Source organism: Stenella coeruleoalba (assembly GCF_951394435.1).
Source record: "Stenella coeruleoalba genome assembly, chromosome: 5".
Taxonomy (NCBI): domain Eukaryota; kingdom Metazoa; phylum Chordata; class Mammalia; order Artiodactyla; family Delphinidae; genus Stenella; species Stenella coeruleoalba.
Genome location: NC_137150.1, coordinates 142,054,331 through 142,338,151, shown reverse-complemented (window position 1 = coordinate 142,338,151; position 283,821 = coordinate 142,054,331). Strand labels below are relative to the sequence as shown.

The 283,821-nt window shown below is 51.8% G+C and overlaps 5 protein-coding genes across 9 annotated transcripts; 2 read left to right on the top strand and 3 right to left on the bottom strand.

Annotated features, from left to right (window-relative positions):
• Nucleotides 1–44,512: 44,512 nt before the first annotated feature.
• RRP1 (ribosomal RNA processing 1) lies at nt 44,513–61,845 on the bottom strand. Its single transcript, XM_079923324.1, has 13 exons — nt 61,281–61,845; nt 59,994–60,076; nt 58,734–58,791; nt 56,587–56,672; nt 55,048–55,109; nt 52,618–52,747; nt 52,465–52,529; nt 52,120–52,256; nt 49,281–49,366; nt 48,493–48,590; nt 48,326–48,345; nt 47,321–47,431; nt 44,513–46,065 (listed from the first exon to the last, which is right to left on the bottom strand). Exons 1-13 carry the CDS (start codon nt 61,411–61,413, stop codon nt 45,839–45,841), a joined length of 1,296 nt encoding a protein of 431 aa, XP_079779450.1. The 5' UTR covers nt 61,414–61,845; the 3' UTR covers nt 44,513–45,838.
• Nucleotides 61,846–72,792: 10,947 nt separating this feature from the next.
• Nucleotides 72,793–76,817, top strand: CSTB (cystatin B). The gene is made up of 3 exons (XM_079922454.1): nt 72,793–73,085; nt 75,990–76,088; nt 76,515–76,817. The coding sequence occupies exons 1-3, from the start codon at nt 73,020–73,022 to the stop codon at nt 76,641–76,643; spliced, it is 294 nt and encodes a 97-aa protein (XP_079778580.1). The 5' UTR covers nt 72,793–73,019; the 3' UTR covers nt 76,644–76,817.
• Nucleotides 76,818–84,619: 7,802 nt separating this feature from the next.
• Nucleotides 84,620–109,683, bottom strand: PDXK (pyridoxal kinase). Its single transcript, XM_079922614.1, has 11 exons — nt 109,392–109,683; nt 96,049–96,103; nt 92,805–92,909; nt 92,135–92,218; nt 91,678–91,724; nt 90,965–91,050; nt 89,735–89,780; nt 87,162–87,273; nt 86,103–86,239; nt 85,094–85,160; nt 84,620–84,886 (listed from the first exon to the last, which is right to left on the bottom strand). Exons 1-11 carry the CDS (start codon nt 109,476–109,478, stop codon nt 84,774–84,776), a joined length of 939 nt encoding a protein of 312 aa, XP_079778740.1. The 5' UTR covers nt 109,479–109,683; the 3' UTR covers nt 84,620–84,773.
• A 23,561-nt stretch (nt 109,684–133,244) lies between these two features.
• On the bottom strand, nt 133,245–160,488 carry RRP1B (ribosomal RNA processing 1B; the record flags this gene model as incomplete). 3 transcript variants are annotated; one of them, XR_013828301.1, is made up of 17 exons in its annotated part: nt 133,245–133,411; nt 133,873–136,720; nt 137,552–137,615; nt 138,766–138,915; nt 140,569–141,197; nt 141,721–141,852; nt 142,889–142,908; nt 145,025–145,122; nt 145,717–145,811; nt 147,821–148,002; nt 148,415–148,479; nt 149,797–149,926; nt 150,265–150,326; nt 150,630–150,715; nt 151,943–152,000; nt 153,578–153,660; nt 160,359–160,488. XR_013828301.1 is itself a non-coding variant. In XM_079921244.1 (16 exons), the coding sequence occupies 16 exons, from the start codon at nt 160,486–160,488 to the stop codon at nt 136,527–136,529; spliced, it is 2,178 nt and encodes a 725-aa protein (XP_079777370.1). In that variant the 3' UTR covers nt 133,597–136,526. The 3 variants fall into 3 exon arrangements, 2 of the variants coding, with proteins under 2 accessions (XP_079777370.1, XP_079777371.1); XM_079921244.1 differs by lacking the exon at nt 133,245–133,411 and having other exon boundaries at nt 133,597–136,720; XM_079921245.1 differs by lacking the exon at nt 133,245–133,411 and having other exon boundaries at nt 133,597–136,720; nt 141,721–141,849.
• Nucleotides 160,489–160,602: 114 nt separating this feature from the next.
• HSF2BP (heat shock transcription factor 2 binding protein) lies at nt 160,603–242,982 on the top strand (the record flags this gene model as incomplete). Of its 3 annotated transcripts, XM_079921248.1 has the most annotated exons (9): nt 160,603–160,692; nt 161,517–161,681; nt 162,616–162,766; nt 176,488–176,591; nt 184,251–184,400; nt 186,050–186,182; nt 196,436–196,553; nt 207,515–207,618; nt 242,136–242,982. In XM_079921248.1, 9 exons carry the CDS (start codon nt 160,603–160,605, stop codon nt 242,342–242,344), a joined length of 1,224 nt encoding a protein of 407 aa, XP_079777374.1. In that variant the 3' UTR covers nt 242,345–242,982. The 3 variants fall into 3 exon arrangements, with proteins under 3 accessions (XP_079777374.1, XP_079777373.1, XP_079777372.1); XM_079921247.1 differs by lacking the exon at nt 161,517–161,681 and having other exon boundaries at nt 160,657–161,487; XM_079921246.1 differs by lacking the exon at nt 160,603–160,692 and having other exon boundaries at nt 161,609–161,774.
• Between the last annotated feature and the right edge of the window lie 40,839 nt (nt 242,983–283,821).

Below are 283,821 nucleotides of genomic sequence, written 5' to 3'. Positions count from 1 at the left end.
AAAATACAAGAAATGTTTAACAAAGATCTAGAAGAACTAAAGAACAAACAAACAGAGAGGAACAACACAATAACTGAAATGAAAAATACACTAGAAGGAATCAATAACAGAATAACCGGGGCAGAAGAATGAATAAATGAGCTGGAAGACAAAATGGTGGAAATAACTTCCGAGGATCAGAATAAAGAAAAAAAAAATGAAAAGAATTGAAGACAGTCTCAGAGACCCCTGCAACAACACTAAACGCAACAACATTCGAATTATAGGGGTCCCAAAAGAAAGGGTCTGAGAAACTATCTGAAGAGATTATAGTGGAAAACTTCCCTAACATGGGAAAGGGATAGTCACCCAAGTCCAGGAAGCACAGAGAGTCCCAAACAGGATAAACCCTAGGAAAAACACACCAAGACACATATTAATCAAACTAACAAAAATTAAATTCAAAGAAAAAATATTGAAAGCTGCAAGGAAGAAACAAAAAATAACATACAAAGGAATCCCCATAAGGTTATCAGCTGATTTTTCCGGGGAAACTCTGCAGGCCAGAAGGGAGTAGCAGGATATACTTAAAGTGATGAAAGAGAAAAACCTACGACAAAGATTACTCTATCCAGCAAGGATCTCATTCAGATTTGGTGAAGTCAAAAGCTTTTCAGGCAAGCAAAAGCTAAGAGAATTCAGCACCACCAAACCAGCTTTACAACAAATGCGAAAGAAACTTCTCTAGGCAGGAAACACAAGAGAAGGAAATGACCTACAATAACAAACCCAAAACAATTAAGAAAATGGTAATAGGGACATACATATGGATAATAACCTTGAATGTAAATGGATTAAATGCCCCAACCAAACGACACAGACTGGCTGAATGGATACAAAAACAAGACCCGTATATATGCTGTCTACAAGAGACCCACTTCAGACCTAGGGACACATATAGACTGAAAGTGAAGGGATGGAAAAAGATATTCCATTCAAATGGAAATCAAAAGAAAGCTGGAGTAGCAATACTCGTATCAGATAAAATAAACTTTAAAATAAAGAATGTTACAAGAGATAAGGGACACTACATAATGAACAAAGGATGAATCCAAGAAGAAGATATAACAATTACAAATGTTTATGCACCCAACATAGGAGCACCTCAATACACAAGGCAAACGCTAACAACCATGAAAGGAGAAACTGACAGTAACACAATAACAGTAGGGGACTTTAACACCCCACTTACACCAATGGACAGATCATCCAAACAGAAAATAAATAAGGAAACACAAGCTTTAAATGACACAATAGACCAGATAGATTTAATTGATATTTATAGCACATTCCACCCAAAAGTGGCAGGATACACTTTCTTCTCAAGCGCACAAGGAACATTCTCCAAGATAGATCACATCTTGGGTCAAAAATCAAGCCTTGGAAAATTTAAGAAAATTGAAATCATATCAAGCATCTTTTCTGACCACAACATTATGAGATTGGAAATCAATTACAGGAAAAAAAACTGTAAAAACACAAATACATGGAGGCTAAACAATGCACTACTAAATAAGCAACAGATCACTGAAGAAATCAAAGAAGAAATTTAAAAAATACACAGAAACAAATGACAATGAAAACACGACGACCCCATACCTATGGGAGTCAGCAAAAGCAGTTCTAAGAAGAATGTTTATAGCATATCAATCTCACCTCAAGAAACAAGAAAAATCTCAAATAAACATTCTAACCTTACACTTAAAACAACTAAAGAAAGAAGAACAAAGAATACCCAAAGTCACTAGAAGGAAAGAAATCATAAAGACCAGAGCAGAAATAAATGAAATAGAAATGAAGAAAACAACAGCAAAGATCAATAAAACTAAAAGCTGATTGTTTGAGAAGATAAACAAAATTGATAAACCCTTAGCCTGACTCATCAAGAAAAAAGGGAGATGACGCAAATCAATAAAATTAGAAATGAAAAAGGAGAAGTAACAACTGACACTGCAGAAATACAAAGGATTATAAGAGACCACTACAAACAACTATATGCCAATAAAATGGACAACCACGAAGAAATGGACAAATTCTTGAAAAGGTACAATTTTCGAAGAGTGAACCAGGTAGAATTAGAAAATATAAACAGATCTATCGCAAGTAATGAAATTGAAACCATAATTTAAAATCTTCCAAGAAACAAAAGTCCAGGAACAGATGGCTTCACAGGCGAATCTATCAAACATTTAGAGAAGAGCTAACACCTATCCTTCTCAAACTCTTCCAAAATATAGCAGAGGGAGAAACACTCCCAAATTCATTCTATGAAGCCACCATCACCCTGATACCAAAACCAGAAAAAGATATCACAAAAAAAAGAAAATTATAGACCAATATCACTGATGAACATAGATGCAAAAATCCTGAATAAAATACTAGCAAACAGAATCCAACAGCACATTAGAAGGGTCATACACCATGATCAAGTGGGATTTATCCCAGGGATTCAAGGGTTCTTCAATATATGCAAATCAATCAATGTGATACACCACATTAACAAATTAAGGAATAAAAACCATATGATCATCTCAGTAGATGCAGAAAAAGCTTTTGACAAAATTCAACACCTATTTATGATAAAAAAAAAACTCTCCAGAAAAGGGGTATAGAGGGAACCTACCTCAACATAATAAAGGTCATATATATGACAAACCCACAGCAAGCATCATACTCAATGGTGAAAAACTGAAAGCATTTCCACTAAGATCAGGAACCAGACAAAGGATGTCCACTCTCGCCACTCTTATTAACATAGTTTTGGAAGTCCTAGCCACAGCATTCAGAGAAGAAAAAGAAATAAAAGGAAGACAAATAGGAAAAGAAGAAGTAAAACTGTCACTGTTTGCCAAACATGATAGTATACATAGAAAATTCTAAAGATGTCACCAGAAAACTACTAGAACTAATCAGTGAATCTGGTAAGGTTGCAGGATATAAAATTAATGCACAGAAATCTCTAGCATTCCTATACACCAACAATGAAAAATCAGAAAGAGAAATTAAGGAAACACTTCCATTTACCATTGCAACAAAAAGAATAAAATACCTAGGAATAAACCTGCCTAAGGAGGTGAAAGACTTGTACTCAGAAAACTATAAAACACAGATGAAAGAAATCAAAGATGACATAAACAGATGGAGAAATATACCATGTTCTTGGATTGGAAGAATCAATTTTGTGAAAATGACTTTACTACCCAAAGCAATCCACAGATTCAATGCAATCCTTATCAAGCTACCAATGGCATTCTTCACAGAATTAGAACAAAAAATTTTACAATTCGTATGGAAACACAAAAGACCCCGAATAGCAAAAGCAATCTTGAGAAAGAAAAATGGAGCTGGAGGAATCAGGCTCCCCAACTTCAAATTATACCACAAAGATACAGTAATCAAGACAGTATGGTACTGGCACAAAAACAGAAATATAGATCAATGGTACAGGATAGAAAGCCCAGAGATAAACCCATGCACATATGGGCACCTAATTTACAACAAAGGAGGCAAGAACATACAATGGAGGAAAGACAGGCTCTTCAATAAGTGGTGCTAAACTGGACAGCTACATGTAAAAGAATGAAAATAGAACACTACGTAACACCATACACAAAAATAAACTCCAAATAGATTAAAGACTTAAATGTAAGACCAGACACTATAAAACTCTTCGAGGAAAACACTCTGTGCCATAAACCACAGCAAGATCTTTTTTGACCCACCTCCTAGAGTAATGGAAATAAAAACAAAAATAGACAAATGGGACTTAATTAAACTTAAAAGCTTTTGCACAGCAAACGAAACCATAAACAAGACAATCTTCAGAAGGGGGGAAAATATTTGCAAATGAAACAACAAAGGATTAATCTCCAAAATATACAAACAGCTCATGCAGCTCAATATCAAAAAAAACCAATCCAGTTAAAAAATGGGTGGAAGACCTAACTAGACATTTCACCAAGGAAGACATACAGGTGGCCAAGAGGCACATGAAAAGATGCTCAACATCACTAATTATTAGAGAAATGCAAATCAAAACTACAATGAGGTGTCACCTCATACCCGTCAGAATGGCCATTATCAAAAAATCTAGAAACAATAAATGCTGGAGAGGGTATGAAGAAAAGGGAATCCTCTTGCACTGTTGGTGGGAATGTAAATTGGTGCAGCCACTATGGAGAACAGTATGGAGGTTCCTTAAAAAACTAAAAATAGAACTACCATATGGCCCAGCAATCCCACTACTGGGCATATACCCTGAGAAAACCATAATTCAAAAAGAGTCATGTACCACAATGTTCATTGCAGCTCTATTTACAATAGCCAGGACACGGAAGCAACCTAAATGTCCACCGACAGACGAATGAATAAAGAAGATGTGGCACATATATACAATGGAACATTAGCCATAAAAAGGAGCGAAACTGAGTTATTTATAGTGAGGTGGATGGACCTAGAGTCTGTCATACAGAGTGAAGTAAGTCAGAAAGAGAAAAACAAATACCGTATGCTAACGCATATATATGGAATCTAAAAAAAAAAAAAATGGTACTGACGAACCTAGTTGCAGGACAGGAATAAAGAGATAGACATAGAGAGTGGACTTGAGGATACGGGGTTGGGGGAAGGGTAAGCTGGGACAAAGTGACAGTAGCATTGACATATATACACTGAATGTAAACAGTTGGCTGGTGGGAAGCAGCCACATAGAAAAGGGAGATCAGCTCGGTGCTTTGAGATGACCTAGAGGGGTGGGATAGGGAGGGTGGGAGGGAGACGCAAGAGGGAGGGGATATGGGGACATGTGTATGCCTATGGCTGATTCGCTTTGTTGTGCAACAGAAACTAACACAGTATTGTGAAGCAATTATACCCCAATAAAGATCTATTAAAAAAAAAAAAAACTCTAACAAACTAGGAATAGAAGGGAATTTCCTCAATATGACAATGGACATCTATGAAAACCCACAGCTAAAATCATACTGAATGATGAAAAACGGAACGCTTTCTCTCCTGGGATTAGGAATAGGACGAGGACGCCCACTCCCAGCCCTTCTATTCAGCACTGTACTGGGGATTCCAGCCAGGACGTTTAGGCAAGAAAAGAAGTAAAAGGCACCCGTTCACAGATGACGTAACCTTGTGTATGGAAAACACTAAGGAACCCACACACAACTTGCTACGAAGCTACAATAACCAAAACAGATTCATGAAGGCAGAAGGTAGAAGAGCGGGGGCCAGGGGCTGGAGAGAGGGAGGAATGCAGAGTTAGTGTTTAATGGGGACAGAGTCCCTGCTTGGCAAGATGAAGAAGTTCTGGAAATAGTGGTGATGTTTACACAACATTGTGAACGTACTTAATGCCACTGAACTACACTTAAAAATGGTTAAAATGGTAAATTTTATGTTACGCATATTTTACCATAATTTTTTTAAACTGCTGGTGATTTAGCACAAGTCAAGGTCATGACCCCAAACTCTGCCAGTACACACTGGGCTCTTCACCACCATGCACTTGAGGGCTTGATGAAGCAGATAAATGATTAGTTTATTAAATCTTGAACACACATCTTTAATACTTAATGCAGAAAGCACTACTGCTGATTGTACAACACAGGGCATACAGCAAATATTTTATAACAACTCTAAATGGAATATAACCTTCAAAAATTATGAATCACTATACTGTACACCTATAACTCATATATTGATATTGTAAAATAACGATACTTCAATTTTTTAAAAAAAGTATTTCTGCCTCAGACTGAAGGGCTGTGTTGGCTCAAAAGAGCCGTGTGTGTGTGTGTGTGTGTGTGTGTGTGTGTGTGTGTGTGTGCGTGTGTGTGTGTGTGTGTGTGTGTGTGTGTGTGTGTACTGTGAGCTGAACCAGGCTCTGCTCTCAGGGAAATCAGCTTTGCTTGAAAGAACGGCTGGTTTTTCAGACTTAGGTACTGGGGAGACATTTTCTGAAAAATAAATTGTGAACCTGTCACTTCAAGGGAAAAAACTGAGTTTTTGTTGTTGATGATATGATTCAAACTTTCAAGCAAAAATGTAAATTTAGAAAATCTGGATCTAGCACTAGGATCTTGACAGCTTCTGACACTCAGGGACGTTCTGGATGAGGTGGGCACGGGTATTAATGAGTGTGGCATTTGATATTATGAGTGTGGCAACACCGGGAAGGTGTAATTCAGGGAACCCCTATTTTCCAAATGGCCTCATACAATCGTGCTCAGATAAAAGGCCCGCTCAGAATGTACGACAGACCAACGGCTTTAACGTAACAGAACATGAAAATGAACCATTCACGTGTGGTTTCAGATTCCACATTACAAGGAAACTTTGTGGACTTTTGGTGTAACGTCAAGGAAGAAAACCCATGGGTATCTGAAAAGGAGTTTAAATACTCCCTTTTCCAATGACATATCTATGGAAGGCAAGATTCCCTTCATACACTTCAACCAAAACATACTGTAACCGAGGACCCTAGGGGGCCTTCTTGGGACAGACCCTCCCACCATGTCCTCCGCCTGCCTTTTGTCTGTAGAAAAACTTTAGCCTCCTAGGCCTTCCCTGAGTTCCAAAGAATACATTTAATTGGAGAAATGAAAAAAGGCTGAAAGAAAGGAAAACAGTCAAGCAAGACAAAATAATAAGTTTAGCCATTAGATAAAATCAAGGGCCTTTCGTTCCTCCTCAAGGGCTCTAAATGATACTCTGCGCCATGTCCTTTGAGCTGTTTTGCAGATACTGAAACCCCACCAGGTGGAAGAAGTTAACTGCATGCTGCCCACCAGCATGGAGAGCCCAGACCAGTTGGAACCAGAAGGTTGATGATGCTGACTCCCGATGACCTCACTACCAACCAATCAGAAGAAGGTCCATGAGCTGACCACGCCCCCACATGCCTCTCCCCAGCACGTAGCCCCTTCCGCTTTTCCCTGCAGAATCTCTGAGCAAAACCTGGAGAGTGAGGACTTGGTTCTTTGGGACCTGAGTTCGTTTTCTCCCCAGGACTGCCAGCTTCCTCAATAAAGCTGTCTTTCCTTTTACCCAACACTTGTCTCTCAGTATTGGATTCTTGAGTGACGAGCAGTCGAACCCAAGTTCAGTAACAATTCTACAACAGGCAGAACGCAGAGGCAGAGATTTACAAAACGTAAAACAATGCCACACTTATTTAATGTTTTTCTCATTGGGAACATATAATTATTTTCCATGGAAAGGTATTACTTATATCAACATGAAATGAGTTTTTTGTTGTTATTTTAACATAACCAATAAATGTATGTTGAAGTCTCCCCAGTTTTAATTGTAAATACAGTAAACATCAAGAGATATAACTCATATAAACAAAAGCTCTTTGGGGTTCTCAAAGATGTTTAAGAGTTAAAAAGATCCTGAGAACAAAAGGTTTGAGAACCACTGGTTTCAATAGTTTACTGTACTATTCTTTTTTTTTTTTTTTTTTTTTTTTGCTGTACACGGGCCTGTCACTGTTGTGGCCTCTCCCGTTGCGGAGCACAGGCTCCAGACGCGCAGGCTCAGCGGCCACGGCTCACGGGCCCAGCCGCTCCGCGGCATGTGGGATCCTCCCGGACCGGGGCACGAACCCGCGTCCCCTGCATCGGCAGGTGGACTCTCAACCACTGCGCCACCAGGGAAGCCCTACTGTACTACTCTTTTAACTCTTCAGTTTTTGAAATGTTTTATAATTTAAAAGTTTTGGGGGGGCTTCCCTGGTGGCGCAGTGGTTAAGAATCTGCCTGCCACCGCAGGGGACACGGGTTCGAGCCGTGGTCCAGGAAGATCCCACGTGACACCACAGAGCAACTAAGCCCGTGCGTCACAACTACTGAGCCTGCGTGCTGCAACTACTGAAGCCTGCACACCTAGAGCCCGTGCTCTGCAACAAGAGAAGCCACTGCAATAAGAAGCCCGCGCACCGCAACGAAGAGTAGCCCCTGCTCGCCGTAACTAGAGAAAGCCCGCGCACAGCAACAAAGACGCAACACAGCCAAAAATAAATTAATTAATTTAAAAAAATTATTAAAAAAATAGTTTGGGGGCTTCCCTGGTGGCGCAGTGGTGGAGAGTCCGCCTGCCGATGCAGGGGACACGGGTTCGTGCCCCGGTCCGGGAGGATCCCACATGCCGCGGAGCGGCTGGGCCCGTGAGCCATGGCCGCTGAGCCTGCGCTTCCGGAGCCTGTGCTCCGCAATGGGAGAGACCACAACAGTGAGAGGCCCGCGTACCGCAAAAAAAAAAAAAAAAAAAAAAAAAAAAAAAAAATAGTTTGGGAGGGAATTCCCTGGCGGTTCAGTAGTTAGGGCTCTGTGCTTCCACTGCAGGGGGTGCAGGTTTGATCCCTTGTCGAGGAACTAAGATCCTGCATGCCGTGTGGCATGGCCAAAAAAAAAAAAAAAAAAGTTTGGGAGAAAGAGCATTAAGGTACATGAGGGGAGAGAATGCAGATCAGGTTCAGGTTCATCAGACCCTGGACGTTAACAATCTCCGTCTCGTCCCCAGTCAAAAAACAAATGCAATACTTTAATAGTGAATGGGTACACACAGCATTTGCCAGGCACGTGCAGGGTTCATCAGCTTAACCGTCAGGACCGCCTTTAATGTAGGTGTTATTATGAATGTTATTCCCATTTTACAGGTGAAAAACAGACACAGGGAGGGTGAGCAACTTGCCCAAGGTCACACAGCCGGCAGATGGGTCCAAACCCAGGCTGTCTAGCCTCGAGTTTGAGCACTTCACCACACGGCCACCCACCCTTGCTGCTGAGAGGCTGTGCGCAAATTCACAGGAAGGAGCTGCAGCGCAGCCCTGACTGTTGGCTTCTCTTTTGTGTGATGAGGGTGCCCCATTGAAGCTTGGATTTCCAAGGCATCCGCTTCACAGACAGCCGTCTGCGTAAACACCTGGCCAGCCACACGCCCAGGTGAAGAGCCAGGTGCCTCCTGTACCAAGGTCCCTTTGTTTTAGAGATCTCGGTTGGTTTCAATTGCTGACCATTTGGGCCTCTTGTTTTTTCTCTTCCCTGCTTCAAATTCCTGCTCCTGTGTTTTAAATTCGCCAGTGAAGAGTGAGCCCAAGAGACCCCACATTCTGACCCAATAAAAGAGGGACCCTAGAGAAACCTTCTCTCTCTCCACCCCCTGCGACCTTGCTGTGGGCCCCCAGATGGGCCCCGTACTTCCAGGGCCTGTAAGTGATAACCCTCGTCTCTTTCAAAGTTTCCCAGAGCTTGCTGCTGACGGTGTCTTACAATCATAAGAACCACGAGGGCCGGCACAGCCACAGCACTGGTTACAGATGGGCTGAGGCGGGCACACGACACACAGACCACACAGGGTGGTTAGTATTGCCTTTTATTTTGTTATATATTTTTTAATAAATAAATTTATTTATTTTTGGCCGCGCTGAGTCTTCGTTGCTGCACGCGGGCTTTCTCTAGTTGTGGCAAGTGGGGGCTACCCTTCGTTGCGGTACGCGGGCTTCTCATTGCGGTGGCTTCTCTTGTTGCGGAGCACAGGCTCTAGGTGCGCGGGCTTCAGTAGCTGTGGCGCACAGGCTCAGTAGTTGAGGCTTGCGGGCTCTAGAGCGCAGGCTCAGTAGTTGCGGAGCACGGGCTTAATTGCTCCGCGGCAAGTGGGATCTTCCAGGACCACGGCTCGAACTCATGTCCCCTGCATTGGCAGGCGGATTCTTAACCACTGCACCACCGGGGAAGTCCTGTATCGCCCTTTAAATACTATTAGTGTGTAATGTATCTTTTTTCAGGCCACCCGGTGCAGCTTGCAGGATCTTAGTTCCCCAACCAGGAATTTAACCCGCGCCCTCGGCAGTGAAAACTCGGAGTCCTAACCACTGGACCGGCAGGGAACTCCCTATTAGTGTGTAATTTAATGATAATTTTCTGGTATAGCCTTCCATTTGGTCCTTATATTTACTTTTTTTTTTTTTTTTTTTTTTGCGGTACGCGGGCCTCTCTCTGTTGTGGCCTCTCCCGTTGCAGAGCACAGGCTCCGGACGGGCAGGCTCAGCGGCCATGGCTCACGGGCCCAGCCGTTCCACGGCATGTGGGATCTTCCCGGACCGGGGCACGAACCCGTGTCCCCTGCATCGGCAGGCAGACTCCCAACCACTGCGCCACCAGGGGAGCCCCCCTTATATTTACTTTTTAAAAATACTCTTATTGAAAAGGTGATGTCACAGCATTAAAAAGAAAAATGATGCTATCCTAATATAACACTATTTTCACTTTTGTATAATCTGCTTATATCAACACACATTTTAGAATTACCTGTGTGACAATATATTTAAAGTGATGAAAGGGAAGAACCTACAACCAAGAATACTCTATCTGGCAAGGCTCTCATTCAGATTCAACGGAGAAGTCAAAAGCTTTACAGACAAGCAAAAGCTAAGAGAATTCAGCACCACTAGACCAGCTTTGCAACAAATGCTACAGGAACTTCTTTAAGTTGAAAAGAAAAGGCTACAGCTAGAAACAAGAAAATAACACACGGAAAAGCTCACCAGTAAAGGCAAACACACAGTAAAGGCAGGAACTCATCCACACACAGATATGATATCAAAACCAGCAATGGTGAGAAGGGGAGAACACAAATGCAGGATATTGGAAATGCATTTGAAATTAAAAGACCACCAACTTAAAACAATCTTGTTTATATATAGACTGCTATATTGCAACTTCATGGTAACCGCAAACCGAAAATCTACAATAGGTACACACACAAAAAAGAAAAAGGAATTGAAACACAACACTAAAGTTAGTCATCACATCAGAAGAGAATAGAATTACCTGTGTGAAAATTATTTTGTGTCCTGATTTTTCGAGGCTGCAGGACAACAAAGATTTTTTTCCTTTTCCTACACAGTCTTTGTGATCCTGATTTAGAACAGTGTTTGCCGCGATCTGTACTGTGCTGAGGAAATTTACTACTAAACAATGCTTTTTTAATGACGTTGGGTTATTTTAGATTTTGCCATTGTTGATACACTGCAAAGAATTTTCTTGTGCCAAAGGGTTTTATCTCAGTTAAATCACTCCCATGCGATTAAGTCCCAGTCAAGGAATAGAACTTCTAAAAATGGTTCTTGTAATGTATTCTGCGTCTGTCGTCTCATTTTTTTTCTTTAACATTTTTGTATGAAAAGTTTAAACTTTAATAGAAAAGTTGAAAGAATTACACACTGGGTACCTACTGTCTGGATTCCACAACGATCATTTCACATAGCCAGCCAGCTACCTACCCAACTTCTACCCGTCAATCTATATTATTTTTATGAATCTCAAAGTCAGTTACAAATACCAGTACATTTCTCCCCACAAAAGACTTCAGCATGCATTTCATTAACTAGAGTTTAATGGTTCTTCTGAAGTAAAACTTACACACAATAAAATGCATGGAATTTGCTGATTCCTGGCAAATCCACACATCTGTGCCACCCAAGTCCCAATTAAGGTACAGAATGTGATCATTATTCCAAAAGGTTCCTTCATGCGCCCGCCCACCCCACCAGAGGCCACCGTTGTTCTGCTTCTCCTCTACTGCAGCTTAGTTTTGCCTGTTTGCCTTCTTAGAACTTCATACGAATGAAATGATGCTGTAGGTGTACTTCTGGGTAAGGTGTAAGAGGTTTTAGATTCATCAGTGTTGCTGCATGCCTTAACATTTCTTTCCTTTTTTTTGCTCAGTTGAATTCCATGGTATGCATATAGCAGAGTTTATCCATTCTCCTGTCGATGAACACCTGGGCTTTTTCTAATTTGAGGTTATTATGAATAAAGCTGTGTTGTGGACTGAATGTTTCTGTAGCCCCCAAAGTTCATATGTTGAAATCTAATCTCCAGTGTGATGGTACTTGGAGGTGGGATCTTTGGGAGATGATGAGGTCATGAGGGTGCAGCCCTCACGGATGGGATCAGCGCCCTTATAGGAAGAGGCCTCTTTCCATGTGAGAATTCAGCCCAGAGGAGGGCTCTCACAGAACCTGACCTGGCTTCAGACACCCCACCTCAAGAAGCGAGAGAAATAAAGGTCTGTTGTTGATAAGCGCCGCTCACCTCCACCCCCTGTCTTTGGTACTTTGTTACAGCAGCCCGAACTGACCATACAAGCTGCTATGAAGATTCCTGCAAGAGCCTTTTTGTGAACATATCTTTTCATGTTTTTCTTGGTAAAAAACCTAAAAGAGCAATTGCTGGCTTATAGGGGAGTTGTATATTTAGTTTTATAAGAAACTCCCAGCTCTTTGACCAAGGAGTTGTAGCATTTTACATGCCCATCAGCAGTTGCTATGATGTTGCCTAAACTCCATCTCGTTAGTTTTAGACATTCGACAAGTGTTGTAATCGTAGCTCATTGTGGTTTGTACTTTTATTTCCTTGATGTCTAATGATGCTGAACAATTTTTCATGTGTTTGTTGACCATTTGTATGTCTTCTTTTGTGAAGTGTCTGTTCAAATCATTTGCCCATTTCTTTCTCTTTTTTTAATTGATTTATTTTTTTTGGCTGTGCTGGGTCTTCGTTGCAGTGCGAGGGCTTCTCTCTAGTTGTGGCATGTAGGTTTTCTCTCTCTAGTTGTGGCACGCAGGCTCCAGGTTGCATGGACTCTGTAGTTTGTGGCACGCAGGCTCTCTTGTTGAGGTGCACGAGCTCAGTATTTGTGGTGTGTGGGCTTAGTTGCCCCTCATCATGTGGGGTCTCAGTTCCCTGACCAGGGATCAAACGGTGTCCCCTGCATTGGAAGGCAGATTCTTTACCACTGGACCACCAGGGAAGTCCCTCATTTGCCCATTTCTTAACCAAGTTGTTTTTATATTGTTGAATTTTAGGAATTCTTTACATATTCTGGACCCCAGTCTTTTGACAGATTTGCATTTTACGAATATGTTCTCGCAATCTGTGGCTTCCTTCTTTTCTTTTTTTTATAAATTTATCTATTTATTTATTTTTTGCTGCGTTGGGTCTTCGTTGCTGCATGCAGCCTTTCTCTAGTTGTGGCACACGAGCTTCTCATTGCAGTGGTTTCTCTTGTTGCGGAGCATGGGCTCTAGGCACACGGGCTTCAGTAGTTGTGGCTCACGGGCTCAGCAGTTGTGGCACACAGGCTTAGTTGCTCCGCGGCATGTGGGATCTTCCCGGACCAGGGCTCTAACCCATGACCCCTGCATTGACAGGCAGATTCTTAACCACTGCACCACCAGGGAAGCCCCTTATTTATTTTTTTAATGAAGCATTTTGATGAGCAGAACTTCTTAATTTTAATGAAGTTGAATTTTCTTTAATGGCTATTGCTTTCTGTGTACTTCCTAAGAAATCTTTGTCTACCCCCAAGTCAACAAGATATTTTTCTATTTTTACTCCTAGAGGTTTATAGTTTTAGTTTTACATTTATGTCTAGGCTCCATCTCAGTTTAATTTTGAGTAAGGTGTGAGGTAGGGACCAAGGTTCATTATTTTTCACATGGGTATCTCGTAATTGCAGAACTGTTTGTTGTAGACTTTCTTACCTGCATTAGATCGCTTTAGTGCCTTTGTTGAAAATCAAGTGTAGTATAAATGGGGGTCTAGTTCTGGGTTCTCCATTTTGCCCCAATGATGTATTTGTCTATTGTTTACCAATACTATGCAGGCTGATTGCTGGAGTTTTATGGTGAAACCATAAAACTTGAAACCCAGTAACGTTGAGTCTTCCAACTGTTCTTTTTCAAGAGAGCTTTGGCTATTCTATGTCCTTTGCATTTCCACATTTTATTTATTAATTGTTTTAATAACACGTTCCAGGACTGGAAGATTCATTGGCAAGCCCTTATTTTTTAAAAAATATTTATTTATTTATTGGCTGTGTCAGGTCTTAGTTGCAGCACACGGGATCTTTTGTTGCAGCACGCAGGCTTAGTTGCCCTGCAGTATGTGGGATCTTAGTCCCCCAACCAGGAATCAAACCAGCGTCCCCTGCATTGCAAGACGGATTCTTAACCACTGGACCACCAGGGAAGTCCCTCCATACACATTTTAAACCAGTTCATCAACTGCTCCAAACAAAGCTTGCTGGGATGAGGGTTGGGATTTTGCATTAAAGCAGTAGATCAATTTGGGAAGAACTGACCTCTTGACAATATTGGGTCTTCCAAATCATTGAACACGATATATCCTGGTATATATTTAGGTCTCCCTTAATTTCTCGCACCGTGTCATTGTGTGTGTGTATGTATGTGTACATGTGTACAGCTTATTCATTATTAAAACCATAAAATTCCATTGTAAAAAAAAATGGAACGTACAGAAACGTAGACACAACAAACAGAAAAGAAAAAATCCCAGTCTGTGCTGTCGCTCAGAGACCCCCACGGCTAACAGTCTGGTGTGTTTTTTCCCAGAGACCCCCACGGCTAACAGTCTGGTGTGTTTTTCCCAGTCCCCTTTCTACGCATAGCTTTTGTTTGTTCCACATGGCTTGTTAGTAGTGGATAGAAAGTTGTGAGCCTTGCATTTATGACTCAAGCAGGCTGTAGCAGACCCTGTTGGTGCCTGCCCACGTGCCCCGGGTCTTCCCCAAAGATGGTTCCAACACCTGTTTCTTACATCTCTGCCCGAGGTGTCTCCAGCCCTGGAGGCTGCTTGGGTGGTGCATGGAGCTGCCAGAAGCACGGGGGAGTTGATGTCACAGGAGCAACCCTCCAACACGGAGACGGGATGCTGCACGGACCTCGGTGGAGTGTTCCCTGCCATCTCTCCCGTCCCGCCTCAAGGGGACCACCCTGAGCCTTGGGTCAGCTTTGGTGGGAGCCCACACTAAGATGCATTTCCCTGGGTTAGGGTTAGTCTTAATTCTCTGGAAACATCAGTTTCAGTCACTGCCTAATATTCCATCCAATAGACTGACCATTGTTTTCTCAACCCTTCCTTCTTTTTGGTGAGCTTTTCACTCCCAAGAGTTGTACATGATGCTTTTTTGGTATCTAGAGTAGTTTCCTTGGGATCGTTTCTTGGAACAGGAATTTTTTTTTTTTTTAAGGCTCTGAATTCGTTCTGCCAAGATGCTCTTCTGAAAAATTAAACCAATTTAGAGTCTTCCCAGTAGGATATAAAAGTGTCTGTTTCATCATATGCTAAGTGGCCCATATCTTCTAAGAGGAATTAGCATCTCCTCCTAGTTTGTGTAATGGAAAAATTTTTAAATCTAAGTGATATTTTTCCATTTCAGGTGATTCAGGAAGAAAACAGACACACCACTGATTTCTACAGCCTCCTCCTATGTTTCTCTTGTGCAGAAAATAGCTATTATTTTTATCAGGAGGGGCTGGTCAGAATGCCCCCAGAAGTGGGGGCAGCAGCACCCACAAAGGTAACAGCTTCTGGGCCGTGAGTCGGGTCTGTCCTACATTCGGAGCAACCCAAGGACGCCTCACCGAGCGCCAGGATTTGAGCACAAATTGCTTTTTCGTTTTTCAGGTATTTTTTCATTTGGCTGAAGAAACGTAATGTGAGAAAACGTGTGTAGCTGAGAAATGTGGTTTAGGAAGAACAGATTATTAAAAACTAGCTCTTCACTTTGGTCTCCAAAGAATTCCCAGAGAGTCAGTCAGTCTCTTGGCATCGACCTCATCCTGGATGAGCGAGACTTGACGTCACGTTTAATTGGTTTCCATGGTGAACAGAATAACGCTCCCCAAAGAGGTCCACATCCTGACCTCAGAACGTGAGAACGTCACCTTGCAGGGCAAAAGGGACTTTGCAGATGGGGTTAAGTTAAAGATGGGGAGATGCTGGAGGGGGCAGGGGGGACTCCATGTAATCACAAGGGTTCTGAGAGAGGGAGGCAGAGGGTCGGTGTAAGAGGAGAGACGTGGTGGAAGCGGGTCAAGCTAGGCTGCTGGCCGTGGAGGGGCCACGAGCCCAGGAGGTTGGCACCTGTAGAAGCCAGGAAAGGCAAGAAGGGGCTCCTCCCCCGGAACCTCCAGGAGGAAGACGGCCTTGCCCAAACCTTGCCTTTAGGACCTCCAGAACCATAAGATAATAAATCCGCGTTGTTTCAAGCCACTACGTTGTGGTCATTTATTTGTTCTGCAGCCCCAGGAAACGACCGCCGCTACCTCCTGCTCTCCAGGTTATCAAAGACCCTCCCAAACACGTCTCGATGGGAAAACCTCTCCTAGAAACACCACTTTCTTAAAATGTCCAGCAGAGTAACAATTACTTTTTTAAACACTCCAACATGGACAGACCTAGAGATGATCATACTACGTGAAGTAATTCAGAAAGAGAAAGACAAATATCATATGATATCACTTATACGTGGAATCTAAAAAAATGATACAAATGAACTTATTTACGAAACAGAAATAGACTCACAGACATAGAAAACAAACTTATGGTTACCAAAGGGGAAAGCGGGGGTGAGGAGAGGTAAATTAGGAGGTTGGGATTAACAGATACACACGACTATGTATAAAACAGATGAACAACAAGGACCTACTGTATGGCACAGAGAACGATACTCAGTATCTTGTAATGAACTCTAATGGAAAAGAATCTGAAAAAGAATGTATGTATGTATAACTGAATCACTTTTCTCTACACTTGAAACTAACACAACATTGTAAATTAACTATACTTCAATTAAAAAAAAAAAAAAAACTCAACCAGCTTCCCAGACACAGCAACTCTGCAGAACCTGCCCAGAGACTGCCGACCCGGGACAGCAGCCCCCAGCAACCCCTCTCTGTGCAAACAGAGTGGGGGGGAATGGGGTCAGATAGTAAAAACTAGCAGTAAATTTAGGAGAAAAGTTAATTCTAAAATGGAGGGACTTCCCTGGTGGTCCAATGGTTAAGACTCCCTGCTCCCAGGCAGGGGGCCTGGGTTTGATTCCTGGTCAGGGAACTAGATCCCGCATGCCGCAACTAAGAGCCTGCATGCCGCAACTAAGACCCGGCGCAGCCAAATAAATAAATAAATATTTTTTTACAAAAGGTAAAATGGACACCTTTACTCCAAGACGTTGCCCATTGGCTCCGTTACTGGGCTTCAGGTGTGCATGGTCGCACCACTCGTTGGAGGGTACTGTGTGGACGCTCCTCTCCCAAGTCCATCCTCAGGGATGCATCTGCCCTCTCCCGTGGGGGGAGGAGGGGAGCCCAGGTTGTGCTTTTGCTGTGAGTCCTTCCGTGGGTCTCAGCGCTGTCTCACGTCCACATGGTCGTGTTCAGGGGGACCGCTGCCCACAGTTCCAATTTGATTCCTTCAGCCGGTCAATAAAGCAACATTAAGCACCTACTGTGTGCAAAGCGTGGTGGTCACTATTCCTGCCAGCTCAGGGCCATTTAGGGGAGGCTGAAACATGCGTCACACTGCCGATACCTTGACTTAATTTCTGTTCTTTTCTTTTAAAAAATAAGCTTTAAATTGTGAAAGATGTGCTGTCCCCTGGGCTCCCCTCGCTGCCCCGGTGCGTCTGCACACGTGTCCCCCAGCCCTCCGGTGGGACAGAACCCACCTGCAAAGCCAGCTGAGCCTGTCCGGGGCTGTTCTGTTGTTGGCTGGCCAGTTTTATTTTTCTTTTACTTTTTTAAAATTTATTTAATTTTATTCATTTACTTAATTTTTGGCTGTGTTGGGTCTTCGCTGCTGCGCACGGGCTTTCTCTAGTTGCGGCGAGCGGGGGCTACTCTTCGTTGTGGTGCGCGGGCTTCTCATTGCGGTGGCTTCTCTTGTTGCAGAGCACGGACTCTAGGCGCGCAGGCTTCAGTAGTTGTGGCACACAGGCTCAGTAGATGTGGCTCGCAGGCTCTAGAGCACAGGTTCAGTAGTTGTGGCGCACTGGCTTAGTTGCTCCGCGGCATGTGGGATCTTCCCGGACCAGGGCTCAAACCCGTGTCCCCGGCCTTGGCAGGTGGATTCTTAACCGCTGTGTCACCAGGCAAGCCCTGGCCAGTTTTAATGTTGCTGTTTTCTTGGAAACTGCTAAGCCCATGTCTGACAGCAATCAGAGTTTCCAGACTTTCTCTTCCTCTTGTATCAATTCTGGTAAATCTGGGTTTTGTTTTTTTTAGGACTTGGCCTTTTCATTCAAATGTTTTAATATGTTGGTATAAAGTTGTTCATAAAGTTCTCTTGTTCTTGTTCTCTAAATTTTTTTTTTTTTTTTTTGGTACGCGGGCCTCTCACTGTTGTGGCCTCTCCCATTGCGGAGCACAGGCTCCGGACACACAGGCTCAGCGGCCATAGCTCACAGGCCCAGCCGCTTCGCAGCATGTGGGATCCTCCCAGACCAGGGCACGAACCCGCGTCCCCTGCATCGGCAGGCGGACTCTCAACCACTGCGCCACCAGGGAAGCCCTCTAAATGTTTTTTATTTATATCATCTATTTGAAACTTTTGGGGTATTTTTTTCCTGGGTCGTTCTTTGCTGAAGGATTTTCATTGTTTCTTGACTGGCTTTTCAAGAGCCAGGATGGCATTGGTGGTGTTCATCTGTTTTATTGTCATTTCTGACTTTCTGGTGCCACGTCTGGTGCCAACCTGCCTCAGTGCGGTACCTCGTCAACCAAAAGGTGAATGAAATCACAGGGAGAATTCACTCAGCAAATGATTGAAATTGACTAAATGATTTAAATTGCGAGATGAAGATCGTCTTCTGTGTTTTAGCTTTTTTAATGTTGCAGCAATTTAAACAGTTACTGTGTACGATAAGATTACTATTTTAGAATGACTGGTTAATGACTGAAACTCACGTATGACGGCGCCTGTTAGCACTCCAAGGGAAAGTCTGGGCAATGCACCTCCGCTCAGCGTCTCCGTATACGGTACGCAGGTGGATTAACCGTCGCCTCTTTGGGAAGTCGTGGAGCACACTCACAAGGCGGCCTGGACAGGCCAGTCAGGATGACGCGGGGCCAGCGGAAGGTGCCCCGGCCTGGGGACCTGCGTGTCCTCTCGGTGCTCACCTGCGTGGTGAGCTCGGGTTTTCTCCTCAGCCACAGGTGAGAGTTTGGATTTGGAGTTGACGAGCCCATGGTTGTCAACATGGCTATACCTGCTGCCACTGCAAAACCTGAGCACACCACAGTCTCAGAAGCTGCCACGGGGCCTCGCCCTCAGCGCACCACAGTCTCAGAAGCTGCCACGGGGCCTCGCCCTCAGCGCACCACAGTCTCAGAAGCTGCCACGGGGCCTCGCCCTCAGCGCACCACAGTCTCAGAAGCTGCCACGGGGCCTCGCCCTCAGCGCACCACAGTCTCAGAAGCTGCCACGGGGCCTCGCCCTCAGCGCACCACAGTCTCAGAAGCTGCCACGGGGCCTCGCCCTCAGCGCACCACAGTCTCAGAAGCTGCCACGGGGCCTCGCCCCCCTTCGGGTCCGGTGGGAAGTGGCCAGCGCTGCTGGACTGAAGTTCCCCCACTTCCGGAGGCCTGGAGGACGAGGATAACCCCTCCACTACGTGCAGGCCTCGAGATGCCACCGTGCAGGCGATGTCACGTCACACTGGGCCCCAAACCGCACACCCAGTCCTGTCTCCGCCTCGCAGGGATCAGGTCTCGATGATTTCAGTCTGTTCTGATGGGGCCCGAGGTGCCAGCAGAGCTGGCCGGGGCCCTCCCTGGCCTTGGTGCCCATGCCGAGGCCCCTCCCCACGCCCCCACACCCCAGCGTCGGCCCAGCGTCACCCCCTCCTGTGGGTCAGGTCGGCCCAGCACAGGATCCGGGCCCCCGGCTCTGCACCCCTGGCGCTGGGCGGATGCCGCTGCGTCGCTCCGTCATCCCTGTAGCCGTCGCGGCCACGTCTCCTTCCCTGCAGCTCTCCCTTCTCCCCTCGCAGCCCTCAGCGCCTCCAGGGCCCCCACTGCAGCCCTGCCAGGGGCCTGGGTCTCCCCTGAACTTGGTGCTATAGGGGCGCGGGGAGGGGGGGCCCGCTCAGTCCTAAAGGAACAAAGTCATCCATCCTGGTGCGTCTTCTGCTTCCTCAGCCCTTCCTTCCATCGTGGAACCTGCCTCTTTGGAGCGGATGGGGAGCGAACGTTCAGCATACTCGGCCTTGGGCCGCAGCATCAGAGCAGAAACTAACTTGATGAGGCCTCCTGTGAGTCAGGACCACTTAATGTTCCTCTCTCCCCGCTAGTGAGTTCACTGCCTGCTGTGGCCGGTTCTTAGCCATCAGAGCTGGGGTGGCTGCCGTGTGCTCACACCTCGCCTGGAGGGGCCGCCCTGGTGAGCAAGCAGGTGGGGAGGGGGACACCTCCACGTGAGAAGACCTCCGAGACGCTGAGTGGGCCCCAGGAGGGGGGACTACAACCTCTGACGCCCTCTGCCCGAAGGACAAAGTTCAGCCCCGACCCCCGGCCCCCGCGCTGGGGTGACCCTCCCCCCGGCCTCCAAAGAGGAGGGACAGGAGTGAGGGGCTGCTTTTGCAGCGCTGGTCTCCGCGTGGCCACTGCGGGGACAAGTGGCCAAAGGGCCAGAGACCGAGAGGCTCTGAGAGGGCACAGGGGAGGTCAGGACCCCCAGACGGGGAATGGGGCCCCTCTCGTTAGAGGCTGAGCCCTGCCCCAGAGGGCGAGGCGTTCGCAGGCCGAAGAGATGGCCAGAGCCCCTCCCGGCCTTCCTGACCCTGGTCCAGTCACCGGGACCTGGATTTCTTGCCCAGGGGCCACCTCCAGGGTCTGCATCCTGCGGGGGAGAACCACCCCAGGCCCGAGGGACTGCTTGCTGTGGGGGCGGGTGGAGCAGGGACCCAGGCCGGAAGGGCAGGGGGGCAGGGGGGCAGGGGGGCAGGGACCCAGGCCGGAAGGACAGGGGGGGCAGGGACCCAGGCCGGAAGGGCAGGGGGGCAGGCGGGGCAGGGAACCAGGCTGAGAAGGGCAGGGGGGCAGGAGGGGCAGGGACCCAGGCCGGAAGGGCAGGGGGGCAGGGGGGGCAGGGACCCAGGCCGGAAGGGCAGGGGGGCAGGCCGGTGCCCCCAGCACCACCTTCCGGAGCCCCTCAGAGCAGCCCGATTCCCAGGTCCGACCCGGTCCCGCTCTTTGTGGCTCACTTATGACTCAAATATTCAGGCACAGCCGCCTGCCTGCACGTGTCCCGCCCGCCTTGCAGGCCCGTGACTGGGGGGCCGGCGGTGGGTGAGCCGATGCTTCCAGCCGTCGGCCGTCAGCGCCGTTCCATCCCCACATCCGGTGAAGAGCTGAGCTCACGGGGACCTTCCTGGGCCCCAGAGAGAAGAGCGGAGCCGCTATCCCAGCAGAGTCAGCACCGGGCAGACACCTGGGAGGCACTCAAATGCCCGGGTGTGTTGGCGGCCTGCACACCTGAGCGCCTCTGTGTGCCCTCAGTGAGTCACCTTCAAACAGTCCCTTCAGAACAATCCCAAAGATAAGCATCAGTATGTTACGGTATTATTATCTGTATTGCATTGGTGAGAACGTTGGAATAGATTGAACGAAGGGGCTGAAGACCCCTACTCCCTAGAGCCAGGTGACTACTCTGACTCTCAGTTTCCTCATCTCTGAGATAGAAATGACCACAACGACTGTAGTTCTGCGAAAGTGCTGAACCCAGCGCGCTCACAGCCCCCGAAGACAGTGCACACCAACAGCTGCTATTACTATTACGACCTCCGTACTCCAATTCCCTGTTTCAAAAAATCTCAACTAAACACACATAAAATATAAGGGCAAAGGATGCTGACCATAAAGGGAACGTGTGTTTGATCACTTGAAACACACTGGCCGTCAGGCTCATGGTTGCGAGAGGCCCGCCTTGAACTCAGGACAACCTGGCCGACGGCCAGCCCTGTTGAGAAGCGGACCCGGCTGACCAGGTTTTCTGAACACCGCACACCACCAAGCTGGCCAGAAATAGCCCGAGGAGGGAGACGCTGGCCAGGCCCTGAGTCATCGGCAGTTCCTGATGCCCACACTTCCAGAAGCAGATATTCTGGGCTCCTTTGGAGAGCGGTTTCTAAAGAGGGGTTTGACTGGGCCGTCGTGTACCAAGGACGGAGAGAAGCAGCCCTCAGAGCCGAGCTCGGGGGGGCCGGGGAGGGGGCTGAGCCCTCCTTCCATCCTGGGGGCCCGGGGACTGGGGTTCCTCACACAACCACTTCAGGCCTCTGTTTGTGTTTGGGCTCACGGCGCGATCGCGAAAGGACCCCAAGGGAGACGGGGCTCTTTTGGGGGGTGCCCTTCTAAGGGTTCTGCGTGGCTCTGAACAGGATGCTCTCCCCACCGGGGTCTCTGTGGGGATCTCCGCAGCCCTCTCTGCAGATCGCGGCGTGTTCTCCAAGATGAAGCGGGCCGAGGTCACCGGGGGACAGACACACAGTCAGGAGGCCTCAGAGCAGAGGATTCCCGCGTCCACTGTGGGTGGCAGACCCAGCCTGGAGGGGGCCTGAGGGACAGGAGGTGGGTCTGCGCCTCTCTCTGGGCCACTTGCTTCATTTGCATAAAAGGAAGCAGCCAGAGGAACTTGGGAGGATTCTAGAGGATTCCACAGGACCCTCTGCGATGGGGCAGTGGAACCTGAAACCTTGGGACTGAGGCCGGCCCCCCAGCTTCCATCTGCATCCTAAGTGCTCAGACCCCATTACAGTGAGCAGGTCACCTCCTGGTGCCTGCTTTCCAGACGCCCGTCCTCAGAACAAAAGAGCTGATTCCAACCCAAACAACCTAAGAACAGATCCGCCAGGGACAGGGGTGCCGGGCAGGTGGTCTTTCCAGGCCTGAAAGTGGGGAGCAACTGCTTCTGGAGACATTCTTAGGCCCAAACACAACAGCTCTCAACGGACTGTGTGCGGGAAACACCTCCTGCTGACCCCAAGCTGGAGCCGGCGGGCCTGGGGCCTCGAGGGAGGACGGACCCCTGCGTCCCGGCTCCACCCGGGTGTGTACTGGGTTCTGGAAGCCTGTGTTCTCATGGTAGAAAATGCCACCAGCAGCGCATCGTCCCCATTCCTGACTGGCGTTAGCGCGCCCGGGCCCACGGTGAGGACGCCCTGCTGCGCAGGTTAGGGGTTGTCTCACGGCCAGAAGCTCGGGGCCGCAGGGACTCAGCACCAGGTGGGAACGGGGTCCCCTCACTGGGGCCCCTGCTGTCACCAGAGCCTGTGCTGGGAAACTGGGACAGTCCTGTGTCCCTCTGTTCTCAGCTCCCCCGACTCCCTGGCCTGGCTGCTACGTGAACAGCTGCGCCTGCTTGCTCTGTGCCCATCTGCAGCTCTGCCGGGTCACACCCCACACTCCCCTGCTTACCCCTGCCGTTCCCAGCAGCCTCTCTCTCCAACAGCTTCCTCCCTTCCCACTTCAGCTCTCTCCTGCCAGCCTGCAGGCATTGCCCCCTCAAGGAACCTTCCCCCACCCCCTGCCCTGCTGGGTGGTCCCGATAGCTTCCCCCTTCTCCTCTTGCCCCAGGGTGTGGGAACCCCCCACCAGCCATGCCCCTGAGGAGGGGGCTTACATCCCAGTCCCCTGTATCCCGGCACCCAGCACGGAGCCGGGCTATGCTCAGACCACAGTGGACAAACAGGCGATTAAACCAAAATGAAAGTGTCCGTTTAAAAAAAAACAGTGGTTACTCTTGGAAACTGAGAAGAGGTGGGACTTCCCTGGCAGTCCAGTGGTTAGGACTCTGCGATTCCACTGCCGGAGGCCTGGATTCCATCCCTGGTCGGGGAACTGAGACCCCACATGCCGTGCGGCACGGCCCCAAAAAAAGAAATTGAGAAGAGGTGTGGGGTGTCGGGACTGAGGAGTGGGTAGTTTTTTTAAATAAATGTGTGTTAACTGACTTTCATAAAACCTTAAAAACCCTCATGCCTTCCACTGACATTATTTGAAACGTGAAATTAAATTCTGTGACCAAAGACAATGCTTATCTCCAAGTCTGCTTATCTCGTGCAGGGGGGCCCACGCCCCAGGAGGATCTCAGCCTAAACTAGTCTGCAGTGATGGGTCCCACTTTATTCCAGCCCCCTCCTCCTCGAGAGCTGTGGTCACTTGGGCTAAATACAAGTTTTTGCCGAAGTATGAGTCTGTGATGGTCAGTGGGTCTCGGAGAGCTCTGCTCTCCTTCACCTCAACTCCTGTGGCCACAGAGACTGAGCCCAGCTGGAAAAAAGACCCAGACTGGGGAGGGCGGGCGTGTGCAGGTCTGAATCAGGTAGGATGCCGGCAGGGCTCAGACCCATCCTCCAGCAAACACTCACACTGCACTCCTCCGTGGGCCAAGCAGGACTGGGGCCGGAATTTGGGGGACAGATCAGCCCAGCCCCCACCCTCAGGGAGTTTGCACTTTTATGGGGAGACATAGTTACAGACTGTGGTTAGTGCTGTGAACAAAGCAAATAGGGGCCGAGAAAAACAGACGAAGCTTGGGCACCTCCTTCAATGTGCGAGTGAGGAAACTTGCCCCTCGCAGCCTGTCCAATATCCATTCTCTTCTCCTCCCTTTTAACACAACTCCAGTATTGGTGGTGCAGCCATGAGCACAGCTCCGAAAATGTTCCTCATTTCCCCCTGCAATGGGTTTGCCAATGAGATATAAATGACAGGCTGAGACTTCCAGAAAAGTTCCTTATAGAGGGCGGCCTCCACTGAGAAATGCTCTCTTCCTCGCTCCATTCTTCTTCTTCCTGCCTGAAATATGGTTGTGATGGTTGGAGCCCCAGCGGCCATTTTGTGACATGAAGTGACCTTCTCAAACAGTGTTTGGGAATCCAAAGTTTAAACAGCAGGTAAGTTCTAGAGCCAAGCATTGGACTTTTTTTTTTTTTTTTTGCAGTACGCGGGCCTCTCACTGTTGTGGCCTCTCCCATTGCGGAGCACAGGCTCCGGATGCGCAGGCTCAGCGGCCATGGCTCACAGGCCCAGCTGCTCCGCGGCATGTGGGATCTTCCCGGACCGGGGCACGAACCCGTGTCCCCTGCATCGGCAGGCAGACTCTCAACCACTGCGCCACCAGGGAAGCCCAGCATTGGACTTTTGATTCTAAAACCTATATTCCTCACCCTCTCCAACCCCTTCCCTCTAACACACACACACACACACACACACACACACACACACACACACACCCCTAAGATGGAAAACAGGGGGAGCCTTTCCATGTTAAGGAGACCTTCTTGTGGGATGGAAGCCTCCTATGACTGCAGGGAAAGCTCTTGCCCATGTGAGCTCGGCCTCAGGCAGAGGAAGCAGACAGACCAGATGACAGCGATTCTTGTTCTCCTGAGAGCTCTAAAATCAAATTCCCAATTCTCTGTGGCTACAGCAGATAGAATCCCACAGTGCCAGCAACTTATAAATAGAAGAAAATAAATGGGGAGAAACCAGCAGATTAAGCTGTAAGCCGCCGGGAGAAATTAGAGGGTGGAATTTGCTTGGTTGCTTTTTCTTGCGTCCTGCCAGCACCGTGGCTGGAATTCTCTGTGCTCTGCATCTGCTGTGTATGGTCCCCCGTGAGTGTCTGGCTCCATCCCCTTCTCACGTCAGCGGAATCCGAGGTGACAATGCAGAACAGCGCGCCCTGGAACCTCATCTGCACTTTCGAGTCTGCTTAGGATGCTGAGTCCATAGAGTGAGACAAATCAGGAGACATGTGGTCACCTCGATGGGCTGTGCTTAGTGGCGCCACATTCCTGCAGCTGAGGGTCCCACAGGGAGCAGCCCCAGGCAGACCCCAAGCTAAGCGGGGGGGCGGAACACCAAGTTCATGGCCGAGTCAGCGAAGGCATGCGTTTTCTCCTGCAGCACCATTTCTGACTCGCTCTTAACCAGGAATCAGATGCTCACTCGTCTTTGCAAACGCACTTAAAGTGCACAGGACGTCGATATGAAGCAAACCGAAGGGGAGACAAAATTAAAGAGAAAAGATCCAGTGCTTTGTCTCTGGAGCTGCAGAACTCTTCTGATGTGCAGAAGAGGCACAGCTGTGATCTTTTTTTGATTGCATGGCTCCGCCACACAGAAGGCGACATTGAAATACGTCAGGCGACATGGTGAGAGCCAGGAAAAGCTCATCTTCCCTGCGATGCCCCCGCAATCACTGCCCGAAGAGACGTCTGCTGGGGGCAAGTCTCAAGCAGCCCAGCCTGCATCTCAGGCCTGAGAGTTCCTTTTCTTTCTTTTTTTTTTTGTCATGGAAGAATGAGGACTGTTTTCCTCTTTTTTTTTTTTGGTCTGCGAGTTTCTGAGCAGGACAGAGAGCCTGCCCCGTGAAAGCCTTGGGCACGGGCTCCAGGAAGGGTCTAGGTACCCACATGCAGTAGTCCTGGCTGCTTGCTCTTCTTTTTATTATTATAAAACTTTTAATTTTAAGATAGCAGTAGATTCACATGCCGTTGCAAGAAATAATACAGAGAGATCCTTTATTCCCTTTCCCCCACGGTAACGTGGTGCAAACTGTACCAGAGTGTCACAGCAGGACGGTGACGCTGACGCAGACACAGAACCTCCCGTCCCCGCGAGGTCCCTCCTGCTGCCCTTCTGTAGCCTCACCTCTTCACTCTCGCCCCCCCGAACCCCCCAACCGCCAACCTTCCCCGTTTCCGTAATTTTGTCATTTTAAGGACGCGCTCTAAAAGGAATCGGAGGCACGTAACCTTTTGGAATTGGGGTTTTTCTGCTCAGCTTAATCTTCCGGCGATTCGTCCAGCTGGCTCTTTGTCAAGGCTGTTCCTTTTGGTCACCGGTGTCTTCTGAAGGGCCCATCTGTATTCGGGGAAGCGCCAGATCACTGGCGCCCTGGTGTAGGAGCCAGAGCTCCCTCTCCGCCCCCAGCAGCCCAACCCAGGCCGGATGCCCCAGTTGAGGCTTCAGACTGATGGGGGGGGCGGTGTCAGCACTTGACATGTGTCTTTCCAGGTGCAGGTGAGCTGTCAACCGAGGACCCCAACTGAGGAACCCTCTTCTCCGGAGGTGAGACGGGGCACCAGGCCCTGCCAGCCCTGAACGCACGGCTGGGGACGGAGCCCCACGTGCCCTCACGAGCCCACCCGGGGTAAGGAGTCCAGCCCAGATATGCAACGGTCACACCCCCGGCTCCCGGGTCTCGGTCTCCTCGGCTGGAAGCCAACTCGTATCAGACAACGCCTGTCACGGCCAGCATCTCTGTTCAGCGGATGAGAGCCCCGGGTCTGGCTGCGAGGCCGTCGCTGGAACGGAGGAGGAGCGGTTTCCCGAGGAGGCCTCATCTCGCAGCACGTCGGGCCGACGGAGTCTCCTCCTGGGCTCCTTTCTCCGCCCTCCCCGCCCACGCACGCTCACGCTTGCACGCACCGTTGCACACCCATACTCACAACCACGCGCACACACGTTTGCACGCTTACATCCGACACTCGTGCGCCCACACACGCTCACGCTCGCTCTCCCATTTAAGGTCTGAGTTCACTTGCTGGGGCCTTTGTGTGCCCCGGTCTTTAAACTCAAAGATGAGCTTGAAGCAGGAGGAAAAGAGAAAACAGAATCTGCGGTCCGCCGGCCGCTGAGCTGCGCCAGCGTCCTGTCTTCCGCTACCCCCGCGAGGCACTCGTTGTTTCGTTTCTGCTTCTCAGGAAATGAACCGATGGAGCCGGGCAGGCATCTGAGGGCAGGAGGCCCGGCCCTCACCCGCCTCCAGCCGGGGTCGGGGATGGGGGTGACTTCAGGCCTCGCGCCCCGCCCGCCCTCCTGGCGGTCCAGGCCCCACCGCAGGGTCCCCTCCTCTTGTCCTCACATCCCACTAGGCCCAAGGGCGCTACCAGGTCACCCCAGGCTGGGAGTATAAAGGACAAAGCCCCCAGATGCTGGCGTGGGGGCGGGGGCGGGCAGGGGAGGCTGGCCGGGGTCCCCCAGGGATCCTGCAGGCAGGGCGGGGCGGGCAGGAGAGCTGTGCCTACCTGGGTGAAGTAATTAACGGGCTGCCAAAAACTCAGCAGTGAGCTAAATGAGTTTATTTCAATATTTTAATATATCCAAATGGACGCCCCCAAATCGACAATGAACAACATAAAAATGAAATTTTTAAATAAAGGCAGAATCTGGCCCTGGACTTGCCGGCTCTTTTCACTTGCCTCCCCCGACCCCGGCCCTACCCGTGGGCAACTCAGGCCGCAAAGCAGGGAAGGAAGTAGGGGCCAGGGATCCCTCTGTGGCTCAGAGCTCTCTGTGCTTGTGGCAGGGGGGCTTTGAGAAGTGAGATGGGGTCTTTCCCTGGAGTCCCACAGCTCTTGCCTCTGGGCGCCCCCGACACACACGCACACGTGTGCACACACACACGCACACACTCACATCCATACACGCACATGTGTGTGCGCAGCAGCCAGCCTCCAGGGAGCCCCTCCTCGCTGCCCACGGGCCGGAGCAGTGGCTGCAGAGTCCTCATCAGCAACTGAATCCAGGTCAAAGGCCAGCTGGGCAAGAACTGGCAGAGGCCCAGGCGCCCCACGGGGCTGAGTCGATGATGCTCCCTGACCCGGGCCCCAGCCGGGCAGCACCGACCCTCTGGCCGTGGCACCTCCGCGCATGTGCGTGTGCGCTCAGCGTCTACTTCCCCGGCTGGACATCACCTCCACGGGGCACAGCCCTGCCACCCCAACCACCCCCTGACTCTGCTGCACAGTCACTCGTTCTGCTAGAGTGAATGAATGAACAAATGACGTGGGTGGGGAAGCACTGCGCTTAGCTCAGCAGGGGGTGTCCTTTTGCTGTGCAGCCCATCCTGTGAAGCCCCCATGCTGTAGGGTGGACCGTGGTCTGGTGCAGGCTCGACAGGCCACGTGTCAGCCACATAGCTCTTCAGGGCCGTGGGGAGGGCAGGTGGGCTCGGGGGCAGAGGTGCGGCCCCCACCGGCCCCAGGGAGGGCACAGTACAGAGAGTCCCATCTACACTGGCCAGGCTAGGAGCCTGAGTCCTGCGGCCAGTAGCGACGAGGTTCTGTCCTTTCTTCCCTCCCAGCAGTGACCCTTCCGCCCTGACCCACCGTGCACGTTAATTGCTATTCCGAGCACCTTCATTCCCTCCTTGCTGCTTCCAGCTCTGTCAGTCCCACTATTTATAGCTGACTATTTCAGAGACACAAAAGACTACTGGGACATGGCCTTTAAATTTCGTTGAAGACAGTGGGCTGAAACGTTTGCCAACGGACTGCGCGTCTCTGGCGGGGGAGCACTAAAACTGACTCTCTTCTCTTCAGCGATGAGTGTCCTTTCACGCTGCAAGAGGCTCCTCCAGAAACATGCCTTCCTTTAAATAAACTGCCCGATCACCCCGCTCTCCTAACCCGCCGTCCCCGGGAGAAAGGCCGTCTTCCACACTGGGGTTTAGGAAGGTTCCAGACGTTCCCACGTGGCCCCAGTTCCCAATTCCACAGCCCCTCCCGCGTCCTCCCCAAGCTCGGAGGTCGGCCTCCATTCAGCACAAGCGGAGTGAAAAAAACGATAAAAAATCAAATCGCTGACACCTGCCCACAGCTGCTCTGGACCCCGTGTGCTTCTAAGTGCTTTACACGTATTAGTTCACTGAATCCTCGGACGACCTCGGAGGCCGGCGCCGTTGCCAATCCCAGGCGAGAGACGGGGAGACAGGCCTGGCTGTCGCTGCGCCGGCGTCGCGATGCTGCTCTGGGCCCCGACGGTCCTGCGGGGGCTCCTGGGCCCGAGCCCTGCCTGCCCCGAGCTGCTAGTTAGGAAGCACTGGGGCCTGGGGTTACCGGACGGGCGCGTGCGTAAAGCGAGGGGAGGGATGGGGCAGCCGCGCTGGGAGACAGACTCCCGCCTTCTGGGGGCCGCTGGCCGGGGAAGGTCACGAGCCTACAGCCGAGTCATGCTGAACGCCCACAGGATTTAGGGCCGACGGTTGCCTCTCTGGCCCATGAGGCAGAAGGAGGTGTAGCTGGGAAAAGCCCCACTCCGGCCCGCAGAGGAGAGGGCGCTGGTGCTGGGACCCAGGTCGGGCTGAGCAGTTACCCGGCGCCGCCTTCGGACTTGGGGAGATGAGTTCTGAGAGCCCTTGGGGGTTCGCTCCACCCGCAGACAGCCCTCGGCCACTCAAACCCAAACCCGCCAAGCCCATTGGAGGGGTCAGAGCCCGTTCAGGACGTGAGCCCGTTCAGGACGTGGCCCACAGACTCCATTCCATCCCCGGGGGAGCCGCTGCGTGGGACGCTGGGCCTGGCGGTGACTCACCCCGGCGCCCCCTCCTCCGCCCTTGCGGGGTGTGCGTCCCCCCCTCTCCTGCCGTTTCTAACACAGCAGAGGAAACATGGGCCCGGGGGCCCCAGGCCCCGAGAGCTGGAGGGCAGCAAGATGAGACCTCTCCCAGCCAGACCCGCGCGGGGGCAGCACGAGGTCAAGTAACCCAGCCCCGGGAAGCCTGTGGGGAGACAGCTGGAAGGGACTCAGACGCCCTGGGCGCCGGGGCAGGGCCTGGAGAAGGGGGGCTCTGCATCACCCCACCGCACCCGCCCAAGAGGAGTCGCCGCCCCCGGAGGAACCCCAGGCAGAGCTGGTGGCCGCCCACCTGGCCTCTCGGCCGGGGCCTTCACGCCGGGTCCAAGGGGAGCCCCCCCCATCAGCGGGTCTCCCCCTCCCTCCGGGTCACAGCGGCTGCCGGATGCTGTCGCCGGCATGTGTGATCCGGGCGGTATCGGGCTGCGATCAGGCTGCTGAGAAGCCAGGCAGATGGCATGAGGAAGCGTCGGGCCGCCAGCAACTCTCCCGCCCGTGCAGACACCAGAGGCGCCAAGCGGATCTCCTGAGGCTGCGCGCCAGCCAGCCAGGGCCCAGCGCCCGAGGAGCTGGGGAGACGGGCACCCTCGCCTGAACCGGGGGTCGGCGGGCGGCTTCCCTGCAGGCCCGGCCCGCTCCAGGAAGGGGCTGGCAGACACCCAGGCCAGCGGATGGCAAGTGTCAAAATCCCGAGAGAGGGCACATGAGATGAGGGCGGGGGAGCAGGGCCCGCGCGCCCACCCCCTACTGCCAGGACAGACGGGCCAGCTTTCCTACAAACACACACACACGCATTCACACTCACATGCACACACTCATAGCACACACACGCCACAGACACATGCACACACAACACAGATACACACTCGCAAGCACACGCGTTTCCCTGAACCTGAACTGTATTATGGTCCCGTGACCCATGCAAAGTATGAACACAAGAATGCATGGTGACACGAGTAACAGTCCCACCCCAGCAGGGTCACACTGTGAGGACCCCAAGACAACAGCCAGGGTGTTTACCAGGCCATCAGGGCCCCGCTTGAGGCCCTGATGCCACACACACGTGCATGCGCGTGCACGCACACACACGCACACACACACGGTGCTGGTCCAGTGAAGATGTGTCCCAGGATGTTCCTGGCACTGTGGTCGGGGGTATGGGCAGCCCAGGACGGCCAAGGGGCTCCCCCGGGGGCGGGGCTCCATGTGTCCCTGAGCCACGGAGGAAGAGATGTCCCCGACACGCGTGGGAAGCCTCACAGACAGCGCAGGGCCAACAGCGGGGGGGGGATGAGGCCCCAGCACAACGATGCCCATGGACCCAACAGACGGCCCCGCACCTAAGGACCAGCCAGCAAAGTCTGACTGTGCGAGTCTGAGGGTCAGAGCCCAGATTTCCCCAGAGACAAGTCATGGGGAAAAGAAAGGGATGGAAGGGGGGGCTCTGGGTGAAGAGGGACTTAAACATTTCAATCTAAAAACAAACGGAGAGGTTTGGCAGTCCTGAAATAGTTAAACAGAATTGAAAATAGGTGTTCAAGCAAAAACTTGTCCTCCCAGGAGAGGGGCAAGGACGGCAGAGCAGGACGGCCCTGAAGTCACCGCCCCCACGGGCGCCCCCAGATCACAGCTGGTCACAGGGCGACTATCGGCGGGAAAGACCGGGAGACGAGCAGAAAAGATCTCCTAAAACTAAAGACATAGAAGGAACCGCAACGAGACGGGAGGCGGGCAGAGCTGTGGTTTGGTCAAGTCCCATATCCCCCGGCGGAGGGGGGGGCGACCCGCAACCGGGAGGGTCTTACAGCGGCAGAGGTTCTCCCCAGAGAGCAAGGGGTCTGAGCCCCATATCAGACTCCCCAGCCCGGGGGTCCTGTACTGAGAAGACAAGCCCCCAGAACACTGGGCTTTGAAGGCCAGCAGCGCTTAATTTCAGGGGACCCAGAGGGCTGGGGGAAATAGACACCCTGCTCTTAAAGGGCCCACAGAACCTCACACACTCAGGAATGCAGAGCAGAAGCAGGAATTTGAAAAAAGCCTGGGTCAGACCGCCTGCCGGTCTTGGGGAAGCAGGAGGTAACTGGACCTCACCCTGGGGACACAGACACTGCTGGCAGTAAGCAGGGGAGGTGGTTCTGCCACGTGGAGCCCTCCCTCTAGTTACCAGTGCAGGGACCCGGCCCCGCCCAGCAGCCTGTGGACGACAGCATTGGGGCACCTCAGGCCAAGCAGCTGGCCCATGCACCACAGCTACTGAAGCCCGCGCACCTAGAGCCCGTGCTCCACAACAAGAGAAGCCACCGCAATGAGAAGCCCACGCACCACAACGAAGAGTAGCCCACGCTCACTGCAACTAGAGAAAGCCCACGCGCAGCAACGAAGACCCAACACTGCCGAAACTAAACAAATAATAAAATAAATTAATTAAAAAAGAAAAGCATCCGGGAAAAGCAACAAATAACATACAAGGGAAACTCCCACAAGGCTACCAGCTGACTTTTCAGCAGAAACTCCGCAGGCCTGAAGGGAGCGGCGTGACGTTAAAGTGAGCGGCTAAATGGATCCCCAAACAAGACCCGTATATATGCTGCCCACAGATATGCAGCAAACACTACCCAGCCATACACAAGGATGAAATCTTGCCATTTGCGATAACACGGATGAACCAGGAGCGTGTTATGCTGAGTGAAGTAAGTCAGACAGAGAAAGACGAATACCGTGTGATTTCACTTATATGTGGAAACTAAAAATCAAATGAACAAACGTAACAAACTCATGAGATACAGAGTTGCAGATACAGAGAACAAACGGGTTGCCGAGGGAGGGGGGCCGGTAGAGAGGAGGCGAGAGATCGTGAGGGAGATTAAGAGGTACAAACTTCCAGCCGCAAAATAAAGGAGTCACAGGTGTGAGACGCGCAGTGTGGGGAACACAGTCAGTTCCTACGGACCATCTCTGTGTGCTGACAGGGCGGAACTAAACCCAGTGTGGTGATCATTTTGGAATGTATAGAAATATCGAATCACTACGTTGTGTAACAGGAACTAACAGCGTTGTAGCTCAACTATACTTCAGAAACAAACTCATAGAAAAAGAGATCAGATTTGTGGTGACCAGGGGTGGGAAGGGGCAGGGGAATTGGATGAAAGTGGTCGAAAGGTACAAACTCCCATTATAAGTACCAGGGATATGATGCACAACATGATAAACATAACTGACGCTGCTGTACGCTAGACGTGAAAGTTGTTCAGAGGATGAATCCTCAGAGTTCGCGTCATAACGAAAAATATTTTTTTTCTACTTCTTTAATGCTGTCTCTACCTGAGACGAAGGATGTCCACGAAACTCATCGCCGTCATTTCATGACGGATGTACGTCAAACCGTCACGCTGTCCACCTTCAACTTGTATGGTGTCGTATGTCAACTACATCTCCATAAAACTGGAAGAAAAAAACACTCCAGTGTTCACAGCAGCACAATGCACAACAGGAAGATGTGGGAACAACCCAAGTGTCCATCCGCAGATGATGGATAAACACAACGTGTTCCACCACAAAAAGGAAGGAAGTACTGACACATGGGACAACAGGGATGGGCCTTGAAAACGTTCTGCGCAGTGAGAGAAGCCCGCCACGGAAGGCCACATACTGTACGCTCCCAGTTAGAGGAAATTCCCAGAAAAACAAACCCACAGAGACAGAAGCAGCTTCGTGGGTGTCAGGGGCTGAGGCTGCGGGTGGCAGTGACGGGTAATGGTGCGGGGCTCCTTTTGGGGTGGTGAGAACATTCTGGAACTATGCAGACACGACGGCTGCACCGCACTGGGGGGGACTAAATGCCACTAATGGTAAAGTTCATGTTACGTGTATTTTACCACAATGAAAACCACGTAGAAAAACAAGAAACAGACCAGAGTAAACCACAGGCTCTAGGGAAGCACACTTGGGTGGTGACCCTATTTAAACACACAGGCGGTGGTCACTATGATGAAGTAAAATTTATATGTGAAGGCAGGACAAGAAAAAGTAAACGTAAGATCCTCTCTGTGTGTTTGTTTGGGCCTCCGCATTGCACATGAGGCCGACCTCCTCAAAGGTGGGAAGCCCTGCTCACCACAAACATCAATTTATTTTCCCCCTTCTGACGCCGCCACTGTCTTAGAAGGATGGTGTCTTCCCGAACTCTAGGAAGTGACGGTGACCTGCTGCTCGCTGGGTACGTGCTACAGGGACTGTGTATCCCTGGTGAACTTTATGCAAGATACCAGCATGTCCTTTTGACATACGATCCTTTGTCTCGAAAATGTATATGACTGTGCCTTGGACTTCTAGCAGGTAGAGCAGTGCTCAGAGCTCCTGAGAATCTGCTTCCCGGGTTAGAATCCTCAGTTTGGAATAAAATTCCCTTTTTGATTCTTAACTTGATTGTTAACTGAATTTTCACGGACCTCAAGAAGCCAGGATGGTGGTTACCTGTGTGACTGGGAGGGGCACGTGGAGGGGCCTCTGGGGGGCTGCTTGGTGCTCCTGCCTGACCTGGGTGGGCTTCCCTCTTCACCACCAGCTTTTGCGTGGTCTTTGCATCACCTGGTTTCTAGGACAAAAGACTTTCGGACGTGCCCTGATGGCCCTGAACACTGCACAGGGCGGCTGCTTGTCCCTGACCTGTTCCCTCCCCCAGCTCCCCCGAGGACTTGCCCATCCATGGGTGCCGCTAAGTGGCTGTGTGACCCCCAGGGGCATGGCCAGCTGGCGCCTGAGCCCCCCGACGCTACTGGAAACGGGAGGAGGCGGCCCAGCCCCTGCTCCCAGCCTCCCGTGTCAGTGGGTTCCTGTGGGCAGAGGCAGCAGGAAGTGGCTGGTGAGGAAGGACTGGGAGACGTTCAGAGGCCCCTGCCCTCCTGTGGGTATGGAGCTGAGGACACAGGGCGGGGGCCGGGAGTGGGGGGCAGCCAGGCAGGGGAGGGTGGGGAACACTGGGCTATGCCCAGAGCCTGGCCAGTCCCTCAGCACCCCGGCCCCCTGGCTCCCACGTGGGTGTCGCAGTGGCAGGGCGTCCAGTGAAAGGGTCAGGGTGAGCAGCGGCCGTCGAGGCCGTGACTGTGGTGCTGACACTGAGCGTTGGGGTGACCGCGGTGAGGCAAGAAGGGACGAGGGGGAGCGGGGAGCTACAATGGTTAAACATGAGAACGCACACATTTACCTCCAGGGCAGGTGTGCAAGGAGGAGGCTGCCTGCCAGGGTAGGTCCCTGCCCCCAGGGGACCCCTCAGCCTGTACCCCCAGGAGGGCCCCACGTGTGTGGACGGTAGGTTCATGAGTAAGCGAGGGGCCGGACCCACACAGCACACAAATGCTGCATCTAGACTGAGACTCTGCGTATAAACCAGGACAGGGTAACTTAAGGCAAAGTGATTTCAATTTTACAGCATAATATCACCCATTGATTACTCTGTTCTCATATAAATGCCTGGCTTTTTAAACACATCCCATTTCTAAAGCCCTAAAGGTGGCAACAAAACAGAAATCATGGAAATGATGTTTTCCAAAGATTTCTTTTCCTTTTCTTCTACTTCTCACAGAGAAGTAGGTGACATCTCAAACAGATGAAAGAAGACTCGTAGGATAAACCCCTGACAACCTCAGCGGTTCCCACCCTTGAACCCTTGAGTGTGTCCTTCCCACAAGGATGCTCTCCCACCTCCGCTGCACGGCCTGGAGGTCAGGGGAAATGGCGCACGTGGTGTCCAGCCCTCATTCCCACTCTAGTTCTCCGGGTCCTGTGACATCCTTGGGAGCAAACTGCCTGGCTCAGAATTGGGTCACTGGACACCCCTTATAAACATCCTTCTCACACCCCAAATCACATCTCCTAAACCGTCGGATACATGAGATCATCACACTTCCCACACTGTCCTGGCAACGTCTGCGTTCTCCTAGTTTGTCTCCTGGGATAACAAATTCCATCTACAGATGGAGACTAGCTGGTGTCTCGGTTCTGTTTCTGTAGGTCCCTGCCCCCACCTCTTCTTTTTCTACAGTTCTTTTTATTGTTTAGTTTCCTTTTTTTTTGGCCATGCCGAGTGGCTTGCGGGATCTTAGTTCCTCAACCAGGGATTGAACCCAGGCCCACAGAAGTGAAAGCGTCACTGGACCGCCAGGGAGTTCCCTTTACAGAGTTTCTGTTGAACCAGGCTGTTTGTCCTGTGGAGTTTCTCCTGGACCAAAGGACGCATTTCTGTAAACTGGCATCAGCTCTGCAGGCTTAATCCACCTTGGGTTCTTTTTCTTTTTTCTTGCAAGACCTCCTCGCAGGCAGCGGTGGGGTCTCCACTGAGAGGCACATAAGGCTGCTTGTTTCTCCTTTTTTGTGATGTCACACCCATCGGTTTCCATCGCCTGCATCCCTTAATTCATCAGCGGCTGCACAATGGTGCCTGGGTTCTACCCTCCCATCTTCGCCTATTTTTTCTCCTTCACCATCTCTCAACTGCCCTCGGGCAGGGAAGGGTCTGGGGGGTCTGGACAGGAAGGGCAAGGTCGGCATGTGACTCTCAGCTGGGGGTCCAGCATCCTCCAAAGCCCACAGATGCGTGTGCACAGCCCCATCCTGAGAGCTCACATCTGACCTGCTAACCCCGTGGCAACTTCCATCCTGGTGGATACTTCTCCATCACTTCCCACCAAGTGCCCCTGAGAGCCAGGCAGGTGACAACTTGGCACCCCAAGAGCAGAAGGACGCTGATGCTACACTGGGGGGCAGAATTTCCACATTGGTCGTGGAAATTAGCATCGCCACAGGCTAACTGTGACGAAATGGTGGGGTGGAGAGCGGGCGGGCAGGGTGGGGCAGGCTGAGCGGAGGGGCCTCCTGTCCCTGCCTCTTCTTTCCTGTCCTGACTTGGACACGAACCTAGTTCCACCTCATGCTCTCTCTGCTCTGGGACACGGATGCTGGGGGTCTTTGGAATGTGGGGGGACCCTCCCCTCCTTCTGCCCCATACACACAAACACCAGCCACTGTTTGGAAATAAATGCTGAGCTTTGCAGAGATTAAAACACGGCACGAATTACGCAAGGCGCGCTGTCTGGGGACACATGAATTTCACAAAATAAACTGGCTTCTGTTTTCTGTTAGAATCTACAAGTGGGCTTCCCTAGTGGCGCAGTGGTTAAGAATCCACCTGCCAATGCAGGGGACACGAGTTCGAGCCCTGATCTGGGAAGATCCCACATGCCGTGGAGCAACTAAGCCCGTGCACCACAAATACTGAGCCTGCGCTCTAGAGCCTGCGAGCCACAACTACTGAAGCCCGCGTGCCTAGAGCTCGTGCTCCACCAACGGAAGCCACCGCAATGAGAAGCCCATGGACCGCAACAAAGAGTAGCTCCCGCTCGCCGCAACTAGAGAAAGCCTGCACGCAGCAACGAAGACCCAATGCAGCCAAAAATAAATAAATAAATAAATTAAAAATCTTAAAAAAAAAAATCTACGAGTGTCCACCTGGTCGCTGCTATGAAGGAAAAAACAATCCTCAGAAGACTGCTGAGAAATACGTTAAGATTATTATTTTCAACATCCTGGCCAAGGCAGGAGGGACCCGCTGTCTCTTATTCAGACTCCTCAAATAACACTCGGTTACCACACACCTCTGGGCTCATTAGGTGCTGGTGGCTGCCACGGGCTGACCTGTGACCCCCAAAACCCATATGTTGAAGTCCTGGTCTCGGACGTCCAGCCTCCAGACCCTGAGAAGATAAATTTCTGTTGTCTGCGCCCCCAGTCTGCAGTAATGGTTAAGGTGGTCCCGTGACCGGGCCACCTGTTACCACCCACCTCGCCTCTCCAGCCCACTGGCCTCCTGGCCACTCCACAAGCCAGCATGCTCACCGCTCAGGGCGTCTGCACTGGGGCCCCCTCTGCCCCTGATATCCCTCAACTCACGGCTTTGCCCAAAGGTGACCTCACTGGACCACCCCTCGCCCTCCACACCCAACCCTTCACCTCGCTCTTTCTCCAAGCCTGTGGTCTCTGCCTCTAGAATGTGGGTTCCGTGAGGACAGAGCCTGGCACGTGGCAGGCCCTCAGCTGAGGCTCAGAGAGGAGCCCAAACCCGCGGAGCCCACAGCAGGGATGCCAGGAGATCCCGTCAGGGGCGGGGGCTCGGCCCCATGTCTGCGGCCTGTGCAGTTGCTCAGGGTCCTGCACTCAGAGACCCTGCGCTCGGGTTCACGTCCTGCTCGGAATTCCACGTGATTTTAAAGATGGGCCCCGCCCCACAGGCTCATTATTTCAGACGGGGTCCAGCAAACTGTGGGCCTCGGGGCCCTCACCCAGTTCTAGACACGTGGACGCAGACTCCTGGACACCGTGCACCTTGAACACACTCGCCAAGGTTTTACCCTAACCCCACAGCCAATGACTGATTTGGGGGCTTCCCCCAACAGGCCAGCCTGGCCTTAAGATGCCCGACTCTATGTCGGCCCTGCTCCAGGGCTCCCGTGGGACCAGGTGGAAGGTCCCCAGCCGAGCCCACAAGCCAGCCGCTCCTTCCCAGCCCGTCCTGCCTGCCCCCTCCTCCGGTGAGCTGCGCCATCAGTCACCTGGATGAGAATCCCCGGCTCAGGCTCTGCTTCCGAGAGCCAGCTGTCAACGACCCCCTGCGCCCCCTGCAAGCAAACCTGGGGCCCACATCCACGCTGGGCTGCACGTGCTTCAGCACAAGTTCATGCAGAAAATGGGGCCCTTCGACAGCACCTACAGACCTGGAGGCAGCTGCCCCTGCACTCACGGGGGCCCCGTCCTGGCCCGAGCCCAGCTTCTGGGCGAGAGCCTTTCCTCCTGTGTCAGCTCATTTCCTCCTGCCCAGGACCTTCTGGAACGTGCTCGGACTCCCACAGGGTCCTTACTCCGAGGGGACTTTTGCTCTCATCTAGACAGAAATGCGTGCCTTTCACCGGAACTTTCTAAAAAGAAATTCTTTCAAAGGAAAAACAACAACAAAATAATAAAATCTCACCAGGCCTCTCTGCTGCCTCCAGCCAGGAAAGTAAAACGCTCGTCACGCCACTTTCAAACAGGCACAAGCAGGGCTGTGAAGGACCAGGCCCCGGCCGCAGTCCCCACGCTGCCCACGCGGGGAGGGGCTTGGCTGGGCGGACAGGAAACCCACGTGAGTCCTGCGCTGAGGGGCTCTGGGAGAAGGAGGGCCACCAGGCCACCACGTGTTATCAGTGACACTCAGCTGCAGAGCCCACTGCCCCTGACTTGCCGGCACTCCTCTACCTCGTTGGGAGTTTTTACCCTAAGAAAAGGTGAAGACAGGAAACCCTGGGGGGCGGGGGCGGAGGTGTTCTGCACCCCACCTGCCCGACGCCCCCGGCACTATGTTGTGGTCCCAGAGGTTCCGTGGCCTGTGGGGGTCAGGCTGTGGCACCCTCCTCTGACCAGCGGCGGGTCAGGCCAGCGTGAGCCTCAGGACTCAGGCTGTGAACACGAGACCCTCCCCAGTGGGGCGGCTGAGGGCGCGGAAGCCCCAGGAGCGGCCGCTCGGTCAGGGGTCACCAGACATGCAGGGAGGAAAAGGGACTTGACGGTTGGTGACCTCACCTGAGGCCAGCCCACTCCCAGAATTCTCCAGGACAAGGCCCGTGGCCCCCCTCCCCGCATAAGCCAGTGTGAGTCTGGTTCTGAAGCATTCCGAATCCAAATGCCCCCCCTTTTGAAATTCGACCACATCTTCAGTTCACGTCAAGGCACGATCTACTTAGTTGTTAAAAGGACAGGGACCGACTGCAATGCCAAAAGCCCAAGGCACAAACCCCTGGGCCTGAGAGCAGCTGAGGCCACGCCTCCAGGGGCAGGGGGTGGGGCTGGAGCCAGAGGCCCAGGCTTGCACGGGATCCGGATGCCTCTGCTTGGCGCCAAGCGAAGGGGGCTGTGAGAAAGTCAGAGCGGGTCGGACTGACCGGGAAGGCCCGTTTCCTTGGAAACCACGTTGCCGAGAGACGTGTAGCAAGCCGCGTGCCCAGGCGCAGAGCCGCACTCCGACAGTGGGGTTTTTGCAGCAAAGTAAGGGTTTACCGCAGGCACCGAGCGAGGGAAGGGGAGACAAGCCTCAGAGCCACTCCCACCTGGTCTTCGGGTTGGGGGATGTGTTTAAGGGGAAGAACAAAGTAGCTGGGGTGAATCTTTGTCTTGTGACATTTCTGAATCATGGTTTCGCGAGTCAGGGTGTCCCAGGTGGTCCCCGGCTCAGGGGTCTGTGAGCTCACCTTGCCCTGGAGAAACAACCCGAGTTTGTACGTTAATGATGAATCTATAATAGCAATTTTAGTACGTTAACGATGGACAACAGCAACCTTAAGCATCCGACTCTGGTAATTAGTGTTGTTAGCACAGGCTTGAGGCCAGAGGGGACAGAAACGGGATGAAGTTTTGGATGAGAGATGAATCGTAAACTCGGTAAAGAAACTCAGCTTTAGGGGTCTTGGTTCCAGAAGACGGGGTCTGGCCGGGAGGGTGGGGAGACTGCTCCGGGTGGCGGCCCCTGGACGGGGAGCTGCGGGGTGTGCAGACCTCAGGCCTCCTCGGGGACGGTGGAGGGTTCCTCCGTGTGCAGGTGACATGGAGTCCTTAGGTGAGAGCAGGACCTTCTGTCCTCACAGTGGGAGGGCTGCCGAGACGGGCACCAACCAGACAGTCCCCCACCCCCTCCCCGGAGGGACACCTCCAGGGCAAGGCCCAGGCTGCTCAAGTGCCACAAATCAAACGGGGTGCCAGGGGGTGCCCGAGGGACACCCCGCACACCACGCCAGGGCCTTGGGGCCATCATCCTCTCCCATCGGTCAGGAGAGGACCGAGGGCTGGTCAGAGAGCAGCGCCGTCCCGCCTTGGAGCTCAGGCTCAGAACCGCATCAGGGGTGCCCCCAGCCCCAGCAGCAGCCTGCCCTCCAGTCTGGGGCAGGTGGGAAAGGAGCCAGTCCAGGCGGCTCCACACTACAGGGGAGGCCAGGGCCGGCCGCCGGCCCTCAGGGTGATGTGGGCCCACGCCCAGCAGACGGCGCTGCAGCCACCACTGGTCCTGCAGGCGTCACCAGCTCCTGCCAGGCCCCAGGTGCTCTGGGGGCAGCAGGCAGGGCAGAGCCCAGGGCGGGGGCAGTGCAGGGTGAGGATCAACAGGGAAGCGCTGGCTGTGAGGCAAGGGCAGCCGGGCCAAGGGTCACGGGGGGGCGGGGGCAGCTGGTGGCAGGAAGAGCGGAAACATCTCTCCCTCCCCCTTCATCACCCTGAACCCCCCCCAGGGAATTAGCAGCACCGCAGGGCAAGGCAGACCAGCCCAGACCCGGGCGTCGGGGGGTCTGGGCCCCTTTCTGGCTCAGTCGACCCTGAGCTGCTCCCCAACAGTGCGGCGTCTTCTATCCTTTCACTCTCTGACAAACCTCCCAGGGCAAGGAACTTTCCAGGGGCAGGAGAGGGAAAGGGCCCCTCAGTCTTCTGCTCCTGGGTCAAGCTCTGAGGGTTAAGACTCAGAAGAGAAAGAGGGACAGGACATGGGGACTGCACGGGCGGATCCCCAGCCGGCCCCTGGGTGCCCACCCCTAGGCATGCACACCCCACGGTTCCCCTCCCCCAGTGTGGGTGGGCCTGACCTCGTCAGGTGAGCTGGAGCTGGGGACAAAGTCAGAGGTCCGAAGTGTGAGCATTTCTCCTGCCGGCCTTGGGCACGCGGCCAGGAGCCGTGGGCAGTGCCTAGGAGCTCAGAGCCACTGCGGCTGACAGCCAGCAAGAAAACGGGGACCTTGGCCTCATCCTGCCAACAAGCAGTGAGCCGGGAAGGGGACCCGAGCCTCGAGTGTGGTGGCAGCCCCGCGACACCTGATCTCAGCCTGTGAGACCTCGAGCAGGAGCCCCACTACCCACGCCCTGACTCCTAACCTACAGAGCTGCCATGTCCACCGCCAAGTTTGCGGCAGTTCATGACGCGGCAGCTATCTCATACAGCATAGGCCTGCAGCTATCTCCTGCGAGACCGAATAAACGTTTAAGCAGGAAAGGGGGAGGGGAGGGGGAGGAAATAAGGGAGGGGGTGACTGCGGAGAGGGGCAGGGAGGTGGGCTGCCAGGGGCACGGGACACCCGAAGGTCTCAGGTCCAGCCAGGGAGCACAGCCCCCAAAACACCGAACATCAAAACTGGGAATCATGCAGCTCGGACCCCCAAGCGAGATGGAGAAAAGGAAAGGGCGATCGGGGGCGCCGGGAGGTGTGCAGGCGCCCACGTGTGGCCGGACCCCAGGGGTTGGGGGCGGGCGCTGCCCTGGAACCACCAGGAGGGGCCGGGCGCAGACCGCCCACCTCCTGTCCTCTAAGGGCGCTGGGGCAGCTGTTGCAAGATGCTGCACAAATCCTAACTCGGGTGAGCGCCTCCCAGGAAAGGACACAGGTGAAGCTGGTTTCCATCGTCCCTCCCCCGGCACCCCACGCTCCGTCCTGCTGACACCAGCGGCAGGCCACCACCCACTTGTCAGGGATGCCCCGTGACGTCGCCTGATACCACTGGCCGCGCCCCATGTACAGATGAGGAAATAGGCCCAGAGCAGGCAGGGACTCTCCTAGGGAGGGACCAGGACCCGGTCTCAGCTGCTGGTGGGACTGTCCCCAGATCCACCCCACCCCACTACCCGAGGGGGGTCCCAAACGGCCCTGGCAGGTCCCTCCCCTGCGTGAACCGTCTGCAGCACACAGGCCCCCCCTCACGCCCACCCCTCCCAGAACAAGACCTTCCCATGCAGCCCTTAGACTCCGCCTGGGCCAGAGCTACCCCCACTGGCGCTGAATCAAAGTAGTCAGCCTGGCTCCGACTGGTCCCGGCTACAACGGAGTTTTGGGCCACTGGAGTGTGTGATGAGCAAACAGGCTGATGTAAGCACTTTAAGAACTTCGGGCTGTTGTTCTGGACCTTTCTCAGCAAGCCAGGGCGAAGAGCCGAGAACCCCACGACATGACTGCCATCTCGTCATCAGGACGAAGCTCCGGGTCAGTCCACGTGGACTGGCACGTGGCGGGGGTGGTGGTGGTGGTCCCCGACATAGCTCCAGAGCGACCAGCCAGTCTCCCGAGAAGAGAACCTTTAGCGGAGCCAGTCATAACCGCAAAGCTATAAAAACACACTTGCTACTGGAAGCTCTTAGGTAGCTCAGACACAGTGATATCTGTCCTAGACCCCAACTGCTCCAGGAAACTATAAATGAACGTCTTAGCCTGGTGGCCAATAATCTCATGGTGGGGGCCCCTGGTGGTCCAAAAGCCTCCCTCAGGCTTTCTCCCCCGAGCACAGGCTTTCTTTGGGGGTAAATGAAAATGTCCGAAGATGGACTGAGGCGACAGACACACAACCCTATGAATATACTAAGAACCACTGGATCGTACGGTCTGTAAAGTAAATCTCAATAAGAAAGACGAGGGGCCCAGAAGACCCTCACCCACAGCAGCTCCTCCGGGGCCGCGCAGGGCCGGGCCCCCGAAGGAGCCAGCGCTCTCTGGAGACATGGCTGGCCCAGGGCTGGGGCTTCCTGCCGTGACGAGGGCAAGGGAGCGAGCGCCTGGGGAAGGGTCTCAGGAGCCGGCCTGAGGGTTCCCACCGGAGGCTGCGCTGAGCAGTAACGTAAGTGACAGTAAGGGATTACGTGTGACCACTGGATCAGACAGGAAACCTGGGCTGCTGACACGGGTCAATGAATAAGCGGAAGTTTGATGAGAAACTGGGCACCAGAATTCCAGAGCCCCCTCCTGTAACACTGTGTTAGCCCCCAGGGGGAAGGTCACTTTCTCAAGACCCCCCCTCCCAACTGCAGGGCAGGTGGAAACCCGGTGGCCTGGGCGGGACCGAGGGAGAGCCAACGTCGCTTCTGCGATGCTCCCGCCCAAGAGGGCCCATCCGCACAGCGGGGTATTTACTACCCAGCCATAAAGGGAATGAAATTGACACATGTCCCAAGGCGCATGAACGCTGAACACACGCTGAAGGAAGCCACACACTGATTTTCACTATCTGAAGACCGAGAAGGCAGCACAGAACGTCGTTAGCGGTTGCCAGGGGCTGGGGCGGGGGCTGGGAGGGGCCCAGGCATCCTCATGGGTGAAAACGTTTTCTGGAGCGTGAACCATATCTCAACAAGGCGCTTAAAAAAACGATGCCCCCTTTGGAACACAAGCTTTCCTGGGGCACAATGGCTGGCGGTCGTATTTAATTTCCTCGTTTTGCCCGATGGGAACGTTTCCCCACACCGGAGAAACACTGCCCATCAGAGCAACTGCAACCCACAGCCCACCAGTGCCCACAGCTACGTAACACGGTTACAGTTGAAGGATCCTGAAGACACGGGAGGTGTTCACACAACGTGGCCTGAGCACAGTGGCAGGAGGACGGCACTGGTTCAAGAGCTGCAATCAGGAGTGGCTGCTGCTTCCTTCCCCCCAGAAACTTCTATAGTGTGGCTGCTTCCATACTTTTTGATCAAAGGAATTCCAATAAAAAACAAAAAAAACACCTGCCCGCACCCACAAAACAGCGCTAATAGCAGCAGCGCCCTCCCTCCCAGGGTCCCAGCTGGGGAGGAAGTGACGGCTCGAGGGTCATCAGCCAGGTCACCTCGCCCGTTAGCCAGCCCTGCCCGCCGGCAGTCTGCGGTGGACGTCTCCTGAAGCCGCTTTGGGGTGGTGAAAGGAATGTTCACGTACTGAGGCCTGGGGAAGTCGTTCTGGCTTATGCATGAGCTAACTTGCATCTGATGCGGACTAGAGCAGCCTGTTTGTGGCCTTTCAAACACACACTGTCCATCCGCTGTAATTATTAAAGAAGAGGGCGCACTGACCAGAAGAATGTCCATGCTAAACATAAAGGTGAAATGCCTCGCTTCCTGGGAGGCCAACGCTGGTCCTCCTTTGACGACAAGCCTCCCTCCCAGGTGCCAAGGCCATGCTGACTCGCTGTTACCTGCTGGTCTGGTTTTTTCACAGGGACCTCAGATCCAGCTCTGCCTCAGTCACGGACAAGGGGCGGGCAGGGAACCGACCCTCCTGCCCAAAGCACCGGTTCACTGTCAGCTCCCAGCCCGAGCTGATGAAGTGCACGTCCAGACGACGCTGGTAACCCTTGGCCTCATCTTGCCGAGCGTGTCTGAGGACCGCGTCAACAGACTTCGGGTGCAAAACACAAACGCCCCCAGAGAACCCGCATAAACGCACCAGGGCAGGACGGGTTTGTAGGCACCGCGTGGCACTTTATTTACAGACGCCCGGCGGGCAGCCGGTCCCCTGCCCGGGGAGGGTGCCTGCAGGGAGGCTCCAGTCCCGGGGGTCCGCCGGCCTGACCGAGGTCAGCACAGCCGCAGCACGTTCTGGGACACAGGCGCTAAGTGAGGGCCCAACCCCCTTGAGTCCTGACCTCTGCCACTTCCCGACACAGTAAGTCGGGGAGCGGTCGGTGTCCAGAGTCTTGGGAACCCAGCCTGACTGTCCCGTTCCCTCATCCTCCCCGGAGCGCCTGGTGGACATCACTTCTGGCCCTCCAGGGCCCGCTTCCTTTTCGCCTTTGGCGCCTGGCCATCGGCCGCCTTCGCTCTGGCGCCCGCCCAAGGCCGCCGCCGCCTCCTGGGGGCCCCTCTCCTGCCACGGCCCCCGGGCTGCTCCCGGGGCACGGCGGGGTCGGCCCCTGCGCTCCGGCGCCGCCTCGCGGATGCCGGGCTCGGGTCTGGACGCGAGGCCTCCTCTGCAGCTCCCCCTGAAATGGCAAGGCCTAGTAAAGAGGCGGCGAGAAGGCCAGCTCCAGCTGCTGGGATGCTGACTGAGGTGCCGGCCCCAGGGTGGCAGAGGACACAGTGCTCGGCAGAGGCACCGACCCCACAGAGGCCGTGCCAGCAACGCTGTGAGTTCCACGGCCGTCAGGCAGGGAAACCTACTCGAGCTCCTGACGCCAGGGAGGCTGACCGGGAGGTGGGCCTTTAGGACGACCGGCACGAGGACAGAACAAGAAGAAAGGGAACTGGGCAAAGGCAGGACATCTGGGGCGGGCGGGCCCAGGCTCAGTGCACGTGGGGCCAGAGGGTACACTGGTCGGAAGGGGCAGCTGGGAAAGCAGGGCCGGGCCTCCCAGTCAACATGACAGCCGACAGTCAGCGTCCAGGGCCCAGCCTGGCGCGAGTATGTGAGCCAGTCCACGCCTGCTAAGCGGCCCTGGTGTGAAACGAGCTGGACAGGGTTGGCCCGGGCCGGAGCGGGGGTGAATGGAGAGACCCTTCAAAGGGCACTTGGGGCCCAGGACTTGGGGCCAGTTGGCCACACACGGATGACACAGGAGGGATCTCGGTGGGGGGTGGAGCCACCGCCTCTCCCTCTTCCGTGTCCCCTTCCAGCCAGGGGTGCCTCTGGCTCCTGCCCCGCTCGGTGCTGTGGGCACAGCCCATCCCACTGCAGGGGGCAGCCCCAGTGGTCTACAGTGGGTACAGGGCTTGGGGTGTGCCAGGAGCGCACGACAGCCCTTAGCAAGGTCAGTCACGTTCTAACCACAGGCCTGTGGACAAGCTGGGGGAGGGAGGGGAGAGAAGGGGGAGAGGCAGGAATGGGGGAGGGGAGGGAAGACGGGAGAGGGGGAAGCCTCTAAAATCAAGGAGGAGAGCACAGCGAGGTTAGGGGCTCCCTGGAGGACGCCACGGGAGACGCAAGAGGAGGCACGGACCAGGTCAGATCAAAGATGGAAAAGGGTCAGGAAGAGGCACCAGACTGGAGCCACAGGGAAGGAGAGCGGGGAACGCAGGGAGTGGCCCACGGGCCAGACAGCAGAAACAGCCCCTGAGCAGTGGGGCATTGGGGCCAGGGCGCCACATCTCCAGGACACAGGGGCAGTGGGCGCTGGGGGGCAGCAGGCTGGGGAGGGGGAATCACGCCTGGAAACAGGCCTCAGTCACAGGTGACATGAGCCGGGAGCACAGAACGCAGGTAACGAAGCCCCAGGCCAGCAGCCCACCCACCAGGCCTACCTATCTTGTTCTGCAGCTGGGATTCGGACAAGCGCTTCTTCATCCTCACCCGTCTCCCACCCCGCGGATTCCTGTAGGCTTTTTCTGGGATGTCGTCCTCGGGGAAGAGGCCTAAAGACCAAGGCGGGCCATCAGGAGGCTGTGGGCTGGGAGGCTACAGTCAATGCGTCCACGCACCACGGCCACGAGCTCCGGGCAAGGAGGCCCCAGCCGGACTCCACCGCAGCTGCGGGCAGCTCACTGGGCACCAACAGACGGCGCCCGGAAGAGCCGGTTCCTGGAGCGCTGGGACATGTCTTGCTCCATCCTACAGACGCTTATGTTGGGAAGGGGCAGGTGACCTTTCTGGGCCCCGGTGGGTTTGAGTCACACAGGTGTGTGCTTCAGTCTAAGCCCACCAGATGCACCCAGTATTCATGCGTTCCACTGAATGTAAATTTCACCTAAAAAACACAACCCCAGCGTGAAGTATTTGGGAGTACAACCTGACTGAGGGGTGGGCGGGGGGAGGAAGAAACACGGTAAAACAAGGACACTAAATTGACGGCACAACCGAGGTGGCGGACATGCAAGTATGCACTGTAAAATCCTTTTCGACTTTGCCACGTGTCTAAAATTTTTCATAATGAAATGTTGGGGGAAAAACGCTTACATCTTCTATCTTAAACCTTCTAGGAAACTGTCTTTCAGAACAAGCCACACTGGCTCCGCCAGCCACACACCGAGAAGTGGAGCTGGGCGCTGCAGCGCTGAGCAGCAGGGCGGCAGGCCTGGGCACTTACTGGAAATGCAGGTTCTCGGGCGCCAGGTCAACCCCTCCCGCACACTCAGCCCTGAGATCCCCCGCACTTCACTAGGACAAGGGCCGCAGAGGCCCACAGCCTGCCTCCCCCGGAGAAACACCACCTCCGGCCTCTGCACCCATCCGTGCTGTGGGAGAACACGCCACCCGATCCACTCCCAAGAGGACGAGATGCCGTCTAGGCCTGGCGGCCCAATGCTCACCTTCCGAGAGGGCCTGCAACCTGAAAGAACGAGAGACGGTCACTCGCCACGGCCTCTGGAGAGGGGGGAGCCGCCCCCGGGAAGCCCCTTCATGCCCGAGCTCTGAAGACGGCTGCCCTCCCACCTGGGTGAGGCCACCAGAGAGCGGAGGGCCCGGGGCTACTCACTTCCGGATGACTTTGTAGAGGCGCTTCCGGTTCTGCGGAGGGGTGTCCCGGCGACTGGCCATCTCGAACAGTCTGTTGGCAACGGCCTCGTAGTCGAACTGTTTCACAGACAGACACCGTGGAGGCCAAAGTCAGCCCCCGCAGGTGCTCCCAGGACGGGAACCAACAGAGAGAAAGAGCACGAGGACCACACGCCAAGGCTGTGCCCCAAGGTCCCCCGCTGCTCCGCCCCTCCCCCCGCAAACGCTGTCCCCAGCACACGCGGCGGCAGACGCTCCAGGGCAGCGCCGCCCAATGGATCACGAGGGGCCGCGAGGTGAGCCTCTGCACAGCTGTAAACCCTCCAGGAGAAACAAGTAAGATTAATCCGATAAATTTAAGCCAGGCTACCTAAAATGGTATTAATTCATCAAGTAATCAACTTCTGAAATGTATCAGGAAGGACCCTATGTGGCCAACTCGCCTGAAGTCACAGATCCTGTCCGCTGAGCTCTGACCCCGAGTGGGGACCCAAAAGCCCCCCACTCAGCACGCGTCACCCTGGTGGCCCCAGCGCCCTCGCCCTCGAGGGGAGCCGCAGGCAGACCTGGGGCAGCTGTCGAGCGGTGAAGCCGGAGCCCAGCCTCCCGGCGCCCAGCCCCCAACTCCACTTTCAACAAATCTGCGCTTCTTCCTGCAGACGAGGCTCTAGGGCACCTGTGTTCCTCCAAGCCCCGGTTGGACGGATGCCACCCCACTCTGCCTTCCAGAGGCCGGGAGCTCAGCCTACGCGGGGCCCGGCCACCCACCTGCAGGACGGTGCCGGCGCTGTCCTCCTCGTCGTCGTCGCCCCACTGCTCCTTGCCTGGGTCAGGCTCAGCCCCACTGACGGAGCCTAGAACGAAAGGGCCCCAGGGACTCAGACACGCCTGGTGCCGCAGGTGTCACGGGGCCCCAGCACCTGGGAACCAGAAGCCCTGCCTGCCAGGGCCCACACCTGGGCACAGGAGCCCACAGCATGGGATAGCAGGGGCCCCGACGGCCTCCCCCCGAGGGCAGCAGTGCCCACACTGGCCTGGAAACGAGGGAGCCGTCCCAGAGAAGGTGGAGCCCGACCAGTCCAAAAAGTGAAACCAGGAGGGGATCATGAATGGGCATCTTAGGCAGCAATCGCAGGAAGTCCCAGGATGGGGAAGAAGGGCAGCTGGTCCAGCCACGGGGCAGCGTGGATGGAGGGGCGATGGGAGATGAAGCTTCGGGTGAGGAAGCTTGCGCTGGCCAGACACCTGGGGCCCTGACATCACTACCTACAGAAGACAGGTTCGGTCAACAGGTGACCGAGAGGGACAGGCATGTGTGGCACAGAATGACGACAGCAGGGCTGCAGGCAGGCCCTAGGCCGCCATGGGCCCCTGGGTCAGCCTGTGCCGGCGACTCGGGCTACTGAGGAAGAGGAGGAGGGGAAGGGGGAGCCAGGAAGGACGTCCAAGACAGCTGGACAGCGTGGCCGGGGTGCTGACCGACGAGAAAGCCCAGGGGTGCGCCAGCAAGGGCACAGGAGTCAGAGGCCACAGAAGTCAGCCCCCGCTTCTACCATCAAACTACCTTCCACAAGGGCACAAGACCGGCCAGTGGGGAAAGGACTGTCCCTTCAACAAATGGTGGGGGGGACACTGGACATCCCCGTGCAGAGGAATGAAGGTGGACCCTTAGCTACCATCATATACTAAAATTAACTCAGAATGGATCAAAGACCTAAAGAAACAATAAAACTCAGAGGAAAACGTAGGGCAAAAACTTCAGGAGATTGGATTTGGCCACGATGTCTTGGATATGACGCTGAAGGCACAGGTAACAAGAAAAATTAGACAAACCAGACTTGATAAGAACTTTAAATTTTGTGCATCAAAAGGGACTAGCAACAGAGTAAAAAGGCCACCCACAGAGCGGGAGAAGATACTGGAAAATCAGGTATCTGGGGAGGGGTTATTACCCAGAATACAGAAAGAACTCCTAAAGCTCAACAACAAAAAAATCTGACTCAAAAATGGGCAAAGGACTTGAACAGACATTTCTCCAAAGATACATGGACGGCCAGTAAACACATGAAACGGTGTTCCCAATAATCATCAGGGAAACGCAAATCAAAACCACAGTGGTACTACTTAGCACCCACGAGGACGGCCACTACCAAAAAAAGACAACAACAAACACTGGCGAGGGTGTGGAGAAGCTGGAACCCCTGTGCACTGTTGGGGGGCATGTAAGACAATGCAGCCGCTGTGGAGAACAGTATGGCAGTTCCTAAGAAGTTAAACACAGACGTATCATACGATCCAGCAATTCCACTTCTGGGTATAGACCAAAAAGAATTGAAAGCAGGGCCTCAAAACAGATATCTGTACACCCACGTTCACAGCGGCGTTAACCACAACAGCTAAAACACGGAAGCAAGCCAAGACTCCATCTACCGATGAATGGAGAACACAACGTGAAATGCAGACAATGGAATATTCTCAGGGCTCAGAAAGGAGGAGCGTCCTGACACGTGATACGGCATGGATGACCCTGAAGACGCCATGCTGAGCGAAATGAGACAGACACAAGCACAAATACTGTCGGATCCTACGGACATGAGCCAGAGTCATCAACAGTCAGACTCACAGAGACAGGAGGCAGAACGGTGGGTGCCAGGAGCTGAGCTGGGCAGAGGGAGGAACTGGGAGTGTTCAACGGGGACAGATTCACTTTGGGAAGGTGACAAGTTCTGTGGATGGACAGCGGTGATAGATGCACAACAAGTGCACTTACGCGCGGTCAAGGTGGGAAACCTTACGTGTATTTTACCACAACAAAAGGCATTAGCAGAAAAGTCCTGAAGCTGGTGGACAACACACACCCCTAAAGCCACAGCATACAGTGCACAGGTCACCCAGAGGACAGTCACGAGACCAGATGGCGAACCACGAAGACCCACGTTAGCATCAAGGTGGACAGGCCAGCCTGGACACCACTGATGCGGAGCCCACAGGCCCTGCCCCCAGAGGGACGTTCACAAGTGCTACCTCTACTCGTTCATTCACCCACTCACTCACTCATCCATCGCGATCTAGCGGCGCCCCCTCCGTGCCAGGCGCTGCTCCGAACACCAGGTACACAGCATGGCCAAGAGTCCCCGTCCTGGCAGAGTTGACATCCGGTGGTGGAAGCCAGGCCAGAAAGATGAACAAGTGATTTATGTAACTTCAAGCGATTTATGCCAGAAAGTGAGAATCACCATGGAAACGCCCAGTGAGCGAGGCAGGGTAGGCACTGGGAGGCTGCACTTTAAACAGGGTGGTCGGGGTAGGGCCTGGAGGGACGGAGGGCAGAGACCCTGCCAGGGAGGGGAGAGCAGACGCCCCGGGGCAGGAGCAGAGCCCAGGAAGCCATGACGACGCGGACGGCCACGGGGCAAGGGTTAGGAGAGTGAACAACGTGTGTGCTTGTTCCCAAGGTCACCCTGGCTGCAGAGCTGAGCACGGACTTCGGTGGGGCGGGCAGAATCGAGGGGACGGGGCAGGAAGTGAAGGCAGGGCTCCCGCAGAGCCACCGTGGGCTCAGAGCAGGGCAGGCCCGTCGTCCCGATGAGATGAGCACGGTCCTCACCTTCAGGGGGCTCCCTGGACGGCGTGTCTCCATCGCGCTCCTCCGCCAGTTCCTTCAGGAGATCCTCGATGGCCAGCGGGGCCTGTTCCACAATCGCCTCAAAGACGCCTCGAGTGATGTTGTGCAAAACCAGGGAGCTAAGGGGCAGCCGCACCGCAGCCACCCGTCAGGCTGGGCCCTCCAGGGAAGAAACACCGCCTCCCCGTGCCCGTCTCTCCTGACCCCAGCCCCTCAGCCCCGCTGGCCCCCCTGCTGGCCCGTCGTGAGCACACAGCATTTCCTAAGGGCAGCCCCCTTGGGGACTCAGCACAACAGAAGAGGTGAGCAGGAGGGAACCGCACTCACTCCTGAGTCCGGGCGGCGACCGTGCAGAAGGGCCCAATGAGCCTGAGGTTCTGGTCCGCCGTCAGCTGCGGGGACAGAGCGGGGGCTCAGTGCCTGGGCCTCAGGCACCCAAGCAGCCTGGCTGCTGCCCTCACCCTGCCGCCCACCACCTACCTCGTGGGCGCCCACTTTGGTCAGCTCCTCCAGGAAGATCTCGATGAAGTGGCTCTTCACTCCGTTGGGGGCCTGGCTGTCGGGGTGCAGGATCTCTGTCATCAGCAGCTCCAGCAGCTGCTCGGTCTGTCTGGGGCAAGAAAAGGCAAGTCCAGCAGCAGCACGAGGGGCAACAAGGCGATGGGTTCACTCTGCCTGAGCAGGGGGCTCTGACCCCGTCCACCAACACAGGAAGACCCGATGACCTGGGTCTGTGCCGGCACAGAGGACTCCTGCGAGTACGGATCCACGGGCAACGGCCAGGACCACGACACACGGCAGGACTGAACCTCGGCTATAAAGCAAGAGCCCACCGCGTCTGGTGTCCCTACTGTCCCCGCTGGGAACTGCGCGGGAAGGCTCACCAGGACAGAGCAAACGCAAAGGGAGATGGAGGCCAGAGAAGGGGACGAGTTTGCCTCCCGGGTCCTGCTGGACCGGACCCGTGGATGGTCACACGTCACATCAGACCTCACCCAGGCACGTGGGTCTCAACGGTCTCAGAGGCCTGGGGAATCCCAGATCAGAGAGCTCCAGAGACCGGTCTTTAGTGGCCCAGATGCACCTGAAACTCCTGGTGCTTGTTAATATACAGATCCCTGCACCTGAACCGTAAAGCACGTATCCTTCAAAAAGCTCCCTGGACGATGCTGCTGCTGACAACACCGGGGTGCCTCCCACGGCTCAGCGGAAGGGAGGCAGGCCAGGGGCCAGAGACCTCCGCTGCCAGACTGCTGACAACAGTCCCCTTCACACAGACAGGAATGTTACACTTACAGCCCGCTACCCTTAAGAACGGAGAAGGGCTAGAAGAGCAGATACAGCAAGCAGGACTGGTTATCCCAGGGCAATGGGAGGCTACCAGTTTCTGCAAAAGGATCTCTGTGCTGAATTACCAGTGACAATGAGGATGGACCTACTTTCATGGTAACAACCACACCCCCAAGCCCAAGATTAACAGGAATAAAATCGTCCCTTTAACACTGAACCCTGCTTCAGTCACTAGCCACCCCCCGGATAACACAATCCTACATCCGGAAATGAGTGAGACTCCCAGGTCTTCACAGAACTTTAAGGATGAAAATCACTAAAAGAGGCACCCTTGCCCAAAATGTAGAGTTACCCACAGTCGTTCTCAACCTATAACAGTAATTCCAGTAACTGTAGGCCAAATCCTGCTGACCTTTCATGGGGGCGGGGGGCTGCTCTTCAGAAGATGAGGCGGCCCTAGAATAACGCGGCCGTAAGCTGCATGCTCTAGGCTGGCAGCTATTCTGACGTCTGGGCCCTAGATTTATTATCCTTGGGCTGAAAAATAAACTCCTTTACCATCACTTTTTAATCACAAACAAATTCAAAACACACTGATTCTAAGCCCTCTCCCCCAGTGCCCGCCCTCCCCAAACCATGCAGCACCAGGACACTGATATGAGACGTTTGTGACACATTCTCAGTAATGGACCATGCAATTAGGCAACACTTTAGAAGTATCGATAATTGTCGGGGAGTCCCCTGGTAGCCTAGTGGTTAGGATTCCGCGCTCTCACTGCCGTGGCCCGGGTTCAATCACTGGTCGAGGAACTGAGATCCCACAGCCGCACAGCGCAGCCATAAAAAATATATGTATATGTTAAAAAAAAAGCAATTGTCTGCTGGCGTTAAAATTGCTTTTCAATGTTTATAAAAAGTTTCCTGAGTTCTTTACAATGAACATCCATCACTCTCATAAGTAGAAAAAAGGGTTTTTTTAAATTTTAATTAATTCCAAAAACTTTAAAATGTAAATGCAGAAACCCACTTTCTGTTGTGATCTCAGACGGCCCCCGGGAGGTTTGGAAACCTGCTGCTGTAACCTGGATGCACAGCCTCAGGCGAAGGGGCAGGTCCAGGCTGCAGGAGCCCCGCCCCTGCTTGGTCTCCAGGAGGGGTTGTGGGAGGAGCTAAGACGCAGCAGAGCCTAGCCCAGCCCAACCTGAGGATCCCACCCGGCTGCCAGGTGCCAGGGGAGGCCTGCGGTGAGCCAGAAAACACAGGCCCTTAGTTTGGAGGAACACACACAAGCACCACTGTCAAAAATGTGAAGTCTGGACGGCTCAAGTATTTGTAGAGCTGAGAGCAATGACTGCCGATGACAGAGCCGAAGGTGCCACGTTTTACAAGAACAGCTGCTCAGCTGCGCCTCCTTTGGTGAGGACTTAGTTCTGATCCAGTAAGAACTCACCGTCAAGACTGAAACAAACATTCCCACGAACACGTGCACAAACTTCATTTTAAAAATGCCTTTGTTTCCAGCACTAAGTCACCCTTCCACATAAGCTGACAAATGAGTAGAGGAGAGACCCGGACCGGCCAGAGTGGCACGGCTGCCGCAGGCCGCTCTGGGACACTGACCTCTCGTCCCATCCGCGCGTCTTCAGAGCCTTCAGCGACTCGTGCAGGACCATCCGCATGAGCTGTGGCACAGGAGGAGACCCCGTTAGCGGCACCACCCAGACCTCCCCTCTGCCCCGGGTCGTCTGGGCACCCCACTGCACATGGCAGGCCCTGGAGAGCTGCTGGGGCCCTGGGCCTGCGGGAGGCGCCCAGCCTCCCACGAGTAGCAGGACGTCGGGCTCACAGCAGGGACACGGGGAGTGACCACACACACAATCGGCGGCTGCGAGGGACGGGCTTGTTTCCAGAGTGAAAACGGGACGACATGGAGCTCCCCCAGGAGAGCGGAGCCTCGGAACCACCAGGTCTGTGCCACAGACTGTTTCCTCTGAGCCCCCCCCCCGAGCTTCTCCCCACCCGAGGGAGAAACCAGTTTCCTTCTCTGCCCACAATCCCCGGCACAGTGGCTGACTGCCCGGTTTCCCTACCTGCCGGCATGAACCCAACAAGCCTGCAGGGGGGACCCGTAGTGGTGAAAGGCGACAGAGGACACCTGTGGTGCCGCCAGGAAGACCAGCCTCTAGAGCAGGGCTGCGCTGCCAGACATGGCCACAGGGGGGTCGTAGGAAACAGGCCACGGACAGCAGCAGAACCCCCGACCTAAGGCCCAGCACTGCATCCTGGGACACAGCCCCTCTGAATTATGAGCGGGCGTTCTATAACCGTGCGAAGCCCGGCGCCCGGCCCCCCGCCTGCCCACACGCATCAGCGCCGTCCTCCTTCTCTCCTGAGCCCCGCGCTCGCCCGCCAGCTGTCCTACTTTAACACCTGACATCACACACGTGGTGACCGCGTAACCCTGGACTGAGATGGAGCGGGTGGCCGGCCTGAGGGGCAGATCACGGGGACCTGTGCTCAGCGAGGCCTGGCTGCTGCCCCATCCAGGGTCCGCATCGGGCCACCTGCTCTCGGACAGCAGCACTCATCTGGGGACTGTCCCCGGTCCCAGGGGACAGCAGCGCAGTAACAAAGGTGCCGCCCAACAGGGGCGGCAGCAAGACACAGCCCAGTTTCCCTGCACTTCTGAGCGCAGAGCAGCAACCTAAATTCACCAGAACGCAGTGCAGGAAAGGAGAGAGACGGGGAAGATTCTGCACGCTACTGTGTAAACTGTCCCTGCCCAGAGAAAAACACCTTCCAAAGCCGGCCCCCCACGAGCAGACCCAGGGGTCTCTGTCCAGGGCCCGAGCTCTAAGCTCTGCTTTCACGGCAGCAAAGCAGCAAGGGCTTCGCCACCGAGTCTCCCCCAGGGGCAACTGTGACCCTCCTCCTCTGAACCGACAGTCTGTGCAGAACCCCGGCATGCGCACCCCACGTGAGGCCGAGGCTCCCCTCACGGCCCAACGAGGCTCACAGGGAACAGACCGCAGGGCGCTCGCCACCCAGCAGCCTTGGTCCTTGGCACTGCTGGGGCAGTGGGGGGCTCAGGGGCCGGGATGCTGGACGCCGTGCCCCAGCACCGCAGGGACCCTGGCGGGGGGCAGGCAGCTTCCTCACCATGTAGAACTTGTCCAGGCGCAGCCTATCGATGCCCATCCACTCGCGGTTCATGGTTTGCCAGAATGTCTGAAGGAACAGGTGCTCTGGTGGAAAGAAAAGGCCAGAAGAGAGTCAGGGGTGGGGGCAGGGGAAAGCGGCAGCTGCCTCAGGGGGGGAGGGGGAGGGGAGGGGAGGGGGAGGGGGAAGGGGGAGGGGAGGGGGAGGGGAGGGGAGGGGGGAGGGGAGGGGAGGGGGGAGGGGAGGGGGAGGGGGAGGGGAGGGGGAGGGAGGGGAGGGGAGGGGAGGGGGAGGGGAGGGGAGGGGAGGGGAGGGAGGGGAGGGAGGGGAGGGAGGGGAGGGAGGTGGAGGGTAGGGGAGGGGAGGGGAGGGAGGGGAGGGGAGGGGAGGGAGGGGGAGGGGAGGGGAGGGAGGGGAGGGGGAGGGGGAGGGGAGGGGAGGGGGGGAGGGAGGGGGAGGGGGAGGGAGGGGGAGGGGGAGGGGAGGGGAGGGGAGGGGAGGGGAGGGGAGGGGGGGAGGGGAGGGAGGGGGAGGGGAGGGGAGGGGAGGGGCCGTGAAGAAGCCCTGTCAGGACGTTGCCTGGCACCGGCCTCGGGGGTGCTGAGCCCGGAGTGTGCTGAGCTGACAGCAGTGCTATGGATTCGGCTTAAAAACGGGGCTTTTAAGAACCTTGGAAAGAAAAGCAAATCCCAGCTACAACCGCAAACTGAAGCCACAGCCTCTGAAGACCAGGCAGAGAGCACTGGAAGCCCCCACAGCACGAGAAGCAGCGCTCGGGCCGCCTCTCCCCACGCAACCACTGCCGCTGCCCCACCTCGGCTGGGGCTAAGGACCCTGCCCGGCACCCACGCCCTGCCCCAGCACTCGCCCCACTGAATCCACTCACCTGATCAAACACAAAACCCTGCCATTAACAGTATGTCAGAACCGGAGTGCTACGGGCTCAGCCAGGTCCCCAGCCCATACCTTGAATCCCTAACCCCCAATCCCTCGGAATATGACTTTATTCGCAGACAAGTCTTTACACAGGTGGTTAAGGTAGAAGGTCACTGGGGTGGTCCTGATCCCATCTAACTGGTGTCGTTCAGAGGAGATGAGGACACAGACACACACAGAGGGACGACCACGTGAGGACACAGGAGGAGACGGCCGTCTGCACGCCCAGGAGAGAGCCCTCGGGAGGGACACAGAGGGCCCCCCCCTTTTCTTTCCATATTTATTTATTTATTATCTGGCCTGCACCGGCTCTTAGTTGCGGCGCTCGGGCTGTTCACTGTGGCATGCGGACTTCTTATTGCAGCACATGGGATCTGACCAGGGACGGAACCCGAGCCCCCTGCCTTGGGAGCGCGGAGTCCTACCCGCTGGACCACCAGGGAAGTCCCCAAAGGGCACCTCTTACCTCCCACAGGACAGGCCTGCGTTCACTACCTCATTCAAGTGTCACCAAGTGAACGCTCTGTACCTGGCCCTCTACTGAGCACAGAAACGCTTCTGGAGGTTCTTAGAAGGTAAAAGTTATAGAGAACAGATCTCCTCCAGTGATTACTCAAACGCAGTTACTGTAACTGCACACTCCCTACTTCTGACTACTTTGCCAGCTTAGGCATAACCGAACTAAACCCACCCACACGGCCGGGGCACCGCCAGCAACGGTCCCGGGGTCCACGCCAGTGACGCTGCCCAGCCCTAGCTGCCCTCGGAGCAGGGCAGGGGGTGTCGCAGATGCTGGCGCCCAGGCCCCACCCCCAGAGCTTGACCTAATGGGACCAGGGTCTAGACATCAGGATTTCTAAAGACACAACAGGCAGGCCGCAGGGTTGAGAACGGCTGACGTTGGTCAGAACAAGGACGCAAGAGTTAGAAAGATGCTCTGCAGGAACCTCACCACCATCAGGTGAGACTCAGTCAGACAGCTGCGGACACTACACCACTTGCCTCTGTAATTCTGAAATACAAGGGTTAGCCCTCTAGACTCCTGAACTGAGTCTACTCTGGGCAAGTGAGCGAACACGTGCAGGACAAACAGAACAGCATCTCCCACGTCAGCACCAGCAGACGCCAGCTGGGACGGGGCCCTCACTCCCGCTCTCAGAACACAGGCCTCGTGTCCAGGGGCTGGGCGCGACCATGGCGGGGATACTCACGTGCCTCTGTGGTCTGGAAAGCGTGGATGAGCTGGGAAATGGTCCTGCCAAGTTCCTCCTGCGCAGGAAACAGAACAAACGCCCTCAGTCCTGAACAAACGTGATCCTACAGCAACGAGCAACGGCAGTAAGACAGACATTCAACTGTCCTCACTCGTCGCGGGGTCCGGCTCGACGGGGCCTCGCAGCCCAGCAAGCGTGGGGTTTGCAAGTCTCACACTGGCCGCGAGAGGCCTCCCCTGAAGGCCAGGGCCCACAGGACCTCACAACAAGCAAGGGCAGGGACTGCCCGCATGACCGATGCTGAACCCTGAGCAACGGAGGCTGACAAAGGAAGGGGCGGGAGAACAGGAGCCTGGGAGCACACAGCCACCTGACCAGCAGAAAGGGGGCTGATGAGACCCCTGTGAGTTACCAGCTGCCTGCCTGTGTCACTGTGCCAGGCATCACCTAGTGCACTGGCTAAACAGACGATTCCAGAGCCTCCCCCGAGAGCTTCTAGTTTATCAGGCGTGGAATACAGCACAGGAATCTGCATTTTAAATAAGTACCGTCACCACCCAGGTGATTCTGAGCAGTAAACAATTCCCGCTGGGAAACACTTCTAAAAAGACTAGTATCTTAGGGCAGTGAAACTACTCCGTAAAATACCATAATGACGATGCATGTCATTGTACATTTATCCAAACCCACGGACTGAACATCACCAAGAGTGAACCTTAAGGTAAGCTATGGACTCTGGGTGATGATCACGTGCCATGTAGGTCCACGGACGGTGACAAAGGTCCCACTCTGGTACGGGTGATAACGGGGGAGGCTGTGCTTGTGGGGGGGAAACCTCAGTAGCTCCTCCTCTCATTTTGCTGGGAACCCAAAACTGCTCTGAAGAATAAAGTCTGTTTTTCTAAAAAAGGCTAGCAGAAAAAATACTCGTCTCAGAAGACGTGAATTCCGTCCCCTGGCTTCCAGCGTTTCAGCACTTCATTGCCATCTCTGACAAACACAGAACAGACAACCCGGTTTTCAGCCATGACGCCGCTGGCGTTCAACAGGGTTGCTGCGGTGCTCAACTCAGCAAGCGCAGACTCACTGTAACCCAAGGCCCTGGCCCCTCCCGCCATCAAAAGCACAAAAAGGATCGAAACTGTAAAACGTTGCCCAGCATGTCTGCAGTAGTAAAATGAGGGTTGACAACGTGCTCGCCTGTCCTCCCACTGTTCCTGCTGCCCCAGCTCCTTCTGTACCCTCCCAGACACTCACCTGGAGGAGTGGCTTGTCCTGCATCCACATACAATAGAACAGTCCTTTCCACACCTTCAGCAGCTCGTCATGTGTGAAACCACCTGCACCAAAAACAGCAACGCTCAGAACAGATGAACCCAGCTTTTTAGTGCCAGAACAAAGCCAGAGAAATGTGAACGCCTGAACTAGACCGAAGTCATCTTACTGTAAAGGTACCCGGCCCTCCCTCTCAAGCCACCCTCCCAACTCAGAACCTGCTGGGCCTGTGGCTGGAAGGACTCCCCCAGATAACTGTCATTTCATTCATTGAATAAACATTTGCCGAGAATCTACAAGCAACAGGCCCTGTACTCCATTTCTGTCGATTCAAAATTTAGTGAAGCACCATTTCCTGGTCTGGCTGGTGTCTACTCAGATGAGTCTGTTGGCAACAATTCACCCGGTGTTACACCTGGGTTTTGTGCACTTTTCAAATTTTAAAATTACAAGTTACCTCATTCAGGGTCGTTATGAAGGCAGATACTGAACATATAAAATCACCCAACAAGTATGTACTGAGGTCCTAACTACGTGTCTGGCACCCTGTTCCAGAGCAGTGGTTCTCAGACTTAGCAACAGGATCACATCACCCGGAGGGCTTCTTAAAACGGATCTCTGGCCCACTTGTCAGAGTTTCTGATTCAGCAGTACGGGGATGGGACCCAAGAATTTGCATTTCTAACAAATGTCCAGGTGATGCCGAAGCTGCTGATGGGGCCACGTTTTGAGACCCACATTTTGAGAATCACTTAGGAAGCATGTTCTCTGAGGACTGTACACTACGTGAAACTCAGACGACAACCCAATAATTACACAAGAAAAAGACTACCAACAGTAATAAATGCCGCTCTGAGGAAAAAACACAGGGTGCCCAAACAGTGGGTAGCAGGGATAGCGGGATAGATGGGCTGACGCGGGGACCGGTTCCCAGAGGAAGGCAGGTCTTAACTGCGAAGAGGAAATAAGGGGCTGGGGAGGCGGAGCCTCCGCATAGGGACGCGTGCCCACCGCAGCAGGAGGTGAGCGCCGCGCACCTTCAGGACATCCAAGGTGAGGAAGGGGCGGACGGCCAAGCGCTCAGGCGGGAGCACGAGCGGGAAGCGGGAGACGGGTGGAAGCATCGCCGCAGGCCCCGCCCACTCGGCCCGACCACGTGGAGACTCCACGAGGTTGGAAGGTCCCCTAGCCTGGGTGGCCGCCCCGCGACCCCCACCCGGCCCGTCCGCCGAGGCGCCCCCTCCCACATGCCGCCAACCCCGCGCCCACCTTCGGCCCGCTGAGTCCTGGCGACAATGTATTTCCGGAGTTTCCTCACCGCCCGGTCTCGGGTCACCTGCTCGTTCCCTGCCAGGCGCTGCGCCAGCTGGATTTCTGGCGGAAGCTGCACCCGCGGACCCATGGCGACCGCGCCGAGACCCCAGGGTATCAGTTACCGCACCGCTTCGCCTGGGCGCACGACGTGACGTCACATGACCGCGCCGGCTTCTGCCAGGCGCCGCGTGACATCACACGCCCGCGCCGGCCTGTCTTGGACTCAGCGTGACGTCACGCGCCCGCGCCGGCCTCGCCCGGGCCGCACGCCACCGTCCTCTAGTGGCCGGGCCCGGAATGATAAATCCATCTGGCTCTGCCTCGTCGGATAGTCTCTCTGGACACAGGCAATTAGAAGGAGGTCATTAGCGTTTGCCAGCCTTTGGGGAGTTGGGGGGTGCCGTAGTTTTCCCCCCCGGCTGCTGAGGGAAGGCACTTCCTTATTAAAGAACGCTAGCGAGCACAGGCAGAGGAAAGCCCCCAGTGAATCCAGTGAATGTTGGGTCAGCCAAGGTCATCACAAAATGCCACGACGCGGGGGGAAGGTGGTCGGGGAGGGGGGCCGGGGGTGCGCGAGTATCGCCCCCGCCCGCAGTGGCCTGACGCCACCAGCCGGTGCCCCACCTTGCGGCAGCATCACCCATGGGGCAAGCTGCACTGGCCTCGTCCAGCCTGTAGGTCCGCGCCCGGCCTCTGGACACAGGAAGGCCGCGCACGGGCCACGAGGAGGGAATCGCGAACCCGATCTGGGACAGTCCGCAACGCTTCACAGTTAGTGTCATGAACGAAGGCATGGGTGAAGCATGTGTAAAGGAGGGGATGCAATATACAAATCTTGACTGGACTCTGATTTTTTAAAATAAGCTAAAAAATCATTTGGGGGACAACTGGAAAGCTTGCATAGAAACTAGAGGTTAGGTTATATTGCAGAATTGTTTTCTTAGGTATAACAATGGTGTTTATGTAGAATGGGCCTCAGCAGACTTCTTCTATAAAGGGCCATGTGTCAGGGGGACCCAAGACGCCCAGATTCATTGATTCGCTAGGAAGACCCATGGCTATGATTTATTATGGCAAAAGGATTCAAGGCACAGGGAAAAGGCTTGTAGAGCGAGCTAACTTCCCAGCAAAGAGCTGTGACAACGCATTAAATGTCAGAAGGAGCTTGTTAGAGACCAGAGCCCAGGGTTTTTTGGGACTCCCCTGGTGGTCCAGTGGTTAAGACTCTGCGATTCCACTGTAGGAGGTGGTCTAAGCTCCCAAATGCTGAGCGGCACAGCCAAAATGTTAATTTAAAAAAAAAGTGCCCAGTTTTTATTATGAGCTAGTCACAGACACACACGGAAACTCCGGACTCCCAGAGAGAGAACAGATGTTCAGCACACGCTGTGTTGTTTGTACAAACGGTTCAGACTCAGTGAGGCACTCTTATCACAGTTACGGTAATGGGGACCCTCCCCAAATCCACATTCCCAGGTGCCAGCTAAGGGCCAAACTCATAAGCAGGACTTTGTAAGGATAGCATGAAGGCCTTAGGTTAATGCTTTTCTGCACAGGTGAGGTAGTAAATATTTTCAGCTTTGTGAGCCAAAACAACTGCTCCTTTAGTGCAAAAGCAGCTATGGGCAACATGCAAATGAATGTGTGTGGCTGTGTTCTAATAAAACTTTATTTACAAAAACAGGTGATGGGCCAGATTAGGCCCAATGATCATAGTTTGCCAACAAGTGATGGAGAAGAATGTCTCTACTTTTAGGAAATAACTGCAAAGTGTTTGGTGGGGATGAAGTGTCATGTCAATAGATAGAGAAACAATCACACACAGGGCACACAAGCAAATACGGCAAAATGTTAACAATGGTTGACTCCAGTGGCAGGAATACAAGCGTTCATTGCCCCATTCGTCCAACTTTTTCTGTTTGAAAAAGCTATTTAAGTTCTTTCACCAGCGGTGGCGCTGTTGAACAGGACAAGATCCCTGCCCCAACAGCCACGTCTCAGCGGAGGTGCGGGGCAGTGAAATAACAAATCCCTGTACTCCAGAAAGGAGGACGCTACGTGCTTTTTCCTAAAGCAGGAAAAAGAAGACAACAAAGCCTAAAGAAAAGAGCAATGTTAATAGACATTCAGTGAATTTCTGACAGGGAATTTCACCAAAAGAATGCAATGAAATGCACCAACATATACTTTAAAAATATACCAATACTTGACAGCCTATGCAGCTATTAGACACTGACAGCTAATGAAAGATTTGTTGCATATTCAGTGTAACTAAAAAATACATGCTTTTGTTCAGACAAAGTAAAATTTATATTTTAAGGCAGGATGAGGAAATGAAGCATAAAATTCTCTCTGTCCGTTAGGGCCTTCTCACTCCCCTTTTGATGGCAGTGTGCGTCCGCATTACACAATAACCGGACCTCCTCAAAGGTGGGAATGCCTGCTCCACCATAAAGATCAATTTTTTCCCTTTCTTCTGACGCTGGCAATGTAACTTCTTAGAAGAACAGTGTACTTTCCCAACTTCATAGGGGGTCGCGGTGACCTGCTGCTGGCTTTATACGTGCTACCTGGACTATGTATCCTTGGTGAACTTTATTTAAAATGTCAGTACGTCAGTATATGACCACGCCTTCGACTTTTAACAGGCAGAACAGTCTTTCCTGAAAGACTTCCTCCTGGGTTATAATCCTCAATCTGGTTCAAGTAAAATTCTTTTTTCTTCTTGTCAATTGAATTTTAATCGACAATTCTAAATGCAAAATTATCCTTCTTTAGGAGACTTTTCAAAGTCCGCTGTGCATTGCAGGCAAGAACCATCCATGGATACTAAAATTAGTGGCAGAAGGAGGATGACAGACATGCTATTTGCATAGCCTCAAAAGTACTTATTGGTTACAATGGGGAAAATAGTAACTTTACAATGGAGAAACCTGGTAGACATGCCTTCACTCAAGATGGAGGTCTACATCACCAGTGCAAGGTGTATGGACATCACACGCCCTTGAGATGATGCACTGAAAGGACAGCATCACTTTGGTGGTGTTCCTGCCCCAAACACACGACCTCCACCCGTTCAGGAGAAACATCAGAGAAGCCCAAACTAGGATCTTCCTCAAAATAAACAATTCATACTCCTGAAGTGTGTCAAGGTCATGAAAGACAAAGACTGGGAACCTGTCCCAGGTCGAAGCCGGCTCAGGAGACGTTACCGCGAAGGACCGCGTGGGAGGAGCCTGGGTCAGACAGAGGACTGTGGGGGGACAGCAGTGAAACGTGCGTGGATTCTGGACACGAGCTCATTACAGTGCATCTCAAGGCTCGTTTCCTGCTTTTGGTAACTATGCTGTGTTTAGGCTTGTGTGAGACATTAACACTTAGGGAAACTGGATGAAGAGTTTACAAAACCTTTATAGTATTTTTGCAACCTAAAATGATTCCAATATAAAAAGTTTTAAAAATTAGAAAAGCAAAAACAGAAAGTCTGACAGGACTTGGGGAAGGATGTATTTTCCCACTTCTACACACATTACACACCCTCCACCCCATCCCACCCTGAGGGCAGGGTTTTTCTCTGTCCTACTCGTCTGCACCCAGGACGGTGCCTAGGAGGTGATGGTGTGTGGAACAGCTGTGACTAGCTCACTAGGTACCAGTTAGAAATAGACGTGTGCTCATGTCTTCCACAAATCACAAGGACCAGCCTCTCTCCTTTCCCGCAGCATCATGGAGATCCACTTCTCATCCCGAGGTTGTCCTGCCTGTGTTTGTTTTCTGTAGAAAAACCCCTGTTCGTGGATCCTGTGTGTTTTCTGAGGTCATGGTCTTTCAACTCCAGGCTCAACTTGGTGAAGAAGGCTGGGCCCATCTTTGAAGCATAATTTCGCATCTGTGCTAGGAAGCGTGTATGTGATGTGCAAGGGAGGTGACTCAGTTTCCCGGAGCTGCTGTAACGAAGTGCCCAAAACTGGTGGCTTAGAGCAATAGAAAGTTATTGTCTCCCAGTTCTAGAGGCCAGAGGTCTGAAATGCATGTGTCCACAGGGCCACGCTCCCTCCGGAGGCTCCAGGGGCGGGTCCTGCCTGCCTCTTCCTGCTTCTGGGGCTCCTGGTGATTCTGGGCCTGCGGCTGCATCACACCACATCTGCCTCTGTCCTCACGTGGCCTCCTCCCCTGTAGCTCTGTCTTTACATGCTGTTCTTCTTGTCTGTCTCTCTGTGTCCTCTTGTTTTCTTATAAGGACACCAGTCATTGGACTCAGGGCCCGCCCTAATCCACTATTAACCTCATCTTAACTAGTTACATCTGCAAAGAACTTATTTCCAAATTAAGGTCACGTTCTGAGGTTCTGGGTAGATGTGATTTGGGAGGACACTACTGAACGCACTACAGAAAGTGTAAAGAAGATAAAATAAGTAACATCACTACCACCTAATGAGGGCCTACTACGTGCGAGGACTTTATACATCTTCAAACAATCCTGCAAGGGACGGGTGGCACTTGCCCTTTTGTAGGTGAGCAAAGAGGCTTACAGGTTATGCTCTCGCCCGGAGTCTGAAAAAGACAAGGCAAAGGTGACACCCAGGCCAGCCCGTCTGCCCAGCACAGCCGCGAGCGCCCTACGTCCAGACCAGCACCACTTCACAGGTGGCACGTGGTCCACGTGTGCAGTGAGCAGCGCGGCCCCAAGCAGAAGGGCTGCGCCTGCTATAGCTCTGCTGCTGCCTTCTTCAAATTCTTAATACATTTTGAACAAGGGCCCAAAGATTCATTTTGCACATACATTAGACAGCCTGTCCACTGCCGTGGCCCAGCCGCTGCCCCTCCGGGACCCCCACCACGTCCTCTGTGCACCCCGCTGCCCAGAGCTGCTCTCCAGACCCAAACCCGTTCTCTCCATATTGTGTGCTCCTCCCCCGATACGTATCCCTCAACGGTTATTATAGAAAATCAGGGCAATAAAAAAAGTTAGGGGAGGAAACCAATCATGGTCTCATGGCCTAAGAGAAAAATTTCTGACAGATCTGTTCTTTATTTTCTGTGCATAAGATTTGTGTTAGTTTTATGTTAATATATTATAGTAATCACACTATGTTGACAGTTTTGAAACTGCTTTTCAATAACATATCTAGCATTCTCCCATGATATTAATTTCTCAAGAAGATGCAATATTCCAAAATAAACCTTTCTTCTAAAAGCAAAAAGGCCTTTAAATAAAACTTTGGGAAAATACTGAAAATCACAGAAAGTTGTTAAACACCCATTCCCCACCCCCTAGTGATGGCTACTGTTAACATCGGTGAATATCCGTCAATCCCACAGGTGCCTGGACCCCACCGAACCCCAGGGACTCGGAATCTCCAGGGCAAAGGGCTGGGAACTCAGCATTTCAACAAGCACCCAGTGCCGCCAACATCAGGGCCCTGGCAGACACGCTCTTGTAAACACTTCCTCCCAAGTACACAGGGCTCCTTGCTATGGACGGAGGCTGGGCATGGGGGCGGCTTCTAAGTTCTGGGATGGACATTTTTATAGATAAATCTCCTGTCCATCCATTATATTCCTTTTCCTTCAAATAAATTCCTGGCATTGACTATTTTGTTCTTTTTGGCCACACCACATGGCATGTGGGATCTCAGCTCCCCGACCAGAGATCGACCCTGCACCCCCTGCATTGGAAGTGAGGAGTCTTAACCACTGGCCACCAGGGAAGTCCCGTTTAGATTTTTTTTATTTTTTTGATGTGGACCATTTTTAAAGTCTTTATTGAATTGTTACAATATTGCTTCTGTTTTATGTTTTGGTTTTTTGGCCTTGAGGCATGTGGGATCTTAGCTCCCCAACCAGGGATCAAACCCACACCCCCTGCATTGGAAGGCGAAGTCTTAACCACTGGACCGCCAGGGAAGTCCCTCAATTGATTTAATTTGCAGTTTTGTTTTTGATTTACAGAAGTGTGTAAGTGTAACTGAGCAGGACTCTGTGGGGCCTTCCCAGGACAGACTGTCCCCCCAGCGTCCTCTGCCTGCCTCTTGTCTGTAGAAAAACTTTAGCCAAAGAATAAACTTAATCAGAGAGGAGACAACATGCAGAAGCAAAGGAAAGCTGTCAAACAAGACAAAATAATATAGTTTAGGCATTAAAGACAAGGACCTGGGACTTCCCTGGTGGCACAGTGGTTAAGAATCCTCCTGCCAATGCAGGGGACACAGGTTCGATCCCTGGTCCAGGAAGATCCCACGTGCCGCGGAGCAACTAAGCCTGCGCGCCACAACTACTGAGCCTGCGCTCTAGAGCCTACGAGCCACAACTACTGAGCCTGCGCGCCTAGAGCCCGTGCTCCACAACAAGAGAAGCCACCGCAATGAGAAGCCCGCGCACTGCAACGAAGAGTAGCCCCCACTCGCCACAACTAGAGAAAGCCCGCGCACAGCAACAAAGACCCAAGGCAGCCAAGAATAAATAAATAAATAAGTAAAATTTTAAGTTATAGAAGTATAATTTAAAAAAAGTACTTTAAGAAAGAAAAAGACAAGGACCTCTTGGGACTTCCCTGGCAGTCCAGTGGTTAGGACTCTGCACTTTCACTGCCGGGGCCTGGGTGAAATTCCTGGTCAGGGAACCAAGAACTCGTGAGCGTCGTGGTATGACAAAAACAAAAAGTCAAGGACCTTTAATTCCTCCTCAAAGTCTGTAGATAATATTCTGAGCCACGTCCTTTGAGCTATTTTGCAGATACTGAAATCCCCACCAGATGGAAGAAGTTAATTACATGATGACAAGACTACAGCCGTGACATGAACTGCTGGTCTGTCTTACACAATTCCAAGAACCGGCCTCAAGGGGATGCGAACAAACCACTTCTGGAACTGAAGACTAACTGTACTTAAAACAATCGAAGGGCAGTGATCCCATCACCGCGTGACTAATTTCAAGTCGACTATCAGAGCTGACTGCGCTCTTCTTCATGCAGCTCCCCCCAACCAGGGCCCGTGCACCCCAGAAACGCCCCTTTAAAATCTCTTGTCCCCTGATCAGCAAGGGGGAGTTGATTTTGGGACGTGAGCCCACTTTCTCCCCAGGATTGCCAGCTTCCTCAATAAAGCTGCCTCTCCTCTTACCCAACACTTGGCCCTTAGCATTGTATTCCTGAGAGATGAGCAGCCCAGTGTGAGTTCTGTAACAGAAGGAGTCAAATATTCATTTAACGCCTCCTACGTGACGGGTACGGAAGCAGGGAACAGTCCCAGTGCTGCCTGTCTGTCTGCTGGGGACCTGGACAAGGGTCCCTAGGTCATTAGGAGACACAGAGAGAACAGCTGGATGGCCGAGGACAGGTCAACAGGTGCACCCAGAGAGTCCCCTGCCCCCATCTGGGTCCCGGCCTTTCCCTTCTGATTCTTCTGATGCTTCTAAGCTTAGAAAATCCTTTGCCGACATTAGTTTAGAGCAACGGCTCTTCAAGATGTACATCTGTTCCCTCCCTTGAGTCGTCCCAATTTCTGCACCTCCTTTCACCTTTCAGAGGGGGCTCAGGGCCGTCTCTGCTCGAGATGGCTGCTTCAAGGGTCCTGGCTCGGAGGTAAAGCCACTGTCCGCTTTGCTTCCAGCTCGGCCAGGCAGCCAGGCCTGTAATGGGTCCTGATGCAGGAGGCTGGGCGGCGACGTGCCCAGGTGGGGCACCTATGTTTAGGTTTACCTCCACTGATATTTCCTTTGTTACTGAAGATGAATAGGTAAATGTAATAAATGCTTACTTGTTTAAATGTTTCATCTTTCTCTTTTTTTTTCTCCCCCACCCAAAGGGTCTCTTGGGCTAGAATTTAATTAGCAACAAATTCTGGTGATGACATTTTTGCAATATGAAACACAAGCAACTGAATAGAATGGGGCACAGGTGTATGAGTCACCTGCCTAAGCGTGCCAACAGGGAAACACACAAGCCAGGTTGTGAGGAGGACAGAATACGCCCCTTTGGCATGTAGACTATTCTGAGCTGTAGGCAATCGGAGCCAGCAGGCTCAGGACAACTATGATCTCTTCCTTAACTACCTAAAAGAATTGAGATGGGGGCCTGTACCAGAGGAAGAGTTATTACCAGAGATAACTTTTTTATCTGAAACACTTCCCTGCACAGCAGGGCAAACATTAATTACCAAACTCAGCTCTCTGTATCGCCCCATGAGGGGCCCTCCTCCCCTTGGGAGCCCCAGGCCCCCGTCCCATTCCTTGAGGCATATAACCTCGACTGCCAGGCTCACCCTTGGTCTCATATCCTTGGGGCTCCTACACGTAAGAAATTAAATTGAGAAAAAAACCCCACAAAACACCTTGGTTTCTTCTGACTCTGGGAAAATCAGAGATCACAAGTGAAACTCCAAAATTGCTTGAATTTAAAAGTCTGATCCTTCTGAACAGGGATTTCAAATTGAAGTGAATGGCCTCAGGACTCTAGATGGGGACACGGGATACTAGGTCTCTTCCCCTGGCTCTAGTGGGATAAAAAGCTGTGTTGTCAAGGAATGAGATGAATGTCAACATTTTTCAGGGCATTTGGGTAGAAAAAGTAATGCTAATTATGGGTTAGACTTATGTGAGTATAGTAATCATAGGCAATGATAGTGGTAACATCATCAACTCACCCTAGGGCTCAGACACCGTCCCAAGCATTTTATGCTCATTAATTCACTTAGTGCTTCATTTAAGCACAGAGAGGTTCAGCAGTTACTCCTATGCCACACAGCAGGTGCAAGGAAAGGGTGGATCAGCATTCAAGAGTTTGACCTTCAGAGCTTGCCTTCCACGGCAGCTGGAAAACATGTCTGGACCCAAACCTGCAGCAAGAAAGCAACATTGACTCCATAAAGCAGCATGAGACAATGACTATACAGACAGACAATGGCCAGACCATGTCCATGTGACCAGAGACCCACCATCTGTGCAACAACCGTCCAGAAGCCAAACCACAGCCTCTGCAGCCATTGGCCCAGAATGTCAGGAGGTGCCCGTGACCGTCACCTTCCCTAATTTTTGCCCCATCCCCCTTCTAACTCAGGACAACCAGAGAAGGCCCAATATGCCCCTGAAAGCAATCAAACAGGACGCCCAGCTTGCAGTGGGCCTGCCCACAGCCTCCCCGGGCCCAGAGACTCCAGCAGGGCACACCTAGTGTAAGCCGCCCCCTCCTCTGCCTGCCTGTGAGTCTCTGTCAAAACCCAAGTGATGGTGGTGGATCCCCTGCTCCCGCCCGCTCCGAAAAAACAAGCCTTTCCACAGGTGTTACCCTCCTAGTTCTAAAATGCGAGCACCTGCAGACCCAGGGCCAGCGGGGACGGAGGGTCAGGCGTAACGAGGCGCCTCAAGGTGCCCCCCCCCACCGCCCCGAGCTGCAGGATGACAGAAGCCACAGAACCGCCTGCCTTGCCCTTCCGGGTCGTCATTTTCTGACGCTTTGTTTTTGACACAGAGGAGTTTTCCATTTTTATGGGGTCAAATCCGTCTCTATTCATTCATTTGTTCAATTATGAATTGTGCGAGTCTTGAAACCCAGTCCTGTGACTGGTTTATAATTAACACTCGTGTCCGGGTGTCTGTTCTTGTTTTCCCTCTTGTCCTAGCCCATACCTGTTTGATCACATTTTTGCCTAATCAATAAGGAGCAGTGAAGGTCAGAGGCTTGGAGCCACAGTTCCAAGAAGCATCACTGGTTATGTGCTGTTCTGAGTCATCTTCCAGGGCAAGATGACCTTTACAGAGTATGTTGACACAGACTCCGGAGTCACAGACCACCAGACCAGACACGTAGACGGCAGATGGCTCAGATGATTCACCCCAGCTCCTCTGTCCTTCCCCTTTAAAAACTGCAAACTCGATTTTTCTAAGTGTAAATTGGGAGTGCCAGTTCACGTACACTGCCTATGTTTAATGATCTTTGATCTATTCATTGGAGGAGTTATTTATATATAGTCAGATATGTGTAATGAGAATATTTACCCCAGTGGGTGGTTTGTTGTTTCATTCTCATAAAAATGTCCTTCAATGAATAGTTCTTTCTTTTCATTAAATGCAAAAGATCAATTAAGAAAAATAAAAACTGCCAGCTCAGACCAATGAGGAGTGGACCTGAGGCTTCCCTCCTCCCTTGCTTGGAAGCCTTACTTTGCTGCAAACCCCGCTGTCAGGGTTCGGCTTTCTGTGCTTGGGCCTTGGATGGGTGTCAGTCTCTCCTCCCCCTCCCCCCAGGGCTCAACCACATGCTTCCCTGAACTTACAGACCAGGCTCTGCCCTAGAAAGTACCAGAAAGGCTCACCTCCCCACACACTCGCTCACGGGCCACTCCCACTGGGCCCGCCAGGAGGCGAGGCTGGGCCTCTGCCCGGAGTCAGCACCCAGTGATGGGAGAGGCCCAGTGACCACCGAGGTGCAGTCCTGTCGGGTGGGGGGCAGCTGGATCTTTCTGAAAGGCCAGTCCTGTCCAGACAGCTCCCAGCACAGGCCCCACCCTGCCCCAATATGACGGGGACCCTTCCCTTCCCAGGATGTTGAACCTTCTCATCCCAGGATGTCTCAATCCCAAACCAAACCCCGTCAGAACCAAGCCCTTAACTAACTCCATCCACCTGCCCCCACCCCAGCCTGAGACCCCGGGAGTCATCACCTCCCCATCACTGGACTCCTTTGTGCCTCTTCCGTCCACCCACGTCAGCCCTTCACTGTGTCCCCGGGTCACAGGCCCACGATGTTCACAGCAGCCCACACGACAGGCCAGCCCAGGTGGGGCGCTGCGCCGGGCCGTGGGATGAGGGGCGCCAGACAGGCAGATGCCCGCGGGAGGGAGGGCCTGCCAGCCCGCCCCTGCCCCTCTCCCCCAGCACCCCCAGCTCCCGCGCTGGGCGGGGGCTTCTCTCCCCTCCGCCCTCGGTCCAGCTGCCCGCTGCTCTCCGGACCCCAAACGCCCCTGTCGTTTCAGGACCCACTACTGTCATCTCACGCAGTGGGTCAAACTGTGGGGACCCGGAGACCGAGACAGGACAGTGGGGTCTGGGGGCACTGTGTGGTCCGGGAGGCCAGGAAGGAGTCAGGATGGGCCAACTCCGCCCCGCGCCCTGCCCCGCACCGGGCCGGTACCCCCGAGGTCCCCCGCAGGGCAGTGCCCGGGGCAGCGCCCGCCCAGCCACCGCGAGAGCCGGAGCACCACCCTTCCCGGGAACCTGCGGACCGCGCCCGCGCTTCCACCCACATCCTGCAGGGCCCTGCCCACCCTCTCCCCGAGTCCTGCGGCCGCGCCCCCATCCCGCCCTCTGACTCAGCCGACGGGGGTGGCTGACACCAAACCCAGGGAGAGGGGCCAGCCCTACATCACACGACCCTTGGTCCCGAGAAGGTGTCTGCCGGGGGTCCCAGGCTGTGGCCTGCTCCCGCCCACGGCGCATCCCTACCAGGGCGCCCCGCGCCCCATTCCCGTCCCGGGCGCCCGGCACGCCATTTCCGGTCCCGGATTCCCCCCCCCAGCCGCGCGCCGTGGTTCCGCCCGCGCGTCACGTGACCGCCGCGCCAGGTCCGGCGGCTTGATTTCGGTCGGCGGCTTGATTTCGGTCAGCTGCTCCCGCCAGAGTCCGCTGCTCGTGCGCGTCCGCTGCTCCCGAGTGCCCGCCGCCTGGTGTCCACGCCCGCCCGCCCCGCCCGCCGCCGAGATGATGTGCGGCGCGCCCACCCCCACGCAGCCGGCCACGGCCGACACCCAGGCCATCGCCGACCAGGTCAGGGCCCCGGGGGGCGGATGGGGTCCTGGGGGCCCGGGCAGTCCGTAGGCATCGCCGCTGGGGCAGAGGCGGTGCGCCCGAGCGCATCCCGCCGTGGGCCGGGCTGGGCGCAGGCCGATGCCCCTTCCCGCCTGGGAAGCGCACCCGCGAGCGGAGGTGTCCACAGGGGTAGGGCCGCGACGTGCCCGTCGGGGAAAAGCACTTAGAGAGCAAACGGTACAGCAGGAGGGGTGAAGTAACCCTGAGTGAGTCCGGGGACGGGGTCCGCAGGCGTCCTAGACTAGGCCGTTAGTCTAGCACTTTCGTGTACATTTGAGGTTCTACGTTGAACAGCTTCGAAACGCAGTCCAGCCTGGGTCGCGGAGGCAGAGCCTGGTTCGGACCCTGGGCAGCTGTCGGGCCGGGTTCCGAGGAAGGCACCTGCACCCAAGGACCAGGTGAGGGTGGGAGGAGCCGGGCCTGCCCTGCCTATCCTCGTGTGTCAGCAAAGTCGGCTCTTGACAAGCAAGACCCCTTCCCGCCTCTTCGTGGTTTTCCGGGCCTGAGAATTCCCCGCTTGTCAGGTGAACTTTAAACGTGTGTCAGCTCACTCGGGAGGGAAGGGTTACTGTCTCAAAGGGCCCCTTCATTTGGGGTCAGTTCCGTGAAAGTTATACGTCAGTGGACCGTTCTCACTGCCCCTGGGAACAAGGAGGCTGCCTTTGTGCTGGGTGGTCTCTGTGAGGGGCATGGGCACCATCTGGTGGCCCTTTGTACTGACGCTTTTGGGACAGTCTGGGCTGCACATGAGAAGATCAGAGGCCAGAGACCGGCCCGGGTCAGAAGGACGTCGTGGTGCTGCACTCCGCCCCCGTCTCCTCCAGCCCTGTCCTAGGGCCCTCCCTGGCCCTCTGCCCCACCTGGTCCCCTCAGGGCCGGGAACTGGCAGCTTCCTAAGTGACCCGGGGCCTTCTGCACACCCCCTGGCTACAGCCCAGCTCACCTTTCTCCTGGCCGGCAGGCAGCAGTGTCAGTGACCTGCCGTCCCTCAGGCCGTGGCCTGGCCTGGCGTTCGCCGCCTGCACATGCTCTGTCCCGCCACCTCGTTTAGGGTTTTCTCAAGCCATCAGTCCTTGCACAGGGCGGGGGCTCTGTGCAAGCCCCCCTGAAGCAGAGAGAGAGACGATTCCATCTCAGACTCCCGGGAGGGTCTGTGGGTGTCACTCACCCCGCTGGCCTTGTAAACTGTCTGCAGGGTCAGTTCCCTGCAGACCTGGCAGGCACCTGGCAGGAAGAAGGGCCCCACGGGGGAGTGTTCAGACGCAGGTGGGCACCAGCCCCTGGGGACACGCGCACCGCCGTGGGAGCCGTGGCAGCTGCGTGGAGAGAAGGCGGCCCGCCTTCTCACTTCCTGACCCTCCCTCCTGTCCTTTCTGCCCACCTTATCCACGAGGAGCTCCCCCTTCCTGAAAGCCTTTGCCACAGGAACTCGCTGGCATGCGTGGCGGTGATGCCCTCAGCTCCCAAAGCAGCCTGCTTCCGGGCTCCAGTGAAATCCTCCGGCCCTCTAGGACCGGTCCTGTGACTGCAGTGCAGAGCCAGCGCGCTCTAGTGCCTGCCGGTAACCCAGAGAGCAGCCGGAGCACTTTGAAACTAGATTAGGTTTTCAAGTCAAGACAGAACAACCTGCTCCCCCCTTCCTCCATCAGAATGCTCGGTTCCCAAAAGGCCAAGACCCTGGAAAACAGGACTCGTCGGAAAGTGTGATTACCGTCTGACACGAAGGATCAGGGACAGCCTCCGCCCAAAGGCACTGCACGCTAGAGAAATCATCTAAAAATGCAGCAAAGCGTTTTTCCCTGCAAAAGTGTTATCTGCTGCATTATCTGTCACAAGAAATTGGGAATTTTTAAGAGAATTAAGGCACATCTAGAAGATGGAAGATTAAATTTAATATTAAATTTAGTTTAACATTTTTAACTGTTTTAGCTTTCAATTTTAAAAGAGTAATTAGGGACTTCCATGGTGGTGCAGTGGTTAAAAATCCTCCTGCCAGTTTAGGGGACACAGGTTCAATCCCTGGTCTGGGAAGGTCGACATGCCGCGGAGCAACTAAGCCCGTGCGCCACAGCTACTGAGCCTGTGTGCCACAATACTGAAGCCCGCGTGACACAGCTACTGAAGCCCGCGTGCCTAGAGGCTGTGCTCCGCAACGAAGAGTAGCCCCCACTCGCTGCAACTAGAGAAAGCCCGCAAGCAGCGACAAAGACCCAATGCAGCCAAAAATAAATTAATAAATAAATAAATATAATTTCTTTAAAAATAAACAAATAAAAGTGTAGTTAGGAACTTCCCTGGTGGTCCAGTGGTCAAGAATCCTGCTTCCAATGCAGGGGACGCAGGTTTGAGCCCTGGTCAGGGAACTAAGATCCCACATGCCGCAGAGCAACTAAGCCCACATGCCACAACTACTGAGCCTGTGCGCCACAACTACTGAGCCCGCACGCCGCAAGGGAGAGCCCACGTTCGGCAACTGAGACCCGATGCAGCAAAAATTAAAATTAAAAAAAAATTTAAAAGAGTAATTAAAAAACTATATATACTCTTTGCAATGAACTGTCTGTTAAGTAAAAGAGAAAAACAGGGTATGAACTTACATACGTTGTCGTGATGATGAAAATATCAAACTATTCCATGCCTGGAAAAGAAGGGGAAAATGATAGAGAAATAGTACCGTTGAAACTCGGCAGAATTAGAGAGCTGTTTTCTATACTTTATCATCAGAGCTGACAATTTAATGTGTCTGCTCAGTTGTGAAGAACAGTCGTGTTATAGAAAGCCTGTAGAGGGCCGGCATCAGAGTTCAGCCGTGACACTTAATTCAAGTAAGTGCACATGTCTTTCCGTTCTCTCCTCCCCCAGGTGAGGGCCCAGCTGGAAGAGAAGGAGAAGAAGTTCCCGATGTTCAAGGCTGTGGAGTTCAAGAGCCAGGTGGTCGCCGGGAGGGTCTTCTTCATCAAGGTGGGATGTCAGCCTCTTCGGAGGGTCTGGCCTGAATTGGGGGCGCCTAGGTGCCTGGGCAGGGGTGCTTAAGAGGGTCGAGTGGCAGCCCCCAGCTTCAGGGGGTTGCTGGCCATCTAAAATGAGCATGCGTGTGCACGCGCGCGTGTGTGTGTGCACGTGTGCGCACAGCCTCCTGGAGGGGAGGACCGAGCCTTTCGGGGACTCGGGGCTCTGATGGAGTGAGTGTGGGTGCCAGGTGCTGGCTGGGGCAACGAGGGCGTCCCGTGCACTCGATGGAGGAAGGTGGGAATGTCCTCAGCCCAGTCGCTGGTCACCTGAAGGGACGTGGCCTCCTGGCACCCAGGGCCTTTCTCCCAGTCCAGCCGAGGCCAGTGGAGCAGGGGTCAGAGGCCACGCCCGCCCCTCACTGGACTGTCTTTCCAGGTTCAAGTGGACGATGATAACTTCGTGCACATTCGAGTATTTGAAAGCCTCCCACACGAGAACAAGCCCTTGGCCTTGGCCAGCTACCAGACCCACAAAGGCAGACACGACGAGCTGACCTACTTCTAGTCCCGATTTTGCACAGAGCCCGTCGCCCATGTGGGTCTCTCCACTGCCAACCTGTGTCTGGGACCTCACGTGGCGCCACTCGGGGGGGGGGGAATGCACCTCTCCGGTGTCTCTATTCCTCATTTTCATTGTGTTCATTTTTTTCTCCCAGTCAATGATCTTAAGTAAATTACTTTCAAGGAGGGCTTGTGTTATCTTTAAATGTATGTATTTTTTCAGTGTTCACAAATTTTCTGTTTTGGGGTTTTTTCTTCATCTGAAGCTGTAATCACAGTAGAGAGGTGTCACGAGGTGCGAGCTGTCCAGGGTGGAGCCCCCGCTGGGCCTCGTGCGGCCTGAGACCCCTCCCCCTGAGTGGCCGAGCAGGGGTGGGGGATGCCCAGGTCACAGCAGGCGGGCTGTAGACCCAGGATTCCAGGAGCCTGTGTTCTAACCGCAGCTCCACACGCCTCCGTTGCTGTGACTCTATCCTGTCTCTAAAATACAAGATTTGAGGGAATTCCCTGGCGGTCCAGTGGTTAGGACTCCGGGCCTTCGCTGCCGAGCGCGAGGGTCATCCCGGTTGGGGAATTAAGATCTCGCGAGCTGCGTGGCGCGGCCAAAAAGAATAAATACATAAATACGCGAATAGATTTTTTTCAGCAAATCCGATTCTAGAGCATTAGCTCGAGATGTCCTCAGACACACTGGCACATTTCTGGCTCTGGTACAGAGATGGTCAGCTGTGGGCAGGAGAGGCGGTAACCCTGCAGGTACCGCCGAGCGCCATCAGCCTGCAAGGCTGTGGCGAGCTCAGCCTCTGGGCTGCACGTGGTCTGCACCATCTCCCACCCCTGAGACCCCTGCCCACCGGACGCTCCCCATGGCCGCCGGCACCCAGGAGCCAGTCCTGCACTTCCTGGGCGTGTAGGGCATTCCTGGCCGCTCAGGCCTATGCTTCCCTCTCCGCTTGGCTGACCTGCTGGTGACTGGCCTGGAGCTCCAGAGGTGGTAGAGGTGCATCTGGAAGGGAAGAGTGTCCGTCTGCGAGGTACCTGCCTCAGGTGTGTGGCTGTTGCTTGGTCTCCAGGTGCGGGAGCTGATTTTCAGCCAGGGCGAGTGTGGTGGGCTGCTGGGCGTCTGGAGGAATTAGGGGTTCCAGAGCCTCGGACGTGTCCTTCCAAACGTCCCCATCCCAGGCCTCAGGGCCCACTCCTCCCCTTTAAGGACCCTACTTTCAACGCAATGCATTTTCTTGGTTTGCCAGGGCTGCCAGGCCCCAGGCGTCCCTGGGCTTGTGGCTGCATCACGCGTCTGCCTCTGTGTGTCTGTGTCCCTCCTCATCCCATCAGGACCTCAGTTACCAGATTTAGGTCCACCCTAATGCAGTGGGACCTCAACTAGTACATCTGCAATGATCCTATTTCCAAATAAGGTCACATTCTGAGGTTCTGGTGGCCCTGACTTATTGGAGGACACCATTGATTTTGGGGGAGACACCAGTCAAAGCTAAATTTAGCATCCTTTTCAAGGGTGCCACCTTTATAACGAGACCCTGAATTCTACACTCAAAGTGGGCAAACTGCATGTAATGTGAATTATATCTGAATAAATCTTTAGCAGCGGGGGAAGGGATGGATGGAAGAGGGAGGAAAGGGCCTACTCTCCTCTCCCTTCCTCTCCCCCATCCCCCCTACCCCGTACCCCAAGGTCATGGATGACAGCCACACTCCAGGGAAAGCAGAGCAACACCATGGAGGGGGCCTGGGACAGCCTTGTGCAGGTTCAGACCGCCGCGGGGGCCGGCCTGAGTCTGCACCCCATGGAGAATTTCTTCAGTGTCCTAACTTAGGCAGAGTTACAGGTAGGACGACGCTGCGTGGCTGGGATCCCAGAGGCCCCTGGGAAGTTCCATACAACACGTGTCCCAGTGCCCGAAACCTGTGGATGTTACCTTGTACAGCAAAAGGGACTTGGCACATGTGATTAAGCTAAGGGTCTTAAGATGGGGAGATGGTCTTGGCATAGCCGGGTGGGCCCAGCGTCATCACAGGGTCCCCGTGAGAGGGAGGCAGGAGGGTCAGTGTCAGAGAGACTGAAGGTGGAGGAGGGGCCACGAGCCAAGGAACACAGGTGCCTCCAGAGCTGGAAAAGGCAGGCAGGGAAGAGTGTCTCCGGAGCCTGCGGCAGGAGCCAGCTCTGCCCACCGTTTTCAGACATCTGACCTCCAGACGGTGAAAGAATACATCTGTGTTGCCTTAAGCTCCTCAACTAGTGGGAACGTGTCACAGCAGCCACAGGAGACTGTCTCCAGGAGGCGGAGTCCGGGCCAGGAGGGCCTGGCTGGTGAGCAGAGCAGCGCAGGGTGGGCAGAAGCGGATCTGAGAGGTCGAGTCAGAGGCACTTGGGACAGGATCCCGCGTCCTCCCCCACCCCTCCCTGCCTGTCCAGCAGGGCCAGGTGCTGCTGCCCGGAGGCGACCTGAGGACTTATTTACAGAGATGTGGGCTGATCCTGGGGAGAGCAGGTACCTGCCGGGCTCACGGGACCAGCGCTGTCACCACCCAGGTGTGAAGGAAGCCGGAAGCAGCTGGTCAGTGACTGAAGCTGGTCCTCAGAACCGGGCAGGGAGGGGCCGGGAAAGGGAGCCCCATCCTGTGGGAAGCCCGCCTGGAGCCCCCTGCCCAGAGCATCCAAACCAGCCCTCCCAGGGCAGAGAACAGGGCAGGAGAGGGCATCTGGCCATGGCGGGCAGGACAGTGCAGGTCCTTCCCCGAAAGACGGATGTCAGGTCCTGCCCCGAGGGAATCGGCTGCCCTCCGTCCCCAGCAGTAACCACTGCTTGGTTGGCTGTTTAACACAGCTTTAGGTCCTAGTTCACAGAAGGGAGCTCCTCTGGAAAAAAGAAATCACACTTCAACACAATCACCATGAAAATATTTATTTGTGATAATTGTAAGTCAGTAAGACCAGTACAGACAGACACGGCCTCTACAGCACTGGAACGAGTTTTACGTTTAAAACACATCCACACGCGCACAGGTGGGGCTGGTAGAGCACGGGGCTAGTGAAACCACTGCCAGAAACACAGAGACGCCCCCGCCCCCCGCCAACTTGCAGCCGGGATCGAGCTGTGTCCCAAGGCTGCATCGCTTCCCCCGAGAAGCCCCCAGAAGCTGAGCTCAGTTAGGGAAGGACTGGGTTGGCGTCGACTGGCCTGAGTCAGTGCCTCAGTCCTCCAGGGGGTCCAGTTTTGCAACTGTTGGGGGAAATCCCAACGAAAATTCTAAATCAGAAAGTATTCAGCTAAATCTCAAAACATTCAAAACGCCACCCACATACTTCTTATCCTTCAGGGGCTGCATGGGGTAAATTAAGACTTCACTTCCGTTTCCCCATCTATCAACATCTACACCTCCCATCATCAAGACGACAGTCCCAGATATTCTGCAGGAATGCACTAAGGCTGGAGTTTGGGGGCACACTGGGGGTGTTGCTGCCAGGCTTACTGATTCCCCCCCTTTCTGTCCTGACCCCCCACCATGCCCTACACCCACCCTCCTTGTGCCAGAACCCGGGTCCTCAGTGAGAAAGCAACTAGTGGTCCAAAACCCACTGACCCGGCTCTGGCTCAGAAGAGCACGAGGGAGGGTGCCCGGCTCTGCGTCCTCGGACGCACGAGGAGTAAGGCCTGCCTGGGGGCTTCACAAGCACAGGGGCCTAGGGCGGCGTGCCCTCCCCTGCCTGCCCAGTCCTGGCCCTTGCAGGGCAGTGATGCCCCAGGCCAGGGTGAGTGGCCCATGGCCTCACGAAGGTATGTCCTCCCAGAACGGGTTTCCTGCTGCAGAAGACCGGGGACCTGCCCCACGCTGATGTGGGGCTGGGAGCTTCCTTCACTGCAACCCTGGAGCTTGGGGCCCCTCCCTGAGGGTCAGAGATGGACACAAGGTCTCCCGCTCTGCGCACAGGGCTCTGCTCAGCTCCGACAGTGGGAAGCTTTAAACACACCTGTTTACTCTGCCAGAAGTTAAAAAAAAATTCTAGGAAGAACTTTCCAAAGTTGTAAAACAGTCTCTACGTCAGACCTAAGATTACTCATCAAATGACCAAACGGACACACCGCGTCGTGAGCGCAAACCTCTAACGGAAGGCAGGAATGTAGTTCGTAAGACATCGCTTCTTAATCGGTGTCTTTGCACATTAAGAACAGGAAACGGTCCGAACCGAGAATGAGCTGCAGGAGTCCGCGGGAAGACACGCGCTACGGGAGAGCTCAGTTTTAGGAACTAGGGCCCCAGGCCACATGGCAGCGGGACACGTTCACGGGCCTCCCCCCCGTGCCGTGCAGCACAGACTACAAAGCCTGGTTCCAGTCGCCGGACAGGAAAGACTAATGCCCCAAAGAAAAAGCCCCTAGAAGGGCAGCTGCTGTGTGTCACCTGCCAGGGAGGGGGCAGGGACCTCTGCCCTCGTCGCCCCCGTCTGGCAGAGGCCGGAAGCGCGTGACTAGATTCTCAAACCACAGCGCTGTCTGTAAAAACAGGCAGGAGTTCATGACACTGTTGGCTGCAGAAGCAAACGCAGGCGAGGGTACGCCAGCTCTGCGCACAGCCCCAAGGCCACCCTTGTGCGGGCGGTGCCCGATCCCTGCTCTGCGGCGGCCCAGCCTGACCGACGCCCATGGGCCGACCTGGAGAACATGGAAGGGTCTCCTGCGTGGATGTGCATCCTGACCAACAGGCCCAAGTTCAAGGCTTCCCGGCCTAGGGCCGTGGACCTGGGCTCCCAGAGCCACCTCTCCCCGAGTGCCCACCAACTGACGTGCTCCCTCTATAGACACGGGAGCAGCTCTCCAGGGGGTCCCGACGCAAAGAACCACACGAGGTGATGCGAAGGAAAGCCCCCTGCAGCCTGGCGTGGAATGGAAACGGGTGGGCTCAGGATCTGAGAAGTGAGTCTGGGGGCCACGTGGCTCCCACCCACTCAGAAAGCCAGGACGGACCACATTCACCGCGTCCCTGCTGGCACATAACCCACTCCGCTCACTCACAATTGCCCTCCTTCCGGCCCAGGCAGGTGCTGGGGGCTGAGCCAACCCCTGCCCATGGGGAGACGTGTGTGAATGAGGCCTGGGACCAGGCAGGTGGCCAAGGCAGGGATTCCGGGTGATCCTGGCGCCGGAGTGGAGCGCAGCCCAGCCCCGTGGTCACGGGTATTGATTCACAGACACGGGCCCCGCCGCCGCAGGCAGGTGGTCCTGAGAGGGCGTGTGCACACTGGGGGTCCAGCGGCCTCCAGATGGAACGCTGTCCCCCCTCTTCTCTGCCTTTCAACTGATGAGTGAACGTGAGGTTCAAGCGGTGAGGTCAGAAGCGTCAAGCCAGGCTCGGCCACGCAAAATGGAACATACTCTGAAGACTGGTCCTAAGAGTTTGAGGACAGGACAACAAGCAAAGCATCGTTGCTCTACCCCCACCGGCCTGCACGGCAAAAGCGGCGCAGACTAACCTGGTTACCTTTGCGGGACTTGGCAATGATTCAAGACTGGTTAAAAAACAAAGACCGTGTTTTGGAATCCATCTTTAAGGTCTCCAGGAGAAGGTCTGAAATCTACACTCTGGTAATAAGCAAGCATTTCAGGGCCAATATTTCTCTCATCTTAAAATAAATGATTATTTTCCATGTTACTAAACTGTGGAAAGGGAATATAAAAAAAAAGGTGAATTCTAACTTGGACCTAAACTGTATCAAAACCCACTGCGACTGCCATGGAACTTCTAGATGGGAAATTCTGAACAGAGACAACCGGGGGCCTCTGCTGTCGTCGTGACAGATGGACTAGGTCCCAGCAGAAACGAGCCTGAGATACACAGGTTCAGCAACATCACGACAGAAAGTGCACTCTGCTCGGGTGGGGAGGTCGAACGTGCTTTCCCACAGAAGCTAAGGTTCCAGAGCCTCGATCTCCTCTTAGGACAGGGGGTTCAGGCCACAGCTCTCCAGATGGCTGGGGCTTTAGGGCTGGAGGAGATAGAAGAGTTCATGATTTTACGGGAGGAACAATTCTCATCGTTCTATGTATGATATCAAGAATTGAGGGTAAAACCCACTGCGGGGGCCAGGACTCTGACATAAAACGTAAAGAAACAGAGTGCATTTCCTTCAAGTTCACGGTGCACACAGAACAAGCCACGACCCCCAGCACCATGGCTGCAGGGCGCGTCTTCACTGTCCCATTGAAGAGAGGAGATCCTCTGGCTCCTTCCCTGGTCTTACGCTTGTTCTCCAAGGTTTAAAAACAAGAACAAGGAAAGAGAAGAAAATGGAGATTCCCCGCTGGCTGGCGGTGTGGCCGTCTCCCCAGCTCTATTTGGCAGTGACAGTATTTTCCATGAAAGGCTCTGCAGAGGCCCAGGGCCCTGGGGGACTATGGCTGGTCCCTGGGCTGCCCTGCTGGGGGGCTGTCCCCCACCAGGCCACAGGCTTCCCCTTCCTCCTGGGCCAGCGGGCCCTGCAGGGACCGGGAAACATGACAGGGACACAGATGCCCTGACCCACCGGCCGCTGAGGGGAGCTGAGGCCCCCCCACCCTGCGCGCAGGCACTAACGCCTGAGAGTGACGACATTTGGAATGTGAGTGGAGTAGGGAAGAAAGAAAAGAAGAGGGTGCAGAGAGTCCAGTGGAGACTGGCCAGCCTTCGTGCGGGGGCATTTCCAACAAAGGGCAGAAGGCAGTACTGAGGCGGCGAGAGCCCTAGAGACGCGGGCACAGCCAGACGGGGGTGGGGGCTCCGGGAGAGGGCCTGCCTGGGGGGCGAGGCCGGGGGTCGGGGACAAGGGCTGCCCTAGGAGAGCCTGCTTCCCCAGGGACCACATCCGGGCCCCAACATCCTGCAGCCTCCCTGCTCCCCTCCAGACTGTGGGCTCCTGAGAGATGCAAACTCTGCAGCCCCCAGAGTCGGGGCGGGTGCTGAGGATGGGCAACCCCGCCTGCACCCATGCCTGCGGGTCCTCAAAATTCTGGGTAAAGTGGGGCCAGGGAGGTCACCCCCGCAGCGGCCGGCTGGACTGGTGACAGGGCCTGCGCCACGGCCGGCGCTGCCCCAGCCAGAGATGTGTGACAGCCGCTGCTGTGAAGCTCGGCCCCCGCCCGCTGTGGGGAGGGGCAGAGCTGCGGCGGCCCCGGGAAGCCTCTCACTTCCGGGCACCTGGCTGGCACAGGACGCGGGACTGCGGGGCTGCGGGGGGAATGGGGGAGGGGGTCAGATAACTGGCCGGTGGGGTTAAGCACACCAACGGGGGGTGGGGCAGGAGCCCCCCCCTGCCCTCTACCTGCACACTGACACGACACGGTCGTCACCGGCTGTAGGTGGCAACACACAGCACCTGACCCGTTCTGCCCTAAACTGGGCGACTTCTCCAAAAGGAGCCCGACACAGGGACCTCCCCACAGGCGCGCTCGGCCGCGTACCAGCTTCTGTCCTGTCGCCCAGGCGGTCCCTAGAGACGCTCCGAGTTACAAGGCAGTCCCCCGACACGTGCGAGACGGGCAGGTTTTCGGGGTCCTGGGAAGGTCCCCGCCAAAGTGACTGTGCAGCGTCTGTGCATGTGAGCTGCAGGAGCCCGTCCACACCAAGAACAGAAGGGGAGAATCTGAAACCCCCAGGGGCCTACCCTGCAGCAAAGTAAGAGGCAAAAAGTTCTGAAGCAGGAACACAGAAGGTGCGGTCGGACCCAGAATAAAGACATTTGCCATCATTTTTCTGGACGTGGACACTAAGCCCCGACTCGCTCTCGGAGATGCAGACACAGGGGCCTCCCTGGGTCTTGCACAAAGGACGGGGGTACACCATGTACCGCAAGCCAGCCCGGGGAGGAGGCCCTCGGGACGTAAACGCGGAGCTGGTTTTCCAGGAGCCTTGTGGGAGGGGAGCTGGGGTCCCGAATTACAAATTTCTGTGATCGCTTTGTTATTTTTAAAAAGCACGACCAGCACATTTTCACAACGAAGATCAGTGGATGCTGGACACTCACGAAAGAAGAAAAAAATACCAAGTTTCGGTCACAGCTCTAAGGCAGACATTACATTTTTCACAGGGATGGACACGGAGGCGCCTAACGCGGGGCGGAGGAGGTGGGTTCGCGCGGCCCTCACAGCACCATGGCTTGGACGACGATCTCCGGGTTCTCGATGTCCTTCTTGCTCTGGACCATCCTCAGCTCCAGCTGGGCCGGGCTGGGCTTCAGTCCTTCCCCAGCCCTGGCTGCAGAACAGGCAGAGCATTAATGATGGGAACAGAGCCAGCAGAAGTGATCCCGAATCCGTCTCGTCCTTCCCTCGCCTTTGTGAGAGCCCCCAATGCTAGGGATCCCCCTGAGCTCCCAGCTCAGCAGGGAGCTCCACACGCTGCCCCCGCCCCAGCCCTGTCCGCAGCGCAGCACTGCACCCCCGCCAGCCCGTGAGGTGGCACCTTGTGCACACTTGATGGTCCGCTGCAGAACGTGGTGCATGGCCGACACGGTCTTCTCACAGGCCACCTGCAGGGAGGAGAGTACACTGAGCCCCCGCCCCCGGGCCGCCTGGGTGGGGCTGCCCACTGACAAGGCACTGGGGACCCACAATCCCACGCCCCCCCCCGTCACGGAGCCGTCGCTGCGAAGATCCCAGGAGAGCTGAGCAGAGGCCTGTGCACTCAATGGACCACAGGCGGCTCTGTCAATACTGCCTGGCATGTAGTAGGTGCTTAAGAAGCGTTTCTGGAAGGAATCCGTTATAAAGAATCTACACGGGAAAGAGCTCCTGCCCCAGAGCCGGCCAAAGTCATCGCTTGCTGGCCTCTCAAAGTTAAAAACTCAGGGCTTCTCAGGCTGGGGAGGCAAGTGGACTCCCTCCCCAACGCTGGGACCCAGGGCAGAACTGAATCTGGGGTGGGCTGAGGGCGACCAGCGAGGCCTCCTCTGGGCACCAGCTGGCCGTGAAGCAGGTCCGTGCTCACCCTCCGCCCTTGAGGGAAGGGGGGTGGGGAAACCACAGCATTTCAGCGCTCGCCCCTGAGCCTGTAGGTGAGGGGAAGGGCCCCATCCCAGCCGTGCATTTTACAACATGGAACAGACTGCTGGGGAGGGTGCGAGCCTGCCCCCCAGGGGAAGGACGGCTGCCCAGAAGGAGGTCAAAGGGCATGGGTGTGCCTGAGCACGCGAGGGCACTGTGGACATTCACACACAAAGCGGGGGCAGGGGGGACGATCCCCAGGAAGAGAGGGGTCTCCAGCAAGTCTGACTGCAGCGGCCGTATTTTAGGACGAGCTGTCACTGGATTTCCCTCCTGCGCGACGCATCTAGACCCCGAGTTGCTGAGGCTACAGCTCCCCTGGCATCCTCAGCGAAGCCCTCCCTTTTCATCTGGCTCAGGACCCCTCCCGGGCCTGGGCCCGGCGGACTCCAGCTCTTAACACATTCTCCCATTTGTGCCCCACTGACCTTGAGATTGTTGGGGTGCTTGTGCGTCCACGCCAACAGCATGGCGGCAAAGAGGTCCCCGGTGCCCACGAAGACTGCGTCCACCTTGCACATCTCCATGCGGATGCGCTGTGTCACTACGGAGCCGTCGGGGGTCCCTGGGGGGAAGCGTCCGGCAGCTGGGCCCCCAGACCCGCAGCTGGCAGAGGCCTCGCGGCCCGGGAACCGGCTTGCCCTCCCCTGCACAGCGTCAGGGGGCTCAGCCTGCAGGGATCCCCCATGCCTCCCAGTGGCTGCCCGTCCCAAGAGAGAAAGTGAGAGACTGGAGCCCCGGAGGGCCACAGGGTCAGGGCGGCCTGGGGGACACCATGCAGGCTGCAGACGAGGGGCCGGAACATGCGATGATGTGTGACGGGAGCCATGGGGGTGGGGGTAGAGCTGGAGGGACGGTGCTCACTCACTGAGGTCGGGGTGCGTGCGTGGGCGTGAGCGTGTGTGGATGCACGTGCATCTGTGAGTGTATCTGGGTGTGTAAGTGTCCTTTTACACAGACACAGAGGGGGTGGTGACGGCTACACCTGGCACGGCTCGGGGCAGCTGGTGTGACCCCAGCCTCCTGTGTCATTTTACGCTGCGGCATCAGCATAATTGAACGACTGACACAGCAGGGCGTGAACGGTCCTCCCAGCGATGTCGGCATCAGCTCTGAGGTGGGGGGCTGGGGGGAGGCAGGCCTGGGGACACCTGGTTCCCCAGGAGCCGGGCTCCAGCTGGGCTGGTCCACGTGACCCCCAAGCCCGTAAGAGGGGATGTCATCTGTGTGCCGCCAGCACGGTCACAGACACCTGCGTGGTAACCGCGGGGGGAGCAGTCAGCACCCCACGCTCCCCGCACCCCGATTCACGGAAACCTCTCCTGGCTCTGTTTTCAGTCTGATCTTTCTTGGAGCTGTCGGGAGTTGGGGAGATTGGCCACCTGCCGAGTCAGGCTCGATTTTCTTTCCACTGAACCCAAACCTCGGAAGCCTCGAGGGAGGCGGCGGGAAGGCGGGAGGGAGCCCAGTGCCGGGCGGGGACTTACGAGTCCTCTGGCTGCCCAGCGCGATCAAGTAGCCGCTGCCCCTCGCGGACGGCAGGTCCGAGCTGGTGATGACCACCGTGTCGGGGCCCATCGCGTGCAGCACGTCCATCACCTGCGGACACGGGGAGCGCATCAGCCGCTGCGTGGCCGCCCGAGACGGGGAGCGCATCAGCCGCCCCGCGGCCACCGGACACGGGGAGCGCATCAGCCGCCCCGCGGCCACCAGACACGGGGAGCGCATCAGCCGCCGCGTGGCCGCCCGAGACGGGGAGCGCATCAGCCGCCGCGTGGCCGCCCGAGGTGGGGAGCGCATCAGCTGCCGCGTGGCCGCCGGACACGGGGAGCGCGTCAGCCGCCGCGTGGCCGCCCGAGACGGGGAGCGCGTCAGCCGCCCCGCGGCCGCCGGACACGGGGAGCGCGTCAGCCGCCCCGCGGCCGCCGGACACGGGGAGCGCGTCAGCCGCCGCGCGGCCGCCGGACACGGGGAGCGCATCAGCCGCCCCGTGGCCGCCCGAGACGGGGCCCTGGCGGCCTCACCCCGTCTCCCACGGCCCCTCAGCTTCTTACAATCTGCCTGGATGGGACAGAGACAGCTAACAGGGGCCACACCGTGGGCCCCGCCCCTGCCCAGCAGTGAGAGCTCTGCCAGGTCCCAGCCGTCCCAGTTCCCTCCAGCCTCAAGTCCAAGGGCGCATATCCATCGGTCCCAACCTGCACCCCGTCTGTGCCCGAACCCCGGAGGAAGGAGCCAACCAGCCAGGCCACCATCTCCTCTCGCCCGGGCTCCGGGGCGGCAGGAGCCGTGCCCGGCAACCATCGAGCGATGAGCGCTTCCACGCTGTCCATCCTGGGAAACTATGCACTCCTTTAGCCATTCAACAAACGTCTACCGCCCCCTCCCCGGCAGCACGCCGGGGAAAATGCTCACTGGGGTGAACTGGGGCTCAGGAGGGGTGGGAGGTGGGAGGCCTCGTATCAGGCAGCAGGCGACGCCACCACTAACCCTCCCCTCACCGGCCCGGGGCCGGCAGGCTGGGGAGGTCACCGGCCAGAGGGTCACCGGGTAATGAGGAACAGACGTCACTTTGGGTGGCTTTTTTTTTAAACAGCTGTAGGTGGTCCCGTTTTCCTTGTGCAAAAGCCTCAGAGAGGTGCCTGTGAACACGCCCTGCGAGCACAGGCTGTCCCCGGCCACACACACACACGTGTGCACATGCGCACACCCTGCATGCACGCATATACCCCCAGCACACACATGCACGTACGTGTACTGCCACACGCCACATGCACACACACAACGCGTGCACATGCCCCAAGTGCACGCGTACACACCCCCTCTACCACACGCACGCACACACATCACATGCACACCGCCCCCACACACACACGAGGTGTGACACCAGCCCAGCACCCACCCTGCACCGGGTACCGTGAGTTTCCTCTGGTTCCCAAGCTGGGCAGGTGTGTTAGAGATGGGGTCACTGTGCCCACGGCCCTGCTTCTTTCCTGCCCCAGGGTCACCTGGCTCTGAGACCCCCCAGCCGCTGTGCCAGCTCAGAGCAAGGCCCTCAGAGCAGGGAAGGGGGGTCCTCCCAGCCTGCTCTCCTGCCCCAGTGAGCTCTCCGCCTATCAGGGAAACAGACACACAGCCCCACGGGCCCAGGGGTGGCCACGACTGGCCGCCGCCAGCTCTGACCCAGGGACCTGGCTCCTCCAAGTGTGTGTTTCCTGGACCGTGAAGTGAGCTCGGCCTCTGAAGAGGCCCAGACGCGGAAGGTGTGAGGCCCTGGCGGCGCCTGGTGCTCTGGGCACGCAGCGCAGGGGTGGCAGACCCCACCTGGGGCTAAATCCCAGCAGGAGACCTATGGACCCTCGGCAAGGACCGAGGGAAGGTTGAAAAGAGCTTTGAAGAAATCCGCCCAGGGCTGCGGTGTCAGCTCCTGCCTGAGAGGCCCAGCCCGCCCTTCCCTTCCGGAATCCTGCCTTGTGGACTCCAGAAATGCCCAGCCAGCCCCCAAAGATACGGGTCCATTACGTGCAAGGAATCCTCCCACGCACACACACACACACACCCCACATGCACTCTCACACGTGCGTGCAGACACACCCCGCATACACACACAGAGCCTGGGGTGGTGTGCCCACAAGCCCGGGAACACCGAGGACTGCCAGCCGCCTCCAGAGGCTGGGGCAGGAAAGGACTCTCCCTACAGGCTGCTGACAGCACGGGCCAGCCGGCCAGCCTGGGCTCCTGGCCTCCGAAACTATGAGAGCAAAGCCCTGCTGCTCAGCCAGCCCGTGTGCGGCGCTTTGCGACGGCCCCGGACGCTCATGCAGAGACAGCTGGCACGGGCAGCGGGCGAACCCAGACCCAGCAGGCACTAGGCCGCAGGTGACCAAAAGGGGCCGAAACGGAATCTGCAAAGGTTCCCCGGGCCTCGGGTGGCTGGCTGACGGGAAGCCAACGCTGGCCACACAGGTGCCCGTCTCCTCCGCCGGAGGGCGTGTGGCTGTCCCCTCCCACCGTGAGCCGGGCTGCCTGCCCCTCGCCAGGTACAGGACGGCCTCCTTACCGCTAAGGCTTCTTCCTCACTGTGGATCTTTCTCCCGCTCAGCAACCTGGGAGGCAGACAAGCACAGCTGAGCCATCGCCCGGAAGAGCCCCAGGGCTACCTACGGTGCACGGGTGACCCCTCCTGCCCCACAGGGAACTGGCTGGCCCCGCTCGCCGTCGCGGACCAGGCGGCCGCCGTGTCTGGGGACCAGTCAAGAGTCAGTTTGAAAGGGGACTCACGGGACTTCCCTGGTGGCACAGTGGGTAAGACTCCACACTCCCAACGCAGGGGACCCGGGTTCGATCCCTGGTCAGGGAACCAGATCCCACATGGGTGCCGTAACCAAGACCCAGCGTAATCAAATAAATCATAAAATTAATAAAAATAAATTTAAAAAGTGAAAAGGGACTCACACATCATGGGGGCGGGTTGGAGTTCCAGACCGTGGTTACCGTTTACACATAACAACGGGGAAGGACGGCCGTGCACGGTCACAGCACACGGTGCCACTGAGGGCAGCCAGCGTCCTCGCAAACAGCTGCAAATCGCAGTGCACTACGTTCTTGAGCCACCAACCATCAGGGACCTCTGGGTGAGCCGCCATCCCCCAGCATCGATAGGCGCGGGTGAGGGAACCCCAGGCCCCCCAGAGTCCAGGGGCCCCATCCCTACTCTATAGGGCGGCCTAGGGGCCAGAGGGGATACCGCTGCCGGCCTAACAGAGCCGAACGCGACGGGGACACACCCACCGCCGTGCTCACGCCCCAAGGCCCCAGGAGCCACTCCTCAACCCCGAGTGCCCAGCTCTCCTGTCCATCGGGGGGGGGGCCGGGCATCCAAGAAAGGCTCCTGGAAACATGGCGCTGGGCAGCGGGGCCCGCATGGTCCTCTTAACCTCGTGCAGAGATTTGGGATGTGGGTTTCAGAGCTCCGGGGCGGTGGCCCGCGTCAGCTGGCGTGGGCTCCCTGTCCCATCGCCCGTGTCAGCCACGTGCACCCCCGGCTTCGCCACAGCGCCTCTGCCCACTTCTGTCCCCAGAGGCTCTCGCTGCTCAGGGACCAGCATGACCACAGGGAGTCGGAGGGAAACGACTGCCCACTGCTGCTGACAACCAGCGCCCGCCCTGGCGCTCAGGTGGGCTGGCAGCTCCCTGCCCCGCAGACTGGGACTCTCCAGCGGGGTCCCTGTCACTCTCCCCATGGGGATGGGGGTGGGTCTGACTGCTCCAGCCGACTCAAATGACTTACTCAGCCTCAAACTGGTTGGGGGTGATGATGTCTGCAACCGGCACGACCTTCTCTCTGTAAACTGGAAGGAGGTCCTCAGGGACGTACTGCGGGAAAAAGACAGGACCGGGCTGACGCGTGAGGGGTGAGGGAGGGAGGCCAGGGCGGCCCGTGCTGTGGGGACCCCAAGGCTCCAGGGGGTCCCGAGGCAGGGCTGGGGCAGCCAGCCCTGACGATCCACCCTGACGATCCGGGTCAGGTCCCCACTAGCGGCTTTCCACCATATCTGTGCGATGACACCACCCGCTCAGCCCACATCAGCGTCGGGAACCCAGGCCCACAGTCTGCTGGTGTGTGGCTGGTGGGCTGAGTGCCTTTTATGTTTTTAAATGGTTGGGGGGAAAGTCCAAAGAAAAACAGTATATTCTGTGACACGTGGAAATTAGAGGAAATTCAAAGCTCAGTGTCCACACCTGAAATTCGATTAAAAAACAGCCATGTTCGTTCTTTTGCAACTCATCTGCGGCTGCTAGAGCTGCAACAGGGATGCAAGGCCCTGAAACACCTCCTCTGGGGCCCTTCGTGGAAACCTCTTCTGCCAGCCCCGGCCCCTCCTTCCCGACAAGGGACAAGGACGTGTCTCTGGCCCGAGAGCAGTGTCTCGCCCAGGCAGACACTTTCAGAGTGCTGCCAACAGCCCCACGGCCCGCACCCCAACGCGGGGAAGCACTAACCATGGAGCCTTCTCCGTTCCACTTGTCTCCCATCACGGGGTCGCACACTGCGGAAGACAAAGGGCATCTTATCAGCAAAAGCGGCGGCGCTGGGAGGAGCCCCGCATCTGACTTGTTAAGTTTCACACACGCGACTAAAATGGGAAAGCACGGCCTCCCGTCCTCATGTACCTCCTACCTGGCATTTTGCATTTTGCTGTCCGGGCCCCACCTGGGGAGTCCCTCACCCCACCCAGGGACCGGGTGGTCACACACCCCACCCTGACACTGATCACAGCCCTGTGTGGTCACCGGCTTCTCTCATCCGCCCCAGACAGACGCCAGGTTCACCGTGAGGACACCTGTGAGGCTCTCGTCCCCAGACAGAGCCCGTGTGCTGGGAGGAGCAGAACGTGAAGATGGGGCGCCCAGAAGGAAGGAGGTTGAGCCGCCCGTTCCTGGGGCTCCCAGCACCTACCGTACACGAGCCTGGAGTTCTGCTGCTTCAGCTCCCGCACGATGTCCACCACCATGGCCAGGAAGGACTTGTCTCGCGTGTAACCTTTGGGAGGGACAGAGAACTCTCGTCACCCAACCACGGCAACGGCACATCAAGCCCACCTGCCCAGAGAACGGCGGGCAGTGCCCAGACCCCGCGGCCAGGGCCAAGACAGGTGCCCCCACGACCTCAGGCACCAGGGGACACCGCGCACTTCCCAACAGAAATGTTAACTTTTACAGGAAAGGAAGAAGCCGCGGGTGTACGAGGACTGCTCTCCTTCCTCTTTTCCATTTTCCAGAATCAGCATGTTCACTTCTAACCACGTATATAAATAAACGCAACCACGTGGGTTTGTAAATGAAACCAACACACCAGGTGTCAGCGTGTTGCCTGTTTGGGTGTTTTTGTCCCAAACCCCTTCCCAACACCCCGCCTGTCCCCCGCCATGAGCGTGGAAACCCCAGTATGGAGACGTGGCACAGCCAGGACCCCCAAGGTCATGCGGTCACTAGGGCCCCGCTGAGTTCCTGATGGCAGGGAGGCAGGGACCAGGTAGCAGCCCAGGTCAGGGGTGCTCCGGGCCTCCCCAGCCCACCCCAGGTGGGCGCCAGGCCCCGGTTGCGGCACCCCGTCCCCCGGGCCTCACCCGTGAGCACGTAGTCATACTTGTTCACGTCGTTCAGCTTCAGCCCGTCGTACAGCTCGTGGAGCTCCTCTGAGTTCAGCACTTGGCCCTTCCAGTGTGAGTAGCCTGGTGGGGGGAGAGCAGAACACGCAGGCCCTGACGCGTGGGGCACGCGGGCGACACGGCCCTCGGCAGGTCCCCCCCAAAAGCGCGTCTGGCTCCGACACGTTCTGGGGTTGTTATTACTGAGTCCGGGTCCACCCTCCCAGCCGGTGCAGCGAGGGCCCAGCTCTGCAGGCCGCCTGAGGACGCCTGTGCAGCCTGCATTGCACCAGCAGACAGGACGCAGGGCTGCGAAACTTCTCCCTGTCCTCGGCGGGGCACCTGGGAGCGTCCCCATCGTGTCACGGTCCCTGGCTTTGCCAGCCTCTCCTGTGCGCGTCCCCCATCCAGGCTGAGTTGCTTGAAGACTGTTACCTGCGCACCCTGGCAGGTAGGGGCTCCCTGCATCCCCACCTCCATCCAAGATGAGCGGCAACCAATCCAAGTCTCGGGCCAAATCCTGACCAAGAGCCGAATGTGAACCAGAAAGAGGCTGTGGCCGGGGCTCCTGACCCGACAGGCACCCGGGTGAAGCGCACACAGGGAAGGCAGGAGGCCCTCTCGAGGTCCCTCGGGGCGGGCGCACCCCACCAGGGACACCCCGCAGTCCGCCCACGGCAAGTCCATCCTGGCAGCCCTTACGCCAAGAGGGACCACTCAAACGGACGGGTTCCTAAGCACATAAGTAAAAGCCTCGGGGAGGGCTGACTTCTATGACAGCAAAGTCGAGTACAGACCACGGGAGGCAGATCCCGGCCACAGCCCCAGACCCTCCCTGCCGTCTCGGGTGTTGTCCTGCAGGTCCCGCACCGGCTGGGCTGTGGGCCTGGAGAAGGGGCTGCGGCGCCCCCTGTGCCCGTGGGGCGAGGGCTCTCCTGCCGCGGAGGGGCCAACACCCGACAACACCTGTCAGCAGTTCTCCAGGACGGCGTGGCCTCTGGTGGACGCCCATTAACCAGTCGGGAGGGCCAGAGGCAAAGGAGGGTCCGCCAAGGCGAGGTGACCCATCTCTCGCAGGGCTGTCCCCCGAGGCTCAGGTGTCTGCTGAGAGCTGGCGGCCTCCGGCTGTGTCCCCGCAGGTGTTGCTCCCACAAAGTCCCACCGGCCCAGGCGGGAGGAACAACGGCCCTTCCTGCCCCTTGGTTTCCCGAACATCATTCCAGACGTGGTGGTTTCTCCTTTTTCTTCTTTTCTTTTCTTTTTGGCTGCGCTACGTGGCTTGCAGGATCTCAATTCCCTGACCAGGGACTGAAACGGGGCCCTCAGCGGTGAAAGCGCCGAGTCGTGACCACGGAACGGCCAGGGAGTCCCCAACACCGTGTGGTTTGACTCCGTTGCACATGTACTTCTCTTGTCCCAGGGCTGCTGTGACCAAGAACCACAGGGGCTCCCACAGTTCTGGAGGCCAGAGTCCGGGATCACGGTGTCGCAGGGCTGGTTGCTCTGAGAGCCCACGGCGGGCTTCTCCTGCGTCCCCACGTGGTTGCCCCTCTGGGCATGTGTCTGTGTCCTAATCTCTTGGAGCAGGGGCACCCCAATGACCCCATGTACCTTTTAACTGCCTCTTTAAAGACCTTATCACATCTGAGGTTCTGGGAGTTAGGACTCTGACACGTGAATTGAGGGGACACAGTGCAGCCCGTGATGTGCAGTCAGCCCCCGCCAGGTCTCAAGCATGGGTCGCCCCCTGCCCAGCGAGCCAGCTTCCTAACATGATGAGAAGGCTCGGGCCCCCTCCTTTTACTGCCCCCCCACCAACCCAGCCTCTCCTCTCCAAACTCAGGAGACCCTTCTGAAACACAGGGGCACTCTGGTCCTCTGTCCAACCCACCCAATTTACAGTTTACAGATGAAACAACAAACTCCCCAGAGGCCGAGCCGGTGACCCCGAGGGACCCAGCTCCTCCCTGCACGTCTGCTGCAGGCACCTGGTCCTGCGCCCCCAGGGGGTCACCACCAGGCCTGGCAGCAGGTCACACCCCAAACCCTACGTGCCTGGAAGCCTGGCCCTGCCCCACCCGCCAACCTCCAGCCCCGTCCAGTTTCTTCCAGCCGCTCGTCCAAGGGCTTGGATCTTGGGTAACAGGAAACTCTTGCTAAAGGAACAACCACAGAACACCGGCTGTTGCTTCAGAGCCCGGCGCTGCCCTGGAGCGGGGGTGGGGTGGCGGGGGGCACAGGGGGTGGCGGGGGGCGGGCATCGTCATCTAATGTCTAAGCCAACTTGGCTCTTTCACTTAAAAAAAAAAAAAGAAGGTAGTTAAAACAGCCAGTAAAACCCGTAAGCTCTGAAGGGGTTCACTGGGTTGACAACTTTTGGGAACGTGTCCAAATGTCACTGTGCCCGGCCCTCCGAAAGCAAAGGCAGGAAAGGACTCTTAGTGGGAACTGTAGCCTTTTCATCTGAATCCAGTGTGCTGGTGACTCGTGACACCCCCTCCCTTCCAAGAACCCCACCCGGAAGAATCGGGCCAAGGGGAAGCACCCTTCCGCGAATCTGGTCGGCACTCGGCCAGCAGTTTCTGGGACCTTCTGTGCTCTGAGATTCCGTCAGGTTCAGAGTCATTTCAAGGAAGGGATGTGGGAATGTTTCCAAGAACCGAGAGGCTTTGTGCCCCTGCCAGCACCAGCTCAGGGATCCCAGGTCAGGGCGTCTCTGAGGCCACGGGGGTGAGGAGCCCGGGGCCCTCGCCTGACACCTTGGGGGCTTTCCAAGGGCTGTGACCCTCACGAACCCGAGGCGGCAGCGCTCGCACAGCTTTCTGTGCACAGAAATCCTTGGGGTCCCCGTGCACGAAGAGACACACGCACGAGCTCCCCGAGGCTCTGCTTTCACGAGAAAGTTGGGATCTGCTCCCCACCCAGTCCACAGTGCCACCCAGGTGGGGGGGCCCAGAGCAGGTACGAGGATCACCGTCCTTGGTTCACGGAGGAAAGTGGGGGGCCGAGAGGTCACGTCACCCGCCAGGCCATCCAGTTCCGAAGCAGCCACACTGATGTAAACACGCAGCCGGCAAACCCAGGCCCCCTGAGCCCCGTGTGCACATGCTGTGCAGCCTCGGCAAGGACCACACCCCCGGCTCCATTTCCCGTCTGGAAGGTGAGGGACCGCGTCCTACGCCCACACTCAGCTCTGCGAGGACCGCTGAGGCTGACGCCTTACCTGTGTGGTTTGAAAACTGGACAGAGTTCACTGCGTCGACCTCAAACCCCAAAACCTGCAAGACGGACAGAGAAGGAGCGGGTGTAAGAGAGCTGGTGGGCTTCCAGGGACCCACGGCAGGTGCCTGGCCCAGCCTGGGGCTGGCTGGAGGGTCCCAGACGTGGAGGACAGGAAGGGGGGTGGTCTCCCCAGGTCAGCCTCAGCACCCGCACTTCCGGTGACGTGCGTGGAGGTGACGGGAAACATTTCGGGGAGCAGGCACCCCTGAAGGGCCAGGGCTCAGAGGCCACTGCCTGCCCGCTGGAACTCAGCACCTCACTTCCAGAAATGCCACCAAATGGAAGTGCTCACAGAGACCAGCAAGGCATCCATCTGTCGGGACACAGGGCAGTGAGGTCGTCTGTGTTCCGGCCCCCAGCCCAACGCGCGGGCAAGGCCAAGGGCTCCCAGTCCCTCCCTGGGAGCCTGGCTTGTAGCCCCTGCGTCGTCACGTGCCAGCTGGGGAGAAAGAAGGTACCCAGCCCGGAGCCAAAGGTCCTAAGCGATCGCAGCCACAGACCCGCTCCCGGACGAGAGAGGGACCCCACCCCACAGGGCCAGCCTCACGCGGTCCCGGCTCAGGTCACCTGGCCGCCGGGGCTCGGCCCCCTCGCCTGGGCCACCAGCCTCTCCAGAGGCGCCGGGGGCAGAGCGGTTAAGGGAGGGGAGGGGTGGCGCTCTGGTGCCGAGAGAGCCTGAACACAAGGTCTAGAAAGTTCCTTCCAGCAGTCAGAGCAGGTGACTGGAGAAAAGGTAAAGCCAGCATGGAGCTAAAGCCAGGTTTATGAAGCAGAAGCCCCCCTGCTTCATGACGGGGACAAGAGGTTGTGTCTGAAACGGCCGGACGTCTCCACAAGTCTGACAGCGTGCACTCGTGACACGCAAAGTCCCACAGCGGTTTTTCCTTGTGCTTATCTCTACTTTCCTATTTTTCTGCATTGAATCGGTCTTGGTTCCTTCGGGTGAACTGAGGTACAGGACACCGCAGATCCCTCGGCGGGAGAAGTCACATTCCCTGTGGGCCCCCTCGGTCCTCAGAGGTGGTGGGCATCAGGGCCCAGGACCCCCGCCAGGCCCCACCGGCCTCTTCCAGGCTGGCCTCACCGCCATCGCCGTGGGCAGACCCGGGACAAGGGCCCCGCAGTGTGGTCCCCTCTCCGCCTCTCAGAGCATCCACGGCATCGCTCCACACGGCCGGCCACCCCAGCTGCCCAAGGAACGCGCCCAGCAAGGCCCCAAGACCCCCGTGCAGGGCCCTGTGCTCAGGGTACAGCTGGGAAGCACCACCCCCCGGGGCGAGGCCAGACACCCAGGAGTCCACCCAGCGTGAGCGGCACCCAGGGCCCGGCCGCGTCCTGCGGCACCAGGCGGCCACCCCCGAGGGGCAGAGCTCAGGTGACCCACTCAGGCCTTCTTTCGTGTCCCCCCACCCCTGGGGAGGCAAGGGGCTCACGCGTGGACTCTGACCACGGCCGCCTTCCCACACTCAGTGCGAACAAGCTCAGGGCCAGCCTGCCTCTGGAGCCGCCAGCCCCGACCGCCACCGGATTCGCTGCCTGCCCGGAGCTGAGCCTTCGTGGGCGCCACCGCTGGGGGAGGCTCTTCCCACCCACGGGTTCTGGGGAGGGGGCTGAGCTGAAGGCCACGTCATCCACCAGGCGGCAACCCGGCACCTCTGCCTCCTGGTGCGTCTCCTCCCGCCCCTGCCCCCCACCCCAGGCCACCAGCGCGGCCTCTTGGAACCTCCCACGCGACCCACCCCCGCCGGCCCCCTCCCCGCCTCACACACGGTGCCCCAGGGGCTGGCGCTGAGCCACCCTGGCACCTGCCCGGAAGGGTTCCTCCTCCTCTCCTGGACTTGCCCCTCCCCCCTCTACGGCGCTCCTGCCCTACCCCCCAGGGAAGCTGCGACCCTGTTCTTTGGGACGAGGCACAGAGCAGGGCCTGATGAGTATTCGCTCATTTGACACACACATCGGTCTCACGGGCGCCCCCCTCTACACCCCGGCCCTGGTGCCCAGTCCCCTCCGTCCTCTCCCCACCCCCAGCCGGGTCTCAGCTGGGAAGTTCACTTCCACATGGCCCACCAGAGACCCCACCAAAGGAGCCACACAAGCTGGGGAAGCCGGCAGCCACCGGGGGAAGCAGGAGACAGTGCCCTGCGGGGCGGGAAGTGGGGCCGGCCCCTGAGCTCACCCGCTGAGCTCACTGCTGCAGGAGGAGATGCCGCCCACCGGGGACTCCCAGCGAGACGTGGACCCTGACCTTCGGGCCCTCTCTCTCCCGGAAACCGCAAAAATGAGAAAAAGGGATCCTTTTATAACTGATTCTCAAGGACAGAGAAAGGGAAGGAGACGCAGCAGGTGAGCAATTCCACCAACTCTGGAAACAGACACTGCACAGCCCAGGTAACTGAGAATCTCAGCACCTGCGGAGGGGGGACGCAGGTGAGAGCGGGGCCCCCACCCGCAGAACCTCTCAGAGAGACGGAGGTCGGGGAGAGAGCATGGAAACCCCGGGCCGTGGCTGCCCCAGGGGCCCCATCGTCGGCCACTGTGCCCTGGCTGTGCGTGCCTTCCTGTGCACCAGTAACTTCCCAAACCCTCCCTCCCTCTTCACCTGAACAACACGAACCAACCTTCAGGCCTCACCTCAATATCGCAAACAGGCAAAGCTCCCTGGCCACCAGGATAGCGCCTCTCCGGGCGGTGAGGGTAGTGACTCGGGGTGTTGGGGGGGGCCTGGGTGCAGACGAGGACCGCACCCCAGCTCTCCACGGGGGGGGGTTCCCCAGGCACGCTCCCTCTGTGAACACATGTGGAGCTACACGCTTATGACGTGTATTTCAACGTCTTTCTAAAAATTTCAAGCCAGTATTATGAGGACTTAAAGTAATAAAGCAAAACTCAAGTCTTCTTAAACTAGAAACTTAAAATTGGCACTTTGCAACTTTACTTGCCAGATTTCACGGCCTCCTAGACAGAGCTTGCGGTATTCCAGGTCCCTAAATTCTAATGGACTTCAAAGAAACAAGATCTGAAGCAACGATGACAAACATCCTGAAAATCCTTTCAAAATAGCCTGCTCCACTGCTTCCGCATGCACGGATAATTAATCCTTCAGAGCCGGCACATTCGAAGCCGCTGTTCTCTGCTTCTAAACGACAGCGCTAAGCCCCTGGGCTGGCATCTCCATTTCACCTACCAGCAGCTTATGAACTGGCATCACAGGCTAGTGTGAGGGCAGGGCCGGGGGACGCAGCAGGAAGACGGGGCACAGGGCCAGGCTCCAACGGGGAGCCCCTGGGCCCCAGAGAAAGGAGGTGTCTGCGTTAAAACCTAGTCTTCAGCTCAACACCCCCCACACACATTTAGTACTCAGCTCTGGGATCTGGGACTGCGACCCCGGACATCACATCCCTGCTCAGCCAGGGGCTCCCGACTGAGCACTGAGGGGAAGAGACTGGGAGATGGGGAGGGTCCTGCCTCTGCTGGTCACTCTACCCCAGCACCGCTCTTCACCTGCAGAAGGGGGGCCCCCAGAAGCACCTGTGGTCTTTCCATTGCTCCCAGCACCCGCACTACACAGCCCTACACATCCCCCCACCCCTCAGCTTTGAGTCCCGACCGTAGACACACAGGGTGGGGGGGTCCCAGGAGGAGGAGGACCAGGCATGGCTTTCTTGACGCAAGAGAAGCCACTTGTGGTCTAAGCCATGTGTGACCTAAGCCTGGTCACAGTGCTTGCCCCTGAACAGCTCTCAGCAATTAACGATCTTAAGGGAACAAAAGAATGCAGGAGCAAACTGTTATTAAGCAAGAGCAGTGACAATAGCAAAGGAAATCAACCAACTGTAAGACTCCCCGTTCTGTTTCCCCTTAGCTCACCCCTGGCTCACCCTTGCACAACCCCATCGAGTGTGGGTGGAAGCCCCAGGAGAGTCCAGCCTACTCACACGCACCCTCTAGGAGCAGAGTTCTCTTCTCCCAAGACAAAAGAAATAAAAGCAAAAATAAACAAATGGGCCATAATCAAACTTAAATGCTTTTGCACAGCAACGGAAACCATCAACAAACCAAAAAGACAACCTACAGAATGGGAAAGACCTTTGCAAACGATGTGACCAACAAGGGCTTAACTTCCAAAATACACAAACAGCACACACAGCTCAATAGAAAAAAAAAAAAACCAACCAAACAAGCCAAACAAAAAATGAGCAGGAGACCTAAATCGCCATTTCTCCAAAGAAAACATACAAACGGCCAACAAGCGCATGAGAAGATGCTCAACATCGCAAATTATTAGAGAAATGCAAATCAAAAGTACAATGAGGTACCACCTCACATGGGTCAGAATGGCCATCATCAAAAAGTCTGCAAATGGGCTTCCCTGGTGGCGCAGTGGTTGAGAGTCCGCCTGCCGATTCAGGGGACACGGGTTCGTGCCCTGGTCCGGGAAGATCCCACATGCCGCGGAGCGGCTGGGCACGTGAGCCACGGCCTCTGAGCCTGCGCGTCCGGAGCCTGTGCTCCGCAATGGGAGACGCCGCAGCAGTGAGAGGCCCGCATACCGCAAAAAAAGAAAAAAAAAAAGTCTACAAATAACAAATGCTGGAGAGGGTGTGGAGAAAAGGGAGCCCTCCTACACTGTTGGTGGGAATGTATATTGGTGCAGCCACTATGGAGAACAGTATGAAGGGTCCTTAAAGAACTAAAAATAGAGCTACCAAATGATCCAGCAATTCCAGTCCTGGGTATAAAGCCAGAAAAGACGGAAACTCTAATCCGAAAAGACACACGCACCCCAATGTTTACAGCAGCACTATTTACAGTAGCCAAGACACGGAAGTATGAAATAAACTTCCTATTTTATGGCAAGACAAGAAAAATTTAAACATAAAAAAATGTCCTCTGCCCTTTGGCCTCCTCTCTCCCCCCACTTTGTGTCATATATCTGCATCTACAAACCTCCCCGTGGGCAGAAATCCCTGCTCAGCCATAAAGAGTAACATTCTCCCGGCATCTACAAGACAACTCCTTAAAGATAACATTCCTTCTTGATCTTGTGAGGGGTCACATGGATTATCTAAACTGTCAATAATATGACATTTGATGCCCAGCTGTCTCCAAAACTTTCTGTAACTGTGTCTTGACTTCTAACAGGCCTAACAGTTCTCAGAGCTTTCTGAGATGCTCTTCCTGGGTTATAATCCTCAAATTTGGCTGGAATAAAATTTTCCATTTCTTTCTTAGATTGACGGATTAATTTTTCGTCAACAGAAGCAAACTAAGTGTCCATCAAGAGGCGACTGGTTTAAGAAGATGTGGTGTGTGTATATATATTCATTCACTCATTCATTCTTCTACTTAACTCAGACTTAGTAGGAGCCTACCCAGTGCTGGGCACTTTTCTAGGTCTTGTGAAATAGAGTTGAACAAAGTTAAGTTTTTTGTTCTCTTAGAGCTTATTTATGCACGCGCGCGCACACACGCACACACACACACGCACACGCACATGCACACACACACTGGAATATTACTCAGACATAAAAAAGAATGAAATACTGCCATTTGCAGCAATGGGGATGTGGCGCTAGAGATGATCATACTAAGTGAAATCAGACAGAGAAAGACAAATATTAGACAATATCACATATATGTGGATACTAAAAAATAATACAAAACCAGAAACAGACTCACGGACACGGGAAACAAATGTGTGGTTAGAGAAGGGGAAAGGAAGGCGGGGAAGGGATAAATTAGGAATATGGGAGCACGTCACTACATATAAAACACTGTATAACACAGGTAATTATATCCTGTATCTTGCAATAGACTATAATGGAAAATAATCTGAAAGAATATATATGTATAACCGAAGTCACTGCGCTGTACACCTGAAACTAACAAAATATCGTAAATCAACTATGCTTCAATTAACAAAAAGCAAAGCAGAGTGCTCTGGCCGGGGCGGAAGAGGCAGTCAGCGTGCTCTGAACGAGAAGACATCGTGCACGGCTGGCCCTGAGCTCGGAGGCCCCTCGAGGAGCGATGCAGCTGTGCAGCCGTAACGCTCACGCTGATGCCAATTATATTTACATCAGCAGGTCTGTAACGATCCCAGCACACACTCCTCCACGAGTTACTGCCTTTCACGGCAAGGCTCACGCGCTGCTGTGGCCGCATCCTGGGCTCGGGAACCCACAAGCCTGTCTTCGCACTCAGCTTGGCAGCCGGGGGAATTACTCACGCTGGGAAGCTGGCCCTGCCCCACCCCTGCTATTCTCACCATTTACCAGCAACAAGACGCATTTTAAGAAAAAAGAGAAAGAGGGGAGGGGAAGTGAGGCCTCACGAGATAAAGAGAAACACCCCCCTGGCCTCTCCCCTCCCCCCTTCCCCCCTCCGGTGTATCCCCTCCTCCACCGTCCCCAGCCCGGCGCCAGCCAGGGGCAGATGCTCCTGGAATTCTCTGTGGAGATGGCCCAAGAGGGCCCATTTCAAGACCTCACTCCCATCGTGGGAGCCTCTGTGCCGCCGTATTCCCCTGGCCCCGGGGCCCCAGAGGCACCTCACGGACCCCCAAGCTTCGAGGGCTGCCGTGGGATGAAGCCTAGACCGCAGGCTGCACGTCCCACCGCCTGTGAATTCCACGCCGCTTTCTGAAGCCCCAAAAGCTCTGTCGCCTCTGGCCTCTGTGAGCTCCTCTCCTCAGTGTAGAAAAAGGTCTCTTGGCCCCAAGCCCCTGCTGGAAACCTTGCCTTCTCTGCCTCTGCTGGAGCTCCTGGACTTGCGGGGATTTTGGGAGTTTGAGCTCCCCGCCAGCTGTGGCCCGTGGGCCTCGGGATGCAGGCCGGGGGCCAACGCCGGGCCTCAGGCTCCGAGAGCAGAAAGAACTAGAGCCTCAGCCTCGGCCTGCTGCCCACTGGGCTCGTGCAGGTCCGCACGCGACCACGTGAGCACAGCTAAGGCCGGGGATGCGGTCTCAGACCTGGGAGGCCCACCGAGACGCACAGGGGAAACCGAGGCACTTGGGCGAGGTCCCGGCGTCAGGCGCTGCCCCGCAACCCCACGCTCCAGCTTCCCACCCCTCTCCCGGGGCAGGGGAGACCCCAACGACGGATGCGCAGGCGCACCTGGGGACAGTGTGGGAGGGCGGCGAGATGCGCCAGAGGCGTCCGGCCACAGAGGCCCCCGCCTCTCGCCCCACGCAGACCCCTGTCCACCTCTGCAGGCAAAGCATCCCTCCCCGAGGGCAGCTACACGTGCTGGGGGGCTGGGAGCCATGCTCTGATCCCACGGCCTGCGGGGGTTATGTGCTCCCGGCTGCCCGCCCGGCTGCTGCGTCATCAACTCACTGCTGACAGCCAGGGGAACACAGTGAGACCCGGTCGTTAACTCAGCAGAGCACGCTGACGGCAGGAGCGGGGAAGCTCAGACCACCCTGGTTCCTCCAGGGTCAGTGCTGGGCAGCGGGAGGGGTCACTTCACCATCTTCAGAAACCCTCATTGTGGCTTGTTTTGCAAGACCTTTAGTCGCTCTCCTAGGAAATCAGCTTTAGGAAAGAGGGGACACAAGAAAGCCCCATGCCTGTGATGGGCCTGATTAGCCTCAGGGCTGGGCGCCTGGCGTCCCTCACTCCACCCATCCCTGGTCAGCCCTACCACTCAGCTCAACCCCCACCCTCCAGTCTCCAATGGGAACTCCTACTGGAAACAGCCCTGTGTTCCCCAAAGCAGCCGTAAGTCCCAAGGCCACCTGCGCCCCACGGGCACTCTCACCTCAGCATCACAGCCCCGGACCCCATCACCCCAGCCCCAGCCCTGCTCCCAGCACAGCGCACCCGCCCCGGCTCCCAGGCCCTGCACGCTAGCCGGTCATGTTCAGCTGGGCCGCACTGCAAAGCCCTAAATAAAAGAAGGGGTTTTGCCCCGAGTTCCCTGTGGCACTGGCATCAGACGGGGGACAGGAAAGCAGCTCTGGGTCAGCAGGGGAGGGAGCAGCTGCCCCTCCGCGGCTGACCGCGCGATTCTAGCCCAAGGCCCGTGGCCGGACACCTCCTTCCCTCCTTCTTGAGAAACTCCATTTGTTCTCCTCCTCGGCATCACTCTTCCGGATCACTCTGTGATCTTATTTCAAAAGCTCCGAGTGGCTGAGCACCAGGGGACATCCAAGCCCCTGAGCCCCACAGCCAACCGTCCCTGCTGGGCGCAGTCCCGGAAGCCACCTGCTGGCAGACGCTTCCAGAGAGGTCCCTGTGAGGGGCGGTCACTGCAGCACAACACAGGGTGCTACCAAGCGTACAGCAATGCCGCATAACACGACCGCACAGGTGTCCACACACGCAAACACCCACACCTGAGCACGCACACGCACACGCTCACGCACATGCTACACCCACACACACCACAGACAATTAAGTTCGTGCCTTTCTGCATGAGAGGCAGAGAAGAATAACAGAAATTTCAGTCCCAAACTACGAGAGTCAGGAAACCAAGATATTAAGCAATTCGGGACCTTCTTGGGAAAATAAACGGCCGGAGAAATAATGAAGCAACACCCAAGTTCCAGGATTGGGACACACTGTGGATGAGATGGGGGCTTCCAGAGGCCAGAGGGGAGCGAGCAGATCCATGTGGCCTGCAGAGCACAGAACAGGGTTCCGGCCCCAGTGCGTCCCGCCCCGGGAAGTCCTGGGTGGCCGGAGTGGGGCCAGAGGGAGGTGTGCTTTGGGGCGTCGGCTCCCTTGCACTGTTTGCCAATGCATGTGTCACCATGAAAAATGCGAAGGCAAAAACTGTGTCTTTTAAAGGGCAGGTGACATTCTTCCAGTATCTTCCAAATGCAGTTCTGCTGCAAAGGTCATTTTTATCCCAGGAATTCTAAGGAAAAAATGTAAAGATTTTCCAAAGGACCAGGTATTTTGACCACGAATCAAGACACCTCCGGAGAAGACCACCTTGTGGTTCAGAGGGTTCTTCAATGTGAGAGGCTGGAAATAAACTCCTTATGGTCTGAAGCGCCTCTTTGGGACCCAGTCACGAGCCTCTAGGAGACGCTGGGTGAGTCGTCCACACGTGCACATGTGCTTCTAACACCCCAGGACCGTCCACCTCTGCTCAGCTCCTGTGGCCATGTCACTAGGCAAGGGAGGGGCCTGTATCCAGGTTTCCAGGCCTCTCAGCACACCCACTGCCACCAGCCTGCCTCTTCCTGCGGGGTGTCTGAGCCAGCCCTCTGGCACTCAGGCCTGGCTTTGGGGTCCCTGTACAAAGAAACAGAGTCTCCACCCAGCCCCCTTAGACGTCTCAGTTCTGCTTCTGTACCGAGGGGCCAGGAAACTCAGAGAACGAAGTGGATTTCTGCAGGCCCCAAACTGAGATGTCCCCCTAAACCATCCTCCGGGGCCGCCTGTGGTCTTGCCTTCCCATCTTGGCGACGTGGTGTTTAAATGGGTCCTGAGCTAAGGTCCCAAGTCAGAATCTCAAGGCCACAGAATTCCATAATGTAATGTCCCTGCCCCCAGCATGGCCCTTCAAGGAGGCACCGTGAGCCTCTGGTGACCCCTACCACAGAGGCCACACGTGCCTGAAGCAGCAGTGCCAAACCCCAGACACAGCCTCAGAAGGAGGGGCGACCACAGAGCCGGCCGCAGCCAGCTGCCTAGCCGGCTGCACGCCGCGGGGCTGGGAGGGAGACACAGGAGCCGCAGCTGAACAGCCTGTCGCCGCCGGTGCCATCCTTCCCAAAAAGGACAGCTTTTGGATGTCGTGTCAACTTCTGGGCCTTTAATTAAACCTCCGATTTGTGCCACTTCCAAAGTTCTCCGAACAGGCTCCTTCTAGCCTACAGTGGACTGAACTGTGGAGTTAAGGGACGGCTGGCTGGAATCGTGCGGGGAGAGGCCACCTCCAGGCTCCACTGACCCCCAGCCCATCCTGGGCTAAGGCTGCGGGGTGCAAGCCGGGTCTGCGGGCCAGCGCCACCCATCTCCCTGCCTCTCCCTGATCCAGCTCACGCATGGGGAGGGGAGCAAGATGCCTGCATGGGACCCCGTGGAGTATCCTGCAGTACTTACAAGGGCTCCGCAGCCTGGGCCCAAGCAAGAGGAAGACCCAGGAGAAATCTGGACTCCAGGTGAGGAGGCACTAAGCGGTTAGCAAGCTAAGGAATCTCTGGAAATTGCGCTTGTTATGGGCTGAACTGTGTGCCCCAAGCTGGACCTCAAACAGGGACCGTGTGAGCGCTCAAGCCGCAAAGTCAAGTTCACTGTCTCACAAATCCACAGGCTGGAAGGCCGCTGGAACACGTTTTGAGGGCCACCCTCTCCGACTTTCTCCCTCTCCTCAGCTCTTTCCATCCTCCAAGGCTACGTCTTATTTCTGTAATTAGGAGGAGGAGGTCATGAGGGCAAAGGACATGCATAAGGAACCCTAACCCACATCCAGTCCTGAGGGGGGTCCTGGCCTCCCCGAGATGCCCCAGGCAGGCTTGCTGCCACCAGCCCTACCACCTTCCTGTCTGGTCTTCCTGCACAGTGAGGGGTACGAAAAGCACCCTCGGGCACTGGGGCCACCTCATTCAGCAGCCAGCGCCTCCCAGGCGTCTCCCAGAGACGTTCACCCTCCCATGTTCCCTGGCCCCAAAATGACGTGAGGCAGGCATCGTGTCCATTCTACAGATGAGGCAACTGAGCACCAGAGGACTCAAGGCGGAAGAGAGCTTCCTCAAGGTCACGGGCTAAAGACCTGCCCCTCTTCCTGGGCCTCCTAAGCCTCCAGGGGAGTGTGAACAAAGAAAAACAAAGAGCCTGGCTCACTTCCGGTTCAACTGATACAGGCCTAAGTCTAACCCACTTCAGTCGCCCACCTGAAGAATTCAGGATAAAAAAAAAAAACCTGGGAGGGCTTCCCTGGTGGCGCAGTGGTTGAGAGTCCGCCTGCGGATGCAGGGGACACGGGTTCGTGCCCCAGTCTGGGAAGATCCCACATGCCGCGGAGCGGCTGGGCCCGTGAGCCATGGCCGCTGAGCCTGCGCGTCCGGAGCCTGTGCTCCGCAACGGGAGAGGCCACAGCAGTGAGAGGCCCGCGTACCGCAGGAAAAAAAAAAACCTGGGAGGCACTCTGTGCTTTAGGTAAACAGGCCCTAAGATACTTAGATGCATATCTCAGAAAGAATTGCAATGACGCCAAATTCCTGCATCTTCCTATACTCAGAAAAGCACTAAAATCATTAACTTAAGATATCTGTTCTTCCTGATTAGCAGTAACCTTCTACCAAGATGTATGCTTGACTGCATGTATTTCCCAGCTAAAAAGACATCACATATAAACTGGTTTCTCCCCAACCTCTTCAGAGCGGCATCTCCCGGGCTACGATCCTCAGTGAGTCCGCGGGGGAAAATAACCTTAAACTCACAAGCCGCATGTTGTGTGTTTTTCTTTAAGTAGACAGAAGGAAGTGCAGGGATGGGTTAAATCAGAGGCAGAGGTGTCACCCCCACCCCAGGGATGACAGGAGGGAGATGACAACCTCCTACCTATGTCCCTCAAGCCCACAGGTAAAGATGCTGGGCACTGGGGAGACCCCAGGTAAGAACCGAGGTTCAGTCCTTAAGAGGCACTTCCCCAAGTGGGTGGTCCGGGGGAGCACCCCGTCAAGTAACTGGAAAAGGACATTTTGGTGTGGAAGTTGAGGCTAAGTGCTGGGAAATTCAGGAACAAGGTGAGCAGAGAAAGTTTGCCCCAGGGAAAGAGAAAGGGAGTGGCCGCAGGCGGGTGGGGAGGAGGGAGAGGCAGAGGCTCAGGGAAGCCAGCAGAGGCCTGCGCACCTCAGCACACCTCTGGGAAGGGCGGCTCCCCAGGCTCCCTCCTAGTGGGGGGGGCGGCTGCCACCGGTATCTGCCGGGGAACTGCCTGGTTCCACCTTCCCGTCTGCCCCTGCTTCAGGGACCCTGCGCTTTCCCCCCAGCATCGTCCCACCGCACTGGGCCTGCCCAAGCAATCAGTGACCAAGAAGAGATGGGGCCTCCGGACAGGTGCAAGCGCGCACCCTGACAACCCCCGCGGTCTGCAGCCCCACTGGTCAGAACGGGAGGGCCAAGGATCTCACATGATCTCCACAGGTGCTCACAGATCAGTGGCGGCTGGGCAGGTCCCTTGGACTTGAACCCCTGTACCTTTCCACCTTCAGTCTTCATTCCACTGCTTCCTCCTGCTTGCCTCAGGTCGGCCCTCAATCTCTACTGAGGTGGTTCCAACCCTCCCCAGGGTCCCTCCAGCCAGCCCACAGCCCACAGACCACTGGGAGTGGGTGGCCCTTCTCGTCCTTGAGGGCCCAGAACAGGGGCCTGGCACACACAGCAGGGGCCCGACACCGGCTCCTTACTCACGGATGGGGCCCAGGGACAATGGACCAAAGGTGAGTGGTCCAAGAGAGCCACCACCTTGCCCGGACACCCAGCCTCCTCCTGAGCCCACAGGGCAAGTGCCAGGGACCCCAATGCTGACACCCCAGCATGACACCCCACTGCACCCAGGCCTCCCCCCGCCCCTCCAAGGGCCGCCCCACCGTAACCTCGGGGCTGCGACAGGAAGCAGCAGGTGCCGGCTGATGAGCCAGAGAGACGGAAAGCCCCTGACCGAGGACAGGAGGGGGAGGCAGGAGGAAGCCCGCGGGCACCCCAGTAAGGAAAGGCTGACACATGTAACAAGCGGCTTCTAAAGCCAGACCCTGCACGGGCCCGAACTGGCCGCTGGGCTCTTCTTCTCCAGAGCCAACACCGGCAGGTAGGCCTTCTCTGCCCCGTCCCCTGCCCGGGACCACGTCCCCGGCACGGCCAATCGCAGGATGGAGCCCACCCTTGCCGCCCGGGGCCTCACTGCGGCGTTCCTCCTCCTCCTCCCGGCCAGCATCCTGACCCACAGGGGGCGGGGACGGCATGGGGAGCCCACCAGGTGAGCAGTGCCTACACCTGCCTACCCAGCGCCCTCCTTCGCAGGGTCTCCGGCCGCGACGCCGCATTTTCTCGTCCCCAGGGTCGGGCCGGTGGGTGAGCACCGCTCGCGCCGGGGGCTTCATTCTAACCAAAGGCCCGCATCCCTGCCCCATCCCACCCGCAAGGGTCCAAGTGCTGCCCCAAGCCCCGCCCCCGCAAAGCGCCTGCCTCCCCCGCCCGCGTTGGGCACCCCGCGCTCCAGACCCTTGGGGCTGCCCGGCCAAGGTCACGCGGCCCGGCTGCGGCCACCCCTTCGCGGGCCCGCAACGGCCGGGCGAGGGGACACCGCCGGGTTACGTAAGCGTACCTGCAGCGGGAACGTGGCCGCCCGGTTGCCCACGTAGCCGCGGACGACGTGGCTCTGAATGGAGAGCACCCGGCACTCCTCCTCCATGCCGGGCCTGCCGCGGCGGCGCGGGGCCGGGCGGGGTCAGCGTCTCCGCCGCGCTCTGGCGTTGCGCTCCGCTCGGCTCGGACCACGCTCCGGCTCTGCTCCGCTACCGCCCCGCTCGGCGCAGGCGCTCCGCTTGGGCGACAGGCCGCCTCCCTCTGACCTCAGCGCGACTGGGAACCCGCGGGTCCGGCGCTGCGCCGGGGCGGGAAGGGGGCGGGGCCGAGGTGGGGCATCCGTGCGGGGCCCGCCCCCCCCGCCCCTGCCGGGGGACAGGGAAAATGCAGACCGCACCCCCGGCGCGGGCGAGCCAGCCACGTCACTCAGCGCTCCTGGCACGTGGGCGGCCACCCTCCAAAACCCGGCGTGCACTTTCAGTTTTACACCGTAGGGCACTGCGGCGCCGTCCGGCCTTCATCCTTCGGTTCCTCGCGCCATTCATTCACTCCATTGAGGTCCGCCCCCTGGCCCTGCGCCACGCCTCTAACCCACACTTCCCGGCGCAGCTGAAGTACGAGGCGGTCAAACAAGGACTGCCACGGAGGAAACACACTGGTGCGGCGCCCCGAGAGTGGGCACGGGCAGGGGTGCCAGCAGAGGGGCGGCCGGGCTGGGAGTTACCGGGAGAGCCCTCCCTAGGGCCCCGTGGCGCGCAGTGCCGTGTCCCCACTCCAGACCCTGCGGGTCCTGGAACCCCCGCGCGGTCCATGGCCCCTGCGGCCACCGCGCAGACCAGCGCTAGGACGCACGAGCCCCGCGACCGCCCCGCAGGACCAAGGATCCAGGCCCACCTTGTCCACGGGTGCGCCCCCGCCTAGGGCACGCAGACCTGATCCACGCGGAGTTACCCAGCTAGCGGGGACCCAAACTACCCCGCAGAGGCCTGGGGGGCGGACACCTCCACGGTGCCATGAGACCCTTGGGGACCCCCAGGAGCCCAGTTCCCCAACCCCTGACACGTGGCTGGCCCTCTGCCTCAGGGTGTTCTGGGCCTGGCCACCTGGCCAGTGTGCACTGCACCACCCCTGTGCAATGTCCTCTTTCAGAACCTGCAGGCAAGGGCAAACCCACGTGGTGGGAGCCCAGCCTGTTACTGAAGGCAAGTTCCTGTGCCCTATGCACAGTGAGGCCAAACAAACGGGAAAGTTGGAGTTTGGCGCCGAGAAAGGTTTATTGCAGAGCCCAACAAGGAGAGCGGTGGCCGGTGCTCGAACTCTGATCTCCTCCATGGTTTCCAAGGAGAAGTTTTATAGGCAAAATGTGGGGTGAGGGCTGTAGGGTGTGTGACTTCCTTCTGATTGGTTGGTGGTGAGGTAAGGGGGGTTGGTGGTGGGGGTGATCCAGGGATCTTGTGCTCAGCCTGAAGTTACCATCCTTCACCTGGTTGGGGCCTTAGTTCCTGCAGAAGAACTCAAAGATATTGTCCCTTGAGGAGAAACCAGGATCCTGCTTCAATCGCTGCACTATAGTTTCTTGATTTTCCTCCTTTGTTTCTGTATTCATTACTCCCCTGATTAGCAACTGTTTGAATCTGCTCTTTGATATTCAGGAAGGTCTAGGAGGCCGAATGAAGCCTATTTCCTACAAACCAGAAATGGGGGACACAGAAAAGATTTGTGCCTGGGGGGACCCCACAGGGTCCTGCTGGGTTTCAAGCTCCGTGGTCATGACCCTGCCCTTTATCTCTCACTCCCAACCTGTTGCCTCTGGGGTTTCACCCTTGCAGACACAGTGAATTCTGTCCCTCTGGTGACCCAAGTCAGCAAGTTTAAACCTCTCTAGCCTGGTGAGAACAGTGGATGCAGTGACCGGGCTTCTGCCTGGGACAGTGAGGAAGGGGGCAGGGTCTTAGCCATCCAGAATTTAAAGAGGAAGCACATCATAGTTAATAATAATTAATTGTTGATTAATAATAGCTAAGGGAATTCCCTGGCGGTCCAGTGGTCAGGACACGGCATTTTCACTGCCAAGGGCCCGGGTTCGATCCCTGGTAGGGGAACAAAGATCCCACATGCCGTGCAGCAGCGTGGTCAAAAAATAAAAATAATAATTTTAAAAAAGATCAAGGGACTTCCCTGGTGGCACAGTGGTTAAGAATCCGCCTGCCAATGCAGGGGACACAGGTTCGATCCCTGGTCCGGGAAGATCCCCACATGCCACGGACCAACTAAGCCCGAGCACCACAAGTACTGAGTCTGTTCTCTAGAGCCCACGAGCCACAACTACCGAGCTCGCGTGCCTAGAGCCCGTGCTCCGCAACAAGAGAAGCCACCGCAATGAGACGGCTGCGCACCGCAACGAAGGGTAGCCCCCGCTCACCGCAACTAGAGAAAGCCTGTGAGCTGCAACAAAGACCCAAAGCAGCCAAAAAAAAAAAAGATCAGGAGACACTTGCCACTAAAGACAGTTTGTCACTCACGGTTCCTAAGAGGTGGGGGCGTACTGTAAGCGGGGGGGGGGGGGGGGTTCCCCAGAGAAAGAGAAGCAGGCACAGCTTTCTGGACACAAGAGAAGCCATTTTTGGTCTAAACCATTTCGTAACAAAAGCCTGGTCACAGTGCTTGCCCTTGAGCAGGTCTCAGCAATTAATGATCTTAACGGAACAAAAGAATGCAGGAGCAAACCATTATTAAGCAAGAGATGTAACAATAGCAAAGCTAATAAACCAGTTGTACCTTTTCTGACCCCCGTGACTTTAATCAACTAAAGCTTGGACTCTGTCAGCCTTGACCCCAGTTCTAAGCTGAACTCTCCTCTGCCCAAGCCCCTTCATGAACGTGCCTGTACCCTTAGCTTAAAACTTCCCAAGTTTTGCTGTTCAGGGATACAGTGCTTTGGGGAAATCCCCTGTGTTCTCCTTACTTGCTGCAAGTCATAATAAATCCTTCCTTCTCTCTAGCTCTGCCTTGGTTGTGTCTTTTGACTCCACACGTTCCAAGAGGCGGACCCAGTTTTTCGGGTGACAATGCCACGCCAGGCAGGGCCATGTGGGGAAGCACCGGGTTGGGTCAGGAAGCAGAAGGGGGCGGGGGGAAACCCCAGGCAGGAATCTTCATTGCTGTTTCTGTGAGAAAGCCAAGGCGAGGCAGGTAAGCAGGCTGAATATTGACTCATTTGAATGACTGTGGCCAGCTCTGGGGCATCGGGGCTGTCTCTGGTTGTGCGGTTCCTGGCCCTGGGACAGTCACAGCCGAGAGACAGTGCCTCCCACCATGTAAGCCAGGCAGAGGAATGGTTTGGAACCTGGGTTCTGGATTGCTGAGTTAGCAGGTGGAAGGCACCTTTGCCATCTCTAAGAATGGGCTGGCACTGGGAGGAGCGTCTCTCCCCCATTCAGCGAGGCCCAGATGCCGCAGCATCAAGAATACAGAACCTGGGCTTCCCTGGTGGCGCAGTGGTTAAGAATCCGCCTGCCAATGCAGGGGACACAGGTTCGAGCCCTTGTCCGGGAAGATCCCACATGCCGCGGAGCAACGAAGCCCGTGCGCCACAACTACTGAGCCTGCACTCTAGAACCCGCGAGCCACATCTGCCGAGCCCACACACCGCAACTACTGAAGCCCGCGTGCCTAGAGCCCGCGCTCCACAAGGAGAGAAGCCACCGCGATGAGAAGCCCGCACACGCACAGAAGAGCAGCCCCCGCTCTTCGCAACTAGAGAAAGCCCATGCGCAGCAATGAAAGCCCAAAGCAGCCAAAAAAAAAAAAAGAATACAGAACCTAAGAAAATGGAGTTAATACGCTAGGGTGAGCTCTGGACTCTGGAGCTGAAACAGGAGGGAACGGGGCAGGGCACAACCTCTAAAAGAATGACATAGTCCTTGAGGTTCGACATAACCTGCCTAGAACCAACTAGGTCCAAGACGGTGGAAGATTTGACTTCCAGGAGACCTTGAGCCTCATCTTAAACTGATTGTGATGCCTTAGCGTATGCTAACTGACACACCTACAGGCACCATGATAGGTCCGAGGCCAACCATAAAAGGTCAAAAAGTGGGCGGTGGCCCAATTCCTGGAAATCTCCACCCCTTCCCCCGAATAGTTGGAATAATCCTCCCACTCCTTAGCCTATGAAATTATCCAACCCATAGAAACTAAGCACCCCGTATTTCAGGGTCTCTCGACTTCTGAGATGGCCCACCCTCCCCTGTGGGGAGTGTTTCTCCCTGGGCTGCTCTCACTTGCCGGATGACCCCATGCCCTGGCGTCCCTCCTGCCTTTTGAGACAGACTGCATTCTGTCCATGCATTGTGTCTCTCTAAATAAAACCACTTCGTACCTATCACTTTGTCTCTCACTGAGTTCTTTCTGTGACCAGACATAAAGACCCTGAGCTTCATTAAGTCCTGAGACCAGGCGTGTGATCTCGATTAAAAGACAGTGGGTTTGAGGTCCAATCTGGATTGTGGGTTTCAGAGCCACACATCCCAGTTTGGATCCCAGCGCCTCTGACGGGCGTATCACCTCGGAGTGACAAGTTAGATCAACGCTTGGACTCAGTTTCCCCATTTCCTCAAGCAGAGACGTGATCATAGTAACCATGTCCAAGTGATGTTACGGGGAGTCAGCAGATTGGCCCACATGGAGCTGAGAGCAGGGCCTGGCGTGTGTGAGTGTTCACTAAGAGTTTCCTCTTTGATACTTATCCAGGATTCCCCTGGCCCTGCTGGAACAGAAGCTGGTGGAAAAGTCCACTTGCTCTCATGACTAATGGACTCCGGGAGCCATTTTTATGAGATGAAGAATCTAGTTTGAAATCCTTCCGTATTTACAAAGTTGCTCCGTCCTTCTGGGAACAGGCTTAGGGATGTCTCCCAGTTTCAGAATGTCTTAAGAGACAGCAGCTGAACTGAAGCCTAGATTACAAGTTTTGTTTTTTTCGTTTTCTTTTCATTAGAGTAGGTTAGTTACTTATTTTTTGCTTAATCTTGGGAATAGCCAAGATTTTCTGAACCTTTAAAACACTTCGGGCTAGTGTCTTCAAAACACTAGAAAATCCCCCAGATTCTTTCCTGGGCTGTCCGGGTGTCGCCGCCTTCGGGTCACTGAGCTCCTCTCAGGCTCCACCTGAGACAGCTGCAGGCCACCTGGACAGTCCTCCCCCAGGAGATCATAGGTGTGTGCGCTAAGTTTCAGTGCTAGTCTGGGAGGGGTTATCACGGCTCAGCGTCCCCACCCACAGAAATAACTTCAAGCCTTACCCTCTTCCCAGCCAGCCTTCATGGGAAGTGTTTCCTCTCTCTCCCTAGTGATACTCTAATTAAGAAAAGATTCAAAATCTGGGCCCAAACCCAAGAATTTTAGATCCTCAAGGGGCCTCTTGGGACAAATGATTCACCAAGAAAGAAAAGAGAGAGAGCAAGGGAGTTCTCTCTTTTACCGTGAATTCATCTTGCGCGGGCGTTTGGATTTTCCTGCCATCGAACTGGAAGCAACGTTTGCTGTCCTAGATGGTTCGGGATTAACTTTGCTGCAAGGGCTGCGTTTCTTTCTATGCACTGTGCCCCACAGGGTTTCTTAAACATCATTCACTGTGTCTCTAGTTATAAGAGAAACTCGTGTTGTAGAAAGCTGGGGGAGATTACAAATACTGCAAAGAAGAAACCCAAAACTCCTCAGAGCCCCATTACCTTGAGGGTGTGTAGCTTTCTGGCCTTATTTCTATGCATAGCTGCCTGGTTTTACATGATACCTGGTAAGTGTCTGATACATGGTAAGTGCTCAAGAAACATTGATGTTAGATATTTTAAACATTGGGATTGTAATGTACTATGTGTATATGTAATATTATCTTTTCTTTTTTTATTTTAATAAATCTTTATGGGAATATAATGGCTTCACATTACTGTGTTAGTTTCTGTTGCACAGCAAAGCGAATCAGCCATATTTTCATGCTACCAATGGCGTCCTCCAATATTTCTCCATAGTCTTTCATGGCTACGTTATTTCCATCATATGGAGTTACAAGAATTTCTTTAATCCTCTATTATTTGATAGTCAGGTTGTCTCCAGCTTCTCAGTATTATAAATATTTCATTGGACTTACTTGTAAGTAAATCTTTGTGTGAATTTCTGGTTACTTTTTAAAAAAAGATTTATCAATTTATTATTTTTTAAATTTTATTGAAGTATAGTTGATTTGCAATGTTGTGTTAATTTCCGCTGTACAGTAAAGGTACTCAGTTATACATATTCTTTTTCAGATTCTTTTCCATTACGGTTTATCACAGGATATTGAATATAGTTCCCTGTCCTGTGCAGTAGGACCTTGTTGTCTCATTACTTTCTTAGCAGAGATCCCTTGAAGTGGAATGACAGGTAAAAGGGTAGTTTATCTTAGATTACTTATATGTTGCCAAATTATACTCTAGGAAGGTGTGTAATTGACACTCCTGTCAGCAGCTGGTGATAATTAGCACAGACTCGTCAGGACTAGGCATCTGTATTTTTAAAGAATCCTTGAAAATTGGAAAATAAAAAACATATGAGATATTTTTAGATAAGAACTTGTGTAACGTCTCCCTAGAGTTTTATAGAAGTTATATATGGAAATAAAAGGGATTGACCTAATTGTAGAAGCTGGATTTTTAGAGTGCTAACCAAGAATTCCAAGAATGGAGACATGGTTGAAATAAAGAGGCGTTTATTTGGGCTTTGCTAGGACTGCAGCCCGGGAGACACAGATTCAAGAAGCGCTTGAACTGTGCTCTGCAGGACTACAAAATGGGGGAGGTTTGTAAAGTCCCCAAACCGCAAGGTTACAAAACTTGTCTGCCAAGAACTAGGACTGGATCTGGCTAGAAGTAAGGGCGCTTGTTAAACAGTAATTGGTTGGGGGGCTTCCCTGGTGGCACAGTGGTTAAGAATCCGCCTGCCAATGCAGGGGACACGGGTTGGATCCCTGGTCCGGGAAGATCCCACGTGCCACGGAACAACTAAGCCCGTGTGCCACAACTACTGAGCCTGCGCTCTAGAGCCCGCGAGCTACAACTACTGAGCCCACGTGCCACAACTACTGAAACCCATGCTCTCAGAGCCCATGCTCTGCAACAAGAGAAGCCACTGCAATGAGAAGCCTGAGCACCGCAACAAAGAGTAGCCCCCGCTCGCCACAACTAGAGAAAGCCCGCGCGCAGCAACGAAGACCCAGCGCAGCCATAAATAAATAAATAGATCACTAGGTAAAAAAAAAATCAAATCATCTTAAAAAAAATAATTGGCTGGGGTTCCAAACGATTGCACAGTTGAGAAATGGGGGGACTTTGAAACGACAAGGTTGCCGCCGGCAGCTGCCGGCAGCTTTTGTTTTGGAAATGGTTTGTGGTGTGCTTGAGTTTCATACGGTTCAAAAATTCAAGTTCTCAGTGATGCAGGAATGTTTCTGAAGCCACACCCACCCTGGCCAACCAGCTCCATTTTGGTTGCCTGAACCACAGTTACTCCATTTAAATTTTATTTTATTTATTTATTGGCTGCATTGGGTCTTCATTGCTGCATACGTGAGGTATTTAGATTAGTCAAAATCGTAGAGACAGAAAGTAGAGTGGTGGGTGCTGGGGTGGGTGGGAATGGGGAGGGAGCGTGTAATGGGTTTGATATCACTGAACTGTACACTTAGAAATGGTTAAAGTGGTCAATCTACTTTCTGTATACTTTACTGCAAAATAAAAGGACAAGGCAAGCAAGCTCACTGCGTTATCCGACGTCATGAAAGCAAATTCTCCATTCTAGGAGCTGACACCTCAAAATTAAGCAGAACAAACCCAGTGACAAGCCGAGGGTGGTAAAACAACGTTCATTTAGAACAAAACACAAAGCTAGAGGTGTGGCCGGGGGCTCTGATTCATTCCAGACGCTGGGAAGCTGAGGCGGGGCCTGGACACCTCACGCCAAGCAGAGGCCCCGAGTGCCTGGGGTGGCCTGGTGCTCAGACCTGTGCTCCCTCCTCTTGGGCAGCCAGTCTCCAGAGGGTCTCCCCAGCTGTGAGGCCCCCGGATGGAGGGGGACCCAGGATGCTGTCTCTGGTGCTGCATCCTCAGCCTCCCTCCCCTTCGTCTTCCCCAGCCTCTTCCCAGTGACTTTCCTCCTTTCTCGAAAGCTCCAGCCTGGCCTCCTTCCTCCTCTGACCCGTGCTGACTCTCCTGCTGTCCAGCTCCCGGGGCACCAACACAGGGCGCCCGTCGGACAAGAGGCAGGCGCGGCCTCCCGGGCAGGGCATCCGCACTGGCCCGCAGGCTCCTCGACACGGGAACAGCACCCGGCGGCACCCCCCGTGGTCCATGTGTCTGTGACTGGGGCTCTCAGGCTCCGCGGGACGCTGCCCAGGCCCCGCCCTTCGGAGCAGACGGGAGGGTTGGTGGCAGAGGAGTTTTTTCCCCAGACAACACTGGTGCCCGTCACAAGGTCACAGACTGTAGGCTGCGTTTCTACGAAACGTCCAGAATAGGCAACTCTACAGATCCATAAAGACAGAGAGCAGATCAGTGGTTGCTCACAGCTGAGGTTTGGGCAGAGAATGGGAGTGATGGCTAAATACGGACACGATTTTGAAGGGTTATGCTGAAAATGTTCTAAAATTAGATTATTCTACGGATGCACAATTCTGTCAATATACTAAAAATCATCAAAATGTACATTTTCTTTTTTTGTAATTTATAAACATTTATTTATTTTTGGCTGCGTTGAGTCTTCGTTGCTGCGCACAGGCTTTCTCTAGTTGCGGCGAGCAGGGGCTACTCTTTGTTGTGGTGCGCGGGCTTCTCATTGCGGTGACTTCTCTTGTTGCGGAGCATGGGCTCTAGGCGCGCGGGCTTCAGTAGTTGTGGCGCACGGGCTTAGCTGCTCCACAGCACGTGGGATCTTCCCAGACCAGGGCTCGAACCCGTGTCCCCTGCATTGGCAGACGGATTCTTAACCACTGCACCACCAGGGCAGTCCCAAAATATACATTTTCAATGGTTGAACTCTGTCATTTGAATTATATTTCAATAAAGCTGTTTTTAAATTTTTTAAGAAAAGGACATTCAAAGCAAAACAAAAAGAAAAAAGAAAACTGAATCCTTCAAGGAAAAATCCAAACTTAGAAAAGAGATGCACAGGGAGGTCATTCTTTCAAAACTGTTTTCTTTCTTTTTCCTTCCTCCCTCCCTCCCTTGTTTTCTTTCCTCCCTCCTTCCTTCCCTCCCCACTTCCTTCCTCTTTCTTTCTTCCTTCCTTTCTTTGTCCCTTTCTTCCTCTTTCTTTCTCTCTTTCTTTTTCTTTCTTTCTTCCTCCCTCCCTCCCTCCCTCTCTCCCTCTCTCCCTTCTTCCTTCCTTCCTTCCTTCCTTCCTTCCTTCCTTTCTTTCTCTCTCTCTCTCTCCTTCCTTCCTTCCTTCCCGGAGCCTGCCTGACCAAGGGGGAGGCCAGCCCCCAGCTTGCTGTCCCAAGTGAGCGGAGGAAGAAAAGACCCAGAAATGCTTCTGAGTGGATACCCAGAGAACTTCTCTTAACATTTCTTGCAAGGCAGATCTACCAGCAACAAATGCCCTCAGGTTTTGTTTGTCAGAGAAAGTCTTTATTGCGCCTTCACTTTTGAAGGAAGAGTTCACTGGATACGGAATCTCGTTGGTGGTTTTATCTTTGAGCACATTGGATGTTTCACCCCACCCTCTTGCTTGTGTCATTTCTGAGGATGTGTCAGATGTAATCCCTATCCTTGTGCCTCTGTAGGTAGGGTGGTTTTTCCCTCTGACCTCTTTTAACGTTTTCTCTGTCTTTGACTCCCTGCAGTTTGAACATGATATGCCTGGGTGTAGTTTTTTCTGGCGTTTATCCTGTTCGGTGTTCTCTCAGCTTCCTGGATCTGTGGTTTGGTGTCTGTCATTGATTTTGGAAAGGTATCAGCCGTTGTAGCTTCAGTTATTTCATCTGTTCCTTTCTTTTGTCTCCTGGTGTTTCCACTGTGTGTGTGCTACACCTTTTGCAGTTGTCCCACAGTCCTTGGATCTTCTGTCCAATGTTTTTCATTCCTTTTTCTCTCTGCATTTCAGTTGGTTTCTACGGACATAGCTTCAAGCTCACTGAGTCTTTCCTTGGTCACGTCAGTCTACTGATGTCCCCAGGTGCAACCTCTGTGTGGCCCTGTGTGGCAGCCTACTCCTGTTTGGACCTCTAAGTAATGGAGAGTCCAGCCTTTCATCTGCCTGTGTCAGTGTGTTGTGTCCCACCATCAAAGAAAATCTTATAAAACACTGATAAAGGACCAGTGTCCAAAATACACAAAGAATTCTTAAAACTCAATAATAAGAAAACAAACACTCCAATTAAAAATAAGCAAGGGAATTCTCTGGCGGTCCAGCGGTTAAGACTCCACCCTTCCACTGCAAGGTGCGCAGGTCCGATCCCTGGTCAGGGAACTAGGATCGTGGTGTGGCCAATAAATAAATAAATAAAATACAATGGGCAAAAGATCTGAACAGAAACCTCACCCAAGAGGGTACGCATGTGAAAATTTCTCAACATTGTATGTCATCAGGGAAATGCAAAACAACGATATCACCTTTTAGAACAGTTGAAGTCCAGAACCCTGACGACACCAAATACTGAGGAGGGCGTAGAGCGACAGGAACTCTCATTCTTTGCTGGTGGGAATCTAAACTGGTCCAGCCACTCTGGAGCACTGTTTGGCTAATAAAGCTTAATAAATCTACACATAGTTTTACCATACGATCTAGCCATTGCATTCCTTGGTATTTACCTAATAAGTTGAAAACTTATGTCCACACAGAAACCTGTACACAGACTTTATAGCCGCCTTTTTTTCTCTGGCCATGCCACACAGCATGTGGGATCCCAGTTCCCAGACCAGGGATCAAACCCAGACCCTCTGCATTGGAAGTGTAGAGTCTTAACTGCTGGACCACCAGGGAAGTCCCTATAGCAGCTTTATTCACAATTGCCAGGAATGGAAACAACCAAGGCACCCCTCAGTAGACGAGTGGATAGAAAAACCAAGGTATGTCTACAGAGTGGACTGTTATTTAGAAGTGAAATAAATAAGCTATCAAAACACGAAAAGACAAGACATGCAGGAAACTTGAATGCATTGCTGAGTGGCAAAAGCCAATCTGAGAAGTCGACAGACTGTATGATTCCAACTGTGTGACAGCTGGAGAGGGTAAGACTACACAGGTAGTAAAAGAGAATCAGTGGTTGCCGACGGGGAGGGCAGGGAGGGATGAATAGGCAGAGTGCAGAGGATTTTTAGGGCAGAGAAACTACTCTATGTGAGACTGTAAATGGTGGACGTGTGTCATCACCCATTTGTTCAAGTCCACAGAATGTACAACACCAAGAGTGAACCCTATTGTAAACTATGGACTTCACTTAATAACAATGTTATAATGCTGGTTCCTTATCTGTAACAAATGTACTACACTAATTCCAGAGGTTAATAATAGGGGAAACTGTGTATGTGACAGGTGGTGGATCAAAGTTCTCTGTACTATCTGCTCAATTTTTCTACAAACTTAGAGCTATTCTAAAAAAATAAGATCTATGAATTAAAACGATACAAGTTTATAAATAAAAATCGTGTGTAATTCTATGACCCATCGGTAACATTTTGATTTAAATCTAGAATTTTTATGTTTTTTTTGAGTTGAAGAGTCCGATCTCTCATTCTATTTTATAACCTACCATTTTCATTAATGCATGACTGTCCGCATCTTTCCACATCGATAATTATTTTATATCATCATTTTTCATGACTGTATTTTGCTCAAATAGATGGTTTTTTCTTCAGCCCATCCTTGCCTCAGTTCATGGATGTTTAGGTTGTCACTTCTTCACAAGAGTAGAGTCTCATTTAAGCTGCGTGAATTCAACTCCAAGTGCTCAGCCTAAGAAAAGAGAGTGAAACCACCTATTAAAGAAAGGAAAGGCAAGACATGGAAACAGCCTAAATGTCCTTCAACAGATGGATGGATAAAGCTGTGGTACAGGGACTTCCCTAGTGGTCCAGTGGTTAAGAGTCCTCCTTCCAATGCAGGGGACGCGTGTTTAACCCTTGGTCCAGGAACTAAGATCCCACATGCCTCAGGGCAACTAAACCCGCGCGCTGCAACTAGAGAGCCCGCATACTGCTACTACTGAGCCTGTGGGCTCTCGCCACAACTAGAAAGGAGACTGCGACGAAGAACTTGTGCACCACAATGAAGACCCAGCATAGCCAAAATAAAAAAAAAATAATAATAATAAAAAGAAGATGTGCTACATGCATGCAATGGAATATTACTCAACCATAAAAAAGAATGAAATAATGCCATTTACAGCATCGTGGATGGACCTAGAGATTATCATACTAAGTGAAGTAAGTCAGACAAAGATAAATATCATATGATGTCACTCATGTGTGGAATCTAAAAGAAAAAAATACAAATGAACTTATTTACAAAACAGAAACAGACTCACGGACATGGAAAACAGACTTGTGGTTGCCAGGGGGGAGTGCAGTGGGGGAGGAATGGAGTGGGAGTTTGGGATTAGCAGATGCAAACTCTTACGTATAGGATGGATAAACAACAAGGTCCTACTGTGTAACACAGGGAGCTATAATCAATACCCTGGGATAAACCATAACGGAATGCATTATACATAAACATGTATAATGGAATCACTCTGCTGTACAGCATAAATTATCACAACATTGTAAATCAACTATACTTCAGTCAAAAAAAAAAAGTAAAAGCAGTGGGTGTGGGTGTGGCTTGTGTCTGGGCCAGGGCTGGTGTCCCTGTGAGAAGGGGGCCGCCTCCCCCCACCCCACCCCCAAGCTCCTCTCCCTTCCCCCGATTGCCCGAGGGGAGCGCAGGCCAGCTGAGCCGGTCTCTTGTGTCCTTTCTGAGCAGTGTGGCCTGGAAACACAAGTCAGACATTTCTTCTGGCCACTGACCAGAGTGACAGCGCCCTGTCCCAACATTAGAGGGACAGCCTTCGTGGAACTCCCAGGCCAATTTCGGTTCCGCCCAAGTTTTGCCAATGGGGTAACTATAGACTCAGCCCCTGAGTTATGAACAGCTCTGGGAGTGCAAACTTGCACAGCCTTTGCACACACTCCTAAGTATTGCCTAATGTCAAATTCCAAACAGTGGAATTTTGGGGTTAAAAGGTGTGCACGTGTGTGAGAATCTGCATGCATATCGCCACACCATACTTGTATAAATGTGTGCCAAGGAAATGACTGCCAGCTGGGTGTGAAAGCCATGTGGGAAAGAGGCAACATCTGAAACGAAGTCAGCAGGGGATTTGATGGGAGATTGGACATGGGCATATGATGAATGAACGGGAAGCCCAGCACACAGAGAAAACAGAGCTTTTGAAAACCACAGGTGGGACTTCCCTGGTGGCGTGGTGGTTAGGAATCCGCCCGCCAATGCAGAGGACATGGGTTCGGGCCCTGGTCTGGGAAGATCCCACATACCGTGGAGCAACTAAGCCCGTGCGCCACAACTACTGAGCCTGTGCTCTAGAGCCCTCAAGCCACAACTACTGAAGCCCGCATGCCCGGAGCCCGTGCTCCATAACAAGAGAAGACACCGCAATGAGAAGCCCGCGCACCGCAACAAAGAGTAGCTCCTGCTTGCCGCAGCTAGAGAGAGCCCATGCGCAGCAATGAAGACCCAAAGCAGCCAAAAATAAATTAATGAAGTATACTTATAAAAACAAAAAATACAAATTAAAAAAACCCATAGGGGGACTGCCCCGGCAGTCCACTGGGCAAGACTCTGTGCCCCCAATGCAGGGGGCCTGGGCACAATCCCTGGTGGGGGAACTAGATCCTGCATGCCGCAACTAAGACCCAGCGCAGCTTAAATAAATAAATATTAAAAAACAAAAAACCATGGAAGCTCATGAGAACCTACTGTATAGCATAGGGAACTCTACTCAGTGCTCTGTGGTGACCTAAGTGGGAAGGAAATCCAAAAAAGAGGGGATATGTGTGTACGTAGAGCTGATTCACTTTGCTGTACAGTAGAAACTAACCCAACATCGTAAAGCAACTGTATTCCAATAATATTTAATTATAAATAAATAAATAAAAACCATAGGAGGAGCTTAAGCGGCACGTGGAGGGTAGTGAGAAGGCCCAGTACATGAGTAAATAGTCCTACATGGACAGGAGAGAGGATGGGGTGGGAACACTATTTGAAGCAATAGTAGCTGAGAAGCTTCCAAAAGACACCAACCCATTAACTGAAGAAACACAGTGATCCCCAAGCAGGACAAATAAAAAGAAAACTATCCCCAGGTCCACCCTAGAAAAATCCTCCGCACCCCACGACCTCCCAACAGAAGGGTCTTCGGTGACTTCCTGTGGACAGTGGTGCTCAGTTGGGCGAACCCAGCTCGGGGTGCTTTCTATCCAGCAAAGTGCAGGGGGGTCTCACAGACACAAAAGATCCTGGCACATTTTCAAGTGTGCAAAATTTTTAAAATTATGAGCCTCATCTAGATTCTAAGTGTGTTTTACATCTAAACACTGTATGGGCTGAACTGTGTCTCCCCAGATCCATATGTTGAGGTCCTGAAACTCCAGTGTGCTGTATTTGCACCAGGGAAATAATTAAGGTTAAATGAGGTCATAAGGTGGGGGCCCTGATCCTATGGGATTAGTGTCCTTATAACACTGGAGAGCTCTCCCCCCTCCCTCCACCATGTGAGGTCATAGTGAGAAGATGGCCATCCATAAGCCAGGAAGAGGGGCTTACAAAGAACCCATCTGTGCTGGCACCCAGATCCTGGACGTCCAGCCTCCCGAACCGTGAGAAATGAGTGTCTGTGGTTTAAACTGCCCCGTGTGTGGTATTCTGTTCTGACCGCCTGAGCTGACCAATATAAACACAAAGACATTTTTGCATGGCTTTAACGTAATTTTCCAGGAGTACAAATGCCATGCAAATTGACAGATTACATTTTGTTTTGTTTTGACCTTTACCTAGAGTTGCTCACCATTTCATGAAATCATGTTTCCAATGGTAATGTCAGATGGGACCTGAGTGGTCCATTCCGTGCGTCTGTATCTGTGTCTGTGGCTTTTGTAACTGTTTGTTTTGATGGGTCTGTGTGTCAGCCCCAGCATGGCCCTCACCCATGCATGTACATGTCGAAATCAGTTGATGGAGATATAAATGTATTTCTCCTTTATATCATAGTCAGGGCATAATACTGATTTTTAAAGTATATGAATGTAGCAGGTTCATTTCAGGATGGAGGTGTTCAGTGTTTGTTATAAACGGGGACTTGGGTCTGACAGGAGGAAATATTTTATTCGGGAATAACCTCCTCCCCTCAGACACAGGATCCTGAGAAGCTCGCCTCCCAAACCTGGCTCCGTCCCAAACGCAGGCCAGTTTGTTCTGATGCATTTCAGCACATCGTCATTAAGAGGGAATGCAGACAGGCAGTTATGCCACGGCCTGCGCTCAAAACCAGCCTCACCACTCACTAACGTACGCGACCATTCTCTGCCACAGTCTCCTCAGTTGTGAAAGTGGAGTCTAGAGTTTTGAGGGCTGCTGTAACAAACTGGGTGGCTGAAACAACAGAGCTTTGTTCTCTCTCAGTTTTGGAGGCTGGAAGTCCAAGATCGAGGTGTGGGCAGGGCTGGTTCCTCCTGAGGCCTCTGAGGGAGAATTTGTTCCAGGCTTCTCCCCCGGCGTCTGGTGGTGTGCTGGCAATCTCGGGGTTTTTTGGCTTGTAGAAGGATCACTCTGATCTCTGCCTTTGTTTTTTTTTTAATTTAATTTTTTATTTTTGGCTGCATTGGGTCTTTGTTGCTGCGCGCGGGCTTTCTCTAGTTGCGGTGAGCGGGGGCTACTCTTCATTGCGGTGCACGGGCTTCTCATTGTGGTGGCTTCTCTTGTTGCAGAGCACGGGCTCTAGGCACGTGGGCTTCAGTGGTTGCAGCAGGCAGGCTCGGTAGTTGTGGCGCATGGGCTTAGTTGCTCCGCGGCACGTGGGATATTCCCAGACCAGGGATCGGACCCGTGTCCCCTGCATTGGCAGGTAGATTCTTAACCACTGCGCCACCAGGGAAGTCCCTCTGCCTTTGTTTTTACATGGCGTTCTCCCTGTGTGCCTTGTCTGTGTCCACAGGTTCCCTTTGTATAAGGACACGGTCATAGTGGAGTAGGGCCCTCTCTAACGATTTCATCTTACCTTGATCATCTGCAAAGACCCTGTCTCCACATAAGGTCACAAACACAGGTGCTGGGGGTTAGGACTTCAGCATTATTTTGAGGACACGATTCAATGCATAACGTGGGTTTAATAATATGGGGGATGAAAGCTATTCATGACATGTATCCCAGCTTGCTTTCAGTCTACTGCTAAAAGCACACATACAATGTTTGTGTGATAACTGGATATGATTGATAATGTGTATAACCTGTAAAATTCTTCCTTGACAGCATATATCACTGTGTTTGTCAACTACCTCAATTAATTACCCCAAACAAGGATAACGAGGCAAATCTATTCCTATTAAAAAAAAAAAAAGGAAGGAAGAAAGAAAGAGAGAGAGAGACAGGAAGAAGATAGAAAGAAGTAGTCATAGCACCAAGGGACACTATGGAGCAGGTCAGCCTGCAACCACCCTAGCATCAGGGGACAAATATGTTAATTATCAATGCTTTCTATCAAAAAATGTATGCCCAAAGGGGGGAAATGACAGAAGAAATTTTCACACGTTGATGTATGGGAAGTCACTCTGCCTTATACATGAGTTAACTTGAAGTTTATGCTAACTAGAATAGCCTATTTGTGGCCTAAAACATGTATTGTACATCTGCTTTAATTACGAAAGAAAAGGGCACAGTGACCAGAAGGTAAGAATATCCATATTAAAACTAAAGATTAAATGCCTTCCTTCCTGGAAAGCCAAAGCTGGCCCTCCTTCCATGATAAGATTCCCTTCCCAGGTGCCAAGGCCGTGCTGACTCGCTGTGTACGTGCTGCCCTACTTTTTTTCTGAAACCTTCAAGGAATGTATCCCTGACACGTTTGACGGTCTTTGCTCTGAGAGGAAACCATGCGTCTCCAGAGCAGTTCCTCAGCGTTATCCGGGAGACTGTCTTCTGGGCTAGAGTCCTCACTTTGGCTCAAATAAAACTCTTTTCTATTCCTAAACAACAACAACAACAACAACAATAATAATAACATGGGGGATGAAATGGGATGATTTGAGGTTGATTTCATGGACTCACCGGGCTCCCAGAAGTCATCTCAGATGCACCTATTCAAACAGTTCATGGAAGCTGGAGGCGAGGGTGGGGGTCTTCACTCATCTGGGAGGTGCCCATGGAGCCCACAGCACATTCCCAAGGGGTCCCAGGATTCAGAACTGGCCAGGAAGAGCGGGAAAGCCTCCCAGCCACGGGATCCCCAGAAGCCCGGTGGGTAAAGAGCACAGCGTGTTTGGGGAACAGAAGGTGAGCTGTGTAGTTAGAACGGGGTAGGTGAGGCTGTGGTTGAGCGTGGGGAGCTCGATGGCTCCGAAGGCAAAGCAGGGGGACTCTGTCCAGCACCTTAGGAAAAAATTGTGGTATAACACACCCGAGTGCCATCCGCTCTCATCCCCATTCTTTGCAGCGTTTTCATTGGCAGATTTCACGATGTATTTATGCAACCATCATTTACGATAAAGCTGCCAACTTAACTGTGTTAAAAGTAAGTAGCGTTGGGACTTCCCTGGTGGCGCAGTGGTTAAGAATCCGCCGGCCAATGCAGGGGACACAGGTTCAAGCCCTGGTCCTGGAAGATCCCGCATGCTGCGGAGCAACTGAGCCCGTGTGCCACAACTACTGAGCCCTCGCGCCACAACTACTGAAGCCCGCGTGCCTAGGGCCCATGTTCCGCAACAAGAGAAGCCCGCACACCGCAACAAAGAGTAGCCTCCGCTCGCTGCAACTAGAGAAAGCCCGTGCACAGCAACAAAGACCCAATGCAACCAAAAATAAATTAAAAAAAAAAAAAGTAAATAGCATTGGCAGAACTGCTCCTGGGGAAGAAAGAGCAATGTCTCCTCTCACGGACAGGAAGCCAGTTATTGGGGAAAAGTCTGAGCATAGAATCTGTTATCTTTTTGGAGTCACTGTCAGTCTGAGCCACGGGCCAGGGCATCTGCGTTGTGATGGCTACCAGCGGCGCCCGAGGGAAGGTGCCGATGAAACAGGCTTCAAACCCGCGAGCTGTCAGCTGAGTATGTTGTCAACTTTATTCTTAAAATCCTAGGTTGAGAAGTACTAATAGGATTTCAAGATTGACGGCCTTGGAGAGGGTGTGGAGAAAAGGGAACCCTCTTGCACTGTTGGTGGGAATGTAAATTGATACAGCCACTATGGAGAACAGTACGGAGGTTCCTTAAAAAACTAAAAATAGAACTACCATACGACCCAGCAATCCCACTACTGGGCATATACCCTGAGAAAACCATAATTCAAAAAGAGTCATGTACCACAGTGTTCATTGCAGCTCTATTTACAATAGCCAGGACATGGAAGCAACCTAAATGCCCATCGACAGACGAATGGATAAAGAAGATGTGGCACATGTATACAATGGAATATTACTCAGCCATAAAAAGAAACGAAATTGAGGTATTTGTAGTGAGGTGGATGGACCTGGAGACTGTCATACAGAGTGAAGAAAGTCAGAAAGAGAAAGACAAATACCGTATGCTAACACATATATATGGAATCAAAACAATCGTTCTGAAGAACCTGGGGGCAGGACAGGAATAAAGATGCAGACGTAGAGAATGGACTTGAGGACACGGGGAGGGGGAAGGGTAAGCTGGGACGAAGTGAGAGAGTGGCATGGACATATATACACTACCAAATGTAAAATAGATAGCTAGTGGGAAGCAGCCGCATAGCACAGGGAGATCAGGTCGGTGCTTTGTGACCACCTAGAGGGGTGGGATAGGGAGGGTGGGAGGGAGACGCAAGAGGGAGGAGATATGGGGATATATGTATACCTAATAGCTGATTCACTTTGGTGTACAACAGAAACTAACACAGTATTATAAAGCAATTATACTCCAATAAAAATGTTTAAAAAAAAAGAAAAAGATTGACGGCCTGAAGCCTTAGTCAGCTGGCGGTGACTAATGCCAGGAGGAATTAGTCATTTTAGATGGGGCCTCAGAGGCCACAAGTCCTGGGAACAAAGGGTTGTCCAGGCATCTGACGAACACGAGGCTGAACTGAGTCAAAACGCAGGCGGCCCGGCCCCCCTGCCACTTGCTTCCATGAGCTTCCATGGACTGAGTTTGGGGCTCAGCGCGAGCTGCTTCCCCAAAGGGAAATGTACCGTCAGAACCCGCAGAGGGGGGACGGCTGAGTCAACCAGAGTCTCGCCCACCTGCAGCCCCTGCCGTCGGGACTGGAGCAAGCCCCCCTGCCACGCACACAGCAGGCCCCGTCTCCTGCCCTCGCCAGCCCCCGGCAGCCAGGCCTGTCCTCGTGGGCAGTGTGCGGACAGACCTCTTGGGGTAGCTGTTCCCAGAGAAAGGTCAGAGGGTGCCGAGGTGCATACACCCGCTGGCCCCGAAGGGGATCCCCCTCTGGAAGCCCCTCACCTGTCACCTCCCCCCAAATCCTGTCGCCAAAAAAGTTCATCAGTCAATCTAAGAGAGAAATGGAAAGTTTTGAGCCAAATTTGAGGATTCTAACCCGGGAAGAGCATCTCAGAAAGCTCTGAGGACTGTTACGCCCATTAGAAGTCAAGGCACAGATATGTAAGGTTTTTGAGACGGAGGGCTGTACGTCAAATGGCCTATTATTGACACTTTACGTAACCCAGGTCTAAGCATCATTGTGCTGGGCCATGTGGTCCCTTACAAGACCGAGAAGGAAGGTCATCTCTAAGGGGTTGTCTTGTAGATGCTGGGAGAATGTTGCTCTTCTTCGCCGAGCAGGAATTTCTGTCGATGGGGAGCCCTGGTCGACTCCTAACGCGGATACACGAGGCACAGTGCGGGGGAGAGGACGCCAAAGGGCAGAACTTTTTGTTTAACTTTTTCTTGTCTTACCATAAAATATGAATTTGATCTAACAAGCCCCACAGGGAGTGGCCTCAGGCCTGCGCCTCGACCAGGCTGGGAGCCGACGTGCCGGTTGAAAGGCCCGTCCGTATTGTAAGTCAAGTAAGGACCAGGCCCGCCTGCCGCCTGGCTCCCAGCTCTTGCGGAAGGAAGGGCGAGGTGGTCTTGGGGGAGACAGAGGGCCCTCCCCTCTGCCAGCCTCTGCGGGCCCTTTCTTCCGCGAGGGAGCTCGGGGGCCATCTTGAGCTTCTGCACGTGGCCGGGGGTGGTGACGGCGCAGGGTGGAAGCTGGGCCTTCTCCCACCTTCCGAACCCCCAGCAGGGTCACTACCCGAGTGTGCAGACCTGGCTCCAGCAGGAGGCTCAGAAAACAGAGCTGAGCCTCGTCACTTCTCTGCGTTCGTGCTGTGCTTGTAAACAAAACTCTGACTTGGCTTATGTTTCGTGTATTTAGTCAGGGTGCTGGTGAAATAATCAAGTTTATTCGGGGTTCCGTTGACTCTTTGCACAGTCCGGCCGCGTCCGGGCCTGCTGCCCCGTGTGCTAAGCCCAGAATTTATCTGACGTCCTAGGTGGATCCACAGCTGAAAGATGAAAATCAGGTGATAATCTGTGCATGTGGAGGCAGGACCTCTTGGGGAGATGATGTTCTTTGGGGTCTGCCATGTCCCCACGGTGCCTGGTTCAGCACCTGGCCGGGTGAGAACTGGCCTCCTCATTGGGTTTGTTTCCCCAGAGATAGAGAACTGGGCCAGACCATGCGCCAGTCCTGGGCTGCCCCTGGGCCCAGGTCTCAGAGAAAACCAGCCTGTGCTCTGGGGACCCAGTCCTGACTCTGGGCTAGGGGAACTCATCCTTTCCCGGAGTTGAAAATAAAGCCTTTCCCTGTATCAGCTTCCTGAGAAAGCTGGAAGGCTGATGTTGGAGATCACGGCAACCAGCCCATCAATCCAAGGCTTCACCTGGCCAGCGATGCCGGGGCCGTCAGACTGCTGGGCTTCCCACCCTGGGGTCCCGAGACCAAGCAGAAAGGTCACAACCCCTGCGAGACCATCCCCAGAGCAATCACAGTCTACCTGGGAGCTGTAGGGTCAAGGTTAGACACACTCTTCCCAAATCCAATGTCGTGAGAAAAAAGTAAAGGAGGAGATACTGCAGCATAAGAACCTTTATGACACAATAAGCAAATGCCATGTGATCCTTGATTTCCTGGTTAGAAAAAGCATGTCTGGGGACAACTGGGGGAAATTTGACTGTGGGCTTGTGAGAGAGGACGTTGGGGCTCTCATTTGGGTTGGCGGGACTGCAGTGATGTGGTTACAGAGAACGTCATTCTCCGGCAGAGCAGGCTGGGGTGTTTGGGATATCATTTGAGAGGGTTCAGTCCAAAAGAGCATCAACAAACCCGTGGCCAATGTCAGCATCACTTCACTCCAGACGGTGGCTCTCGGGGAGCTTGCGGGGTTATTTGTTCTGCTCTCACGTAGCTCAAAAACTTCAAGGCTGAGGGGAGGGCTGAGGCCCAGGGCTCTGGCGGGGTTTCCCTAGCTCGGACCTGGTGGATGCAGCGCAGAGAAAAGCCCTCTGCTTCCGTGGGTTTGCAGCTGGGGTCGACTCAGGTCAGCGCGTTTGCCGAGGAGCCTCCTGCGTCGAGAGTCCTGCGCTGACACTGCTGTTTGCACCAGGGCTCCTCCCACTGTGTGTGCCCTAATCCCCTGGTACGGATTCACCGGGCCTGGGGGCGACTAACCCCTAACTGCCGGCTGGGGTCCACGCTGAGGAGTCAGGGTTTGGCGGCGTGCAGGACAGGTGAGCTGGGATCAGAGCCCTGCTCTGCACGTGTCTCCAGGCCTCATTTCCTTGTCTGTGACAGGGACTCATCACAATGTACCTGCCGGGACGCTGAGGACCGGATGCGGGGATATCTGTAAGGCACAGAGCCTGGCAGGAGAGAGGGCCCCCCGGCAGAAGGTCCTACACCTCCTGGGGCCGGAGGGAGACCCAGGCTTTTGCCCCGAGCGGCAGAGTCCCCCTCTGTCCGAGGTTTAGAAGGTGCTACCCGCAGAGCCCCTACACCAGCACGCCAGCAGCCCTGGCCCTCCCTGTGCTCCCTGGAGCTGTGGAAGCAGCGCAGGTAAAGGTTACTCTTCAGCCGCCAAGTCTCCCAGGAAAAGCTCCTCCACCCCAGGGCAGCAGGGAGGTGGGAACCGCCAGGCGGCCGCCGACACACTGAAGCCATCCCTGTGAGGCGTGGGTACGGCCCCAGCTCCAGCGCCACGGCTTCCACGGTTCTCACGAGCTTCTGTACATATGGTCAAACAAACGCTCCTCAGTTTGTCCTAAGCCCTTCGATCAATCTCCAGGGACTCTGAATGGTTCTTTGCTAAGTGTGACCAGCTCGTCAGGTCTCTCCTGGGGGCGGCTTCCCTGAGCTCCTGGCACGACTGCTCTACAGGTCCCGGCTGTCCTGGCTGCTCTCTCAATTCCCTGCATGCGCACCTGCCCCAGGGCCTCTATACGGGCTGCTCCTTCTGCGGGCTATACTTTCTTCACATACCACGGCTCACTTTTCAATCTCTTTTGGTCTCTGTTCAAATGTTTCCTTCTTCCTAGCAGAGTCAGGTAAATTAAGAAAAAAACGGTTTTACTTTTTTGGCTGTGTTGGGTCTTCATTGCTGTGCGCGGGCTTTCTCTAGGTGTGGCGAGCGGGGGCTACTCTTCGTTGCGGTGCACAGGCTTCTCTTGTTGCAGAGCATGGGCTCTAGGCGCATGGGCTTCAGTAGTTGTGGCACATGGGCTCAGTAGTTGTGGCTCGCGGGCTCTAGAGCGCAGGCTCAGTAGTTGTGGTGCACGGGCTTAGTTGCTCTGCGGCATGTGGGATCTTCCCGGACCAGGGCTTGAACCTGCATTGGCAGGCAGATTCTTAACCACCGCGCCACCAGGGAAGTCCCACATGCTTTATTTTTTTCCACATGGAGCTCTTGTCCCCAGGTGACAGGCATGCATTTTATCTGTTTGTTCACCCCCCTCACCCCGGCCCCTGGGTCAGCATCGTCAGGCGCCGACTTGGTCTGTGTTGACTCTTGCCGCTGCAGCGTGTAGCACAGAACACGGCCTGGCACACGGCAGGCACCCAGCATCTGCTGAATGAATGAGTGATTTGCTATAGAGGATACACACTGCTAGTACCGGAGGGAAAGATACCCATTTCGCAGCCTTCTTTTTTGGGCCGCGTTGCGCGACTCGCAGGATTTTAGTTCCCTGCCCAGGTGTCAAATCCTAACCACTGGACCGCCAGGGAACTTCCGAAGTCTGTCTTCTAAGGAGGGTGGCTCCTGCAGGGCTATCGTCTGCCACGTAGGAAAGGGGAGGGCACTGAGCATGCTAGGGGGTGCTGAAAGGAGCTGAACACATGGATGGGTCTGTGGGTGAGGGCATGGAAACGGTGAGAGACCCCCCGGAACCCCACTCTGAGAACCGCCGTGTTTCAAGGTGATTTTAGGTAGTGGTGGCTGAGTGACATAACCCTGCCCCTAACCCCGAACCTTCAGGAACAGGTTGGCTCCCTGGTGCCTGCAGCATCTCAGGAGGGGTGGGCCGGGCTCAGGCCCCTTGCCCCACACTCAGCTAAAGGGATGGGGAACCAGACACCGGCAGAGGCGGACAGCGGGTGTGGGCGTCCGAGGACACAGACCCTCTGGGACTTCGCATTCACCTCGGGGAGGAGTCCCAACTGGCACCAGGCAGACTGGAAAGCTTGGCTGACATCTGAACTCCGTTTATATCAGCAAGAGCCTGGCGCCAAACGCCCGTCGCTGGAGGAACGGGTGGATACAGGCATCTCGTGGTCCTGCTGCTGAGACGGGGGTCGGGGAGGACGTATGAGGGCGTGGGGGGTCTCATGGGTGTTCCAGGTGTTATTTTATGGGTTAAGTGACCCTCTGTGGACGTCTCTGGGATCCAAACCGTGACCGAGGAGCGTCTGTTCGGGGAACACGTGTATACCAAGGCCAAGAGCAGGTGGCGGTGCTCTGCTTGCCTGGCGAGACAGGGCCGTCTACCTCTCCCCTTGGGGAAGAGGAACAGCGGCAGGCACCTCTCTGCGGTGGAGGTGGGGGGCCCCGCCCAGGACACCGGCGCCCCCTGCAACCATCCTCACAGGCCGAGGCCTGAGGAGCAGGTGCTTCAGGCCTGGCAGTGGGGGTGTCCGTGTGCAGCCGCAGGGCGAGCCTCGCCACAAGCCCCCTTGCCGGCTCCGGGCAGGGGACGCACAACAGGACGGGTGCCCAGAGATGCCTGTTCTCAAACACTTACCACTGTCCCCAGTGTCAGCGAACCCCGGCTGCATTATAATAGCTCCCAAAGAGGCGTAGTTTTACGTACGCTGACAGTCAAGATCAAGTACACATCTGAGGGCAAAGACTGACGTTTTATTGGATTTGGCTTTGACGAGCGCTGACAAACCCTGCAGACACGGGTACAAAACGATTGTAAACGAACAGGCCCTGCCAGCAGTCAGGAAAATTCAGAGAAAACGCACACACACCAGTCAAGAGACAGGTTCAATTCCACATTCCTTCCAACACCAGCAACTGCTTCCCGATTTTCTTTATGCTTTTCTTTGTGCTTTCAGTTCAGCAAAAGTTAGAAAGGATAATACATTTGCAAAGTGTGATACCAAATTGTACAAAACTGATCAGTCCTATGGGGTAAGAGGCAAGATGATCACTTTACAAAAGACTGTAAGATCACCAGCATTAATTTAAATTATTTCCCTTTTTGGACTTCCAAGTCCCCCTGGCAACTTTAGCTAGGAAAATAACATGCATCCAATAGAAAACTGGTATTGTAAAGACATTTTCCTTATGTGATACATTCTTGGAGTGTATGGAATGAGAATTTTAAAAAACTGTATTTTTTCTTTCTTTGTTGCCAACACTTAGGCGTTAGAAATAAGCCACAGTAAACCTTCTGAGCTTACCCACAAAATGGAGTAAGTCAGGACAGAATCAGAGAAGGAGAGATGGAATCCAAGACACACTGTCACTCCTGGGCTCCGGGCCCCAGGCAGGACGTGTCCAGGACGCCCCACTGGGGCCTCAGGAGCGACAGATGACATATCAGAGCGAGGAAGAAAGCCCCCACCCTCAACTGCAGGACCAACGAGCCGTTTTTGCCGTTGGTCTTGCTAAGACATCTTAACATCGTTGGATTATACGGCCCATTGGGCTACATGACCCATCCTGAACGCTGAAATAAAAATTGTTAGAAAAATAATCTGGCCAAGGATAACGAAACAATTTTTGTAAAAACAAAAAGTTAAAAACATCTGAGCACTCAAACCTAACCTTTTCACACCATCAGTTTTGGTTTCGATGGATCCTATCGAAGGCAGCACACTACAAACCACGCCACCACCACAAGGTTATGACTACCTAACAGCACGATGCTGAGGCTTGCTTTGCTCGCGGCCTGATTATGATACAGCTCTGTTAGAGAGCGGGCCAGGAGCAAAGCTCGCACGCCCTCCTTGCTCACCAGGCCCCCGCAGGCCGGCCCACCTGACCTGCAAGTTGTCAGCTGTGGTCTTTGCAGAGGACCCCACCCTGATCACGTGATCGAGGAAACCAAAGTCACATCAGCCCTGCAACCCCAGTGAGGCCGTCACCCCAAGTCGCAGCTGGGACCGCCAAGGCGACGCCGGGGTCCTGTGCTGGGGAGGAGCCAAGGGGGCTGGCTCGGGCTGTGGTGAGAAACTGGGGCTCCTGCACAGGGGGAGGGAGAAGGCCCGAGGCCCCCTGAGCCAAGAGCTGAAACTACGTCCCCCGCAAATTCTGCACCACCTCCTTAGGGCTGTAAACTCCAGACAGAGCCGGGAGGGGCCCCAGGGCCTTCTCTAAGGTTGCGGGGTCTGTGTCCCACCTGCCACTCAGGCTCGAGGGACAGACACAGCTTCCCAAGACAGATCAGTCGCCTCGCCAGCACTGCTCTAAGCTGCACTTCTGTGTTTCCAACTGAAGTCTGAGCGCCGTCCACCCGATTGCTGTAATTAACTAAAATTAGAGCTTTATAAAAATCTGTAAGTGCAAGCTTCGACATTGGAAAAAAGGGAGCTACGAACAAATAAATAAGCAGAGACAATTCTTAAAGGCTGCTTCTTTTGCCTTCTAGCAGGAACCCAAGTTTCAGACACGGCGGCCGCGCCTCTGAAGACGTGAGCTGGGACTGGAGATGGGCAAGCTGCTCTTGGGGCCGCCAGCCATGGAGGGCGCGGCTCACACAGCACGAGGACCCGGGCGCCCAGGGAGGACACCCTAGGCGGGCCCAGAGGTAGGAAGCCAGGGAGGAAACCAGGCCAAGGCAGAGGGAAGGAAGTGTCTGACCCCCGAGGGCAGAGGCTCTTCTCTCCGCCCCAGTGCCCCCGACTCGCAGGGTCAGCCCCGCTGAGCACGCCCTGCGAGCGCGTAGAAAAAGCGCGGTATTGCTGATGTGCTTACGAGTCACCTCTACCCCAAACTGCCAAACGCCCCCGAACACGGGAACAAAGCCCTACATGCGTTGAAAAAGAAAAAAGACAGACTGTTAGACCCAAGACCACCAGAAAACCAGCCTCGCTTGGCGGTTCCACACGCGCTGGGCGGGGCTGGCGAGGAACTGAGCCCCGGGATGCCACCGCGCGCATCAGTGCAGGGGCACCGGGCAGCGTGCTCTCAGCCCATGGGCCTCGCCGCCACAGCCGGAGGCCCCGAGGTCACCCACGGCTGGGAACACCCGGGGAGCGGAGAGCTCGAGCACGAACGTCGTCTGCAGCAGCAGCTCAACCCAGATGCCCGTGGCCCCGCGGCTCACCCAGAACCTCGTACACACAACTCATGGGAATTTATAAAACAATAAAAAGGCCCCACTTTTAAACGTTATAATTTATAGAATACTCTGTACAAAAGCAGTCTGTGAAAGGACTGACTACCCTAGAAGAAGTCTATAGCCGTCGGCCTCCTCTTTGGCGTGCCGGTCAGCGGCTTCTTGGTCCCCAGGGGCGTGCTGGCCGGTGAGCTGCTGGGGGTCTTCAGCACTCCGTGGAGGGGTCTCTGCTCAGGGTTGAAGGCCACCCGGGAGGGGCCCGTGGGACTGACCAAGATGCTCTTGTCCGTCTTCTTGAATTCTGCCCCGGATGAAAGCAAGGCCACAGGTTAACAGGGTACGCACGCCTCCCTCTGTCCTGCCGGCAGCGCAGGCTCCCGCAGGCCCCCGAGCTGCGTGCTCACTCCCAGGCAGGGTGGCGCCCTCGCCAGGCCCGCAGAGAGGGCCCGAGAGCCCGGGAGGAAATGGAGTCACCAGTGAGGCTCCTTCCCTCGGATGACTTTCATCCTCCTCGGAAAACGCCCTGAGGCCACCTGCACGGACGTGGGGGGAGCGCCAGGCGGGCCAGGTCGCGTGGGGGGGGGGGTTACGGAACATGGGCACTCGGTGAACCCCCGGTTTGGGTCTGGGATGAACCCCAGGTTTAGACAGTTGAAGGAGCCTTTCCTTCCTGGTGGATTTGTTCCCCCCATTTTCTCCAGCGCAGAAGATGAGCGCTTCACAGGTCCTCTCCAGACAGCCCCACCCTTCTGCACGCATGCGAGTGCACACACACACACACGCACGCACGCGGGCACACACACACGTTTACTTGTGGTCCCTAAAAACAGCCAGGACCTAAACTCATTATGTACTTGTAAAAACCTTGGTTTCCTCCTTTGAAAGACAAAGCAAGGCCAGTGAATCACACCCGTATGGAAAGCGGTAGGACAAGTGTGCCCCTCTTCCCCCCTCCCCGGGCAGGCAGCCTGCAGACCTTCGCGGAGGCAGGACAGACCGCCAGGTGGCGGGCCGACAGGGCTTCAGAATCAGGGCAGGCAGGCCTGGAAGCCGAGGCTCTCCCGGCCGCCCCGGGAGCAGCCCAGCAACGGGCCCAGGCCCTCCCCGCCCCGCAGAGCGGACACCGACTCACCCGCCGTCGTGTTCCTGTTCAGCCCGAACGTCACCTTCTTGGAGCTGGACGGCGTCCTGTGTGGCTGCAGAAGAAAACGACACCGAAAGGAGCAAAGGACACGGCCCAGCTGCCCCGAGAGCCCACGGTGGCCGCGTCGCAGGCCCAGCACTGGCGGGCCAGCCCCGCTCTGCAGTAACCGCCTGTCACTGGGTTCCCGGGGAGGAGAGCAGAGCAAAATCACGGTGTTTGAAACCTCCCGGGAACAAGAGGAAGCTCACCATTAACTCCATCCACCTCGTCCCAGAGCCCCGCCGTGACCTCGTAAGGGGAGCGATGGGCCCGCTCCTGTCACGGAACCTGACTTCTGGGGGCAACGGACGGGCACTTCCCAACTTCTCGTGCAGGAGGACTCCAAGCGGATTGGATGTTCTAACAATTCATCAAAATTAAGTAACTGCTTCCTATCTGACAAATTCCTAGACGTGTCCCCACTCTGCATTATGAAGCACTTTATCGAATCCTTCTTAGAATCCCAAATCTGTGAATCCCATAATTCTACTTTATACCATTTTTGCTTTAATATCAACATTTTGAGAGGGACTTGGCTTGTGTGAGTCTTGAGTCATTGAACAAATATCCCTAAGATTCCTTAAAAGAAACACAGGCCGCGGCCACCCTGCCAGTTCGAGTGGGTGCTATTTAAATGTGAGCTCGCCGGGGGTGTCCGCGCAGGCCAGCTCAGCCCACCCGCCACAAGGGCTCCGCCAGGGCCTCTGTCTCCTGGACGTGGACTGGACGCACCCCCAGCGGCCCGGCCTGGGCACCCGGCACAGCTGGCCCTGCCTTCCTGAGCCCTGAAACAGTGACCACCCTCTCCCACCACCACGACACGCTCTGACCGCTCCCCTCGTGTCCCAGGCAGATCTGTGGACCCAGACTCTCCAGAGCTTCCGTCCCCCCCTTCGCTGCCTAGTCCTGCGACTTCTCGGACACGGCACCCCAGTCCCGCCGACGCGGAACGGTGTCACCGACCACACCTCAAGCTCCCCGCTGAGCCCTCGGGCTGCCCGGGGCCGGAACGGCTACCTGAACAAGGCTGGCACGCCGCGAGAAGCGGCAGAGGCCAGAAGTGGGGCCCGAGGCCAGCGCACAGAGCCCCTGTCTGCGCCTCGGGTGGTCGTGGTGGGCCGGGGGGCAGAGGGACAGCGGGCGGCAGGGCGGGGGTCGGGTACCTGCAGCCCGGGGCCTGGCGAGGTGGCGGCCCCGCTGCCCTTGGCCTTCCTGAAGAACAGGGGCTTCGGGGAGGAGGAGGCATCAAACTTCACGAAGTCCCTCTGAGTCCTCAGCTGCTTCCTCAAAGGGCTGAGCGCCCCACCGCTCCCCTGTGTGCAGAGGGGCGAGACGGGGGTCACACCCCCCCGTGAATGCAGGAAGCGAGCGGACACAAGGCGGGACCCACTTACCAGCTCACCCCAAGCCCCCCGTTTCCTGTTCCAGGTGTGCGAACACCTCGCTTCCTGAGCAGACGCCACACACACACGAACGCCCGCCTCCCCACGCTGGCACCATGCCGGCGGCCAGAGGTCTACCTTCTCAGCCACGAGAACCATTTTTACCCATCTTCAAACTTATGCCCATGTTCTGAAGATCTCTGCCTTTCAGAGACCATCTACCACGCAGTAATTCACTCTCTCGTTGCTGATCAGACATCACTGCCCACGGACAGTCTGGCACGGGAGGGAGAGTGAGGCCACCAGGTTCTGTGGGTCCGTGACAGGCAGACGGAATGTCCCCTGGATGTTTCACGCTGACAACCCCACGGCGGGCCCCGCTCTATTCCTGGGGTCTCAGGGGTCTGGCAAGCCCAAGGCAGCCCACTGGTGGTTTCGGCAAGTCCCTGGTGTTCCTGGCCAGGACCCACGGTGTCGCACACATGGACAAGACACGCCACCCCTTGGGGAGGAAAACCTCCCCCGACCCTGTGACTCATTTAGCAGCCCCTCCAATCCTCTCCGAGGAGGGCTACCAGGGGCAGAGAAATGAGACCCGAAGAAGGAAATCCCTCTGATATTCTTAGTGAAGAAAGAGCATCAGTGATAGTGGGTGAAGGGCAGAGGCCGCAGAGCCCAGAGAAGGCGACACAGCTGACACAGCACTCAGGGAAGGTCTGAGGTGAGAAGAGACTTCCTGAAGCCCGTCTGCACGCCCTGCTTCCCTGGCTCAGACTGGCTACGGACCCACTTAGGGATCCTGCACTGTGAGGCCCGGAAGCAGCGAGTAACCCAGTCCACACAAGCTCTGTAGACAAGGGCCTCGATGTCATAACTGCTGCAAAGCAGGAGATGCAGACATGCACGCTGGGCAGGGGTCAGCTAGCCTGTTCTGGAAAGGGCCAGGGAGTAAACGATTCCGGCTCTGCAGGCCGTGGGGTCTCCGTCACACTCCTCAGCTGTGCCGCGAGAGGCAGAAGCAGCCAGGTCAGCGTGGGCACCGCTGGCGGGCTGTGTGCTAGGGAGGCGACGCCTGCCGACCACTGGCACAGACGCACTGCACGTCCAGAGAGGAGGGTGTGAGACGCAGACCTAGAGCCCAGGTCCCCGTCTATAGGTGGCTCTAGAGATCCAAGTGGACAAAAAGCTTTTTCACTGGAAACATCAGTGAGATAAGAGAATTGGGGCTTCTGCCTTTGCCAGGACTGGCCACGAGTTGAAACAGAAAAACGAGATCAGCGTGTGACGGAGACACACACCTGCCTGTTTATCTGCTGGGACTGGCCACAGGGACAGGTCCCCAGACTGAGGCTGGCCCCGCCCTGGCCTCCGCGGAGCCAGAGGGGTGGGGGCTGGGGGGGACGCAGAGGAAGCCACAGAGGGGTCACTGCTTGCTCCCTGGTAGAGGTTGTCCGGAGCCATGACCGCTCCCTGGGCCCGGGGCTGGCTGTCCCCTGTCCTGCCCATGCATGCGGCTGAGCAGGTACGGCCCTGACACTCCCGCCCGGGAGCTCCAGCCCCCTGCCCTGGGCCCGGCCGCCTTACCAGGGCCTGCACGAGCTTGACCCCTCTGTGCTCCGCCCACTTTGACATCTCTTTCACTTTCTTCCTCTTTTTCAAAACGGCAGCTTTCTGAGCAGACAGGTTGTGGAGGTCATGGCCGCCGGACTCCCTCCTCCTTTTCTTCAGCTTCCCGCCCTGGGGCAGGGTGGCAGGGCAGTCCCCTCTGTCTGCTGGGCTCGCTGGAGGGGGCAGGGGCAGGGGCCAGGCCAGCGTGGGCGGGCCGCCGCCGTTGACCAGGAGGGCGCCGAGCTCGCGCGTCCTCTTCAGGACCGGGGCGCCGCCAGCCAGGGCCGCTGCCTCCGGGCTCTCCACCTGGACCCTCAGGCTTCTCTTCCTCAGTCGTCTCCTCCTGCTGTGCACGGAGGCGGGCTCCGAGCCGCTCTGCTCCCGGGGGCAGGACGTGGCCACCGTCCCCAGCTCAGCCGCACTCGCCTCCTGGGCTCTTCCGGGACCGGCCTCCGGCTGCCGGCTGCCATTCTGCTCCGGGCACGTGGCCTCACCACCGGGCCCCAAGTGTTCAGGCCGGAGGTGGTTCTTCTTCTTCTTTTTCCTTTTTCTCTTTGGAACACTGCCTGCGCTCTCCTCTTCCTCGGCAGCAGAGAACTTGGCTCCTAGAGACACAAACCAGTCAGAGAGCACCCCGGTGCCCAGGCCACCTGGCCAGCCTCGTGGGGGAGCGCAGGGCAGGTCCCCACGGTCTCCCAACAGGTCCTCCTCTGCGCCCTCGGGCCCCACGAGCTTCCTCACCCGGCCCCACCTCTTCCCTGCCCCGGCTGTGGCCGGAAACCTTCCTAAGCCCTGCTTTGATATAAATGCATCTGAAATAGTATTCCGATTTCTACTAATTTGCAGGCCCAGGCCCAGTAATGAGACAAATGCTCCGAAGGGCAGTGTCCACCCAGCATCCCCCTGTCCCCACCCACTTTCTCCACTAGGAGTCAGTAAATGCCTTTACTTTAGGGAGGCTGCACCGTGGTTCCACAGGAAACAGCAAAACACTCGGACAGACTTTCTGTCTCAGCCCCTCAGAGCGACGGCTTCCGCTCTGCGATGACCCGTGTGGACGGCAAAGGCAGTCCCCGCGCCGCCCCCCTTTCACCCCCGCCCTCACAGACTGCGGTCTTTGCGGCTCACCTTTCCCTCTTTCCATGTCCGTTTTCTCCAGAAGTTTGTTCCCTTTCTTCTTATGCCTCCCTTGACTGAGGCTTTGGTCATCTTCGTCAGCAGAAGCGTCCTCAGCAAAACTGAGGTGTGAGATACTGCCTGCTGGACACCAAAGCCCCTTCTGGTCAGCTTTCTGAGACCGGCACCGCTCTGTCCCCAGGGCCTCCGAGCCATGCCCCTCCCCACGTCACGTGGGTAGAGTTTTAACACTGATTTCTGCCATAAGGCCCTCACTACTCCTCCGACCCCAACCCGAAAGCTGGGACACAGGAAGTACAGACTTAAAAACGCTTTGTGGGGTGTTCCCTGGTGGTGCAGTGGCTAAGAATTCGCCTGCCAAAGAAGGCGACACGGGTTCGAGCCCTGGTCCGGGAAGATCCCACATGCCGCGGAGCAACAAAGCCCATGCGCCACAACTACTGAGCCTGCGCTCTACAGCCCTCGAGCCACAACTACTGAGCCTGCGCTCTAGAGCCTGTGAGCCACAACTACTGAAGCCTGTGCTCTGCAACAGAGAGCCACCACAGTGAGAAGCCCGCGCACCGCAACGAAGAGTAGCCCCCCGCTTGCCGCAACTAGAGAAAGCTCGCGCGCAGCAACGAAGACCCAACACAGCCAAAAATAAATAAATAAAAATTTTTAAAAAAGCTTTGTGGATCTCTCAGCTGAGGCAAGGGACTGCAGACGTGGGGTGACGCCCTCCACACCTCAGCCAGGTCTGCAAGGCCCTCCAATTCTAAGCTCCCTGTGTGCACGAGGGACGGGGCAGCAGACCATCCACTTGGCTCAAATGTAACCAAGCTCACAGGCAGCAGCTTCCCCTGGGGGACGACTGATCACACAGCAAATGAAAGGGACTCTGAGGGATCAGCTTGTCTTCTTCATGAAGAATCCACCCCGCCCCAGGGGCTCGCGCCCGCGTCTGGCTCCGCGCTGGCCTGGACGGGGGTGGGCGGCGGGCTGGAAAAGGCCCAACGCCGGGTTCCTGCGAGGGCCTCTGCTCAGCTGAGCAGGCTAATTTCTCATGCTTTCAATTCATGTCTCTCAGTCCTGTTTTTCAATATTTGGCACAACCGCCCTCTGTGGGGTCCACGCTTATTAAGAACATCACCGATTATAATCTTCTCATTTTCCTCACCTTCAGAAAGATCTTGGAATCTGAAACAGAAAACAAGAAAGCTTCCTAGAGAAACCCTGTCTTTCTGTCTCCTGTAAACATATGCACTAACCTTTTAAAATATAAGTGATACCTGTCTTTCCTTAAAACAAAATCTTTATTGAGATATAATTCACATACTAAACAATTCACCCATTTAAAGTGTACAGCTGAATGTTTTATTATCAATATATTTTTATTGAAGTATAGTTGATAGGCAACGTTACTAATTTCTGCTACACAGCAAAGTTATTCAATTATACACACATATACATTCTTTTCTTACATTCTTTACCGCTACAGTTTATAATACGACGTTGAGTATAGTTCCCTGTGCTATACAGTAGGACCCTGTTGTTTTCCATTTTACATACAGAAGCTTAGAGGGTAAAGCAATATTGGGGGTTTGTTAACTCAGCTTCCTTCTTTCCTAGAAGGGGAGGTGGAAGAGGAAGGTGGTGTGAGGCAAGGGCGAGAAACAAAGGACAAAACTCCCTCAAGTGTCATCATATCATCAACGACACGAGGATCTCAAGACGTGTCTTGGCACACCCAAATGAAACGGAGAAATTAAAATCTTCTTCTTGTTTCTGAAGGCTGAAAAAGCTTACATCTCTCTGACATTGCGCTCTCTGCTTTGTTCCCAAGTGGACACAGCCTAGCCGTGTTTTGCTCTACACGACTAATGTATTAGAACAAAAAGAAGTGTGAGCCCTGTGCCGTGAGGGCCGTGTGCCGTGAGGGGGCGAGTGCTGTGAGAGGCCGTGTGTGTGTGTGTGTGGGGGGGGGCGTGTGCTGTGAGGGGCGTGTGCTGTGAGGGGGCAGGTGCTGTGAGGGGCCGTGTGTGTGTGTGGGGGGGGGGGGGCGTGTGCTGTGAGGGGCGTGTGCTGTGAGGGGGCAGGTGCTGTGAGGGGCGTGTGCTGTGAGGGGGCAGGTGCTGTGAGGGGGCGTGTGCTGTGAGGGGGCAGGTGCTGTGAGAGGCCGTGTGTGTGTGTGTGTGTGTGGGGGGGGGGGCGTGTGCTGTGAGGGGGCGTGTGCTGTGAGGTGGCAGGTGCTGTGAGGGGCCGTGTGTGTGTGTGTGTGTGGGGGGGGGCGTGTGCTGTGAGGGGGCATGTGCTGTGAGGTGGCAGGTGCTGTGAGGGGCCGTGTGTGTGTGTGTGTGTGTGTGGGGGGGGCGTGTGCCGTGAGAGGGCAAATGCTGTGAGAGGCCGTGTGTGTATGTGTGTGTGTGTGGGGGGGGGGGCGTGTGCTGTGAGGGGCGTGTGCTGTGAGGGGGCGTGTGCTGTGAGGGGGCAGGTGCTGTGAGAGGCCGTGTGTGTGTGTGTGTGTGTGGGGGGGGGCGTGTGCTGTGAGTGGGTGAGTGCTGTGAGGGGCGTGTGCTGTGAGGGGGCGAGTGCTGTGAGGGGCGTGTGCTGTGAGGTGGCAGGTGCTGTGAGGAGGTGTGTGCGTGGGGGGGCGCGTGGGCTGCACGGCAGCGCTGGGCAGCAGACAGGCCCGCGTCCAGCTGCGTCTGGCAGCTGGGAGCCCGGGCCATCGGTCGCCTCCCCGTGCCCCAGCTAACTCATCTGTAGGTGGGGCAGTGACAGAAGCCGCCCTGTGGTGCCCTCCTGAACATGAAACGATTTCTGTGCAGCGCTCAGAACTGGGCCGGCTCAGTGTGCGATCAAGTTCAGCTGCTGCCTGCCGTGAGTCACAAGCCCCGGGGCTGCGCAGTGAATTACCTGAGTGGTGGTGATGGTGTCACAACCACACCTCTGGCAGACAAAGTGGGAGCTGGGGGCGGGGGGGGGGAAATAGCTGAACCGCTATCCCAACCACACTGCAATTTCTTGATTAGCAGACGTTACGCGTTCTCCACAGGCTTCCTGCTACATCATCACGGAACAGCTAAGAGGTGGGTTTAGCTGCCTCTGCAGAATGAACTTGAGGGGCAGGGGAGCGGCTGTTTTTACAGAACCTTTCAGTTTATGTGTGGGTACTGCAAGTCTATGAGTAATAATATTATAGGACCGAGAAAAAAGGGAAGCATGGTGACAGCTCATCTCATGGCAAGAAACAAAAGGGCCGGACTTGAACACGAACGATGATCAGGTGAAACCTTCTTCCCCGATCACTTACTTTTTGATTAGCTTGGAGAGACGTTTCCTGTTGAAGGGAGGGATGTTCTTCCTGTTGGTTATTTCCAGGAGTCGGTCGGCAACTGCCTTGTAGTCAAACTACGTGAGAAGAAAAGCTAAACATCAGCCCGAAGCACAGCGCTGCCTGACTTGGAAATCACATCAACCAGACAGGAAAGCCAGAGCTCGGGGCCCTGGAAGCATCCCGGACAGGACGGTGCACACGGCACGCCTCAGGCCTGCCAGCCAGAAGCTAGGCGCTGCCCTTGAAAACCTCCTTCTATCTGTTCTCAGAAGAAGCTGGTCTGTATTTGTTCTATTTCTTCTTTCTGAGAATTCAGCTGGGTGTGCTATGCTGTTCTGTAAACTGAATCTAGATGTTCCATTTGTACTTGGTATCGTAGTGAGCCTCCTTTATTTGAAAAGTACCACTGGGCTCCCTTTGTTGGACGGAACAGAGCAGATCTTAGTAATTCAGGCCAAAACGAAGACTGACATCTTTCAAATTGCCGTCATACTTAAATCTCTTTGTCTCCAATAAGCTCATTACAAGAAAGGCACCAGTGACTGAGGGATTAAAGAAAACCTTACGCATTAGGCATGTGGTTTAATCAGCTCTGACCCTAATTCCCCAGCAGCCAGGCGGCTCCACAGCACACCCATATTCTACAAAAAGCAACACCTGCTACCAACCTGGAGAAGCAGCCCGGCGTCCTCCACGCCTCCGCCGCCGCCCCGTCCGCCTTCCTCAGCGACTCCCTCTTTTCTGCAGTGATATCTGCCCAGTGCTATCAAGGAACACATCCACAGACACAACTCAAATACATGGCCATGGCTACCCCCAAAGGAGCCACCCACCATCCAATTAGGTGCCTCTTAGTGAAAAACAACATTTCTTTTTCTTCTCTTTAAAAAAAAAAAAATTTATTTATTTATTTGGCTGCGCCAGGTCTTAGCTGAGGCCCTTGGGATCTCGCTCCCCGACCAGGGATGGAACCTGGGGCCCCTGCACTGGGAGCTCGGAGCCTTGTCCACTGGACCACCAGGGAAGTCCCAAAAAGAACATTTCTTTACAGACAAAACCCTGCAAGTACATTTATAAAATCTCCCAAAGATGTTTTGGATTTTTAGTCCTGGGACACTAAAAAAACAAAAAACAAAAAACACCTGGGAGAAATCACACATTTTTGCCTTTTAATTACCTCGTAGACAAAACCCCACTGTGGAGTGCAGTGGAGGTGGACAGGAAACCTGTGGGCCGGGGCTCAGGCCAGTGGGAGCAGGGCAGACGGGGTCTGTCCCTAGTCTCAGGAAAGCTGAGGCCGTGGTGAACTCTCTACAGTAGCACACTGACTCTCAGGGGGCCGCCTCAGGAAACACAACAGGCTGATGTTGACGTGACTCTGGCATTTAAGAAATAATCCAAAGAGCATTATAGCTCACGGAGAAGCAGGTAGAAATTACCATTGGAATCACACAAGCTCTCAAAGGTGTCCCGTCTCTGGAATGTGGCCTCAGGGCAGAGCCCGGAGAAGACTTGGCGGGCCCCACAAGCATCTGATGAAGAACCTGGGGGGGAATCTTGGGAAGCGCTCAGGGAAGAGGGGGAACGGCTCTAGTTCAGACACAGACATGGCGGAAGGAGAGGGCCAGGGCCAAGTCAAAACGTGCTCAAGGCCGTTCAGTGAGTTGTCACTCGTGCTGAGCTTACAATCAGAATATCTTATCTTTCCTTTTTCAAAGATTTGTCTTTTCCTGACTAAACAATATATAATCATTGAAGAAAACTTAGAAAAAACAGACAAAAGTACAAAGAAAATAGAAATCACCCACAATTTTGCCACGCAGGGCTAGCTCTTACCGCCTTGGTGTACATCCTTCCAGATACATACGTACGTGTTTATATGCATATGTCTAAATATACAAATCAGGCACCTTCTACACAGAGTTTTTTGGTCCTGCTATAAAAAATTTTTTTAAATTATATTTTCTGTATTAGTTTTTGAAAACTTTCCTTTTCAGTGGCTCTAGAACATTGCAAAAGCGTGGGTACAACCTGAACTAGCCCTTTACCTGACACCGTGGCACCAAGATGCTGAAAACCAACGTGAGTTCTGATGAGGCTGCATTTTAAATGCCCCACGCAATTCCCACGGATACAAACAGCACTGAGAACAGGGTCCATCCACAGTGGTTATTTATACACCCGAAGAAAAGGAACCCTGGAGGAACTCGGAGACAGAAAGGTGAGCTGCAGAACAAGCATGCGTTCCCAATGCAACAGTAAATCAGGTCTCCCGTCGGGGACCCTCTTACAGACACAAGGCCACATTAAGATTTTTAAACACATCAAAAAAACCGAAGGAACTCCCTGGCAGTCAGGTGGTTAAGACTGGCTAACACTCAGTGGTTTCACTGCCAAGGGCTTGGGTTCAATCCTGTTCGGGGAACGAAGATCCCACAAGCCTTGCTACGCAGCCAAAAAAAAAAAAAAAAAAAAAGCTGAAACAACAAAAACACACAAAACCCAAAGCAACGGCAACGAAAATGACAAAACCCTCGAAGAAAGCCCTGCGACCCTGGGAACTGCAGAACTGTGCACGAGCCCCAGTGTAACCAGGGGCCCTGGACCCGAGTGTCTAAACACAGCCCTACTTCCTTTCTCAGGCGGGGGCCAAGGCAGAGGCACCTCTGATGAATTCCAGGGTGTAGTCAGTGAGCTGGCAACAAATGTATTAAAAAGTGTTCCTCTGAGTGAACCTTACCTAAGAAAGACTTTTCAAGTAAATTCTGTTACCTGTTTTCTTTCTACTGATTGCTTTTCTCCACGTCATCTCATTTCCAGACGTCTCTTCCTCAGAGAGGTCACTGTCACCCACTTTGGTTTTCTGTTCCTCGACCGTCTCTTCAGGTGCAAAAGGAGACTGATCTACAATGACTTCAAAAACACCCCTAGCTATAGTCTGTACCAGAGTCTGGCTGAGGGCGGAAGCACAGCAGAGAGAGTGTGGTTAACAGTCGGCCTGGACTTGGTTCCCTAAAGGAGCACAGAGGGCCGGGAGGTGGAGGAAGTCACCACACACCCCGTCCAGCCCCCCGGGGACCCGCGTTTCTAACCACACCCCCGTGCCAAGCAGCTGCAGCCGCCAGGGGCCAGCTCGGCGCCATGTGCCAGGCGGAGGGACCGGGGGTGGGAGGAAGCCCGGGCGATGGGAGGGCGAGGTTCCTGGAGCCGCTGGGGGCCCAGCCACGACTCAGAGCTTCCTTCCAACGCCGCGCAGCTGTTCTTAGCTTTGCAGGGCCTGTGCGCCATGCTTCACCTACAATTTTACCACCACCTCCCATGACGAAGCACCAACCGAAGCAGTAAAGTCACACGCGGACTACTTACTCCTTAGTCTTGGCGGCCACCTTGCAGAATGGGTCAATAAACTTGAGGTTCTGATCGGCCAGCAGCTGTAATTTAGAAAGAGGAAAAACAATGAGGGGGAAAAAGAGCCTTTCTCCTTTCTGATGTGTCCTCGAGAAAGGAACCATTCACGTTTCTCACACAGCCTGCATCAGACCAACACGTATCTCACAATACCCGAAACACACTCCGCTGAAGGTCATGGCCGCCATCCAGCCCGCTGGGCATCTCGGCGCAGTGACCAGAGAAGACTGCCCCTCCCAGCATTCCCAACACATACTCCTTCCTCCACAGAGAAGTCCTACTCAGACACTCCCAGACACTAAGGTGAAGGAATTAAAAATCAAATGTTCACCGCAGAACCCTCGTGGAAGAAGAGAGTAAACCCCTGCTCCTAATCCCAATTCAGATCGTCACCGGCGTGCTGAAAACTGTGTATTTCCTTTCTCGCCCTTTGTCTGTTCACAGACGAATATATACTTAAAAAGCCACCCACGTGCCCAGCTCTGTCTGTGGCCTCCTTTCCCTACTGCTTTTTATTTTTATTTTTTGGCTGCACCTCATGGCTTGCGGGACCTTAGCTCCCCGACCAGGGATGGAACCCGTGCCCCCTGCAGTTGGAGACGCCAAGTCCTAACCACTGGACCACCAGGGAAGTCTCCCTACTGACTTTTTAAAAATAATTAATTAACTAATTTATTTTTGGCTGCGTTGGGTCTTTGTTGCTGTGCGCGGACTTCCTCTAGTTGTGGCGAGCGGGGGCTGCTCTTCGTTGCGGTGCGCAGGCTTCTCATTGTGGTGGCTTCTCTTGTTGTGGAGCACGGGCTCTAGGGGCGCGGGCTTCAGTACTTGTGGCTCGCAGGCTCTAGAGCACAGGCTCAGCAGTTGTGGTGCACGAGCTTAGTTGTTCCGCGGCATGTGGGATCTTCCCAGAGCAGGGCTCGAACCCGTGTCCCCTGCATTGGCAGGCGGATCCTTAACCACTGCGCCACCAGGGAAGTCCCCCCTCAATGCTTTTTAAAAACTCGACATCACAAGCATTTCCTCATGTTACACAATCCTTCGCTGGACTGCATAAGCTGTTCTCAGTTCTGTTGTATAGATTGCCGTGCACACCCTCACTGCATAAATCTTTATCCACATGACCCATCACCTGCTTATGGTACATTCCTAGATGCGCGAAGAACTACGTCAGAAGAAAGGCTGACCCACCCGCGCTGCTACTGTGGCTGGTAACCCTGAGCGCCAGCCAACAGCATTTCCACCCCCAGCTCACAGAACATTCAGGGCAGGGCCAAGGCCCTGCCTGTTCGGGGCAGCTGTGGCCACGGTACACTGCCACAGGGCGTCTGCCCACTTCTTACCTCTTTCCCTCCCACCTTGGACAGTTCATCCAGATAGATATCGATGAAGTGGAATTTCACTCCGTTCGGAGACTGACTCTCAGGATGCAGGATCTCCTTCATCAAGACATCCAGGAAAAGCTTGATTCGGCTACAGGAAGCAACACACACGGTTCTGTTAACCCCAGCTGCCAACATCCTCTCTTCCCCCAGAGAAATCGGCAACGCTCTCGTGCCCCCCTGCTTAACAAGCAGTGCGAGGCGGAAAAGGTTTGACAACCACTGAAACAAGTATAAGATGCTAACTGCCACGTGTGCTCAGATCTGCTGGATTTGAAGTTCTTCACGCGTAAGGATGTTTTGCTCTTGGTACGCAGAGTGGAAGGCATGGACCAGGCAATTCAAACTTGTTAATTGAAAGACCTGAAACCACACTATTGCCTTCAAAGTTTTAAGGCCCCCAAACGCTAACCCGTATAGTTTACCAACCTTTCTTCCCAGCCGTCTCGCTTCAGAACTTCAAAGGACTGCCTCAGGACCAGACGGATCAGCTACAGAGACAGACAACTCTCGTTACAAAGAAAGGGAAAGTGAGAAATACTCATCAGCTGAGCAGGATGACGGGTAGAGCCTGCATCCCCAAAGTGAAAAAGCTTCCGCAATAATCATATTTAGCTTCTAGAACAAAAAGATGGTAACTAAGGATGCCCAAACAAAACAGACGGCTCTGAGCGCATCTTCCAATGTGCTCCGCTGGTCGCCTTACCGTGCACTGCACCAACCAACCCTGGCACGGTCCGCCAGCTGCCGCCCGCCCCCGGCCCCGAGTACAGGGGCTGTGGCCCTGCCCTCACCATGTGGTACTTGTCCAGACGCAGCCCGTCGATGTCTGGCCACTCCCGGTTCACGGTTTGCCAGAAGGTCTGGATGAACAGGTGCTCTGCAGTGAACAAGAGGCTCTGAACGCTTGCTTTACAGGGTACCATGCTACCACACAGCAAGAAAGTAACGAAGGGAGACAGACTAGGATGGTTTATTCAGTCTTCTCAAGAATTCTTGGGCAGCTAGAAAATCTGGTCAGTAACTAAGTGCGCCCAATAACTTCTTTTACATTTACATAAAAGCTTATTTTAGTAACAGGAAGGCTGGTAATATCTTAATGTTCAACTCGAGTGCTGTCTGGAGAGTGTTTCATCATCCACTGCCAAGCCACGTTTCTGTTAAAAATCGAAAGATTTCCTGAGCCACAGCTACTGGCCCTTTTCAAAGCCCATCTCTGCCTAACGGTCAATCCAAAGCCATTAATTCTGATGAACTCTTGGGGGATCCACGTAGAAACTCGGCTTTTTTTTTCATGTTCGGTGTCAGCTGGGTGAGGTCTAACAAAACATTCTAGCTTTCTCTTCTGAGCCATGAAATCGGCACGTTTTCACCCCAAATAAGTTGGTTTTTTGGCTTTACTTCTTTTTGCACAATTCTCTCCTGATATATGAAAAGCTACGGTATACTCCATGTGTAGTTCTGGTCCTTACGAGGTCAGCTGAGACCCTGCTAAACTCCAGAGAACCACTGAGGGTTAATAAGGCCAGTGGATGGCTGTGTTCTGAGGAGGGCTGAGCAAAAGAAGCGGATTCTGCTTCCTCTTCCTCTGTAACTTATCAAAGCCTGAATGTCTCAGAAATAATTAATTCCTCCCTTTGTTTACTCTTTTTGGCCAAGAGGGGTTACTTTACAGCTTGTTACCCGTGATGACCTTAAATGGCTCTAGTCTTAAGGGGGATAAGCCATCCTCTACACCCCGAGGTTACTGCAAACACCAGCATGTTCACACACAGCCTCTAAGAGTGCTAAAGTAACTCAGGATTTGGAAACTCTGGAGGACTGCTATTTCTTAAAATATTTTTTTGAAATTTCTGAGATGCCAAATGTGGTGTCCCACAGGACACCTCCTCCGTCACCCTCTCAGTGTGTTTTAACAGTTTCCCCATGGGACGGTTTGTCGCCTGACATTTACACGCTAGCAGCCCAGGTTCGCGTGAAGCTAGCCCATTGGAAAACGGAAACTTTGAAGGAAGGAGAAGAAACAGTATTGACTAGATTTCTTAGGCAAGTTACCAAATCTGATGAACAAGGAAGTGTTGAAAGTCATGAAAACATCAGGACTTACGAGCCTCTGAGCTGTTAACAACATGGATGAGTTGGGATATAGTGTTCGCTAGCTCCTCCTGCAAAGGCGGGGTTGGGGAGAAACATCGGGGTTATTACGCGGTACCACTGAGACGACAGCATCGCGGCCTGAGCGGAGGGGCGTCTCTAGCTCCTGTTCTCAATGTCACTTCCACTAAGAAGAGTGTATCTGGATATCTGGATTTCGTCAAATGTGAAATTCCCAATTTCGACGGACCGCTGTGCCAACTCAGCATGCCCTTGAGAACTGTCTAAGCCGCACGTTTACATAAGTCACCTCCAGCTATGCGCTCAAATGACCTACAGAAGAAATGCACTGGCTGTCAGCAAGTCCTGGCTGTCAAAATACAACTTGAATTGAGATTCCATCCAAACCCCCAAGTAATGGAAACACAGGTGCCAATGAGGGGGAGTGGCCGGCAGGCAGACACCGGGACTGTCACTCCACGAGGCTCCGTGTGGAACCAGGAAGTCCTCTCGTTGGCTTGCTCAGAGACAGGCTGCAAAGGCAGGGTGGTGGGAAAGGTTAAGGGCATCCAATGCCACGGGAAGAGCCCGTCCTGCTGAGCCACACAAGCTCGCTGGGGAGAATTTGGTGTCTCGGTCTATGAAGAAACCTGCCTTGGGGAGTGTCAACAAAATAACTGTTTATGAGTTACAGAAGGAAAGAACAATCCCTGTCGATACTACCTGGACTCAAGTCTTTCTTACGCATTTTAAATGAACTCCCAGACTTGCAAGCGATATTCCCTTTTATCTGTTTTCATCTGTTTTCTTCCTCCACTAAAGCTGTTGGTTACTGTTACTTTGAATGTAACTTGAAAATATTTTGCTCCGCTATCCTACTCAAAACATGTTCAGTGGAATAAAGGCAATAAATCAAAGTGAGTCATTACACAGCTTAGGGGAAGTGGCAAAGCTGCATGGTAAAACCCAGCCGAGTAAAACCTACCCACGGTGTGTCAGGGGGCTGCGAAGAGCATCTCCTAAGGCTGACCCTCTACTGCTACAAAGGTAGGCCTGGTTTACACGTCAGAACAGAGCTCTTAAAGAGCCTAAACCATCTTCTTTGATGGTTTTGGTGGCGGGGCTCGGTGTGCTCGGCAGACAGGGGTCCGGGTGAGCACGCGCACCAGGGACAAGTCTCCACCGCCTTTGCGGGTGAGGCCATCAGATCTGGGGCCGCTGCTCACTCTACAAAGACCCTGCCCCCAGCATGGGGGCCGCCCAGTCCCGGGCACCCGCTTAGCTGTGGCAGAGGTGGGCCTGGAGCCGGGGTAGCTCACACGATCTTGGACTAGTGCCATGCTGTTTTTGACCACAAATAATAAAAGATATAACCGAAACTTTAAAATAAGTAATGTAAATAAAACCTACCGTGGAACCTAGGAAACTGTGACAGAGAAATAATAAATCTAATTTATGTGTCTTCTTTGCTCTTTGAAGAGTTAATTAACCTCACTGCTTGCATCCCTTTCTATATGGACAAGAGGTCAGAAAGTGATCCCTTGAAGCAATGGTTTTCAGTTTGTTTCTGTACATTAGGGATGGATACAGCACAAAATGGGCAGGTCTCTTATCCACCTGTCATATGACAAAGGGAGCTGTAGGTTACCTGTAGAAGGGGTTCATCCTGCACCCACAGGCAATAGAAGAGCCCTTTCCATATTTTTAGAAGTTCTTCTTGGCTGAAACCTCCTAGAGGGTAAAACAGCATAAAAATCTTATTTTAGAGTCCAAACATTTCCTTTCTAAGTTTAGAACTGCCACGTAAGCCGTGAAAATAATACTGCATACGTTTTCATTCTTTCACTTGCAAATGTCTTTTTAAATCTGAAGCATACATTTTCTTGCTGTTACAAAACAAACACACATAAATTAGGCAGTTTTATCAGCTGTGGGGCAGGGCGGTAGTGGTGGCGTGTTCTTATTATCTGAGGAAAGAAGCAAATGTCATCACAACAAAACATTAACTAATTCAGTGGTCATTTACGAGTTCCCCCAAGTGGCCCTCTGCCTAAAACTAGCACCTCACCCTGCACACTGGTCTTGCAAAGCAAAATTGCAAATCCTACAGAAGATGAGGGATTTGCTGAAGTCCCGTACAACCAGCCCAAGGAAACTGGCAAAGCTTTGGGATAGTTTTGCAAAGATGACCCTTTTAAGGATCGTACGTTCGGCTGTACCTAGATCTCCCTCTCTCCTGGCTACAGTTTTCATTTACTGGGCAAGCGTAGTCTTGTTTTAAGTGGCATCACCCTGGTCAGCCTCGTTCTCACTAATTATTCAAGACCCCCACCTCTGCCTGAACCGCCTATGACCAAGCCACATGTTGCACACAGACTTCTGTCTCCTGGGTGGACCCCAGGTGTCAGGGAACAATTGCTGAGTAACATAAGAACCCACAAAATCAGGTAAGTGTACGCCCTTGCAGTTTCCAAGCCTATGGAGAACAAACAGAATCCTCAAGCCTGATGCCTGTTACAAATGGCCATTATTAACATTTCACTGTAAGGTACTAGGAAGAATCTTGTGGAGCAGCAAAGGATAAACTAGGTGAACGTAAACAAGTATGTATTTGGAATCGATGCGATTTCGATACTCCAAAGCATAACTAAGTTAAAAGTGACAGAGATCCCTTGCGATAGAACGAGGGTTATTTATTTTATTCAGAGTACGCTTTAGAGCTTTGTAGGTATTGATTTCCAAGTCACTAAAGACCTTTCTCATACCAACAATTTCATTATAGTGCATTTTGATCTTTGTGATGGGCTCTCACTTCACCAGAAACTACAGTAACGTTGGTTTATTAAAGCGCCTTTCCTTTAGGGGTCGGGCAAACGATGTGCCAACTGGGTTCCTCCCCGTCTTGTAATAAACAAGCCACAGCTGACTGCACGGCTACAGTGTAAGTGATGAGTTCCACCAGCGCACAGCCAACTGCAGTCACGACCGTAGTAACTGTCATAGTCACCTGTGTTTACAACCAATCGTGTTAAGACTAATGAATTACTGGATCTGGGCAAAGATCATCAATGGCTGCTAAAACATTAGGTGAAAAAATATCGAGGAGCGTTACAATGGATGAATCAGACCAACAACACCCAAGCCCATTAGATGTCCCGCGTGATGCAATACGAAAAACACAGCATCACTTGTTAAGTATTCTCTCAAAAACGAAAAAGCTAATCTATACCACTTCAAATCTTAACTATTAATACCAGTTTGCAGGAAATACAGGGGTCAGAGGAACAAGTCAAATGAGACCATGGGATGCAGCCAGCAAAACCCCAGGTGTCGGAAACTATAGGACAAATGACCCGGTTCCTCCAATGAATAAACTGCAAGGGAGAAAAAGGTGGATAAGCCTGCTGGAATTTCAGATCAAACGCAACGGGTGGGTCTTGTCTGGATTCTGATTTGTCATAAAGAATCTATGGAATGATGGGAAAAACTCAACAGATAAGGTGTGATAATGGTGCTGTGGTTAGGTTAGAAGGGTCCCTATCTTAGAGATACATACTGAGGTGTCAGGAGATGAAATGAGATGCTGGGGATTTGCTTCCCAAGAATCTCGTGGGAAGGAGGAAGTGGGCCGATTAGACAACCCGGCCAGGTAATTAATAAATACTGAAGCAAAGTACTGATATTTGAAATTATGTACTTGAAATATTCCTTAATTAAAAGAAGAAAAAAAGAACTGCATGAGATTATCAAAATGTTATCACGGGCTGTTTTCTTTCTTCTTTTTACTGTTTAGAAGACTCATCATAATGAAACTGGAAAAGCACGACCACTGATGAAACAGGACTTAAATGACACCAGTTCCTGCGTGAGGCTTGGGACTGGGCATCCTTGTTTTTACCAAGCAGCTACACGGTCTCCCCCTCCAGGGCTGCCCCCCTTCAAGGCAGGGCTGGGCAGGGCTGGGCAAGGCTCACCTACGTGGCGGCAAGCAGCCAGCTGGGCTTATGCCAGAGCAGCAGGAATCCCCTTGCCCACGGGGCTGGCGCGAGAATGGGCTGGCCATCCCACTGCTGGTCTTGTTCAGGCCTCAGGAAAGACTCTTGATCTCTCCGGGGAGACTTGCGGAGAAGGCACGGTTTGGACCCTGCCACACGGCTGGGAGCCTGTCTGAGGATGGAAGCATCGGGGGCAGCAGAGTTGTCTGCAGAGAAGCTGGGCTCTGGTACCATCAGTGGAGCGCCCGCATAAAGCTATGCTTTGGTTTTTTCCCCTGAAAACTAGTGTGGCTTGGATATTCTGTCAAGTTCCAACTGAAAAAGAGTCCTAACCAATAAGAACATTTATGGCAAAAAAGTCATATACTGTATCAGAGTACACAGCTGAAAGTGGCTTATTCACTGCTTCCCAAACCCAGTGCCCCCCGCCCCCCCGGGATCACTGCTCTCTGCCTGGTGGCATCTTTCCTGTGTGTGTTTACACAACACTCATGTGTGATACAGAAACGCACAGGTGTGTGTGCTGAAGCTCAGAAGCCTCTTCACTTAAAAAGAGCACAGTGTGTACTCATCTCCGGATGGCTTCTCCAAGGGCAGCAGCATGTCAAACCACCTCTAGGTGATCATGTGAGGTACTCAAGCGTCGCTGGATAACCCACACCTGTACCGGGCAAAGGTGTGCTAGGAGGCACTACAGAGGCCTTTGTGAGGGAAAACGGCAGATTTCGGCAAAGTAACAGGTGAGAGCAGATCCTGGACAGCGGGCGGGAAAGGGGCTTGGACGTGAAAGCGTACTCTGACTTTCATCCTACGTGGAGCAACGAAGTACAGCGGAAATGAAGCACTTGGTAGGCCCTGGTCCGCTCCTTCCCGGCTGTCCCTCCCAGAAAGGCCTTGAGCCTCCTGTTCGTCACCTGTGACACGTGTCAGGTTCATGCTTAGGGTCAAAACTAAGTGTACAAACGGGAAGCACGTTGTAAGAGCAAAGCACTACGCGGTGGGCGGGTATCACTGTGATCGTCCCAGGTTCTCTACCCATAGCCTAGTAGAGCGCGTCTCCCTTAAAAAACACCTGTTTCCAACGTTTTATATATATATATATATATACATACATATTTATATATATAAATCCCTCATTTTCACCCAGGAATTTAACTGGTAAAAACAAGGTACCAATCTTTGAAGCATGCAAAGCAAAACAGAGAAATGCTCATCATCTAATTTCCTTCAAGACCCTGAAGATGAAGTACGACACATCTGAAGCAGTTCTGTCCCACAATTGCTTTTGGATTTGCCTTTTTTTCTTGGGGGCTGAGTTTCTTAAACTTAATACAACTAAGTTTCTAACAATTATATAGGTTTAGTTGCTTCAGAATGAATGAGGTGAACATGAAAGTGAGACGTGGATACAGCAAGTCCAACAGCTCCTCTCATCACGAATCAGCCCAGGAGGCAGCTTAGCTGGTAACACGTGACCCCACACCTGTGTGGAAACAGCCACAGCTCCCCGTTTCTCTAACTACTGAGTTGAGAGACCCCAACCCTGCCAGTATGAAGAAACACTTGTTTCCCCCATTACTGCCGTTGGCTCTAAGACACCATCAATTATAAGGTGTACTGTTATCTTACGTGCTGCCAGGAGAAAGCAGGAACGCAAACGAAACGGTCACAAGGTTGATTTTAAAATTTATCCCAATTTTGGATGTTAAATGCTTAAAGCTGCAGAATGGATAAAAGAGGCAGAGATGCTTGTCTGTTCTGTTCACTGCTGCACTCCCAGTGCCAAGAGTAGTGCACGAAATAGTAATAGCACAGAGGAGGCGCTCCACACGTTTGCTGAATATATGAACGGATAAACAGGGATGAAATGAGCCCTTGTGAATAAAACCATGGTTATTCTACAACTGTGAGTGATCAACAGGAACACTTAAAGTAGCAGAGCAACACTGAGTGGCTTTAAGTTCTACAAAGATTTTCAATTTGTTTTGGAAATCACGAAGCTCTCTCTGTTGCTAACAGACAGCAAGAGTAAAATTTCAGACTGCCTTTACTATGCCGAAGACGACACAGAAAACTTGGGTCTGTCAGTGAGATTCGCTGTCAGGCCAAGTTATTTCCAAACTTGTGTTTCTATTCTGACGAGCACAGCTGTGGCAGATAATTTTATTGAATGTCTAGACATTCACTTTGCAGTTACTTTTTGGAAGGCCCGCTACATTCCCTGCAGTGTGGGCGTGGTGGTGAAGAGGAGTACAGGACAAGTAACTCAGGTGGAATGGCGCTAACCAGACCGGACCCCGGGCACTGGTACATACCCCCGGCCTCCTCCCCCAGCATCACCTTGGCATTTCGGACCCTGAGCCTGTTCACCAAAGGGGTTTGAGCACCAGGCTCTGTCTGGCTGCCTCAGCCCGAATGTACTGCATCTGGTCCCTCTTCTGTTCCTGTACACAGGAAGGCCCTCGTATGTCTGGATGTGCGCCCACTTCCGGCTAGGAAAACAGACGGAGGCTTACAGTGTTTTGGGGGGAGAATGGCACATCTACTGATAATACGAAACAGCATAGCTAAGCGCCACAACAGAGACATACTGGATATCTCCAAATCCCAGAGGAGCAGGGTGAGGTGATAGGTAAGGAATTTAGGGGCAAGCGATGCTGAACTGAAAGCTGGGAGTGGATCAAGGCTGGGAACCTTTTCTGAGTGACCAGGAGAAGCGAAGGTAGAGGTGCTAAATGGTGTGCTGTACACCAGGAATCAGTGTGGGGCAGTCACACAGGGGCTGAGGTGGGGAGAAAGAGGACAGATCACGGTCCGCAGACCTGGAATTCCAGGAAGGTGCTGATGTGATCCAGCTGTTTTAGGAAGATGAGCCCAGGCTGGTTTGTGGAGCATGGGTTCGAGGGGGGCACAAATGGAGTTGTTAGATCAGCCAGGAAGTAAGCAAGTGCATAAGTCTAGATGAGATGGAGGGGCCTTCAGTCAGGGCAGAGTAATTCAGGAGAGGAGACAGGGAAGACCAAAGGACAGTGGATGCAGGGTGCAGGGAGAGGATGAGGAAAAGTAGTCCAGGCCACGCACGTGTCCAGCTAGAGTCTGAGTGGAGGATGGAAACTGGCAACCAAAATAAAACAGCACGAGAGACTTCCCCGGCAGTCCAGTGGTTAAGACTCCGCCTTCCAGTGCAGGGGGCGTGGGTTTGATCCCCAGTCAGGGAACTAAGATTCCGCATGCCAAAAATTAAAAAGACCACGGGCAGCAGACAAGCACCAGAAGAGAAGGTTTTGGAGGGAAGAAAATGAGTCACTTTTGGGCATTCTGAGTTTGAGGACGTGCAGGTGGAGACGTCAGGTGAGTAGGGCATATCTGAGCTGAAAACAGCAAAGGTCTGGGATAGAAGGTTAAGGTTAGGAACCTCTAGCATACATGGGATAAGAACAACTTAAATCTGTCGGGGAGACCCCTAACAGAATCGAAGTCAGAAAGCTTGGCTTCATTCCTCTTTCCAGCAGACTTCCCATGAAACTGTATTTTCTTTTTCCTAGGTAGTCTTTCGTGATTTCTTGTCAAAATAAAACAAACTAAGGATGTCAGTACAGGGATAAATGATATCAATTCTTTCAAATAGACTCAAAGTATTAATACTAGCAATAAACAAATCAGACTTTATCTTAGTGCAATAAAAACCTCCGCTGCGTACAGTAGTTCATGCCTTCAAGGGTTTACAGATCAGGTAACAAAATCCGTCAATGGCTCCCCACTGAAGTTAAAATCCAAACCACAAAAGCCCCGTGTGACCTGGCCACTGCCTACTTGTCCAACTTCATCTGTTAACACCCTCACCCTCTCTTACTGACCTTCCAGCTCTTCCCTGTCGCCTCCTCTCAGACCTGTTGAACGCCACCCCGAGAGTCCTGTGGAACAGCCTGTATAGAGGAGCTCTCTCTTTCCTTGGTTTTCGTTTTCTTTACCTCACTTATACGAGCTCTGTTTCAGTTATCTATTCCTCCCTGGATTTCCCGGGACAATTTCCTCGAGGGTAGGGTTTCTATCTTCTCTCCTGTAACCCCAGCACCTAAAGATGTTGGTCAAGTGAGGACGTAACTCAGTGAAGAGCGCACCAGAAGCAAGCAGGAGAGTCCGCTGATCCAACATGGGATCGGATAGAACGGGTCTAATTCTCAGCTTCCCCACTCGCTGTGACTTTCGGCAGACCACCTAACCCTGTCGGCCGCAGTCCCTCAACCGTAGAACCGGACGAGACCCGGCAGGAAGCGGACACAGAAGCACATGCAGGAGTGCGAATCGGTGCCGCACGCCCCCCCCGCTCCGCCGGCGGCTCCCCCCGCCCGGCCCCCCTCCCCGCACGCCCCGGCCCAGCCGGGGCTCCCCAGCCCCCGCCGCCATGTGCGCGGCGGACAGCCGGGCGCCCACCTGTCTCCCTCTGCGTCTTCACGCTGATATACTGGCGCAGCTTCTTCACCGCCCGATCCCGGATGCCCTTCTCGTGGGACGCCAGGCGCTGAGCGAACTGGATCTCGGCCGGCTGCATGGCGGGGGCCATCGCACCCGCTGGAGCATCCCCGGCCGCAGCCCGCCGCCGCCGAGCGCCAGCCGCCGTGCTGCCCGGGCCGCGACTGCGCAGAAGGCAGCGGGGCGGGCGGCGGCGCGCGGGTTGATGGCATCACAAAGGCGCCGGACGCCGCTCGCAGCGCGTTCTGAGAGCAAGCGCGGCTGCCTGGGCAGGGGGCGGGCCCCCGCAGCTCAGGTTCGCGTCGCGCCTGCCCGGTTCCGCAGTCTCTCGGTCGCCAAAGTTCAGGGCCGTTGACTGCGAGGTTAGCCGGCGTTGGGTGTTGGCCAGGAAGAGACGGATGGCCAGTGTTACGTCATCTAGCATTTTTGCGCCCACTCCACGCAGTCCCCATCCGATCGGCAGCTGGTCCCCGGGATACGCGGCACCGAGTCTTTAATCGCATTGGACTCCTCGGGCCGCCTGGGCGGTGTGGAGGCGGGGGAGAGAGGCCGCCCTTGGGGATTTTGGCGGGATGTTGCGGGCAGCTCTTTCTCCGGCCGCCCTAGCGGCGGCCGGGCTTCACCTCTCCGACCGGCGACCGCCAGTGCCCGTGTCCCTGCCGCGAGGATTGGGAGCGTGAGCTTGTGGGTCCGTCCGCGGGCCTGGAGGGCACGCACGCCGGGGACTCGGCGGTGTCGGCTTGCGGCCGTCTTCAGACAGAGGAAGTCGTAGTTGTGCGGGAACCGGTACCTTTGAATGCACAGGCTGCACCTTGTTTTGCGAACTCTGGGCGTGTAGGGGCAAGGCAATGGACTGGGTGATGTCTCCCAGTTCATGGTGGTCGTCTCAGTTACGTAGCAGCCCGCTGCACGAAGGCCCCCTACCGGGGCAGACCTCCCGAGCAGCCTGTGGTCGGAAAGCCTCGGCCTTTGCTCATGGAGCTCGGGCTGAGCGCGGGTGCTGGTTCCCTTGAACGCATCGCCCCTTGGTCTGACATCCCCCAACAAACAGAAGAGGCCTGATTCGATTTACTTCACAGGACACTTACACGTGGGTCTCACTGTCCATTTGCTTTGCAGTTAACAAGTTTACAATCCCGGCTAAGCCAGAAGAGCCAACGCAGGATCTTGCCGACCGAGCACCCGCGTTTCCCGCCGAGAAGGCTGCCCAATCTCTGCGAGGCCCCAGCCTCACGGTTCTGCGTGCCCGACTCTCGGCGTGCACGCGTTCCCGCGCTTTCTGACGTGAGGGTCAGAGGGCGCGCCGCCGCGCAGGCGCACTGAGCCGAGGCTGCGGCGGCCATGGGGGAGGCGGGCGGCGCTGAGGAGACCTGCCGGGTCAGTGTGGGCGCTGGGCCGCCTGCCGTCCGCGGGCCCGGGCTGTGGAGCCCTCTGCTCCCCAACGCTGAGCCGCACCGCAGCCCGCCTGGGCCTTGCCCATTGTGCCCGGGAGGGCCCTGGGCGTCGTCTGCGGACAACGTGGCCTGGGCCGGGCATGGGGGGCGGCGACCCCATCCCCGGAAACCGCGCGTGCGGGTCTGGGAGGCTGCGCGGTGGGCGGTGGGCGTGCTCCTGTGCCTCCTGTGTCCCCGCCCGCGAGGCCCTGTCGCCTGTCGCCGGGTCGGGCTTGTTCGGCCTCACGGTTGCCGGGCTGTCACAGCCGCTGCACGTGGTGGTGCCCGAGGGGGGGGGGGGGAATGGACTTTGGAGCCGCATCTGGGTTCAGCTCCTGCTGGTGTCCCCTGGTCCTGGGGTTCCTGAGAGTCACCTAGCCTGCCTGTGCCCCCGTTTCCCAGCGGGACAGCCTTGAGGGCTGTGGTGAACACGAAGCGCGCTGGCCAGCAAGGGGCTTGGCGCACCCAGTAGGAATCCAGTGAAATTCATTTTCCTCGTGATTAGCGTGGCGCTGGCGGAGCGTTAAGAAGAAGTTGCTGGCGTTTCCCTGGGCTTTCAGCAGTAGGGCCTCGTTTGCGCTTGGAAAAATGGCTCGTCCCTTGAAGGCTGGGGCTTCACCGCTCTAGCTGTGATGTACATAGTGGAGGGCACGTTAGGTGAAGACGTCCTTTTGAAACAGTTGTGAACCCAGGAGGTGTTAAAGAGGAGGCAGGCTCACTTGGGCTGCTGGTTTTAGTCATCTGAGGACAAGTGTAGTAATCTTAAGGTGTGCTTGTTCTTTTAGCATATGGGAACCAAAGAAGAATTTGTTAAAGTCAGAAAGAAGGACCTGGAACGACTGACAACTGAAGTGATGCAAATACGGGACTTCTTACCCAGAATACTAAACGGGGAAGTGCTGGAAAGCTTCCAGAAATTAAAGATTGTAGAAAAAAGTGAGTGTTACTTCATCTGTAGCAGTGTCTGGTGGTGACAGCAGTCTGTTTCAGCAGGTTTGCCTTCCGTAGCTGTGAGGTGACTATAAATAACCTTTAAGGTACTGTTATCGTCTTCGTAATTACGTTTGGGAGAGTCTGATAAGGGACAAGGGAGGGAGGTGCCCACGATGAGCAACTTGGCTGTGTGCAAATTTGTGTTGGGGAAAAGGGCTGCCAACTTTCTGAGTATCTGCTACCAGCTCTCCTTTCTCCCCCTTTCATCTTTGGCGGAAGAATTTTATGCTTTATCATTTAAAAGCTCTATTCCAAAAATTAAGTCTCTTTTGTGTCACTTAAGGATCTCGCCATGCAGCAGCCTTGCAGGGGGTCAGCTGTGTCTGTAGAGATACTTCTCTCCATGGAGGAACGGGTCAACTTTAGCCCTGATTTAAGTTGCTAGGACTTGTGCATTCAGATTCTGAGATCTGAGCTCAGCCATCGTGTCAGGTATCAGTCTAGGAGCCCTGCTGAGGTTCTTGGAGCTGTTTCGGATTGATTCAGTACTTGCCTGACTGAGGCCGAGTTACTATCAAGTCAGCCTGCAGGGGTTAAGGCTAACTTACCGTTGTGTTTGATCGTTTGCCATCACTGCTTAGCCTCTAGAAGAGGTGTCTCTGGGAGGCCCAGGTCATGTCTTTAGCGCTAGTCCAGGCAAGAAGGTATCTGGACTCAACAGTACAAGTTTCTGGTGTGTGGAAAAGCATCTGGTCAAGGGGGCAGCCATGTCCAGTTAGAGGGGAGAATGCTCATGGTTGCCATGGCTCCCTGCCTGTTTATTCTCTCTTGGAATCCTCAGATCCGCTCTCTGCCCAGTGGGGTGCCCTGCGAGGTGGGCTCCTGCAGGCTGCCAGGGGTGCTCACCGATAGAAGGCGTCAGTGGGCAGAAGGAGTGTGGGGTGTTTCCCCCTGCTTCCTCCACAGCTGTGACTCGCACCCGGGAGCCACCCGCAGCTCTCGCTGGGCTCCAGGAGCGCTGTTTCCCCTCCTCGTTCTTTCAGCTGGAGGGCTGCTGCTAGTCCCTGGGTGCCTTCCCATCCCTTTTGGGTCTCTGACCCCTGCTGTCCCTCCTGTAAGTAGTCCTTTCCATAAAGGCCACACCAGGGTTCCCTTGTTTCCTGCTGGGATGCTGCCAGGTGTGCCCTCTGTCACTGGTTACCATAGCCCCAGGTCGTTGTCTTCTTAATTTTCTTAGTCCTGATCTTGTGCTCATTTCGGGAAGCAAAGTGCTGATCAGCAGCTGAGTATGTCAGCCTGCTGGGTAGTTGTATTTCTCACTGAAAATTAATGAACTGGCATTCTGAAGAATACGTCAGGGTCTTCTCATGAGTTGGTGAGCGCAAGTCAATTTTTGGAGATTAGTCCTCTGTCAGAATCAGGCTGGTGGTTACAAAAACGAGGCCCACAAGTGAGTCCATGGCGACTTGATCAAAGTTAGGCTTTAGGAGATCTTGCCTCACAGCCCTTGGTCTTCCCCAGCCACACCATCACCTCTTTTCCATTGATCTTCTCGGTCTGCTTTGCTGAGTCAGCCTTCTTTGCAGCAGCCTTTCAGCTCGTGGAGGTGCTCGAGGCTCAGGCATAGGCCCCCTTGTCTCCTCACTCCGTGGCCTCTCCGTGGGCAACCTCGGCACACACATAGCTTTAGTTGCCATCTTGATACCAGTGTCTCATAGGTTTTTATCTAGCCTGACTTCTCCAGGCTCAGGGCCCTGTATCTAACTCCTACTTGGCATTTCTTCTCGCTTGTTTCACATTCATTTCAAATTCTAAGTGTTTGGGGCTTCCCTGTTGGCGCAGTGGTTGAGAGTCCGCCTGCTGATGCAGGGGACACGGGTTCGTGCCCCGGTCCGGGAAGATCCCACATGCCGCGGAGCGGCTGGGCCCGTGAGCCATGGCCGCTGAGCCTGCGCGTCCGGAGCCTGTGCTCCGCAACGGGAGAGGCCACAACAGTGAGAGGCCCGTGTACCGCAAAAAAAAAAAAAAAAAAAAAAAAAAAATCTAAGTATTTGTCTTAGTGTTATCAGCCTGCAGCCATCAGGAAGGACCTGTATTCTGACAAGGGCAGATTATTGGCTCGTTGCAGTGAGGGAGACCACACACCAGAGGGACTGTGGGCATTTTGCCAACAAAGGAAAGGACAGAGTTGCCGTAGGATTTGAGGCAGGGCCGAGTTTAGGTGGAGTGCACGTGGAGCTGTGATTTCATGGGCTCCAAGCAGAGTGGGTCTGTGTGTGAAGGGGTCAGCATCAGGTCTCACTGCAGTGGCCCCAGGTCCTGCTTCATTGAAAACTACAAAATTTAGGTAGATGGTGGTACATCAGGTCTAGAAATCCTTTATTTGAAGCTCTGCAGCTAGCTGGCTATCAAGGCTCTGCTCTGTGTCACAGTGACTGCAACCCTGCAGGCGAGAGTGGGTGTTTCCTCCTCCTTACTAGTATAATTCCAAACAGCACAATTTCTGATAGTCTAGGATTTTAAAGAGTAAACTTTCTCTGAACAAGAAATCAGTAGCCACTGAAAGAAGGGTTCATCATGACACTTTACCCTTGCAGTGTGTCCTTGGGAGAAATGCTGTTTCCTGTTAACTTGGCAGCCAGCTTTCTGTGTCTGTTATCCCAGCCCAGCAAATTGCAGGACAGATTTTCACTTTCTCAGAGCAGGCGAATTTTACTTTCTCACGTCTGACTCATGCTATCCCGCCCCTACCCCACTGGACACCAGGCTTTCCCAGCCTCCCCAGGGCACCACCATCCAGGCAGAGACCTGGGATCCTCCTTGTTGCCCACCTCTCCTCTCACTGTTCTCTCCCCTTCCAGCCCTGGCCTGTCTCCCCGTAAGTCCTGTACGTTTCCCCGCATCGATGCATCCACCACCTCCATCGCCACTGCCTCCACCGAGTCCAGGCCCCTGTCATTGTGCCTGAATCTCTGCTCCTGATAGCATTATCTCATTGCCACTTGCCAGTCCACTTTGTATACTGTAGCCTGAGTAATTTTTAACAATTCAGTCTGATTATGTCATTCCCCTGCTTAAGTCAGTTTTCAGTGGCTTCTCTTTGCTCTTAGGATAAAGACCAAAAAACAAACAAAACCCTGACCCAAACCCCCTACCACCCCAAACCTTAAAACTGTACCGTGGCTTGAAAGGATTTGTATTATTGGACTTAGCCTCCGGCCCAGACTCATTTCCTTATCTGACTGCCTAGACAAGATTTGTCTTCCTGTTGGATGTTGTCATAGCATCCTGTACTTTTCCTTCAGACAGAATGGTTTTAGTCCCATCTTACAGTATAAATTGGTGGAAGGGCAGGGTCTCCCGTTATATTCTCTGTGCCTGGCTGAGTATTTGGTCCTAAGGGACCACCCAGCCTCCCGTTCCTGCATGCTCTTTTTTTAAATTTGCAGTGGTATCTCGTGAGGCTAGTGTGTGCTGCAGGTCACCGGGTGTATAGGAAGGGAGGGTCGAAGTGGACCGCAGTGCTTGTGGCTGGCTTCACTGTGAACCTTGAGCACGAGCTGGCCCTTGAAGACTTCTGCTTCTCTGGTCTGAGGCCTGGCCTAGAAGGTGGCCTCCTAAGAGGCATCTTTCACTTAATTTTGGCTCTTGAATTCTTTTTTTTTTTCTTTTTTTGGCTGCACTGCACAGCTTGTGGGATCTTAGTTCCCAGACCAGGGATCGAACCTAGGCCCTCGGCAGTGAAAGTGCGGAGTCCTAACCACTGGGCCACCAGGGAATTCCTTGGCTCTTACCACTCAGGTGACATGAAAGAAAACAAAAATCACCCCCCCGCCCCTTTATCTCTTTGTGAGGACTAGGTCTGATGGCCCTTCCTCGGCCTTCCCAAGGGCCTGTCTTCCCAGAGGGATCACATGAGCCATCGCTTTGAAAAGGGGTCCCTTAGAGTCAATCCAAGAATCACACGGTGGCAGCGAGAGCTGTTTGACATGTGGGTTCATCCTCCCTCTCACTGGCCTGTGGTCCAGGACAGTTCTTGGCTTTGACCAGTGTCAGAGTTGCTGTGTGCCTCCCGTCTCAAGCAATGAGAAAGGGCAACGTAGGAGTGGATGCAGGCAGGGAGGAGGGAGAGGGAAGCCACACACCTGACTTTAGGGCAAGTTTCTCTAGGAGAATAGGTGTGGATCTTTGGATGGTTTGGATGGGCTCAGGCTGCACAAGCCAGCCAGAGGGCTTAGGGTGGTGTGATGGGTGTCAGGTCGTGAATGGGACTTAATTCTGCCTCTAGCACGGTAACTGAGTTTCTTTTGGGAAACTGGGCAGTAGGTGGTGGAGTTCAGAATAATCCTACAAGGGTGTTGCCTGAGAATCTTTGGGGAATAGATGAGCATTGAGGGCAGAGGCATGATTTATTAGAAGGGAAGTGGGACGATGTTTTAGGTTAGGGTAAGGCATGTGTGAAAGTCACAGACGGGAGTGAGCAGGATTGTTCGTGGGTTAACCGGCTAGCTTCTCTGCTTGACATGTGGAGCAGAGATCGGGGTATAGCAGATGTCAGTAAATGTGAGCAGTTTAAGGAAGGCAGAGTAACCACGGATTATTGTTTTAACTTCGAAAGCAGAGGCCGTTGGAAACTAGCACATGGAAATGACTTCAAAATAGTGATGAAAATGACATTTTCAGGGGAATGATTTTTGCATCTAAGTTAGGATAGGTTGAGGACTTGGTTGGAAGGTGAAGAAAAATTAATGGTAAAGTGCTCATCAAGGAAGGTCTGGACTTGACGTTAGAGTGTGGACTGTGGCTGCATGGATGGAGTGGACAGGACGTGAGAAGAAATGGTTGGTCTGGTTAGGCTCCGTAGGTGGGCGCAGAGCTCAGCGGGGGGATACGGGGATGCAGGAGTGGTCTGTGCACTGCTGCTGTGGGCCGTCTCCGCTGTTTCCCTGTCTAGAACGAGGACAGCCGCGCTTGCCTCACTGGAGGCATCAAGCGTTACAGTGAGCTCCCCTTTGGCACGTGCTTGGTACAGGCGGGGCTGGGTCGCCCTCCACGGAGAGGACGAGGACGTCCTCAGGTGGAGGGGACCTGGACACTCGTATAGTAAACGGGTCCCCGTGATGCTGCAGCGCCGCACAGCCCTCCTCACGGCGGGTGTGGAGGGCTGACTGCAAAGCTGTACTTTGGGGGGTGGGGTGGGGTCAGCACTCATAACTCCCGTGTTGTTCAGGGCTCAACTGTACTCAGTAAAAGTTAGCTCACCCCCCTTTTCTGTCATCCCTTCTGGTGCACATTCGTCCAACAGTGAAGGAGGTATTACTACATCAGCGTATGGCACAAATTTGTTTTAAACTGGGAGAATCCTGCTTTTTTTAAAAAAGTAAAATTTTATATAGTATATGGTTGTTCAATATGTAAAATAAATGAATGTTGTATTTCCTGCATAATTATTTTAAAAATTCAGTTTTATAACATTTACTTTTAAAATCAGTGGGTACAATGAAGGTTTTTTTTTAGAATTTATTTATTTATTTTTGGCTGTGTTGGGTCTTCGTTGCTGCATGCAGGCTTTTTCTAGTTGCGGCGAGCGGGGGCTACCCTTCATTGGGGTGCGCGGGCTTCTCATTGTGGTGGCTTCTCTTGTTGCGGAGCACGGGCTCTAGGCGTGTGGGCTTCAGTAGTTGTGGCACACGGGCTCAGTAGTTGTGGCACACGGGCTGTAGAGCACAGGCTCAGTAATTGTGGCGCACGGGCTTAGTTGCTCCGTGGCATATGGGATCTTCCCGGACCAGGGCTCGAACCCGTGTCCCCTGCATTGGCAGGCGGATTCTTAGCCACTGTGCCACCAGGGAAGTCCCCAATGAAGGTGTTTTGATGAAAACAAAAATTTAATGTTAGACATTTTGGAAGACGGTTGCAGTACCATCCTCAGTGTCCAGTTTCTATTTTTAATTGTGGTTGTTAAGTAGCAAGAAAAAGACAAATCCCAGAGATAAGGAATTGCAAATGAGAAATGTTTTAAACAGCTCACCTTGTAACATGAGGACAGTTTTCAATTAAACTGATCTTGAAGCTTGAAATCAGAGGGGTCAGATATTTTTGTTTCACAACTAAGTCACCAAGTCTAAGAATTTCTTGCCTTTCTTGGTAGGTGTTCATTTTGGAGAGAGATGATGGAAAAGTCACTCAGCCTGTTAAATTTTCATTGTCTTATAGAAGACACTTTCCAAATGAATTATGTTGCATTTGAGATGTTAAATGATATAATTTAAAAACAACTTGCCACCTTACTGGCAGTCTGTCAGATATTCACTCAGAGTCTCAGAGGCGTTGGAATTATTTAATTTTACGTGTTGACGCCAAACATAAACTGCAGTGTCATTACTGACATTTTAAAATTTGCAACATTAGTTTTAACTTAAAATATTTGTTTAAATAAATATATTTAAATGTTAGTAGAGTGCATATCAGCAATGAATGCAAAGAAGTGCAGCCATGATATACTGGAGAGATATTTGACTAGGTTTTTAGCAGAGAGAAGAAGTTACTTTGTGTAATTTGAAATCTGTACAGCAGCACCTTACCTCTGTGAGCATAGTCCAGTAGAACATTCTGTGGTGATGAAGGTGTTGTATGATCTATGCTGTCTACGTCTGTTTTAAAAATAGCCACTAATGGGCTTCCCTGGTAGCGCAGTGGTTGAGAGTCCGCCTGCCGATGCAGGGGACACGGGTTCGTGCCCCGGTCCGGGAAGATCCCACATGCCGCGGAGCGGCTGGGCCCGTGAGCCGTGGCCGCTGAGCCTGCGCGTCCGGAGCCTGTGCTCCGCAATGGGAGAGGCCACAACAGTGAGAGGCCCGCGTACCGCAAAAACTAACTAACTAAATAAATAAAAATAGCCACTAGCCATCTGTGCCAACTGACCCAGTGCTGTTTATCGAAAGGGCGGTCTTCCCCTCCTGAGCTACAGTGTCTTTTGTCGTAGTAGCTAGTTTTATGTGGGTCTGATTCTCAATTCTTTATTAGCTCTGTTATTTACTTTAAGATTATTTTTAAATACTAGTATTTATTAGTTTTTGTGTTGATTTTCTACTAGATTGTTGTTTATTCCAGCTCCCTGATGAAACTCTCTTGTTGTCTATTTCTGGAACATATCAGTCACAGTTATTTCAGAGTCTGAGTCTGATAAATCCATTGTCTGGATCACCTGTTGATCTGCTTGTATTGTCTGTTGTTCCTGTTGGTAGTTCTGGTAATTTTTTTTATTGATTAATGGATTTTAAAGAGTGAAGTGTGTAGAGGCTCTGGATTTGATATTTTTCTCCAGCAAGGACTTTTTCCCCCGGCTTCTCTCAGTCAGTTAGAATGGAGTCAGAGTAGTTCACCTAAATCCAGTTAGGCATTGAGCTGGTTCACGGCTGGTTTCAGTCTGAGTTCGAGCTGGCCTGTGTCTAGTTCATTCTCCCTCTTAGGGTTTTAGCTCTTCAGGGGCGTCTAACTGAGAGCTTGAGTCCTTTCCCAGAGTCCTTCCATCTAGGTGGACCCTGCCTGACCTTCAGTTCTTTTCTCTTTTTTTAAATATTTATTTATTTGGCTGCACCAGGTCTTAGTTGCAGTGTGCGTACTCTCAGTTGCGGCATGCATGTGGGATCTAGTTCCCCGACCACGGATCAAACGCAGGCCCCCTGCACTGGGAGCGCAGAGTCTTACCCGCTGGAGCACCAGGGAAGTGTGCTGACCTTCCGTTCTGACCTCTCCAGCGCCGTGAGGTTGATGACAGCTCTGCCTGGCCTCCTGGTCTCTCTCCACTCACCGCCCGCCCGCCTCCCTCTGCAGCCCCTCTGCGCTTTCCCTGTGCTTCCCTCTCCTCCAGGATCATGGCCTGCCCTAGGTCTCGGCTGCCTAGTAGCTCTGTACTCCGTGGCGAGATGCTCTGCTTAGCTCTGCTGCCTCTTTGCCTGTGCTGCTTTTGAATATGCAGATGCCTTGGGGAAGAGTGGGCTGGGAAGTTGGGCTTGCTCACTTCAGTGCAGCTCCCTCTTCTCTAGGTCTCGGCTCTCAAGGCCTACGTGATTTGGTAACTCTCAGATACTTTGAAACAACTTTTTTCTGGTTTGTTCAAACTCTGCTTTCCTACTTGTCCTTGGGGGGAGGCTTGATCTGCTGCGCCACCATGCTAGCTGGGAATGGCTCTTCCATGTATGTTGTTACGATTTTTAAATTGTTAAAAATGTATTGTGATGTCATACAGACAGCACAGGCTATGGAGATGTTCCAAATTAATGGAGACTAAAGACACGTGACAGTTAAATGCGATACCTGATCCTAGACTAGATGCTCTACCTTGAAGGAAGAAGATGCTGTAAAGGGCAATTTTAGATCATTTGACAAAATTCTAACGTCTGTGGTAGATTAGGTAAAGGTATGTTAATTTTTCTCAAGTTGACATCTGTGTATACTGGGTAACTAAGACATTATCCCTATTCTTGGAAAATGTTCACTGAAGTATTTAGAAGTAAAGGACCATGATATATGTAACTTACTCGAAACTGGCTGAAAAAATGTGCTGTGTGTATGCTTGTGTATGGTCCAAATGATGCGCAAATGTGGTGAAGTGTTAACAGTATGTAAGTGTGGGTAAAGGGTATGTGGGTATTCGTTGTATTATTTTTATTCATGCAACATTTTGTAAGTTTGAAATTATTTCCAAATGAAACAGCGAAAAACATATTGTAAAATGGAAATACTAATTAAATGTTTACAGAACCATAAGCATCCCTGAGGCACTTGGGTTCTTAGCAGTGGGGTTTGAAAAGCACTGCACTAAGTGATTTCTAAAACATTTGTGGGGTGTTCTGAGATTAATTGCCCAGGAGTTTGATATTAATGAGAAGAGAGGGGGATCTCTGTTTCAACTCAGAGAAGAATTATTCTGGCCCATAGAAATATGAGCTAGGGACTTCCCTGGCAGTCCAGTGGTTAGGACTCCGCGCTTTCACTACTGAGGACGCGGGTTCAATCCCTGGTCGGGGAACTAAGATCCCACAAGCTGCGTGGTACAGCCACCAAAAAAAAAGGAAAAAGAAGAAATATGAACTAGACAGAGAATTATTAGAGAGTGGGATAATCATTAAAGAGTGAGTGCCAAGAAGATATTATTTAATTTGACCAAAGGTTTATTGTGGCCCATATGAGGTAATAAATACCAGAGTGTATCAAGTCCAGCTCCTGGCAGGAAACAGAAAGGGTAAACAGAGCATATCATGAAGCGATGACAGACCAAGGTGGGCAGGGTTTGGGGAACCAGCACAAGGGAGGCGAAGGCCCAGAACCTGGAAGAGTGGGGCGCTGTGGCCTCCCAGCGAGCGGCCAGACTGGCAGGAGGGTGGGTGCTGGGCAGGACCATGCCTCAGCTCAGAGGAGGAAACCACTGCTGCTTGAACCTGGCAGGGGTAATGCAGTGGGTAAGTCGATGTCCCACCCTGCCTCCTGTCCTTGTTTCCTGTGGGGACCCACTGTTCAAATCCAGCAGGCAGGGGAGCCGGTCGCTGTGGAGGTTGGGTTCAGCCTTTTACCCCTCGGGACAGAGCAGGTTGGAGAGTGGATCTGAAGGGCGCGTGGAGACTGTCCAGAATGCAGGGGACTGGGAAGGGAGAAGATGGACTGCTGTTTGGGGCTTAGTGGACTGAGGAGCAGAAAGGTAGCCAAGGTGGAGGGTGGAGACGTGTGTTACTTGGACAGATCACTATCGACCACCCAGTTGTTAACATTGTATTTTATGCCAGTGAATGAAAAGCAGAAGTCCCTGACTCTTTGGTTTGGGAAATAACTTTAACAGTATTCGTTTGAGTTCAGCAAGGTTGATCTTAGTTTTCTGCGATAGAACTCAGTTGAAAGTCAATCAGGTAGGTATTCACTGTATGCCTGGTGTGTGTCAAGCTCTGCTAGGTGATGTGGGGATATAAAAAGGATAAGATCAGATCCTCTGCCGTGATAATTCCCGGGCAGACTGAGGAGCTGCAACGTGGAGGTGTGAAAAGGTAGAGCCAAGTACGTGGCGGTGCCAACACAGGACAGATTCCTATTAGTCACACGCTTTCTTCCTCTTCTGAGAGTGCTCCGGTGGCCTTTACGTTAGAAAAACAAGCAGATTTTTGGCAGCGCAGGAAAAAAAAATTTCTATTTCCATATTCTGGTTCCAACTCTCCTCCCCCACTCCCTTTGGTTTGTTTTAAAAATTTGACAGCTAATTAAAGTGTCGTTTGGCTGGAAATGCATTTAAACTCTTTAACTGAGGGGTTTTTTTTGTGTTTAAATGAATCCCGGAATATTCTCATCTTTTCACTTTTTCAACTTACATTTTTTGACAGGCCGATTAAGTTAAAATGAGGTCTTTAGGGTGGGCCCTAATCCAGTATGACTGGTATCCTTCTTCAAAGAGGGAATTTGGACACAGAGACAGAAGTACACGGAGGGAAGATAATGTGAAGAGACAGGGAGGAGGCCAGACAAAGGCAGAGGCAGGTTGGGGTTACACTGCTGCAAGCCCAGGGACGTCTGGGGCCACCAGAAGGTGGAAGAGACGGGAAAGGATCCTTCATCCACAGATTTCAGAGGGAGCGTGTCCTTGCCAACAGCTTGATTTCAAACTGTAGCCTCCAGAATGATGAGAGAATACATTTCTGTTCTAAGCCACCCAGTCTGTGGTACTTTGTTATGGCAGATCTAGGAAACTAACATACCCTCCAAGTCTCAGCTCATAGTAAAGATGGATTCCATCAGTAGCTAATTCTGAATTCTTTTCTAAACCTATTAGTGAGAAGAATGTAAAAGTTGATGGCTATGAAAAAGCCCTTAGTTTGGATTTGAGACTCTTTACTGAGCTATTTTGATTAAAAACATATTTTTTTCTTATTACATGAAATATCTGATAATTTATTAAATATTACAATTAATAATGTATTATAAACATGCCAGGTGGTAAAGGGTAGGAGAAATCGATCCCTTTTTTTATAGTTTAAGTTTCTTTAGCTGGGTTTTAGTCACCCCGCTTTTCATTTATGGCTCTCTCTACCCGTCCCGTGAATAAGTTGATAGTCATTCTCATGTTATTAAAGCTATCAAAAAAGGATTCTAAGTTTCAGAAGATATATAGATGTTGAACTGACCTGTGATTTCGGTTGTTTCTATATACTGATAGTCTGTCTAGGCCACCCTTTTACTCAGTTAGATTTCTCCTTCGTTTTGAATGCCAAAGCTTAGCAGTTGAACTACAGTCTAGGCTGGGTGGCAGCCTCTTCCTCGTTCTAATACTGAGGCTGGGTAAAGTAATGTCTTGACCATGTATAATGTACTGCATAGGTATTATTTCTGTCCCTGATTTTTAAAACAAATTGCAAAAGCAATATATCCTCTTGTAGAGGAATAAGACATACAATCAAAATAGCTGAGTTATTTTCTTTATCCAAGGGTTAGCTGGACTGTATAAAGAAGTGAAATTCATTTACGTGACAAGTATTTATAAAGTGCCTGCTCGGTGCCGTGTACTGTTCTAGGCTCGTGAGATGCATCAGAACACGTGAAGATCCCTGCCCTCATGCTTTAGGCGGCAGGCATGCCGCGTGGGCCAAGTTGAAAATGCAGGGAGGTGGCAGCAGTGCTCCCTTCTCGCCACAAGGCGGTGGCCTTGTACAGCACAAAGCCACCACCTGCCTCCTGGAGAGCCTGGGGTGGGTGGGTTGACACCCCTGATACTGCCTTTGAATTCTGGGGGGTAGAGTGGGATGGTTTAACCCCGTCCCTTTGTTATGTTAACTTACAGTGAGGTCATAAGCAGCTATATAGAGTGAGAGATTATGAAATTACCATAGTGAGTCTTTCGGGTGGTCATAATTAATTCCTACATATTTTTACACGTGAGCCGTGTTGTTTCCTGTCTTCTTTACCATGTTTGAGTAATATACAGTTTAGTAATAGAAGAAAAAATTAAAAATTAAAAATTAACTGCAAAGAAAAAGTTTTATGCCACCAATGATTTTATCTCAGTTTTTGTTCATTTTGTTTCTTTTTGTCTGTGACCATTTGCAGTTCACATTTCACTCATAAGTTTAACATCGTTACAAAAGGCAGATACGTATTTTTCAAAGTATAGCACTTGATTGATATAGTTGGTTTCTTGGGTGGCCAGGATTAGTGGGACAAAATTAAGAATTCCAGTGAAAGTCATGTTGTGGCATAATACCTCCCACCCCAGTTTCTAAGAAACTCGTTTTAAGAGAAGCTTTGCCAGCTGTTTCACAATCGTTAACTGAATATTTAGCTTTAGGTTTTAATCTCCCTTCTAGGGCATAGGGTCTCTAGAAAATGTAGGCCTCCCTTTATTTTTCCAGAGCTTTTGGAATGCCTGCATTGTTCTTGGCACTGATCCCACCCCCCACCCCCACCGCCAGTGTCTCGTCTGGGCTTTCCTTGCTGTCCCAGACCCCTAGGTCATAAAGCCACACCCCTTCTCTTTTGTCCGTTGGAGGAAGTGTCTGGGAGCCGCTTCTCTAGGGTGGAGCGATGCTCCATTTTCCAGCATCTGCCCTGTGAGGCGCTCTCAGGGCAGGCTGCCTTGTACGGCCCTCCATTTTTCCCGCTAGTTTACATCCCTAGGGCTGGGCTCCGTTGTTTGCTTTGCGGGCTGTGTGTTGATCTCATTTTGTTGGTGGTGAGAGATGTGGCTGTTGCCCTGAAGCAGTCACTCTCAAACTCTGTTCCCAGGCCAGCAGTATCAACCTCACTGGGAACTTGTTAGAAATGCAGATCCTTAGGCCTACTTCAGAGGCAGAAACTGAGGATGGGGCCCGGCAGGCTGTGCCTGGACAAGCCTTCCAGGGGATTCTGATGCACAGTAAAGTTTGAGAATCACCGTCCCCAAGCAGCGCTACTTTAATTAAGAAGTTACACCAGTAGCTCTGAGCACAAGCCCCCGCTCAAATCTTGGTATATGTTAGCATTAAAACGGATGATATCTTAGTCCTTGAAGTCAAGGCACTTAAAACTTTAAAGCACCTGTTTCTTTGCTTTTTGAATGTCACTATTTCTGTAGCATATTTTTTATTTAGAGTTGACAATACGGTTGATTTCAGAGTTATTAGCACGGATGTCTTTTGGGATTTTTGTTGGCCCTCTGAGTCATCACCTGAACGAATGTGGTAGAGAGGGAGCGTTCCCTACCTCCCATCTTTCACTGTGGCCACCTCTTGTCTCCATTGCCGCTGCTTTCATTTCTCCATTGACTGCGGCAGCAGCTGTTCCTGGGCAGTCAGTCTGCCCGTGGTGAGACGAGCTTTGTGAATCAGCCCGGCTGGCACCGTCTCCTCACTGAGCTGCCTTCTGCTTTTTATGGAGCAGATACAAGTCTGTGCCATGAGACAGTCGGGCTGCTCAGCCCTGCCTTCAATCCTTTAAATAACACACTTTCTTAAAACCTTGAGTGCAAGTCTGGCAGTAAAATGAAGTCTCAGAAACAGAAAACAGAAAACAAAAAGGTGCTTTCTGCCATGGGCAAAAAACGGACAAAAACTTAAAAAGCAGGACTGTTAGAACATTGGTTATTCAGGGACTGGTTATGTGAATAATCCTACCTAAGAGATCAGGTTTTCCTAGGAGAAGATCAAGCAAAATGGATGCTCAGAGAGATTAGTGATTTGAAATACTGAATATTCCTCTGTCTCTTCTAGATCTGGAAAGGAAAGAGCAAGAGTTAGAGCAGCTGAGAATGGATTGTGAGCACTTCAAAGCCCGCCTGGAGTCTGTGCAAGAGGACAGCGTGAGCGAGAAGAAGGTGCGCCGCTCACAGGGTCCCTGCGAAGTGCCGGCGCCGCGGCCGTGACCGCAGAGTGGCGCCGGCCACAGCCCAGCCCGCAAGCCTCAAGACGCTGCATTTTCACATGTATTTATTCTGAACGGGCTGGAAAATAGTTGATCATTTGGATTTTACAACCATTTAATGTGGGGGATTATTTACTTGGTGCCTTTTGGTAGTCACTTACTGTTAATTCAGTGTTTAAAAGCCCGATCCAAGTTATTAAAACTCATAATAATCTTGAAAAAATCATGCATACAAGGATTTATAATCAGAGATAGATATATTAAATAGAAGTATTTGTAATTAACTTCACACATCATTTCCTGATATTTTAGAAAAAAACAGTTATATTTCATTTTAATATTTGGGGAGACTAACAATATTTCTTGAAAATTATACATTTTTTTGCATGGAATAAGTTATTTCCTCTTTTATAAAACTAGAACTCTTCTACCACTTCTGCTGATATTCGGAGCTTGAATTTTTATTTTTGAATAGTAAAGGAGTAATAGTACTAGTGACAAGCCAGGATGTGTTGTTAACTGTGTGCTGGCAGGTGGTCAGCAGCCGTCCATGCATCTCACTTGTTTCTCCCAGCACAGCTGGATCAGCAGGTGCTGTTAACCTGCCGGAGTGAGAGGAGGCTGGTCCCAGGCCCCACTGCCGTGTGCTAAGCTTTGTGTCACACTACCTCCTTGTGTGGAGGAGTTCTGAACGTTTGTGGCCGCAGTGGAGGTTTTCCAAAACCGATGGATTTTGTATAGCCTTTATTTTTCCCCCACGTATTTGTTAATTGTTTATTTATCAAGAAAAACTATTCCTTAACCCAGATATTCATAGTTCTTAGTTTCATAGTTTAGGAACACAGGTAAGTGACAAACTGCCGTGGAAATCAACCCAAAGACATTCTTTACATTCCAAAATCATTTTGCACTCTGAAAGACAGTAGCTTTCCTCATCGCCGCAAAATCTTTTATGGAATCGTAAATTCTGTAGAAATCTGCATATGCCTTCTTTCTTGGTTCAGCCACAGCAAACTTATAGAAAGCTGCAGCTCCCAGAGATACAGTGAATGCTCCAGCAATAGGAAATTGCAGACACTTGGCCAGAAGGCCATGCATCTGAGGTTTCATCAAAGAACTGGAAGCCACGGTAGTTTTTCTCCTTGAAAAACATGGCTCAACAACATCTTTCCAGACGGATGGAGAAATGGACTGTATAGACTTTAATACTGAGCACGTAGAGAAGACCAGGGAAAGAGTTTTAGTCTCAAAACTGAGTTAGGTTGAGTGTCACACACTGAAAGCTGAAATTCTGGCTCAGTCATGTTCTGTTCAGATCATGATACACTAAGGTGGACGCATGGTTAATTTGTCTGGACCTAAAAGTTTCATTGTCTGAAGGAAGTTGACCAGCAGGCAAGAAGGAATTTGATAAATGGGAACAATGCAATCCATTGGTTCTGTACTCCTTAAAATACCAAGACGTCCTTGTTAAGTTGAAGCCCAAATTGGGCAGAATCTTAGACTTCCTATATTTTAAATTGATAAGCATAGGAGAAAATGCATGTTTGGCTGGCATTTTAGATGTAAGGCTTAAAAATAAGGCACTCAGGGAAGGTGCCAGAATCGAGGAGGGAATGGCTGTGGTGAAGTAGCGTCAGACCATCAGCATGTTATTGCCCAGACACTTCGACCTTAGTGCAGATGTGGGAATCTTTTAGGTTAAACCATTACCTATTTCCAGTTAAGTCTCCTGCTTAATAGTCCCGCCAATTTAACACAGGTTGGAGCCCCTGCAAGTTTGCTGTGACAAGGCCCTGTCTCTTCCTGCTGTAGGGAACTGGCAGTTCCCTTTCCTGTGGCCTTTTCTGCCCAGGTCTGTACAGATCGTGAGGCTGGACTCTGGAAGCTTATTTTAGAGTCGAGGAACTAGGAAAGAATCCAGGGCTAGATACTAAATTACAGTATTGCTAGTAAGTACTTCAGGTGGGGTAAAAGTCATTAAGGAGAAGGCAGACATCACTGAATCCAGCATGTAAGGAAAGCTCAGAAAACAAAGTGTGGAATCAAAATTGTAAAGGAGATGCTGGGTGAGAAGCAGCGCCTAACCTTCTAGAGGTTCGTCACTGGGACAAGAAAAGCTTGGTTCGTGCCCTCCGTTGAGGTGTTTCCTCAGTGACAGTCTAATGGGGTCAGTTTGGGCCTCGTTGGGCCTTGTTGTGATCTGAGGGGTGGGCCGGGAGAGTCCTGGCAATAGCAGCCTTTGAACTCAAGAGAAGAAAGCGCCAGTGGAGCTGTTGGAGGATGTCTGAGTTACTACTGAAGGGCTGTGCTGCTGCTGTAGGGTTAGCTGAGGCCTTCCGCAGCGTCTCTGCTGCCACAGCATTTAGTGCCTGGCCTGCTTCCCCGTGCGCGTGGACTTGTTGCAGACAACGGGCAGAGTCACAGCGCTCTCTCTAAGGAGCCATGTTTCCCCGGCTTACCTATGGCTTCATCCTCTCTGTGTGTTTTCTTAGGGCAGCATCTTTCATAGTCAGTAAACTAACTTAAATATGGACTGCTATTTTTTCATTATCTTTATTTCCAATTTGTTAGGAAAGAGTTGCTTTTGTGATGATAAATGGGAAGTTGTTGCAAACATTGTATATTATTTCAGGAAAGTTTTTAAAGAAAAATTAACTGATAGGATAGTTCAGTTATCATAATCAGAAATGAACTACACAAAGATTTTACAGGAATCTTTAAAATTTTGTGCTTGCTACCCTGTTATGTATGAGTATTCGCTTTAGGTAAATATATCAGAGTTTGATTATTGTTTCTTTTTAAAATACAGCTTTATTGAGGTGTATTTTGTATACCATAGAATTCATCTGTTGTAAAAGTCTAGTTTGATAATTTTTAGTAGATTTATGCAGTTGTACAACTGTCACCCGAACCAGTTTGTGTTTTAGTTAAGACAGTTTTTGAAATAATTATAGATTCACAGAAAGTTGCAGAAAGTCCAGGGAAGCCCAATACCCTTTACCCAGTTTCCTCCAGTGGTAAATAGCTTTCACAGCTACAGTTTAGGGAGACCAGGAGGCTGACATCGGTGCCATCCACAGTGCTTGTGCAGGTTTCAGCAGTTTTACCTAGACTTGTTTGAAGTTCACCAGTTTTGCCTGCACTTGCTTACGTGTGTGAGCATAGTTCTGTGCAGTTTTATCACGTGTAGATTCATGAACTCACCTCCGCGCTCAACACACAGCACCGTTGCATCACCACAGAGACCCCGTCGCGCTACCCCGGTGCACCCATGCCCAGCCGCTTCCCCACGCCTGCCTCCTGGCAGCCACTGATGTATACAGTTGCCGCACGGTATCTGTCTAATTCTCTTATTTCAAGAATGCCACAGAAATGGGCTAATTCAGCCTATAACCTTTTGATGCTGACTTTTTGCACTCAGATCCTTCCAAGCTGTTGCATGTATTAATGGTTTGCTTCTTTTGATCGCTGCACAGCATCCCAGGGTATGGAAATATCACAGTTTAAATAGTCTCCCATTGAAGGACATTTGGGTTGTTTCCTTTTTTTTTTGCTATTGTGAACATGTGTGTATAGGTTTTTGTGTGAATATATGTTTTCATTACTCTGGGATAAATGCCCTAGAGTGCGATTGCCGGGTTCCGTGTCAGGTGCATGTTTAGTTTTGTAAGAAATTACCAAATTGTTTTCCAGAGTGGCTGTACCCTTTTACATTCTCACCAGCAAAGCATGAGCGAGTCACTTCCTCCACACCCTAATCAGCATATGGTGTTCTCACTGTTTTTTATTTTAGCTGTTCTGATAGATGTGTTGTAGTGATTCGCATTTCCCTGTTGGCTAATGATGTTGAACATCTTTTCATGTACTTATTTGTTGTCTATATATTCTCTCCTGTGCAATATCTGTTTGTGTCTTTTGCCCATTTTCTAGTTGGATTTTTTTTAACTGTTAAATTTAAAGTGTTCTTAATGTATTCTAGATAAAAGTCCTTTATTGGATATATGGTTTGCAGATATTTTCTCCCAGTGTGTGGCTTGTCTTTTCTTCTTTCTCATGGGGTCTTTCACAGAGCAGAAGTTTTAAATTTGGATGAAGTTCAACTTGTTGATTTTTGTTTTTATGGATTGTACTTTTTGTGTTATGTCTACGAACTTTTCACCTAACCCTAGGTCCCAAAGATTTTCTCCTGTTTTTTTTCCTAACAGTTTTATATTTTTATGTATTTTGTTTGTGATTCGTTTTGAGTTAATTTTTGTATAAGATGTGAACTTAACGTTGAGGCTCATTATTTTCTTTTTCTTTTCTTTTTTTTTTTCGCCTATGATTGTCCATGGTATTTTTGGTCTTTTAGATTTTAGCCATTTTAGTGGGTGTAATGGTATCTCATTGTGGTTTTAATTTGCATTTTCCTCAAGACTAATTTTCTTGAACATTTTCTCGTGTGTTTATTATCCATTCATATTATTTTCTTTGGTTAAATGTTTATTTAAATCTTTTGCCTTTTTAAAAAAAATTTTCTTTGTCTGAGTTGGGTCTTCGTTGCTGCGTGCGGGCTTTCTCTAGTTGCAGCGAGCGGGGGCCACTCATTGTGGTGCCTTGTTGCAAAGCACGGGCTCTAGGCGTGCGGGCTTCAGTAGTTGTGGTACACGGGCCTAGTTGCTCCGTGGCATGTGGGATCTTCCCAGACCAGGGCTCAAACCTGTTTTCCCTGCATTGGCAGGCGGATTCTTAGCCACTGCGCCACCAGGGAAGTCCTGCCTATTTTTAATTTAATTTGTCTTATTTTTGAGTTGTAGGAGTTCTTTATATATTCTTCATACAAGTCTTTTTTTTAGATATAGAAATATTTTCTTTTAGTCCATGGCTTGTCTTTCTACCTTCTTACTTGTGTCTTTTGAAGAGTAAAAGTTTTAAATTTTGATGAAGTTCAATTTATAATTTTTTTTTCTTTGGCTGCACTGTGCTGCTTGCGGGATCTTAGTTCCCGGATGCTGGCAGTGAAGGCACTGAGTCCTAACCACTGGACCACCAGGGAATTCCCATCAATTTATAATTTTTTAATGGTTTTAATTTTTTAATGGTATGATTTTGTTGTGATATCTAATAAACATTTGCCTAACGCAAGGTCACAGAGGTTTTCTTCTAGGAATTTTACATTTAGGTCTGTGACTCATTTTGAGGGTTTTTTTTCATGTACGAATATCCAGTTGTTTCAGCATCATTTGCTGAAAATACTACTTTTTCCCTTGAATTGCCTTGGCAGCTTTTAAAAACTCAGCTGCCACACGTGTCAGTGTTTCATTGATCTGTGTGTTTATCCTTATGCCGTTACCGCAGCGGTTTGATTTCTGTAGATTTGTTTTGTTTTGTTTTGTTTTTAAATCAGGTGGTGTTAGTCCTCTAACATTGCTTTTCTTTTTCAAACTTGTATTTTTGCATTTCCATATGAATTTTAGAATCAGATGATCACTTTGTGCAAATAAGCCTGCTGAAATTTTGATAGGGATTGTGTTGAACCTGTAGATCAGTTTGGGGAAAACTACCCTCTTACCAATGTTGAATCTTCCAAGCCTTGAGCATGGTGACTCCTTCCATTTATTCGGATCTTTACTTTTTCTCAATAATGCTTCGTAGTTTTTACTGTACAGGGCTTGAACTAATTTTCTTAAATTTGTTCCTAAGTATATTCTTATTTTTGGTGTTATTGTGAATGGAATTATTTTCTTTGAGTTCCTCTTGATATTATTGTACTGTTTGTGCAGCCCTGTGTCAGGGCGTTTCTGCCTGTGACCACCAAATGTGATCATAGAAGACAGTTCTGACGGTTACTCTCAACAGTTCTTGTTGATCTTAGAGAAGAGCCCCCGTAACCGGACTAATCAGAATGCAGCCTGCTTCAACTGTGAGAAAAGCCAGAATTCTGAAGGAAATGCTGTGATACAGTTTTTGCATATGTCACCTTGGCTTGAGTGGCTGAAGCGCAAATCTAGGAATCTAGGCAACTGTTGTGATGAAGCCAGATATTAGAAACCCAGAGTTAATAAATCATGTAAAGCAGTGTTAGCATGTGTCATAGGCTCAGTGACCACTTTTCTCCTAAAGTAAATGTGACTATATGTATGAAGGTGTATGAAGCTCTGATTACCAAATGCATTGTCCCCAGGTAGATATGAATGCCACCCTAGGCCAAGTTACAAAGTCAACAGAGTTCGATTTGTGGTCCGCTGCTCCCTTTTCTCCACTAGGCGAAAAGCCCCCTCTACTTTAATTGTCCTGCACTCACCTCTGTAGAAGAAAAAGCTAAAACATCTCATATGCTTTAACTTGGTGGGCTATTGAGCTAATTTTACTTCGGTATAAATGAAGTTAGGTTTTTGTATTTTTTTTTTTTAAGGCCATAGGCACGGTTACAGGAGAGGGATAGATCTCTCTTTTTTAAAAAATTAATTAGTTTATTTTTGGCTGCATTGGGTCTTCGTTGCTGCGTGCAGGCTTTCTCTAGTTGCGGTGAGCGGGGGCTACTCTTCGTTGCGGTGCGCGGGCTTCTCATTACGGTGGCTTCTCTTGTTGCGGAGCACGGGCTCTAGGCACGCGGGCTCAGTAGTTGTGGCACGAGGGCTTAGTAGTTGTGGCTGGCGGGCTCTAGAGCGCAGGCTCAGTAGTTGTGGTACACGGGCTTAGCTGCTCTGCGGCATGTGGGATCTCCCCGGACCAGGGCTTGAACCCAGGTCCCCTGCGTTGGCAGGCAGATTCTTAACCACTGTGCCACCAGGGAAGTACCAGGTTTTTGTATTTTTGAGTTTATCTATTATTAAGTAAGGAAATGCTCTCATCTTTTAAGGGAACTTCAGGTAACAAGGAATAGTGAAACTGGTGTTGACAGATGGGATGGGCAGGAAGCCCCACATCACCCAAGACCCACCTGAAGGTGAACCTTTAGGAGTGCTTGTGTGGTCAGAGGTGACATCAGCGGGACAGTTCACTTGTTAAGAGCCCTGGCTTCAGAAGCCCAGTGCTGGTGGGAGGCTGAGAAATCTTGCCTGGCCTCCGTCTTCTTGTTCCGCTGGTGCTTAGCTTGCTGGTTCAGGGCACGCCAGGGAGGCCCTTCCTTCTCGCTCCTCTCCTGCCTCTGCTCCTGTCTTTCCTGCCTGGTCTTGGCTGTGTCACATGGCATTTTTATAGTGGAGTGAGCCGCTTGGCGGCGGCAGGCACCTTTATTAGAAATACTGCTCTATGTGGGGACTGCTGTGTTGGCTTGTTACTTTCTTCGGGTGTCCTAGTTGGTGCTGTCCTGGGTACAGCCACGTGGGACCTGAAATGCCTCATCATCCGTCTTACTTCAGAGAAGATGAATTCAAGTCTTTGGCAGTGTTTATAAACTCTAATGCGGTAGTATGTTCTTTTCTGTGGCTGTTATTTTTGCCTCTGAAGTTTTTAAAAAACTTATGCATTATGCCTCTCTAAGGGCTAGTTTACATTTACCAACTGTTTACTATATTCTATGTGCATTTCTTTTCTTTAAAAATACCTTTGAAAGAGGAAACACAATAGAGGGATTTTGAGGTTGAATGCTGTGCGTTTTTCTGATTTTATTTTGTTCCGATTTCAGGAGAAGCTGGCTCTCCGACAGCAGCTGAATGAAGCAAAGCAGCAGCTCCTGCAGCAGGCAGAGTACTGCACGGGAATGGGCGCAGCGGCCTGCACCATTTTGTGGGGCGTCTCCAGCAGTGAGGAGGTGGTCAGAGCCATCCTGGGAGGAGTAAGCACGCCCGCGGGCCGTCAGGGCATTGTTGGGTCGTGCTTGTGCAACTTAGAGGACGCAGTGCAGCTATTAAGGCGCCTACAGACTAGATCCATTTCTTTTGTTCATCAGATAGTTTTGGAATACCATCTGTGTAGGGCCCCCTGTAACTGGTCTCTGGGGGATATGTAAGATGAATGAAATAAGATCCCTTCTCTCCCAGAATCTGTATGGTGTTTGTGGAGATAGTTCCACTTCAGCATTATTACTTGACATTATATGCATTTAACAAAGTTTAAAGTGCCTTTACGTGTGTTATTCCAGGGGTAATATAATATTTAATTGCCTGAATGTTATATGTTAATAGCATGTGAGTGCACACAGACATCAAGGAACTTCACAGAGGAAGAGAGATTTTAAATGAACCTTGATTAACTTGCACAGGCAGCAGTGGCAGGAAGTGCAGAGGGTCCCTCAGGAGGGGAGAAGTAGAGCAGTCAGAGACCTGGAGTGAGACATAGGGACCGTGTGTGGGTCGCCTGACACAGGGTGGGGGGTCAGTGTGGTTGATGATCTGTCCAGTGGGTGCTAGGACGGGATTCCTCAAGGCTTTTTGATTGAAAACGTGATAGGACAGGAGGGGAATGTGGGCAGCTCAACCTGACAGTGGGTGAGGATGGAGGGAGGGTGGGGTTGTGGGTGTGGAGACTGGCCAGTAAGACTGCGTGGAAGGTGGAAGGCCGCCCCCCAGTAGAATAGGGGATGGGAAGTGGAGAGCTGTGTGGGTGAGGCAGGACTTGTGACAGGGTGGTGTCCCTGGCGGAGAGGACAGAAGGAGCCCGGGAGGACTGTTATCTGACTCTGGGAGAATCGAGTGGTCCTGAATGGCAAACCATCCGTCAGGGGCGGATGGTTGGCGGGAGGCCAGTAGTATGTTACTCACCATTTGCAGAAATAAAAACAGTGGAGGGACTAAATGTATTTTAAAGTTTACCGAGCTTTCTTAAGGTATAACTTACGTGTTGTAAAATTCATTTATTTGTGAGTGTACAATTTAGTGCTTTCTAGCTAATTTTTGGAGGTGTGTAATCACCCCCACAATCCAGTCTTAGGATATTGATATCACCCCGTGCAGTTCCCTTGTGACATGTGTAAGTGCATTGCTTTTCAAACTATTCCTTAGAACCCTGCCCCCTCCAAGGAAGTGCTTTCAAGGTTCTGGGAGCCAAGTAATGAAGACTGAAACTGTCAGATGAGCCTGTTGCTGTCTTTTACATGTTGTGGTTTCAGTTAAGATTTTATTTGAAAAACAATTTCTGCCAAAGGTTTGAAAACCTCTGGTTTCATGCCTAGAATAGAGAACATATTTTTCTACTATATTTCTAGTATGTTTTTGGGTGAATTCAACCCAGTACTTCTATCATTGTATAAATTTGAACTGTTTCCCTCATGTATTTTACTATATCAGTCTTCAGGGTAATTTTTCTACATACCCCAAACTTCTTTTTTTCTGATCTTTTCATTGGGAAGTTTTAATGAGGGAATAGATTTAAAAATATTGCTTCTGTAATTAAAACCAGAGTCTTTCCTCTGTGTCCTGCACTTTGAAAGTGTTTTCCTACTGGTATTTGTGAAAGGGTGTGACATTTCCATTTCTGAACTTTCAGGGTAAAGCTTTGAAGTTTTTCAACATCACTGGTCAAACAATGGAGAGTTTTGTGAAGTCACTGGATGGGGATGTCAAGGAGCTGGATTCTGATGAAAATCAGTTTGTTTTTGCTTTGGCTGGAATCGTAACAAGTGAGTAATTCTCTTCAAACGTAGTGACTTTCAGAAGTGAGTTCCAGAGCAGTGATCACAGTCGGGGTGTGTGTGCATAAACACCTCTCAGGAACATTTCAAATAGGCTCCTGCCCTGGAGAATCTGACTCGGTAAATTGGGGGTAGGGACCAGGTGTATGTTGTGGAACATTACTCCAGGTGATTCTGATAGGTATCGGTGAGTAGCAACGAGTAGTCTTAGGAGCACAGGGTGAGTTTGCACGTTCTGGTCAGTTCTCTACGTGGACAGAAGTCAAAACTGTAAGTTTAGCTACTTGTTGTTTGGAATCATCATCATTTACTAATGTCTAGCTAAAGTAAAAGCCTTAAGCAGAGCTTAAGTTAAACTCTTGCTGTTGTTTTGGTGTTGTAACTAAAGAATTCCAAAACCCTAAATTGTCTCTTTAGTAAAATTTTCCCAAAGATTATAGTTAGATTGAATTCTGTGGCAAAACTGCTGTAAAGGATAAAGCCAGGTGGCTATATAATTAACACTAATATCTTCAAATAGTAGGAGGTGGTATATACTAGGGAGTATTAAGGCTTTTTGTTCTAAGTCAATGAAATAGTTAAATATAGAGCTATGACTTACTTTTTTACATTGCTTTTTCATCTCTGCTGTATGCTATGCTGTTCTCTGCTGTTAATGAGAGGGGAAATGTTACATTTCTTCATCTACTGAAATCCTCACGAAGTAGATCTCATGTAGATGATTTCTTCATAATCCCTTAGAAACTGCTGCTATTCTTCTGGGGCAGAGGTTGAGACCCGGACGGTGTTCAGCCAGTCCTGATTTAGCCCGGCACTTTATCCGCTGGAGGACTGCAGAATGCACTTTCATCATAGTGCCTTCAGCTGGTGGAGGCTTGCACTGCTCCACCTTTCAATATTCCTTTAAGGTCTCTTTTTTAGCAGAAGGTATTTGCAGATTTGATGGTTAGATGTTCTGCTATTTGCAGGTGACCTCAAAGGTCTATGATGTATGTGACTTTTCATTCTGCTGAGTTGTGAGTTTGAGCTGCTTGAATTGCCAGCCTGTTGCCCAGCAGACAAGCTCAACCTGGCTTTGTTTTTCCCTGCCTGGTCGTGGGCGTGTACACATTCCCCTTACGCGCTGGTGAATCGTACGGGATGATTACGTACTATGTTCGTGCTGCTCTGCAGAGGCGTTGGGGCCTTATGCGTGTCAGATACCAAGACTCTGTCCCACGGGGAGTAGGCAGTACAGCAGACACCTTGGTTAGCCGTCAGATAGATCCTCTGCCTTCTAAAACAACGATTCTTCTTTTAAGTTTACCTATGGTAAACTCACCCATCACAGTTTTTTTCTCACCTTTTTGCAGTCCTGTGAGTTTTGACGAGTGCATGCAGTCATGTCACCACCACAGTGAAGACCTGGAACAGTTCCACTACCTCCGCCTCATCTCCCCATCTGCCCTCCCCTTCCTTTTGTAGCCAACCCCTCTGCCCGCCAGCAGCCCAGGCAGCCGCTCGCCTGGCAATTTGCTACACCTCTTAGCTGAGTTTTCTGGCTGGCTTATCTGGCCTCCAGCGCCTGCCGCAGGTGAGCAAGTGCTTGCCTCACAGCTCTCCTTGCAGCACCTGCCTTTTCTTATTTTTCATATCAGTTGGTTGACCTTCAGCCTCAACTCTGATGTGTTCGAGATAAGTTGTGAGTTTTTGAATTATCTAAACTGCCCCTTTTAAAGAATGGAGGTGTAGCTCTTTTCAGTTTACTGTATCCTAAGCAAAAACTGGATGTCAAGGATTTGTTTAAACATTGAAATTATGAAATTTCTTACTCATCCATAGTCACTGTTCTTAATAATAGATTAAAATAGTATAAAGTGTCTGGATTTTCAGGCCCAGCTAGTCCACTTCCCAGGATGTAAATTCTCTGGACTTTATTTTCCTTATCTGCGAAGTGGAACAGTAATACCTGCTCTGACTACCTTACACATTGTTGTGAATGTTACTGAGCTATGGTGAAGTGGTAACACATTGTAAACCAAGGTCCTGTTTGACATGGGGATGCGATTGTTTCCAACAACTCCTTTGTAAAATATTTATTTATTTATTTATTTATTTATGGCTGCATTGGGTCTTTGTTGTTGGGTCTTCATTGCTACGTGCAGGCTTTCTCTAGTTGCGGCAAGTGGGGTCCGCTCTTCGTTGTGGTGCGCGGGCTTCTCATTGTGGTGGCTTCTCTTGTTGCAGAGCTCGGGCTGTAGGCACACAGGCTTCAGTAGTTGTGGCACACAGGCTCAGTAGTTGTGGCTCGCAGGCTCTAGAGTGCAGGCTCAGTAGTTGTGGCGCACGGGCTTAGTTGGTCCACGGCATGTGGGATCTTCCCAGACCAGGGCTCGAACCCCCGTCCCCTGCGTTGGCAGGCGGATTCTTAGCCACTGTGCCACCAGGGAAGTCCCTCCAACAACTTTTATAAGTGGACAGATATAGAACTTAAAAGAAGATGGCAAATTATTATCACAGCCCTGTGAAGATTGACTTGCTTAGCTTGCAAGTGGAAAACTTATTTTTCGAACTACTTTTTGACTATTTGAAAGTCATAATTGCACTCGTTGCCTCTTAATTCTGGGTTTCTTCATTCAAACAATGTTAGGTAATGATTACAGAATCAAAATTACCTTTTTTTTTTTTTTTTCTTTTTTGCCACACTGCGTGGCTTGCAGGATCTTAGTTCCCCGACCAGGATGGAACCCAGACCCTGGCAGTGAAAGCACCGAGTCCTAACCACGGGACCGCCAGGGAGCTCCCCCAGATTACTACTTGATTGTTGATAATTTATGGCAGGACTGGATCCAGCTTATCTTTTGTGGACGTAACAGTCCCACAGAGTTGACAGCAGAGCGCCCTGGGTCAGCAAGCAGCACTGCTCCTGGCTCCTCCACCTCAGGGGAGCAGTGCGGAGGGTGGGCGGGATTGAGGCCCAGTGTCCAGTTCTGCTTCTACCACTGGCCAGCCCTGTGTTCTTGACTCTGTGACCCTCAGCTTCATCTTCTGAGAAAAGAGTCTTAGACCCCAGATGATGACTAAGGTCTGCCCCAGCCCTGGACTTGTGCGGCTGCTTTGAGAAAAGGGGGCTGTGAGCCTTGCCTCCTGGATCAGGTGACAGGCTCTGAGCGGCAGTGGGTCTTTGGTGTGTGCCGTGTCATTGAGTTAATGTCCCTAGAGCAGAGCTTCTCAGCCTCGGCAGTAGAATTCTGTGTTATGGGGAGTGTTCTGTGCATTGTAGGAGTTCAGAAACATCCCTAGAATCTACCCATTAGAGGCCAGAAGCAACCCCCAGTTGTGACAACTGAGAATGTCTCCAGATGTTGCCAGTTGTGTCCTGGGGGCAAAATCATCCTCCCTTGCCACTTGGAGACCACTGCCCTAGAGCACCGCCTTAACCCATCATGTACAGAGACAGAAAGGTTTATGATACTCCTGGATGTTAGAGGCAATTGTTGAGAGAGATTTTGAGATTGCTGAAGGCTGTTTTGGCTTCTCTGTCCCCTGGGCATGCTTCTGGCATGTTTGATGTAGTCTAGTCGTATAACTGGTCTTGCCAATTCAGGAGAACTTGGTATCTGTCATCTACCATATCCAGTTAATCACAGAAATTCTCTTCATCGTCTGTCAGTGGTTTGTCTTGGATAATTTGGGTTACTGTGTAATCTTTCCTTAGATAATGCCCTTCCTTCAGTTGCCAGAGTATGGCCTAGATAATGAGCTGTTGTTTTGGGGAATTGGAGTGTTTCTTTGGAAGCTCATCTCCCTTCTTAGCAACCTCAGTGAGGAGATAAACACAGTCAGCCTTAGAGTTTTCCAGACTAACGGAATGTAAGAGGAGGTTATGTATGTGTTGGATCAGAAGGACCCCACAAAGAACTCCACTGTATCCTTAAGATCTGGAATTAAGACTTGAAAGAAGCAGGATAGAACTTCAGTGAATCCCTGGGGACATGACTTTCAGGGTGAATTGTTGTTTTTTCTAGGTGAAGGCAAGTAAATCGGCCAATTTTATAGAATGTGACACTAAAGAGACCTGAGCATTAATCTGTTCCTGTAGAGAAGCGGCTCCAGGCAGGACAGAGAAGAGGAATTGTTCACGGATTTTGGACAAATCCACATCCTCAACCATTAGAGTTTTTTTTAAGCAGGTAGCATTAAGCGATTGTGGGGCTGGTACAAGGAATTACTAGTCCTTTTTCTATTAAGCTGGTCATTGGTGGCCTATGGCCTTCCGTGGCTTTAGCTCTAGAGAAGATGAGGTAAAGATGAGAAGAATCATCTGGAGTCTTTTGGCTTTTGCCCCAGTTGTTTAACTCTGTCCATAGAACCAGGATTCTGGGACTGTAGTTAATTCTTTGGTTATTTCTTGAATCTTACATAGTATATGGGCAAATAATATTCAGATCGGCTCTAATTTGTGTATAGGAGAATTTTCTGGGACTTCTAAAAATTATCCTTCTGTAGTGCCTTTTCTTTATCTGTTCCATTTACAAAATAAACATCTGTCCATTAAACTTTGCAGGGGCTGTGTCCCAGAGAAGGGAGGAGTATCTTTCTGATAATGGCCTCAGAGTCACAATTACAGGTTGGGAGAAGCAAAAGATGCTGGGAGTCTTTCTTTCCTGAGAGTGCAGTTGCATGTTAAGGGAAAGAATGTGAACAAATGGAAAGAACAGGAATTATGCTTGTAGATGAGCCGTAGGAAAGTTGGGGGTTCTGCTTGGAGCTGTTTCCTTCATAGTGGGTCGACAGGTGATAGCCTTTGGCTGGCAGTGGCACTCTGTCACCATAGGCCTTGCCCTTGATTTTTTCTGTGACTGGGCGTCCTAACAGTCAGAGCGTGCTCACTCCATGGTGGAAACTTATCCAGCCTGGTGAGGCAGGTTTGGCAGGTGAAAGCGCAAGGAGGTTATAAGAGGTATGGGAACACTTCCCGGGAGTCATGTTGACACTGCAGACTGACAGCAGCAAACAGGGAAGGACAGTAGACTCACCCCTCTCAGCTGGCCCTCAGGTTACAGGGTGTTTCTCTCTAGCCTGACTTCTCACCACAGAAGCCAGGTCACGTAAGCGGGAGAGAAACTGGCTTCTGGGAGCCACTTCCCAGCAGGCCTGGGCATTCCCTCCAGCTCTAAGGGGGTTTCCATACATAGTGTACAGAGGCGGTTTCCAGACTGAGGTTACCCATGGCCTTTGGCCCACTCCCCCACCCTGACAGCCAAATCACTGACTTGATAAGAAAGTACCACAGCAAATGCAAAGAAACAAAAACCAAACAGTAAGTCAGTCACAGTATTCATAGAGGAAACTTTCTTATGTTTCTTTCAAAAAACGTGATGTAGTGTGAGTGCTTCAGAAGAGCAGTTTATAGAGAACAGGTCCAGGATGAGCAGTAGAGACTGAGTAATCCACTGAACATGACAGTCATATCCCCACTGTTATTATCACTATATTTACTTTTTAACAGCTTTATTGAGATAAAAATATACCATACAATTTGCCAACTTAAAGTATGTAATTTGATGGCTTTAGTACGTTCATATAATTGTGCATCCGTCTCCACAGTCAATGTTTAAACATTTTCATCACCCGAAGAGAAGCTCCGCTCGCCTCAGCCATCATTCCCCAATCCTGCCATTCTTCTAGCTTTAGGCAGCCAATCTACTTTTTGTCTCTATGGATTCGCCTGTGCTGGACATTTCATATACTGGGACCACATAACATGGGGTCCTTTGTGACTGGCTTCTTTCATTTAGCATAGTGTTTTCAAGGTGTCCATGTCGTAGCATGTACCAGTACTTCATTCCTTTCTATGGCTGAATAATATTCCATTGTTTGGCTATGCCACATTTATCCATTCATCAATCGATGGACATTTGGGTTGTTTCTACTTTTTGGTTATTATAAATAATGATGCTGTGAAAATTTGTGTAAAAGTTTTTGTGTAGATATATGTTTTCATTGCTCTTGGCTATACAGCTGGGAGTGGAATTGCTGGGTCGTATGATATGGCTTTTAGCATCTGAGGAACTGTCAGACCATTTTGTGACAGTGGCTGCACCGTTTTACATTCTCACCAGCAGTGCATGAGGCTTCTCCACATACTTGCCAACACTTTAAAGTTGTTTTTTGGTTATAGCCATCCCTAGTGGGTATGAAGTAGTACTTTGTCATGGTTTTGATTTGCATATCCCTGATGGCTAATGATATTGAGCATCTTTTCATGTATTCATTGGCCATTTGTGTATCTTCTTTGGAGAAATGTCTATTCAAGTCCTTTGCCCATTTCAAAATTAAATCATTTGAGGGACTTCCCTGGTGGTGCAGTGGGTAAGACTCCCCGCTCCCAATGCAGGGGGCCTGGGTTCAATTCCTGGTCAGGGAACTAGATCCCACATGCATGCTGCAACTAAGAGTTCACATGCCATAACTAAGGAGCCCGCGTGCTGCAACTAAGGAGCTGGTGAGCCGCAACTAATGAGCCTGCGAGCTGCAAATAAGACCCAGTGCAACCAAATAAAAAGAAAAAAAATTGTCTGATACAGCCACTATGGAGAACAGTATGGAGGTTCCTTAAAAAACTAAAAACAGAACTACCATACGACCCAGCAATCCCACTACTGGGCATATCCCCTGAGAAAACCATAATTCAAAAAGAGTCATGTACCAAAGTGTTCATTGCAGCTCTATTTACAATAGCCAGGACATGGAAGCAACCTAAGTGTCCATTGACAGATGAATGGATAAAGAAGATGTGGCACATATATACAGTGGAATATTACTCAGCCATAAAAGGAAACGAAATTGAGTTATTTGTAGTGAGGTGGATGGACCTAGAGTCTGTCATACAGAGTGAAGTAAGTCAGAAAGAGAAAGACAAATACTGTATGCTAACACATATATATGGAATCTAAAAAAAAAAAAAAAAAATGGTCATGAAGAACCTAGGGGCAAGACGGGAGTAAAGACAGAGATCTACTAGAGCATGGACTTGAGGACACGGGGAGGGGGAAGAGTAAGCTGTGACAAAGTGAGAGAGTGGCATGGACATATATACACTACCAAATGTAAAATAGATAGCTAGTGGGAAGCAGCCGCATAGCACAGGGAGATCAGCTCAGTGCTCTGTGACCGCCTGGAGGGGTGGGCTAGGGAGGGTGGGAGGGAGGGAGACGCAAGAGGGAGGAGATATGGGGACATATGTATATGTATAACTGATTCACTTTGTTATACAGCAGAAACTAACACACCATTGTAAAGCAGTTATACTCCAATAAAGATGTTAAAAAAATTGTCATTTGTCTTTTTATTATTGAGTTGTAAGAGTTCTTTGTATATTCTAGATACCAGTCCCTTATCAGGCATATAAAACTTTTCTCATTCTGTAGTTGTCTTTTCACTTTCTTGATAGTGTCTTTTTAAGCAAAAAAGTTTTAATTTTTGATGATATCCAGTGTGTTTTTTCTTTAGTTGCTTGTGTTTTTGTTGTCATATCTAAGAAACCATTGTCTAATTCAAAGACATGAAGATTTACTCCTGTGTTTTCTTCTAAGAGTTTTATAATTTTAGCTTATACATTTAGGTCTTTGATCTATTTTGAGTTAATTTTTATGTATGGTGTGAGGTAGGGGTCCAGTTTTTATTTCTTTGCATGTGAATATTCAGTTGTCCTAGCACCCTTTGTTAAAAAGATTACTTTTTTATCCTTTCTCCATTCAATTGTCCTGATCCCCTTCTTGAAACTCAGTTGATCATAAATTTGAGTGTCTATTTCTGGTCTCTCAGTTCTACCATTGATCTGTATGACTGTCATTATGCCAGTACCTTATTATTATTTCTATTGTCGAAAATAAGACAGAATTGTTACAACCTAAAGCAAAACTATCAGACATAATCTGCCTCAGCTCTTTATATTTTTTATCAGCATACATAATTCACACTAGTTTCATTCCTTAAATTATATAATTACTATGGTAACTTCTAGAAATATTTATAAACTTTAAAGAAAAATGAACCTAGGGAAAAAAAAGTACATTTTAACAGAAAAGTAAACCAGCAATCCTTTGTAGTCCTATGGTTGACTCATCAGCGTCCCAGACAGACTGACAAATACTGGAGCTATCTGAGCAGGAATTTATTCACGTTTATTTTACTTCATAGTTTGCTTGGAATGCAGCATTGGCATTTGCTATTATAATACTGGATACATGATAGGGGACTTCAGTTACCAGGACATTTGTTGTGTTCTGTTGGGTGTTGTTTCCTGCTCTGATACAGGGTACTTTTTTTCTTCAGTGATATATTAGTGATGTTCCTGTTATCTGTTGCTAGGTAACAAACTGCCCCCAACCTTTGTCTTTAAACAACGGTAGTCATTTATTTTGCTCCGGAACCTGCAACTTTCTCAGGGCTTGGCAGCGAGGATTTGCTGCTACTCTGCTGTCTGGGGCCTCAGCTGGGGTGACTCAAATTGCTGAGGGATGGAACAGCTGGGGGCTAGTGGGACATCTTCCTATCCTAGTGTAGTCCCAGGCTTCTCCAACTGTGTGCTTTTTCTGTAGTCTGCATCACGGCAGCCTCAGGAGAGTCAGATTTCTTTCCTAGCGACCCAGGGCTCCTAGAGCAAGTGGCGAGAGACGGAGGTGGAAGCTGCCAGGCTCTTTCTATCTTGCCTTGAAAGTCATGCAGCAGCTGCGCTGCATTCTGCTGGTCACACTGGAGTCTTAGGGCAGGAACAACCCAAGGTCTGCAAACAAGAGCCGTGGTTTGCTGGGATGTCGTCTCTGGAAACTACTAAAGTATGTAGCTAGAATGTATGTTTCACTGGGGAGTTCCCGTATGTAGTCATAACATGAAGAATGTCTTCCCCAAAAAACTACCTTAAAATGACTTTGAGTTTATGATGCCAAATGCTTCATACCCCCCAAGTATTTCTTTAGTAAAACTAGAGTGTTTCATATGGTAGAAAATAGAGTCATCAGGTTCAAATTCATTGAACACAGAAGGTTACATTTGTATCAGTTAAGGGTCCTGTCTTCAGTAAAGTTATAGCTGTCATGAAATTATATACCAAATAGCACCAATGCAAGGAAAGAGGCAAAAAGTGCTGGAAGGACAAGCAGAAATGGGAAGAAAAATCTGTTAGGTTTAGGAAACTTTAATATATCTCTTTTGATCCTCCTCAGCTCAGATAAACAAAAATAAATAGGAATGTCCAGGATCTGATTTCATAAAGTTGTTCTGGTAGCATAGATGAAATTTTATATTCTGCCATTAGGTTACCGTTAATCAAAGCAGAACAAATCAGTGATAAAATTAATCTTCCATTCTCGATAGTTATTAGCAAACTAAAAATAGAAGAACACTTCCTTAAACTTGTAGAGGATCTCTGCTGGAGATTCACTTAACTGTGAATTACTGGAAGCATTTCCACTGAAGTCAGGAGAACGAGGATGCTGCTGCCCTTCTTGTCTCCACCCTGGCCGGCTCATTTGGGTTAGAAATTTTAGTCACTTTGAATCATGCTTTATTGTTAGACCTAGCTAAAGAAAAATCTTACCGACACATACATAAATATTCTGGATCACTGACGTGTCCTCACGGGTATTTGGGAATGTGATGGAGCCAGTGTTATCTGCAGCGGTGTCCATGGGAGTCCGTGTAGTGACTTGGTCTGGTCCCCATGCTGGTTCTGTGGGGCCTCAAGCATGAAGAAATGTGATACTTGCTGACCCACAGCAGGATGTACAATTTAGAAAAATTTCTTTTTGGAATCAGTTTTTGTATTCTCTCTTGACCTCATGATCTCAGTTTGGTATTCTGGTTTAGAGTCATTAGGATTTCACTACCAGGGTTGAAAGTGGATTTTAGTGTCCTTGGTCCCAGATAAATAATCAGCCCCTACCTTCTGTTTGGACCCTGACAGCCCATAGCTGTTTAATCCAGTATTCTGGAGCCTGGTGTCCACTTGCTGTGCTGTGCTCAGGCTGCAGACGTATTTAGACCCAGTGCTCTGTTCCACTACTGAGGCATTTGCTAATCACAGCGGACGTCACTCACCGTTTTAGTAACGGCTGTGGTTGTCAGTTACCCTGTCTGGGCTGTTAGCTCTGTGGATAACCATTCTGTGTGTTCATTAAGTCTGCTAGGAGAAGGACAGCAACACATCCTCTATCTTGGACAGACTTTTGACGCTTTGTTTCATCTTTATGTTGCAGATGTAGCTGCCGTAGCAAGTGGTCGTGAATTCCTGGTTAACTCAAGTCGGGTGCTCTTGGACACCATACTGCAGCTTCTGGGAGACTTGAAGCCGGGACAGTGCACCAAACTCAAAGTGTACGGTGGATGATATTTAAAAGTTCATGTTTATTTACATAGTAGTTAGAATTTGCTGATTGGGCCCCTTTTTCAAGGGCCCAATTTCAAATGCACTTAATTTGACTATAGTTCTAAAAAATAGAAGAAACAAATTTCCCGGAGAATTAAGGGATACACTCTCTATTCAATACTATTTTAGGAAAATAATATAAACAAAAGGAATGTTCCCACCTTAGGGCAATCACTGAGTCCCAGATGCTATCATGGGTGAACTTCAGGGTGAACTTAGAATAGGTGATGGTTTTGACAGCACCCCACTTCCAGGAGCCAGGATCCGGACTTATTTTCCACTGGTGCTTAACAAATTACCACAAACTTATTGGCTGAAACAACACCTCCTTCAAGGTCTGTAGGTCAGAGGTCTGAGTGGGCTTGGTTGGGCTACCTACAGGGTCTCAAGTGGCCCAAATCAAGGGTTGTCCAGGCAAGGCTCCTTTCCAGAGGCTCTGCACAAGAATCTCTTCCACGTACATCCAGGTTGCTGGAAGAATCCAACTCCCTGCGTTGATAGGACTCTGGTCCCTGTTTCCTTGCTGGCTGTCAGGCGGGGCCACGTTTAGCTTCCAGGGCTGACTGAATTCCTTATCACGTAACCTCACCCCATCTTCAAGTCACAACAGCTTGCCGAACCTTTCTTACACTTCAGAACCTCTTGGATTTCCTCCTCTTTTGCCCGCCAGAGAAAACTCACTGTTTTTTTTTTGTTGTTTTTTTTTGCGGTACATGGGCCTCTCACTGTTGTGGCCTCTCCCGTTGCGAGCACAGGCTCCGGACGCGCAGGCTCAGCGGCCATGGCTCACGGGCCCAGCCGCTCTGCGACATGTGGGATCTTCCCAGACCGGGGCACGAACCCGTGTCCCCTTCATCGGCAGGCAGACTCTCAACCACTGCGCCACCAGGGAAGCCCAGCTCAGTTTTTGATGGGGTCACGGGTTTATATTTGGCATAACTGGATAAACTCCCTTTTGATTAACTCAGAGTCAGCTGATTAGTAACCTTAATTGTATCTGCAGAGTCTCACTGCCTTGACCAGGCAACTTAATGTGACCAGGGTGTTATATATCGGTCTCGGGGATTAGGGCAGGAAACGTTGACCCATTTTAGGATTCTGCTACCACACCATTTATTTCAAGTGTTTGCTTTTAGTTCTTGAGCACTTCATTAAATAGCTTCTCTAAGTCTTTGTAAGATACTTCTCACATCTGTGTCATCTTGGCCTTGGAATCTCTTGGTTGTCTTGCCCCACGTGAGTTGGGATTTTTCCTGTTTCTTTGTAGGCTGAGTAATTTTGGGGTTGTATTGTGGACATTTGAATATTATGTTTTGAGACCCTGGGTCTTGCTTAAATCTTATGGGAGGTGTTGATGTTTTGTTTCAGCAGCGGTCAGCCTGGTTGGGTTCAGGTCACAAGTTCTGACCAGCCTTCTCTGTTTGTGGCTTCCATGTCAGTTCCTTTTTTTTTTTTTTTTTGGCCATGTTGCACAGCTTTTGGGATCTCAGTTCCCTGACCAGGGACTGAACCCTGGCCACGGCAGTGAACGTGCTGAATCCTAACCACTAGGCCACCAGGGAACTCCTTTCAGTTCCATTTTTAAGAAGCTTTTGCAGTGCTGTTGCTGTGAGGCTGATCCCTCACCATCGTCTCCTGGTGCTCTGCCCCTCATGTATGTCCCTGTTTGGGACCTGGATGATAGTTGATATTTTAGTTTTCAGAGTCTTAGATATGCTGTTTATGATCACATCCACACATGCATAGCTTGGGGTGAGGCCAGGAGTCTGTAGACGACCTTGTGGGGTCACATTCCTGAGCCTTTTTTTTTTTTTTTGCGGTACGCGGGCCTCTCACTGTTGTGGCCTCTCCCATTGCGAGCACAGGCTCCGGACGCGCATACTCAGCGGCCATGGCTCACGGGCCCAGCCGCTCCGCGGCATGTGGGATCTTCCCGGACCGGGGCACGAACCCACGTCCCCCGCATCAGCAGGCGGACTCTCAACCACTGCGCCACCAGGGAAGCCCAATGCTGAGGTTTTATATGCCCTGAGGTCACATGTTTCTGCAGCTAGGCCCAGTCCAGGGCAAGAAGCAGGAGTTCAGAGGATCACATTTCCTTTCCACAGAGTTTGAGTTACCCGAGGACTCCCATTGCCAGCACGGTCACTGCTGCGAGATCCCGCTGCTACTCCTCGAGCCTGAGCAGAGGGCTTCTCCTGGTGCTCTCTCTGTGTGGTTCGTGCCACCCTGGGTTTGGGGGCTGAGTGGTAAACTCTTGGTTTGGTGGTTCTTAAAATTCTGGTCTTCTTCCCAATCCACCTGCAGAGACATTTACTTGCTTACTTGACAGTTTTCCATCTGACCCCCAAGCACAGCCGTGTGCGGGCTGTCAGCCTCAGACCCGTCTTGGGATCCCTGTGCAAAGCGGCCTGAGGCAGGTCTTGCCGCTCCGTTCTCTGTGGCCGCCTTCTGATATGCCCACTGTATACCCACTTTCTCCATCGCTGCTAGCGTCCAGCTTGAGTCCTCCAGAGCTAGGACCCTTCCTGTACTGCGAGCAAACCTCCTGTTCCGTTTGGCCTCTCCACACCTTGACTGTAGTTTGCCTTTTTCTTGGGGGTTTTGCTTTCCTCGCCACCGTCATGGTCAAAGGCTGCCCATTTTCAGCAGCTTGGGTGCCTCAGACCCAGAGATGGGGGTTTTTACAAATAATTATTTAGAGCAGTTGTAGCTTCACAACAAAACTGAGAGGAAGATGCAAAGATTTCCCATATACCCCTGTCCCCCCCACGCCCCATGCGTAGCCTTCCCTGTTATCACCGTCACTCACCAGAATGGGACATTTTCTACCGAGGGTGAACCTACTTTGGCACGTCAGTCACCCAAAGACCATAGTTTACCTAAGAGTTTACTCTGGGTGTTGTCCGTTCAGGGGATTTGGACAGATACATTATGACACACGTTCATTATTACAACAGCATACAGAGGGCCCTGGGTTTATCATCACGTGGGTTTCCAGCCTCTGAGGTGGAGAGCCCGTCGTGGTCCTTAGACACATGCTCTCTTGCTCAGCTCCCTCCTCCCATCACTCCCCGAACCTCGCTGAGACTCCTGCTGCTTACTGCTTCTCTTTCCTCCACGGCCTCCCCTCCGTCCAGCTAACCTGGACCCTCACCACCATCTCCTGATGCTCTGACCTTGGACCGGCCATCCACCTTCTCCCTTCCTAGCTGTGGTGATGCTTGAGGAGAAGGTTTCAGATGCACAGAGTCATGCCGTTTCACCCTCACCTGGTCCTGAGTCCCCCTGGAACCCTCCTCTGCATCCTTATCGGTGCCACTTTCATCTCCACCGTGGCCGGGTCAGACTCAGACTCTCTCTGTGACTCCGACCCCTGCGCTGCTCTTCGGCCCTCTGTGGGGCAGGGGCACTTATCCCAGCAGGTGGCTCTCCTTCCTGCTCCCCAGGGAGAGCCGAGGCCTGTGGGCCTGAGCTTTCTCGTCTCTCTGCCTCACTTGTGTATACCCTCTCACCCTCACTTTCTTCTCTCATGTGGCCTTTTGGGGTTTCCACCTCTGGCTTTGATTAGCTGTGCTTTTGATTAGTTGCCCTCTGGGATTTTGCTCAATTAGCTGTCATCTCCTGCTTAGGCATTTCCAAGTTCTCCCTTCCACTGGCTCCTTTTCAGCTGACTTTCTCCCAGCTGTGCTGTGATCACCTTCAGCGGCGCCCTAGGGTCCATATCAGAGCATTTCCAGCTCTGCTAGGGTTTGGGTGGCTTTGGATTTTCCACGACATGACACGTTTTCCCAGAATGAAGGGCTGGCTTATGTTGCCCTGTTCCTTTTGCTTCCCTTGAAGTCCCCATGGGCCCTTGGGGTTAGTGGCCCTTTATAACAGACTTGATTCTACCGAGGGGCCCCAGGGCCACCTCTTTGGTGACAAGTGGGGCATTGTTGTGACTTGGCCTCTGTGAGTTCTTTCAGGGTTATGTCTTCTCAGCCATTTAATTTCTCGATAGCTCCAGTTTATCTGCCTTTTTTTTTGGAAGACCCTTTTTAAACTCTCCAAATCTAGACACTTCCAATATCTGGCCCTGAGGGCCTCTCGAGGTGCTTTCTGCTGCCAGCAGGAGGGCTGGGGTGCTGCTTGCTGTGGTGGTGTATCTTGCAAGCCTTGGCTTCCGTATCTTCAAGGGGATGACCTTCTTGCTACACCAACCAGGTCTGTGTTCTCTGTTGGTAATTTTTAACATTCACATCAGCCTCTCAGGTGTCTGCTCCATATGGCCGCTTGATAGGGCTGTGGGCAACCCCAGGCCGGCCCTAGGCCAGGCTCCGTCTGCCAAGGCTAGGGAAGTCAGTGCTGCCTGGCAGGGGCTCTTGTCCACCTCTTCTCTGTGCATTTCTTCTTACTTAGCCAGCACTCGGGGTGTGAAGTGTCCGGAGATTCCCCATCCTCACCAGCATCGGTCCTTTTCCTTCCACCTCCAACCACGGGGCATCAGCCTGGCGCACAGAGCGTCTGGTACAGGCAGTTTCTGTGCGTGTCTGGGATTGTACCCTGATCTTGGGATTCTGAGGGCCACCAGGTGTCGTGCTGGCCTTGAGCCTGGTACGATGGACCCTCAGAAACTCCTGGTTGTGGCTTGTTTCCCCACTGCTGTCGTGTGACACTGGTGTTGCCGTTCTCCTTGACGCTCAGTAAGAGCTGGACAAACACAATTTTTGTTTCTCATCGGAGATCTGGATTTCAGGAGTTAGGATTACTTCCAGCCTTTTAAATTCTCCCTGGTTTCTTTTGCACTTAACTTTCTCATTAACTTTGTCTCATCGCCCATCCTTCATTAGGATTTTACCAGTCCTATTGACACAGGCCTGGGACAGGTAACCCACTTCTGCATGCTTACTCCAGGGAAAGTTCTACCCATAAACCCCAGGACACGTGTGCAGAAATGTCATAGCAGCTGTGTTTGTTACAGCACGCACTAGGAACTGACCTAAACCTCTGTCAGCTGGAGAATAGAGAAATAAATTGTGATCAGTATGTTGGGACGCATCAGTGAAAATACGTTTGAGCTATGCAGATCAACACGGACAGACCTCTGGCGGTGGTGGGGAAGATTACTGCGGTATGCGCTGCTGATACAAGTGTGGAGGACAGGACCGTCAGGCTCTGTATATTTGCTGTAAAGGTACATGGAGATGCACACCTCTCTCCCGTAGCAGATGAGATAGTGGTTCCCACCTGCCTGAAGTCCGAGTTCAGACGGAGTTCATGAAGGGGATTTGACTATGGTGAGGAGGTTTCTTTCTTCACCAGGGAGGTGGGTGTCGTGTTGTCTTTTTGTGTGTCTTCTCTGTTAAGTAGTAGATAAAAATTAATCTAAGGTACTTGATTAGGATTGCGTATGGCACATACAGGCCACAGATTTTTAAGCTCTGACTTGACTGGGGAGGGGGTCCGAGTCTAAAACAAGCATGTTCACTAGTCAGTTACTATATCCTCTTTAAAAATTGGTGGGGGGCTTCCCTGGTGGTGTAGTGGTTGAGAGTTCGCCTGCTGTTGTAGGGGACACGGGTTCGTGCCCCGGTCCAGGAAGATCCCACATGCCGCGGAGCGGCTGGGCCCGTGAGCCATGGCCTCTGAGCCTGTGCGTCAGGAGCCTGTGCTCCGCAACAGGAGAGGCCACAGCGGTGAGAGGCCCGCGTACCGCAAAAAAAAAAAAAATTGGTGGGCCTCTAACTGCGAGTTTCCGTCCGTCATTTGGTCTGAAGTGTCTGACTGTATTGCTCTGCCAATTGCTGCTTTCTCATGTAACATGTGCAGTCTTCTCTAAGAATTGTATTACTCTTTGTTCCTTAAAATTACTTGATGGTGCTAATTTGGCTAATTTAGATTTTAGTCAGTTTTGGATGACTGATCTGTGGGTTTTGTTTCAGGTCAGTAGACATCACAAGTCATGCCTTTTGGTTTATTTTTATGGTTGGCTTGTTTTGAAGTACTGGGTGTGTTTATTCTTTGTTGCTTCTAGGTTACAAGTTATAATTTCTTTTACAAGGAAGAACAAGGTAGCTCACTTGCATCACCTTTACTTTGAGCACCTCAGCCTTGGACGTCAGACTGTCTGGGGGGTGGCTTTCTGACGTCTCACCAGGAGAGCCCGCTCAGCCTCCAGGCGCAGGCCTCATGTATCTAGGTGGAGAGAGGGCCTCGTCATTCAAGGAGAGTTACTTGCGTAGCATTTTAAGTTTACTACTACCTTTATTTTAGCATTGCTTTCAGTCCTCCTATTATCAACGTCAGATGCCTCTCAAATTCTCAAGACTGCAGAGATGGGGAGATTGCTCTTTTGCAGCCCATGAATCCATTTATAATGTATCTTCTGCTTAGGTTCATGGTGGGAAGCAGAATTTACCTACTTTTTTGTCATTGGAAGAAACAAATGACTCCTAGTACTACAGTAGTTTGGGAAATGACATTTCCTTTTAATACTGAAGTAGCAGAAGAGTGAATTGAATGGGCGGTCTCTTTTGACCTGACAGTTGGAACTTTGATACGTTATTTACAGAGTGCTTTTTTTTTTTTAAAGGGCATATGTTGAACTCATACTTTTTTTTTTTAATTAATTAATTAATTAATTTATGGCCGTGTTGGGTCTTCATTTCTGTGTGAGGGCTTTCTCCAGTTGTGGCAAGCGGGGGCCACTCTTCATCACGGTGCGCTGGCCTCTCACTATCGCGGCCTCTCCTGTTGCAGAGCACAGGCTCCAGATTCGCAGGCTCAGTAGTTGTGGCTCACGGGCCTAGTTGCTCCGCGGCATGTGGGATCTTCCCGGACCAGGGCACGAACCCGTGTCCCCTGCATCGGCAGGCAGATTCTCAACCACTGCGCCACCAGGGAAGCCCTACAGAGTGCTTTTGGTTGGAGTGGAAATGTTGGAATAGAAAGTATTTGCATAAGAAACAGGAAGTGGTTCAGGGTTTGTTGTTTGCTAAGTCGCGGTGTGACCTTGGAGGATTCTCTCGTCTTCAGAAAGATGTAGCCTGGCAGTAACACGAGGTCAGGCGGCACCATGGCCATGGCAATTAGTTTTGTTCCATTTTAGCTTCTTTTTTTTTTTTTAATATTTATTTATTTATTTATTTATTTAGGCTGCGCCGGGTTTTAGTTGTGGCCCACGGAATCTTAGTTGCAGCATGTAGGATCTAGTTTCCCGACCACGGATCAAACCCGGGCCCCCTGCACTGGGAGCGCAGAGTCACCCATTGGACCACCAGGGAAGTCCCTCATTTTAGCTGCTTAATGTTGGCTGATTGTGACCAAATATGAAATTTTAGAGACATTTGTCAATTTGTGTTTTTGCCACCTCAAAGTTAAACAGCAGTCAATGAAGAATTTCAACTAGACATATTATCTGGAGTTTGCCCCATATTTCAGTCATCACCCAGATATTAACTTTGCCTCTTAAGATCTAGAGAAGATTGGCTTATTTTCTTTTCATTATCTAAAGCAGGAGTTGGCAAGCTTTCCTCTAAAGGGCCACATAGAATATTTTAGGCTCTGTGGACCATGCGATCTGTGTTGCAGTGACTCACTCCTGCTGTTGTAGCCTGAAAGCAGCATAGGAAACACATTGAATTTTGAGGAATTCCAACTATCTGTGTTGGTGATCTGAACTTTTCTCTTCTTGAGATCCTGGATTAGAGATCTCAGAAAATTCTCGTTAATGTGTTGAATTTTCCTCATGAATATGACATTTGAACATCCCTTAATAACTCATTAAATGGTTACTAGTGCATAGATTTTGGATATCTGTAAGAATTGTCAGGAAAACTTGAAAACATTTGTAATTTTGGCTCATTTTGTGGCCTGTGGCGAGATTGAAAATCGTAATTTGAGACCTGGGCATTACTGTTCTCAAGGGTGCTAGTCTGGTGTTCTCTTCCTGGACGGCAGCATTGCCTTGACTTTGAAAATGCCCATGGAAATAGGAGGAGAGACAGACCGTCTCCGCACGCTGCCCTGCTGAGGCTCTCAATCGCTGGGAGCTGGTTCACTTTCCATGTTGAACCCGAGCACTTACCATGTCCCGGGTACTGTACCAGCCTACGTGTCTGTGAAGACAAATCAGCCGTGGAGCTTGCTTTTGACAAACAAAGCTTAGTGGGGAAACCAGCTATTTTTTTTTTTTTTTTGTGGTACGCGGGCCTCTCACTGCCGTGGCCTCTCCCGTTGCGGAGCACAGGCTCTGGACGCGCAGGCTCAGCGGCCATGGCTCACGGGCCCAGCCGCTCCGCGGCACGTGGGATCTTCCCGGACCGGGGCACGAACCTGCGTCCCCTGCATCGGCAGGCGGACTCTCAACCGCTGAGCCACCAGGGAAGCCCAAAACCAGCTATTTTAACAGAAAACTGTAATAAACATTTTCCATGGCATGCATGTATGTGTGTACCATAATTTAATCGATCCCTTATTAATGGACTAAATCGCTATTATTGATTTTCCTTTTGCCTCAGGCTCTAGTATGTTTTGGTATAGTACTATTACTGATCCCATCTCGATTTTAAATTTTGATATATTGCTTATTATGGAATTGTTGCAGTAGTTCTGATTTTTAAAAGTTGCTTTACAATATATTTTAAAAACCTTGGTTACTAAGCTTTTTTGGCACCCCTTTTATTTGCATCCAAAGCAAGTGCCTTGTTCTCCTCACCCTCGCCGGCCCTGCTGGTTAAATGTTCAGTTGTGCACACATAGGACACTGCAGGAGATGGGCTGTGGGCTCTGGGCTCTGGTACCTTTTCCTGAAGAGAACTGGTGTTTGTCCTGACAGGCAGTTAGCTCTTCCTGACTCCTAAACCCTGGCCCCCCCGAGGTGGTCAGTGCCAAATCTGTGCCTCGTTCCGTGGTTTCCTCTCACTCTCCACTGGGCTCGGTAGTGTCTGCCTCGTCCGGTGGCCGGGTCAGAGCTGGCCGCAGCCTGGGCAGATTCTGCATGCTCGCTAGTGCTCCCCTTGTCTGGTAGCTGCCTTTCTGGGCTTCCTCCTCCCTAGCTTTGCTCCATTTCCTGCAATTTCTTTAGCTCTCTTTTTAAAAAGTTTATTTAATTTATTCTTTTTTGGCTGCGTTGGGTCTTTGTTGCTGTGCACGGGCTTTCTCTAGTTGCGGCGAGCAGGGGCTACTCTTCGTTGTGGTGCGTGGGCTTCTCATTGTGGCGGCTTCTCTTGTTTCAGAGCATGGGCTGTAGGCACCTGGGCTTCAGGAGTTGTGGCTTGTGGGCTTAGGAGTTGTGGCTCGCGGGCTCTAGAGTTCAGACTCAGTAGTTGTGGCACACAGGCTTAGTTGCTCTGCGGCATGTGAGATCTTCCCGGACCAGGGCTCGAACCCGTGTCCCCTGCATTGGCAGGTGATTCTTAACCACTGTGCCACCAGGGAAGCCCTTCTTTAGCTCTCTTTTCTGTTTAGTATTTCTCCTTTCCCAGGTGTCAATTACCCTTGAGTTTTACAGTTTGATTATTAAAGTTTTAATTCTTGTAGGTTCTACTGGGTTCTTTTTTGAGCTGCCTGGTTATTTATAATACTCAGTAGCTCCTTGATGATGTTTTAAATTTCTTTTTTGAATTATTTATACCTATTAAACATAGCTGTTTTCTATTTGGTAATTGATACTTGCAGTATCTGATAATTTTTTTTATGCTGACTCTGTCATTGGTTCTTTGCGCTGTTACTTTAAGGTCTTATTTTTCATGTGTTTTGTGATTTTTATTATGAACTTAAAATTGTTAGCACTGTATTTGTGAGGATTCTTTGAGGACCCAGTTGAGGGTCCTTTCCTTTAAGAGAATGTTTCTTGTGGCCGGGTGGCGGGAGCAGCTCCCATCCCAGGTCTACTTTCTTATTAAAATTATTGGCTTGTGGACTTTCAGGCAATACAGAAAGTATGCAATCATGCCAAGCTTGACAGTTCACTCTTTCCTGGCTTTCTGAAGGGGTCTGTGCTCTGAAGTCCTGTCTTGTGTTGGTCTGAGGCTTTTCTTTCTGTCCCTCTGCACAAAGGCACTAACACTGACATTCTGTGTCTCTGGAATCTGTCATCTTTAGGGCTCACCTTTCTGAATTTGAGCTCTCACTATGTTCCCGATTAGAGATGTTTTCCCTTCATTTCTTACAAGGTCATTCATTTTTTCAAGACTTTGCAAAATATTTGTGTAGCCTTTTCTATTACTGTACAGTATGAAGTTTTGGGGGTCTCTGTATTCAGCAGTATTATCAGAAACCAGTCCTATAGTTTTCCAGTTTTTAATAATATTCGACTCTGTATTACTAGTTGTGGTCAGTTCCCAAGACCACTTGTAAGACCCTATTTAACTCCAGGTCAGTAGGATCGTTGGTTGTTAGGGGTGGTTGGATTGTGGTGCTCTCCATCCCTTTGCCGTGGATTAAACAGGATGGTACGGCCTGACCTGGCCACCCAGGCATCATGGGTAACATTCACTGAATGAAAGGTAGGATTAAATTTTAAACAGTGAATTGAACTTTTAGAGTACAGTATACTTATGAATGGAGGGTTATCTGTCTATAAATGCAGGATTGGTACTAAAAGGGGTTACTCAATGAATATGGTTTTGAGGTTCCCTGTGCCCACTTTGCATATGTGTCTCTTGATTATGTGAGTTATAAGAGGTGGTGTTACGTGGCAGTATTGCTGAAGTTTCCCATTTTCAGGTAGCCTCACAGAGACAAATATTTTACATACTTCTGCTTACTATACCTGTCATCCAGATTGTGTTAGAGTTGGACATCTGAAGTGTAAGGGCATGAGGGCACCCCTAAATATGCTAAGGTCCTATGAACCAGGAGATATATTTAGGGTGGCGCAGTATGGAGGGGCAGCATGTCAACACCATTTTCTTTTACATTTCAGATTAATGCTGATGTCCCTGTACAACGTGAGCATCAATTTGAAAGGCTTGAAGTACATTAGTGAGAGTCCAGGATTCATCCCTTTGTTGTGGTGGCTTCTGAGCGGTAAGGATGGGCTTTACCTGTGTGTCTCCTTATACACCTGTTCCCCTGTGGCAGGAGGAGGTCGTAAAGTATTAGAGATGAGGGTTGTTCATCCCAAGGTGTTCTCATGCCTTCCTAAAAAAAGATTTCAAATTATAGAAAACTCACTGGTATGCTGTTATTTCTAGTTCTGTTTCTGAAGTATCGCTTTCAATTTAGTTATGATTCTGTGACACAAAGAAAAATTATCTAATAAAACAGCTAATAAGTGGCTTTAACCTGTCCCTTTCACTGTGAACGATACAGCACTATGTATGCTGTCTGTGGCTCTGAACATCAGGTGTAGGGAAATCCCGTCGTTAAGCAACGTGGGGAAAAAAGAAATCTGAGAGATTGCAGCTCTGAAGTTCCATCTGTCTATCTATCTATCCATCTGATGTGTTTTTTTGTTTTCTTTGGAATAAAAAGCTGTCTTTACTGTTTCTCCGGCTTTTCTCCCTAACCACCAATTTAACCTAAAATTTTGTCCCAATCTGTTCATCATACTTTTTTTTTATATAAATTTATTTGTTTATTTTTGGATGCGTTGGGTCTTCATTGCTGCATGTGGGCTTTCTCTAGTTGTGGCGAGCAGGGGCTACTCTTTGTTGCGATGCACGGACCTCTCATTGTGGTGGCTTCTCTTGTTGCGGAGCACGGGCTCTAGGTGCGCGGGCTCAGTAGTTGTGGCTTGCGGGCTTCAGTAGTTGTGGCACGCAGGCTCAGTAGTTGTGGCTCACGGGTTCTAGAGTGTAGGCTCAGTAGTTGTGGCTCGTGGGCTTAGTTGCTCTGCGACATGTGGGATCTTCCTGGACCAGGGATCGAACCCGTGTGCCCTGCATTGGCAGGCGGATTCTTAACCACTGTGCCATCAGGGAAATCCTGTTTATCATACTTTTTAATAGCATGTCTTCAGTAGGAACATATTTCATTCAAGTGTGCAAAAAAATTACCTTTCCTTATTTTTTTGTAATTCAGATCAATCTCTGTTTTTGAGCTTCAGTTCCATTTGGTGGTAAATGCTTATTTTTTGTAACAGGTTTTTTGAGGTATAATTGACATGCAATAAACTGTACACATTTAAGGCAAACAACTGGTAAGTTTTGACGTAAGTTATACACCCATAGAATCATCATCACAGTCAAGATAATGAGCACACCTGTCACTCTCGAGAGGTGCCTTGTGCTTCTTGGATCCCTCCTTCCCGTCCCTCTGTTCCCCTCTTCCCAGAAAATCGCTTTTCTCCTTTCTGTATTACAGGTTAATTTTCATTTTCTACAGGTTTATATAAATGGAACCATGCACTGTGTATTCTTTTTTGCCTCTCTTCTTTCACTCGGCATAATTATTTCGAGATCTCTCCATCCTGTGTGTATGAATAGTTGATTCCTTTTTATTACTCAGTAGTACTCTGTTACGTGGAGAGACTGCAGTTGCTTTATGTATTCGGCTGTTGATGGACATTTGGGCTGTCTTCAGGTTTTGGCTCTTGTAAATAAAGCTGCTGTGAACATTCTTGTATGTTGTTGCCTGGACACCGGCTTTCATTTCTCTTGGGTCAGCACCTGGGAGTGGACTGTCTAGCTCACGTAGTAGGTATTTTTGTGGCACTGCCAAGCTGTGCTGCAAAGTGTCGGCACTGCTTTGCACCCCCCAGCCCCCGCCCCAGCAGAGAGTTACCGCGTCTGTTGTGCATATCCTCGTCAGTGTTCGGCATGGTCCTTCTTCTTAATTTTAGATATTCTGGGAGTGGTGTGATATACCTCAGTCACTTTGGTCTTAATTTGCATTTATGTTATGACTAATGATGTTGAGCATTTTTTCCTGTATTTATTTGCCCATCCATATATCTTCTATGATTAAATGTCTGTTCACACCTTTTTGCCCATTAAAAAAAATTGGGTTATTACTCAGCCATAAAAAGGAACAAAATTGGGTCATTTGTAGAGATGTGGATGAATCTAGAGACTGTCATACAGAGTGGAGTAAGTCAGAAGGAGAAAAACAAATATCGAATATTAACGCATATATGTGGAACTAGAAAAATGGTACAGATGAACTGGTTTGCAGGGCAGAAATAGAGACACAGATGTAGAGAACAAACGTATGGACACCAAGGGGGGAAAGCGGCGGGGAGCGGTGGTGGTGGTGGGATGAATTAGGCGATTGGGATTGACATGTATACACTGATGTGTATAAAATGGATGACTAATAAGAACCTGCTGTATAAAAAAAAATTGGGTTGTTTCAATTGAGTATTGAGGTTCTTTGTATATTCTGCATACACATCTTTTGTCAGATATGTAGTTGGCAAATAATTGCTCTCAGTTTGATGCTTGTCTTTTCATTCTCTTAAGAGCATCTTTAAAGAACAGAAGTTCTTAATTTTTTTGGTGAGGTTTAATTTATTGTTCTTTTTCTTCTACGAATCATGCTTTTGGTATAGAAATTTTTGCCACACGGATTTTTAAAATGTGTTTTCTTCTATTAGTTTTATAGTTTTGCATTTTACATTTAGGTCTGTGATCCATTTTGAGTTAATATTTATATATGTTGAGTGGTATGACTCAAAGTTGGTTTTTTTTGTTTTTGTTTTTTTGCATAAAGCCACCTAGTTGATCTAACACCATTTGTTTGGAAGACTCTCCTTTCTCCACAGAATTGCCCTTGGACCTTTGTTGAAAATCAAATGACATTATATGAGAGGGTGTAGTTTTTGGACTCTATTTGTTTGTTCTGTGGATCCATTTTTGTAGCATTATGCCAATACCATACTTTATAATAAATATTGAAGTCAGGTAGTGTAAATCCTCCAACTTTGTTCTTATTTTCCAAAGTTGTTTTGACTCTTTCTAAGTCCTTTGCATTTCCATACGAATCTGAGGATCAGCTTGTCACTTTCTAACAACAACAAAAAATCCTGTTGGGATTTTTATTAGGATTGTGTTGAATCAACAGTTCATCTTGGGGAGAATTGACATTTTAGCAATACCGAGTCTTCCAGCCAATGAAATAGTATATGTATGTCTGTTTATTTAGATATTGTTGGGAGAGCAGAGGAACGAACCTCCTCTGTTTCTGGCTGTCTTTTCAAGGCTGCTTCTGTAGTAAACCCCCATGAAGGTAGAGCTACCGTCTCTGTCCAGAACAGAGGGTGGGTTTGTTTACACTCATGCAGTAGGGATAATGCTTCCCTCTGGGGAAAAGGTCTGGCCAGATTACTCCCATTATGAAGGATTTGGGTTCCCTGAGTTTGGGTTTTCTCTTCTGTAATGCAGCCCATGGCATATGCCTGGTGCTGTGGAATAGGGTCTCACTGAACTATGCTGACCCTCTGGATATGGCCGTTGCCGTGGAGGAATACTGTTCTTTGCCTTGGACACAGGGGTGTTGTCTCTCCTGCCAGCATCCATGAGACTCTCACATGCTGGCTTATTAACTTGCAAGTAGGGTAAAACCCCAGATCTTCCAAAGCTGTAAGGAGGTGGCCGAGAGGGCTGTGTTTGTATTTTAGGAGGCCTCCTGCCCACGAGGGCTGGGTATTTGACCAGACAGCTTTTTTCTCTTGAGAACATGAGCCAAGGAACCCATGGAATCAGAGGTGGGTCTTGGGCTAGAGGTGGGCAGCTATCCCGGCTGGTCGCTGTGGGCCACGTTCCAGCAGATGGTGTCAGTCGGCAGGGGTGGGGGTGGGGAGAGGGCGAGGATAATTAAATAAAGGTCCCTAACACTCCTGGAGTGCCAGGCAGTGTGTATTTACAGATTTACTTCTCTAAATACCCTTATAAGGCAAATATTACAATTTGTGTTTTATATATGAGGAAATGAGCACGCAGGGGTGAAGTGACTTCCTTGAGGTCATACAGCTTCTGGGTGGAAGTCCGGGCAGTTGGGTTCTAGGTCCCTTCTCCCAGCCACCCTGTGGACCTCCGCTCCGCAGGAAGTGCCCCTGAGGTGGATGCTTATTTCCCGGTGACCTCTCTCCCTTCCTTGTCTCCTGGTGTGGCGTGGCTCAGCCTTAGAGAATATCCTGAAACCTTGCGCCCCTCTCTGCTAGCTTGCAGAGTGATCCTCCAGCGCCTTTTGCCAGTTGTTTACTTTCGCATAAAAAGAGGGCCTTAGGCTGAATGTTCTCTAGGGCCTTTTCTAGCTCTGGTGCTCCAGAAACGTTCCAGGGCCGAGTGACAGTCCTTACAGTTTCATTTTAATTTAGGCAGCTCTCTAGGTTGCCAGCAACCCAAGAGTGTCAGTTCCTGACCCTCACCAGAGGTGGCACGCTTTGACCAGGGTGGATTGTTCCTGCTTGAACTTCGGGCCCTGTACGGTGGGGGCTGGGGTGAAGTTGCCTTAATGCCACTTTTTGCCCCGGGGCCATCAGGCTGTCTTGCTCATGAAGGCAGTTACTGGCTCTTTTGACAGTGTGCACAGCCCAAAGCCTAATAAATCTTTTGAGATGTCATCTTGATGTTATTTGCTATCACAGTCAAATAAAGACAAGGTCTACCAAGCCCAGCATGTTGTCCCCTGATTTATCCATGGAATTAATTTAACTTAAAAATTGAAATTTGTTATAGAACTTGGTGTGTCTTTTAGGAAGGTGAATATATATTTTATTATAGAATAGGGAAACAGAAACAAAAGTAGTTCTCTGGAAAAAGTATGTGCATCTCGGTGCCTGGCGGTGGTGGTGTGATTGTTTTCATAATTCTAGACTGTCATAACTGCTTAGGACTAAGAGAATTTAAAAACTGGGGCTTCCTTGGTGGTGCAGTGGTTGAGAGTCCGCCTGCCGATGCAGGGGACACGGGTTCGTGCCCCGGTCCGGGAAGATCCCACATGCCGCGGAGTGGCTGGGCCCGTGAGCCATGGCCGCTGAGCCTGTGTTTCCGGAGCCTGTGCTCCGCAACGGGAGAGGCCACAACAATGAGAGGCCCATGTACCTAAAAAAAAAAACAAAACTAGATTATTCTTCTTTGCTTTTAGGTAGATCTGCTTTATGAAAATATACTAGAAAATAAGAATCTCTCTTAACTTTTAAAAGATCTAGGGAAAAAGATTCCATTACTTCTTTCAATAATTGGTTCCTACATTTGTCAGTTTTCATGTTAGGAAATTTGATATGTTTTAAAGAACATGGACTTTGGATTCATTAGACCCAGATTGAAGTTACAGCTTGTCTACTTGGGAACTTACCTTTTAGGATCCCTCTTTTCTGCTCTGCAAAATGGGGATTTCTACCTCAAGGGTCTTCGTGTATATTAAAATGCAGTAGTGCCTGGGCCAATACCTAACATAGTAGGTGTTAAAGAGGTGTTAGTTTCGCTTTTTATTTATAATCTAAATCTTTTATGCCACAGTGGAAGCTCATTTCCTTTTAATTCCTTTGACCTAAAGGTGGCAAGTTGCTTTCAAGCATCCGGACTTCTTTGATCCAGGGTACAGGACCAGTTGCTGTTAATCATCCCTGACTAAATAATCTCATTTCCTTTAACCTTTGCTGGGTTTCATTTTCCTTCCCTTTATTCAACTGTGTTGCTGGCTTTTTCCCAGGCTTTCTCCAAATTCTTCACATTCCTCTTAAGCCGAAGAACTGGCACGGAACTCTAGCAAATAGCTGATGAGGACAGAGTGTTTTGGGGAGGGACGGCCATTAACGGTTATGTAACCGTTAATGCAAACGGGCGTCAGATCACACCTGTAACTTTTTAGTGCTGCATTTCCTACTCACATTTACAATGTTGAACAGCCACGTAGGCATTTGCTTCCCATCGTACATTTATTTGGTTTATCTAGTAGTATGAAACATTGATCGTTCTACCCACTTTGTATTAATATCTTTAGCCCAGACCTCTCTCCTGAGCCCCAGACCCATATATCCGACTATCTACTTGACATCTCCACATGGACAGCTAGTGGACATTCAAACTCGGTGTGTTCAGACTAAATTCCCAATCTTCCTCCATTTAGCTCTACCCACGGCCTTCCCAGTCTCAGTTGATGGCAGCTCTATTTTTCCAGTTTCTCAGGCCTGTGAAGACCTTGGAGTGATTCTTGTCTCCTTCTTCTCTGATACCCACGTGCAGTCTGTAAGGAAATTCTGATGGCCCTGCTTTCAAAATACATCCATAATCTGACCACAGTCTGCCACTACCACCAGGTTTTGAGCCTCCCTCATGTTCTGTTTAAAAACTTCAGGTCACCTCCTGCAGATCTCCCATCAGCCCATCCCTGTAGACCATGAATTGGGAGGCAGGGGTATAATGGCCTAGATCCTGGACAAGTCTCCTTACTGAAAACAAATGTCTGGTGAGATATAAAAAACACTTTAAAAGCCCTCCTTTGAGCTAGAAAAATAGTAATTACACCCAGAGCACAAAAGCCAAGTGAAAGTGAGATGCCAGAGAGGTTAACAGAGACTTGAGCTAACTCCTGTTCTGAAGGCATTTGTCAAGATGACCTTTAGTTTCCGTGTCCTAACAGGGTGTGGGGACAGGAAACAAAGCTCAGTTACCACCCTAAATGAGTAGCCGGGTAGGGGACTCCCAAAGGTACTTACCAGCATTGTCAGGGTAGACTGAAGGTATGCTTCCTGCCCTTGGAGACTACAGGAAGGTGGCCTGTTTGACCTGAGGGACTGAACACAGTGGGGGAAAATCTCTTCTGAGAATAACCATAGGCTGTAGTGGAGGAAAAATGTCCTCTGAGAATTAATCACTGTAGACTGGTTTTCATGCAGCTTCGAAGCCTGAATTCAAACCACCCAGGCAGTCCTCGTTTAGAGAACAATGCACATCCTTTCTGGAGGATTCTTTGACTTCAACCGGTTCATACAGATAAGGTTCCAATAGTCAGAGCTCACATATTAAAAATTACAAAAGCATGGAAGTATCATTAGTGAGATAACGTGACATAGACCCTAAAGAAGGTTTCAGGTCTAAGAGTTATCAAATCAATGTAAAATAAGTGTGTTTACTGTGCTTAAAGAAAAAAAGAAGGGATTAATATATGAGTAAAGAGTGAGAGATTGTGAAAGTGACTGGGCAGATCTGAAAAAGGGTCAAATAATATTTCTGGAAGTGAACAATATAATGATTGCAATTATAAATTTAACAGACAGCTTTAACAGCAGATTGAACATAGTTGAAGGGATAATTAGATTGATGCAGACAGTTCTGAAGAAATTATCCGGAATGAAGCACAGAGAGACAGAGATGGAAAATCGGAGCGGGCAAGAGACAGAGGAGAGACTGGGCACTGGACGGTCAGCGTTCTGGGCAGGGAGGGGAGGGCGAGTGGGACAGAAGCAGCGTTAAAGGGATAATGCCAGAGAAGCTCCCCACCCTTGTTCGCACTGAATTCGAGAAGTGCACCTGATTGTAAGCAGGATGAAGGACAAGGAATCTGCACTAAGACACATTGTGATGAAAACCAGAACATTAGAGAGAGGAGGTCTTAGAAGCAGGCAGACAGAAAAGATGTATACCTTCAAAGGATTGACACTTTGACTGACAGTTGACCCCTTCACAGCAATAGTGCAGTATCTTAGCACGGAGAGAAAATAACTGTGAACACGAATTTGTATGCTTCTCTCCCCCCGCCAACAAATAGCTTTCAGAGCAAGGGTGAAATAAAGACATTTCAGACAAACAAGAACTGAGAGAGTCTGTCACCAGTAGACCTTCCCAGTAGGAGCTTCTAAAGGGTGTCTCTCTCTCTCTCTCTCTCTCTCTATATATATATACATACACTTCAGGAGGAGCTTGATCTCGGATGGAAAGTGTGAGATGCAAGTGAGAGCAGTGATCAGAGGCGGTAGCACATGTATCAATAAGTCAACATAAACACTGACGAACAGAAGAGCCAAACAGTAGAATACCAAGAGCAGAGTGATAGCATGTGCACTGGGAGGAGGATAGGCAGAGCGGCAGCATCGTGAGGTCCAGCCCTGTTCAAAACCGAGAGCCGCAACAGTGGCTAATTTCAGACCTTGATAGTTGGCAGGTGAAAATTTCTAGGATCACGTGGAGATAATAGAAATAGACTCTATGCCTATAACGTTAATACAGGATAAAATGCGATGTAAAAGATAATTCAAAAGGTGGCAAGTAAGAGAAAAAATGAAAAAATAAGATGGAAGCAATAAATCCAAAAATATGTACAGTTACAACTATAAATGGACCAAATGACCCAGTTAAGAGATAGTCATGTCAGACTGGATTTAAAATAATCATCCAGTTATATGTTGTTTATAAGAGATTCATTTAAAACAGAAGAATACATGAAGGTTGAGAATAAAAGGAAAACATACTAGGCAGATTCTCATCACCAGATTCTGTATCACCAGGATATAACATTTTGAACTTATATAGACACTTCCTAATATAGTCTCATAAATCCCCCATGATCAGGGACATTTTAACCCACTTCACTCAATACTTGATAACTAAAAAAGAACAAACATTCAATAAGGATATGAATGGTTTGAAAAACACAACCAGTCTGCCCCACTGGATGCATAGAAGACTCCAACTGTATACTTGTTTCAGTTACACATGGAAAATTTATGAAAGTGATCATTTTCTGAGGTTTGAAGCAAGTCTCACATTTCAGATGATAAGAATCGTATGGGATATCTTCTTTGACCACAAAACAGTGAAGGTGGAAATTAATAACAAAAAGAGAATTAGTAAAATCCTCCATGTAGAAATTAAGTAACCCATGAGTAAAAGAAGAACTCATAATAGAAATCAGATGTTTTGAACTGCATGATGAAAATACTACATATCAAAAATGATGAAATGCATTTAAATCAGTACTTAGTAGAAAGTTTATCAATTTAAAGAAGAAAGCGGAAAATGAATGAGCTGAACATCTACATAAGAGCTTAAGAAATGGGAACAACCCTGAGCAGCTCAGCAGCAGATTTGAGCTGGTAGGAAGAATCAGCAGACTTAACGCTAGGTAGAGGTTATCTGGTCTGAACAACAGAAACAGAAAAGGATGACGGAAAATGAGCAAAGCTCAGAGACCTCCAGGATGTCGTCAAGCATATACCAGCATAAGCACAGTATGAGTCCCTGAAGGAAATGCTCGAGAGAAGGGGCAGAAAAAATATTCGAGAAGAGAACATCTGAAAACATCCTAACTTAGGACCAAGAGAACATTTCGGAATCAGTGAAACACGCACCAGGACACCACAGAGTGACAGCTCGCTGCTCGTCAGAAACAGTGGCCCTAAAGCGGAGGGATGGTGTGTCCAAAGTCCTGAAAGAAAAGACCTTCTACCAAGAACTCTGTGTCCAGCTAAACTAGTCTTCAAAATGAAGGCGAAATACATTCCTGGATACGCAAAGACTGAGAGATTTTATTGCTAGCAGACCTTCTTTACAAGAAAGGAAGTTCTTAAAGCTGGGAGAAAATGACCCCAATGCATAACTCCAATCCAGAGATATTGGTGGAGGCCACCTTGCCGTGGGCTCAGTGTGCTTCATGGGTAAGGCTGGTGTTTCAGAGGCGCTCTCTGTTGAAACTGGGTTTTTTTTGTTTTTTTTTTTGCTGTACGCGGGCCTCTCACTGTTGTGGCCTCTCCCGTTGTGGAGCACAGGCTCCGGAAACACAGGCTCAGCGGCCATGGCTCACGGGCCCAGCTGCTCCGTGGCATGTGGGATCTTCCTGGACCGGGGCACGAACCCGTGTCCGCTGCATCGGCAGGCGGACTCTCAACCACTGCGCCACCAGAGAAGCCCCGTGGTTTTTTTTTAAAGACAAATACCACACCTGTTGCACTGACAGTCTGAACACTGGGCTAATGCAAAGTATTAGGAGAAATATTTAACCAACATAATAAAACAGTTATATTGAAGATCTTTGTAAATAACCATCTTAAATGTTTTGCTTTTTGATCACATGGTTATCATCATTGTTCACGTAATAAAGATGTAGCTTACTAGAATCATGACCCTTGCAAGGCCACCTATTTGGGCTAATAGGAATGCTGAAGATACGTAACTAAACTTTCATCAGCATGCAAACCTCTCAGCCTTTCTCTGTGCATATGACCCAAATATATGTAACCAAATGCCAAATATTCTCTGTGATATAACCAAAGTCCAAATAAGAGCGTTGCATCTCTGTGTGAGATGATGGACAGCTGCACACAAACTGAAGTGTTTCATTCATTCATTGGAGATGTGTTTTTGAGCACCTCCTACATGTTACAGGCGCTTGGGATCATCTGTGAGCCAAACGAGATCCCTGCCCTCTTGGAGCTTTCATTCCCGTGTGGAAGAGAGACAGTAAACAACAAGCAGACCAACCAGGGGAATTACACAGTGTGTCAAAAGGTGACTGGTGCCACGGGAAAAGAGACTGTGACACCACAGTGGGGTAGGGAGGTGTGAGTTAGAGGACGGAGGTACACTCTCCTCACTGAAAGGAAAATGATGCTTAAACTAACTTTAGAAAAACGAGAGGAGCTATTCACAGAAGATGCTGGAGTAACTCAAAATTTGAGAAAAACCTAAACAGCCAAGCTTTGGGAAGGGCAGGGTGAAGCCAGCTGCAAGCTGGAGGATCCCTCTTTGCATCCTTGTGTCAGCACTCTGACCTGGCTTCAGCGACTGACAGCACAGATGAACTTCCCCAAGTGGCCAGCCACATAGCCACAGGCAGCTCTGGATCACACCTCATAGTTCTATGGCCCAGACTGGGAAAAATATTCCTCTTCAGCAGCTCCAGCCAGAACACACCTGGAGGACGACTCTTGTCTGGCTCAGGCCACGTGCCCTTCGCTGAGATCGTCACCATGGCACCGCCAGGCCCCACGCTGACCAGTGAGGAGGGTAGAAGCCAGGAGCATGCCAAGCAGACCTAAGAACAGCCCCACGGAAACCGAGTCCAGGCTAACTTTCCTAGCCCAGGGTCCAATCACGCCACCAGCAGTGAACTTGGGGACCCCACCTCTGCCTAGGCTGGTGAACAACCTGAGGAGTGTACAGAACAGGAGGTGCGTCCAGGCAATGTTGGGCCAGAGGTGGCCACTAACTTCTTGCAGGTCGCGGCAAAACGACCCAGACGCTTGGGCAAAGGGGTGGGGATTCAGAAGACCCTCAGAGACCCAGTCAGGGCTCAGTTCAGTGAAGAATTGGAAAGCAAATCCAGAACAGAGGCCGGAGGCCACGGGGAAAGCTAGAGAACGCATCAGTGGCCTGAGGGATACCGGACACCGGCTCCTAACATGCGGAGCAGCAGAGGGCGGCTCCTGCAGCACGTGGAATGGAGACCACGGCCAAGGGCAGGGCAGAGGCAGGCTTTCGACAACAGGAATTGTGTGGAGATCTAAGATCCGGTTCCAACCAAAAGGAAATGTATGGTCTAGGTGGATATGACCGATATTTATGAAACAAGATACCAAGAAAATGTTAGATCAATATGTCTCTAAGTAAAATGGGAAACCAAAGGCGGCAGGACTTGACGTGGGCTAGAGCGCAGCAGAAAGCTCCTAAGAGGTGTGGCCTGAGCTGAGCCTGCAGAGAGCAGGACAGCGAGGGCGGCCCAGCGAGGCGGTGCTCAGAGCCGCTGGGTCTGATGGCTCTGCGTGCCTCGCATACGGGGATGGTGCAGCGTTTGTCCTTTTGTGACTGGCTTGTTTCACTCAGCTGCCTCCATGTCCTCGAGGTTCAGCCACGTTGTGGCAGGCTGAAAAATACTCCACTGTACGTATAGACCACAGTTTCTCTATCCATTCATCTGTCGATGGACATTTAGGTTGCTTCCTTATCTTGGCTATTGTGAATAATGCTGCAGTAAACATGGCTATGCAAATATCTCTTCAAGATCCTTTTTTCAATTCTTTTTGGATATGTACCCAGGGATGGGATAAAATCTTTCGCTCTTACTAGAAGCCTTTCTAGTAAAAAAAAAAAAAAAACAACCACGGAAAACTCTCAAATATTATTGACTTGACCCTTGGCCTTCAGGTCCAATAGGACAAAGAGGTCAGCCTCCCCACAGGATATTGCGGGGCCTGTTCTCTTTGATTAATCAAACCTTATGTAACAATTTTAACCAGAAACACAGTTAGCTGTTGATAGAATTGAGTGGTCAAATGACTACTTCATATCTTGAAGGATGTCAGAAAACATTTGGCTTACGTATGTCAAGTCCAACAAGCTGAGAACAATCGAAAATTTACTCTAGTCTGATAGAGGCATAATTAATTCATGGTCACAATTTAGAAAGGGCAGGTAGTTTATATGGAAAGATGAGTTTGGTGTGGGACATGCTCAGTTCGGGGTAACAGTAAAAAAAAGAAAATATCTGGAGGGAGCTATCCAACAGGTCCTTGGAGATGAGAAGCTTGGAGTTCACGTGATAGGCCAGAGGCATGGGTTTGGGAGTCATTATTAGAGAAGTAACAGAACAGAGGACTGGGAGTGTGGAGACTGTCATGCAGCAGAGCTGGCCCTCCCAGGGCCATGGGGAGAGCCCTGAGCCCTGAGGAGGGGTCTCTGGGAGCCCGGAGTGAGGAGAGGCAGGGCGAGGGCAGAGCTGGGCCTAGCCCCCCTCTGGCAGTTCCCTGGTTTGTGGTTCTGGGCGAGTCCTTTAGATTATATGACAGTCAGGCTTGTCATCTACAACGTAGAACTGCAAATGTGTCTCTGCTTTCCTCAAAGGGAGGCCATGAGAATTTAGTGTAACAGTAAATGGAAATGGTTTATAAATTTAAAAAAAGGAGAAAATAGTCATTTGTGAAGAAAGGAGTCTAATAGTGTCAGATATATGTTGAAGATCAAGAAAACAGGAATGGAGAAAAGGCTTTGGTGATCTTTGAAAAGATTCTCTGTAGAGTACAGAATTAAGGACAAAGGAGATGGAAGGAGGGGATGGGGAAAGGAGAGCAGCAGCGAGGGTAATGCTGCTTGGGCGGGAGTTTGTTAGTGAAAGGGGGCTTCGTGTGTTGGTATTAAGGGTATTAAGGGTAATCAGGTCCTAATTTTCAGGTTTTGAATTTCAAATAGAAAGGAAATAATTAAAAATAAGAATTAGGGACTTCCCTGGCGGGCCAGTGGTTAAGACTCTGCGCTTCCACTGCAGGGGGCGCAGGTTCCATCCCTGGTCGGGGAACTAAGAATCCTGTGTGACAAGCGCTCAGCCAAAAAACAACAACAAAAAAACAAAACAAAACCCCCCAAGCATTAATATACCTTACCTTACAACACACTGCGACCATAACGTTTTCTTGAGCAAGGAGTTATTTTCTCTTGCAGTTCATCTTCAAACGGTGAGTTCTTTTCTGGCATAAAAGTAGTTACTAAAGTGTGATACTTGCTTCATTTTTGGCGGTTTGTTTTAATATAGTCTGCTAGTATTAGAATAGTTTTTATAATCATTCTTTCTGTATGAATTCTGCATTATTCTTTAAGAAAAGACACCATTAAGTATTTTTCACTAATTCACTGATGGAGGATCCAGTGCTTAGGATTATTGTTCTTTATAAGATTATCCAACCTCAGCTAATGAAATTTCCCATATGATTTGTAAACGTTCCAGCTGTGAACACACTCTACTGATAACACGAGCTATGTAACATCTTGGAAGCCAGTTTATTCAGGAATCAAAAGAAAGCCTCTAGAAGGTGAAAATTGGGAAGTTAGTGTTTATCATATATTTGCTGGGCTATATTTTGTGGAAATATATTTTAGCATTTTAAGTGCTAAAATTATAGAGAAAAACTTGCATGTCCCAAGATCATATGGCTCCAGGAGAGAGCCTGGCTAGAACTTGAAGGTACACGACCTGAGCATCTTCTAATCTTGCCTGCGTTACCCTCCCAGCCAGAATGTCCACCAGGCCACAGAGGCTTCTGCAGAGCAGGGCCAATGCCAGGGCACCAGGAGGCCACCGGGACTTCAGCTCAGGAGCAGCACAGAAGGCAGGGACCCCTCCCCCCACTTAGCATGGCAAGGTGCCCGTTAGAGCTCTGCTTACGTTACGTGCAAGGCACAGGGCTCTTGAGTCATCTCTTACAGTTGGGTCAGATCATAACACGCAAAGATTATTACCCCTGTTTTACAAGACGTGAAACTGTGCACTGCACAGTGCTGAGAGTGATGCAGTTCCTGAGCTTGTAGCACTGGGGGTCGGAACCACTTTGCCCTTCTCCCATGATTTCTCTGGTTGTGTCTGTATGTTCTGGACACTGTGCGTGACTTATCCAGCACCCCATGTCGTGTCCCTCGTATCTGTTACTCAGGGCTTCACTCTCCCTTTCATGGACCATATGACCCCGGGAAAGAGATTCTAAGCTCCAGTAGGGGCTTTTGTGAAAAAAAAAAAGAACATACACACGCACAAACCTACCTGTGCCCTAATGTTCAAGCTTGGGTCCCCATCCATAGAGGCTGTAATTTAATTGATTGGGAGCGGGACCCAGATGTTGAGGTTTTCACGCCTTCTCGGTGACTGATGTGTAGGACAGGGTTGGGGGTTAGTGGTCTGAGGCGGTCATGGCAGTCCTATCATCGTGCCAGTGATTGGTGTAGGATTCAGGGCTTATTCCACTCCGTGCGTGGCATCCTTCTGCCCACGGTCAGTGGTCCGGAAGTGGATGCATGAGCTACGCTAGGCCCGTCCAGACCCCAGGGATGGTGGAGAGGCCTTTCCCTCACCGGCTGTGAACCAGGAAGCGCGTAGCCCCGCGTGCTGCTTGCATCCCCCTGTGACTGAGTGCGCCAGCCTTACGGTGACGCTGTGCAGCGTGGAGTGGGGGGAAGAGGGCACCCAGGTCTTTGATAGCATGATTGAGCCCGTGAACCCAGCTCTATGATGGACGTGATATGACATCATAAATGTTATTAGTGCTTAAGCCAGTTTGAGTTGTAGTTTTGTATTTTTTGCTAAGTATTCTGACTCACTGTTTCTGTAGTAAAATTCAGTAGCATTTCCTAAATCAGTTCCAAGTTTCTCGATATGCAGAATGAAGGGATACAAAGAAGGTGTGATAGTCGGAGGTAACATCTGCATTGCCTTGGAAGCGTACCCTGCCAGCATCAACGTACCTGCTTTGCTCTTCTTGACAAAATGTGAAGATTTAGCAGAGTTCTTTGCATGTGGTTCAGAAGTGCCGGTCGTAGGTTAGGGGTGCAAATCCTACTTACTAGTTGTTGATCTCGAGCGAATTCGTTGACCAGCCTCTGCCCCCACTCTTCACCTGTAAAATGGTGACAGTGACATCTGCTTCGGAGCGGTTACAGGGATTCAGTTAGTCCATCCATGGACACAGGGCATCAGCACAGTGCGTGGGGCTGGGGCTAGGCTGAGCCACGTGGAATTGCCAGTATTTGTCCATTTTGGACCTATAAAAATGACAGTTTCACATGGTTCAGCTGAACACATTTTTAATAATAAGTGAAAATTGGGAACTGGGGATGTCATCAGGATAATTAAAAGCATTATTTTGGCCTCAAATAATGTTCAGTGAAAGTTGTTTTTTTTTTAAATGGAGTTAGCCATGTTTCACTTTACTTCATGGGATTTAAAACCTCAGCCAAAGAAGTAACTTACATGTTTAATTTTCAAGGCTGTGCGCAGAGTACTTAATTCTTAGGAAGACAGATTATAATTATACCATTCTTTAAAAGGTTCGGCATCGCCGAGGCAGGGTTTTCATCTGTGAGACGTGATAGTGGAGGGTTGCCTTCTATGTACTGTTTTGTCAAATATATGTGACTGGCTTCTTTTTACTCCAGGGGCCCACACCCACGGTGCTTCCGTGGTGAACAGCAATGGAGCACACATGGGTACAGCACGTTCTCTGTGCACTCGCTGCGTGACGGCCACGGGACCAAAGTCTGTGCTTACTGTGCTTTGTGTAGTCTTTACGGCAGGTATATTTTATACACAAAGATGCTAAGGCTCATGGAAGCGTAGGGCTCTCTGAGGCCACACAGCTAGGAGTGTGGTGCTTTAGAATGCGCGTGTAATGCTGTGGATGGCCACAAAGGCGTAGAACGAACAGCAAAACCCTCACTGCTTCTCCACTTGGAGATTTAAGTCACTGAGCTCTGGACCCAGGAGGGCGGTGGCTCTGTCTGAGGTTGGTCTCCTTACGCACGATTGCACGTGGGGACCTGGAAGTGACTTCTGAGTTCGGATTTGAATATCCTTAGGACCTGCCACTGCCTTTCAGCGGGCCCCAGTCTTGGCCACTGTTCACCACAGGCAGGAAGAAGGCTCCTTAAGGAGTTTTCTTGTTCTGTGGCGGGACCCTAGCAGCCCGCTTCATCCTCCTGAGTCACGGAGGAAGGACATCTGACTCTGGCAGGCTGACTTGACTGCAGACGGTAAAGAGATGTTGCCCCAGAGTGAAAAGGCAGTAACGGGTGTGAAAGCACTTCGTAAGGGGTGAACTGCTCGTCAGGGGTAAGTTGTTTTTATCATTATCTCCTTCTGGAAAGCATCAGGCCTGCACAGGGTGGCCAGTACTCCACTTGGTCCTGCAGCAGTTGGGGTTCAGTTCCTCCCACCTCACGGCTGGAGAGATCCAGTGTTTTCTTGATTCCTGAAGGAAGCCTGAGAGCCCAGGTGAACGATGGAGTGCTTGCGGCAGGCTTACGGCTTCTCCATGGAAACACGCGGGCTTTGAAAGAAGTTGCTCTTATTTCAGGGTAAAGCGTTGGTTCTCTAGCACCTAGAATGATGAGGTACCCGTGGGTCTGACCGAAGCTTTGTATTTTCATATGCTGTGAACTTTGTCAGTGGCTGATGGCCTGTTACCAGCATTGTGATATAAACACTGTAACATTTGAACACTACCAAACCCTGGAGGTTCAAATATTTTGAGTCCGATTTTTTTTTTTTTTTTTTTTTTTTGCAGTACGCGGGCCTCTCACTGCTGTGGCCTCTCCCGTTGCGGAGCACAGGCTCCGGACTCGCAGGCTTAGCGGCCATGGCTCACGGGCCTAGCTGCTCCGTGGCACGTGGGATCTTCCCGGACCAGGGCACGAACCTGTGTCCCCTGCATTAGCAGGCAGACTCCCAACCACTGCGCCACCAGGGAAGCCACTATTTCTCTTTTTAACAAAGTATTTCTTTCAGTGGTTACTCTAGGGTATAAGATACACATGTTAACTTATCACAGTTCACCTTCAAAATATACCACTCATGTGTAGTGTAAGAAGCTTACAGCAGTAGACTTCTTTTTCCCCTTTCTGTTCTCTTACAATTGTCATATGTATGTTGAAAACCTCAAAATACATTTTTGCTTTAAACAGCTACCTTTTAAAGAGATTGAAAAGATATGAAGAAAAAGGTCCATGATTTACCGTTTCTGCTGCTCTCATTCCTTTGTGTAGATCTCAGTTTCCACCTGGTATCACTTTAACATTTCTTGGGGTGCAGGTCTGCTGGTGTAGAATTCTCTCAGTTTCTGTTTGTCTTACAAAGTGTTTGCTCACCATTATTTTTGAAAGATATTTTTGCTGGGTATGGGACTTGAGGTTTCATTACTTTAAACATGTTGCCCCCTGTTCTCTGGTCCACATGGTTTCTTACCAGGAGTCTGCTGTCATTCTTACCTTTTCTTTCTACCTCACGTCGTTTTTCCCCTCTTGTTGCCTCTAAGAATTTCTCTTTATCAGTGGTTTTCAGACATCTGATTGTGATGTGCCTTCACCTGCTTGGATCTGTAGGTTTGTGGTTTACCTCAAATTTGAATATTTTAGGCCATTATTTCTTCAAAATGTTTTTATGTCTTCCCCCTCCTCTCCTTCTAGGACTCCAATAACAAGCTTGATATTGTTCCGCAGGTCACTGGTGCTTTTTGCTTTTTTTTCTTTCAATATTGTTTCCTCTTTGTGAGGGCAAAAGTTCATCGAAGAAAATTACAGTCTGAGGGAATGTGGTAGCTGTATGTTCTCCCTTGGGCTTGTGGCCATCCTCCTCCTCAAGAAGTACTTAGGAGCAGGCTGTCCCGGCACCCAGCTCACAGCGTCCTCTTCATGTCCCTGCCACTGCTTCTCCCCACACTGCATAATCACAGGAAACAGAAACAGCTGCTGGCACAAACCCTTATGTTTAAAATTTACTTTCCATAAACTAATCTTTCCAGAAAAATAACTCAAAAGGTAACTCTTGGAAAGATCTTTCAGATAAGATGCCTAAATTCTGTCAGGCCATAGGTGTGTGATATTCCTCATGGCTGAAGGAAGTGCAACAGCCAGTCAAAGTTCTAGCAGCTACACGTACTGAGCCCTCACTCTAGCCAGCACGTGCTTACGTGCGTTCTCTAGTGCGTTCTCTCAAACCCTTTGATGTGGTGTGTGTCCTGATTTACTGACCAGGAAACCAAGGCTCAGAGAATGTGAAATCCTTACTTACGCTGGGCAGTTAGGAAGGTACCACATTTGGTGTTCATATCCTGGCCCTCTGACTCCAAACCCTGAGCTTGTGTGTTTTCTCCTGGGCTATGCTGGCTTTATGATTTAAACCTACATTTAACTTGAAATGTGAAAATTGTGTGTGGCCTCCATTTAATGGATTATATACCATTTTGAGAAGTCTGTTTTCCAGTGGTATTGCTGTTATGGTTACTAACATCTGCTTATTTTCATGTATTTTGACATATGTTGAAGTGGGACTCATTTGGTTGTGATTCAGGCTCTGCATATGTGTAAGAGTTGACCCATCTGCCATGCAAGTATATTTTAGAAAAGGAGCAAATTCCTAGCTGGGCTAAGTAACCCTTTTTCCACTTCCCTCTGTGTGTGATCTGTTGTCTAAAGTATTGTGTCGAGAAAGTTGAGAAGTGATTTTGGAAAGAAGGAAATGAGGAATCTGTGTTGGAGTGTGATCCAGAAACAGATGAGCTGATGGAAGAAGCCAAGATGCTCACATCCATTTGGAGGGAGTTTTAATTGGTAAAGGTTGAAGTTATAACATGATTTTGGAAAGAAAAAATTAGAAATGTGATAAATGATTAGACACATTACGTTCCCAGATCTTTAAAATCCAACTAGAAACCACTTTCTAGGGAGCCTTTCCAGACGTCCCACCCCCAAGACTGATCATTCCTTCTTTAGGGTCTCATGGTGGATATTACAAACAGACTCATATTCGTACTTTCTTAATCTATTGCTTGTTAATAGCCTGGAACTATTTTATTGAAAAAAATCCCAGAGTAGTTGTGAGAGTAGAGACTAGAGGTTGTATTTCTTTTGTCTCCCACAAAGTACACTGCTGGGGCTTGGCATCCCCTCTGCAGACTCTGCCGCTGAGCTGGGGGCTTTTCCTGCTCCTCTGGCGGCTGGCGCCGCGGGCAGGGTGCACTGAAGCTTGGAGCACCCGGGAAGCTCGTAGTTTACAGGTGTTCCTCGAGCGCCGAGCCTGCCCTAGGCCCTGGAGGTTCAGAAGTGAGCAAGACGGAGCTCTTCCCTTGTGGAACTTATATTCAGGTGAAAGACTTGACAACCGGCAGAATGGCGGAGATCGTGTAATACAGAGAAAGATGGGGTGGTGTGAGGGCCTTGAGGCACAAGGTGGGGCTGCTCTGTGGGCGTGTGAGTGCAGACCTGAGTGAAGTTGGGGACAAGCCATCAGAGTTCTGCGAACAGAGCGGCCCGGGCCGCGGAGGGGCAGTGGGAAGGCCCTGCGGTGGCCGTGGCCGTGAGAATATAGGGGTGAAGCGGTGGTGTGGTGGAGAGGTGCAGGGGAGTGTCAGGAAGGAGGTCAGGGAGCCCGTCGGGCCGGGTCCCCTGGGGCCTGGAGTGGGCTGTGAAGGTAAAGCAGGGCAGCCCTGGTCTGAGGGGCGGTCACGGGGCTCCATCTGGCTGCCGGGGCCGGGGCCGGGGCCGGGGGCTGGGGGGCAGGTGCAGGGTGTGGGTGGGAGGTGTGGCGGCTGCGGGTAGCAGCAACGGCGACGGTGATTGACGTGCGTGGATTCAGGGTCCATTTGGGGGCGAGGGGGATATGAGGGAGGGCGGGCTGGGGTGATGCTTGAGTTTGGGGCTGAGTAGCTCGGTCCCTGGTGGTGCTATTAGGAGGACTTGGGGAGGAACCAGTAGTTTGGTGCGTGTGAAATTCGAGATGCCTGTTTGACCTTCAAAGGGGGGTGCGAAGTGCACGGTTGGGTTTCTGAGTCGAGTTCATGCAGAGGCTGGGGCTGGAGACCACTCTGTGAGCCGTCATGGTGTAAGAAGCACGTGTGGCCCTAGCCGTGGACCGCGTCATCCCGGGAGTGAGAGGGCCTGAGGACGGGCCTGGGCCGCTCCAGCGGCTTCAGTGCAGGAGGAAGAGGAGGGGGAAGCAAAGGAGACGCTGAGGGAGCACGACAGAAGTGGGTCGAGGGGGGAGAACCCGGAGGACGTGGTGTCCTCGAGGTCCCTGAAGACCGTGAACCCAGAGCGACTGTGTCACACGCCCCTGAGCAGCCGAGCTGCAGTCGGGGCAGCCTGCAGGCCAGGAGGGGAGAGGGCCCGGCGGGGGGGCGCTCGGGGGGAGCCTGAGGCTGGGTCGTCAGCGGCTCCTCAGCAGGGCTCACGATGAGCAGCCAGGTCAGTGCGGCCTGGCTCAGTCCACCCCGGGTGTCAGAGTCCTTATGCGGACGTGGCGTCGGCGTCTAAGGCAGTGACACCGATGTTTGGGAATGGCTCACAGATTGGCTCTGAAGGCAATTCCAGGAGGCATTCCAGAAACCTTCTGAACAGTGACGGTATTTCTGGAACGAAGCTGAAGCCCTCCCAGCTGACTGCTTCGGTGGAGAGCAGGCTCTGGGTTGTGAGAGTTCTGGAGCTTGGTAGGATGGTTCCTCTCCTTGCTCTGAAGTGCCCTGGAGATGCCCTGCCTGGGAGGGAGAGCCAGCTCTGGGAGCCAGGGAGTGGGCAGCTGCTGACCCCCAGGCTCTCGTGCCACGTTGAACTGTATTGACGGAGGGACCGGTTTCCTTCTGTTTGGTTTTGTTGCATTCAGTAGATTAGATTTTCGTGGAGAGGAATTAAAAATCGAATTATATTTTAATTGTTCTTGTAATTTAACAGGATTCTATGGTCAAACCTTTTGTAGTCACCTTGAAATTCGTGTCTTATCAAGCTCTCTTTTTATAGTTGACTCCAAGCAAGCCACAGCACGCTCGCCCTCCCTTTTTCCCTGCTCGCTCATCCAGATGCCTGCTCATCTCCCCAGGCTCCCCAGGCGTGTAGGCTTGTCTTTCACCCGCTGTCTGAGGGAAGACAGGGCAAGGTGCTGGGCTCTCAGAGCTCATGCGCGGGTGGAGCCAGGCGGCAGGAGGGTGCTGAGATGCCCGCCAGGAGGAGAAGTGTTTGCTCGCTGGTTTATGTTAGAGTGCTAAAGGGACTCAAATGCTGTTTCAGGATGAGGCTTCTGTGGTGATATTAAATGTCATGAGTCTGATCTGTCTTAACCGTGAAGGCTCAATAACTATCTCCTGGTTAGAGAATCAGAGAACAAGTTTTGGTTGATTTGTGAAGTTGGATTTTGTTTAATTTTGATGGGATTTTTTCCTTGATCCAGTGAAGGATCAAGGAAGAAATCCTTTCCCACAGAGAAGTAATTGTAGAGAAATCCTCAGTGTCGTTTCTCTTACGAGTTGCATACGTTTGCATTTAGGTGAGGGCTGGTGGTGCTGTGAGCGCCGAGAGATGTCACCAGCTGACGCTGGGGGGGCAGTGCAGGGACGGCCAGAAAGATGCATAGAGGACGTGAAACAGTAAAAGAGTTTCTAAAATGCTCACTTGTCACTTGGAACAAATAGTGTACACGGCACGAATTGAGTTACTTCTGCTTAGATTTTAGTTGATGACACTGGTGGCCTTAGAGATATTTGTACCTAATGGTTTAATATTCAAGGCACCTATTTCTTTAACTTAAGGAAAAAAGGCCTACAAGCAACAAAGGAAAACCAAGTAAGTATTTCATTTCTTGGCTGGCTGAGCTGCTGCGTGGCGTGTAGCTTATTCTGAAGGCATGTTTGGCATTATTTCTTCTCAGAATCTGTCCACGGTCAGACTTGGGTCTAACAGACAGTCAGTCTGGGCCATGCTCCCAGGAGCAGAGGCCCCTCTGCAGGGTATGAACCACGGCTCTCCTGCCTGCCTGGGAAACTGGATGCACTTTGCATACAATGGGACTCGTTGTGGTGCAGGTGCATCTCTGCGGACCAGCAGGCTTTGCACAGCACACGTGCCGGGTGTCAGGCGCAGTGTCAGCCGGTCTGCAGAGACTCCCAGTGAGCATCCGGGGTGCGCGTAGCCCTGGCTCTGGTTCTCTGAGGGCTACTGCCTTGTCTCCCACGTTCAAGAACTTGAAATTTGCAGGGAACGTGTATTAGGGTTCTCCAGAGCAATGGAACCAGTGGGATAGATAGATCGATAGATATGAGGAGATTTATATGGGGGCCGAGAAGTCCCATGATCTGCTGTCCGCAAGCCAGAGAACGAGGAAAGCCAGTGCTGTAGTTCAGTCCCAAGTGCAAAGGCCCAAGAACCAGCAGCGCCATGTCCAAGGGCAGGAGAAGATGGACGTCCCACTCAAGCAGACAGAGCGAATTCACCCTTCCTCTGCCTTTTTGTTCTATTCAGGCCTTCAGTGAATTGTCGACGCCACCCACACTGGGGAGAGTGACCTTCTTTACTTGGTCTGTGGATTCAAACGCTGATTTCTTCCAAGGAAACCCTTACAGACACACTCAGAAATAATGTTTTGCCAGCTCTGGGCATCTCTTAGCCTAGTCGATTTGACACATAGAATTGACCATCACAGAAGGCAAGCCTTAAAAGAACTGATTTGAGATGGTCCAGAGTACTTAATGAGATGCTGATGATAACTAACATTGCTGAGTGCTTGCTCTGTGCCAGGCCTTATCCTGAGCTTGTTACATGCATTTCACTAGATCATCCCCTCACCGGCCCTGTGAGGTCACTACTAATGCCACCCAGGGATCAAGTGGTCAGACTGGGACCTGAGCCAGGCAGTGGCACTCCCAGCAGAGCAGGGGTCCAGGGAGGAGAGATATCCGTGTGGGCCCGAGTGGGTAGGCGGGGTGGACCGCAGGAGTTGTGGGGCCTGGGAAGAGCGTCTCTGGATTGACTTTGGCAAGTTGTTATTTTTCTTTCTCTCCCCCTCCTTGCCTTCTCCCCTTTCTTCCTCTTTCCCTTCCTTCCTTTATCAAAATAAGTTTAACAAGTGTAACATATTTAGAGAAGAATACACAAGACATACAGGCCAAGCTGAGAGAACTGTTGCGAGGAGCACTTATTAAAACTACCAGGCTGAGGAGTGGGAAGTCGCCAGCACGCGGGGATCACTTTGTCCCTCCTGACCCCTGCTGCTCCCTCCTGCACTGAACCTGACGTCAGGGGAGTCTCATGTTTTGTGTCGGCGTCCTCATTTACGTTTTGTTTGTAGGTTCCTGGTGCTGTTGCGTGTTCATTGCCGTATCACCACTAGGTGCCTGTAGCACCCCCGCCCCCAGTTGTGACAACCAAACATGTTCCCTGCAGGGCTAAGTGCCCCACCCTGGTTGAGAACCACTGCTGTATAATATTTCATTATATGAGTTTATCCATTTACCATTTGGATTGGACACTTGACTTGTTTCAGGTTTGCGGGTTTTACAAATAATGCTGCACCAGAAATTCTTGTGCCTGTCTATGGTAATCGTGCATATTTTCCTGTTGGGTGTCTGTTTAAAAAAATTGAAGTTTCAGGACTTCCTTGGTGGTCCAGTGGTAAAGAATCCACTTTCTAATGCAGGGGACACGGGTTTGATCCCTGGTTGGGGAACTAAGATCCCACGTGCCACGGGACCCCTAAGCCCGCGCGCCACAACTACTGAGCTCGCACGCCTCAACGAGAGAGCCTGTGTGCCACAAACTACAGAGCCCACATGCTCCGGAGTCTGCATGCTACAGCTACAGAGCCCATGTGCCCTGGGCCCATGCACCACAACTAGAGAGAGAAAACCCACGCCACAACTAGAGAGAAGCCCGAGTGCCGCAAAGAAGAGGCCGTGTGCCATGGAGAGGTCCCGCAGGCCGCAGCTAAGACCCGACGCAGCCAAAACAATAAGGAAAATAGATAAATAAAATAAATAAATATATTTTTAAAAAATAATGGAAGTTTTGATCTACGGAAGTGTGTCTTCAACTCTATAGCTTGTGCAGGGCTGTTTTCCAAGATGGTTGTACCCAGTGTAAATTTGACCTACAGCATGTTAGCCTTCTGCCTCCTTTCCATTCTCACCACCCCTGCTACTGTCAGCCTTCTTCACCTTAGCCAGTCTGACAGGGGTTATTTTATTGTGGGGTTTTTTTTCTTTGTAAGTTTATTTATTTTATGCTGTGTTGGGTCTTTGTTGCTGTGCACAGGCTTTCTCTAGCTGTGGTGAGCAGGGGCTACTCTTCGTTGCGGTGTGTGGGCTTCTCATTGCAGTGGCTTCTCTTGTTGCGGAGCACGGGTTCTAGGCGCACAGGCTTCAGTAGTTGTGGCACGTGGGCTCAATAGTTGTGGCTCACGGGCTCTAGAGCAGAGGCTCAGTAGTTGTGGCTCACGGGCTTAGTTGCTCCGCAGCATGTGGGATCTTCCCAGACCAGGTCTCAAACCTGTGTTCCCTTCATTAGCAGGCGGATTCTTAACCACTGCGCCACCAGGGAAGCCCTATTTTATTTTATTTTTTTAATTAAAACAATTTTATTCCAGTTTTATTAAGATGTAGTTGACATACAGCACTGTATAAGTTTAAGGTATACAGCATAATGATTTGACTTACATCCATCATGAAATGATTACAGTAAGTGTAGTGAACATCCATCATCTCATACAGATACAAAATTAAAGAAATAGAAAAATTTTTTTCCTTACGATGAGAACTCTTAGGAATTTCCCTCTTAACTTCCATATATAGCATACAGCAGTATAAATTATACTTACCATGTTGTACATTATATCCCTAGTACCTATTTATCCTATAACTGGACATTTGTTCTTTTGACCACCTTCATCCAATTCCCCCTTCCTGTACTCCCTGCCTCTGGTAACCACAAATCTGATCTTTTTCTATGGGTTTGTTTGTTTTTGAAGTATAATTGAGGAGACAGAATTTCTAAGATATCTTATATCTGAAATGTCTTTATTTTACCTCACCTATAATAGAGTTTGGCTGGGTATAGAATTCCAGGTTAGAATTACTTTTTATTTCTGAATTTTGAAAGCAACCTTCCATTATCTTCTAATGTCCAGTGTTGAGAAGTTTTGATTCCTGATTCTTTGTATATGGTGTGTTTTCCCTCTAGAAACTTGTAGATTTTTCTCTTTGTTTCACTTTCTGAACTTAAATTTTATGTTGATACGCCTGGTGTATTAGATGTAACTTTTATCAATTTTGCTGGAAACTGAAAGGGACCTTTCAGTTTAGAAACAAATCTTTTGATTCTAGGAATCTTTAAAAAATTATTCTGAATTACTGAATCATTATAGAGTGATCTCCTCCTATCTGCTGACACAGTTTTCTCTTTTTGGAATATCTAATATTTGGTGTTGGGCCTCTCTTCTTTTTCTCCTGTTGTTCATCTCTTTGCTTATTTTTTTTTATCTTTTATTGAAAATTCTATTGATGAAGATAAACAAACTTGAATAAATGGAAAGATAAACCCTTTTTTGGCTGAGAAGATTCTATATTGTTAAGCTGACACTTTTCCCCAGTATGTCAAATAAAAATACTGATTGGGGAAGTCCTAGCCACAGCAATCAGATAGGAAAAAGAAATAAAAGGAATCCAAATTGGAAAGGAAGAAGTAAAACTGGCACTGTTTGCAGATGACATGATGCATGTACACAGAAAAGACACCACCAAAAAACTACTAGAACTCATCAATGAATTTGGTAGTGTTGCAGGATACAAAATTAATATACAGAAATCTATTACATTTCTATACAAGGAACGATAGGAAAGAGAAATTAAGGGAACAATCTCATTTACAATCACAGCAAAAAGAATAAAATACTTAGGAATAAAATGAAGGAGGTAAAAACCAGTACACTGAAAACTGTAAGACACTAATGAAAGAAATTGACGACAACACAAACAGTTGGGAATGATATACCATGTTAATGGATTGGAAGAATTAATATTGTTAAAATTTCCATGCTACCCAAGGCAAGCTACAGATTCAGTGCAATCCCCATCAAAATTGCTGATGGCATTTGTCACAGAACTAGAACAAATAACTTTAAAATTTGTATGGAAACAGAAAGACCCTGAATAGCCAAAACAATCTTGAGAAAGAATAATGGAGCTGGAGGAATCATACTCCCTGACTTCAGACTATATTACAAATCTACTGTAATCAAAACAGTATGGTACTGGCACAAAAAGAGACACATCAATGGAACAGAATAGAGAACCCAGAAGTAAAGCCACACACTTATGGTCAATTTATCTATGACAAAGGAAGCAAGAATATACAATGGCAGAAAGACAATCTCTTGAATAAGTAGTGCTGGGAAAACTGGACAGCTACATGTAAAAGAATGAAATTAGAATATTTTCTTATACCATATACAAAAATAAACTCAAAGTGGGTTAAAAACCTAAATGTAAAACTGGAAACCATAAAACCCCTTGAAGAAAACATAGGCAGAACTCTCTTTGACATAAATAATAGTAATATTTTTTTGGATCTGTCTCCTAAGGCAAAGGAAACAAAAGCACAAAAACCCCGAATGGTACCTAATTAAACTTAAAAGCTTTTGCTCAGCAAAGGAAACTGTTGACAAAATGAAAAGACAGCCTATTAAATGGGAGAAAATATTTGCAAATGATATGACTAATAAGGGATTAAATCCAAAATATGTAAACAGCTCATACAACTCAATATCAAAACACAAAGAACCCAATTAAAAAATGGGCAGAAGACTTGAATAGATATTCTTCCAAAGAAGACATACAGATGGCCAATAGGCCCATGCAAAGATGCTCAGCATTGCTAATCATCAGAGAAGTGCAAACCAAACCACAATGAGCTATCACCTCACACCTGTCAGAACAGCTATTATCAAAAAGACCACCAATAACAGATGTTGGTGGGGATGTGGAGAAAGGCGAATTCTTGTATGCTTGCTGGGAATATAAATTGGTGCAGCCACTGTGGAAAACAGTATGGAGGTGCCTCAAAGCTCAAGATATTGGGTTGGCCGGAAAGTTCGTTCAAACAAGCGAAGGAAGTTTCTGGCCAACCTAATAGAACCAGCCCATGATCCAGCCATTCCACTCCTGAGTATATACCTGAAGAAAACAAAAACACTAATTCAAAAAGATATATGTATCCCAATGTTCATAGCATCATTATTTACAGTAGCCAAGATATGGAAGCAACGTAAGTATGCATCAACAGATGAATGGATAACGAAGATGTGGCATATACACACACACACACACACACACACACACACACACACACACACACACACACACACACACACACACACAATATGGAATGAAATTTTGCCAGTTGCAAAAACATGGATGGACCTGGAGGGCATTATGCTTAGTGAAGTAAGTCAGCCAGAGAAAGACAAATACTGTTTTATCACTTATATGTGGAGTCTAAAAAATACAACGAATGAATGAATATAGCAAAACAGAAACAGACTCACAGATATATAGAAAAGAATAGTGGTTGCTAGTGGGGAGAGGGGCAGGTTAGGGGCAAGATAGGCGTAGGGATTAAAAGGTACAAACTACTATGTATAAAATAAATAAGCTACAAGGATATATTTTACATCACAGGGAATATAGCCAATATTTTATAATAACTTTAAATGGAGCATCATCTATAAAAATTTGAATCACTGTGTTGTACACCTGAAGCTAATATTGTAAATCAACTATACCTCAATAAAAAAAATTCTTTAAATTTTTTAAAAAAATGACAAACACTGGAAAAAATGCCAATAGGAATTTTTTTCTCTAAAAGAGATTTAGTTATTTATTTTTTATGGGTTTATAACATTATATGTTTCATGAGTGCAAATTTATATTTTGACTTCTGCATACACTGCAGCATGCCCACCACCAAAAGTTTAGTTTCCCTCTGTCACCATACAGTTGACCCTCTTTACCCATTTTTCTCTTCCCCACCCACTTTCCCTCTGGTAACCACTACTCTGTTCTCTGTATCTGTGTTTGTTTTTGTTTGGCTTGGTTTGTTCATTTAAAAAATTGCACATATGAGAGAAATTGTACAGTATTTGTCTTTGACTTATTTCACTTAGCATAATACCCTAAAGGTCCATCTATATTGTCTCAAATGGCAAGATTTCATCTTTTTTTATGGTTGGGTAGTGTTCCATTGTGTGTGTGTGTGTATATTTATATACACACACACATATATTATATATATACACACACACACACACACACACACACACATCACATCTTATTTATCCATTCATCCATCAGTGGACACTTAGGTTTCCATATCTTGGCTAATGTAAATAATTCTGTGATGAACATAGGAGATCAGCTATCTTTTCAAATTAGTGTTTTCCTATTCTTTGGATAAATACCCAGGAGTGGACTAGCTGGGTCATTTGGTAGTTCTATTCTTAATTTTTTCAGGAACCTCCATACTGTTTTCCAGAGTGGCTGCACCAGTTTATATTCCCACCAACAGTACATGAGAGTTACTTTTCTCTACATCCTCACCAACACTTACTTCTTGCCTTTTTGATAATAACCATTCTAACAGGCACGAGGTGGTATTTCATTTTGGTTTTGATTTGCGTTTCCCTAGTAATTAGTGATGTTGAACATCTTTTCATGTGCCTATTGGCCATCTGTATGTCTTCTTTGGAAAAATGTCTGTTCAGCTCCTCTGCCTATTTTTAAATCAGGTTTTTATGTGTGTGAGTATGTGTGTTATATTCAGTTGTATGAGTTCTTTATATATGTTGGATATTAACCACTTATCAGATATATGCTTTGCAAATATCTTCTCCATTTGATTGGTTGCCTTTTCTTTTTGTTGATGGTTTCCTTTGCTATGCATAAGTTTTTAGTTTGATGTAGTCCCATTTGTTTATTTTAGCTTTTGTTCCTTTTGCCTGAGGAGACATATTCAGAAAGATATTGCTAAGGCCAATGTCAAAGAATGTACTGTGTCTTTTTTTTCTAGGAGTTTTGTGGTTTGAGGTCTTACATTCAAATCTTTAAGCCATTTTGAATTGATTGTTGTGTGTTGTGTGAGATAGTGGTCTAGTTTCATTCTTTTGCATATGGCTGTCCAATTTTCCTAATGCTACTTATTGAAGAGGCTATCCTTTCTCCATTTTATGTTTTTTGCTCCTTTGTTGTAAATTAATTTTCCATATTATGTGTGGGTTTATTCCTGGGCTCTCAATTCTGTTCCATTGATCTATCTATCCATTGATTTTCTGCCCAAACCATACTGTTGTGATTACTATAGCTTTGTAGCATAATTTGAAATCAGGGAATGTGATACCTCCAGCTTTTTTCTTTTTCTCAGGATTGCTTTAGCTATTCAGGGTCTTTTGTGTTTCCATATAAGTTTTAGGATTGTTTGTTCTATTAATGTGAAAAATGTCATTGGAATTTTGATAGGAATTGCTTTAGGTAATATGGACATTTTAACAATGTATAACATTCCAATACATGAGCATGGGCTATCTTTCCACTTCTTTGTGTCTTCTTCAGTTTCTTTCAACAGTGTCTTATAGTTTTCAGTGGACAGGTCTTTCATCTTCTTGGTTAAATTTATTTCTAGGTACTTTATTCTTTTTGTTGCAATTGCAGATGGGATTGTTTTCTTAATTTTTCTTTCTGATAGTTTGTTCTTAGTGTAAAGACACCCAACAGATCTTTTAATATTGATTTTATACCCTGGAACTTTACTATATTTGTTTATTATTTCTAACAGTTTTTTTTTGTGTGTGTGTGGACTCTTTAGGGTTTTCTCTATGTAAAATCATTTTTCTGCAAACAGTGACAGTTTTATTTCTTCCTTTGCAAACTGGATGCCTTTTATTTTCTTTTACTTGCCTAATTGCTCTGGCTAGGACTTCCAATAGTATGTTGAATACGAGTGGTGAGAGTGGGCATCCTTGTCTTCTTCCTGATCTTAGAGAGGGATAGCTTTCGGTTTTTCACCAATGAGTATGGTGTTAGCTATGGGTTTGTCATAGGCCTTTGTTATGTTGAGTTATGCTCCTTCTCTACCCATTTTATTGAGAGTTATTATCATAAGTTAATGTTGAATCTTGTCAAGTGCTTTTTCTGCATCTACTGAGATGATCATATGATTTGTACCTTTCATTTTATTAGTCATGTAACACATTGATTGATTTGCAGATGTTGCACCATTCTTGCATCCCTGGAATAAATCCCACTTGATTGTGGTGTATGATCCTTTTAATGTATTTTTTGTATTTAGTTAGTTAGTATTTTATAGAGGATTTTTGCATCTGTGTTTATCAGAGAATATTGGCTTGCAGTTTTCTTTTTTGTGTTGTCCTTGCCTGGTTTTGGTATCAGGGCAATATAGGCTTCATAAAATCAGTTAGGAGGCATTCCCTCCTCCTCAGTTTTTTTGGAAGTGTTTGCATCCCTTTGTCTTTCGTACCGCTTTAGAGAGATTTCCTCTACTTTATTTTCCATACTGCCTATTGAAGTCTTCATTTCTACGATCGTGCACTTAATTTCCAGCTGCCTTTTTATTTTTTGGAATTAAAAAACTAGCATCCCATTCTTGCTTAATGGATAATACAACTTTTTAAAAAATCTCTTTGAGGAGGAGATTAATAAAGTTTAAAAAAAGTTTTCTTCTCATTGCCTAGTCTTTCTTTTGTCCTCCTTTTGTTTTTGTTGAAAATGATAATTATCTTCTTCTCAGGTGTCTGGTAATGCATCGTTTTGTGCTTGTGTTTAAGGGTGGGATTTATAATGCCAATTGGAAGCCCTGAGCATGTGAGTGGGGCTTGTGAACTTCACTGTAGTGTGAGCTGGCTCAGCCATTCTCAGCCATTCACTGGGAACCCACAGGTCAGTATCTTTAGATGTTTCCTCTTGGGTTGCTCAGATTGCCCAGAGAAGACTCATCCAACTCTAGGAACGGAGGAGGGGAAGAAGGAGCATCTTAGAATTTGTGGGTATGTTTTAGCTTAATCCAATGTGTTTTCCAGACAGAACCTCCATCTTCAATTGTGCCTAATGTCGCCTGCTCCAGAGATTCTTTTTTTGAACGAATCTTAGTAGTTTATGTCTTCCAAGCAGTTTGTCCATTCCATCCAAGTTGCAAAATTTATGGGCACAAATTTCTTCATAATATTCCCTTATTATTCCTTTAATATCTGTAGGTTCTATAGTGATTTCTCCTCTTTCATTCCCCAAATTTGTAATCTGTGTCTGTCCTTTCTTCCTTCCCCGTTTCCTTGTGTAGCCTGGCTAGAGTTTTATCAATTTTATAGATTTTTTTTAACAGGGTCACCTTTTGGGTTTACTGTTTTCTCCCCAGTTGTTTTTTATTTGTCCTCATTTGTATTGATTTCTGCTCTTTATTATTACCTTCCTTTGGCATGTTTTGGGTTTGATTTTTTCTTTTTTTTTATAGATGAAAGCTAAGGTAACTAATTTGAGACCTTTGGTCTTTTCCAATATGAGCATTCAGTGCTATAATTTCCCCTGATAAGCGGCGATTTAACTGCATCTATAAATTATGATACTGTGTTTTCATTTTCATTTCATTCAAAGTATTTCCTAGTTTTCCTTATGACTTCCTTCTTGATCCATACATTATTTAGAAGTATGTTGTTTTATTTCCAAATATTTGGAGATATTTTCACATATTTTTCTGTTATTTATTTTGTATTTCTGTTATTTTCTGTTATTTATTATATATTTCTGTTATTTCTAACTTAATTCCTTGTGATCACAGAACGTACTTTGAATCCTTTTGAATGTATATTTGGTCAAGTTGGTGGATAGTGTTGTTCAGGGATTCTGTATGTTCACTGATTTTCTTTCTTTTTTAAAATCAGTAATGGAAATAAAAGCATTAAAGTTTCCAACCTCTGATTGTGAATGTATTTGCCTTGGATTTCTAGCATGTTGTGCTTTGTTTCTCTTGAAGCTCTGTTGTTAGGTACACGCCTAATTAAGACTGTCGTGTCTTTTTGATGCATTAACTTCTTTATAATTATACAGTTATAATTATACAATTATAATCCCTCCTTATCCATGGTAATATGTTTTGCTCTGAAGTCCACCTTGTCTGATAATAATATAGGCTCTGCAGACCTCTTTTAATTAGTGTTTGCATGGCATGATTTTATTCTTTTATTTTTAACCTGTGTCTTTATATTTATCTTGGGTGTCTTGTAGACAATGTATAATTGGGTCTTGACGTTTTGTGCATTCTCTGTCTTTTAATCAGTGTATTTATACAGTTTTCATCTAATGTATATAGAAATACAGAAATATTTCTAGTTGTTTCTTTTTTCCTCTTTTTTATCTGCTGTTGGATTATTTAATATTCTATTTTATCTGCACTGTTGGCTTATCATTTACATTTTAAAAACTCTTTTTAGTATTTTCCCTAGGGTTTACAATACAATCTTTAATTAACTGTGATTAATTAATTATATTAATTAATCACAGTTAGTTGAAGATTTTCAATTGAAACATTAAAAATCTTTAAATAACATTGTACTGCTTCAGGTATACTGCAAGAACCCTAAAGCAGTGCTTTCCCATCTATTAATCGTATTTATTTCAGATTCCTTTTCTAATTGTTTCTAAATCTGGGTTATCTCTGAGTCTGGCTCTGCTGATTACTTTATTACTGCAGTGGGGTTTTGTTTCCCTTGCTTTGTCATTGTAATTTCTGATTGAGTGTTGGGCATTGTGTGGAGGGCAGTAGAGTGGAGGTCAGCAAACTTTTCCTGTAATGAGCTAGCTATTAAGTACTTTGAGCTTTGAGCGTCATGTGTGGTTTCTGTTGCATATTATTCTTCTGTTTTGTTTTCTTTTAAGATAACTCTTTAAAATGTAAGAACCAACCTTAGCTCACAGCCTGTGCAGAAACAGCTCCTGGGCTGGATTTGGCCCTTGGGCCACAGTGCGCCAACCTCTGCAGGAGAGAATGAAGTACACAGAGAGTGTTTACACCTCCTGTTCTGTGGGGCTGTCGGTGTGGGCGTTGGGCTGGTGTGGGTTTTGTCACTGTGGTGACCTCTGTGCCGCTGGTTTCCAGTCTTCTCCTTCCTTGTGCTGCGGGTGAGGACTGAGTTGCCAGAGTCCTTTGTCAGTCTCCACCCCAGCTGCGGGCCTTCCCTTTGGGTCTGTGCCTCAGGAGGGGTCTCCTTCCATCCTCTTGCCCCTCCTGCTGCTGCCGTAGACTGCTTTTGCTAGGCCGCTGGAGGACGCAGGGGAGTTCTCTGTTGTTTTGGTTCGGCTCCCATCCACCTGCATCTGAGTGGCGCCTTCCCCGTGATCCTGTCCTCCTCCCTGTGGCAGCCGCTCTGCCTGTGTCTTTGGCAGTTTTTGTGCCAGAGCAAGTTTCCTTCCCCTTCCCCCGAATAGGAGCACTTCAGCGGTCTGGGCCCAGGGTAGGACAGGGTTTTTTTTCCGCTTCCCAACACAGCAGTCTTCACTGAGCCCTGGTAGCTCTCGTTCAGTGGGGAAGGGCTCCGGGGGCCTTGGTGCTGTGGCAGTTCCCACTGAGGGTTTGCTCAGTCTACTCTCTCAGTCCACTTAAAAGGTTTTTAAAGGTTTTAAAAGGTTCTTAAAAGGTTTTTAAAGTGTAGTGCTAAGAAGGAGGTACTGGTTTTGAGTCTGGTTCCAATTACAATATCTAATCAAGAATCAGTGGCATGTTAAAGGCTCCCAGTAGAGAGACGTGGTGAGGAGAATTGGATCCCCGGTGGTTAAAGGTTGTAACTTGTGTTGGGCCGTTGTTTCAGTCCAGCTGCTTTTTAGTGGCTGCTACAGTATATGCAGGGCTGCCAGGCTCTGTAACTCCAGAGAGCATTCACACGGGAAAACGGAATTCGCTTTGAGTGTTGCAGCTGTGACTTTGCGGAACTCAGTGGCCTGAAGAGATGCCATACGTGTATGTGGTCTCTCGGGGCTTTGCGGCACTTGGAGTGAAAAGGAAGTAATACCTCTCAAAGCAATCTTATAACTGGGCAGAATTACAGAAAACTACATGAAAAGCCCTCATATTTTCAGTTCAGCATTTAGAGTTATGTGGCTGTGATATTTGAAGGTGGGATGTTACTAGAGGATGCCATTGTCACGCTCCTCTTATGAGCTAAGCTTTTACATCAGGAAGTGACACTGTTTGGGGTCAGCTCATAGTTTACTAAACTGTCACATCCATCATTCAGAGGCCAAGAACCCCTGAGGGGTGGATTCTGCCCCAAGGTCCCTGTAGGTTTTATTCTAACCAGAAGTGTCACCTCTTTCCCCCTAGACCCGGACACAGAGGTGTGTCTTCACGTGCTGCGCCTTGTCCAGTCTGTGGTGCTGGAGCCAGAAGTCTTCTCCAGGACGGCCTCGGAGATCCGCAGCTCCCTGCCCCTGCAGCGCATCCTGGCCATGGCCAAGAGCCGCAACCCTCACCTGCAGGCCGTGGCCCAGGAGCTCCTGGAGGACCTGCGCACTCTGGAGCGTGATGCGTAAGGGTGCTCAGCGCCGGCATCCTCTCCCTGGGTCCCCACTTTGTCTTCTAAAGCCACCAGCCGTGTGCCATGTGTTACAGATAGCAAATGTGATGCCTAGAGACGGCTGTGTCCTGAGATGTGCCCACCTGACTTGCTCCTGGAAGTGAACGTGCTTGTGGGTGGTGGGTTAATTTTGCCGGAGGTGAGCCTGAGAAAGGGTCTATTCTTCCGTGAAGACCCACATCAGCTGCATCCGGAAGAGGGCCTTCTCAGAGTGGCTCCTGCTGCCCAGGAGACCCTGAGACCTGTCGGTTCCCCCTAAAAGCGGAAGGTTGAATAACCGCCTACCCCGTTGGTCAGCGTTTTCCTGAGATACCTTTCTTGAAAAACAGTTCATTCGGCTCTCTAATAATTATAATTAATTCCCCCCACCAGTTCAAGTTTACCTTTAAATCTTTTGGTGAACCTGCTATTTCAGATGATATTGGACATTTTAGTTCTATATTTTTGTGCCTCTTTTATTTTTGAGTAAAGAAAGTCAGAAGAATCATTGGTGTGCTACAATTATTGTTTTCTGAAATATTATAAACTTGATGTTAGGAAGGTATATATTACAATGCATACGCCCGTGGTTGGCGGAAAAAACCCTCCTTACATTGTTCTGCGTCCTTTGGCTATGAGCTCAGGAGTCCAGTTTTTCTCTAACAGTATCATGACAAGGGCCTCATAGATTAGAGCACATGCAGCTGCTTGGAGTTCTTTAAACAATGTGCACGGGTATGTGTACCAGGCCCCTCATCATGTGTCCTTCTCAACCACAGAGAACAGAGGAGGATGTGCTCCGTTTCTCACAGGTGTCACAACGTGTGAGTGCGGTTCCCTCTCTGGCACTCCTAGAGGCATAGCAGCGCATGCTGTGTCCCTCAGGATGACGCTGCAGACCCGTGGTCTCTGGGCATCCTGTAGGAGCAGAAACACTTGCAGGCGTCCCATACACATTCGTATGCTGTTTCTGCTTGCTGGCAGTTCGGAATAACTTCATGTTTCTTTTGTCAGCAATGTGCAGTTTATGGCTGAGGCTGAACGAAGGAGCTTACAGGAAGGCACAGTTGCTTGAATTTCACGAGCCGACATATTGTGGAACCTGGCTCATCAGAACCAGAGAAATGTTGTAGAAGGCAGTTTAAAATTCACGGAGGCAGAAATTGGTCCATCTGTGCTGTGTGGCTCTGTAGGTCCTGTTGATTGGCAAATAAAATTGAGAATGTTGTGTTTTTGTTCTTTTCTAGCATAGTATCATTTTCATTTTGGTTATTTGTTTGATAAGGTAACAGGAGATAAACTAGTATAATTAGTTGTGCTGCCTCTAGAAATGCAGGGTCTTTTTCCTGCCAAAGATGGGATCAGTGGCTTATAGGGAAAAATGAAACCGGGCCAAACCCTGAATGTTGCACAGTTTAGGTAATTAGTAGATGGATGTGATTAAGAAGGATACGTTTTTCCTCCTCCTAATTTTAAAGTGCTAAGGATAGCAAGAGTTCTTATGAAAACTCCTTAAGCAAGAAACATGTCATATATATGGAATCTAAAAGAAATGGTTCTGAAGAAGCTAGGGGCAGGACAGGAACAAAGGTGCAGATGTAGAAAATGGACTTGAGGACATAGGGAAGGGGAAGGGGAAGCTGGGACGAAGTGAGAGAGTAGCATTGACATATAAACACTACCAAATGTAAAATAGATAGCTAGTGGGAAGCGGCCGCATAGCACAGGGAGATCAGCTCAGTGCCACCTAGAGGGGTGGGATAGGGAGGGTGGGAGGGAGACACAAGAGGGAAGAGAAATGGTGATAAACGTATATGTATAGTGATTCACTTGGTCATACAGCAGAAACTAACACACCATTGTAAAGCAATTATACTCCAATGAAGATATGAAAAAAAAAGAAACATATGTCAAATACATGTTTTGAATGTATATCACAGGAAAAGTACTTAAGGCCAATTTTAAGGAGTGACTAGCCTTTCTAATATTTTTGCTCTTCTTATGAAGGTCAAGGGGAAAATGGGTTCTTCACTTTTTTTGCATCTAAAGCTCTAAAGAAAACTCAGTTTAAAAAGTATGCATAAAAGCATGTACGTGGCAGTATCTGATGTCTCTTGTGAATTTTAAAATCAGAAACAAAAATCAGGGACTTCCCTGGTGGTGCAGTGGTTAGGAATCTGCCTGCCAGTGCAGGGGACATGGGTTTGAGCCCTGCTCTGGGAAGATCCCACATGCCGCGGAGCATCTGGGCCCGTGCGCCACAACTACTGAGCCTGCACTCTAGAGCCCATGCTCTGCGACGAGACAAGCCAGCGCAATGGGAGGCCTGCACACCGCAACAAGGAGTGGCCCTGCTCGCCACAACTAACGGAGGCCCACGCGCAGCAACAAAGACCCAGTGCAGCCAAGAATAAATAAATACATTTATTAAAAAAAAAACCCAAATCAATAAAATGGTACTTTTTTTTTTTCTTTTGCGGTACGCGGGCCTCTCACTGTTGTGGCCTCTCCCGTTGCGGAACACAGTTCCGGACGCGCAGGTTCAGCGGCCATGGCTCACAGGCACAGCCACTCCGTGGCATGTGGGATCTTCCCAGACCGGGGCACGAACCCGTGTCCCCTGCATCGGCAGGCGGACTCTCAACCACTGCGCCACCAGGGAAGCCCCCATATATATTTTTTAATAGATCTTTATCGGAGTATAATTGCTTCACAATACCATGTTAGTTTCTGTTGCACAACAAAGTGAATCAGCCATATGCATACACGTGTCCCCATATCCCCTCCCTCTTGAGCCTCCCTCCCACCCTCCCTATCCCACCCCTCTAGGTGGTCACAAAGCACGGAGCTGATCTCCCTGGGCTAAGCGGCTGCTTCCCACCAGCCAACTGTTTACAGTCAGTAGTGTATATATGTCGATGCTACTCTCACTTCCCCTCAGCTTCGCCCTCCCACCTGACCCCGCAATCCCACTGCTGGGCATATACCCTGAGAAAACCATAATTCAAAAAGGTACATATGTCTTTAAATTTTAAAGAATTCCCTTTCTATTTATTAAGTTAAGGAACTTTTTCCCCTTGGTGCTGTCAGTTTGTATGTAAAGGCATGACACCTGCCATGTCAACAGCCAGACTTCACCCCCCCCCCCACCCCTCGACTGGTGATCAGGGCAGTTTCTTGCTGTTCAGTTTCTCATTACCAATCTAGTCTGTCTTCTGTGACATCTGAGAGGAGCCCATCCTGCTAGGATGCAGGTCATTGTGTCTGCTCGTGGCATGAACTGGGATAAGCCTAATGTTATAAGGAGTTCATCTCATCCCAGATACGTATATAGCCCCATGTTTATCACTTATTCCAGAGAATTTTAAAATTAATTAGAGTAGCAAGCATGGCATCACAAGTCTGGGACTTGAAGAAAAGCAGCCGAGGCCTGGAGTCAGACGATGGGCAAAGGAAGCATTTTAATAAAAGTTGTAAATGTGCCCGTTCCACTGATTCTGTAGCTGTATTTTGCCATGACATGAATATGAATGGAAAAGGTTGGTCAGTACTTCTGTAGGCTTGCTGATTTTCTGAGAAGCCCTGAAGTTGAAGTTCACTCTGTTTTCTTCCATGATGTAGATGCTTAGACAGCTTCAGAAGGGCCTCTCTGACCAGCATAGGGTCTCCAGTATAGACCCTGATACAGTGTAGGAGACAGGATAGGATACAGCATTCTTTGGGAAGAGTGTGGCCTCAGAAGGTGGAGCCAATGAACCTGTTAGAAAGTCTTTGGTTACTTTTCAAGTCCAGGCTCAGGTGGGCAGGGCAGGGGTCCATCTTTAAGGCCCACAGCTGTCTCTCTGCTCTGAGAATGTGCACGTTGAAAGTTGTCTCCAGCTGTAGAATGAATGTGCTAGTGCATGTCACACAATGAAGACTGTTCCTGCCTTTTGTTGTTATTTGTAATCCTTCAGGTTTTTTGAATGGTGGTGAAATTTATCACAGAAATGTGGACGGTGAACATAAAATTTACCATTTAAACCATTTTGAAGTGTAGAATTCAGTGGTATTAAATATATTCACAGTGTTGTGTAACCATCACCACTGTCTGTTGCCAGAACTTTTTATCGTACCAAATAGAAACTCTGTACATTAAACAGTAGCTCCTTCTTTTCTTTTCTTTTTTTTAAAAAAAACATGTATTTATTTATTTTATTTATTTGGTTGCACCAGGTCTTAGTTGCAGCAGGTGGGCTCCTTAGTTGTGGCTCGTGGGCTCCTTAGTTGTGGCTCACGTGTCACAGTGGTTAAGACTCTGCACTCCCAATGCAGGGCGCCTGGGTTCGATCCCTGGTCAGGGAACTAGATCCCACATGCATGCCACAACTAAGAGTTCGCATACCGCAACTAAGGAGCCAGGTGAGCTGCAACTAAGGAGCCAGGAGAGCTGCAACTAAGGAGCCAGGCGAGCCACAACTAAATAACTCCTCATTTTATAACTGCCCTCCTCCCAGCCCTGATATCCTCTGTTCTACTTCTATCTCTATGAATTTGACTTCTCAAGTACCTCATATAAGTGAAATCAAATATTTGTCCTGGGTCTGGCTTATTTCACTCAGCATAATGTCTTCAGGGTTCATCCATGTTGAGCATTAGTCAGAACTTCATTACTTTTTATGGTGTATAAATAGTCCATTGTATCTTTGTAACACATTTTGTTTATCCCTTTATCTGTTGGTGGACACTTGTTTTAACCTTTGGCTATTGTGAATAATGCAGTGAATATTGGTATACAAGTATCTGTTTGAGTTCCTGCTTTCAGGTCTTTTGCATGAGTACCTAAATGTGAAATTGCTATATCGTATGGTTTAGGGTTTTCTCTCTCTATAAAATCATGTTGTCTCAAATAGTGATAATTTTACTTTTTCCTTTCCAATTTGGACGCCTTTTATTTCTTTTTTCGCCCGATTGCTCTGGCTAGGACTTTCAGTACTACGTTGAATAAGAGGGGTGAGACTGTGCACCTTTGTCTTGTTCCTTATATTAAGGGAAAAGGTTTTAATTTTCCACTGTTGAGTATGATGTTAGCTCTGGGCTTGTTGTATTTGGCCTTATAGTGTTGAGGTATGTTCTGTCCATACCCAGTTTGTTGAGAGTTTTTATGATAAATGGATGTTGGGTTTTGCCAAATGCTTTTTCTGCATCTATTGAGATGATCATATGATTTTTATTCTTCCATTTGCTAATGTGGTATATCACATTGATGGATTTGTGGGTATTGAACTATCCTTGGCATATTGGAATAAATCCCCACTTGATCATGGTGTATGATCCTTTTAATGTGTTGTTGAATTTGGTTTGCTAATGTTTTGTTGAGGATTTTTGCATCTATGCCCAGGGATATTGGCCTGTAGTTTCTTTTTTGGTGGTATCCTTGTCTGGTTTTGGTATCAGGGTAGTATTGGCTTTGTAAAATGAATTTGGGAGCATTCCGCCCTCTTCAGTTTTCTGGAAGAGTTTGAGAAGGATAGGTATCAAATCTTCTTTGAATTTTTGGTAGAATTCACCAGTGAAGCCATCTGGTCCTGGACTTTTGTTTGTAGAGAGTTTTTTTGGATTACTGTTCAGTTTCCTTACTAGTGGTCAGTCTATTGAAATTTTCTATTTCTCCATAATTCTGTCTTGGAAGATTGTATGTTTCTAGGAATTTATCCATTTTTTTTAATTTGGGCTAATTCTAAGGTCCAATTTGTTGGCATATAATTGTTCATAGTAGTCTCGTGATTCTTTGTATTTCTTTGGTATCAGTTGTAATTTCCCCTCTTTCACCTCTGAATTTATTTGAGCCTTCTCTCTTTTTTCTTAGTGAGCTTATCTAAAGGTTTGTCAATTTTATCTTTTCCAAGAACCAGCTCTTAGTTTCACTGAATTTTTTCTATGTCTGTTTTAGTCTCTATTTCATTTATTTCCACTTTGATCTTTATTATTTCCTTCCTTCTACTAACTTTGGGTTTTGTTTGTTCTAGTTCCTTCAGGTGTAAAGTTAGATTGTTTGAGATTTTTCTTGTATCTTGAGGTAGGGCTGTATCTCTATGAGCTTCCCTCTTAGAACTCCTTTAATGTATTCCAGAGATTTTGCTATGTTGTATTTCCATTTTCATTTGTCTCAGGTATTTTCAAATTTCTCCTTTGATTTATTTGTTGACTCATTGGTTGTTCAGGAGCATGTTGTTAATCACCACCTATTTGTAATTTTTCCAGTTTTCTTGTAATTGATTTCTAGCTGTATATCACTGTGGTCAGAAAAGATGCTTAATATGTCTTCAATCTTCTTAAATTTACCCAGGCTTGTTTTGTGGTCTAGGATGTGATGTATCCTGGAGAATGTTCCCTGTGCACTTGAGAAGAATGTACTGCTGCTTTTGGATGGAATGTTCTCTCTATATATATCTATTAAGTCCATCTAGTCTAATGTGTCATTTAAGGCCAGTGTTTCCTTATTAATTTTCTGTCTGGATGATCTATCCATTGATATAATTGGGGTGTTAAAGTTCCCCAACTGTTATTGTATTGCTGTCAGTTTCTCCCTTTGGGTGTGTTAAGCACCTATGTTGGGTGCATAAATATTTATAAATGTTATGTCTTCTTGTTGGATTGACTGCTTTTTCATTATGTAATGCTCATTTTTGTCTTTTATTAGTCTGTTTTAAAGTGTATTTTGTGTGATGAAGTGTAGTTATCCTAGCTTTCTTTTGGTTTCCATTTGCATCATAAGACATTTAAACGTTAAACATAATTTACATTTAAAGTAATTATTGATAGGTATGTACTTATTGCCATTTTGTTATTTGTTTTCTGGCTGTTTTGTAGTTCCACTGTGTTCCTTTCTTCCTCTCTTGCTTTCTTTCCTTGTGATTTGAAGGACTTTCTGTAGTGTTATGCTTAGATTCCTTTCTCATTGTTTTTGGTTTATCTAATAGGTTTTGCCTTGTGGTTACCATGAGGCTCACATGTAACAGCTTATATATATATATAATATATATAATAATATAATAATAATATATATATATATATAAAATCAGTCTATTTTAGGTTGATGGCAAGTTAAGTTTTTTTTTAACATCTTTATTGGAGTATAATTGCTTTACAATGGTGTGTTAGTTTCTGCTGTATAACAAAGTGAATCAGCTATACGTATACATATATCCCCATATCTCCTCCCTCTTGCATCTCCCTCCCACCTTCCCTATCCCACCCCTCTAGGTGGACACAAAGCACCGAGCTGATCTCCCTGTGCTATGTGGCTGCTTCCCACTAGCTATCTATTTTACGTTTGGTAGTGTATATATGTCCATGCCACTCTCTCACTTCATTCCAGCTTACCCTTGCCCCTCCCTGTGTCCTCAGTTCTGTTCTCTACATCTGTGTTTTTATTCCTGTCCTCCCCCAGGTTCTTGAGAACCTTTTTTTTTTTTTAGATTCCATATATATGTGTTAGCATACGGTATTTGTTTTTCTCTTTCTGACTTACTTCACTCTGTATGACAGACTCTAGGTCCATCCACCTCACTACAAATAGCTCAATTTCGTTTCTTTTTATGGCTGAGTAATATTCCAGTGTATATGTGTGCCACATCTTCTTTATCCATTCATCTGTCAATGGACACTTAGGTTGCTCCCATGTCCTGGCTATTGTAAGTAGAGCTGCAGTAAACATTGTGGTACATGACTCTTTTTGAATTATGGTGTTCTCAGGATATATGCCCAGTAGTGGGATTGCTGAGTCGTATGGTAATTCTATTTTTAGTTTTTTAAGGAACCTCCATACTGTTCTCCATAGTCGCTGTATCAATTTACATTCCCACCAACAGTGCAAGAGGGTTCCCTTTTCTCCACACCCTCTCCAGCATTTATTGTTTCTAGATTTTTTGATGATGGCCATTCTGACCAGTGTGAGGTGATACCTCATTGTAGTTTTGATTTGCATTTCTCTAATGATTCGTGATGTTGAACATCCTTTCATGTGTTTGTTGGCACTCTGCATATCTTCTTTGGAGAAATGTCTATTTAGGTCTTCTGCCCATTTTTGGTTTGGGTTGTTTGTATTTTTGATATTGAGCTGCATGAGCTGCTTGTATATTTTGGAGATTAATCCTTTGTCAGTTGCTTCATTTGCAAATATTTTCTCCCATTCTGAGGGTTGTCTTTTCATCTTGTTTATGGTTTCCTTTGCTGTGCAAAAGCTTTGAAGTTTCATTAGGTCCCATTGGTTTATTTTTGTTTTTATTTCCATTTCTCTAGGAGATGGGTGAAAAAGGATCTTGCTGTGATTTATGTCATAGAGTGTTCTGCCTATGTTTTCCTCTTAAGAGTTTTATAGTACCTGGGCCTTACATTTAGGTCTTTAATCCATTTTGAGTTTAGTTTTGTGTATGGTGTTAGGGAGTGTTCTAATTTCGTTCTTTTACATGTAGCTATCCAGTTTTCCTGGCACGACTTATTGAAGAGACTGTCTTTTCTCCACTGTATATTCTTGCCTCCTTTATCAAAAATAAGGTGACCATATGTGCGTGGGTTTCTCTCTGGGCTTTCTATCCTGTTCCATTGATCTATATTCCTGTTTTAGTGCCAGTACCATACTGTCTTGATTACTGTAGCATTGTAGTATAGTCTGAAGTCCGGGAGCCTGATTCCTCCAGCTCCGTTTTTCTTTCTCAAGATTGTTTTGGCTATTCAGGGTCTTTTGTGTTTTTTTTTTCAGTTTTTCACCATTGAGGACAATGTTGGCTGTGGGTTTGTCATATATGGCCTTTATTATGTTGAGGTTAGTTCCTTCTGTGTCTACTTTCTGGAGGTTTTTTTTTTTTTTTTATCATAAATGGGTGTTGAATTTTGTCAAAAGCTTTTTCTGCATCTATTGAGATGATCATACGGTTTTTATTCTTCAATTTGTTAATATGGTGTATCACATGGATTGGTTTGTGTATACTGAAGAATCCTTGCATTCCTGGGATAAATCCCACTTGATCATGGTGTATGATGCTTTTAATGTTCTGTTGGATTTTGTTTGCTAGTATTTTATTGAGGTTTTCTGCATCTATGTTCATCAGTGATATTGGCCTTAGTTTTCTTTCTTTGTGACATCTTTGTCTGGTTTTGGTATCAGGGTGATGGTGGCCTCGTAGAATGAGTTTGGGAGTGTTCCTCCCTCTGCTATATTTTGGAAGAGTTTGAGAGGGATAGGTGTTAGCTTTTCTCTAAATGTTTGATAGAATTCGCCTGTGAAGCCATCTGGTCCTGGGCTTTTGTTTCTTGGAAGACTTTTAATCACAGTTTCAATTTCAGTGCTTGTGATTGGTCTGTTTACATTTTCTATTTCTTCCTGGTTCAGTCTCGGAAGGTTGTGCTTCCGTTCTTCTGCCTCAGTTATTCTGCTATTGATCCCTTCTAGGGAATTTTTATTTTCATTCATTGTGTTGTTCATCACTGTTTGTTTGCTCTTTATTTCTTCTAGGTCCTTGTTAAATGTTTCTTGCATTTTCTCTACTCTATTTCCAAGATTTTGGATCATCTTTACTATCATTACTCTGAATTCTTTTTCAGGTAGACTGCCTAGTTCCTCTTCATTTGTTTGGTCTGGTGGGTTTTTACCTTGTTCCTTCATCTGCTGCGTATTTCTCTGTCTTCTCATTTTGCTTAACTTACTGTGTTTGGGGTCTCCTTTTCGCAGGCTGCAGGTTCGTAGTTCCTGTTGTTTTTTGGTGTCTGCCTCCAGTGGGTAAAGTTGGTTCAGTGGGTTGTGTAGGCTTCCTGCTGGAGGGGGACTGGTGCCTGTGTCCTGGTGGATGAGGCTGGATCTTGCCTTTCTGGTGGGCAGGACTGCGTCCAGTGGTGTGTTTTGGGGTGTCTGTGAATTTATTATGATTTTAGGCAGCCTCTCTGCTAATGGGTGGGGTTGTGTTCCTGTCTTGCTAGTTGTTTGGAATGGGGTATCCAGCACTGTAGCTTGCTGGTCGTTGAGTGGAGCTGGGTCTTAGCGTTGAGATGTAGGTCTCTGGAGAGCTCTCACTGCTTGATATTACATGAGGTCGGGAGGTCTCTGGTGGCCCAGTGTCCTGTTCGGCTCTCCTACCTCAGAGGCTCAGGCCTCACCCATGGTTGGAGCACCAAAACCCTGTCAGCCACAAGGCTCAGAAGAAAAGGGAGAAAAAGGAAAGAGAAATAAATAAATAAAATTAAGTTATTAAAATGAAAAAAAGAAAAATGTAATAAAAAGAGAAAAAGAAGAGAGCAACCAAACCAACAAACAAATCCACCAATGATAATAAGCGCTAAAAACTATACCAAGAAAAAAAAACGGACAGACAGAACCCGAGGACAAATGGTAAAAGCAAACCTCTACAGACAGAATCACACACAGAAGCGTCACATACACACTCACAGAAAGAGGCAGAGAAAAAAATATATATATTTATATATTAAAAAAAGGAAGAGAGCAACCAAATCAATAAACAAATCTACCAATGATAACAAGCGCTAAAAACTAAACTAAGAAAAACATAAAAATCAGAAACTAGTCAGTTGCATACAGCAAACCCCAAGTCTACAGTTGCTCCCAAAGTCCACCTCCTCAATTTTGGGCTGATTCGTTGTCTGTTCAGGTGTTCCACAGATGCAGGTACCTCAGGTTGATTGTGGAGATTTAATCAGCTGCTCCTGAGGCTGCTGGGAGAGGTGTCCCTTCCTCTTCTTTGTTCGCACAGCTCCCGGGGTTCAGCTTTGGATTTGGCCCTGCCTCTGCGTGCAGATGACCCTCTGACGTCTTTTGGGAAGTCTGAGTTCTTCTGCCAGCGTTCAGTAGGTGTCCTGTAGGAGCTGTTTCACAAGTAGATGTATTTTTGATGTATTTGTGGGGAGGTTGGTGATCTCCACGTCTTACTCCTCCGCCGTCTTGAAGATCCCCCTAGGAAAACTAGTTCTTTGATCTTGGACCAGGCAGTTAGCTTCTCTGTGCCTCAGATTTCCTTTCGTGCAGTACCTCCTCACCCCAGAGGCCCAGCCAGGTGCGAGGGAAGGGCTGTCGCTCACAGGCTGGCGCAGGACCGAATTCAGCAAGTTAAGTTTGAACACATTCTAAAACTCTGCATTTTCACTCCCCTGCCCAGCCTGTGCTTTAAGTTTTTGATGTCACGTTTTACATCTTTTTATTTTGTGTATCCCTTAATTAAATGTCGTTATAGTTATTTTTACTACTTTTGTCTTTTACCCTTCATACTAGCTCTGTAAGTGATTAATCTACTTTCTTAATTATATACTTAACCTTTACCAAGTAAGATTTTTCCTTTTATATGTTTTCTTGTTACTAATTGGTGCCCTTTCTTTTCAGCTTAAAGAAGTCCATTTAACTTTTTTTGTAGGGTTGGTTTATTGGTGATAAACTCTTAGCTTTTGCTTGTCTGGAAAGCACTTTTATCTCTTCTTCAATTCTGAATGATAACCTTGCTGGGCAGAGTATTCTTGGTTGGAAGTTTTTTTCCTTTGAATATATCATGCCACTCCCTTCTGGCCTGCAAAGTTTCTGCAGAGAAATCTTCTAATAGGCTTATGGGGGCTCGTTATATGTAAAAGTTGTTTTTCTATTGCTGCTTTTAAGATTCTCTCTTTCCTGCTCACTTTTGACATTTTAATTATAATGTGCTTTGGTGTGGGTCTCTCTGGACTCATTGTATTTTGATCTTTCTGGGATTCCTGGATCTGATGTGTTTTCTGCTGGGGAGTCACGGAGCGCTTTGACAACACGTTAAGCTGCTCTGCACAGAAATGCCTGTAAGCACACATGTGCCATTTCCTGTACAATTTCTGGGAGTTTGTGGGAACCCACCATCAACAGCTTGTAAGGACCTCTTGCTCTGGACGTGAGAGTCATGGTTGTTGAGTTCCTGTGGCCTAGTGCAGTGCCAGGCATGTAACGAGGCCCTCTGGCATGAAAAGCATTTGATAGCGTCATGCTCTCTGTGAAACTGTGAGGTTTCCCACACTGACGTCAGCCCTGCAACTGCACACAGAGCATTTGGTTTCCTGGTGGCCGTCAGGGCTTGTGTCCAGTTTGTACCAGCCCAGTGTTCACAGCCACTTTCTGTGGGTGAGGGGACGAGCCCAGGGAGGCCACACTGCCTGTCCACGTGGCCCAGCCATGATTCGAGCTTGCATCCCTTTTTGGTAGCCCTTAATCACGATGTGATGTCACCTCCACCTCCTGGGGTGTGTGTCCACCATTGTCTGTGGTCACTTGTTCTCCACACCAGGGTCGGGTCCTACTCTTGGGCTTTCATAGTTCTGGTGACCTGCAGTTTAGATCCCTCTGGCACCCTCTTTGGCCACCATGCCTGGATGCTACCATCAGGCCCACGGGGTCACAGAGGGTGGGAAGGAAGGGAGGCAGAGGACAGTGGCCAGACGTCAACCAGTTACGCCTTCTGCCCAACCCCCACGTGGTGTTTAGACAGCACGTGCTCATACATGACAGGTGCCCGTGGCTGCCTGATCACATGATAGCAGTCAGAGATAGGGGGAGACGGGGATGGATCGCCAGCATTAGAAACGTTGACTTGTATTTTAACATCTTCATTGGAGTATAATTGCTTTACAATGGTGTGTTAGTTTCTGCTGTATAACCAAGTGAATCAGTTATACATATATTCCCATATCTCTTCTCTCGTGCGTCTCCCTCCCTCCCACCCTCCCTATCCCACCCCTCTAGGTGGTCACAAACCACCCAGCTGATCTCCCTGTGCTGTGCGGCTGCTTCCCACTAGCTATCTACCTTACGTTTGGTAGTGTATGTATGTCCATGCCACTCTCTCACTTTGTCACAGCTTACCCTTCCCCCTCCCCATATCCTCAAGTCCATTCTCTAATAGGCCTGTGTCTTTATTCCCGTCTTGCCCCTAGATTCTTCATGACCATTTTTTTCCCTTATATTCCATATATATGTGTTAGCATACGGTATTTGTTTTTCTCTTTCTGACTTACTTCACTCTGTATGACAGACTCTAGGTCCATCCACCTCACTACAAATAACTCAAATTTGTTTCTTTTTATGACTGAGTAATATTCCATTGTATATATGTGCCACATCTTCTTTATCCATTCGTCTGTTGATGGACACTTAGGTTGCTTCCATGTCCTGGCTATTGTAAATAGAGCTGCAGTGAACATTGTGGTACATGACTCTTTTTGGATTATGGTTTTCTTAGGGTATATGCCCAGTAGTGGGATTGCTGGGTCATATGGTAGTTCTATTTTTAGAAAAACGTTGACTTCTAAAAGGTTCTGTTCAGTATTTGCAGGTCAGTTTACAAAATTAATATTTATTCCTATTTCAGGATCACTACAGCCTGTCTTGCCTTTGCCTGGAATAACTGAGTATTTCTCTCTTTCAGTCTTTCTTTGAGATCCCATAGAGCTGAGACAGATGAGGCCAGGAGCAGACAAACTCTCCTACCTGCTCTAGTCCAAAAGCCAGCTCCAGGCGTGACTGGGATTGGAGGTAGTTGGCCTCCTGCCCCCCCACCCCCCGCTCTGGGGCGGGGCCATGGGGGCCAGAGGGGAGGTGACCCCTGGCACGAAGGACTGGTGCTTTTTCTTTTCTTTTTCTTTTTCTCCTTGTTCTTTTCGTTTGTTTGTTTTTTTGTTTTTGCGGTACGCGGGCCTCCCACTGTTGTGGCCTCTCCCGTTGCAGAGCACAGGCTCCGGACATGCAGGCTCAGCAGCCATGGCTCACGGGCCCAGCCACTCCGCGGCATGTGGGATCTTCCCGGACCGGGGTACGAACCTGTGTCCCCTGCGTCGGCAGGTGGACTCTCAACCACTGCACCACCAGGGAAGCCCCTCTCCTTGTTCTTTAACCAAATGCCAATAGAGGAGAAATAAAGGGGCAGCTGAAGCTTGGAAGATATCATCTAAGGGCAGAGGGGAGCAAGCCCCTTGGGTTGGCACAAGGTTCATGAAAAGTGTGTTTTTCCGGGCCCTGAAGCATCAAAGCTGTTTTTTGAGGTGAACCGTTTTCATGACAATCTGTATATAAACAACACATCACACACTTGCTGCCCTTATATGTTGTACTTGGCACGTTTAACTCTTCTTGGTGAGTCAGGGTAGCCACCAGCCAGGAAGCAAGTCCCAGAACCTTAGTGCTACACTTGGTATTTGAACACACTTCTTCCAGTTACGAGGGTAGGAGGTGCTTTTCGGGTTGGGATGAGTTTCTTGCCTCCGGGTGCCTCCTGGTTATGGGGGGCAGCAGCACCTCTGTTGGCCCGAGTGCCTGTTGGTCAGAAGTGGTTCAGGTGTGGTTCTGATCAGGTGCAGGGAGTGGCGGGGCCTTTCCACCCCAATGGGACTGTGATCCTGGCATGGCTGCAGCCTGGGGCGGTGCTGCGTCCGGAGCGTGGCCATGTGGCACCAAGACCTTGGGCTTCTCCCGTCAGGTTCCCTGGTCTGCAGGAAAGTGCCCTGGGGGAGCAGCAGAGCCCCCACCCTGCACTGCTGGCGCCCAGCAGCCCCTGCTTCTCTGCCGTCTTGGTTCTCATCCACCTCGACTGGGAGGGGAGGAGTGACCTGCCCTTTGGAGGCCTCTGCGGCTGCGGCCCTGGGCTCCTGCTGACCTCATGCTCTGGAGTTTATCCTCCTCTGGAGCACTCATGCTGCTGGATGGCCGGGACACCGTGGCTGAAGCCACAAAGGCCACTTTCCTGTGGCCTCTGCTCCTCTGCTTCTCTCCCCACACGCACACCAGTGTGGACTCTCCCCGCATCCCTGCCCCCCAGCACTCCCTGCTCGGACACGGGTCGAGTTCAGTGATGATGTCCCTGGAAGGTCTGTGAGTGGTTGCAGCCCCAGATCTTGTCTGTGAGTGTGTGTATCCGTGTGCATGTGTACCCATGTGTGTGCATCTCTAAGTGTGTGTGCACGCGTGCATGTGTGTCTGTGTGCCTGCGTGGGATTTGTCATCCCTTTCTGCGACGCTAAGCAGGTGTATTGGCTCTGGTCCAGCCAGGTTACCCTCTTACGCCTGTTCTCCAAACCCATGAAATCCTGGAAGAAATTTGGCCACAAATAAGAAAACCCAAGTCTCTAGGTATAGATTTTTTTCCAGGAGTGGAAGGGAAGCACGTAAAAGAATAAAAATCCGGAAGCAGCAGCATCCTTGGAGATTGTCCTCCAGGGAGCGGCACAGAGGGGAGGGCTGGCTCACTGACACCACGCACTTGGCTGGCCTGGGGCTGCCCTTTGTCACCTGTTTCTTGTCTGAATGGACCTGTCACAGGGGGGTTGTTATTTTCTATCTGATGTTGAGGTCATGAGTTTCCAGTGCAGAGCTAAGGAAACCCAGAGTAAGACAGGGCCTCTGCTGAGGAGGCTGGACTAGGGTTCAGAGTGGACATTTGTCCTCCTGTCCCCCTCACTCTGTGTCCCCATGTAAGGCGGGGTTAGGGTTTCTGTGCTCGCAGGAGGGCTGTGGCTGCAGGACTTCCGGTGGCGCTGAATACACTTTCCTCCCGCGTTTCTGGGGATGTATATCTGTTTTGCTGTTTCTGACTGTGGACCAAGTGTGCTGTGCTCAGACGTGAGGCCAGGCTTAAGGGAGCAGTGACAGGTGACAGAGCCCTGGCCCTGCAGGACAGACCTGAAGCTCCCTGCTCATCTGAGGCCAGGTTTGCATTTCCCCTTAAACCCAGCAGCCAGGTGACCGGGGTCCTGGGCGGAGAGCCAGCCTGGGCAGAAGCCCCTCTGCTCCCCACGGTCCTATGACCTCGAGCCCCTTTCTGAACCTTGTTTTCCTTCCTGTGCTGGAAAAACTGCCGCTCCTGGAAGCTGCCTGGAGGAAAGCTCTGTCTTGAGGTCAGGGAGCGGGAGTGAGAGGGAAATGAGCAGACCAGGCCCTGGCTGGCGGCGCAGCCTCTGGGATGAGGGTCCCCGTCTCGGAGCCCCGCCCAGGCCGGACGCTGCCTCGCGCCCCGTGGATGTCACAGCTGCCTGTTGTCTCTGGGCTCCTGATGCTGTCGTCTCGCAGGAGACACTGGCCGGGCTCTGGCAGGTGAGAAGCCTTCCTGTTTGTCCTGCAGTTAGTCACAGTGACTGTGGCCAGGACACACTGTCTGCGCCAGTTAATCCCCAGTGCCCGCCGGTGGCCCCGGGCTTGCACAACCGGCCGTCGGGGAGCAGGACGGCTTGTCCTTTCCCTGTAGTCTGCCACCCCTGCCCTGCTCGGCACACGCTTCCTCTGTTCCAGGTCCTTCTGGAGCATTTCGGTCTGGGCTACGCTCTGCCCTGCTGCTCCGGAGGGGCAGCCTTTGTCACAGTGGACAGCTCTGTTTCTGCCGGGAGCGCTTGGCCTCCTTCCAGGGCCGCTGCTCCCCAGTTTCCTCGTCCAGAGAGGATGGCCTGGGGGCTGGGGAGGAGGGCGGTCTGAGCCCCTGGCCGGGTGAAGGGGCACAATCTATCTGCATTTCTCTAGCGCCCCCCAGGCACGTGAGAGCTGGGAGGTGGGACTCCAGCCAGGGACCCAGACGGCCCTGCAGACAGTGCTCGCTGGGGGCAGGGGACGCTGCCTAAAGGGCGGGCCTGTCCTGAGGCAGTGTCCCTGTGGAGGCTGGACGGGGCGGCCTGGCCTCACAGCCCCACAGCCTGACCAGCGGGGCGGCGTCCCCACTCCCCTGCCCTACTGCTGGCCCTTGGCCTGTGCCTGGCAGTGGGGACTTGTCTGAGATTGCCCTGATTCTCCTCCGCTGCCCAGTGCCTCACAAGGCCGTCCGTCTGATGTCTGCCATCTGCCCCCACGCCTTCTAAAGGGCGTCGATTAGGGGAAAGGCTGCTAGGGGTTTTGTAGTGTTTGCAGCCTGGCACCCTGAGAGCTTTTCAGCCCAGGGTGTTTCTCCACGTGGCCTCAAGCAGCTCCGTCTCTTGTGGGCTGAGGCTCTGAGCCCTGGACCCTGGGTCATCTTCACTCTGGCCGCTGCTGTCCGCGGGTGTGGCTGGCCGTGCCCCAGCTGCCCGGTCCTTCGCCCTCTCCCCAGGCTCCTTGACAGGCCAGTGGTACCACCTGGCCAGCATCCAGGGGCAGGGCACACACTGCCTGCTCCCCCGCTCCTCAGAGGCCCCCGAGCTTTAGTTGCAGCTCTGGTCTGAATATTTGTGTCCCCCCCCCACCCCGCCAAGATTCACGTGTTGAAACCCTGGCCCCCAAAATGATGGCATTAGGAGGTGGGACCTTTGCCTCATGATGGGACGGTGCCCTTACAGGAGAAGAGAGATGACCTCTTTCTGTCCCGTGTGAGAACACAGCCGGAAGGACGTAGCCACCTCTGAACCAGGATGCGGTCCTCACCAGACGCTGCATCTGTGGGTACCTCCGTCTTGGGCGTCCAGCCTCCTGTCTGTTGTGTGGACCGCCCACCGTGGTGGTCTGTTATAGCAGCCGTAGAGATGATCGACAGTAGTGCACGAGGTAGCTGTGTTCCTTCTGGCCCCCAGCCACCCCTCTTCCTTGGGATTCTCCAGAAACACACCAGGGTCTGCTCACGAGCCCTGTTTGTTCTGCTGCAGAGGAGCCCGGGGGGTCCAGCAGACACCCTTGTCCTGCCCAGTGAGGCTGGAGTGTATCTGAACCACCCGGGCGCTCACACTTGGAGGGAGGTATGACAGCAGGTGCACAGACGGGCAGGCCATTCTGAGACCTGCTGTCCACGTCCCCTCCTCCCCGGGGGCTCCCCCTAGTGCTGGGCATCCTCCCATGGGATGACTCAACGTCAGGCCTCTGCTCCGGCCGTGGGCTACACCCTGCAGCCTCAGACCCAAAAGTCAGGGTCAGAACGCAAGTCAATCGTCAAAGTACCCGGGCAGACGGTCTCCATGAGCTCAACACATCCCCCCAAGCCTGGGCCTTGTCTGAGCCCTGGGTGCCTCCCCCAGACCCTCTGGGCAAAGACTGAAGTTGTCAGTTCTTTTACAGGTAAGGAAACTGAGGTTTTGAGAGGTTAAGTGCTGTGTCCCATGTCACATTTCTAGGAAGAGTGGGTTGGGGCTTGAGTCGGCAGTTAGACGGTAGAACCTTGGCCGAATAGGAGGAGTTGGGGCTTCGGAAGGAGCACAGATGAGGCGCTGCCTGAGCTGGGCTCTGCACGATGCTCACGGCTCTGCTGAGGACTCGGGGGACGGCGTCATACGGGAAGAGCGGGCTCTGGGCAGAGCCCCCAGGGCATTGCTTGGAGGGGAGTGGGAGCTGCAGGGTGTCCCGAGGCCTGGATGGCCAGCCAGGGCCTGCGTGGCCTCGAAGCTTCTGTCTCGTCTCCCCATCAGGCTGTAGTCTTGGGTCCCAGCGTCTGGACAGATGAAGCACCGCATTCAGTGAACGGTGCTGAGTTCAACTGAAGGCCGCCTACCCTCAGGTGGAGAGCTCGGCGGGGAGGCCATCCCGAGGAAGCTGGGGAAACCAGCGGACACAGACGCAGGGCTCGGTGTTTGGAATGTCCCAGAACGTTCCCTAGTGGATGGCCAGCAGCTGCTCCGGTGAGGCAGGCCCTGGCGCCGTGCGGTGGGGTGACACACGCAGCAGCACAATGGCCGTGTCGCTCCTGGGGGCAGCCCAGGAAAGGGAGGGCCCCTGCCAGAGCTCTCTCCAGAAATCACAGGCTGCCCTGGGGGCCGGGGGCCACGCTCTCTGGGTCAGGTGGCAGGGGTGATAGGAACAGGTCTGCGGGGGTGTTCTTTCTGGGCAGAAATCTCCTTGGCACAAACACCTTTCCTGCTGCTACCGGAGAGAGAGAAGGGACCCGCAGTGCGGCCCTGGCCCTGTGTGGGAGCCTGGCCAGCGGTGGACACAGGTCCTTCAGGGCCAGTGGGCAGCGAGGGCTGGCAGGAAGGGCAGTGCCCTGCCAGGAGAGGGGCCCTGTCTGAGCGTGGGCGCTGAGGGCAGGTGAGGGCAGGGCTGCTCCCTGGCGGCAGAAGTTTCCAGCATCGCACTGCCCTGGACCAGCTTCTCCCTGGCTGTGCCCTTTCTGGAGATTGGTCCCCACCCCCGCCTAGAGACAGACATCAGCAAGGCCTGCGCTTCCTAGAAAGCTGGTTACTAGAGACTTCCCGCAGGCAGGCCCTTCCTGGGAAACAGCGAGGAGGGCAGAGCATAGACATTACCCAGTCCTGGCGTCCGGCTTCATGTCTAGGCTGACAGCGCCATCTGAGCTGGAGCCCAAGGGCTATTGCAGCACCTGGGGCCATGTGCTGACCTCTCTCCTTGCAGCCCCTGGTGTAGATCTGCTGGCCCTGCAGGCCAGGGAGGGGCTCTGAGCTGGAGGAGGCTGAGGGAGGCCGCCCAGGACAGGCTGGAGAGCAACTGGGGCGGAGTGTGGTGGACGGCGGAGCCCTGGTCCCAGGAGTGTGTGGTGCTGGGTCTGGGGGCGGTGCCTGGGGGAGCCGGGTGTGTGGGCGCCCACCTGGATGCGTGCACGTGTGTGCGTGTGTGCAGACGTGTGTGTGGACTGGAATCCAGCTTGACGGAGCCCCTCTCTTGGGAGCCCTCTCCGGACGCGGCTGCAGCCGTCCAGGGGGACGTGGGGTTCTGTCCCCGCCTTGGGCTGCTGTCACCCCAGCTTCCCTACCTTTGCAGGTTTTCTGTCCAAACCTCAACTGAACCCTCCTCCAGGCGTCTCCCCCGGAGCACACGGGTGGATGGTTCTCAGGGGGCCAAGGGGGTGCTCTCGGCTTTGCTGGGAAATGAAGCAGATGCCACCCCTGAGAGGTTAGTTCTCGCAGAGTTCGGCGCCCCCCCCCCGGGGGCGGAGGAGGGAGTGGGCAGTGGGGAGTGGTGCAGGGAGGGCCCTTCAGGGGGCTTCGCCCACACGGAGGATGGGCGGGTGCGAAAGGAGAGAAAGAGGCTCGAGCAGGCCTCCGCCCCCTCTGGGGGCCCCCACGGGCTGCCACGCGCTCCGCGGGCCACACCCTCCCTCAGCGTGGGAAGCAGGACAGAGCTGCGGATGGAACCCTGGGCGCCTTCAGCCCTGCAGCGGGGTCGGCGTGTGTGATCGCCGAGTCCCCCCGGGCTTTCTGAGAGGGGCGGGGGAAGGAAGTGAGTCACAAGACCGGTCGCCACCGCGATGCCCAGCGGAGGCCCTCCGCCTGCTTCCACGCTGCACCCGCCCGGCTGGTGGCTGCGGACGAGGCCCCGGGAGACGCTTGCTCGGCGCCAGGCTCTCCCTGGCAGCTGAGAGGTAAACCCAGGCTCGTGTGGCTCTCAGGCACGACCCGGCATCTAAGGCGCAGAGCAAGTGGGCGGGAGCCGGAGCCGGAGGGGGAGCCGCGGCTTGGAGCCCCAGCCGGTCAAGGCCGTCGTGGGGGCGGCTCCGGACTGGGGCCTGGAAACCACCTGCCCTCTGTCCCGGGCGCCCACGTGAACTCCTGTTGGGGGGACTCGGCAGCCAGGGTGACGTCTGGTCTTCATGAGAGGCGGCCGCACGAGCAGCTGGGGACGAGCCCCGCGTGGAGGGCGGCGCAGCAGACCGCGTGTCCGGAGCGGGACGGCGGGAGCAGCCGCGTTAGCCTGGGGCGCGCAGAGCCCGTGCCGCCCCAGCGCGGCGGGCCCAGGGGCTGGGTGGAGGCTAAGACTCCCTTTCAGGGCACAGTCTTCTTCCCGGCGCTCGGGTTTGGGGTCAGCTGTGGCCCGGGGCCCCTTGAGCCCGCGTGACGACCAGCAGGGCCCTTCCATGGGCTCGGACATCACAGCCCCCAGAGCAGCCCCTAGTCACCATCCCGTGGGCTTGCTCATGTGTTCCGAGCACGTCTCACGCATCCCGTGTAACGGGATGTGTGCATGTTCACACACGTGTGCGTGTGCTTAAACACACAGCTTATGCAGGCGGACGAGCCGCTGTGGGATCTGCGCCCGCCTGGGTCCTCTTGGCCTGACGCCGGGGGCCGGGCAACTACGGAGAGGCCAGTGCTCCTCGTGGAGGGCGGCCCCCTCCCCTCCGCTCCCCTCCCCGTCTAATCAGCCTCCCCGCTTCTCGCTTCGGGGGACCTCCTGCTGCGTGCCACCTGCTCCCCCTTCTAAGGGAGGCCGTCCTCGGCATGGTCTTTGCTGATGAAGAAGCAAGTGCACTGAGACGCTCTTGAGTGGGTCACCCGATGTGCAAATGTGACCCTCCCCCTTGGACATGCACTGGCCTCCGAGCCAGGGTTGCCAACCTGTCCCCGTTAGTCAGACTTGTATGAAGGAGGCCCTTTGACACTGTCACTTCCACGGGGATCGGTGGCCCCAGGCCGTGAGCGGTGGCACCGTGGCTGGGTGCTGGGGAGGAGGGACAGCTGTCAGCAAGTGCTGGGGAGAATGAGGCTGGCGGCCTCCACGGAAGACCCTCCCCACTGGAGCCGAGGGACCAGAACGCCTGCCAGGGGTGGTGTCGCAGAGGGGCCCGCTTCAGAGCAAGGAGCCCACGGGCCAGGCTGCCTCGCGGGGGGAGTGCTTGCGAGGGTCCGGCTCTCTCACCGTCTCAGTCACCTCGGGCTGCTGTGACAAATACCACAGGTGGGGCGGCTCAGACCACAGACTCTGACTGTCTCCGTGCTGGAGGCTGCAAGCCCGAGGTCAGGGCATCAGCAGGCCTGTCCCTCCCGAGGGCTCTCTCCTGGGTGTGCAGACGGCCGTCTCCTCCTGTGTCCTCACGTGGTTGTCCCTCTGTGTGTGTCTGTGTCCTCATCTCCTCTTGCTAATCAGGCACCAGTCCTGTGGGCTTGGGACCCATCCCAGTGACCTCATTTAACCTCCATGAAGGTTAAAGCCTCTGTAAAGACTGCATCTCCAACTAGGGCACGTTCCGACGTTCGGGGGACCAGGACTCCAACGTACGAATCTGGGGGACACGACACAGTCCATGCCATTTCCTGGGAGCTCTGGGCACTGTGTTTTTGTTTCCGTTTTCCTGTTTTTCTCACTCACGTTTCTTGGAGGTGGAGCTGTTATCAGCCAGGTTCCCAGGTGGGGAGACTGAGGCTCAGAGACGTGAAGAGACGTGTCCGCAGACCATGCTGGTCCAGCAGAGGGGAGGGTGTGGACGCTGGGCCACAGCACAACGTGGCCAGCGCTGGAAAAATGGCTCGTATGGAGGGCAGTGGGGACGGGGAAGGGCCCTGGTGCTTGCTGGCAGCCCGATGGTGTGCTCTGTGAGGGCAGGGCCCCGCCGACCCTGGCCCTGGGCAGCAAGCACTGGTGGAGAATGGGCACGGTCCGAGTGTCACGTGGTCACCGCCTCCAGACCGTGTGGCTGTGTGTGTGCTAGTCCGATGCTCCGGGTTTGTCCAAAGGGTCCAGCCGTGGTCTGCTGGTGGCAGCACCTCCGAGACGCCCTCGCCGGCAGTCACTGTGCTGTCTGGAACGTGTGTGACCTTGTGCAGGGCTGCGATATGTTCGTTCTGCTTTCTCCTTCATCCCTGATGCATTTCCATCTACGAACCGAGCCTGCAGCCCCAAGTCACTCTGCTGAGCCACGGAGCCCCCGGCCCGGACACTGCTGCCTGTCTCGTGAGCTGTGCTGACTCAGGTCTGCCTGGCGCTGGCCGGGCTCATGCATCCACCTCCATGGTCAATTCACTGGGCCCCAGGGCTGTGCATTCCTGCTGGCCACGTACCTGTGAGGACAGGGTGGGGCCGTCCTACCTCCGACCTCTGAGGCCAGCGCAGGGCCTGTGTCTCACTGACCATACGACCAGGGACCACCTTGTCCAGCCTGGCCTCGAGGGCCCCGTAGCCGGGTCAGCTCCGACCCCACCCCAGTGCTCCCTCTGTCCTGCAGACCCTTGGGCTGCAGTGCACACTGGCCCCCACTCCAGGGTCCAGGTCAGGCCGTGAGGAAACCCTGGCCGTTTGGGGCCTGGCCCACGTTTGTTTGATTTTTTTGTCTTGGGGTGTCCCTTGAGGGCCCTCCCCCTTTGTGAGATGCCCCAAGCAGCTGTCCTTTCCAGGGTGTAGTTGTCACCAAGCGGGAGGGTCCCTTGGAGCTCGTGAAGCCTGCAGTGGGGGCAGGGACCCTCCTCCCGGTGGCACTCAGCCCAGGAACAGTTTCTCCCCCTGAAGGAAGAGCCGCCGTTTACAGAAGGAGACGAGAATATTGCCTCGTGGAGAAAACAGTGGGTGAACGTTTACAGACCTGGAGCAGAAGGGTTTGTCAACAAGGTCGGAGAGCTCTAACCACAGGGGAGGGTTGATCCCTATGGCAGGTTTATCCATTCAGAACATATGTTTGTGCAGTATGGAGGTTCCTTAGGAAACTAAAATAGAACTACCATATGATCCTGCAATCCCACTCCTGGGCATATGTCTAGAGAAAAACATAAATCAAAAAGATACATGCACCCCAATGTTCACTGCAGCACTATTTACAATAGCCAGGACATGGAAGCAACCTAAACGTCCATCAACAGAGGAATGGATAAACAAGATGTGGTACGTATATACAATGGAATATTACTCAGCCATAAAAAGGAATGAAATATTGCCATTTGCAGCAACATGGATGGACCTAGAGATGATCATACTGAGGAAAGTAAGTCAGAAAGAGAAAGACAAATATCATATGATATCACTTATATGTGGAATCTAAAAAGATGATACAAATGAATGTATTTACAAAACAGAATCACAGACCTCAAAAAGAAACTGATGGTTCCCAAAGGGGAAAGGTGTGGGGGGAGGGAGAAATTAGGAGTTTGGGATTCACATACACACACGACTATCTATAAAATAGGCAATCAACAAGGACCTACTGTAGAGCACAGGGAACTCTACTCAATATTCTGTAATGGCCTATATGGGAAAAGAACCTAAGAAAGGGTGGACATATGTATAGGTAGAGCTGAATCACGTTGCTGGACACCTGCAACTAACACAACATTGTAAATCAGCTATACCCCAAAATAAAATAAAAATTAAATAAAAAAAGGACATATGTTTATCAAAATGACCTTAGGAAAATGTAAAGGACAGCTGCCCTTGGGGGAGAGGTGTTTGTAGCACTTACGACCAACAGGATCAACATGGAAAAATAACAAACTGGGAACCGGTGAGAAAAAGATCAAGAACCCGATAGATAAACAGGCGCCAGACACCAGCAGGCATTTCACAGTCATTCGTCAGGAGACGTGGGAGGAAATGGTCTCATTCACGTGCGGGGACCCTGTTGCGGCCCATCCCGGCTGGGCAGGGAAGACGCATGGGCCTCTCACCGGGGACGCGGGCGGAACAGCTGTTTGGACACAGACACACCGAGCATGAGGGACCCCAGCTCCGAGGCCACACGAGCTCAGGGTGAGGGAACAGAGCGTGTCCTAAGCCCCTGTGGCGGGGAGGGGGGGGTCCCTTCCAAGGCCACTCAAAGCAGGCGGAGCTGGGGTAGACGGCCACATCCGTGTGCACGCGGTAACTTTTAAGGAAAAAAGGGTGTGATGAGGGTAATTCTGGGCGGGGCGGGGTGAGGGTGACGTCTGAGCTGCGGTGTCCTAGTGCTCGAGGTGGTGTGTGTGTGTAGCAGGGAGGCTCACAGTGCTCTTTTCATCGTTTAATCAATGAAAGCAGAGGAACCTTCTGGACAGATGGCGATTGTGCTCCAGGAGGCAAGGCTGGGCCCCTGGCTCCATGCCCTCCCGCAAACCGCAGCCTCCGGGAGCCCCTTCCTCTCTCGTGATGCCCCCACTCGCCCTCGTGGGTGCCGGGCACCCTGCGGATGCCAGCAGCCACCCCTCCCCGTCCCACCGAGTGCTGGGGGCTGTGAAGTCTCCCACCCCCGGGACTCCCGATGCCAGCGGATGCCCGGCTCTGGCCCGGGCCTGCGGCTGGGGGCCACGATCTTGGCAGGGCGCCAGCGCCTGTGTGTCCCAAGCGTCTCCGTGGAGCCAGGCAGGATGGGGGCCTCTAGAGGGTTACCCTCTGTCCTCGCGACAACCAGGTGTGGACGCCGTCCCCTTTTCTGTGGTACAGACGGGGCCCCGGGAAGGCGGGAGCATCCTGCTGCCCAGCCCCGGCGCCCCAAGGCTGCTCTCCACTCCTCGCCCCCCTCGCCGCCTCAACCCCTGTGACAGACGGGGGCACAGCGCGGCCAGCCGGGAGTCAGGGGCCGCACAGGCTCTGCAGGCTCTTCTCCCTGGAAGGTTCCGGGAGCAGGGAAGGACGCTGGGGAGCTGGCCTTTGGGGCCTTGGGGGTCCAGGAGGGGTGGGGAGGCGTGTCCCCGTTTTCAGCCGGGGACACGGCGGGGCTGGCGCTTGCCGGGGTCTCGGTCCGTCCTGAGCCCTCTCCCTGAAGGCCCCTTGCCCGGTGAGCTCCCTGCCAGTTCTGGGAACACAGGAGATGGGGGAGCGAGCTGTGCTTCCTGAGGAAGTTTCTTCAGGAAACACGCTGGCCCCGGGGAGCCCAGATCTGATGCCGGGAGCAAACCTGGGGGGCCGGGCTGCGGCCTGCAGCGCTTGGGTCCCAGGGGGTGGGGAGCGGACCAGCCCAGCCCTCGCCTCCACCATCCGGGAGCCCGGCCCAGGGCCAGCTTCCGTCCACACTCCAGGCCAGGACGGCCTGAGACACCGGACCAGGCTTCCTGGAACTGGCCCAGGGCGGGGCTGCAGCCAGGGCCTCGGGCAGGACCAAAGCTCGGGTGGCATGCCTTCAGCCCAGCCCGTGCCCCAGGGGAGATGCCCGGCCTTCCAGAAGACGCCAGTGCCCAGTGCTTTGCTGATCTGTTGGTCTAGAAAGGGAAGGAGCGGTGCAGGCTCCGGCCCAGCCTCAGATCAATAGTCCTCACTCAGGAAGGGCTGGGCGGGGCAGACGGCTGCGCCAGCCAGGACCTGGGGCAGGACTGCAGGCCAGCGGGCCTCTGTCCCCCGTGGTGAGATGAGGCCAAGCCCTGTCCCGAGTCTCCGGGGACCCCAGGGCAGCAAGGCTGTGGGCTTGAAGGGGGCCGCAGCCCGAGGCTTCCTGCACAGTGGGGCCGGTTGGAGGTTGAGACCTCGTGGTCCTTCCCGCCGTCGGGGGACCCCAGAGCAGGTCAAGGGGCGTCTGGCAGCAGTGGGTTTCCCCCTGCCCGAGGCCTCACAGGAGAGAACTAGCCTCTGCTGAAGGTCGGGGGCCTTAGGACATGGTACAGCTCGTGCAGGAGGGGACGCGGGGATGGGGTGCCCAGGGGCGTGGGCCTGCCCTACCCTGACCCTGCGGCCAGCCAGCAGCCCCTACCGGCCCCGTGGTGACGCCTCCCCTGGGGTGGCCATGCCAGGACTCCTGACGCTGCACCTCCAGGAGCAGCGGGGGAGCCTCACTTTCCAGAGCACGCCCCCGGCCCCGTCTTCCTCTCACCCCAGTCCTTTCGCTGCCTGACACCCTGGTGGACCCCGGAGGCCTGGCGGGACACAGCAGACTCAGACGGGGACGGAAATAGCCCGTGGACGAATCACTGAATAAGACCCTGCCGCCGGGGGAGTGCAGAGGCCCCGGGACAGGGGAGAACCAGGTGCCTGGGGACGGACCTGGAAGCCAGGGGGGCTGGAGGGACTCCGGGATGGCACGGGGTTGGAGCACGGCCGCCCCATCCCCGAGGAAGCAGATGGCCAGTAACGGGGAAGGCGAGTGACCGTCCCCAGGGATCCGATCAGCACTGGTGACCAAGGAGCGGATCAGTGGCCGGTGCGGGTGGCTCTTCTCTGGGGACCCAGTCGAGGACCACGTGGACCTGCCTTCCCCCTTCCGCAGCTCCCGGGGGTGGCAGCGTGGGGACAGGTGCTCCCCCACCGCCATGGGGGCTGGGGGTGGGTCTGGGAGCTCCCGGGCGGGAGTTTTAAGTGGACAGCAGCGCTGTTGCCACTGAGACCAGGGTGACTGCTCCAGGGGCAGCTCTGGTCGGCGCCGAGGAGCCCCCATGGCTCCTGCCCGCCCCGCCCCCCGGGAGCGTCAGGCTGGCCGGCCGGCCTCTGTGGGCATCTCTGGGCAGCAGCTCCACGCTGGCCGCTGGTTATCGCCGAAATGTGATCTCCCGGTGCCGCTCTCAGTGTGGCGGGAAGCGCTCCGGGCTGGGCGGCCCCCACGTGCCACCTCGATTGGCATGGGGAGGGGGCGCACAGGACGTGCCCCCAAGGGTCAGGGTTTGGCCACAGCGGTGCAAACACCGTGGAGAAGCCAGCTTCTGGGGGCTGGGGTGTCCCTCTGGAGCCCTGGTGGATGGGGGCTCAGGGCCCCATGACCCAGTTAGATTCAGGGCGTCCCAGCCCCGCCCCCAGCCTGAATTTGGGCCACTTTCACAGCCGGCAGCACTTATCCCTGCAAGAAGCCGCAAGCAGGAGGGAGAGTTTGGGGGTCTCCACGCCAGGACCACCGGGGTCTCGTGTCAGGTTTGTGCGTGTGGGCGGGGGGAGACGGGCTGAGGTCTCAGCAAACCTGGAAAGCAGCCCCTCTGTGTTCCGAGGCTCCCCCGGGACCCCCAGCCAGGCCCCACCAGGGTCAGGGTGGAAGTGGCCACGGCAGAGGGGCCACGCCTGGGCTCTGGAACACTGGGCGGCAGGGGACACTTTCGGGGCCAGCCTCTGAGCCACCCGGACAGGCAGGTGTGCCCTGGGAGGTTCCTCAGACACCTTGCGCACCAGGTAAGGCAGCTCGGGCTCCCCGCGTCCCCTGGCTTGTTTCTCCGCCCACGGTGGCCCCCGCATCTCGGTCACGGTTTTCCTCGTGGGTCTGCTTCCCTGGCGCGGCAGCTCCATGGAGCGGGTCTGGGCCCTGCAGCCCACAGCGGTTCCTCCTCAGTGAGCTGAATGAGGACTGGCTCTGTGCAGTGTGGTCCACACCTGGCCTGGGGGAGCGGACAGGCCTCAGGTTTGCCCGGTCCAGACAGTGGGAGGCGAAGCTGCATTCATGCCGTAAAGAACCTAGACCCCAGGTCCCCTCCCCCTGCCCTTTGTGCCCAGGAAGCAGAGGACAGAAGAGGGACCTGCCGAGCCCGAAGAGTTCACCCAGGCGGAGTGCAGTGTCCACACAGCCAAGCCAGGGTGGGGAACGGGGGCCGCAGGCGGTGTGGGACGGGCAGGGTGGCCAAGCAGCCCCGGAACACGCCTGGTAAGCCACGCTGCCCAGACACTGATCGGTACCATTTCATTTTATTTTACTTGCAAGAACAAGGGTTTCCACCCGCTGAAGGGCATCCATGGAAAACCCACAGCTGACATCCTGCTTAATGGTGAAAGACTAGATACTTTTCCCCCGCATAAATTTGTAACAGCTGCTGTGACAAAGTGTCATAGGCTGGGTGGCTTAAACAACAGAGATTTGCTCTCTCAGTCTGGAAGCTGGAAGTCCGAGATCAAGGTGTCGGCAGGTTGGTGCCTTCCAAGGGCTCTGAGCGAGAGTCTGTGGCCGTTCTCTCCCCTAGTTTCTGGTGTGCGCTGGCGTCTCTGGCGTCCCTGGCCCACAGAAGCATCACCCGATCTCTGCCTTTGTGTTCACGTGGTGCTCTCCCTGTGTGCATGTCTGTGTCCAAATTTTCCCTTTGTATGAGGACCCAGTCAGGCTGGATTTAGGGTCCCCCCACAGTATGACCTCATCTTAACTAATGACGTCTGCAAAGACCTTATTTTCCAAATAAGCTCACGCTGTGAGGTCCTAGGGGTTAGGAGTCCCACGGGCGAATTCTGAGGAGGACACAACTCAGCCCCTAATTAATCCCCAAGGTCAGGAACAAGGCAAGGATGTCTGTTCTCTCCACTTCAACTCAATGTCATTCTAGACATCCGACCCTGCCAGGGGGCAAGGAAAAGAAAAGGAGCATCTAGATTGGAAAGAAGGAGATAAATTGTCTTTATGCACCGATCACGGGATCAACTACATGGGAAATACTATGACAACATATGACAAAGCTTCCAGACCTAGTAAGCACAGCAAGGCTGACACAACACTACCGCGCAGAAATAGATTGTACTCTACTTACGAGCAACAAACAATTCAGAACTGAAATGAAAAGTAACACCCAAATATGAAATATTCAGGGATAGAGCTTCCCAAAACAATGTGCCAATCCTGACTGAAAATTACAGAATATTGCCGGAGGAAATTAAGATGAATTAAATAAAGGGAGAGATGTACTGTGTTCATGGATCGGAAGATGCAATATTGTTGGAATGTCAATTCTCCCCAGATCGATGTAGTCCTTCAAAGCAACCCCAGCCTAAATCCTATCAGGGTCTTTGCCAAAGTTGACAAGCTGATTCTCGAAGTCATGGGGAAACGTGAATGACTGAGAATATCTAGCATACATCTGATAATGAAGAATAAATCTGGGGGACGTACATAACCTGATTTCAAGATTTAGTACACAATGACCACAATCAGGACAGTGTGGTGTTGGCATCAGGATGGACAAGTACATGAATGGAACAGAACAGATGGTTCACAAGCAGGTCCACACATATATGGACAATTTTCAACAAAGCGCAGACACAGTTCAATGGAGAAAAGATAGCCTTTTCAACAAATGGCGCAGAGACAATGGATATCCAGGGGCACGCAAGTGGAACTTTGATCCATACTTCTCACCACAGACCAAACATTAACTCAAAATCATAGACCTACATATATAATCTAAAACTAAGATTTCTAGAAGAGAACGTAGGAGAAGATATTTGTAACTCTGAGTTAGGAAAAGAATTCTTAGATACAGCACCAAAATGAGCCATAAAAGACAATGGATAAATTGGGCTTCATGAAATGAGGAGTTTTGCTCTTCCAAAGGCACTGCTGAGAAGCTGGGAAGGCCAGCCACAGACCGGGAGAAAACTTTGCAAAGCGTACGTCCAATAAAGGACTTAAATCTAGAACTCCCTGAACCCCCAAATAGGAAAACCACCCAATTTAAAAAACAGGCAAAAATGTGAGTGCACAGTTCACCAAGGAAGCCACACGATGGTAAATAGGCAGATACGTTCATCATTAGTCATCAGGGAAAATGCAAATTAAGACCACACCAGACACCACTGTGCCCTAATTAGAAAGTCTAGAATCTGAAAGACTGACCATCCCAGCGGCCCACGAGGTTGGGAATGCACAGGAACTCTTGTTGCTTGCTGGTGAGCGTATGAATGGGTACCACCGCTTTAGAAAACAGTCTGGAAGTTTCTTTAAAAGTTAAACGTACGTCAACCATCTGACCCAGCCATTCCATTCCTAGAGAAAGGAGAGCCTTCATTCGTGCAAACACTTGCGCTTTGTTTGTAACGGTCCCAAACTGGAAATAAAGCACACGTCCACCACGGGGTGGACAGAGACACACTTGGGGGCACCCAGCGCGTGGAGGACGGTGTTACGGCGTGAACGGAGCCCAAGGCTGTAAGTGAAGAGCTGCCAGAACAGAGCCTGCTGCACCGAGCAATTCCACTTGTACCTTCTGGGAAATGCAAACTCATGGTTTGCAATCTGTGGTTGCCTGGAGATTGGGGCGGGGGGAGGGGGAGGGGGAGGGGCCGCGGCACTCACTCTCTTGATTGTGGTGAGAGGTTCATGGTGTGTATTTATGTCACACTGTGCACACTCTGAATATGTGCAAGTTCCTGTGTGTCAGTCGTGCCTCGATAACGCTGTTTAGGATGTAAACAAACAACAAAAACCCCTACCAAGTAGGACCAATCCACTGAGTGTTCTCAGGAGATAGGAGTATGTATCAAACTTCCAGAAATCTGGTGCAGTGCTGTTTCAAAGAGACGCTGCCTCTCGGTCTGCAGAGGGGCAGAGGGGATGCTGGTGTCTCCGTCCAGGCCCGCTTGGCCTCCTGTCACCTGCGCCCCGCTTTACACACCTTCAGCGGGGGCTGCGAGGGGTGAGGTACGGGGTCAGGGTCTTGGGGCCAGAAAGTGGGTTCAGAGCCTCACCTGGCTGATGCCAAAGCCGGTCCCTGGCCACTCGGCCCCGCCTCCTCCTGCTCTGGCTTCAAAGGCTGCCGTCCCGCTGGGAGGGCGGCGCGTCCCCTTCCAGACCCTCGTGCCCCCCCACCCCCGCACCACCACCCCCGCCGGCACCTCAGAGCACGTTTTCTCCAGCTGGGAGGGGGTGTGAGGTGCTTCCGCGCTGGCAGACGCCCTTTGGAAATCACCGTCCCCTGCCTCGCAGGTCTGGTCCTGCAGAAAGATGCGGTGACAGGTTCCCAGAGCAGGCTCCCGGGGGAGGGCGGGGGCCGGGGGCGCTGATCGCAGCTGCTGGGAGCGGCGCTCACAGCCCCCTGTCGGGCAGGGGCTGAGGCCAGGAGGGCACATTCTAGCCGGAACCCCGGAGCCGGGCCCTCTGCGGCAGCCCCGTGGGTCTGCAGTACCTGGCGCCTGGCCGGCGGGCGGTGACATAGCCTGTGGCACTGACCGGCGACGCTGGGACCGAGGGCCTTTCTCAGACTTCAGGGGAAGCAGTCAGGCTGGCCACTTCGTCCTCGGCACCGCAAACCGCAGGCTTCCTGATTGCTCTGGGCACAGACAAAATGCACCGACTCTCTCTCTTGCTGGGGGGAGGATGGGCTCCATGTTGTGGCCCCGGTCCCCTGCCCTCTCTGGTCAGCCTGGCAGGGGCTTGCCTGGGTTCACGTGTTTGTGCTCCCCAATGGCCCCCGCCCCGAGACCCCCAGAGCAGGGAGAACAGCCAGGGTGGGCTGTGGACAGCAAGTAAGGGCAATAGAGAACAGCGTCCTAATAACAGTGCATTGCTAATATTTTGAAACATAAGTCGGTTGCCTTGGGGCATTCCATACTTTTCTCCAAAGCACTGATCGCAACTTGAGGTTACCTATGTATTGGGATTTATTGCTTGTTATGGGTTGAATTGTGTCCCCCAGAGGATGCTGAAATCCTAACCCCCAGCACCTTTGTTTGTGACCTTATGTGGAAAGAGGGTCTTTGTGGATGATCAAGGTAAAATGAGGTCGTTAGGACAGGCCCTGGTCCAATATGACCATGTCTTTATAAAAAGGGGAAATTTGTACACAGACAGGCACACAGAGGAGACGCCATGTGAAGATGAAAGCAGAGATCGGGGTGATGCTCCTACAGGCCGAGGAACCCCAAAGATTGTCAGCAAACCCCCTAGAAGCTAGGGGAGAGCCTGGGACAGATCCTCCCTTGGGCTTAGGAGGAACCAGCCCTGCCCACACCCTGACCTGGGACTCCTGGCCTCCGGGCTGAGAATAGCTCTCCGCTGTTGGAGCCGCCCAGCCTGTGGTCCTCTGTTGTGGCCGCCCCAGGTCCCTGATTACTCCTTTCCCCCTCTGGACCGGACACTCCACACGGGCAGAGCTGCATTCTTCCTGTCCCAGGGAACCTGGCCCCCGGCCTGAACACGGGATCCACGGTGACAGTTTGCAGACTGAACATACGAAGGACCCCTTGCGGATTAGAGGGTCTCTCGGTGACCCCTTCTGGTCCCTTAGGTCTCCTGAAAATATCTGGGGTGCTGGTGGGGAACCCAGGCCCAAGGGCAGCCCCCCAACCCGGGGCTCCTGTGGATGACGTCTGTCGAGACACGGATAACTTCTCCACTCCCGGGAGCTGGCGAAGGGTCCCCATGGTCACAGCCACTGAGGGGGAGCCCTGGCCCCTCTCCTGCCCTTCAGAGTGGGGGGCTGTGAGCCAGCTTTGTGAGTCATCTTCCAGGCGCTTGAGACCCGCCCGTCGTGTGTGCACGAGCGTGCAGGCTTGTGCCAGGGCGGGGGTGGTTGCTACCCAGGCTCACACGTCTCCAGGCTGCAAAGACACGGGCCTGGGGTCCCTGGGTCTAGTGCTGCTAGATTTCGGCCCAACCTGCTTTCCAGAGCGAGGCAGGCTTCCACCCCCAGCTCCTTGGCATCCCCACGGGAGCACAGTCCTGCTGGGCTGGGAGACCCACGGTGGGGGGCTTCAGAGGCCCCGCAAGATTATTGGGGTGCAGGGGAGGCCCCCCACCGCCCAGCCAGGTGTCTGAGAGGAAGGACAGAGTGACCCTGGCCTGTCTGTGAAGGAGCCGTCACCCTCAAGGGAAACGTGCCATGGAGTTGAAAACCAGTCCAGGGCAAACACGGCTAACCGGTTCCCAGAGATGGGGCCACTGGCCACCAAGCAATGTCCCCGAGGGGCCGTGAGCGCTGCATCGGAGTGAGGTCTGTCCACCCCCCCTGCCTCGCCGGACCCCGGGGAGGAGCTGCTGTGATGGGGGCTGGTCTCCCTTCCCCCACCGGGCCCCGGGCTCTGGTTGTGTTGCTGGGGCCCTGTCCTCGGCGTCTTCCTCAAGGTCTAGCCAGACTGTGGTAACACGGCCATTTAGGGGGAGGGCCCAGCCACAAGATGGGGTCGAAACTCTGCACGCAACAGCCAGCGCTCTGGGCACACGGGAAGGCTGGTGGCTTCGGGCAGTGAGGCGTTGAAGGCACAGTATCTGCTGGTTCTGGAGACCTGGCGTGATGGTCAAGGCCGGCCGCAGACAGGCCGCAGGTGGACGGGCGGGGACTGGGGGCTGCTGGAGGGTTACTGCCATTGGGCGTCCAGAGTTGCTCTGACCCCTCAGGTGTGTCCGTGATTGCTTTCTTTCTTTTTTAAATAGATTTATTTAATTAATTAATTTATTTATTTATTTAGTTTTAGCTGTGTTGTGTCTTCGTAGCTGCATGCGGGCTTTCTCTAGTTGCGGCAAGTGGTGGCTACTCTTCGTTGCAGTGCGCGGGCTTCTCATTGTGGTGGCTTCTGTTGTGTGGAGCACTGGCTCTATGCACGCGGGCTCAGTAGTTGTGGCATGCAGGCTCAGTAGTGTGGCATGTGGGCTCAGTAGTTGTGGAGCACAGGCTCTAGAGCGCAGGCTCAGTAGTTGTGGTGCACGGGTTTAGTTGCTCTGCGGCACGTGGGATCTTCCCGGACCAGGGCTTGAACCCGTGTCCCCTGCCTTGGCAAGCGGATTCTTAACCGCTGCGCCACCAGGGAAGCCCCTGTCCATGAATTCTTGTCCCCTGAAGCGCTTGTGGTCAGGAATCACCATCCGGCTGTGAGAGCAGAGGTCCAACTCTCAGACCTTGGACCGTGAGACCCAAAGGAGCTGGGTGGGGTGCCCAGCACTGGGGCAGCTTAGGTCCCTTTGAAGTACCAAACAAGGGCCGGCCCCTGGCCCAGCCACCAGGGCTCTGAAAACAGGAGGAAAACCCCACCCGCGGCCAAGGTTTTCCTGCTCTTTGAAAGGATCTTGGTTCCAGGGTCCCACCCTCAGAAGGTTCCGGAATCAGCCTGTTTCCCCCGCTCTCCTGCCCCAGGAGTACCCAAGGGGAGTGGGGGACGTGAGCGAGCTGGGTGGGTATTTATCTGTCCCCGGAAAGCTCTGGTGGTGTGGCACCCAGGGGCCAACACAGGCCACCCCTTGTGCTCTGGAGCAGAGGAAGGGGGCGCATGGGCCCTGGGCCGCCCGCCCGTGGAGCCCTCCTACCAACGGCCACCAGAACCGGGCCCGGCCGGCAGAATGAATGCGCTTAGTGGGGAGAGGCTAGGGCACGTACACCTGCCAGTGGGGGCACAGCTCTGGCTGTGGGGGCCAAGCGGGGGCCCAAGTGTCCTGCCTCGGCCACCTGTTGGAGCCCCCAGGCGTGCACAGGCCGTGTCACAGGTGGGCTCCTGCTGCAGCTGGGGGTGGAGGTGGGAACTGGGAATGGGGGGGTGAGAGGATGGGGGTGAGAGGATGGGGGCAGGAATGGGAGTGAGAGGATGGGAGCAGGGATGGGGGTGAGAGGATGGGAGCAGGGATGGGGGTGAGAGGATGGGGGCAGGGATGGGGGGTGAGAGGATGGGAGCAGGGATGTGGGTGAGAGGATGAGGGCAGGGATGGGGGGGTGAGAGGATGGGGGCAGGGATGGGGGGTGAGAGGATGGGGGCAGGGATGGGGGGTGAGAGGATGGGGGCAGGGATGGGGGTGAGAGGATGGGGACAGGGATGGGGGTGAGAGGATGGGGGCAGGGATGGGGGTGAGAGGATGGGGGCAGGGATGGGGGTGAGAGGATGGGGGCAGGGATGGGGGTGAGAGGATGGGGACAGGGATGGGGGTGAGAGGATGGGGGCAGGGATGGGGGTGAGAGGATGGGGGCAGGGATGGGGGTGAGAGGCAGACGGAGCCCCCAGGCTCAGCAGGATGCCTCCCCGCTGCAGCTGTCCCCACCCCTGTCTGGCTGCAGCCCCGTCTCCCCCACTTCTTCTTATTTTTTATTCTGTGATGTTGAAGTCGGAAGAGCACTGTGAAGGTGATAGCAGCTTCCGTGTCTGCACCAGGAAAGAGCATCTGCTCTCTGGCGAGTTTGCTTTTGTGCATATGTGGTTATTTGACCCGACGTTCTTTTGCTCTCCCTCCAAGTATGCTTATGATGGCCCCGTCGAGGGCGCCTGTGGCCCTGCAGGACGTGCCCGCGGAGGGGCCTCCCCCACCGTTCCCTGATGGCCGTGGCTCAGTGTCGGGTCCTCCCGTGTGTCGCCCACTGGTGACCTCCCTCCTATACCCAGCACCGACACTGCCAGCTGTCGGTTTTGTAGAGACATCCAGGTGGCCCTCTGAAGCCCTGTCCCAAGTGGTGCCCGGTCGAGGAGGGGCAGGACTCTCCGGTCCCCACGCTGGGGCAGCTGTGAGCATTGTCACTCCCGCCCCCTCTCCGAGGGCAGGTCGGGGCTGGCTCTCTGCACGCCCTTGGATGTAGGCCGCGTGGTGCCCTGGGCTGCGGGACATGGATGTCTGGGCTGCGGGGCTGGGCGAGGCCCCGGGTGGGGTCCCTGGAGCAGCCTGAGGGCTTCCAGCCTATCCACCTCCTCCTGCACAGAGCGCAGCATCCTGCAGCCCTCGGGGCACGGGGCTCACACCGACACCCCCCTGCCCCCGCCCCTGCCAGGCCCAGCCAGGCTAACAGCCCCCAGGGTCTTGAGGAAGGTGGTGGGAGATTCTGCTGCAGGAGCCTGTTCAGAGGAAAGTCACGTCCCCGACCACCCCCCCCCCCGCCGTCACCACACATGGGGGCGGGGGCCACTGCCCGCGGTCAGCCACTGCTGGGGACCTGGGGCTCGGGGTCCCGGGCGGGGCCAGGACGGATGGGCCTGGTGTTCAGGAGGGTGCGTGGGGCAGGATGAGGGTGTGTGGTGCAGTGTGTGGTGTGCGGTGGGTAGTCGGTGGTGTGTGTGTGCAGCGTGTGTGCACGTGGTGTGTGGGATGCAGGAAGCGGCGTGTGGCGGTGTCGCCAGGATGTCACGGTCGGGCAGAGCTGGCGGCGGCGTCACGAGCTGATGTTGGCACGAACCAGACACCCGTTCTGGGCAAGCCCGCAGCCGGCCCCGGCCTGACAGCTACCGAGGAGAACCGGTTTTGGGGAAAGTAATTCATTTGGGGTCAAATGGCACTATTCTTAATCGGTCGCCTTCCTTGAAAACTCAGAAAAGCCAGGAGGCCGTGGGTGCTCCCCCACCCTCGGCATGGCGGCCTCTGCCGTGGAGCAGACCCCAGAGAGCGTCTGGGTCTCCAGGGGCCCCGACGGCCCATCACAGCCTGGGGAGGCCCCAGCGGCGGGGAGGGCAGGAGGCCCCGCTCCAGGCTCCGGGCTCCGCAGGCAGCTCGAGCCGCCCCCAGTGCATTCCTGAGGCTCAGTGGGTGGGACAGGAGGTCACTGTCTGGTGAGGAGGCCGGGCCACCTGTCTCGGCAGGCTCCCCTTGCGTCAGTCCTCGCCGGTGGCATCTGTCCACCCTCCCCCGCGAGGCCGGCCTCGCCTCGCCCTCCCCGCGCCTGGCGTGTCTGGAGCTGCCCTCGGGGTGGCCTCACCTCAGGGGGGCGCATGGCCACAAAGTGTTCACAAGGCAGCCTTCTCTGGACTCTCCGCCGGGCCGGGCCTCCCAGGACCTCTGTGGGCGGCCGGCCATTTGTCCCAAGTCCCTTCCCGGGTCCTTTTTGAGGAAGGGCCTTCTGTCCTGCCCACGCCCCCAGCTGGAGCTAAAAATACTAGGGTCGTAGCCGGCCCCCACCCTGCCTCTCAGAGAGACTTGCCTTCCAGCCCAGGAGCCACCAAATTCTTCTGGTCACCCCCACAAGACGCTGGCACACCCTGACGATGTATGTTTTCGCCTTAAATTCCATCTGTGTCCTATTCCCGTGAGCCAGTATCTCACGGCACAGTGCACGCTCTCCGCGTCGTTTGCTATTGTGACAGCAGATGGAAAACCACCCAGAAAAGCCTTGAACCCAGCGGCCTGGAAGGTGACTTCCCACCCAGCTCCAGATTCTAGCCTGCGAGTCTGGGTGCCAATGGGACCACGGCCGCTCCTGGGAGGTCCCTGCTCCGGCCCCCATTCCAGGGAGCGCGGGAGTGTTGGGACTGGGGCCCCCGCTGGCTCTCCTCTGTCCTGGAGCTGGGCTGCTCTTGGGGCCCGGCCTGCAGCAGCGGTGGCCCCTGGGAGGCGTCTCTCCTGGCCCTGGCTCTCTGTCTTGGAGCTGGGCTGCTCTTGGGGCCCCGCCTGCAGCAACACTGGCCCCTGGGAGGCGTCTCTCCTGGCCCTGGCTGCCCCTGTCTGGGAGTCTGCATGATTCTGAGACTCCTGGGGCTGATGGGGCCCATGGCCGGCCGCCCTGGGAGTGGTGGTGGGGACTCTGGGGCCTGGGAAGCGTGCCCCTCACGCTCAGCGTATCCACGGCTTAAAGCCAGGGAGCCAGCTGACGGTGGGCACAGACCAGGCGGGCGGCAGATGGACCCTCCAGTGACATGTGCGTCACACAGTATTTGTCCTTCCGTGTCGGGCTCATTTCACGGAACATCATGTCTTTAAAATTCATCCATGCTGTAGCAGGCGTCGGAATGTCCTTTTTTAAGCCTGAATAATATTCCTCCTCTGTGTTTCTGAGGTGCCGACCCTCTCATACGTCCCCCCGCCTGTCACCCTCTGGCCAGCCTGTGAGGTCAGCATTATGTCTGGGACAGTGGCTTTGGGGGGAGCGTGGAGGGAAGCCCCCAGGCCTGGTCCTGCCGCCCCCATCTTCCCACCGTACACGCTGGTTGTCCTGACCCTCAGCGTGAGAAGGGCCCTCTTTGCAGAAGCCCTGGCCGGACGAGGAAGGGCTAAGGCTGACCCTGCCCACGGGGCTGCCAGCCTGGCCTGGCCGCCGCTCAGAAACACCAAGACAATGCAGAGCACCTGTCGTCCTGGGGGGCATGGCTGAGCCCCCATCTGCTTGCCACCCTGCTCCCCATAGCCACTGGGCTGGAGCCCGGACTCTGGGTGGGGACGGGGTGGCCTCAGTATCCTAAGGCCACCCTGCAGAGCCTGGGCAGGCCGGGCTGTCCTGACACGCGGCAGGGAGGGCCTGGGCTCTCACGGGGGTGGGGATGGCGGATGAACAGCGGGGGGGCTGCCTTCTGTGTGTGTGTGAGTTCACACGTGTGCACATGCGTGTGATGCAAGTGGCGTGTTTGCATCTGTGTGCAAATGAGTTGACGTGTACATGTGGGACTGGCTGGCATGGGGCTTTCTCTGGGGCAAGGGGGCCCTGGCACCCAGAGCGGCACCACTCCCGACGGGCCCCCAACCCAGGAGAGAGATGGGGGCCGAGCTGCAGCCGTGAGATGGACGCAGTGGAACTTTCCAAGGTGTGTCCGGATCAGTAGCCTAACCGACCAGAGCAGCGTCATCTGCGTTGAAGAGCTAGTGGAAGGCTCTTCCCGCTTGTCCTGCAGGGAAAATGCTGGCCTCGGACGGAAGCCCAGGGTGGGCCTGGTCCTGCCCTGCACCGGGGTTGCGTCAGCCTGCCTGCGAGGCCCCTGTGTCCGGCCCTCCTCCCGGCTCATGTCTCCCCAGGAGGGAGCCCAGGACGCAGATCTGCTTTAGCTGAGGTCTTGGAGCAGGTAGATGCTCTTGCCTCCCCCATCACCGATGGCCCTGAGTGTGTGTGGGGGATCCCCAGAGCGCGCAGGTGCCGGGGGCAGCCATCACTCGGAGGAGGGCGCGGGGGGCCTGCAAAGGGGGAGCCCATGGTACGTGCACTGGGGGCTCTGCCCCCCCAGCTGGCAGCTCACCGAGCCCACTGCCTGATTGGGGACTGCAACACTGCCATCCGCCCGGTGGCCTGGGAGAGCGCGCTCTGAACTGGTTCCGCCCAAGGGCTCCCTGGGGATGGTTCCCACCCCTGCCCTCCCGCGCTGCAGAGCCCCGGGCACAGCCAAGATTCCTACACGCTCTGCCTCTGCTCCCCAGGCCGACCAGTGGCGCCAGGATCCCGTCTCCTTCCTGTCCCCTCCCCAGGGCCTCCACGAGGACTGCGGCCCCATCCCCACCTGCTTCTAAGAAGGTGAAGCTCTGCCCTGAGAAACACTCTAGGTCCCCGGGTCCCCATCGTGGGTACTGGGCAGGACGTCCACGGCTGGGGTCACTGGAAAGATGGGGGTCTGGCTCTGGAGAGGAGGGGGGCCCAGGACAGGAAGAATGTCCTCTGGGTGAGACTGGCCTCGCAGCCCAGCTTTGTGACCCCTGGGTCCCTGGGTCGCCTCCTCCTGGCCTCTCCTGCTGTGACCAGGACGGCCCGGGACCCTGTGGCCCTGGGCCTGCTCTCAGGCAGCACCTGGCAGGAAGGCCCCCAGGGCTCCCCCCCGCCCCCCCGCACAGGGCAGGGACTGGGGTCTGTGGAGGAAGTGTAAGGGACCCAAAGGGAAAAGCTGGGCTTCCAGTCCTCCGCTCCCAGCAGGGTTCGCACCTGCAGGGGTTCCCCTCCAGGAAGCGACGCCCCAAGACTCTGGAGACACCAGCAGGGTGTCCACAGGGCAGTTCAATGCGGACACCAACTACCAGAGTCAGCACAGACCCCACAGGCTGGGGGCTCACCCATGGGACTGCACCCACTTCAGAGCTGGCCACGGTCCCCAGGTCGCTCACTTCCGTCCCACGTGGTTGCAGATCAGAGGTTCCTGTGACCACCCCGGGTACAGTAATCTGCTAGGATGGCCCACAGAACTCAGGAAAGCGCTTCCCGTACTACTACCAATTAATTGTAAATACAATTCGGGAACAGCCAGGTGGGAGACAAGCTGGGGCCCCTGGAAGGGGCCGGGGCTTCCCTGCCCCCCAGGACGCCCACGTGTTCCCCGCTGGAAGCTCTCTGAACCCCGTCCTTTTGGGTTTTTAGGGCAGGTCCGTTCCATAGCCACGACTGCTTAAATCATTGGCCATTGGTGACGGAACTCCATCTCCATCCCCCTCCCCTCCTCAGAGGGGAAATTCCAACCTTAATCTCCCCTGGCAACCAGCCCCCATCCAGGGGTTATCCAGGGGCTTTCCAAAAGTCACGTTATTAACATCAACTCAGGTGTGGCTGAGAGGGACTTGTGATGAATAACATCACTTAGGAAACCCCAAGGGATCTGAGATCTCTGTGCCAGAAACAGGATGAAGACCAAACATATGCTCTTATCATAAATCACAGTATCGCAGGGTCTTTCGGAATTTTTCCTTAGGGACACAGACATTCAGCCACACTCTTGGCGATTAGAATCATGTTTGATAGAGTCCAGAAAGGCACAGCGGACCTGGGCATTTAGCCGGTCAGCAGCCTTTACCAGTTTCCATGGTGTAAAGACCGCAGCAGAAGTCACTGAATGCCGAGGTGAGAAGGCGGCAGGTGCACACACACCCCCGGCTGCAGGGGGGCTGGGGAGGAGCCTGACTGTGCTTCGTTTTTGCTCTGTGAGACCCAAAAGTTGGGTTGCAGCACTGAGAATAAATAAAAGATGAAGCAGCCAGGGTCCTGACCCGAACGTGACTTCGGCGCACAGCTTTAACCTGGACCGCGACCTGCTGCAGACAAGGGCTCCTGCCCCAGGTCACCCCCCGCCCCTGCACTGCAAATTGCATGTCGTCAGCAGGCAGCAGATGCCGCCCACCTCCCCAAGACAGCCCAGGACGCAGAAGCTGCCCCGTGATGGCCCCTCCCCTGTGCAGGGGACCTGCAGCAGCCGGAAGGGGCCTGCCCTCTAACACCTCCCCCAGTGACCCGTCTGTTTGGTTCAGGACGTCCAAGGGGAGGCAGCAGGAGGATGGGACAAAGGCCCGCACACCCCCCAGAGGAAGATCCTGATGGTGGCACTGAGGCTTCTCTGGCCGTGGAAGCCCCCCTCCCCCTCCCCCCCGGCCCCCTCCCCGTTTCCACCCTGATGCCCAGAGTGGTCAGAGCCACCGTTTGTTTTAAACAGACTTTAAATTTTAGATTTACAGGAAAATTGTGAAGGTAGTGTCAAGGGTTCCCATCTGCCTCGTGCCCAGTTTTCCCTGCTATCACCTGTTATTAATACGGTACATCACTGGTCCATGTGTGACAGTAATGAGCCAATACTGATACATTGATCAGGGTGGGATGTTGTTTTGTTTGTTTGTTTTCAACATCTTCCTACTTTCTGGCACCGCAAATGCTCCAGGC

Excerpts from the sequence above, each read along its gene's own strand:
- RRP1 (XM_079923324.1), bottom strand. The coding sequence starts at position 61,413 with ATGGGTCCGCGGGTGCAGCTTCCGCCAGAAATCCAGCTGGCGCAGCGC. Across the intron at positions 49,367-52,119 it reads GTCCAGGGAGCCCCCTGAAG|GCTCCGTCAGTGGGGCTGAG; the intron begins GTGAGGACCGTG and ends CTTTCGTTCTAG. Across the intron at positions 48,346-48,492 it reads CTCTACAAAGTCATCCGGAA|GTTGCAGGCCCTCTCGGAAG; the intron begins GTGAGTAGCCCC and ends TCGTTCTTTCAG.
- CSTB (XM_079922454.1), top strand. The coding sequence starts at position 73,020 with ATGATGTGCGGCGCGCCCACCCCCACGCAGCCGGCCACGGCCGACACC. Across the intron at positions 73,086-75,989 it reads CCCAGGCCATCGCCGACCAG|GTGAGGGCCCAGCTGGAAGA; the intron begins GTCAGGGCCCCG and ends CTCCTCCCCCAG. Across the intron at positions 76,089-76,514 it reads GGAGGGTCTTCTTCATCAAG|GTTCAAGTGGACGATGATAA; the intron begins GTGGGATGTCAG and ends CTGTCTTTCCAG.
- PDXK (XM_079922614.1), bottom strand. The coding sequence starts at position 109,478 with ATGGAGGAGGAGTGCCGGGTGCTCTCCATTCAGAGCCACGTCGTCCGC. Across the intron at positions 87,274-89,734 it reads GTGAGGAAGAAGCCTTAGCG|GTGATGGACGTGCTGCACGC; the intron begins GTAAGGAGGCCG and ends CCGTGTCCGCAG. Across the intron at positions 84,887-85,093 it reads GACCATCAAGTGTGCACAAG|CCAGGGCTGGGGAAGGACTG; the intron begins GTGCCACCTCAC and ends CCTGTTCTGCAG.